This window comes from Stomoxys calcitrans, chromosome 3, assembly GCF_963082655.1.
Source record: "Stomoxys calcitrans chromosome 3, idStoCalc2.1, whole genome shotgun sequence".
Lineage (NCBI taxonomy): Eukaryota > Metazoa > Arthropoda > Insecta > Diptera > Muscidae > Stomoxys > Stomoxys calcitrans.
The window spans coordinates 74,693,617-74,980,640 of record NC_081554.1 but is presented as its reverse complement, the minus strand read 5'-3'; the positions used below and the strand labels follow the sequence as shown (position 1 = coordinate 74,980,640).

The 287,024-nt window shown below is 40.9% G+C and overlaps 8 protein-coding genes across 11 annotated transcripts; 5 read left to right on the top strand and 3 right to left on the bottom strand.

Moving 5' to 3' along the window:
• The first annotated feature begins 55,925 nt into the window (after nucleotides 1-55,925).
• LOC106094556 (protein spaetzle 4) lies at nucleotides 55,926-121,883 on the top strand. Its single transcript, XM_059364281.1, has 3 exons — nucleotides 55,926-56,113; nucleotides 119,586-121,213; nucleotides 121,317-121,883. The coding sequence occupies exons 1-3, from the start codon at nucleotides 56,063-56,065 to the stop codon at nucleotides 121,774-121,776; spliced, it is 2,139 nt and encodes a 712-aa protein (XP_059220264.1). The 5' UTR covers nucleotides 55,926-56,062; the 3' UTR covers nucleotides 121,777-121,883.
• An 11,413-nt stretch (nucleotides 121,884-133,296) lies between these two features.
• Nucleotides 133,297-205,137, bottom strand: LOC106094557 (disks large homolog 5). 3 transcript variants are annotated; one of them, XM_059364279.1, is made up of 10 exons: nucleotides 205,025-205,137; nucleotides 203,744-204,031; nucleotides 179,446-179,570; nucleotides 152,389-156,627; nucleotides 151,732-152,328; nucleotides 144,908-145,127; nucleotides 144,598-144,839; nucleotides 144,306-144,535; nucleotides 144,017-144,233; nucleotides 133,297-134,502 (listed from the first exon to the last, which is right to left on the bottom strand). In XM_059364279.1, the coding sequence occupies exons 3-10, from the start codon at nucleotides 179,498-179,500 to the stop codon at nucleotides 134,399-134,401; spliced, it is 5,904 nt and encodes a 1,967-aa protein (XP_059220262.1). In that variant the 5' UTR covers nucleotides 179,501-179,570; nucleotides 203,744-204,031; nucleotides 205,025-205,137; the 3' UTR covers nucleotides 133,297-134,398. The 3 variants fall into 3 exon arrangements, with proteins under 3 accessions (XP_059220262.1, XP_059220261.1, XP_059220263.1); XM_059364278.1 differs by lacking the exon at nucleotides 205,025-205,137 and having other exon boundaries at nucleotides 203,744-205,017; XM_059364280.1 differs by lacking the exon at nucleotides 205,025-205,137 and having other exon boundaries at nucleotides 152,389-156,624; nucleotides 203,744-205,017.
• Nucleotides 205,138-207,477: 2,340 nt separating this feature from the next.
• Nucleotides 207,478-217,544, bottom strand: LOC131995544 (uncharacterized). Of its 2 annotated transcripts, XM_059364283.1 has the most exons (4): nucleotides 217,145-217,544; nucleotides 216,935-217,085; nucleotides 207,656-207,732; nucleotides 207,478-207,585 (listed from the first exon to the last, which is right to left on the bottom strand). In XM_059364283.1, exons 1-3 carry the CDS (start codon nucleotides 217,310-217,312, stop codon nucleotides 207,704-207,706), a joined length of 348 nt encoding a protein of 115 aa, XP_059220266.1. In that variant the 5' UTR covers nucleotides 217,313-217,544; the 3' UTR covers nucleotides 207,478-207,585; nucleotides 207,656-207,703. The 2 variants fall into 2 exon arrangements, with proteins under 2 accessions (XP_059220266.1, XP_059220265.1); XM_059364282.1 differs by lacking the exons at nucleotides 207,478-207,585; nucleotides 207,656-207,732 and having other exon boundaries at nucleotides 216,813-217,085; nucleotides 217,145-217,542.
• A 4,825-nt stretch (nucleotides 217,545-222,369) lies between these two features.
• LOC106095280 (double-stranded RNA-specific editase Adar-like) lies at nucleotides 222,370-224,819 on the top strand. The gene has a single exon (XM_013262517.2). It carries the CDS (start codon nucleotides 222,498-222,500, stop codon nucleotides 224,637-224,639), a length of 2,142 nt encoding a protein of 713 aa, XP_013117971.2. The 5' UTR covers nucleotides 222,370-222,497; the 3' UTR covers nucleotides 224,640-224,819.
• A 3,781-nt stretch (nucleotides 224,820-228,600) lies between these two features.
• On the top strand, nucleotides 228,601-230,920 carry LOC106093834 (F-actin-capping protein subunit beta). The gene is made up of 3 exons (XM_013260993.2): nucleotides 228,601-228,661; nucleotides 228,730-228,852; nucleotides 229,153-230,920. The coding sequence occupies exons 2-3, from the start codon at nucleotides 228,850-228,852 to the stop codon at nucleotides 229,978-229,980; spliced, it is 831 nt and encodes a 276-aa protein (XP_013116447.1). The 5' UTR covers nucleotides 228,601-228,661; nucleotides 228,730-228,849; the 3' UTR covers nucleotides 229,981-230,920.
• Nucleotides 230,921-238,422: 7,502 nt separating this feature from the next.
• On the bottom strand, nucleotides 238,423-239,669 carry LOC106093836 (early boundary activity protein 1). Its single transcript, XM_013260997.2, has 2 exons — nucleotides 239,643-239,669; nucleotides 238,423-239,576 (listed from the first exon to the last, which is right to left on the bottom strand). Exons 1-2 carry the CDS (start codon nucleotides 239,667-239,669, stop codon nucleotides 238,629-238,631), a joined length of 975 nt encoding a protein of 324 aa, XP_013116451.1. The 3' UTR covers nucleotides 238,423-238,628.
• A 13,265-nt stretch (nucleotides 239,670-252,934) lies between these two features.
• On the top strand, nucleotides 252,935-261,071 carry LOC106093837 (early boundary activity protein 3). Its single transcript, XM_013260998.2, has 3 exons — nucleotides 252,935-253,477; nucleotides 260,556-260,846; nucleotides 260,970-261,071. The coding sequence occupies exons 1-3, from the start codon at nucleotides 252,935-252,937 to the stop codon at nucleotides 261,069-261,071; spliced, it is 936 nt and encodes a 311-aa protein (XP_013116452.1).
• Nucleotides 261,072-268,558: 7,487 nt separating this feature from the next.
• LOC106093835 (uncharacterized) lies at nucleotides 268,559-284,433 on the top strand. The gene is made up of 2 exons (XM_013260995.2): nucleotides 268,559-269,936; nucleotides 283,250-284,433. The coding sequence occupies exons 1-2, from the start codon at nucleotides 268,757-268,759 to the stop codon at nucleotides 284,431-284,433; spliced, it is 2,364 nt and encodes a 787-aa protein (XP_013116449.2). The 5' UTR covers nucleotides 268,559-268,756.
• The last annotated feature ends 2,591 nt before the right edge of the window (nucleotides 284,434-287,024 follow it).

Below are 287,024 nucleotides of genomic sequence, written 5' to 3'. Positions count from 1 at the left end.
TGCACAAATTCTTGAGTACACGAACACAGCTATTATTAGGATTGTTATGATTGTCAGCCACAATGCTTGTGAACATGCATACGTACGGTTGCTTTTTGAAAACTTCAAATGAAACAACGTTATTTTGTTTAAAAAAAGCACTTCCAAACAAAAAGGTTCTTAATTAAAAAGTTAAATAAATTATTACAAACCGACATATCAATAATGTACGTATTTTTATTAATGTTAATATTATCTTCCTACATATCTATGTAAAAGTCCCCTTTTTCATTGATTTTAAATGAAAATAAGGCAGCACCCATTAATATGAGATGTAGACCCGACAAAGGATAACAATGGGCATCATACAGGCTAGAACTTTCTGTATGGTGCCCATACAGCTGTGATCTTTGTAGTTTTCATCTTTATCACCAGAGCTACCGCTGCAATCAGCGAACAATCTTAATGAGAGGCCTGGCGGCGCCGGCTGTTGTGAGTGCCTCCCGGCACGGGATAGCTGTAAGCATTGCACAGCCCGGAACATTAAAGTTCGATCTCTGTGGTGTTCATTGGTATCACAAGAAGCTTAGCTGCGAGCTACTAGGCGCGTCCACAGGTTGCCGATAGTGGAATGCTCCATACGGAGTAGCTGCAACGGCAGTTGCGGACAATCAGCAATATTGGGCGGAGAGGCTCAGTGAGAGACTGGGCGGCACCGGCGCTTGCACAAATACTGAGAGCCTATGATGCTCGATATAACAAAGCGTATTATTGGCGCCTTTAAATAAACAATGGTCAATCTGTTCCCGCGGCGATCGGTCCTTTGGACCGGAGCGAGCTTGCCCACATACATGAGCTTGACGAGGAACGCCACCTCCACATGAAAATGTGACAACAACAATTGAAAGCCTATGATGTTTGAACAAGGCGATTTATTGGCGACTTCAAATAACCAATGGTCATCACAACGAGCTTGCTCACCTATAGTAGCTTGAAGAGGTTCGCTACCCCTATATGCGATGCGGCTACAACAAAAACAGAATTGTGTGCAAAGCGATAAGATGCCTTCAGAAAGGCAGAGCTAATACTATTCAACAGGAACTAATACAGGTGTATCAGAGCATCAAACTTTCTGCATTAGCCGGCAGGCTATATCAGTGAGCACCACACTGGCTGCAACATTATGGTTCGATCTGTGTGGTATTCATTGCTGTCATGAGAAGCTTTGCTGCGAGCTACCGGGTAAGTCCACATGTTGCGGATAGTGGAATGCTCCATACAGAGTAGCTGCAACGGCAGTCGCTGACAATCAGCGGTATCGAGTGGAGAGTTTTAGTGAGAGGCCGGGCGGCACCAGCTCTTGCACAAATACTGAGTGCCTTTGATGCTCGACAAGACAAGGCGAGTTATTGGCGCCTTTAAATAGTCAATGGCTACCCTGTTCCGATCGGCGATTGGTCCTTTGGACCGAAACGAGCTGGCTCACCTACAAGAGTTTGACGAGGATCGCCACCTCCACATGAAAATGTGGCTACAACAACAACATCTGTGTTAGACTTTTCCTGTTTCAGGGGAAGTAATACCTAGCAATCATACAGCATAATTTGGATTGCAATCCCATGGCAGCCGGTTGTATGTACCGGATTGACCCGATGAATTCCTTCATCGGCAAGGGCTGCCGCCTCAGTGTACCACACACTACTACAACATCAACAACAACATAATTTGGATTGTTATAGGACTACGAGAAAACGGTTTGAAAGGGATTTAATGCAAACCACTATTGTCGAAACTCAACCGCAAGAGCTGAAACTTAGGCTCGGAACAATAAATGTAAACGTATGGCCTTGTTTCAGACATTGGAAAGACATAGAAAGTCTCCTAAAAACTATTGAAACAAAGGTGGTACAGTCTTAAGGGCAATATGTAATACTAGTTCTGATGCCATTGCATTTGCCCCTTAAATGTCAAACAATAAAAATTGGCATTAGATTGAAGATATTAGGAGTCTGGCGTTCGCCGCAGTTCGGTCCTCTTCCATTATTCTTGAAATAGTAAGGATGACGTATTTGTGGAGTATACATAGGTACACCACTGAGTTTGATGCTTAGAGACAAACCTGTTTTTTGACGACGACGACGATGGACGGCAGCAAAATGGGCAAAGTCAAATGAGCAAGAGTATTTTGGCTGTCTTCTTTCGAATTACAAAGTCACTTAGGATCCTTGATAGTTGCGGCGCTTCTCATATTGAGATTTTCTCATATTTGGACTTGGACGTACAGTCCAAGTCATGTAACATCAAAACTTTTAAAAACCTTTGGACCAATAGACTGTTGTTGTTGTTGTTGTAGCAATGTGTTGGGTTCTTCTGTTGAATATCTAGAGCCAGGAACTCTGCGACTTAGGTGGGGTGTGTCCAGAGGGATCTGGGTTTAAGTCGATCTGAATAGTATTCCACTGGGTGTCACATAGCTTACGGAACCACACTGTCGCTGCATAAACTACCATAGACCGGCCAATTGGTGGGTTGTGTCCAGTGAGATCTTGGTCTGCGTCGAGAGGGTCTGGCAGTTGAACAGGTGACGTGTGTCTTGTGATCCCATATCACATTTGGGACACACATCCTGCATTTTAGCTTCAATCCTTGCTCTGTAGGAGTTGTGGCGGCTACATCTGTGGGATCGTAATTGAGCCAGAACTACTCTGGTTTGCGGGTGAAATTAATTTCTTCAGGCGCGATGGGTGGCAGTCATATTTGAAGGACAACTTTCACGCGGTAGCTATTCAATCAATAAATAGAGTATACTGGCCATTAGTTTTAACAAATTTTAAAAAATGTGATATGTTCGGCCAGGCCTAATCTTGGGCACCCATCACCATGAAATCTGTCAAAAATGTACACAAATTAACTTACTTAAGGACATATAGTTGCTAACTTATTTAAAGACATAGTTAGCACTAGCATAGCACTTTGAATTCAAAATTTCTGTCAAATCGGGCAAAAAATGAAGCTTCTAGGGACCGTAGAAGGTTAATCGAAGGTATATATGGATTGTTGGAAGTCATAACAAAGCACTTGGGGCAAAATTTCAGCCAAATCGGATAACATTTGCGGCATCGCACGACCCATGATATCAAATCAGGAGATAGGTTTATATGGGTGCTATATAAGGTTATACACCGATCTCGACCATGCTTGGCACGATTGTTAAGAAACGTAATAGAACACTTTAAAATTCAGCTTAATTAGATAACAATTAAGGCTTCTAGGGGCTCCAGAAATCAAAAACCACTTTATATGGGAGCTATATCCAAATCTGAACCGATATCGCGCATTGGCACTGCCTAACGACCCGGCGCGGAATAACTGTGAGCACTACACAGGCTGGAACATTGAGGATCGATCTGCGTGATGTTCATTACTGTCACGAGAAGCTTAGCTGCGTGCGGATAGTGGAATGCTCCATACGAAGTAGCTACTATGGCATTCGCTGACAATCAGCAGTATCAAGCGCAGAGTCTCAGTGAGAGGCCGGGCGGTACCGACTCTTCTTCTAATACTGAGTGCTTGTGATGCTCGATATGATAAGGCGAGTTAGTGGTGAAAAAGCTGGTCTCATTGTTGAGTTAAAGTTGAATTCGAGAACGAACTATGTGAAAAGAGTCAGCCAGGAATTGAATACAATCGAGTTCTCTTACAATTCAATAGATCACAGCTGGTGGCTTAGGCATGGAAATATAAGGGATGTACATAGCTGCACCAATGATAAATGCCCTTACATTGAGGAAGTTAGACATTTGTTAGTTCGAACTGCTTTTTGGTACTGTCATCGACTGATGACAGGAAATGCTCCAACGTTTCATCTTCCCCATGTGCCCTACACATGTTATCACTTGCAGCACCGATTTTGTATCAGTGAGCTCTCTCTCTCTTACTTCCTATCAGTAAAAGACTCATCTTCTCACGATCCGAATCTCCGTTATCGATTCTCTGTTCCATAAAGTTACAGTGAGCTCTCTCTCTCTCTATCTCATTCTTCCTTTTCGTAATAGCCTCGTCTTCTCACGATCCGGATTTCCGTTACCGATTCTCTGTTCCACAAAGTGTTTACCCGTAAGACTTCGGGTTAACCAAGTTTATTGACGGTAGTCCTCTGGCCTTGTCTGTTCTTTCATGCGGATCGTGCCATAGAGAAGGCGTTAATCCTCTCCTTAAACTCCAAGACTGTTCATGACCTTACCGTCCTGGTTGTGGCCAATGTACAGTCCGTTAAAGTGTTCACACTCGACGTCCTAGCGTAAACACCACACCACCTCCCACATTTCGCTGGCAGCATTGCCTCGCACTCGACCTCAAGTGTCGTCTTAGGTATCCAATCATAAAACTCTTCCATTCCTTCCAGGTTTCCCATCGTCGCCTCGATTATACCGCATTGGTGTGACCTGATCCTATCCTCTATCCATTCTCCCATCGTTTCACGTGTCATATCCGCCTATTTTTCTCCTAAATTTCGCAGACGTTTGCAAAAAAAAAAATATTATTCGCTTCATTGAAAAATATTTTTTCAACCGTGAGTAAAATTTTTGTCTCGTGAGCGTGGGAGAACGTGAGTCGAATAAAACGTCGTGCATGAATAATTTTTGTGTCTCGTGATCGTGAGTGAGTGAGCTTTCCTCCCAGCCGTTGCAGCTCCGAATTGGGTGGCGGTGTCGGAGAGTCGAAAGGCAGATAAAGTTATGCGAAGTATGCTCCCACGGTCTCCCTGTCTCATCACTGTTGCATCCGACGTTTACAACTCTGGAAAAAATTTATAATTTTAAATTTTTTTATGACAAATAACGTAGGTCCTCGGCCGAGTACCAGTGTAAGTATAGAATAATTGGTAGTTGATATGGTTCAGTCCAGAAACTTTGTTCCGGGTCGTTCATGGCTCCTGAATTAAGGCAATATGAATTTTGCACTTGCTTATTTTCTCCATCAGAGTTGTTGCCGTCTCGCTCCGGTGGAGGTTTATCTGGATAACCTCAATCATTGGTCCTCTAGTAAATTGGCTTCTTGGGAGTGGCAGATGATCTCATCGCCCGCTCTCTGCTCATTAGGCTGCATTGACTTTCCTGTCACTATACTGCTTGATGTTTCAGTATTAGGTTATTTGCCTTTCCTAGTCTTTCGAATCTTGATAAAGTTCGGTAAAGGTTACATCGTCGATGTATTGAGTTTCCCGTCCCTGCATTGCCTCATGTTAACATTTTAGCATCTTTGCCTATCATAGTCCTCCAAATCTTGAGTAAATGGGCTTCTTGGGAGTGGCAGATGATCTCATCGTCCGCTTCCTGTTCTTGAGGTTGCTTTGGCTTTCCCGTCACTGCATTGCCTGATGTTTCAGCATTAGGTTCCTTGCCTATCCTAGTCTTCCGAATCTTGATAAAGTCGGTAATGGTTTCATCGTCGGGTCCCTGTTCGTTAGGCTGTATTGAGTTTCCCGTCTCTGCATTGCCTAATGTTCCAATTTTAGGATCTTTACCTATCCTAGTCTTCCAAATTTTGAGTAAATGGGCTTCTTGGGAGTAGTTGCTGATCATAACGCCCGCTCTATGCTCATTAGTCTGCATTGACCTTCCTGTCACTGCACTGTTTGATGTTTCAGTATTCGGTTATTTGCTTATCCTAGTCTTACGAATCTTGATAAAGTAGGTTATGGATCCATCGTCGGGTCCATCCCTGCATTGCCTGATGTTCCAATTTTAGGAATTTTGCGTGTCCTAGTTTTCCAAATCTTGAGTATATGGGCTTCGTGGGAGTTGGTGATGAGACGTCCGCTACCTGTTATTTAGGTTGTATTGGTTTTCCCGTCTCTGTACTGCCTGATGTTTCAATATTAGGTTCTTTGCCTATCCTTGTCTTTCGAATATTGATAAAGTTGGTAATGGTTCCATCGGGCTATGTTTTAATATTAGGATTTTTGCTTATCCAAGTCCTCACATTATCGGGACAGTTGGTGATGGTCTCGTCGTCAGCCCCCTGTTTGTTATTTGGTATTATGTCACCTGCCACTGCACGGCCTGGTGTCTCAATTGGAGGGTTTTTGCCTACACTAGTCTTCCCAATCTTGAAAAAGACATATTTGCTCCCATACTACGCCATGCCTTTTTTCTTAGCTAAACTTGTCACGGAGACTGGATCAATGCCAACCACAAGGAGAGTTTCTTTCTCTTTCCCCTCTCTGTGGAATACCTCCCACTTCTCTACAACCAAACCTTGGTTTTGCTTGCCCAAGAATCCCAACATGCCTTCCTTCGCAAATTTTCTGCCCGATCTTTTGATGAAGACCGTCGCCTTTGTGAGTTGGAGAATGTCCATCTTTCTCACAAGGTCGAGCTTTGCGCCCCAGGGAGTGTGGATACTTCCAACCAGCGTTTTGACCGTATCAATACATTCCGCCGACGCACAGCGTAAATATGTCCCCTCTCTCATGTAGTTCATAATTCGTATGGGTGGACCCCCTTTCGAGTTCATAACATGTTCGATAACCCCTTCGTTTACCAAATGCCTCACCTGGGACCGACGATCTGGAGGAATCCTACCGGATGCACAGACGATATCGATGACTGCATAAGTGATCTCATCTCTGTTGCGCTTCCTCTTGCCACTCCGGACCAAGAGGGCGGCTCCTTACCTTTCTCAGCGACCATCTTCCTCTTCCGTGATGGCTGTGGCATCCTTTTGGAAGACATAGTCCTTCATGAAGACTCAGGGGCCGTGTACGCTTTCTTCTTCGTTCTTGTTCCAATTTTGTCTCCCTCCGCAGGACACTGTCTGGAGTCTCCTTTGCGGGAGGGCTGGCTTGGTTTTCCCAGAGTACTTGAAACGGGGAGCTATTTTTCTTTTTCAGCGTTTTATCAGTGTATGCTCTTCGGGAGATCTGATTCTATTTCCAGCTTCCGAAGAAGTGCCTGAAATGTCAGTTCTATCCCTTCCAACATCCTGCACTTTCGTCCGATTGCGCTGCCGGTACATACTCCTCTGACTCCTTCGTCGTGCCCCGGATGGCTTTCTCGGTCTGCTTATTAGCTTAGCAAAGCTATCGCTCACGTCTACCATCATCCCGCTGTCCTCATCTCTCCATTCGCCTGCGATGACTGTTTCATTGACACTGTCGCTGTCTGTATCTGAATCGGAAACACCACCTTTACTTAAAGGCTGGGGACGAACTGTGCATCCCTCTGGTTTATCTGTCTGTTCCTCACGTGTTAGTTTGACGTCTAGTTGTGCGCTTGAAGCATTACTCTCGACTACAGGTGCCAAGGCACCCCCATCCCTATAGGAGGGGAGGACCATATGCTACGGTCTGATGTCACCACCGCAGCTGTTGGGTCTTTGGGGTTTATTTTAAGCCTACTCCAAAAAGGATTTAACAATTTTCGTAATAGGTAGTTGCTATTCCGATACACGGATATTTTTCCTTGAGTAGCGAAATGAAAACACGTCCGCCCAACGGCTACTTAACAAACTAGAGGAGAGCATTACTCTCGACTACAGGTGCCAAGGCACCCACACCCCTATAGGAGGGGAAGACAATATGCTACGGTCTGACGCCACCACCGCAGCTGTTGGGTCTTTGGAGTTCATTTTAATCCTACTCCAAACAGGCTTTAACATTTTTCGTAATATGTAGTTCCTATTCCGAGACACCGTCCGCCCAACGGTTACTTAACAAACTAGAGGAGAGCATTACTCTCGACTACAGGTGCCAAGGCACCCACACCCCTATAGATGGGGAGGACAACATATTACGGTCTGTCGTCACCACCGCAGCTGTTGGGCTTTTTGAGTCCTTTTTGAACCTATTCCAAAAAGACTTTAAAATTTTTCGTAATAGGTAGTACCTATTCCGAGATACGGATATTTTTCCCTAAGCAGCGAAATAAAAACACAGCCGCTCAACGGCTACTTAACAAAGTAGAGGAGAGCATTTCTCTCGACTACAGGTGCCAAGGCACCCATACCTATAGGAGGGGAGGACGACATACTACGATCTGACGCCACCACCGCAGCTGTTGGGTTTTTTGTAATAGGTAGTACCTATTCCGAGATACGGATATTTTTCCTTAAGGAGCGAAATAAAAACACGTCCGCCCAACGGCTACTTATCAAACTAGAGGAGAGCATTACTCTCGACTACAGGTGCCAAGGCACCCACACCCCTATAGATGGGGAGGACAACATACTACGATCTGATGCCACCACCACAGCTGTTGGGTTTTTTTTGTAATAGGTAGTACCTATTCCGAGTTACGGATATTTTTCCTTAAGGAGCGAAATGAAAACACGTCCGCCCAACGGCTACTTAACAAACTAGAGGTATATGTGCAAGATTTCGAGCTACTGGATTTACTCGTTAGCCTGCTATCGACAGACAGACTTAGTTTCTCAGATATATACCAAACAATGAATGTCAAATCGGTTATCAACATTGATATTAAGTCTGCCTAAATTTTATTCGATGTACATTGTTTGCGTCTTCAAAAAGACTTTAAAATTTTTCGTAGCTATTCCGAGATCCGGATACTTTCCCCAAGGAGCGAAATGAAAACACGACCGCTCAACGGCTTCTTAACAAAGTAGAGGAGAGCATTTCTCTCGACTACAGGTGCCAAGGCACCCATACCTATAGGAGGGGAGGACGACATACTACGATCTGACGCCACCACCGCAGCTGTTGGGTTTTTTGTAATAGGTAGTACCTATACCGAGATACGGATATTTTTCCTTAAGGAGCGAAATAAAAACAGGTCCGCCCAACGGCTACTTAGCAAACTAGAGGAGAGCATTACTCTCGACTACAGGTGCCAAGGCACCCACACCCCTATAGATGGGGAGGACAACATATTACGGTCTGACGCCACCACCGCAGCTGTTGGGCTTTTTGAGTCCTTTTTGAACCTATTCCAAAAATACTTTAAAATTTTTCGTAGTAGCTAGTACCTATTCCGAGATACGGATATTTTTCCCTAAGGAGCGAAATAAAAACACGGCCGCCCAACGGCTACTTAACAAAGTAGAGGAGAGCATTTCTCTCGACTACAGGTGCCAAGGCACCCATACCTATAGGAGGGGAGTACGACATACTACGGTCTGACGCCACCACCGCAGCTGTTGGGCTTTTTGAGTTCTTTTTGAACCTATTCCAAAAAGACATTAAAATTTTTCGTAATAGGTAGTACCTATTCCGAGATACGGATATTTTTCCCTAAGGAGCGAAATAAAAACACGTCCGCCCAACGGCTACTTAACAAATTAGAGGAGAGCATTGCTCTCGACTACAGGTGCCAAGGCACCCATACCTATAGGAGGGGAGGACGACATACTACAATCTGACGCCACCACCGCAGCTGTTGGGTTTTTTGTAATAGGTAGTACCTATTCCGAGATACGGATATTTTTCCCTAAGGAGCGAAATTAAAACACGTCCGCCCAACGGCTACTTAACAAACTAGAGGTATATGTGCAAGATTTCGAGCTACTGGATTTACTCGTTAGCCTGCTATCGACAGACAGACAGACGTAGTTTCTTAGATACATATATACCAAACAATGAATGCCAAATCGGTTATCAACATTGATATCAAGTCTGCCTAAATTTTATTCGATGTACATTGTTTGCTTCTTCAACAACAACAAAAAAAGACAAATGAAAAAAACTAGAAAATCAAAGTGGATGATCAAATGATGGTGATGATGATGACGATGATCATTATCATCAACACAAAAGCGAATAAGGCGAGAAGTAGTTTCTTCTAATAATTACTTTTTTGCCATTATTTTTTATGGGTTTGCTTTGAGGCTTTTTTTGAGTTGAGTGAGTTGAGTTGTCTTGTTTTTCTTCTTGTTGCCGGCAATCATGTCTTTAACGTTCGTTCAATGGCAAACGGTATAGTGTGTACATGGCACATTGGAATAAATTATTTATAGGGGAGGGCGGTAGTGTTCATTTGCACACTTTCTTTTATAGATTTTCCGCCAATTTCGATTATGTCGTCTTCCTCTTCTTTTTCTTGATGATGATGATGATGGTTGTCGTCTATCCTGCTTGTTTCCATCTGGCCATTTATACATTCCGGGCGATAGCTTAGACTATGTGGCGTCATTTTTTTTTTGTATTGGCCAAGTGTGGAGAAGACGACGCAGCCATAGAGTCTGTCTTTTCAAAGTGTCTACAGCTACAATGATGTTGGGAGGTTATTCTGCATAAGCCATATTTAAGCAATTATTTATCGCTGCGTTGATTAGAATTTTTTTTTTCATAAAGCATTTGTCATTGCTGTTCCGCAAAACGAGAGTAATAGAGAGATAGAGAGAGAGGGGGGAACGTGTTTAATAGCTGGTTAGTTATTAAAGAAATTTGCTCGTGTTGTCGCTGTTCTCTTTAAGGAATTTTTCAAAAAGAAACCACACTTAAAACTGTGTTTTTTTTTTAATTATACATAATGAAGGTTGGATGTAGCGTTAGCCGCTTTTTTTTCTTAAATGATTTTTGAAAATTCCTCAAATTTCTCTTTGGGAAAATATTGGAGCAATTACAAAACATTTTTACCGTTTCACACAAACCAAATATAAACCAAAGACTTAAGTAAAAACGAAATAGCGTAACGTTTGTTTCTTAAATCTTTTGTTTAATCTTTGGAGTTTTCTTTATTGAGTGCTGTGCCATTAACTTTATAGATATTAAGTGGTTGTTTAATGCATAAGTTCAATAATTAGCATATACATCTACGTAACTGTTTTTCAAATGGTAGTCGAACTAATTGGTGAGGGATGGTAAGAAGGGACGAAATGGTGATATAAGTTATTGAAAAGAAATGCATTACATCACCCTTACTGGTAGATATTTTAGATGTGGTTAAGCTTTTTGGTGTAGATGAACTATGAAGACAAGTGTTCCCTAATCTTATATATAACAAGTAAAAGCGTGCTAAGTTCGGCCGGGCCGAATCTTATATACCCTCCACCATGGATCGCATTTGTCGAGTTCTTTTCCCGGCATCTCTACTTAGGCAAAACAGGATATAGGAAAAGATTTGATTTGCTATTAGAGCGATATCAAGATATGGTCCGGTTTGGACCACAATAAAATTATATGTTGGAGACCTGTGTAAAATGTCAGGCAATTCGAATAAGAATTGCGCCCTTTGGGGGCTCAAGAATTAACATAGAGAGATTGATTTATATGGAAACTGTATCGGGCTATAGACCGATTCAGATCATAATAAACATGTATGTTAATGGTCATGAGAGGATCCGTCGTACAAATCAGGCAAATCGGATTATAATTGCGACCTCTAGAGGCTCAAGAAGTCAAGATTCCAGATCGGTTTATATGACAGCTATATCAGGTTATGTACCGATTTGAGCCTTGTTTGACACAGTTGTTGAAAGTAAGAATAAAATATGTCTTGCAAAATTTCTGCCAAATCGGATAGGAATTGTGCCCTCTAGAAGCTCTAGAAGTCAAGTCCGCAGATCTGTTTATATGACAGCTATATCAGGTTATGAACCGATTTGAACCACACTTGGCACAGTTGTTGGATATCTTAACAAAATACTACGTGCAAAATTTTATTCAAATCGGATAAGAATTGCGCACTCTAGAGGCTCAAGAAGTCAAGACCCAAGATCGGTTTATATGGCAGCTATATCAGCTTATGAACCGATTTGAACCATACTTGGCTCAGTTATTGGACATCATAAGAAAACACGTCGTGCAAAATTTCATCCCAATCGGATAAGAATTGCGCATTCTAGAGGCTTAAGAAGTCAAGACCCAAGATCGGTTTATATGGCAGCTATATCAGGTTATGGACCGATATGGCCCATTTACAATACCAAGACCTACACTAATAAGAAGTATTTGTGCAAAATTTCAGGTTGCTAGCTTTACTCCTTCGGAAGTTAGCGTGCTTTCGACAAAAAGACGGACGGACGGACGGGCAGGCGGACGGACGGACGGGCAGGCGGACGGACGGACGGGCAGACGGACGGACATCGCTAGATCGACATAAAATGTCGCGACGATCAAGAATATATATACTTTATGGGGTCTCAACGAATATTTCGAGTAGTTACAAACAGAATGACGAAATTAGTATACACCCCATCTTATGGTGGAGGGTATAAAAATCAATTTGTGTTTGTTTGTATGTTTGTGTGTTCCTTATAGACTCAGAAAAGACTGAACCGATTTTCTTGAAATTTTCACAGATGGTGCATAATGACCCCGTGGTGAAAATAGGGTACTACATATTTTGATATCTAAAGGGGGGACGGACCCTCCCCCTTACCCTAATTTTCAGAAACGCCAGATCTCGGAGATGGGTGGTGCGATTTAAGCGAAATTTTGTGTGCTCTCATATAGTACCCTAAAAATAAAAATTTGGTATCCAAATTTCGGAGGGGGTACCTAGGGGGGCTGCCCCATCCTACCTACCTACCAAACATATATTTACACCAATCACGACAATATGGGACTCAAATGAAAAGTAATTAAGAATAAGAAAACGTATCTGATATCCAATTGTCGGACCAAGTGCTAGGGGGACCACCACAAGCCCCAAAACACCCCTAAATCGGACTTATTTACCGACCATGGCAATATGGGACTCAAATGAAAGGTATTTGCGAGTAGAATACGAATCTGATATTCAAATGTGAGACCACGTTTCTGGGGGTCCACCCCTTCCCCAAAACAACCCTCAAACAGGACTTATTTACTGACCATGGGAATATGGGGCTTAAATAATAGGTATTTGAATGTAGAATAAGAATCTGATATCCAAATATGGGACCAAGTGTTTGGGGGGCCGCCTCTCCCCAAAAATATCCCCCAAAGAGGACAAATTTACGACCATAGCAATATGGGGCTTAAATGAAAGGTCTTTGGGAGTAAAGCACGAATTTGATATCAATATTCGGGAAAAGTGTCTATGGGGCCGCAACACCCCCACAACACACACAAGGCTCAAATAAGAGGGTTTTTAAAGTGGAACACGAATCCGATGTATATTTTCAAGGCCAACTCACTGAGTGGCCGCCCATCCCCCAAAACAGCCGGTCATGTTTGCCGACTATGGAAATATGGGGCTCAAATTAAAGGTATGTGGGAGTAGACCACGTATCTGATATAAACATTAGGGGCCAACTGTCTAGCGGACGTCCCACCACCATAACAACCCCCAAAAAGGACGTATTTGCTCACAAAGACAATTTGGGTCTTAAAGAGAGTGAAACTAAATGTTCATAGTTTTTAGAGCCAATACCCCAAACCGGACACATTTGCTGACATTTGCTATAAGGAGTTTAAATGAGATTAGAAAATGAATCTTATACCAATTTTGAGGGCAATGGCAATATGGGGTTAAAAAAATGATATATATATATGAGAATAGAGTACATTGCTTATATATTTTCCGGGCTTAGTGTTTAGGGGACCACCCCAATCGACAAAAAGCCCCTAAATCGGGCATATTTACCCAACATGTCAATGTGGAGCTTAAGTGAAAGGTATTGGGGGTAGAGCAAGAATTGATACATATTTTCGCAAGAATCGATACCCAAAATACCCCACAAACAGCAATTTTTTTTGTGACCATTGCAATATGGGGCTCAAATAAAGGTATTTGGGAGTAAAATACGAACTTGATATCCAAATGTAGGACCATGTATTTAGGGCATCACCCCTTTCCCAAAACACCCCCAAAGGGAAAAAACTTTTCGACCATACCAATATGTGGCTGAAATGAAGTATTTTAAGAATGGAGTACACCTTACATCCAAACTTAAATTCGTAGACCAATAAAAATCATATGGGATTCAGATAAAGGCACTGTTAGTCAAGCGATATACTATTTTCGTAGCATGGTATTTCACTAAAAGCTCTTTAATTGTTGAAAATAAATATTTCAAGGTAGCTTTTGTTCCATATAAAGTAAAAGAAGGCGCAGCAGAGCGGGCCCGGGTCAGCTAGTTCTTAAGATGAAATTCGGCCCAATGGCAAACCATTGTCCACTTCTAGTTTCGCGAAGTGTAAACTATTTCCCATGAACATTCCATTAAGAAATAGGGGATACTTCTCTCATATCAATGAGTGCAGTCCGATTAAAGTGTAAGCGCAATGACAGGGGCTTCCTTTTTTATCCGGAGACCGAACGGGGTGCCGCCTAACGACACCACTTGATAGAGAAGTTTTAACATGGCAGGATACCTCACAAATGAAGCATTAGTAAGGGGATAACTACCGCTGAAAATGTTTCTAAAGTTCACGCTGGGAGTTGAACCCAGGCGTTCTGCGTCATAGGCGGAAAGGCTAACCTCTGCGCCACGGTGGCTATCCCACTTCATGAAAACTGCACCGAAATCATTAATTTGACCCCTGAACTCAAGGAACCTATGGTATGACCAGGAATGCCAAAATGTCGCTCAAGCCAAGACTCACAACGCTACAGTCAGCAGCAACACACCAAACGAAGGAGTTGTATGGAAAGAAAAAGAAAGAGGGGAAACGTCTATTTTGTGAGTGCGAGTCGATCGCGATGTTCTGGAGTCAGCTTGAAGTTCGAAAATTCTACCAAAGAATTAAACTTCATATCAATTGATTTGGTATAGGCACTTTCTTCTGGAGAGACTAAGAATGAAATCTGATAAACTAAAGAGAAAATTTGCTTGGGCTACGTAAAGATATTTTTTTTCAACGTGTTTGTATTCGGAGGGTAGAATATTACAGAACCAGTTTCGAATGACTTTACAGATTGACTAAACGGTTAGTCAGAATGGGGCAGCGTACTAGTAAACTGGCTAAAGAATAAAAAGGCATAATTTCATAAGAAAGTAGACAAGACAGTATGTGGCAACTACACAGTAATATGTCTCCTTCTCATTGCATACAAAATACATTGAAAATATTTGTACCCTACACCACTACTGTGGTACAGGGTATTATAACTTAGTGAATTAGTTTGTAACACCCAAAGTGAAGAGAGATGGACCCATTGATAAGTATACCGATCCACTCAGAATCACTTTCTGATTCGATTTAGCCATGTCCGTCTGTCTGTCTGTCTGTCCGTCCGTCTGTCTGTCCGTCTGTCCATGTTAATTTGAGTACAAACAACAGGTCGCAATCAGCAATCATCCGATCGCCTTCAAATTTGGTATGGGCATGTTTTTCGGTCTAGAGACAAAGCCTATTGAAATTGGAAAAAATCGGTTCAGATTTGGATATAGCTTCCATGTATTTGTTCGTCCGATTTGCAGTAATAATGCAATAAAATAGTCATTTGTTAACCGATTCTGTCGAAATTTGGCAAGAAGGATTTTCTTATGACTTCCAATATAACTGGTGAGTTTCATAGAAATCGGTTCAGACTTGGATATAGCTTCCATATATATGTTCGTCCGATTTGCAGTAATAATGCAATAAAATAGTCATTTGTTAACCGATTCCGTCAAAATTTGGCAAGAAGGATTTTCTTACGACTCTAAATATTACTGGTGATTTTTATAGAAATCGGTTCAGATTTGGATATAGCTCCCATATATATGTTCGTCCGATTTGGAGTAATACAGCAATAAAATGGTCATTTGTCTACCGATTCTTTCTAAATTTGGCAGGAAATATTTTCTTATGACCCCCAATATAACTGGTGAATTTCATAGAAATCGGTTCAGATTATAAAGGGTGATTTTTTTGAGGTTAGGATTTTCATGCATTAGTATTTGACAGATCACGTGGGATTTCAGACATGGTGTCAAAGAGAAAGATGCTCAGTATGCTTTGACATTTCATCATGAATAGACTTACTAACGAGCAACGCTTGCAAATCATTGAATTTTATTACCAAAATCAGTGTTCGGTTCGAAATTTTGACAAATTTTGTTCAGCGATGAGGCTCATTTCTGGTTGAATGGCTACGTAAATAAGCAAAATTGCCGCATTTGGAGTGAAGAGCAACCAGAAGCCGTTCAAGAACTGCCCATGCATTCCGAAAAATGCACCGTTTGGTGTGGTTTGTACGCTGGTGGAATCATTGGACCGTATTTTTTCAAAGATGCTGTTGGACGCAACGTTACGGTGAATGAACACATTTCGAACCGAACACTGATTTTGGTAATAAAATTCAATGATTTGCTCGTTAGTAAGTCTATTCATGATGAAATGTCAAAGCATACTGAGCATCTTTCTCTTTGACACCATGTCTGAAATCCCACGTGATCTGTCAAATACTAATGCATGAAAATCCTAACCTCAAAAAAATCACCCTTTAGCTCCCATATATATGTTCGTCCGATTTGCTGTAATACAGCAATAAAATGATCATTTGGCGATCGATTCTCTCGAAATTTGGCAAGAAAGATTTTCTTATGACCCCCAATATAACTGATGAATTTCATAGAAATCGATTCAGATTTGGATAAAGCTCCCATATATATGTTCGTCCGATTTGAAGTAATACTGCAATAAAATTCTCATTTGTTAAGTGATTCTCTCGAAGTTTGGCAGGAAGCATTTTCTTATGTCTCTCGTTATTTAAAGTGAATATTATAGAAATCGGTTCAGATTTGGATATAACGTCCATATATATGTTCGTCCGATTTGCAGTAATACAGCAATAAAATGGTCATTTGTCTACCGATTCTTTCTAAATTTGGCAGGAAATATTTTCTTATGACCCCCAATATAACTGGTGAATTTCATAGAAATCGGTTCAGATTTGGAAATAGCTCCCATATATATGTTCGTCCGATTTGCAGTAATACTATAATAAAATGGTCATTTGTTGCCGATTCTCTTGACATTTGGTAGGAAGGATTTTCTTATGACTCTCAATTTTACTGGTGAATTTTATAGAAATCGGTTCAGATTTGGATATAGCTCCCATATATATGTTCGACCGATTTGCAGTAATACAGCAATGAAATGGTCATTAGTTAACCGATTCTCTCGAAATTTTGCAGGAATGGTTCATAGAAATCTGTTCAGATTTAGGTATCACATAATAGGCTCACATAAATATATATCGACCGATTTTCACTCCTAGACCCACTGCAAGCGCATTTATTGACCAATCTTCCCAAAATTTTGTACAACGCTTTGCTCGACGGATTCCACAATATCCATAAAGTTTGATCGAAATCTGTTCAGATTTAGATATAGCTCCCATCTTCCAACATTTGTCAACCGTAATTATTACATTTTGAACATATTTGCTTTGCTCGAAATTTGATACAGTAATTTTAATAACCTATCTGAATACATCCGGCGAGGTCCATCAAAAGGGTATAATAAAGTCGGCACCTCCCGACTTTTGCCTTTCGTTACTGGTTTTGTCCTAATTTTAAAGATTTTAGCCAAAGATCACGAACTTAATTTTAAGAAGACCAATTTTCCAACTTTTTAAGTACACATTTCCTTTGGTGAAAGTTCTTTTACTTGATATAAAAGATTTTGTACTTTAGGTTAGGTTAGGTTGAATAGAGGGTGCAGATATTAATCTGACCCATGCCACTATGGACATACACCTAAGCCGGTAATCGGCTTGTTGTGCGCTCTAAAAACTATAAAGTAACCTCTAAATAGAAAATTTTAAGTTAGGTATTCCCTGCTACTTAGAAAATCCTTAATTGATTTCAATATAACTCTTCTAAGTTGCTTCATGTCTGGTATTGTGTCTCCACCTAAATGCCGGTATCTGTCTCATCATCTTCCCCGCAAATCTGGACCGATGTGGGCCAAATTGATGAAGGATGTCGAAGGGCCTAACACAACTTACTGTCCCAAATTTAGGCAAAATCGGAAAATAAATGCGCCTTTCGAACTTAACCTGCTTATGGACAGGTTAAGTTCAAAGTGCAAAGTTTCAGCTCAATATTTCTTTTTTTAAAGACTGTAACGTGATTTCAACAGACAGACGGACATACATGGCTGTATCGTCTTTGACTTTTACGCTGATCAAGAATATATATACTTTATAGGGTCGGAAATGGATATTTCGATGTGTTTCAAACGGAATGACAAAATGAATATACCCCCATCCTTCGTTAGTGGGTATAAAAACATACCAATTTTGATAAGAACAAATAAAACATCTCATGCTAAATTTTATAAAGACCGTACCAAAATAGTGGCTACTACAACTTTAAAATTCCATATCGGAGGAATGATCTATATGGGATCTATTTTCACTTATGAACCGATATGAACCAAATACGGGAGAGAGAATATGGTTCTAGGCCCATTATAAACATCTGTACGGAATTTCAATGATCTAACTTGCTCCTGTGATTAACCACACAACCCTGGTTTTGGCCCCTCTTGTTTGTGGAATAGCGAAATTTCTCTATATTACAGACTATCTGACCCGGGCTCGCTCCGCAGCGCCTTCTTTTACTTTATATGAAACAAAAGTTTCCTTGGAATATTTATTTTCGACAATTAAAGATCTTTTAGTGAAATATCATGGTACGAAAATAGTATATCGCTTGACTAAGAGTTTAACAATATAAGCGCCTTTATCTGAATCCCATATGATCCTTATTTTGTCTACGAATTTAAGTTTGGATGTAATGTGTACTCCGCCATTGGCTTAAGAGGAGTTTATAGGATGAGGCGTCCTCCAAACACATGGCCTCAAAATAGGTTATCAAATTCGTTTTCTAATCTCAAATACCTTTCATTTGAGCCACATATTGGCATGGTCGAAAAATGTTGTTCCCTTTGGGGGTGTTTTGGTAAAGGGGTGATGCCCTAAATACATGGTCCTACATTTGGATATCAAATTCGTATTCTACTCCCAAATACCTTTATTTGAGCCCCATATTGCCATGGTCACAAAAAAAATTGCTGTTTGTGGGGTATTTTGGGAAAGGGGTAGACACCCCAAAAAAATTGGTCCCGAAAATGGGTATCAATTCTTGCTCTACCCCCAATACCTTTCATTTAAGCTCCACATATATCTATATATCATTTATTTGAACCCCATATTGCCATTGCCCTCAAAATTGGATATAAAATTCGTTTTCTAATCTCATTTAAACTCCTTATTGCAAAAGTCACCAAATATGTCCGGTTTGAGGTATTGGCCCTAAAAACTATGCATATTTAGTTCCACTCTCTTCAAGACCTAAATTTTCTTGGTGAGCAAATACGTCCTATTTGGGGGTTGTTATGGTGGTGGGGGATGGACGGCCACTCAGTGAGTTGGCCTTGAAAATATATATCGGATTCGTGTTCCACTTTGAGCCTCATATTGCAATAGTCAGAAAATACTTCCTATTTGGGTGGTGTTGTGGGCGTGGGGTGGCCCCATAGACATTTTTCCGGAATATTGATATCAGATTCGTGCTTTACTCCCAAAAACCTTTCATTTGAGCCCCATATTGCTATGGTCGTAAATTTGTTCCCTTTGGGGGATGCTTTTGGTGAGAGGCGGCTCCCCCAAACACTTGGTCCCATATTTTGATATCAGATTCGTATTCTACATTCAAATACCTTTTATTTAAGCCCCATATTCCCATTGTCAGTAAATAAGTCCTATTTGGGGGGTGTTTTGGGGACAAAGGGGTGGACCCCAGAAACGTGGTCCCACATTTGGATATCAGATTCGTATTCTACTCGCAAATATCTTTCATTTAAGTCCCATATTGCCATTGTCGGTAAATATGTCCGTTTTAGGGGTGTTTTGGGGCTTGGCGTGGTCCCCCGAGCACTTGGATATCAGATTCGTATTCTACTCGCAAATATCTTTCATTTAAGTCCCATATTGCCATGGTCGGTAACTATGTCCGATTTAGGGGTGTTTTGGGGCTTGGGGTGGTCCCCCTAGCACTCAGTCCGACAATTGGATATCAGATACGTTTTCTTATCCTAAACACCTTTAATTTGAGTCCCATATTGTCGTGATTGGTCTAAATACATGTTTGGTAGGTTTTAGGTGGGGGCCACCGTAGCGCAGAGGTTAGCATGTCTGCCTATGACGCTGAACGCCTGGGTTCGAATCCTGGCGAGACCATCAGAAAAAATTTTCAGCGTTGGTTTTCTCCCCTCCTAATGCTGGCAACATTTATGAGGTACAATGCCATGTAAAACTTCTCTCCAAAGAGGTGTCGCACTGCGGCTCGCCGTTCGGACTCGGCTTTAAAAAGGAGGCCCCTTATCATTGAGCTTAAAACTTGAATCGGACTGCACTCATTGATATGTGAGAAGTTTGCCCCTGTTCCTTAGTAGAATGTTCATGGGCAAAATTTGCATTTTTGCATTTGGGTTTTAGGGTGGGGCAGCCCCCCTAGGTACCCCATCTGAAATTTGGATACCAAATTTTTATTTTTAGAGTACTACCACCCATCTCCGAGATCTGGCGTTTCTGAGAATTAGGGTAAGGGGGAGGGTCCGCCCCCCTTTAGATATCAAAAAATTTAGTACCATATTTTCACCACGGGGTCATTATACACCATCTGTGAAAATTTCAAGAAAATCGGTTTAGCCGTTTTTGAGTCTATAAGGAATACACAAACATACAAACAAACAAACACAAATTGACTTTTATATATAGGATTAATGCCAACATTACTTAGAGGATAACAACATCTAAATAATATCCTTATTGTCTCGCCAGGTTGCGAACCATGGGCTAACATCCTATGCAGCTGCATTGTCCCCAGTGTAAATAATTAACAAATTTTAATCTATGTTTAAACATTTTGCAATAATCAAGTTTGTCGCTTAAGTCTTTCGTTTTGTATGACGTTTGACCATCTGTAGAAAGAAATCCAAAAACACAAATCACCAATTTAGAAAACACACCAACGAAAAACATTCAAAATCGTGGGATTTAAATGGAAAACTATTGCTGGCTTCCGCTTTATAAGCTCTCTACGCTGCATCAGTACTCATCATTGTTTATAACTTTGAAACAGTACAACCAGAGGGATGCCCACTGCCAAAGACGGTAAGACCGAGAGCACGTTGTTTTGATTTTTTTGCTTTTTTTTATATTTGTGATTTGTTTCGTTAAGGTAACAAATTAAATTTTGCACTTTCACTTGTTTGTGTTACCCTAAATATCATGTTAACATTCAAGCCATTTAAAGGCCTTAACCAAGAACAGCAACATTGGCCGGCGTCTTTAATGCGCCCAAAAAGCATATCGACTACAACGTCTATATAGCAGCTTCATTTACTGTGTTGAAGCAAACGATGAAGCAAACGTTTGATCAAAAGTCAGCACCAAAACTGAAACAAAACTGTAAAAAAAACCAACTATCTCACACATACGCCCCTTACCGAAAACATTAGCAATAATCTCAACAAAGCGAACAATCGACTCGTTTATGGGTTTTTTTTGCCGGTTAAAGCATAGCAAAAGTAAGTGAATGGGATGTTGCTTCTGGGCGATCATTTTTTTTTTTACAAAAATTCTGAAAATGGTTCACAGTGCTCTCACAATACTCTGAGAACTTTTCAACTTAACCCCAAACAGATGTACATGTAAAAGATATTGAAAATCCTATGAGGGGATCCAGATCGTGAGAAGACGAGGCTATTACTGAAAGGAAGCAAGAAGGAGGTCAGTATAGCTATTGGTATCATAACGGGACACATAGGACTGCGAGCTCACTAATGTAAAATCGGTGCGGCAAGTGATATGTGTAGGGCATGCGAGGAAGATGATGAGACATTGGAGCATTTCCTTTGTCATTGACCGGCTTTCGCGTCCAACAGATATCGGTACTTGGTTGGAGACACAACGCACAACAAGCCGATTACTGGCATAGGTGTATGTCCATAGTGGCATGGGGCGGATTAATATCTGCACCCTCTTATCAACCTAACCTAACCTAACCTAAATGATATTGAGAAATTTCTATGCGGAATTGTCCAGAAATTCCGCCTCCATCCATCTATCAAAGGCACTGGAAATTTTTCAAAAATACTTTATGCGATTTGTCTGAAATTGTGGGCGTCGAGTTCGGTAATAAACTGACACCGTTATATAAAGCGTATCTATAAACCGATTTCTTAAGCACAGAAGACACAATTCTTGTCTGACTTGATATAATGATATTCTGTTATGCCTTCTGACACGGGATGGAATTGTTATAAATTTGGGCCCAGCCAAACTTTCCATGCTTTTACATCCTAATCGATTATACAGCATTGTTTTTCAAGAGAGATGCCTTGCAGACCGATTTGCTCTTCTACAACAAAACATTTTTATAAACCGTTTTTTTCTCAATCAAAACCACTGTACTTTTTATCTGTTGGATCAGGGTCCATGTAGATGGTTTAAGACAATCGCTTGTTTATATTTTGCTGCTTTTTTTTCTCCTCTTTATTTTGGCTCTAAGCGCCAGAAATTGTGTGATCAAATAAAATCAACGTAATTTTCATGAATTTTGCAATAATTTGGCAAAATCGCATATAAAGCAGCCGCCTAACTTTGAGTTGCATATCAAACCGGTATTTCATCCCAGCTCCAAAAATGTTAACCGCATCTTCTTGTGAGCATTATGGATGGGACTCCATGGACAATTGCTGGTGGATAATTTAAAAGTTAACACTGTTTTTATACCCTTCACCATAGTATGGGGGGTATACTAATTTCGTCATTCTGTTTGTAACTACTTGAAATATTCGTCTGAGATACCATAAAGTATTGGGTTGCCCAAAAAGTAATTGCGGATTTTTTAAAAGAAAGTAAATGCATTTTTAGTAAATCTTAGAATGAACTTTAATCAAATATACTTTTTTACACTTTTTTTCTAAAGCAAGCTAAAAGTAACAGCTGATAACTGACAGAAGAAAGAATGCAATTACAGAGTCACAAGCTGTGAAAAAATTTTTCAACGCCGACTATATGAAAAATCCGCAATTACTTTTTGGGCAACCCAATATATATATTCTTGATTGTCGCAACATTTTATGTCGATCTAGCCATGTCCGTCCGTCTGCCCGTCCGCCCGTCTGTCCGTCCGTCTGTCTGTCTGTCTGTCTGTCCGTCCGTCCGTCCGTCCGTCCGTCCGTCTGTCTGTCTGTCTGTCCGTCCGTCCGTCCGTCTGTCCATCTGTCCGTCCGTCTGTCCGTCTGTACGTCCGTCCGTCTGTCCGTCCGTCCGTCCGTCCGTCTGTCCGTCTGTGCGTCCGTCCGTCTGTCCGTCCGTCTGTCCGTCCGTCTGTCCGTCCGTCCGTCTGTAGGTCTAAAGCACGCTAACTTCCGAAGGAGTAAAGCTAGCCGCTTGAAATATTGCACAAATACTTCTTATTAGAGTAGGTCGGTTGGTATTGTAAATGGGCCATATCGGTCCATGCTTTGATATAGCTGCCATATAAACCGATTTTGGGTCTTGACTTCTTGAGCCTCTAGAGGGCGCAATTCTTATCCGATTTGAATGAATTTTTGCACGAAGTATTTTATTATGATATCCAACAACTGTGTCAAGTATGATTCAAATCGGTCCATAACCTGATATAGCTGCCATATAAACAGATCTGGGGACTTGACTTCTAGAGCCTCTAGAGGGCGCAATTCTTTTCCGATTTGAATGAATTTTTGCACAAAGTATTTTGTTATGATATCCAACAACTGTGCCAAGTATGGTTTAAATCGATTCATAACCTGATATAGCTGTCATATAAACCGGTTTTGGGTCTTGACTTCTTGAGCCTCTAGAGGGCGCAAATCTTATCCGATGTGATTGAATTTTTGCACGAAATATTTTGTTATGATATCCAACAACTATGCCAAGTATGGTTCAATACCTGATATAGTTTTCATATAAACAGATCTGGGGACTTGACTTCTTGAGCTTCTAGAGGGCACAATTCCTATCCGATTTGGCTGAAATTTTGCATGACGTATTTTATTTTTTACTTTCAACAACTGTGTCAAATAAGGTTCAAATCGTTTCATAACCTGATATAGCTGCCATATAAACCGATCTGGGATCATGACTTCTTGAGCCTCTAGAGGTCGCAATTATTATCCGATTTGCCTGAAATTTTGTACGACGGATCCTCTCATGACCATCAACATACGTGTTTATTATGATCTGAATCGGTCTATAGCCCGATACAGCTCCCATATAAATCGATCTCTCTATTTTACTTCTTGAGAACCCAAAGGGCACAATTCTTATTCGAATTGGCTAACATTTTACACAGGTCTCCAACATATAATTTAAATATGGTCCAAACCGAACCATATCTTGATATCGCTCTAATAGCAGAGCAAATCTTTTCTTATATCATTTTTTTGCCTAAGAAGAGATGCCGGGAAAAGAACTCGACAAATGCGATCTATGGTGGAGGGTATATAAGATTCGGCCCGGCCGAACTTAGCACGCTTTTACTTGTTTTCTTTTTTGTTTTTGGTTAATGTTGTTGCAACAACAATTGTGTTTTTTTTTGTCGTTTGTTTCCTTTGCTGATTTCCATCATGATCATGATTCTGAGACGATGTTGATGGGCTTGGGCTTGAATGGTAATAAATGTGTTGTTACTTGTTGTCCATGGTGGCGATGCCATAGCAAATGGTGGGAGAAAACAAGGATTTAGTCAAAATTTTCACATTGTGCCACAAACCATAAATGTAAGAGGACGAAGGAAAAAATGAAATGGAACTGTGATTCGAATGGCTAATGCTATGGAACTTTCTGTGTACAAAATGTTAAATTCAATTATTATTCGTAGCTTTGAGTTAATTGGTCAACATCTACTATTCTTAGACACCAATGGTATTTTGGACAAAATAAGTAAAAACGAGTTAAATTCGACACGGATCACATTTGACAAATTCGTTGAATAAGTTTTCAAATAAGGAGATCTGGACGTGTTAATATGCGAGCTATATCATGTATACTGATTTGGAGCATACTTAGCATGGGTGTTGAAAGTCGTAACAAAACACTATGTGCAAATTTATCCAAATCGGATAATAACTACAACCTCTAGAGGTTGAAGAAATCAAATCGTTAAAGTTCATATAGAAGTTATAACAAAATATGGACCATTATTGCCTATTTACCATGCCAACCGATGTACAGTAATAAGAAGATATTTTGCAAATTTTCAAGCGACTAGCTTTACTCCTTTAAAAGTAAGCGGACAGAACATGGTTTAATCACCTAAGATCAGTGAAATGCTGGTGATGGACTGAGGTAAAATTTTGCTGATTTTAAACAAGTTTAAAATTGAGTTTTGCTGTGTTAGATCGATCATTTCGCCCACAGTGAGATGGTCATTTACTTATGCCCCATTGACAAATCGGACAAGCCCTTAATGACGTGTCACCTTGATCGCGTAGGATCTAATGATTCGAAAACAAGTAAGAGCGTGCGAAGTTCGGCCGGGTCGAATCCTATGTAGCCTCCACCATGGATCGCATTTGTCGAGTTCTTTGCGCGGTATCTCTTTTTAGGCAAACAATTGGAGCTATGAATTAAATGCTGAACATTGTAGAAGTCATTGTGTAATATTTCAGTCCGTTCGGATAAGAATTGCACCTTGTGTGGGTTCAAGAAGATCGGTTTATATATGGGAGCTATATCAAGCTATAGATCGATTCAGACCATATTGGACATGATGTTGAAGGTCATGGGAGAAACCGTTGTACAAAATTTCTGCCAAATCGAATGAGAATTGCGCTCTCTAGAGGCTCAAGAAGTCAAGTTCCCAGGTCGGTTTATATGGCAGCTATACCAGGTTATGTACCGATTTACGCCATACTTAGCACAATTATTTGAAGTCATAACAAAACACCTCATGCAAAATTTCAGTCAAATCGACGAGAATTGCGCCCTCTAGAGGCTCAAGAAGTCAAGACCCAAGATCGTTTTATATGGCAGCTATATCAAAACGTGGGCCGATTTGGCCCATTTACAATCCCAACCGACCTACACTAATAGAAATTGTTTGTGCAAAATTTCAAGCGAAATGGCTAAATCGACTTAGCCCCATTCTAGTGTTTTTCAAGTTTGTCTGACTCGATGCAAGTTGGTATCCCTAAGAGCGTGCTCTCCGTACTTCTACTTGGCGTATTGTTAATCAATTGTTGTACACGGTCCACGTATCTATGACCTAATACAACAATTTATTAACAATGTGAGGAGAAGAAGTACGCGGAGCACGCTCGTTGGAATACCCACTGGCATCGGAATGAAGATGTAGACTTTCAAAGAATTTTAGAGGAAACTTCTACAGAATTCATTTAGATGACGAAAGGGATAGAATTCGGGAAGATGGTCCCATAAACATCTGTTGGATACAGCTAAAGACTTTGGAAGGTTTTGACGGAAAATATAGCTAGATATGAATATAGAATTGGGGATTTAGTGGTCATAAAGACAACCCAATATGGTACATGCTTAAAATTTCTTCCAAAGTTCTTGGGTCACTACAAGGAGACGAGAGAGTTGAGCCAAGGAAGATATTGAAGTGGAGAAGGTTGGGTGGTGTAAAGAATCGCGGAGTTGTAAGACGAGTCGTCTTTGGGGTCGAAGCCTATATCTGGATAGCCGAATGTAAGAATGGTAGTATACCGTATTCTGGTTTCATAATCAATTGTTGTATACGGTCCACGTATCTATGACCTGGAACAACAAAATTATTAACAATGAGCCGAGCAGAAGTACACGAAGCAACCTCTTTGGGTTACCGACTGGTATCGAAATGAAGATTATGGAGGATGTAGAATTTCAAAGACTATTGCCGAAAACTTGTATAGAAGATTACCATGACGAAAGGTATGGAATTCGAGCAAAGTTTTGCGAAAACATCTGTAGGGTACACCTAGAGAATTTGAAAGGTCATGACGGAAAAGGAAATCTTGAAATTAACATCGAATTGGGGGATTTAGTGGTCATAAAGACAACCCAATATGGTAAAGGACTAAAACTTCGTTCAAATTTCTTGGGGCATCACACGAAGACGAGAGAGTTGAGTCATGGATGATGATGTAATGAATCGCGGAGTTGTACGACGATTCGTCTTTGTTGTCGAAACCTATATCAAATTTCTTGGGTCATCACACGAAGACGAGAGAGTTGAGTCATGGAAGATATGAAGTGGAGAAAATTGAGTGATGTAATGAATCGCGGAATTGTACGACGCGTCGTCTTTGATGTCGAAGCCTATATTAGGATAGCCGAATGCAGGAATGGTAGGGTGTGAAAGAGGTGTCACACTGTGCCATGCCGTTCGTACTCGGCTAAAAAAATTAAGTCTCTTATCATTGAGCTGATGATTTGCAAATCTTCTTATATATAAAAATTAATTTGTGTTTGTTTGTTTGTCTGTTCCGTATAGACTCAATAACGGCTAAACCGATTTTCTTGGAATTTTCACAAATGGTGCATACCCTAATTCTCAGAAACGCCAGATCTCGAAAATTTTTGGTACGATGTAAGCGAAATTTTGTGTGCTCTTTGATGGGATGGGGTACCTAAGGGGGCCGCCCCATTCCCAAAACCCATCAAATATATATACATAATCACGACAATATGGGACTAAAATGAAAGGTATTGAAGATTAGAAAACGTATCTGATGTCCAATGGTGGGACTAAGTGTTTGGGGGACCACCCCAACCCCCTAAACATCCCTGAATAGGACATATTTCCCGACCATGGCAATATGTTTCGAATAAAAGGTATTCGAGAGAAGAGCAAGAAGTTGAAACCCACTTTCGGAACCAAGATTCTGGTCCACCCCTTTCTCAAAACACTCCCCAAAAATGACCAATTTACTGACCATTAGAAAACGTATCTGATGTCCAATTGTGAGACTAAGTGTTTGGGGGACCACCCCAACCCCCTAAACACCCCTGAATAGGACATATTTCCCGATCATGGCAATATGTTTCGAATAAAAGGTATTCGAGAGTAGAGCAAGAAGTTGAAACCCACTTTCGGAGCCAAGATTCTGGAGGTCCACCCCTTTCCCAAAACACTCCCCAAACATGACTTTTTTACTGACCATGGCAATATGGGGCTCAAATAAAAGGTGATTGGGTGTTGAATAAGAATGTGATATCCAGATATGGAACTAAGTGTTTGGGAGACCACCACCCCCCAAAACATCCTTCAAAAATGACAAATTTACGACCATTGCAATATGGGGCTCAAATGAAATGTATTTGGGAGTAGTATTGTCTAGGGGACGTCCCACCCCTATAATAACCCCCAAATAGGACGTATTTGCGCACCATGACAATTTGGGGCTGAAAGAGACTGGAGATCCCCCCCTTCCGGACCCTATTTGCAGACTTTTTACGATTAGGGGCTCAAATGAAAGGTATTTGAGATTAGAAAACGAATTTACTTTCCAATTTTGGGGCCAATGGCTATATGGGGTTCAAATAAATGAAAATTGAGAGAAGAGCACGATGCTGATATTTTTTCAGAGTTAAGTGCTTGGGGGACTACTCCAATCCCCAAAACACCGCTAAATCGAATATATTTATCGACTATGGCAATGTGAGGCTCAAATGTAGTTATTGGGGAATATAACACGAAATTGGTATTCACTTTCGGGACCAAGACCAAGACCAAAACACCATACATACAGGAATTATTTACTGGCCATGGCAATATGCGGCTCAAGTAAAAGGTAATTGGGAGTAGAATACGAATCTAATATTCAAATGTGGTACCAAGTATTTGGAGCACTGTCTCTCCCCCAAAAACACCCAAAGAGGACAAATTTACCGACTATGACAATATAAATGGTATTTAAGATTACAAAACGAGTTTTATAATACATTTTTGGGCCAAGTGTTAGGCGACCGCCTCATCACATAAACTCACCTTAAGTCATTTACAATATGGGGTTTCAATAAATGGTATTTGAAAGTAGAGCTCGATGCTAGGTGTCTGCGGGATCGACCCAAAAAACACTTTTAAATCGGACATAAATATTTACCTACCATGGCAATTGAAACCCATTTTCGGGACCACAACCATGGGGGCCTTCCCACTCCTAAAATCCCCATGAGAATATCGGGCGAAAATAAAGACTTTTAAGAATGGAGTACATCTAACATCCTAACTTTAACGACCCTAAATCCTCCAATCGAATTTATAGACCAATAAAGATCATATGGGATTCAGATTAAGGCATTTATATTGTTATACTGTTAGTCAAGCGATATACAGATACCATTTTCCTAGCATGGTATTTCACTAAAAGCTCTTTAATTGTCGAAAATAAATATTCAATAGATAATTTTGTTCCATATAAAGTAAAAGAAGGAGCAGTGGAGCAGGCCCGGTTCAGCTAGATTCGTATAAAGCTGGCAGCTGCTGCATTTACCATTTCTCAGCTTTACTCACATCTGATGCAATCACCCAACATTGGGGTGAGGTGCTGCTGCTTATTTCCGTGCGTGAGAAGTTGCAGGTTTTGAGCCCAAATGTTACAAACTAAATTCATAAATTTCATGCGATGTAGTCCCATAGTAAAAACCACTGTAAGAATGCGCCAGACCACCCGCCAGTTGATTTTAAGTAAAACCCAAGCGAAAAATCGTCATTCAATGTAGCCAAAAATGAAAAGTCACACAGTCTCAGCACTCTGCTCGCGGTTGCCAGGCAATTCAACATCAGTTTTCAATCTAGCAGACGGGTGAAAGAAATCCAAAGAGAAACAAAAATAAATGATGCAGACCAAAAAATCCAACAGCTCAGGATAATTCCCACAACTTCCAATTTCATTATAAGTTGCACTTTTGCCACTTTATCATTATGCGCACCTATGCAACAGTCAACGAAATCACTGGAATATCCACAGCAGCGGTGGCAGCGATTTTCTGTGTACCCACACACCAACCAACCAACCCATCTAGGTTGTTAAACAATTACATGCTTTGTTGTTGGTGATGATGTTGCATGCAGCATGCGGCAAGTACTATGTCGACATCTACCTATTGGTGTCCATGCATTTGTAAATGAAAGAGTTCTCTTCATATCGCAAAAACTACCTCTATCCCCATCTGCATGAGCTTCCATCCAGAAATAGTGGCAATATTTCTTCTTCTTTTTTCAACTCTCACTCGAATGTTAGCGTGTGTGAAAGTACCTTAAGGCGGCGTCTTACTATGTGTGTCCACATAAATGTTATGGCCTGCATGCAAGACCAAGCACTGTGGTCTCAAATGTCTTATCAAGCCATCATATTATAGGTACCAAATGTCTAAATAAAATCATAAAAACGAGCTATATTCAGCAGGACTAAATATTGGGTTGCCCAAGAAGTAATTGCGGATTTTTTTAAAAGAAAGTAAATGCATTTTTAATAAAACTTACAATGAACTTTAATCAAATATACTTTTTTTACACTTTTTTTCTAAAGCAAGCTAAAAGTAAAAGCTGATAACTGACAGAAGAAAGAATGCAATTACAGAGTCACAAGCTGTAAAAAAATTTGTCAACGCCGACTATATGAAAAATCCGCAATTACTTTTTGGTCAACCAATAACTTTGGAATATCTTCGTAATGGACTGTATTTTTATTTCAAGCACCAAAGTTATTTTATACTTTACGCCCTAAAGCCTAGTACTAACTTCGACCTTTCACACGAGCAACTGTCAAAACGCGATATAGAAAAAAATGGTGACGTAGATAATGCGAACGCATTCCGTTCAAGTGGAACTGAGTTCTATGAGCACGACGTGTCGCTGCATGTCGCCTCGAAAAAGACAATTTTAAGTTAGGAATTCCGTGCTACTTACGAAGTCCTTAATTGATTTCCATGCAACGCCCCTATGTTGGTTCATGTCTGGTATTGTATCCCCAGTAACAGCCTCGTCTACTCAGAATCTGGATTCCCCCATAGGATTTTCGCCGTCCTACCGATCATTTCGCTGTTCCACAGGGTTGCATGCGCATTCATCGCCCACGCTCTTAACTCGGACTGCGTCGACCCCAGTGGCTTCGGGTTAACCATGTTTTTTGACGGCAGTCCTCTGGCCTTCACCGTAAAATTGTCTGCCCTTTCATTCCCCCTTATTTCACCAAACGATGTGGATATTGCATCTTCAATCAACCTTAATCTGTATGTCAATGGGTCGGATATCTAGAATTGTCTCCAGTGCCCTAGTGGGCGTGGTACTCATCGCTCCGCCTATACCAAGACAACATGTTTCTACGCTCCCTGGGAGGGCGCAAGGCTCGACCTGGTAAGAAAGATAGATATCCCCCAGCTCACAAAGGCGACGGTCTTCATCATTCATCTTTACCTATCTTAGTCTTCCAAATCTTAAGTAAATTCACTTCTTGGGAGTGTACCATCACCTACTCCCAAGAAGTGTATTTACTTAAGATTTGGAAGACTAAGATAGGCAAAGACCCTAGTATTGAAACATTAGGCCGTACATGGAAAATAAAAAGTGCAACATAGGGTCCACACTACAGGTTCAGAAACATCGTCGGGTCCCTCTTCGTTAGGCTGCATTGCATAGAGACTCCTGTCGCTGCTCTGCCTAATGTTTCAATATTAGGATCTTTACTTATGCTAGTCTTCCGAATCTTGTAGTCGGTGATGGGTCCGACGTCGGGTTCTTGTTTGTTTGGTTGTGCTGGGTCTCTTGCCACTGCACTGCCTGATATGTTAGTATTAGGATCTTTGCTTATTCTAGTCTTTCTAATATTGAGAGAGGCGGCGATTGTCTCGTCGTCAGCCCCCTGTTCGTTGGGCGGTATTTAGCCACCTACCACTGCCTGCCTATCCTACTCTTCCCAATCTAGAAAAAGACAGCCTTGCTCCCGTAGTGCGCCATGCCTTTAGTCTTAGCCAAACTCGTCACGGAGATTTGATCAATGCCAAGGAGAGTTACTTCCTCCTTCTCCTCCCTGTGGAATACTTCCCACTTCTCTGCGACCAAACCTTGGTTTTGCTTGCCCAAAGAACCCAACATGCGTTCCGTCGCAATGAATGATGAAGACCGTCGCCTTTGTGAGCTGGGGGATATCCATCGAGCTCGTGGATATCTCCGACGAGCTGTTTGACGGTATCAATACATTCCGCCGACGCGAAACGCAGCGTAAAGATGTCCCCTCTAAACATAATTTTTATGGGTGGACCCTCTACAGAGTTCCACACATTGCGCTGCCGGTACATACTCCTATGCCTCCTTCGTCATGCCCCGGATCATAAGAAAAGCTTTCAGCTTTCAATTACTTCTTTGTTATGTTAGTTTTGGGCTTTCATCTATTATATAAAAATTAAATTGTTGTGCTTTGTTCATCTGTTCCGTATAGACTTAAAAACGGCTGAACCGATTTTCATGAACATTTCACAGATGATAGATTTTGAAAATTTGTATGCCACCTCATGGTACATGAAATTGGTATAAAATTTTGGGGTCAACTAACCTGGGGGGACGCCCTATCTCAAAACCCACCCAAACCACCCCACCCCCCATAAGAGATTTAAACAAGTAAAAGCGTGCTAAGTTCGGCCGGGCCGAATCTTATATACCCTCCACCATGGATCGCATTTGTCGAGTTCTTTTCCGGGCATCTCTTCTTAGGCAAAAAAGGATATAAGAAAAGAGTTGCTATGCTATTAAAACGATATCAAGATATGGTCCGGTTCGGACCACAATTAAATTATATGTTGGAGACCTGTGTAAAATTTCAGCCAATTCGTAGAAGAATTGGGCCCATTGGGGCTCACGAAGTAAAATAGAGAGAACGATTTATATGGGATCTGTATCGGGCTATAGACCGATTCAGACCATAATAAACACGTTTTTTGGTGGTCATGAGAGGATCCGTCGTACATTTCAGGCATATCGGATAATAATTGCGACCTCTAGGGGTCAAGAAGTCAAGATCCCAGATCGGTTTATATGGCAGCTATATCAGGTTATGAACCGATTTGATCCTTATTTGACACAGTTGTTGAAAGTAAAAATAAAATACGTCATGCAAAATTTCAGCCAAATCGGATAGAAATTGCGCCCTCTAAAAGCTCAAGAAGTCAAATCCCCAGATCTGTTTATATGACAGCTATATCAGGTTATAGACCGATTTAAACCATACTTGACACAGTTGTTGGATATCATAACGAAATACTTCGTGCAAAAATTCATTCAAATCGGATAAGAATTGTGCCCTCTAGAGGCTCAAGAAGTCAAGACCCAAGATCGGTTTATATGGCAGCTATATCAGGTTATAGACCGATTTGAACCATACTTGGCACAGTTGTTGGATATCATAACAAAACACGTCGTGCGAAATTCCGTTCCATTCGGATAAGAATTGTGCCCTCTAGAGGCTCAAGAAGTCAAGACCCAAGATCGGTTTATATGGCAGCTATATCAGGTTATGGGCCGATTTGAACCATACTTGGCACAGTTGTTGGATATCATAACAAAACACGTCGTGCAAAATTTCATTCTGATCGGATAAGAATTGCGCACGCTAGAGGCTCAAGAAGTCAAGACCCAAGATCGGTTTATATGGCAGCTATATCAGGTTATGGACCGATTTGAACTATACTTGGCGCAGTTGTTGGATATCATAACAAAACACGTCGTGCAAAATTTCATTCAAATCGGATAAGAATTGCGCACTCTAGAGGCTCAAGAAGTCAAGACCCAAGATCGGTTTATATGGCAGCTATATCAAAACATGGACCGATATGGCCCATTTACAATCACAACCGACCTACACTAATAAGAAGTATTTGTGCAAAATTTCAAGCGGCTAGCTTTACTCCTTCGGAAGTTAGCGTGCTTTCGACAGACAGACGGACGGACGGACGGACGGACAGACGGACGGACATGGCTAGATCGACATAAAATGTCACGACGATCAAGAATTTATATACTTTATGGGGTCTCAGACGAATATTTCGAGTAGTTACAAACAGAATGACGAAATTAGTATACCCATTATGGTGGAGGGTATAAAAAGGCGCAGCGGAGCAGGCCCTGTCCAGCTAGTCTATATATATAAAGAGCAGCGTGACTGACTGATTGCTGACTGGCGCAAACGGCTAAAGCTACTAGAATCATGAAATTTTGGAGGAATGTTGATTTTGGATCGTAGACACGGGACAAGGCTGGATTTGGTGATATTCGTACGTTTTGGTACTAACAAATAAAAAAGGTACGAAATGGGTGAACTTGGTACAGGTCGGATGGATACTAACTAAACTGATCTATTCAAAATTCGTACATTTTAGCAACTAGGAAAAACAAGATGAGTGACTATGATCTTTTTACAATTCGTAGATTTTGGTACCAATATCGGTACCATTTGGTACTTTCTCTGCAAGAGGAGCTAGAGGACCAACATTTGATGATGCCCGATTAAATGATTTTTTCACAATTCTTACATTTTGATACAAAAATTGGTACTATTTGGTACTTTCTTTGTAGATGGATCGTGAGTTTTGAAATTTGGTATGCAGGTACAACTAGGAAATATGTGATGGTTCGAAATTCGTACATTTTGGTACCATTTTGTACTTTCTGTTCAAATGGAGCTTGAGGTTTGAAATTTGGCGTGCAGGTGCATCCAAGAAATATACGACTAAATGTTTTTTTAAAATTGGTACATTTTGGTTCCATTTGGAACTTTCTGCTCAAATGGAGCTAAAGGTCTGAAATTTGGCATGTAATTACAACTAAGAAATATATGATGGGTGGCTAAATGATCTATTCACAATTCGCACATTTTGGTACCAAAATTGGTACCATTTGCTACTTTCTTCATAGATGTAGCTAGAGATCTGAAATTTGGCATGTAGGTACAACTAAGAAATATATGATTGATGACTAAATGATCTATTCACCATTCGCACATTTTGATACCAAAATTTGTACCATTTGGTACATTCTTTACAGATGAAGCTAGAAGTCTGAAATTTGGCATGTAGGTACAACTAGGGAAATGTGATGGGTGACAAAATCATCTATTCACAACTCGTTCATTTCTTTACAGCTAGAAGTCTGAAATTTGGCACGCAGATACAAGAAGGAAAATATGATGGTGGACTAAATGATCCATCGAAATTCGTACATTTTGGTACCAAAAAGTGCAAAATAGTACGAAACAGCTTATCTTAGACAACAGCGAACGGAGCCTGCTAAAATTAAGCACTTTGACAATTTTACCACAGTCGTGACAAAAATACGACATGTGGAAGAAACGAACTAATTGTGGTGAAATTGGTACATTTTGGTACCTTTTTTATTCATTTATTTAGGTACTCATACGTACAAAATGATACTTTCTTAACAGAGTGAGCTAAAGCTCTCAAAATTGGGATACAGCCACACCTTGGCTAAAAATTATGGGCAACCAGAAGATTTTTTTTCCAAATTATACATTTAGGTACTAAAACATACAATTTGGTACTTCTTTATGAATTGATCTAAAGCGCTTAAAATTGGCATTTATTTGTTGAAAATTTTGCCCATAAACATTCCACTAAGGCACAGGAGCAAACTTCTCATGTATCAATGAGTGCAGTCCGATTCAAGTTTGAGCTCAATGATAAGGGACCTCCTCTTTGGAGAGAAGTTTTTCATGGCATAGTACCTCACAAATGTTGCCAGCATAAGCAGAGGAAAACCACCGCTGAAGTTTTTTTTCTGATGGTCTCGCCTGGATTCGAACCCAGGCGTTCAGCGTTATGGGCGGACATGCTATCCTCTGCGCTACGGTGACCTCCAATTTATTTATATCTTGGCAATACATATTGGACGACTTAATGATTTTTCCGATGCATTGTTATTCTTGGTACTTTCTTTACAGAAGGGGGCAGATTTCTGAAATTTTATGCGAAATTATTACGAAACTTCATTATCTCATCTAGGTTTTTGGAAGTCCAATACCAAAAGGGGGTATAAAAAACGGGGCTAGCGAAGCGGACCACCGGGATGCTAGTATTTCATGTTTTCATATTAAACTTTTATTCCCTTACTGTGTAACCACTGTCAGCAACAGTTGGTTTCTGTACTTGCTTTATTTTAAATCACATGGCTTGAGTGGCGCATTTTTTTCTTATTCTTTTTTGGCAAGCTGAAAATGATCGTCTTTCTTTGCCGCCTCTTACAGCGTCTGTCCGGCTTGGCAGATTGTCATATGTGAATTGTGGTCATGGTTGTTTGTGGCGGCTGCTGCTTGTGGCAGCCACTTTTAGTGTTCTTATTGTTGTTGCATCCTTTTAACATGTGAATAACAAAACCAATAAATATATGCTGGCGTTGGAGTAGAGTTTTTAGCACAAAAATCATGACTTGGTTTTTTACCTTTTGCTCGCTTGTCATGGATTGGCTTTCATTCACTCGGCGAGCTTGTTGCAAATCTTGTAACTTTGAATATTTAATGGCTGTTTTTGTTTTTTGTTGTTGTTCGTTCATCTTAAGTGTTGGCGTTACACGAGATCAATAGTGTGTTCCGTTTTCCCACTGTGAAGTGGTGATGTTCTATTCAAATCGGTAAACATGACTTATGTTCGAGATGACTTCGGGTGATTAACACCTTGAAATGTTCATCTATGCGACATGAACAAGAAGAATAATTATTGTGGCCTAATCGAGGCTACTTCTTTCTATTGTATCTGGGTTAGAAGGGTAACGGATTTTTCCAATTAACTAATTTTTTAAGTCTATTAAGTAGAAATGTTAAACCGAAGTCATTTATGAGGGAGCTGAAAACAGTAGGGGAGGAAGGTGTACTGTCTCCAATACTGTGGAATAAAGCCATTATGCTGACGACTTGCATAACTATTTCGGTTAGAGAGAACTTTTCAGGCACTCTTGAAGACATCGTTCAGAAAGCACTACGTACCTTTGCGAGGTGGGCTGACGAAAATGGTTTGGCAGCAGTTATTATTTTTCAGAAACAAGACTAACAATGGAAGCTGTCGCCTTAGGAGGAGAGAATGTTCCATTCACTGAAAATATTTGGGTACTGAACAAGAAATTGAAATTCAACGCTATAAATTGCTACGAATGCTGTAGTGAGTGTAATGGAGCTTTCAATTTGGACAATCAACTCCTTCGAGCTCCTAGACAGTGCAGACTACACATTATCTGAGCATTTATTCGATCAAAAGCACTCTACAGTAGCGCAGAGGTTAGCATGTCCGCCTATGACGCTGAATGCCTAAGTTCGAATCCTAGCGAGACCGTTAGAAAAAAATTTCAGCGGTGGGTTTTCCCTCCTATTGCTGGCAACATTTGTGAGGTACTATTCCATATAAAACTTCTCTCCAAAGAGGTGTCGCACTGCGACACGTCGTTCGGACTCGGTTATAAAATGGAGACCCCTTATTATTGATCTTTAAACTTGAATCGGACTGCACTCTCATTGATATGTGAGAAGTTTGCCCCTGTTCCTTAGTGTTGTTGAAGGGCAAAATTTGCAATTTACTGTACCGTTTGGAACTACAATATCTCTGGTAATAGAAGGTAAATAGATTTCTAAACGCATGGCTTTAGCCTGAAAGACTGTGGACCCGCGCAGAACCTTATATTACTCCCTAGGAAATCGGTAAAGACTCTCTAATCCGCCCCTTGCCACTATGGACATACACCTAAGCCAGCAATCGGCTTGTTGCGCGCTCTAAATACTAAAAAGTAACCTCGCAAAAGAAAATCTAAGGCAGGATTTCAGTGCTACTTACAAAATTCCTAATTGTTTTCCATACCACACCCCAAGTTTGTTTATGTCTGGTATTGTGTCCCCACATAAGTACCAATGTCTGTTAACCGCGAAAGCCGTGCAGTGACATAGGAAATGCTCCAAAGTCTCATCATCTTCCCCGCATGCTCTACAAGTGCCATCACTTGCCTCACCGGACTACGATAAATGAGATCGTAGTCCTACGCCTTTAAATAACCAATGGCCAACATCAGCGTCTGTTCCCAGGTTAGGGGCGGCTGGCGGCGAGCGTTGGATCTTGGAGCAAGCGGCTGGCGACAACGAGGGAAACGTGTGCAATCCCACAAAACCCATGCGGTTTGGCCGTTGGGCCAGTAACCCGCCCCCGGAAAACTGAGAACTACTATGAGAAACAAAGGAATAGTAAAAACGGCCCCTCCCAAGGTTGACGACCCACGCAAGCAAAAAAAGGACCATAATTTGCGTATCTGCACCTGGAATGTCCGCACTCTTTATATAGAAGGTGCAGTATACGTGCTGGTGGATGTATTAGAGAAGTACAAGGCAGATATTACAGGAAGTGCGGTGGACTGGGAATGGCGTCACTAAAACACCAAACGGTGACGAACTATACTATAGCTGCCATAACACGAGGCATGTATTTGGCTGTGGATTTGTGGTTAGTCGGAGACTGAAACACCTTGTCTCCAGCTTTACTCCGGTGGATGAGAGGCTAGCCACTATCCGCATAAAAGCTAAATTCTTCAACATAAGCCTTATTTGTGCCCATGCCCCCGACGGAAGACAAAGACGAGCAGATCAAGGATATTTTCTACGAGCGCCTAGAGAGAGAATATGACCGCTGCCCCGCCCATGATATTAAAATCGTTCTGAAAGATTTTAATGCGAAAATAGGGAAGGAAGACATTTTTGGTCCAACAGTCGGAAAGTTTAGCCTCCACGAGATAACGTCCAGTAATGGGTTGAGGCTGATAGATTTTGCCGCGGCAAAAAACATGGTAGTAAGCAGCACCAGATTTCAACATAAAAATATTCACAAAGCCACATGGCTGTCACCCGATCAAAACACGAGGAACCAAATTGATCACGTTGTGATAGATGGAAGGCATTCATCCAGCGTGTTAGATGTACGATCGATCCGTGGAGCGAATATAGATTTGGATCATTACCTCGTTGCAGCAAAGGTTCGCACCCGTTTGAACATGGCGAGGAAAGTACGATCTGACACTGCACGGATGCTGGACATTGAAAAGCTGCAAACACAACAAATGGCAGCGGTATACTCCACTCGACTGATCCGACTGCTTGATAAAAGCACTCCTTGTTCCGATGATATAATGGCGCAGTGGCAAACTATTGCCCACTCCATTGAAAATGCCGCGAAATCCGTACTTGTGTACCGGTACTACCGGTGCTTGGTACGACCAAGAGTGTCGAGATGCTACTGAAGCCAAGAATGCGGCATATAGAGCAACCCTGCAATCAATAGCAACTCGCCAGATGAAGGAGAGTTATCGGGAGAAAAGGAGAGAGGAGAAACGTCTATTCCGCAGAAAGAAAGAGGAAATAGAAAGACGTGAGTGTGAGCGAATTGAGATGTACAGGAGTCAGAATGAAGTCCAGAAATTCTACCAAAGAATTAAACATCAAACCGATGACTTTGGTGCATGAGGTCCAAGTAGCAGTGACCCGACTAAAGAACAACACGGCAGCAGGAGCCGACGGGTTACCCGCTGAACTATTTAAGACCGCTGATAAGGCGTATGCATCAGCTTATCTGCACAATCTGGCTAGAAGAACGCATACCCTATGATTGGAACCTAAGCATACAATGTCCCGTACACAAGAAAGAAGACAAGACGGAATGTGCCAACTACAGAGAAATAAGTCTCCTCCCCATCTCAAACAAGATACTCTCGAGCGTACTGTGTGAAAGATTAAAACCTAAAGTCAATGAGATAATTGGGCCCTTATTGGTCGGTTTTAGACCTAGTAAATCCACCCTAGACCAGATATTCACACTGCGCCAAATCCTGGAAAAGACCCGAGAAGGACAAATCAACACTTACCACCTCTTTGTTGACTACAAAGCCGCCTTCGATACTCCTTTACGTTCAAAGGTATTTCAAGCCATGTCTGAGTTTGGTATCCCTGCAAAATTAATAAGACTCTGCAGGATGACACTTGCTGATACGCGTTCCTCAGTAAGAATAGGAAAGAATCTTTCCGAACCATTTAATACCAAACGAGGTTTCAGACAAGGAGACAGCCTATCGTGTGATCTCTTTAATATCCTGCTGGCGAAGATTATACGAGATGCAGAAGTGAATAGATATGACACACTAATCACAAGAGAGCACATGCTACTCGCCTTTGCGGACGATATCGATATCATAGGTCGGTCACCGGAAGTAGTAACTGCAGCCTTTGAAAGAATCGAAAGAGAGTCAGTGAAAATGGGTCTGGCAGTAAATGGAGATAAGACGAAATGGATGGTTTCCACTCCCAAAAAGCCTTGCACAACCGAGCAGATAAAGAACATGGAGAAAGTTGGGAACCACAACTTTGAGATAGTCAGTAACTTTATCTACCTCGGCACCGCCGTAACTGAAACTAATGAGTCTCAGTTTTGAGATTAGGCGAAGAATAATACTGACAGATGCTACTTTGGACTAAGTAAGCAGTTTAGAAGACGAAGAGCATACTATAAAAGAAACTGATACTACCCTTGCTGTTATATGGTTCTGAAGCATATGTACTTGTGAAAGCAGATGAGGCAGTGCTTGGAGTATTTGAGAGAAAGATTCTTCTTAAAATATATGGAACAGTTTGCGTTAATGGAGAATATAGACGACGTATGAACCACCAGCTGTATGACGACGATAGCATAGTTACATGCATCAAAATACAACGGCTGCGTTGGCTAGGTCATTTTGTCAGAATGGATGAAGAAGCTGCAGCAAAGGAGTCTTTTGAAGGCATCTCTGCGCTACGGTTGGTACACGCAAACCGGGAAGACCAAAAGACCGATGGAAAGATCAAGTTGTGGGAGACACCTCGAAACTTGGTGGTAGAGATTTTAGAATGAGTGCAGAAGATCGAGGCACTTGGAACGCTATTCTACGTTCGGCTAGTGAAACAAATATTCTGTAATAACCAATTAAAGTAAAAGTAATCATAGCTGGTTCGGATCCTTACCCCTTACCAGTAGTATAACATCCCCGGCACGGGATAGCTATGTGCACCAGACAAGCTGGTACTTTGAGGTCTGATCTGTGTTGTGTTCTTTGCCAGAAGCTTTGCTGCGAGCTACCGGTGTCCACATGTTGCGAATAGTGGACTGCTACATACGGAGTAGCTGCATCGGCAATCGCGGGCAATCAGCGGAGAGTCTCAGTGAGAGTTTGGTTTGCACTGTCTCTTGCACAAGTACTGAGTGCCTGTGAAGCTTTATGTCAAGGCGAGTCATTGGCGCCTTTAAATAATCAATGGCCACTCTGTTCCCGCGGCGATCGGTTTTTTGGACCCGAACAAGCTTGCTCACCAACAGGAGCTTGACGAGGATCGCCACCTCCATATGAAAATGTGGTTACAACAACAACAACATCGACTGTCTGCTACGGAGTGAAGTCGTTTCTTAGTCAGCATCCGCAATAGGTTTTTTTATGGTGGTCACCCATAGGAATGGTGATCCCTGTGCCACTTTCTTCCTTATATTTGCGTCATGGGACCCACAATTTATCCATGTGTTCCTTAGAATTAGGTTTATAGAGTCTCTAAGGACCGGGTCCACCCGATACTTCTCTAAGGTTTGAATCAGTATGTTGGTCAGTACATTGTTAAAAGCCCCCTCGATGTAAATGCATACCCCCAATGTGTACTTCTTGACATCGAAGGATTCTTCTATTTTATGCATAACCTCGTGCAGGGCAGTCTCCACCGACCTTCCCTTGACATAGGCGTGCTGTTTGTACTTGAGCAGTTCGCTGAATATGCTACTCTTTATCATGATATCCACGATACGTTTCATGGTTTTGATTGAATGGACGTAAGGCTTATACATAGGACGCAGTCCGAGTTAAGGTAGGGGGCGACGAATGCACATGCAACCTTGTGGAACAGCGAAACGGTCGATAGGGGGACCCAGATCGTGAGAAGACGACGCTATTACTGAAAGGAAGTAAGAATGAGGTCAGTTTAGCTATTGGTGTCATGACGGGACACATAGGACTACGATCTCACTTACGTAAAATAGGTGTGACAAGTGATAGCATGTGTAGGGCATGCGGCGAAGATGATCATGTCATTGCCCGGCTTTCGCGTCTAGCAGATACCGGCCCTTAAGTAGGGTCACCATACCAGACATGAACCAACTTAGTACGGAATTCCTAACTTAGATTTTCCTTTTCGAGGTTACTTTTTTTTGTATTTAGACACTATAAATGGCGCATTTATTTTCCGATTTTGCTGAAATTTTAAACAGTAAGCTGATTTAAGACTCCCAACATTTATTGGGTTGTCCAAAAAGTAATTGCGGGTTTTTTAAAAGAAAGTAAATGCATTTTTAATAAAACTTAGAATGAACTTTAATCAAATATACTTTTTTTACACTTTTTTTCTAAAGCAAGCTAAAAGTAACAGCTGATAACTGACAGAAGAAAGAATGCAATTTCAGAGTCACAAGCTGTGAAAAAATTTGTCAACGCCGACTATATGAAAAATCCGCTATTTCTTTTTGGGCAACCCAACTTTATATAACAATAACTTTAATATAGTTCGACCATTCGAATTTGGGCTTAATCACATCACGACGCACTTATTACCCGATTTCGCTGAAATTTTTGTACTGTTATTTGTATAGAGCATCCCGGCACCTGAACCAAATATGATTAAGATCAGACCATATTTGGATATTAATATGGATATAGTAGTGTTGTAATAAATTTTGATAATAAATATATCCATGGTGGTGGGTATCAAAAGTTCGGCACTGCCGAACTTAATGCGTTTTTACTTGTTTTTAATTAAATATTGCACTAACCCTTTAACCGACTCTATTTGCTTCTCACACAAATGTAAGTTTCTTACAATGTCATTTTCTTCAAAGAATACACAAAAGACAGAGGTACAAAGAAAAATCCATACAAACCATTTGTCTTTAAGGCAAAGGGGATGGACAAAAGTAAACAGCTAACACCTCCAGCCAGACAAAAATTTATGCGCTCGTGTGCATTCAGCAACAACAACAACGCCCCCGAAAAACGTTGATATCTTAGGGTACCGGCAAAATTTCAAATGAAAATTGAAATTAATCTAAATTTTCCTTGTTAAACAAGTTTTGAAAAAAATTGCAGAAAATTAAATTTCGAAAAATGTTTCTTATTGAAAATATGTTGATAATATTCTTAACAAAAAAAAAAAATCAACAAACTTTATAAAAAATTTAGTTTTCATTAAATTTTTGTCAAATTTTGATAAGAAAATAAATTTTGGCAACATTTTTGATAAAAAAAAATTTAATTTTAACCAGTAAGGAAAGGCAAAAGTCGGGCGGAGCCAACTATATAATACCCTACACCACCGAGTCAACATACATACTACTTTCAATACATGAAACCTAAGGCGAAATCTAGTCAGACTAATTTTGCATACCTATTGAAAAACTGTATAGAAGCTTGTAAGTTTTTTTTTTTTTTTTGGTAGGACTTAAATGGTCGCTACTACAGACTTTTAAGGGCCATATCCAAGATATATATAAATCTGGACCGATTTAATGAAATTTAGCACATGAGCTAGGACGATAAATAAAACACCTCACGCTACATTTTATGAAGATAGAACCAAAATTGTGGCGACTACAGCCTAAAAGGCCACATCGGATAAAAGTTATATAAATTTGAACCGATTTTCATAAAATTTGGCATACGTATTAAGACTACAATCAAAACCTCCCATGCAAAATTGTGACTACTACAGACTTAAAAGGCCAGATCGGCTGAAAAATATATATGGAAGCTATATTCAAATCTGATCAGGTTTTAATGAAATTTTGCAAACGTATTGGGATGACAAATAAAACATCTCGTTCTAAATTTTGTAAGGATACCAAAATGGCTACAAAAGCCTTAAAAAACCTTATCGGATGAGAGATATATATGGGAACTATATCGAAATCTGATTCGATTCTGATGAAATGTTACACACATATTTTCACAGCGTGCCTAGGACTTTCATATACTCCGAAAGCTTGGCAGGAGGCAAGGGTGGTGTTTATACCCAAGCCCGGCAAGGCAAGTTATGCGACAGCAAAGGCCTACAGACCCATAAGCCTTAGGCCCTTTCTACTCAAAACCATGGAACGTATTGTGGACACCATGATAAAGAGTATGACATGCAGTGATCTGCTCAAATACAAACAGCATGCCTATGTCAAGGGAAGGTCGGTGGAGACTGCCCTGCACGAGGCTGAGCATAAAATAGAAGAATCCTTCGATGCCAAAACGTACACCCTGGCGGTATGCATTGACATCGAGGAGCTTTTAACACACTGATCCAATCCTTAGAACAGCACCGGGTGGACCCGGTCCTTAAAGACTGGATAAACCATATGCTAAGGAACAGGTGGATAAATTGTGTGTCCCATGGCATAAATATAAGGGAGAAAGTGACCAACATAAATGACCTATTACGGATGCTGACTGAGGAAGGATTTGAACCCTAGCATATGACTGGGCTAGACCCAGAGGTCTCAATGTTAATCCAGAGAAGACTGAAATATGGCAAGGCAAAGGAAGGCAAAGGTGGGCCAATATAACGCACCAGGTTTCCTCAATAAGACGATATCGATATCTGACAAGGTCATATACTTAGGTGTGATCATGGACAGGAAACTGAATTGGAAGTGGCACATTCAGAAGCGTACTGAGAAGGCTCACAGATGTTGGATACTTTGTAGACGGCCCGTAGGCTCGAAATGGGGCCTGAATCCTAGGATAGTCCACTGGCTCTACAGGAGCGTGATTAGACTAATATTGGGTTGGCCAAAAAGTAATTGTGGATTTTTTAAAAGAAAGTAAATGCATTTTTAATAAAACTTAGAATGAACTTTAATCAAATATACTTTTTTTACACTTTTTTTCTAAAGCAAGCTAAAAGTAACAGATGATAACTGACAGAAGAAAGAATGCAATTACAGAGTCACAAGCTGTGAAAAAATCTGTCAACGCCGGCTATATGAAAAATCCGCAATTACTTTGGGCAACCCAATACTTACTTACGCCTCAGTAGTTTGGTGGACTGCTATGGAGAAAAAGTGCAACATAAGGACCATAAGGTGGCATAGGCGGAGCGATGAGGACCACGCCCACTTGGGCACTGGAGACTATTTTAGATATCCGACCCATTGACATACAGATTAAATGTGAAGCAGCCACTGCGGCTATGAGACTTAAGGCGATGGGAGAATGGATTAAGGATGGGAGCAGCTCATACCATCGTTGTATAATCGAGGCGATAATAGGAAACCTGGAAGGAAGGGAAGAGGTTCCGATTGGATACCAGAGATGAACCTTGAAATCGAGTGCGAGGCACTGCTGCCTTCTGCACAGTCTTGGCGGAAACCTAGTATTGCCATCTGGAAGATCATGTTACACGGATGGATCAAAGCTTGAGGGCAAAGTGGGCCGGGGGTCTACATTGAGAACCCAGGGACTGAGATCAGTTTTAGACTGCCTGACCATAATACGGTTCTGCAGGCGGAGATCCGGGCGATCACGGAATGCGTGAAGTGGTGTGGTGCTAACGCGAGGACGTCGAGTGTGAACATCTTTAGCGACAATAAAATTGCCGTAAGGGCAATAACAACCAGGACGGTAAGGTCACGAACATTCTTGCAGTGTAAGAATGAGATTAACGCCTTCTCTGAGGATGGCAAAATCCCCAACGTTTGGGTGCCGGGCCATAACGACGAAAGGGGAAATGAAAGGGTAGACGATTTGGCGGTGAAGGCCAGAGGGACGCAGTCCAAGTTCAGGGAGTGGGCGACGAATGCGCATGCAACATTATGGAACAGCGAAACGGTCGGTAGAACGGCGAAAATCCTATGGAGGGATCCAGACCGTGAGAAGACGAGGCTATTACTGAAAGGAAGCAAGAAGGAGGTCAGTATAGCTATTGGTATCATAACGGGACACATAGGACTACGAGATCACTTATGTAAAATCGGTGCGGCAAGTGATAGCATGTGTACGGTGCTGCAAGTGATAGCATGAGACGTTGGAGCATTTCCTTTGTCATTGCCCGACTTTCACTTAGGTGAAGACACAGTAGCAGACATGAACCAACTTAGGGTAGTGGTATTGAAAACAATTAAGGATTTTGTAAGTAGCACGGAATTCCAAACTTAAAATTTTCTTTTTCGAGATTACTTTTTTAGTTTTTAGAGCGCACAATAAGCCGATTAGAGGCTTAGGTGTATGTCCATAGTGGTATGGGGCGGATTAATATCTGCACCCTCTTTTGAACCTAACCTAGCCTAATCTAAAGCCGTAAAAGACCACATCGGATGAAAGATATATATGGGAGCTATATCTAAATCTGAACGGATTTTGATGAAATTTTGCACGCATATTGGAACGTCAAAAAAAGATCTGTAATGCCAAATTTGAGAAACGACTAGACAAAAATTGTGGCTTCTATGGCTTTAAAAGGGCATATCGGATGAAAAATATGTATGGGAGCTATATCTAAATCTGGACCGATTTTTCTCAAAATCAATATCGCCCGTCCTTGGACCAAAAAAAATACTTGTGCAAAATTTTATGAAAATCGGACAACAAATGCGACCTGCAGCTTGATTACTAGAATACATAGACAGACGGGCATAGCTAAATCGAATCAGGAAGTAATTCTTAGCCGATCGGTATACTAATCGATGGGTCCAGCTCTTCTCCTTCTAAGCGCTGCAAACAAATGCGCAAAGTTATAATGCCCTGTACCACAGTGGTGGTGTAGGTAAACAAGTAAAAAGGCGTTAAGTTCGGGAACTTTAGATACCCACTACTTCGGGTATATATGTAAACCACCTTTCGTCAAAATCCGGTGAAAAATGGATACCTTATGCCCCATAGCAGCTATATCGAAATATGTTCCGATTTGGACCAAATACTTATACGTATAAGTCATTGTTCAATTGTGTATACCAAAATATTGTTCTTTTTAGTAGCTACATCTAAAAATAAACCGATCTGAACCATACACGACACTGATGTCGGTCTATATGACAGCTATATTCAGATCTGGACCGATCAAAGCCAAATTGAAGAAGGTCGTCAAAGGGCCTAACAAACCTCAGTGTACCAAATTTCGGCGACATCGGACAATAAATGCTCATTTTATGGGCCCAAAACCTTAAATCGAGAGAACGGTGTATATGGCAGCTAATCCAAATCTTGACCGATCTGTGCCATATTGCAGAATTATATCGAGGGGCTTAAGCAAAACTCAGTGTCCCAAATTTCGGCGACATCGGACAATAAATGCGCCTTTTATTGGCCCAAAACCTTAAATCGAGAGATCGGTCTATATGGCAGCTATATTCAGATCTGAAGCGATCTGGGCCAAATTGAAGAAAGAAGTCGAAGGGCCTAACAAACCTCACTGTACCTAATTTCGGCGACATCGGACAATGAATGCACCTTTTATGGGCCCAAAACCTTAAATCGAGAGAACAGTGTATATGGCAGCTATAGCCAAATCTTGACCGATCTGTACCATATTGCAGAAGTATGTCGAGGGGCTTAAGTAAACTCACTGTTTAAAATTTCGGCGACATCGGACAATAAATGCGCCTTCTATGGGCAGCTATATCCAAATCTGAACCGATCTGAGCCAAATTAAAGAAGGATGTCGAAGGGCCTAACACAACTCACTGTCCTAAATTTTGGCAAATTGGACTATAAATGCGCCTTTTATGGGCGCAAGACCTTAAATAGAGAGATCGGTCTGTATGGCAGCTATATCCAAATCTGGACCGATCTGGGCCAAAATGAAGAAGGATGACGAAGGGCCTAACCCAACTCACTGTCCCAAATTTTGGCAAAAGCGGACGATAAATGCGCAAATCTGACTATAAATGCGCCTTTTATGGGCGCAAGACCTTAAATAGAGAGATCGGTCTATATGGCAGCTATATCCAAATCTGGACCGATCTGAGCCAAATTGACGAAGAAATCAGCAAAATCGGATAATAAATGTGGCTTTTATTAGCCCAAGATCCTTAATCGGCGGATCGGTCTATATGGCAGCTATATCCAAATCTGGACCGATCTGAACCAAATTAAAGAAGGATGTCGAAGAGCCTAACACAACTTACTGTCACAAATTTCGGCGACATCGGCTAATTAATGCGCCTTTTATGGGGCCAAAACCTTAAATCGAGAGATCGGTCTATAGGGCAGCTATATCTAAATCTGGATCGATCTGGACCAAATTGAAGAAGGATGTCGAAGGGGATAACACAACTCACTGTCCCAAATTTCAGCAAAATCGGATAATAAATGTGGCTTTTATGGGCCTAAGACCCTAAATCAGCGGATCGGTCTATATGGGGGCTATATTAAGATATAGTCCGATATAGCCCATCTTCAAACTTAACCTGCTTATGGACGAAAAAAGAATCTGTGCAAAATTTCAGCTCAATACCTCTATTTTTAAAGACTGTAGCGTGATTTCAACAGACAGACGGATGGACATGGCTAGGTCGTCTTAGATTTTTACGCTGATGAAGAATATAAATATACTTTATAGGGTCGGAAATGGATATTTCGATGTGTTGCAAATGGAATGACAAAATGAATATACCCCCATCCTTCGGTGGTGGTTATAAAAATTATTAATCCATTGAAATTGAAAATCAAAGAAACTTTCAATGGTGATCAAATTTCGACTAAACTTTAAAACGAAATTATTGCCATCATTTCTATCGAAATCAAAATTTGACAACACTTTTTTAAAAGACGCATTTCGACGAGGATTTTTTTTCTGAACATTTCATTTTGGGATTTCAACAGAATATTGTCCAGCTTTAGACCATTATGTTCCAGCTTCTCCACAAAAATTAGCGTAGGAAATAACTTTTGAAAATATTGGGTTGCCCAAGAAGTAATTGCGGATTTTTCATATAGTCAGCGTTGACAAATTTTTTCAACGGCTTGCGACTCTGTAATTGCATTCTTTCTTCTGTCAGTTAACAGCTGTTACTTTTAGCTTGCTTTAGAAAAAAAAGTGTAAAAAAAGTATATTTGATTAAAGTTCATTCTAAGTTTTATTAAAAATGCATTTACTTTCTTTTAAAAAATCCGCAATTACTTTTTGGGCAACCCAATATAAGCAAGAGTGTGCTGTTAAAGCATTTTACGGGCTACTAGGAACGCTATTTCCTATCTGCCAGTATAGTTTCCATAAGATATGTGAAATGAATTAATCCACATACCATACATAACATACCCACAACCAAAGAGTATAGCATAGAGTACCCTTTTGAGTTTGAAATGGGGCTGTTAAGCTAATTTTCCTTAAATTCGAATCTGGAGATGATTTTGATTTTTTTTCCTTTATATATTACAAACAAATTCACAAAGCTATAATACCCTGCACCACAGCCGAAGTGTAGGGTATTAAAAAATTCAGAGTTTTTTTTCAGTGTTAATACTTGTGATATATATATACGCACCCAACCCAATATGTATTTAAGTAGTTATACCCATACAACAGCAAATTCTGGCACTGTATATCATAATGATGTTGATTATGAAGTAAGAAAAGAAGACCACTACTGACCTACTAAAACAGAAGAGTTTGAAACACAGCACGCGTTTATTTTACAAACGATATCGACTACAAGCAAACGTGAGAGTACGAAAACCGCAAAACAAAAATAATAAAAACGTCATTAAGGTGCGATGGGAGAAACAGCAACCTAACATGCTTGTAACAGCCATACAGTTGAGGCTAATATTCGATCGCACTACTGGTACTGTTACACACTCACAGTACCGAGAGAGAGAGAGAGAGAGAAAGAGAATTGACTGTTTTGCAAAGATTAAGAGGCGCTGTTAGCTAAATAGGAAGTAATCCCAAACAGCGTTGCCGTTTTGGATTTTTATACCCACCACCATAGTATGGGGGTATACTAATCTAGTCATACCGTTTGCAACAACTCGAAATATTCATCTGGGACCTCATAAAGTATATATATTCTTGATCGTCTCGACATTCTGAGTCGAACTAGCCATGTCCGTCCGTCCGTCTGTCGAAATCACGATAGCGGTCGAACGCATATATTGATGTATGTCGTTGGGGATTGTAAATGGGCCATATCGGTTTTATCCAGAGGAGGGTACACCTGCTCAGATCCTGATGCCATTCCAGGCACTTACGGGTGAGAACCGACCAAACCTCTACCATAAACCTAAGCCCGCAACCCGCATTTAGTCCCCTTCTGATGTCATCCTCGTCCTTACTTCCTCTGTTAACTTTCCAGTCAAGAAACTGGAAAGAAGACTTGTCCTGGGTAACGGGGAGTCTCCTAAAAACGCCCAGCTTACGTTTCCCGCTAAAAAGTACCAGCTCAGTGTTTCTGGGGTTTATGCCAAGCTCATTGGCTCCCTGTATCCTCTATCATCCTTACAGAGAATACAGCTGCTTAAATTCTAATGCTATATCAGATACTTATGGGTGAGAACCACCCGAATCATCGCCTTAACTCTAGGCCCCGAGTCCTTCTTATCGAGTTGTGCAAATGAAGAGCGCTTTAAGTTCAATTCTAATATTTTTCTCAATGTTCCTTCAGTTTCTTCTTCAGTTCACTTTCCGATCAAGAACAACTTCCGATATTTGGCCTCCTTAGAGGGAAGCAACTCCAACCAATCCAAAACAGGTGCCCTTAAAACGCTCAGTCTTTCTGGGGTTTATGCCTAGTTTACGCTTCATTGTGAAAAGTACCAGCTCAATCTTTCTCCAGAGATTAGCATCGTGCGGCACCCTGCATCCCCGGAGAATACAGCTGATCAAAGTCCGATTCTATAACAAATAATTATGGGTGAAAACCGACCGAAACATCTCCGTAACACCAGGCCCCCGACAATTTCCTATCGAGTTGTGACAAGTGTAGAGAGCTTTAAGTTCAAATTTGATACTTTTCTCTATGTTTCTGTCAAAGTTCACTTTCCGGTCAGGAACTACATCCGATATTTGGCCTCCTTGAAGAGAGACAACTTCACTCAATCCAAGACAGGTCCCCTGATAAAACCGAGTCTCCGTCTTCTGGTGAAAGTTCCAGCTCAGTCTTTCTGGGGTTTATGCCTAGCCCATTGGCATCCTTGCTGAGAATACAATTGCTTAAAGTCTGATGCTGTATCAGATAGTAGAGTGAGAACCGATCGAATCATAGCCGTAACTCTAAGCCCCCAACCCCTTCTTATCGAGTTATGACATGTGTAGGGCGCTTTAAGTTCAATACAGATATTTTTCTCTATGTTCCTTCTTCAGTTTACTTTCCGGCCAAGAACAACATCGGATTATTGGGCTCTTTAGAGAAGCAGCTACACCCAATCTAAGACAGTTCCTTAAAAACTTCCAGGTTATGTTTCCTTGTTGTTGTTGTTGTCATAGCCGGAGATGGAGGTGACGATCCTCGTCAAGCTCCTGCATGTGAGCAAGCTCGTTCCGGTCCTATGGACCGATCGCCACGAGAACAAGGTGGTCATTGGTTATATAAAGGCGCTAATAACTCGCCTTGTCATGTGGAAGAGCCAATGCAGCCCGGCCTCTCACTAAGACTCTCTACTCGATACCCCAGAATGTCCGCGACTGCCGTTGAAGCTATTCCGTATGAAGCATTCCACTATCCGCAACCTGCGGACGGGCCCTGTAGCTCGCATCTAAGCTTTTTGCGACAGAAATGAACACCACTCAGATCGGACCTCAATGTTCCAGCCTGTGTGTTTTTTATGTTTCCTGGTAAAAAGTATCAGCTACGTGTTTCAGGAATTATGTAAAGGCCAAGTAGTTTCCCACTCTTATCTTCAAAGATCGGCACCGTAGCGACACTTTGTATTACCCTCGAATATCTTGTGAAAGGCACAGCTGCTCTTATTCCATACGAGAAACTCTAGATGATAGCCGGCCTTCCACATCCGTAGACCTAAGACCGGAACGCCTTACTATCGAACTGCTAAGGACACAATCACATTATGTCCCATTCTGATCCTTTCCTTCTCCTGTTCTGTTACTGGACACGAGTCACGCCCAGGTTCGTAAAAAACGCCCGGTTTTGGTTTCCTGATGAAAAGAGTGAATTCAGTCTTTCTGGAATTTATGCCAAGCTTATTGGCTTTCGCTCAACCAAGGCTACGGAGTCAACCGGAGTTGAATTTTTATGGCCGGAGTCGAAGTCGGAGTCGGACTATTTAGCCGGGGTCGGACTTTGGTTCGGAGTTGAGTATGCTTGTTTCAACTCTGGCTTAATACTCCGACCCGGGGTCAGAGTCGAAGGCTAGACTACACAGCCCTGCCCTCAACCAGACAGCGTTTTCAATGCCCGCTCCCATATAAACCGGTCTGTAATAGTCAAGCCGCCATCATAATCCGAACAGCTACAGCTGTTGAGTGAAGCGGACGTGTTTTTTATTTCGCTCCTCAAAGAAAAAATTCGTATCTCGAAATAGGTACTACCTATTACGAAAATTTTTTCAACAAAGACTCAACATCTGCGGTGGTGGCGTCAGACCGCAGCATGTTATCCTCCCCTCCTATAGGTGTGGGTGCCTTGGCACCTGTAGTCGAGAGTAATGCTTCAAGGGCACAACTAGTCGTCAGACTAATAAATGAGGAAGAGACGGATAAACCAGAGGGATGCACAGTTCGTACCCAGCCTTTAAGTAAAGGTGGAGTTTCTGACTCGGATTCAGACAGCGACTGTGTCAATGAAACAGTCATCGCAGCCGAATCGAGAGATGAGGGCATCGGGATGACAGCAGAAGTGAGCGATGGCTTTGCTAAGCTCACAAGCAGACCGAGAAAGCGATCCCGTGCACGACGAAGGAGACAGAGGAGTATGTACCGGCAGCGTAATCGGGCAAAAGTGCAGGATGCTGGAAGGGATCGAACTGACATTCCAAGCACTTCTACGGAAGCTGGAAAAAGAATCAGATCTCCCGAAGAGCATAACACTGCTAAAATACTGAAGAAGAAAAAGAGTTCTCCGCTTTCAAGTACTCTGGGAAAACCAAGCCAGCCATCCCTCAATGGGACAGTGAGTTGTCTTAGGCCCTTCGACATCCTTCGTTAATTTGGCTCAGATCGGTCCAGATTTGGATATAGCTGCCATATAGACCGATCCTCCGATTTAAGGTCTAAGGCCCATAAAAGCCACATTTATTATCCGATTTCGCTGAAATTTAGGACAGTGAGTTGTCTCAGGCCCTTCAACATCCTTCGTTAATTTGGCTCAGATCGGTCCAGATTTGGATATAGCTGCCATATAGACCGATCCTCCGATTTAGGGTCTAAGGCCTATAAAAGCCACATTTATTATCCCATTTCGCTGAAATTTGGGACAGTGAGTTGTCTCAGGCCCTTCGACATCCTTCGTTAAATTGACCCAGATCGGTTCAGATTTGGATATAGCCCCCATATAGACCGATCCCCCGATTTAGGGTCTTAGGCCCACAAAAGCCACATTTTTTATCCGATTTTGATGAAATTCAGGACAGTGGATTGTGTAAGGTCCGTCGACATCCTTCGTTAATTTGGCTCAGATCGGTCCAGATTTGGATATAGCTGCCATATAGATCGATCCTCCGATTTATGGTCTAAGGCCCATAAAAGCCACATTCATTATCCGATTTTGCTGAAATTTGGGACAGTGAGTTGTGTTAGGACCTTTGACATATTTCTTCAATCTGGTCCAGATCGCTTCAGATTTAGATATAGCTGCCATATAGACCGATTTCTTGATTTATGGTTTTGGGCCCATAAAATGCTCATTTATTGTCCGATGTCGCCGAAATTTGGAACAGTGAGTTAAGTTAACCCCCTTGACATACTTCTGCAATATCGCACAGATCGGTCCAGATTTGGATATAGCTGCCATATAGACCTATATCTAGGTTTTAGGTTTTGGGGCCATAAAAGACGCATTTATTGTCCGATGTCTTCTTAAATTTTGCCCAGATCAGTCCAGATTTGAATATGGCTGCCATATAGACCGATCTCTCGATTTAAGGTTTAGGGCCCATAAAAGAGGCATTTATTGTCCGATTTCGCCGAAATTTGGGACAATGCTTTGTGTTAGGCTTTTTGACATGTTTATGCAACTTGGCCCAAATCATTTCAGATTTGGATATAGCTGCCATGTAGACCAATATCTCGATTTAAAGTCTTGGCTCCATAAAAGGCACATTTATAATCCGATTTCACTGAAATTTGACTTATGTTCGGCTTTTCGACATCCGTGTCGTATATAGTTCAGATCGGTATGAGGTATATGAGTGCAAGGTATGAAATTTTCACCGAATTTTGATGAAAGGTGGTTTACATATATACCCGAGGTGGTGGGTATCCAAAGTTCGGCCCGGCCGAACTTAACGCCTTTTTACTTGTTTTTGTTGATATCACCTTTGGTGTCAAATTTTCGATTTTTGTCAGCGGGTAACTTCCCTTTGGCAATGTTTACATTTCCCATAGTGTTTATCTCCAAACAAACACTTACCACAGAGAGTTCTGTCAGTTGGCGAACATCATAAAGACACCATCAATAACATGGAGGGAAACATAACCACCAACTACTGCGATTGCCCCAAAGCGTTAGTCATTCGCACATATGGGAGACGTCAAAGCAAAATGTGATCTCAACGCAATGGCAACGAAAGACACAAAATGTTGATGATGGCCATGGTAGTGCTTTCTTTAATGGGTGATGGTGTTGGTCATTCATTGGGAAAGAGGAGAAAAACTTTTTTTTTTTTCATATTTCGCTACACACAACTGGCTCTCACCGGAATCGTTTGCACGACCGGCCAGTTGGCTAACTGACTGACTGAATGGCTGGCTAGCTGGCTGGCTGGCTGGCTGGCTGGCTGGCTGGCTGTTTGGCTATAAATAAAACGCTTACCAAAAACAACTTAAACGGAGCTCATCAGCTGCTTAGCAGTCAACCAAATCGGGGGAAGTGAAGAAACAATGAATGACTCTTTGATTAAGTGACTGAGTAGACGATGTCGTCGGCGTCTTCGCCGCCGCAGTGGTTGTGCCCCAAAGTAGTAAGTGGTAGAAGTAGTGGTAGTAGTAGTAGATGGCTCAATAGTTACCATCATCCCGATGGTCTTGGGATGGTTGGGTGTTTGTTTATGACGACGACGATGGCAATGTGCCTGTGAATGTGTGACTCGCTCTGTGGGGCTGGGGCAGACCAAGGCGGCAAAGACAGACCAGAAAACAGTCAACAAAAAAGCAAACAAAACAGTTGCAATCGTGAGTGCAAAGCGTGTGAACGTAACATTTCGGATTGAAATTCGAATTTTTATAAAAAAGAAAAATAACCAAAGCTCTTCATATACAAAACGAAAAAATTTGTGTTTTTTCCTCTATGCCAACTAGCCATAAACCATTAGATTTTCCAATTACTCAACTCGATGAGGCAAAATAATGATGGCATATGCAATGAAATTGCAGGGAAATATTAATAAAAATTTATTTACAAAAATCTGCAGCATATCTACCATTTCAACTCTCGAGAGTGTCTTGTGAAAGTTTTGTGACAGTGACAAAAGAAGTAGGAAAAAAGATTGGTGCTGTTTTCATTTGTTATAGTTTTCGTTGTTCGGTATTCTCCTTCACGTCGGCTGCGTACGTGCTTGGAAAACAAAAATCAACACCGTGAAGGAAAAGTGTGTAGTGTTAGTTTTGAAATGTAAATGATGAAAAAAAAAACAAACAGAAATCGGAAAACCACATCTGTCGAATGCTGTCAAAGACGAGTTAGAAATATGAAAGCCAAACAAATTGTGAAAGAATTTCTTCAAATCAATCTTCAGATTTTGGCAGTCAATTAAGTTATCAAGCGTTATCTGATAATCGAAACAACATAACTACTTGTCAAAATAAAAGCCTGAGGCTTAGGCTTTTAAAAACACAAATAGAAAAAACAAACGTTTGTTTTTTTTTTAATTAACATCAAAAAACTAGCAGAGGCTGTCCAAAGTATTCCTGGGCACGCACAAAATTAATGGGCCTCAACACCTTGGTACAACTCTACATCATTGTTGTTCTCTTCTAAAATACAAAAACAATTTCAGCTATCGTCTTTATTGACCTTTAACACAAGAAGCTGTGAACATCATGGAATACATAAATATGGATAAACGTTTTAAAATATCGAAAATATTAGTGGTAAGTATTTGTTCCACCCTCCCCCCCCCCCCCATGCTATCCAACTTAAACGATCACAGCCATCATCGTTATTAATATTTGGACATTTATTCTTGCATTTGCCATCAAAGGTGTTATATCATAACCCATCGTGTAGCTGTCTTAAGTCTTTTGTTTTGATGCCCTCTCTATCGCATGGCTTGACTTAATCCATTGGGCTTTCGTTTATTTTACATAAAGACAAGCTTTTATGCAAATCAGCTTCGATTTATGTAATATATGAGAATTTCTAAAAGAAATGTTCAATAAATGTGGGATTCAATAAAATTATGGCTATTATTAGGGTTTTATTGCATTGTATTGTTGTATCTAAGGGGGCTTCAAATTATGAAATAGTAATTCGACACGACATAATTACTTGTTTATTTATTTTTTTTTAACTAAATCTATGTCAAACCAGTAAGGAACGGCAGAAGTCGGGCGGTGAAATAATTGTAGACAAGAAATCTTCTTGCCATCGCACAGTGGGCCAAACGGCAAAAAATTGGATATGAACAACTTCTTATCTGTTGATCTAAGCAATACAAAATGTTCTGGATATTTTTAGAGGAGGATGTAGGCTTTCAGGAAAGTGACCTAAGATAGGTAAAATGTAAATTTTGCCTATGAACATTCCACTAAGGAACAAAGGGGCAAACTTCTCACATATCAATGAGTGCACTCCGATTCAAGTTTTAAGCTCAATAATAAGGGGCCTCCTTTTTATAGCCGAGTCCGAACGGCGAGCCGCAGTGCGACACCTCTTTCGAGAGAAGTTTTACATGGCATAGTACCTCACAAATGTTGCCAGCATTAGGAGGGGAAAACCACCGTTGAAAATTTTTTCTGATGGTCTCGCCGGGATTCGAACCCAGGCGTTCAGCGTCATAGGCGGACATGCTAACCTCTGCGCTACGGTGACCTCCGATAGGTTCGTGACCTAAGTTCGTGACCTAAGATAGGTTCATATCTTTAGTACAGATCGATATACAGGGTGTCAAATTTGACCACTTTTGACTTCTCCAACATTCTGGGGGCCATAAATTTTTATCTTATAAACCGATTTGCATGATTTAGGATTCTAGAGCTTGACTAAGTCTAAACCAGTAAGGAAAGGCAAAAGTCGGACGGTGTCGACTTCATAGTACCCAACACCTACCCTATAGGTACCAAGTGGGAGCTATGTCTTATTCTGAAACAATTTTGATGGACCTCGCCGCATGTTTTCAGGTGGGTTATTAAACAATCCGCATCACATTTCGAGCAAATATGTTCATACTGTAATAACAACGGTTCACAAATGACAACATTATTGCAAATTACCTAAAATTTGTCAAACATATATATGGAAGCTATATCCAATTCTAAACCGAGTTCGAGCAAACTTCTCAGATAATGTGGTCAAGAAAAGCGTTGTATAAAATTTTGGCAAGATTGGTCAAAAAATGCGATTGGAATTGCTCTAGAAGTGAAAATCGGGTGATATACATATATGACAGGTATATCTAAAACTGAACCCATTTCTATGAAAGTCATCTATAATGTCGAGAGTCAAGAGAAAATCCTTCCGGCCATATTTCGAGAGAATCGATTAACAAATGACCATTTGATTGCAATATTATTGCAAATCGGACGGACATGTGTATGGGAGCTATATCTAAATCTGATTCGATTTCGAGCAAACTTCTCATGTATTGTGGTAGTCGTTGAGGAAAGGGTTGTACAAAATTTTGGGAAGATTGCTCAATAAATGCGCTTGCAGTGGCTCTAGGAGTGAAAATCGGCCGATATATATACATGAGAGCTATATATAAATCTGAACTGATTTCTATGAATATCTCCAGAAACGTCGAGAGTCGAGAGAAAATTCCTCCTACAAAATTTCAAGAGAATCGGTTAACAAAGGACCATTTTATTGCATTATTACTGAAAATCGGACGAACATATATATGAGAGCTATAACAAAATCTGAACCGATTTCGAGCAAACTTCTCATGTATTGTGGTAGTCGTTGAGGAAAGCGTTGTACAAAATTTTGGCCAGATTGGTCAAAAATTTGCTTGCAGGGGCTCTAGGAGTGAAAATCGGGCGATATATATATATATATATATATATATATATATATATATATATATATATATATATATATATATATATATATATATATATATATATATATATATATATATATATGTATATATATATATATATATATATAAGAGCTATATCTAAATCTGAGCCGATTTCCATGAAATTCTCCAATAACGTCAAGGGTCAAGAGAATATCCTTCCTCCTTCAAGAGAATCGGTTAACAAATGACAATTTTATTGCATGATTACAGCAAATCGGACGGACATATATATGGGAGCTATATCTAAATCTGAACCGATTACAATGAAATTATCCAGTATTGTCAAGAGCTAAGAGAAAATCCTTCCTAACAAATTTCAAGAGAATCGATTAACAAATGACAATTTTATTGCATTATTACAGCAAATCGGACGAACATATATGTGGGAGCTATATCTAAATCTGAACCGATTTCCATGAAATTCTCCAGTAATGTCAAGATTCAAGAGAAAATCCTTCCTAAAAAATTTCAAGAAAATCGGCTAACAAATGACAATTTTATTGCAGTATTACTGCAAATCGGACGAACATATATATGGGAGCTATATCCAAATCTGAACCGATTTCCATGAAATTATGCAGTAATGTTAAGGGTCAAGAGAAAATCCTTCCTAACAAATTTTAAGACAATCGGTTAACAAATGACATTTTTATTGCAGTATTACTGCAAATCGGACGAACATATATATGGGTGCTATATCTTAATCTGATCCGATTGCAATGAAATACACCTATAATGTCGGAAGTCATAAGAAAATTCTACCTGCCAAATTTCGAGAGAATCGGTTAAAAAATTACAATTTTATTGCATTATTACAGCAAATCGGACGAACATATATATGGGAGCTATATCTGAACCGATTTTTTCCAATTTCAATAGGCTCCGTCTCTAGGCCGAAAAACATGCCCAAACCAAATTTGACATGGACAGACGGACAGACAGACGGTCAGACAGACGGACAGACAGACAGACGAACAGACAGACAGACGATCAGACAGACGGACAGACAGACAAACGGACAGACAGACAAACGGGCAGACAGACGGACTGACAGACAGACAGACAAGGACATATAGACGGACAGACAGACGGACAGACAGACGGACAGGGTGTTTTGGGTGTTACAAACTAATTCACTAAGTTATAATACCCTGTACCACAGTAGTGGTGTAGGGTATAAAAATGAGAATAGTTTTTGTTAAAAACAAGGCATTAATTTTGACTGGGCCAGGATCTTGTGTAGCATTTTTGTGGATTTTATTCAAAAAATGTAAGAATTTATAATTTAACAATAAACCAGTCAGGATGGGCTACAGTCGTGCTAAACCTGAATTTTTGATATCCTACGCCAACTTGGGATGCACTCTACGTCATCGAAATTTGCTTATATTTGAAATGACGAATTTCATCCAAATTCCGTACATATTGCCAAATTGGGAGAAAATCTGTTGAAAAATACACTTTAAAAATAACAAGTAAAAGCGTGCTAAGTTTGACCCCGTTGAATCTTATACTCTGAAAAAATGTTTGCCCTAATTTTATAGATTCGAGCCAAAGATTAACAAACTTCATTCACAGATGATACATTTTACAACTTTTTTGAGGAGAAATTCCCTTTGGTGAAAAATATTTTCCTTCATAGCTGAATCGAATTAGAAAGCTATTCTGAGTCGATTAAGGGCTCTATCTCTCTTTCTTGTACGACAGTAATGGTATAGGGTATACAAATATAAAAACTTGCACCCGTTTTTTTTTAGCATGCTCAGTTTTCGAACAGTTTGAAATTCCGTACTAAAAACGTGATACGAAACAATGTTTAAGTATTTTAACATTGTTAAGTATTAATCTGGACCAAATGACCCATTTGCAATGGCCAACGATGCATATACATCGGATGGACGAATAAAGGTAGACAGACTTAACCCGAATGGATAGAAAATACCCAAGAATAGAACTGTCTTAGAGAAATTCTGGCTCGAGTTAGGATAGAGGTAATCTAATGAAATATGGATTGGGTTAAAATAGACTAATGAAACTAGAAAAAACTGATACCGTCATGTTACCTTCATTTTAAAGGCCATGTTTTGGGGGAATACAGGCTTGTCAAAAGTTGTCAATTTTTTTTTATACCTCTAGAAATCAAACAAAAAATTTCGTCGTCGATTGGGCTCCCTGTTGGTTAGGCTGCATTGAAATTCCTGTCGCTGCGCTGCCTAATGTTTCAATATAAGGATCTTTTCCTATCCTGGTCTTCCGAATCTTGATAAAGTCTGTAATGGCTCCGTCGTAGGGTCCCTGTTTGTTAGGCAGTTTTGCGTCTCTCGCCACGGCACTGCCTAATGTTTTAATATCCGGATCTTTGTTTATCCTAGTCTTCTCATTATTGGCGCAGTCGGTAATAGTGTCGTCGATGGCCTCAGTCTGTTAGCTGGTATAGAGTGTCCCGCCACTGGACCGCCTGATGGCTCAATATGGGGATGTATGCCTATTCTAGTCTTTCCAATCTTGAAAAAGACGGCCATGGCCCCGTAGTACGCCATGCCTTTAGTCTTAGCCAAACTCTCAGAACTCACTGTCTCAAATTTCAGCAAAATCGGATTATAAATGTGGCTTTTATGGAACTGAGATCTATATGTAGCCTCCATACAGATCATATAGATCAAGATATAGTCCGATATAGCCCATCTTCGAACTTAACCTGCCTTTGGACAAAAAAAGGATTTAAGCAAAGTTTCAGCTCAATATCTCTATTTTTAAAGACGTCTGTCAACAGACAGACGGACGGCAGGACGGACATGGCTAGATCGTCTTAGATTTTAACGGCGATTTTATGGACCCAACAGATCGGTTTATATGGTAGCTATATCCAACATTGGACCTATAATGGCCAAACTATAAAAAATGGCAAAATAATGGAACTAAAAGCTTTTGCCTTCGTGTGGTACCGTCTCCCCGCTTTTCGAATGAAAATTACTTTTTTGTACCCCCATCCCACAGGAATACTTATATATGACATGCTGATACATGCAGGGACAAGTCTATCAAGGACATCTTGTAGTTCGGTTGCACCTTACCTTCTGCAATATTTTCATCAAGACTAAATCTAATGTTGCAATGATGAGGAAAGCTGTTGTCATCCAAGACTTTACAGATATTCTTTATTCTCTGATATAAAGGTAGCATCTACTACCTCCTAGCAAGATTGCAGCTTTTAATATATTCGATAAGTACTTTCAGCGAAATTTGTTATTCAAAATAGCAAAAATTATTGCTAAAACAACGGTTTTGGTCTGCTGAAAATGGAAAAGCAGATATGACTGCAATTTCAGCAAACATAATTTCGTCTCATTATCCCTATCACAAATTAAAGTCTTTTCTTTCATTTCATCTCCTAACAACCCCATCATAAATTAAGCAGCAGTCATTTTCAGAGGCCATCGTAGCACAGAGGTTAGCATGTCCGCCTATGACACTGAATGCCTGGGATCGAATCCTAGCGAGCATATCAGAAAAAATTTTCATTGGTGGTTTTCCCCTCCTAATGCTGACAACATTTATGAGGTACTATGCCATGTAAAAACTTCTCTCCAAAGAGATGTCCCACTGTGGCACGCCGTTCGGACTCGGCCATAAAAAGGAGGCCCCTTATCATTGACCTTAAACTTGAATCGGACTGTACTCATTGATATGTAAGAAGTTTGCCCCTGTTCCTTAGTGAAATGTTCATGGGCAACATTTTTTTGCATTTACAAAAAACAACAGAATTTTTAGCAGTCAGCCTTTTTTCCTTGAAATTGCAAACATTTCGCTATAACAGCAGAACTACTGCTGAAATAGAACAAAATTAACATCTAACAATCTGCAGACAGTGTTTGCTATTATAAGCAAACATTTTGCCATGAGTCTAGCTCAACCCTTTGGAGACGACTAAGCGGCTTAAATATGGTATTCGCATACAGGCGCAGTTGAGAAGAAAGTGGCACCACTTTTTGTAGTTAGGTTAGGTTAGAGTGACAGTCTAATTTTTAAACAGACTCACCTAGACAATTGTTGTTCATTTTGATACCACAACAGCTACAGATCAGGTCTCTGGTGGGAATCGAACCCACGACCTCGGAACTAGTAATCCGAGCACTCTGCCAATTTTGCTACTCCTTTGTAAGTAAGAAAACAGATCTGGTCCAAATTGAAGAGGGCTGGCGAAGGGCCTAACACAACTCATTGTCCAAATTTCGGCGAAATCAAACATTAAATGCGTCTTTTATGGGCCCAAAACCTTAAATCGAGAGATCAGTCTATATGGCAGATATATCTAAATCTGGACCGATCTGGGCCAAATTGCAGAAAGATATCGAGGGGTCTAACACAACTCACTGTCCCATATTTCGGCGACATCGGACAATAAATGTGGCATTTATGTGTCTAAGACCTTAAATCGGCGGATCGGTGTATATAGGGCCTATATCAAGATATAGTCCGATATAAGCCATCTGCAAACTTAACCTGCTTATGGACGAAAAAAGGAATCTGTGCAAAGTTTCAGCTCAATATCTCAATTTTTAAAGGCGTGATTTCAACAGGCAGACGGACGGACGGACATGGCTAGACATGATTAGATTTTCAGCCAAGTCGGATGAGAATTGCGCCATCTGGAAGCTCAAGAAATCTAATCGGGAGATTGTTTTATATGGCAGCTATATTAGGTTATAGACTGATTTCGATCATACTTAGCACAGTTGTTGAAAGTCATTTCATTTCAGCCAAATCAGATTAGAATTGCGCCCTGTAGAAGCTCAAGAAGTTAAGACCAAAGATCGGTTTATCTGGCAGCTAAATCAAAACATGGACCGATTTGGCCCATTTACAATCCGAACCGACTTACTCTAATAAGAAGTATTTTTACAAAATTTCAAGTGCCTTGCTTTGCTACTTCGAAAGTTAGTGTGCTTTCGACAGACAGACATACGGACATGATTAGATCGTCTTAAATGTCACGGCGATCAAGAATACACTTTATGGGATTTTAGGTGAATATTTCAAAGCGTTACAAACGGAATGACGAAATTAGTACACCCCCATCCTATGGTGGATGGTATAAAATGTCGAGAAGTATGTTTAACCCGTTTCATAGTTTGGAGGCAATTCGTTCGCTTTCGACAAAAAAAGGAGGTCACTTATCATCGCGGCTAACAAACACTGGCACTTTGGTGACACACAATACCAGACATGAACCTATTAAGAGGCGTGGTATGGAAAACAATTAGGTATTTTGTAGGCAGCACGGAATTCCTGACTTACATTTTCTTTTTCGAGGTTACTATTTAGCTCACAACAAGCCGATTACTGGCTTAGGTGTATGTCCACAGTGACATGGGGCGGATTAATATCCGCACCCTCTTTTCAAACTTACCTAACCTTACCTATCATTGATGTTATATTTGTACCGGAAATGACTCACTAATATGAGAAAAGTATCCCCGCTGTTCCTTAAGGTAATTTTCATGGGCAAATTTGCATTAGCCTTTATTTAATGCTGTTGCATTCAGTTCTTCAACAATTCATTTATTTGTTATTATTTAAAAAAAAATCGATGTCTTTTGCAATCCCTGCTTTTCTCTTTGCTACAGGTGTTTGCGATCTGTTGCTCAAAACAAAATTGAAAGCAAAACACAACAATAGAAATTCAATCCACAAAATCATAGCCATAAAACTGTAATCAACTTGCGAGCTAATCCATCACCTTTCGATTTTCATTATTTATAACTCGTGTCTATTTTCTAATTCCCTAGTTCCAAGCGTTTGCATTTCTCCCAAAGGCAAAAACAACAGTAAATGAAACTGAATTATTTAATAATAATTAAAAAAAAAAACGAACATAAAAAAATGGCACGAAACTTTAGCAAACCACAGAAGACACAGACACAGAATGCATGTCATGCATATTAATATTGGCGAAAAGTAAAAGAATATAATTACAATACAATGATGAATACGCTCGGTTAGGCTACTGGCCAAAATGAAAAGAAAGACAGCAATGCCACCAAAATGTAATTATCACCATATCCCATAAAGTTGTTGGCTCAAGCTGTACACCAACATGGTAATAAACCATGCCAAAGTCATTTGCTATCAAACTTACCAATATAGTTTTATACTCATATACATATGTATTTGTATGTATGTATGTACATATATGTAAATATAAATTACTATATTTCCTTTATGCAGACGCTTCGTTAAAAAAAAATCCAAATCAAAAAAATTTCACTTTCTTTCGTTACCTTCTAGAGAAATAAGCGAAAACAAAAACCACATAGGTTATAACATGTACGAGTGTATGTAGATGACGTCATACACAACGATTTACTTTATTAATTTAAGTTTTTATGATTGTGTATGTGTTAACCTCTCACTCTATGGATGTGCGATAATATTGTAGCAATATCAGCTGATCGCTATCAAATTTTGTTGTGAAATTATGACGATGGTGTTCGTTCATTTCATTCAAATACTCAATGGATAAGGGTTCGTGTCTTAAGTCTTTTGTTTTTAATAGCCACCTGCGATTGCTTCATGCTATGCAGTGTTGGAAAAAATTAATGAAATTTTTTATATATTCTTGCATGTAGACCATAGCCTTTAAGGCCATTATGGTGCCATAAAGTTGACGTAATTTAGCGTGCATTAACTATTTATTGCCTCATATTTGTGAACATCATGCCCAGATCTTGCTGCTATCTTCATATTTTTTTGAGCTATACGAAGTTCAAACAAGTAAAAAGGCGTTAAGTTCGGCTGGGCCGAACTTTGGATACCCACCACCTCGGGTATATATGTAAATTACCTTTCATCATAATTCGGTGACAATGTCATACCTTATGTCCCATATCAGTTATATCAAAATATGTTCCGATTTGAACCAGATACTAACAAGTACACTAACTATATCAAAAAATAAACCGATCTGAACCACATGGATGTCGAAAACGCCTAACATAAGTCACTGGGTCAAATTTCAGTGAAATCGGATTAAAAATGCGCCTTTTATGGTCCCAAAACCTTAAATCGAGAGATCGGTCAATATGGCAGCTATATCCAAATCTGGAACAAAAATGTCGGAGAGCCTAACACAACTCACTGTTTCGGCGAAACCGGACAATAAATGCGTCTTTTATGGCCCCAAAACATAAAACCTAGATATCGGTCTATATGGCAGCTATATCCAAATCTGGACCGATCTGTGCGATATTGCAGAAGTATGTCAAGGGATTTAACTTAACTCACTGTCCCAAATTTCGGCGACATCGGACAATAAATAAGCATTTTATGGGCCCAAAACCATAAATCAAGAAATCGGTCGATATGGCAGCTATATCTGAAGAGAGATGTCGAAGGTCTTGACACAACTCACTGTCCCAAATTTCAGCAAAATCGGATAATAAATGTGGCTTTTATGGGCCTTAGACCTTAAATCGGAGGATCGGTCTATATGGCAGCTTTATCCAAATCTGAACCGATCTGAGCCAAATCGGCGAAGAATGTCGAAGGGCCTAACACAACTCACTGTCCCAAATTTTAGCAAAATCGGATAATAAGTGTGGCTTTTATGGGCCTTAGACCCTAAATCGGAGGATCGGTCTATATGGCAGCCATATCCAAATCTGGACCGATCTGAGCCAAATTGACGAAGAATGTCGAATGGCCTAACACAACTCACTGTCCCAAATTTCAGCAAAATCGGATAATAAATGTGGCTTTTATGGGCCAAAACCATAAATGAAGAAATCGGTCTATATGGCAGCTATATCCAAATCTGAACCGATCTGGACCAAATTGAAGAAAGATGTCGAAGGGGCTTACACAACTCACTGTGCCAAATTTCAGCAAAATCGGATAATAAATGTGGCTTTTATGGGCCCAAAACCATAAATCAAGATATCGGTCTATATGGCAGCTATATCCAAATCTAGACTGATCTGGGCCAAATTGCCGAAGGATGTCGAAGGGCCTAACACAACTCACAGTCTCAGATTTCAGCAAAATCGAATAATAAATGTGGCTTTTATGGGCCTTAGACCCTAAATTGGAGGATCGGTCTATATGGCAGCTATATCCAAATCTGGACCGATCTGAGCCAAATTGACGAAGAATGTCGAAGGGTCTAACACAACTCACTGTCCCAAATTTCGGCGACATCGGAGAATAAATAAGCATTTTATGGGCCCAAAACCACAAATCGGAGGATCGGTCTATATGGCAGCTATATCCAAATCTGGACTGATCTGGGCCAAATTGCCGAAGAATGTCAAAGGGCCTAACGCAACTCACTGTACCAAATTTCAGCAAAATCGGATAATAAATGTGGCTTTTATGGGCCTTAGACCCTAAATCGGAGGATCGGTCGATATGGCATCTATATCCAAATCTGGACCGATCTGAGCCAAATTGACGAAGAATGTCGAAGGGTCTGACACAACTCACTGTCCCAAATTTCAGCAAAATCGGATAATAAATGTGGGTTTTATGGGCCTAAGACCCTAAATCGGCGGATCGGTCTATATGGGGGCTATATCAAGAAATAGCCCGAGTCTGTGCAAAATTTCAGCTCAATATCTCTATTTTTAAAGATTGTAGCGTGATTTCAACGACAGACAGACAGACAGACGGACGGACATGTTTATACCGTCTTAGATTTTTACGCTGATCAAGAATATATTAACTTTATAGAGTCGGAAATGGATATTTGGATGTGTTGCAAACGGAATGGTGGGTATAAAAATCATTAAAAGAGTTGAACTTATTATAAGTTGCAAACGGGCGATTTGTAATGAAGGAAATAAACCTACCTTTATTACCAAGAACAGGCAGGAGGTACTAGACGTTAACTTTGGGACTGAGAGGTGCTGGATGAGCACAGCTTCTCTGATCATTGTTATATTAATTTCAGTCTTGGAGAAAATACTACATAAGTGGTCCCTCGCCTAAACAGAAAAAATGCGGATAAGGATAAATTTCGGCACACGTTCTACACGACTATCCCTTCTAAACCAGAAAAGGAAGTGGACACAGCAGAGGACATAGACATAATGGTCAAGCGGATGACGAAGGCCCTGATTGAATCGCTTGTGTCAGCATGTCCTAAAGCCAAACCAAGGAGCAAACAGAGACCGCCATGGTGGACCCTAAAACCGGTTGGTTTCGGGAAGGGCTACAGAAAACTCTTCAACAGGACGAAGACCCCAAGGGCACCACACAATTGGGACGTGTAGAAGACTGAATTAAGATAATGCAAGGGCGAGCTGAAATTGACTAAGAACAAATCCTGAATGGAATTTTGCAGCTCCTTGGAGGATACATCTTGGGCCTCTAGGCTAAGGAAGATCCTGTCCTCGAGACCTATTACGACGGTGAAATATGTTCAGAAATCAAAGAATGTATACACAATGTCTAGTGAGGAAATACTAGAACTACTCGTAACTACTACACGACTATCCCTTCTAGACCAGAAAAGGAAGTGGAAACAGTGGAGGACATAGACATAATGGTCAAGAGGATCACGAAGGCCCTGATTTATTGGGTTGTGTCAGCATGTCCTAGAGCCAAACCAAGGAGCAAATAGCGACCGCCATGGTGGACCCTAGAACTGGTTGGTCTAAGAAAGGACTGCAGAAACTCTTCAACAGGACGAAAACCCCAAGGGCACCACACAATTGGGAAGTGTAGAACTGAACCAAGATAATGCAAGGGCGAGCTGAAAAAGACTAAGAGCAAATTCTGAATGGAATTTTGCAGTTCCTTGGAGGATACATCTTGGGCCTCTAGGATAAGGAAGATGATATCCTCGAGACCTATGTTTATCGAAATATGTTTAGAAATCAAAGAATGTATGCACAATATCTAGTGAGGAAACACTAGAACTACTCGTAAATACACATTTTCCCGGGGTACTCTCCAACAGGCAACCTGACGCTAGAAGAGGTTTCCACTGATATACGTTCGTCGGAGATTGTTGGGGAAATTGTGTCTGAGTCGAAAATCATTTGGGCAATATAAAGTTTCGAATCCTTAAAATTGCCAAGATGCCCTGATGATGTATCATCGGTTGAATTATTAACTATGTCAAATAGAATGGCTCCTTAGTTTAGGGAAATATACTCTGCTTGTATCAGCATGTCCTGATGAATCGAGGGACACAAAGGTCATTTTCATTCCAAAATCAGGAAATTCTTACCACACACAGACGAAAGATTTTCGGCCTTCGCCTGTGTGTGGTAAGTTTTTCCTGATTTGACAACCTTTGTGTCCCTCCATCCAACAGGACATGATGATACAAGCAGAGTATATCAATCCCATGGCAGCCAGTTGTACGTACCTGATTGACCCGATGTAGTCCTTCGTCGGCAAGGGCTGCTGCCTCAGTGTACAAAACACTGCTACAACTACAAGGATTTTCATTCTATTGGTCTGTCATCTTTTATGCTAAAGACTTTTGAGATGTTGATAGAAGTATACCTTGGGGCAAAGATCCCTGGAGATCGCCTGTCTGGCAACAGAATGTATGTAGTAAGGGCAAGTCCACTGAAACAGCCCTTCACGTAGCCTAGTCGGTTTCTAGGAGTTTCTAGGCTACCTACACTACCGTGAGAAAGTTTATTAATAACTTACTTACTAAAATATGCATTACAGCAGGCTTGGCAACTATAGATCTAACAAGTAAAATCGTGCTAAGTTCGGCCGGGCCGAATGTTGAGAATCCACCACCATGGATTCTGCAAAAAATGTATGCAAAATAAATTTAGTTGGAGGGCATGGATTCTGCAACAAATGGATGCAACATAAATTTAGTGGGAGAGCATAATTTTATTCTATATACAAAACTTCTGTCAAAACAACAAAAATTAAAGCTTCTAGGACCCAAACAAGGATAATTGAGAGACTGATTTGCCAGAGTTGTTGGAAATCGTAATAAAACACAACATGCTAAATTTCAGCCAAATCGGACAAAAATTGACGCTTGTAAGGGCTCAAACTGGGAGATCGGTTTACATGGGAGCTATATCTAAATCTGAACCGATATGGCCCTTTTGCAATCCCCAATGACCTACAACGATACTAAGTATCTATGCAAAATTTCAAGCGGCTAGCGTTCGACCGCTATCGTGATTTCGACCAACGGACTGACGGACTTGGCTATATCGACTTAGAGCATCGAGACGATCAAGAACATATAAACTTTAAGGGGTCGTAGATGAATATTTCGAGGTGTTATTGTAGATAGAAACGGAATGAATAGATTAGTATGGGGGGTCCTATGGTGGTGGGTATAAAAAGATAAAAAGAGAAACACCTTAAGAAAGTGTACTATTCTCTGTACTTTGGCATAAAGCCATTAACAATATATTATTCTCTCGGAAAGAAAAAGGTGTAAAAGTGGTCGCGTATGCTGTATACTCTAGGAAGCTCTACGTGCGACAGCGAAGTGGGCTACCGAAAGTGGTCTAGGCGTAAATCCGTCCGTTGTTGTAGCCATATTTTCATGTGGAGGGAGCTATCCTCATCAAGCTCCTGTAAGCGAGCAAGCCCGTTCCGGTCGCAGGAACAATATGGCCATTGGTTGTTCAAATGCGCCAATAACCCGCCATGTCATATCGAGCATCATAGACACTCAGTATTTGTGCAAAAGGCGGTGCCACCCGGCCTCTCACTGAGACTCTCCGCCCGATACCGATGATTGTCAGCGACTGCCGTTGCAGCTACTCCGTGGACCCGTTCGGTAACTCGCAGCTTAGCTTTTTGTGACAGCAACAAACACCACACAGATCGGACCTCAATGTTCCGGCCTGTGTGGTGCTCTAGCTATGCCCTGGCAAGCAGAAGGAGTTTCCTTTTATGTTCTCATTTCTTTGAAAACTTGACTGAAATCGCGGATTTGAATTCGCAAGTTCTTGGGGTTTTTAAAGCGATCTGGATTGTTTATTGGTAGGAACTAGAAGGCACCTTCCTTATCTTGTGGTATCACAATGGACTAAAAAGTCTAAGTGAGTCTGATAGCCGACTTCCACTTTAAAGTTAAAGTTTAAGCTCTATGATAAGGGGCCTTCAATTTTATGTCGAGTCCCAACGGCATGCCGTGCAACGGCACAAGTTGGTAGATAAGTTTTACCATGGCAGTATACGAGTACCCCACAAATGTAGTCAGCATTAGTAAGGGGATAGGTTAGGTTTAAGTGGAAGTCAGGCTTACTTAGGCGTTTTCGTCCATTGTGATACCACAGGAACAGAAGAAGGAAGATGCCTTCTAGTTCCCACCGTTGAAAACCATCCAGATTACTTTAAAAAGCCCAATATCTTGCAAATGTTCACATCCGCTAAATCAGACAGGTTCTCAAAAAAATGAGAACCTAAAGTGGAACTCCTTCTGACTGCAAGTGCGGGACACACACACAGAAGGTGTGTTTAGAGATTTAATGGCTGTCTGAGAAGATATTTATGACTTATATCTTAGCCATTCCATCACTTCCTTAATTGCAAGGATCTCTGCTTGATACACACTGCAGTGGTCGGGTAACCTTTTCGATATGACCAGTTCTAGATCTTTAGAGTACAATCCAAAGCCCACCTGGCCGTTTAGTTTGGAACCATCCGTATAGAAGTCTATGTAATTTTTGTTACAAGGGATATCGTAGTTCTAATCGGTTCTATCAGGAATAGTGGTACAGTACTTGTTATCAAAAAGCGGCTCAGATAGGGTGTATTCCACACTACCTGGAACATCGTATATTGTATCAAGTGTATCAACACAGTGTCCGTAGCCGCCACATGACCAATAAGAAAGCTCCCTTAACCTCACGGCAGTGGTCGGCGCAATTTGGATAGCCACAATGTCCAGAGGCATAAGATGTAGCATTAAACTCAGTGCATGAGATGGTGTCGTCCTCAGTGCGGCTGTGCGCTGATGCGCGAATAAGCCCTCCTTTGGTTAAATATTGAGCAGTAGGTGGACTTTAGTAAGAGGATAACCACCGCTGAAATTTTTTCTGATGTTCACGCCGGGATTTGAAACCAAGCTTTCGGCGTCATAGACCAACCTGCTAACCTCTGCGCCACAGTGGCCTCCAACATATAAACACATCTTCCAAAATGAAGAAGCAGAAGGGGTGCTTTCCCCCTCTTTTCATAACATTTGGTCCATACAGACCAACAAGAATTCTTCAGCTTACCAAGGGCTCATTCATTCGATTTTTATAGCCTACACTACTACATACACCACTATTATAGATTTTTGCATTTGTTTACAACGCTAAGAAGGAGAAGAGCTAGACCCTTCTATAAGTATACGGATCACTTCCTGATTCGATTTATCCATGTCCGTCTGTCTGTCTGTCCGTGTATTCTTGTAATCAAGGTACAGGTCATATTTTTTGTCCGATTTCCTTAAAATTTTGCATAAGTGTCTTTTTTTGGCCCAAGGACAAACGTTATTGATTTTGAAAAAAAATTGGTCCAGATTTAGTAATAGCTCCCATATATATCTTTCATCCGAGATGGTCTTTTAAGGCTGTAGCAGGCACAATTTTGGTCCGATCTTTACAAAATTTGGCATGGGCCGTTTTTTTCAACGTCCGTTTAAGATTTCATACAATATACACCAATTGTTCTGTAATATGAGATGTATAGCAAATGTTCTCTTCCAAAACTATCTTTGATTAGATCATTATTTCACTTAAACTTTTTCTAATGTTTACATTGTTCTTTTCTTTGTATGCATGTTTGGCTATCGATAATGTCTCAACCACATGACAATGACAACTTAAAATTGTCCACCTGGACAAATTTGGAGTTGTTTTTCTGCAAAACAACATTAAACATCGACAGCCGAACACCGCCATCGATCCATCAAGTCTTAGCAGCAAATCAAAGCTCTAGTCAAGAGTAGAGTGTGATTCCGAGGTAATACAATAGAAAAAAGAGCCATCTCTCTTGCTTCGTTCGGACGCAGTATAAAAATAAAGTTGTTTGTTACATTTATCCGTTTATGGTTGCGTCTGTTAGATTCGTTGGGATAACCAGTTACTATTCTCTATTTATTGTCTGCAGTGTGTGACAGTTGTATAGTTGATGTTATTGTGGCCAATGGAGCCACTGATCTTGCTATCGCTTCTGTACTCTCTTTGCTGTCATCCGTCTACATTAGAATTCTACTTAAACACCAGATTGTATTAGAAATTTCATTTAAACACCTTAACGTTACTAAATTTGGTGTGAAATTAAACATTAAATGGCTTAAGAAATGTGTTGGCTGTGTATGGGGAAAAATTGTTGTTGTTTTTCAGCCAGAGAGAAATGCCCAGACGGAAATGTTTATCTATGTTTAGTGGCAACAAAACAACAAGTAGCAGTTGCTGCTATTGTTAAAATCACAACAACAACAAAGAAATAATCGTCTATTACTTTTTACATCAAATGAAAAAGAAATCAAACGGCAATTAATAATTTCACAAGAACAAAATAATAAAACTTAATAAAATAATAAAACAAAATAATAAAACTTAGAATGAACTTTAATCAAATATACTTTTTTACACTTTTTTTCTAAAGCAAGCTAAAAGTAACAGCTGATAACTGACAGAAGAAAGAATGCAATTACAGAGTCACAAGCTGTGAAAAAATTTGTCAACTCCGACTATATGAAAAATCCGCAATTACTTTTTGGGCAACCCATAGTTCGTCCCGAAAGAGAAATAAAAATTTTCAATTTAAATCTAGATCTGGAGCTTCGACAGCTGTAGTTGGGTAATCATTTAAAAAGGAAACATTTACAGCGCAAGTGTCTCGCGTTCTATATCTACTTCTCCTGGATGCGCAAGGAGACCCACTATCACAAGTTCGAACGAATATTATGAGGATGAACCCCACTCGAGTACAGCAGTTGAGGCTAACGGCAGCCTCTTTAATCATCATTAGATTAGATTCAGTCTTGGGGAAAACACTGCAGGAGTTGTCGCTACGCTGAACAGTAGGAAGTTGATTGAATTAATTGGCTATGACAGAATATTTGTCCTCCTGGGGAATCATCTAAGGAGGAAACGCCTCGATATTCTGAGCTCCTTCTTCAATTTCTGACACCTAGTTTCAAGATTTGGTCGTCTCCTTTTGATTCTTTATTCATTCTGAAAATATGACCTAGCCAAAGCAATTTTGAAACATTTATTGGGTTGTCTAAAAAGTAATTGCGGATTTTTTAAAAGAAAATAAATGCATTTTTAATACAGCTTAGAATGAACTTTAATCAAATATATAATTGCCATTTTGTTCGAAAACCTTTTGCCATCTTCCTGGCAAATTTAGTACTCCACGCTCATAGAACTTCTGGCCTTTATCCGCAAATAACTGAACCAAGTGCGATTTTATAGCCTCATCATTGCCGAAAGTTTTACCATTTAAGGAGTTCTGCAAAGATCGAAATAAATGGTAGTCTGATGGTGCAAGGTCAGGGCTATATGGTGAATGCATCAAAAGTTCCCAGCCAAGCTCACTCAGTTTTTGGCGAGTGACCAAAGATGTGTGCGGTCTAGCGTTGTCCTGGTGGAATATGACACCTTTACGATTGACCAATTCTGGTCGCTTCTCCTTGATGGCTGTATTCAATTTGTCCAATTGTTGACAGTAAACATCCGAATTAATCGTTTGGTTCCTTGGAAGCAGCTCAAAATATACCACACCCTTCCAATCCCACCAAACAGACAGCATAACCTTCTTTTGGTGGATATCAGCCTTTGAATTGGTTTGAGCTGGTTCACCATGCTTGGACCATGATCGTTTTTGACTAACGTTGTTGTAAACAATCCATTTTTCATCTCCAGTTATGATTCGTTTTAAAAACGGATCGAATTCATTGCATTTAAGGTGCATATCACAAGCATTGATTCGGTTTGTTAAATGAATTTCTTTCAATACATGTGGTACCCAAATATCAAGCTTTTTCACCAGTCCAAGACTAAATAGGGGCTGGTCTCGATCATATTTTATTCAGGTCAGGTAATAGTTTAAGAGAAATCAGGCAAGAAATTCGCTTTTTATGGGATGAAGACCCAAAATTAGAAGATCGGTCTATATGACAGCTATAACTACAAATAATCCGATCTAAACCACATTCAGGTCGAATGTCGGGAGGCATGAAATTTCCACGGAATCGGGTAATAAATGCAGCTTTTATGGACTCAGACCCTTAACCGGCAGATTAGTCTATATGACAATTATATCTAAATATAGTCCGATCTGAATCAAATTTAGGTCGGATGACGGGAGGCCTGAAAGAACTCACGGTTTCAAATTTCATCGAAGTTGGGTAAAAAATGCATCTTTTATGGTTTCAGACCCTTAATCGGCAGATCGGTCTGTATAGCAGCTATATCTAAATATAGTCCGATCTGAACCATATTTGGGTCGAATGTTGGGAGGCCTCAAATTACTCATTGTTTCAAATTTCAGCGAAATCGTATAAAAAAATAAAGCTTTTATGGGCTTTAGACCCTTTATCGGGAGATCGATCTATATGGCAGCTATATCTAAATATGGTCCGATTTGACCCGTTCAAGAACTTAACCAGCGTGCATCAGAAAGGCGTATCTGACTAAATGATTACACCACCTGTCCTATGGTGATTGGTATAAAAATTAGTAAAAAATGTGAGAACGACAAGACACATCTGTTTACAACTTAAAATGGTTTGAATTGAAGTGTAAGCGATATCTTGTGAAAATTTTCAAGACCCTTCGTTGTCCGGGCGTCTTTTGGCAGGCACTTAAAGTTTGTCACCTCGGTATTTCGAAAATTTGTTCGGGCTGCCAAATCATTGTTTGTGGTCCGACTTCCAATTTTTTTTATACCCACCACCGATATTAATTTTGTCATTCCTTTTGCAACACATCCAAATATCCGTTTCCGACCTTATAACTAAGAAGATCTAGCCATGTCCGTCCGTCTGTCTGTTGAAATTAGGCTACAGTCTTTAAAAATAGAGATATTGAGCTGAAATTTTATACAGATTCTTTTTTTTTCCATAAGCAGGTTAAGTTCGAAGGGGCTATATCGAACTATATCTTGATATAGCCCCCATATAGACCGGTCCGCCGATTTGGGGGCTTAGGCCCATAAAGCCACATTTATTATCCGATTTTGCTGAAATTTGGGACAGTGAGTTGTGTTAGGCCCTTCGACATCCTTCGTCAATTTGGCTCAGATCGGTTCAAATTTGGATATAGCTGTCATATAGACCGATCCGCCGATTTGGGGTCTTAGGCCCATAAAAGTCACATTTATTATCCGATTATGCTGAAATTTAGGACAGTGAGTTGTGTTAAGCCACTCGACATCCTTCTCCAATTTGGCCCGGATCGGTCCAGATTTAGATATAGCTGCTAAATATATACCGATCCGCCGATTTAGGGTCTTAAAGCTGCCATATAGACCGATCTCTCGATTCAAGGTTTTTGGTCCATCAAAGTCGCATTTATGGTCCGATGTCGCCGAGATTTGGAACAGTAAGTTATGTTGGGCCATTCGCCGTTCTTTTTCAATTTGGCTCAGATCGGTCCAAATTTGGATATAGCTGCCATATAGACCGATCTCTCGATTTAAAGTTTTGGGGCCATAAAAGGCGTATTTATTGTCCGATTTCCCCGAAATTTGGGACAGTAAGTTATGTTGGGCCCTTCGAAATTCTTTGTCAATTTGGCTCGGATCGGTCCAGATTTGGATATAGCTGCCATATAGACCGATCTCTCGATTTTAAGTCTTGGCCCCATAAAAGGTGCATTTATAATCCGATTTCACTGAAATTTTAAACAGTGACTTATGTCAGGCTTTTCTAAATCCGTGTCGTATATGGTTCAGATCGGTATATTTTTAGATATAGCTACTTAGGACCAATATTTTGTTATACACAATTGAATAATGACTTGTACTTAAAAGTATTTGGTCCAAATCGGAACATATTTCTATATAGCTGCTATGGGGCATAAGGTATGCATTTTTCACCGGATTTTGACGAAAGATGGTTTACATATATACCTGAGGTGGTGGCTATCCAAAGTTCGGCCCGGCCGAACTTAACACCTTTTTACTTGTTTCAAATGGCATAGTTCCTCGCAAATGTCGCCAGCATTACGAGATGATAACCACCGTTTAAACTTTTTTCTGATGTCCTCGTCAGGATTCGAACCCAGGCGTTCAGCGTCATAGACAGACATGCTAGCCTCTGTACTACGGTGACCTCCCATAAAAAAACGGACCGTACAGAGTTTCAAACAAATTGGATGCAAAACAAATTGGGGCTCAAGAAGTCAAATCCGGGTATCGGTATATATGGGGGCTTTGTCTATTTATGGACCTATCTGGGAGGGATTTGGTTCGGGTGTTGCAGTGTATAAACGCACTTTGCGTACAAAATGTTAGCCAAATCATACAAAAACTTAGGCTTCTAGGGTCTCAAAATAGTAAAATCCGGGAATCGTATTATATGGGGGCTATTTCGAATGAAAATTGGGGCCTCTAGGGCTCAAGAAGTCAAAACCGGAGATCGGTATATATTGGGGCTATATCCAAATCTGAACCTTTATTGTCTATTTTTTCCCCTTGATTCCAGCTAAATACGAAACATTATGGCAATCGGTTAACGATAACTCATGCCGGCTCCACGTCCAAAGTTGCTTGTAGTGTCTTTCTAGGGAATTCGGTTATATATTTTAGGTCCTAGATAGAGGTGTGCATGTGCATCTCATGTCACGTGAATCACGCGTGACATCACGTGATTCGTGAGTGTGACCCAGTGAAAAATCACTCACGCGCACTAATGGTCCGTCTGTCGCAAAAAAAAGTAAACAAAACAAGTAAAAGCGTGCTAAGTTCGGCCGGGCCGAATCTTATATACCCTCTATTATGGATCGCATTTGTCGAGTTCTTTTCCCGGCATCTCTTCTTAGTCAATAAAGGATATAAGAAAAGGTTTGCTCTGCTATTAGAGCGATATCAAGATATGGTCCGGTTTGGACCACAATTAAATTATATGTTGGAGACCTGTGTAAAATGTCAGCCAATTCCAATAAGAATTGCGCCCTTTGGGGGCTCAAGAAGTAAAATAGAGAGATCGATTTATATGGGAGTTGTATCGGGCTATAGACCGATTCGGACCATAATAAACACGTATGTTGATGGTCATGAAAAGGATCCGTTGTACAAAATTTCAGGCAAATCGGATAATAATTGCGACCTCTGGAGGCTCAAGAAATCAAGATCCCAGATCGGTTTATATGGCAGCTATATCAGGTTATGAACCGATTTGAACCTCATTTGACACAGTTGTTGAAAGCAAGCTCAAGAAGTCAAGTCCCCAGATCTGATTATATGACAGCTATATCAGGTTATGAACCGATTTGAACCATACTTGGCACAGTTGTTGGATATCATAACAATATACATCCTGCAAAAATTCATTCAAATCGGATAAGAATTGCGCCCTCTAGAGGCTTAAGAAGTCAAGACCCAAGATCCGTTTATATGGCAGCTATATCAGGTTATTGACCGATTTAAACCTTACTGGGCACAGTTGTTGGATATCATAACAAAATATTACGGGCAAAATTTCATTCCAATCGAATAAGAATTGCGCACTCTAGAGGCTCAATAAGTCAAGACCCAAGATCGGTTTATATGGCAGCTATATCAAAACATAGACCGATATGGCCCATTTACAATACCAACCGACCTACACTAATAAGAAGTATTTGTGCAAAATTTCAACCTGCTAGCTTTATTCCTTCTGAAGTTAGTGTGCTTTCGACAGACAGACGGACGGACGTGCCAAGTCTTTAATTACTAATATTCCGCAGACAGTGTTTTTCCTATGAGTGTAGGGGGCTATATCGGATTATGGACCCATATGGGCGGGATTTTGTATGGATGTTGGACGATTTTGTCGTACTTTGCGTACACAATTTTAGCCAAATCAATCAAAAACGTATGCTTCTAGGGTCTCAAGAAGTTAAATCCGGGGATCGATTTATATACTGATTAGGATCATACTCGGCACGGATGTAGAGAGAAAAGAAGTCTTTCTGTCAAATTTCAGTCAAATCGAATGAAAATTCAGGCCTCGCCTTCCAAAGTTGGATGTAGTGTCTTTCTAAGGAATTCAGTTTAGTATTTTAGGTCCTAGCTAGAAATGTGCACGTGAGTTGCCGTGTCACATGATTAGTGAGTGAGATCCAAATTCAATCACGTGATAGTGTGTGACCGTGATTGAATTTTAATTCTTCGTGTGTAGTTTTCTCGTGAGTGCCTCGTGAGTCGTGATTGTCTCGTGAGTGTTTCGTGAGTCATGAGTGTTTCGTGAGTGAAATTTTTGTCTCGTGAGCGTTCGTGAACGTGAGTTGACACAAAAAGACGTGTATGAGCATGAATGAGTAACATTTTATTCTCGTGAGCGTAAATGAAAAATAACTCACGCGCACATCTCAAGTACTAGCATGCAATTAGTAAACTTAATACATATTTTCATTTCATATTTTCCACTATTGTGGCTGTGATAAAAATGTAATTCGACTCATAAATTCCTGCTGATTTCGTCTGTCGCAAGAAAAGCAAAAGAAGTCACCTTTATAGCATGGGACGGTCTACTATTCTTTATGGGGTAACGGATCCATATTTTGAAGTGTTACAATCGGAATCGGAGTATAAGTATTCCCCATCCTGTGGAGGTGGGTACAAAAAGGGATCTGTTCCAAATTCAAGATTAATAGCTTCATTTTTAAAGATTTGTGTCTGAATGTTTTAATGGTGGCGGATCAAACTCCTCCGGAGGCCACTGTAGCGCAGAGGTTAGCATGTACGCCTATGACGCTGAACACCTGGTTTCGAATCCTGGCGAGACCATCCGAAAAAATTTTTCAGCGGTGGTTTTTCCCCTCCTAATGCTGGCAACATTTGTGAGGTACTATGCCATGTAAAACTTTTCTCCAAAGAGGTGTCGCACTGCGGCACGCCGTTCGGACTCGGCTATAAAAAGGAAGCCCCTTATAATTGAGCTTAAAACTTGAATCGGACTGACTCATTGATATGTGCGAAGTTTGCCCCTGTTCCTTAGTGGAATGTTCATGGGCAAGATTTGCAATTTACAACCAAACTCCTCCAGCTGGGAACATATGAATCGTTACAGACGTTTTCCTTTCGAAAAATAAGATATCTTTCAATTTTGGCATCCCAAATGTCTATGAAAAATGTTTCACTATTTGTTTCTATTAAAAAAAATTTCTTTTTGTTTTGCGGTGGTATTTCACCGTTCATTAATTGTCGCTGTATTAGGGTTTTACTTTTGAGCTCGTTGTCGTGTTTTTCTAATTGCCAGTTTGTTTGTTTATTTTTTTATCTATTTGTTTGTTCTTCAAAACGTTGTTGCATTTTTCATAGAAAGTTGTCTTAAATACACGTACGACTCACTCGCATATGTAGTGAAGATACTTTGTATGGCATCATAAATGATGCATGACTGCAAAAGGTGTCTTGAGGTGTTGCAACATACAAAGAGCACTATGTCTCAGTCATGTTGTAGACATGACAAAATTTTAAGGTGAACGACAACGACTTGGAAACGACTATTTGACAAAGCTTGGGAATACATACAGATATATTCTCAAGTCAAAAACTATATGTTAAGTACATATATGAAAAATCATAGAAACCGATATTAGCTCAAACTATTTGAAATACCTTAAAACATTTTAGCTATGCGTTTATTCTCTTACAATCATAAATTCAGTTGACATATTAGCGTTAGCCAATATTCGTTGATGTCAGAAACTTTTCACCAGTTTTTCCTTTTCGCCTGTATTGTGCGCGTTTCAAACGCGTTTTACGAGAATTGCCTAGTTTTTCTAACATTTCGGTTTTCCAAAGACATCCGACAGTAGACAAAATACAAAGATTACACACGAGAATGGAAAGCATTTGGCCATTTGTCAACAAGCCCATTCACTGCGAATTGTTGTTAAATGGATGACAAATGTTTATTATGATAGTATTTGACTTAATATAGTGTTATTAATTTTCTTCGAATGTGCCATTTGAATTAATGGCTTTAAGCCGGAAACCAGCAACATTGCCCTCAAAGTTTTTTTTTTTAAATTTTGTAGCGGAAATTAGTGAGAGAACATAGCAAAAATTTACCAACCATAAAATGAATTCGGAAAAAAACCAACATCGAATTATTGTGAAATGTTTAAGACATTTATTACAAAGTCTTTAACATGGTCATTATTTAGGACCCATGTCAATTTTGGCAGATTTTATGAGGTTTGAAGAACGTTAAGTTCTTAAATAGGACAAATCACTTCATATTTGGCTTTAGCTGCCAAGTCCACAGATCATTACCCGTCTCGCTAATATTATGAACAAAAAGCTCCAGATAGGACGATATCTATCGAGTATCGTATAATCGAGCTTAGTAGGCGGTAGACTGCAGATGAGTTGTACCACGATTTACACAGGCCACTCCACGTTATTGAAGACGTATCTAAATCCCTGGAATGGCAAATTTTGCCCATGAACATTCCACTCAGAAACAGGGTCAAACTTCTCACATATCAATGAGTGCAGTCCGATTCAAGTTTTAAGCTCAATGATAAGGGGCCTTCTTGTTAAAACCGAGTCCTAACGGCGTGCCGCAGTGCGACACCTCTTTGGTGAGAAGTTTTACATGGCATAGTACCTCACAAATGTTGCCAGCATTAGGAGGGGAAAACCATCGTTGAAAATTTTTTCTGATGGTCTCGCCAGGATTCGAACCCAGGCGTTTAGCGTCATAGGCGAACATGCTAAGCTCGGCGCTAAATCCATGCCTCAGCTATATTTTCGAACACGTGGAGTCAAAAGGGTTCTTGCAGATCTCGACGTAAATAAATCCCCTGGATGGCATATCGTCACTTTTTGCATGCAAGTGTTCTTCGATGCTCGCTCGTCTTTTACGCTATGTTTTCAACCTTGCTTACCGTGCTGTGTGTTTTCCCGGCACGTTGGAAGATTTCAAACGTGCAGCCTATCCCCAAGAAGGATGAGGCTACAGACCCTGCGAATTACCTACCAATAGCGTTATGCTCCGCGCTTTCCAAGGTTATAAAGAGCATGGTCAATTACCATCTTGTGAAATACTTCGAGTCCAATGGTCTTCTTAGCGACCGACAATATGGGTTTCACAGAAATCGATCCACGGGTGATCTGATGGCACTCCAGTCTGAACGTTGTAGTCGCTCTATTCACCAGTTCGGTGAGAGTAATGCGTTCCGAAGAAATCGATCCACAGGCGATCTGATGGCATTCCTGTCTGAACGTTGAAGTCGCTCTATTCACCAGTTCGGTGAGAGTAAGGTCGTGGCTCTGGATATCACCATGGCATTTGATAGGTCCAGGTACGGTGAACTCCTTTCAAAGCTTGTCGCTTTCGCTCGATTTATATCGAGTTTCCTCAGACATCGCACTTTAAGAGTTGTTGTAGATGATCTGTCGAATAAAGATTGGCCGCAGGAGTACCACAAGGTTCTGTTCTTTGTCCCTCTCTTTTTCTTATTTTCATTGACGGTCTACTGGGTCCGACTACGAACCCGATCTACCCATTCGCGGATGACACCAAGCTCTGTCATTCATTTTCATTCGATCATAGAACGAGTCTTCGAGAGATTAAAGATGGGAGATATAACACTCTGCCAGGATTTGCAGGCCATTTCTGGGTGGGGTTGAAAAAACAGAGTAGTTTTTTTATGCACGCAAGACGCAGTGCTGTTTATTGTACGATTCACTGACACTTTACAATCGTCAATATCTATCGACGGTGTAGATATCAGGCAGTCAGAGGCTCTTGATGGTCTGGACATGAAGATTCAATGTGATGTCCGTTGGTCAAAACATGAATTCGATGTGTCGAAGGAAGCATTCAAGTGCTTGGGTTTTCTTAAGCGGTGTAAGAAATATTTAACTCCATGTGATCTTCTTAATATCTACACTGCGTACATCAGGCCGAAGATGGAATATAACTCGCATATATGGGCCGGCGCTCCAAAATCATCCTTGGAGCTGCTTGACCCTGTCCAGAGGCAGGGAGATGGCAGGGTGTCCAACTCTATTGTTTCCCTTGAACGTCGTTGAAATGGGGGTTGTGTGGCGCTGTCCTATCGATTCTTCCACGGTGTGTGTTCTTCGGCAATCAGTCTTCTGATTCCTGACTTGAGGTTGTATCTCAGAAATACAAGATTTTCTAGAAGCGAGCACTGGTTTGAAATCGATTGGTCAGCTAATTGGACCATGCACTACCGAGAGAATTCTCTTTTCGCAAGGACAGTTCGTATGTGGAATCGACTTCGATCAGATGTCTTTCCCGCTACTAACGACATCGAGAAATTCAATGCAAATGTCAATAAACATTACTCCCTCTTTCCCCCCTCCTATCCTTAACTATTCTCTCCAACGCAATGTACTGCTTATATAGGGGACATCCCCTGCATATTGGTTGATTGAACAAAAAAAGGTAACATCCATATCTAAATATAGTCCAATCTCCACTATATTCAGGAAGACTATGTAAGGGTCTAACACAACTCCTTGTACCAAATTCATCGGATAAAAAATCCCCCCTTATTTGGCCTATGAACTTAAATCGGGAGATCGGTATAAGGATATGCCAGCTATATCCAAATATAGACCGATCTGAACCATGTAAGGCAAGAAAGTCGAAGAGCCGTATGGCTCACTGTGTCAATTTCAGAAAATCAGAAATCGGACAATAAATCCGACTTTTATCGGTACAAAGCCTTAAATCGGGAGACCGGTGTGGATCGCAGCTATATCTAAATGTAGATCGATCTTTACCATACTCGGTACGAATATGAAGGAGCCTAACATTAATAAATTCACCTTTTATGTGTCTAAAAACTTAAATCGGGAGATCGGTATATATGGCAGCTATATCCAAATCTGGACCGATCTTAGCTATATTGAAGTGGGATGTCGCGGAGCCTAATACTGTCCCAAATTTCAGCGAAATTTGACAATTAGTGCGCCTATTATAGGCCCAAATACCTAAATTGAGAGATTGGTCTATATGGCAGCTATATCCAAATCTCAACCAATCCAAATTGAATATGGACGTTGACCATACTCGGTACAGATGTGGGGGGGGTCTAACACAACTCATTGTACAAAATTTCAGCGAAATTGGTTAATAAATTTACCCTTTAAGGGCCTAAAACCTTAAATCGGATATTTCAGCAAAATCGTATAATAAATGTGGCTTTTATGGACCTAAGACCCTAAATCGGCGGATCGGTCTATATGGGGGCTATATCAAGATATAGTCCGATCTAGCCCATCTTCGAACTTAACCTGCTTATGGACAAAAAAAAAGAACCTGTGCAAAGTTTCAGCTCAATAGCTCTATTTTTAAAAACTGTAGTGTGATTTCAACGGACAGACGGACGGACATGGCTAGATCGTCTTAGATTTTTACGCCGATCAATACTTTATAAGGTCGGAATGACTAAATTAATACACCCCGGAATGACAAAATGAATATACCCCCATCCTTCGGTGGTGGGTATAGAAACGGACTCCCTTAAAGCTGGTGACACACGCAAACGAAAACACGACCAGGCGGATCTGCACCTGGAACGTCCGAACTCTTTATAGAAAAGGTGCAGTATATGCAGTGGCGGATGTATTGGAAAGACCCACGCTAACGAAAAAGAATCATGATCTGCGGTTCTGCAACTCGAATGTCCGGACTCGTTATAGATAAGGTGCAGTATACGGATGTATTGGAAAAGTGCAAGCGCCTTACAGGAAGAACGATGAACCGCGATACGTGTCGCAACCAATTTTGCCTTTTTTGTAGGTTCCTACCAAAATTGGTAGGGTTTTGTTCTTTTGGTAGGTTCGTAACTGCCCTCAATTTTTGGTTAGGTTTTACCATAAATGCCAAGTTAATTACTGAAAAAATTGCCAGAGATAACTAAAGTAAAGTGAAATAACTTCGACTTTTATGAAGTCAATATTTCTTATCGGGAGATCAGTGATATATCAAGTTTTAGTACATAAGGCTGTAAAGTGATTCCAACAAACAGACAAAGATATGTCTAGATCGTCTATGAATATAACAACGATCTACTATGGATGCAACAGGCCAAAAACTGTTACGAGGAGTCTCACTGCTTCAAATTTCAGAAAAAAGGGCGTAAGTTCTGAAATTGATTGTAACTAGTCTGAGTGTTGATTGTAACTACTATGAGTGTTTAGGGATCTCTTTCAAATTTTATAAATACTGGGCAGGGCTGTGGATTCGACCGCAGTCGAGTTTTTGAGGCTGGAGTCGAAATAGGACTATTGAGTCGGAGTTAAATACGTTAGCCCGACTACCAACCGCTCTCCCACTCCGACATAGACTCCGACCCGGGGTCGGAGTCGAGGGCTAGACTCCGCAGCCCTGATACTGGATCAAAAATTCGCCTTATTTGCGTTACTTCAAACTAAAAAACTTTAGCCCAGAGATACGATCAGATCCGATCCATATTCAGATGTTGAAGGGCCCATGCAGCTCACTGTAAATGGGTAGTAAAGCGTAAAATGGGTAATAAAGCGTATTTCTGGCATCAACCCCTTAAATCAGAAGATCGCCTTATCCAAGGTTAGGTTAGGTAAGAGTGCCAGTCCTTTACAGACTTTACTGCAGAAGTCGTCCCGCGGCTAAACAGATGAAAGGCGGATTGGGATAAATTTCGGCACAACTAATTCTGCACGACTATCTCTTCCAGACCTGAAAGGCAATTAGAAACTGCAGAGGACATAGACATAATAGTCAAGCGGATCACGAAAGGCCTGAATGACTCGCCTGTGTCAGCATGTCCTAGGGGTGGACAAAACTTGAATTTTCTTTACGCTAGCGTTGATGCTCAACTCACACATATTCCTATTCTCTTGGCTTCAGTCGTTGTTGAGACAGCAACGAATGAACACGCCATAGTGAATCCCAGAACTGTTTGGAAAAAGTAAGGGCTGCAGAAGACTCTTCAACAGGGCAAAATCAATAAAGGCACGTGACGATTGGGACATCTAAAGGGTGATTTTTTTGAGGTTAGGATTTTCATGCATTAGTATTTGACAGATCACGTGGGATTTCAGACATGGTGTCAAAGAGAAAGATGCTCAGTATGCTTTGACATTTCATCATGAATAGACTTACTAACGAGCAACGCTTGCAAATTATTGAATTTTATTACCAAAATCAGTGTTCGGTTCGAAATGTGTTCATTCACCGTAACGTTGCGTCCAACAGCATCTTTGAAAAAATACGGTCCAATGATTCCACCAGCGTACAAACCACACCAAACAGTGCATTTTTCAGGAACTACTCGTTGATACAGAAGAGCTTGTCAGTGATATTTATTCGACGGAGGTTGTTAGGGAAATAGTGTCTGAGTCGAAAATCTCTTGGCCGACGCAAACCGAGACGACTAAAACTCCCATGAAAAGATCAAGGGAAGAAAGACATCTTGAAACTTGGTGTTAGAGTGGAGAAGAAGCTCAGAAGATAGAGGTGCTTGGAAAGGTATTCTAAGTTTGGCTAGGGTGACAAATGTTCTGCCATAGTCAATAAAAAACAGAAACATGCATGTCAAGGTCAAAAGGTAGCTATCTTGCAAACTAAGTAAGAAATTTTCCCTTCAATGAATTTTAGTCAATAAAAAAGCTAAACTTGGATGAAATGTGCTCTAAAAATCTAATTTGGATGTTTACTATGCCATTAATGCCTTTGTAAATCAGGAGTTCCAAAGCCCTTACTCACTCAAAACCACTTATTTTCGCTAGTGTCAAATCAAATACAATACTTTTGTTTAAGTTCCATAAGTCTATAAGTCATTTGAAATAAAATAAACAACATAATTGAAAATGACAGATTTCAGCCACAAACTTGTTTGCTCTCTCAGCTAAGGTCAAAGCAAATGCATTATTTTCCATTCAGCCATAATATCTGCGAAATGATTCACACGTTTTTGCTTTTTTTTAACAGTTTATTTAAAACATTTTCACCGATTACATAAACTGTTGTCTTTGTTAATGTGTGAGAGGGGCTTTGTAGTAAATTTTGGGTGAGTTTGTTTGTTTGTTTATTTATCTCGCATTTCTTCACCTTTTTTTGTCATGCTTAAAAGACAACATTTCATAATCGACCCAGATTTTACATTTAAGCTTAGCTTTAACAAAAACTGGCACCTAATTTTGTGGGAGTCATTGCGCAGGGAAGAGAGATAGATCCCACTTTCAATTTGTTTGGGAAGCCAAAAGTCATAGGGAGACTCAGACCATTGGCATAGATTTATTTGTGTGCACAGATAGTAATGAATGTGAGTGACATATTTACTCAAATGCTGCAAACAATCCAAAATTAAGTAAATATTAAGAGATCGTGGTGGTATTTATAGAATACATAAAAATTTTCCTTCTAATAAATGTGGTATATAATATTCCCGTGGTCATGGGATTCGGTAAGCCGACAAACACATAGGGTACGTCACAAAGTGGTTTAGAAACGTTTTTTTACTCCATCCTAGCTAGCTAGCCGCTTGACATTTTGCATAAATACTTCTTATTGATGAAGGTCATTAGTTTAGGTCATTGGTTTAGATGTGGATATGAAAATTTGCCCATGAACATTCCACTAAAGTACAGAGGCTAACTTCTCACATATCACAGAGTGCAGTCCAATTCAAATCTTAAGCTCAATGGTAAGGGGCCTCCTTTTTATAGCCCAGTCCGAACGTCATGCCGCAGTGCGACACCTCTTTGGGAAGAAGTACCTCACCAATGTCGCCAGCACTACTAACACCACGGGTAGTATCAGTGTTCTATTGGGTTGTCCAAAAAGTAATTGCGGATTTTTCATATAGTCGGCGTTGACAAATTTTTTCACAGCTTGTGACTCTGCAATTGCATTCTTTCTTCTGTCAGTTATCAGCTGTTACTTTTAGCTTGCTTTAGAAAAAAAGTGTAAAAAAAGTATATTTGATTAGTTCATTCTAAGCTTTATTAAAAATGCATTTACTTTCTTTTAAAAAATCCGCAATTACTTTTTGGGCAACCCAATATATAGTGTAATCTTCGTCTGTCGATACCTTGATTCTAAACTGCCTACTTAATCCAAAGTAGCGTATGTTCATCCGGCCAATTCCATATAACAGCACGGGTAGTATCAGTGTCTTGTATAGTGTAATCTTCGTCTGTCGAGAGGTGGCCTTGTTTCCAAACTGCTTACTTAGTCTAAAGTAGCATCTGTTCACCAGTATTATTCTTCGCTTTATCTCAAAATTCTCAAAATTATCTCATTCGTTTCGGTTAGGGCGGTGATGAGGAATAGGTAAAGTTGCTGACTATCTCAAAGTTGTGGTTCCCAAATTTCTCCATTTTCTTTATCTGCTCGGTTTTACAAGGCATTTTGGGGGTTGAAACCATACATTTCGTCTTATCATCATTTACTGTCCGATGCATTTTCACTGAATTTCCTTCGATTCTCTCAAAGACTGCAGTTACTACTTGCGGTGACCGACCTTTGATGTCGATGTCGTCGGCATAGGCGAATAGCATGCGTTATCTTGTGATTTGTGTGCCACACATCTAGATCTCGTATAATCTTCTCCAGCAGGATATTAAAGAGATCACATGATAGGCTGTCTTCTTGTCTGAAAGTTGATGCATTCGCCTTATCACTGTGTCGCCTCCGGTCTTAAATAGTTCAGCGGGCAACCCGTCGGCACCTGATGCCTTGTTGTTCTTTAGTCGGTTCACATTCTATACCACCATCGGGGATTGGTTCTGCGGTATCCTCTTCGCCGCCAACGTCGGGCACCAGTAATTGGTTAAAATGTTATTTCCATATCCTCAGCATGCTATCTGTGTCAGTTATCAGATTTCCTTCTTTATCTCTGCAGAAGGATGTGCCTGCACCAAATCTATCGGTTGGATGTTTAATTGTTTGGTAGAAATTCCGAACTTTTGCACGTAGTGCAGGTTATATACCGATTTAGACCAAGTATGGTCCAACCTTATATAGCTCCCATATAAACCGATCATTCGATTTGATACCTTGAGCCCCGGGAAATCGCAATATGCTGGAATTTTGCACATAGTGGTTTATTATGACTTACAACATCCTTACCATGGCTGCCCACTTCGGTTTATAACCTAATATAGCTCCCATATAAACCCATCTTCCGATTAGTTTTCGGCGACACCTAGAAGCTTGAATTTTTTTCCTGATTTGGCAGAAATTTAGTACGTAAAGAACACATATGCCCTTCAACCAAGTTCATTATTGGAAATTTTCAGCAGAATTCATGGTGGTGGGTTTCCAAGATTCGGCGAGGCCGAACTTAACACGTTTTTACTTGTTTTGGGTACTCTGGTTTCAAGCATATTGAAATGGTATAAAAATTGTAGAAATCGTTGATGATTTGGCTAAATGGGATTTTAGGCCAGTAAAATTCAATCCTGATCCATCGTTGGTCACATAGTTTCCGTCCGTCTGTCGCAATCTAATAGTGCATGAATCCATCCTTTTGAAATGTTAACTACGTACCATATTTCTTTTGGAAGTAGGTCAAAGACGAAAAACTGTATCAGTGTGCAACTTAACACTCGATAACTTTATTGCAGTAAACAGTTTCAGCTCTATATGGAAGACAGTTCAGGGGTCATAGGCCTTCAGGGGCCTATATTTATATTTAATCTGATATATACCATCTACGAACTTCAACTTTATAAAATATGACCTCTATTCTCACCGATCTCCAGATGTTCTATATAGACCGATGATTATTTGTCTCAGGTTTCAGTTCAATATCTCTTTATTAAAGACTGTGAGTACTGCAGACAGCCCAAAGACATCAATCATCTCAACATTTGATGACGATTATGAATAGGGTACCCAATTACAGGAACCCCAGAACCAATTGGAACCACTAAGCTGAAAAACATTGTAAAAAAAATTAATTGTTTAAGCGAATCGATAGAGGAAGAAAACATGTCCACCAGGTTTCGCAAGGTGCACTCTAAGGAGCCTTTAACCCTTAGAAGCTTTCTGAGATATGACAGAACCTAGACGGAATATAGCTCTAAGATTCTCGAGCTACTGGCTGCTACCCACTTCCCTGAGTCGTCAGACATTGCATCTCGGATGCAAGCTCCGTTTGCAATGGGACAAAAAAATTAGCAAATTTTGTAGAAAACAATTAAATTTTTAAAATTCTGGGAGGGCCTAAGACTTTTCTGGCGGATGCTTAGCCCATCCCCCAGATGCCTTTCTATGCTTATGGCTGGGATAGGTTGGAATTCTTTCCGAAAACGGAGAAACCGAGCCACTCCTCGCCCAAGGACTATAGGCCAACTAGTCTTTCGTCTTGAAAACTCTAGAGAGAGTACTTGAGAAGTATATAGGAACCTTCTCGACACTTAATTAGAATGTAGCATGTTTACACTAACGGTCGTTGTAAGTGCTCTGAAGATGATGTTGTTGGTTACATGAAAAGGAACTATGCCCTTAAAAAAAGGTTATTTGTGTACATGTAAGCAGAATCCATAGTGGTGGGTTCCGAAAATTAGGACCAGACTATAACAGATGTCTGTGAAGATAAAGTTAACTTTAACTAGTAGAGACACAAACCAATTTAATTTTCAGCGTAATGTTAACACGTTAACAGAGCTCTGTTAAAAAGTTAACAGCAAATATTTAATAATAACAAGTAAAAGCGTGCTAAGTTCGGCCAGGCCGAATCTCCACCATGGATCGCATTTGCCGAGTTCTTCTCCCGGACCTGTATAAAATGTCAGCCAATTCGAATAAGAATTGCGCCCTTTGGGGGCTCAAGAAGTAAAATAGAGAGATCGATTTATATGGGAGCTGTTTCGGGCTATAGACCGATTCAGACCATAATACACACAAAATTTCAGGCAAATCGGATAATAATTGCGACCTCTAGAGGCTCAAGAAATCTAGATCCCAGATCGGTTTATATGGCAGCTATATCAGGTTATGAACCGATTTGAACCATACTTGGCACAGTTGTTGGATATCATAACAAAATACTTCGTGCAAAAACTCATTCAAATCGGATAAGAATTGCGCCTTCTAGAGGCTCAAGAAGTCAAGACCCAAGATCGGTTTATATGACAGCTATATTAGGTTATGGACCGATTTGAATCATACTTGGCACAGTTGCTGAATATCATAACAAAACACATCGGGCAAAATTTCATTCAAATCGGATAAGAATTGCGCTCTCTACACTACACTAAAAAAAAGTATTTGTGCAAAATTTCAAGCGGCTAGCTTTACTCCTTCGAAAGTTAGAGTGCTTTCGAAAGACAGACGGACGAACGGCCGGACAGACCGACGGACGAACGGACATGGCTAGATCGACATAAAATGTCACGACGATCAAGAATATATGGCGTCTCAGACGAATATTTCGAGTAGTTACAAACAGAATGACGAAATTAGTATACCACGGTTTATATGGCAGATATATCAGGTTATGTACCGATTTGCGTGATACTTAGCACAATTATTGGAAGTAATAACATTGGAAGTAATAACCTCATGCAAAATTTCAGCCAAATCGGATGAGAATTGCGCGCTCTATTGCCTCAAGAAGTCAAGACCCAAGATCGGTTTATATGACAGCTATACCAGATTATGAACCGATTTGAATCATACTTAACACAGTTGTTGGAAGTGTTACCAAAACACTACGTGCACAAGAAGAATTGCTCCTTGTATGGGCTCAAGAGGCAAAATCGGGAGATAGGTTTATATGGGAGCTGTATCAAGCTATTGATCGACACGTATGTTGAGGGTCATGAGAGAAGCCGTTGTGCAAAATTTCTGCCAAATCGGACGAGAGTTGCGCCCTCCGGAGGTTCAAGAAGTCAAGACCCAAAATCGGTTTATATGGCAGCTATATCAAAACATGGACCGATTTGAACCATACTAAGCCCAGTTGTTGGAAGTTATACCAAAACACTACTTCCAAATCGTACGAGAATTGAGCCCCTTAGAGACTCAAGAAGTCAAGACCCAAGTTCGGTTTATATGGCAGCTATATCAAAACATGGACCGATTTGGCCCATTTACAATCCCAACCGACCTACACTAATAAAATGCCTTTGTGCAAAATTTCAAGTGCCTAGCCTTACTCCTTCGGAAGTTAGCGTGCTTTCGACAGACAGACGGACGGACAGACATGGCTAGATCGACATAAAATGTCACGACGATCAAGAATATAATCGGTTGCCCAAAAAGTAATTGCGGATTTTTTAAAAGAAAGTAAATGCATTTTTCATAAAGCTTAGAATGAACTTAATTCAAATATATAATTGCCATTTTGTTCGATAACCTTTTGCCATCTTCCTGGCAAATTTAGTATTCCACGCTCATAGAACTTCTGGCCTTTATCTGCAAAAAACTGAACCAAGTGCGATTTTATAGCCTCATCATTGCCGAAAGTTTTACCATTTAAGGAGTTCTGCAAAGATCGAAAGAAATGCATCAAAAGTTCCCAGCCAAGCTCACTCAGTTTTTGGCGAGTGACCAAAGATGTGTGCGGTCTAGAGTTGTCCTGGTGGAATATGACACCTTTACGATTGACCAATTCTGGTCGCTTCTCCTTGATGGCTGTATTCAATTTGTCCAATTGTTGATAGTTAACAGCCGAATTAATCGTTTGGTTCCTTGGAAGCAGCTCAAAATATACCACACCCTTCCAATCCCACCAAACAGACAGCATAACCTTCTTTTGGTGGATATCAGCCTTTGAAGTGGTTTGAGCTGGTTCACCATGCTTGGACCATGGTCGTTTTCGACTAACGTTGTTGTAAACAATCCATTTTTCATCTCCAGTTATGATTCGTTTTAAAAACGGATCGAATTCATTGCGTTTAAGATGCATATCACAAGCGTTGATTCGGTTTGTTAAATGAATTTCTTTCAATACATGTGGTACCCAAATATCAAGCTTTTTCACCAGTCCAAGACTTTTTATGTGATAATGAACGGTTGATTTTGATGTATTTAACTTCTCTCCTATCTCACGCTCAGTTACATGACGATCCAATTCGATTAATGCTTTGATTTGGTCATCATCAACTTCATTTGGCCGACCTCAACGTGGCTCATCTTTAAGTGAAAAATCTCCAGAACGGAATTTGCGAAACCAATTTTGACACTGTCTTCCTTTTAAGGCTTTATCACCATACACATGTCTTAACTTTTAAGCAACCTGCTCCGCCTTTTTTCCTTTACGGAAATAATAAAGTAAAATATGACGAAAATGCTCCTTTGTGGGCTCCATATTAAAATTGACGCCAAACAAACAAATGTAAACAAAATTTCGCGCACTTTTTTTCTAAAGCAAGCTAAAAGTAACAGCTGATAACTGACAGAAGAAAGAATGCAAATACCGAGTCACAAGCCGTTGAAAAAATTTGTCAACGCCGACTATATGAAAAATCCGCAATTACTTTTTGGGCAACCCAATATATACTTTATGGGATCTCAGATGCATAGGGGCTCTCAGACGAGGTGTTACAAACAGAATGTCGAAATTAGTATATCCCCATCCTATGGTGGAAAAATTAGGAAACATTTTTTCAGTGTTGGTAAGTTTGATCGAAATCGGCCTATAATCTTAGACAGTCCATATATAAACCGATTTTTCGATTAGAAACTTTAATTTTGCATGATTTGGCAGAAATTGTGTATGTAAAGTGCAACTATGCCCTTTAAATAAGGTTACTTGTGTACATGTTTAGCAGAGTCCATGGTGGTGGATTTGGAAGATTCGGACCGGACTATTACAGTCTATAATAACTACAGACTGACGGACAGACATGGCTGCTTGGTCTTAATGATCTTAGGACAATTAAGAAAAGTATATTTGCAGTAAAAAAATTATATTACTGACTTTTATGTAAACCCTTAATTTATGAATGCAGGTTGTTGAACAAACTGTGTCATGGTGAATTTCAATTTAAGGTTTGTTTCTTAAGTCTTTTGTTTTATAATTTTAATTTCAATACATACCGAAATTTCTAACCATACCATATGTATCCAAATGGTTTTATGCAATTGAAAGTGTTTTTTCTTTCTAAAACTCACAGGCAAAACAAAACCACAAATATTGTGTAAATTTTTTATTCATGCCAAAATTAAAAACAAAAGACAAAATATAAAGCCAACGCCATCACCAAACTTGGGTTTCTTAGACTTTCACGTTAATCAAACAAATGTGATTTGCATGCATACTCGTGTAGTCTTCTTGAACTTGAGTGCATAATGGGTGGTAGATTCATTGATCATTGAATTCACTTAAGTGTCGGTTTTTTTTTTTTTGTATACACAGTCAAGTGGCCAAATAAGAGACAGAAAGTTTATGGGATAGTCTTGAGCCAACTAATCACAGTCATTTACCACCAAAGGTGATGTGAGGTCGATGGGTATACATAAGCAGTGATTGCCAGGGAAAATTTTTTAGCGAAGATTTTAAACATTTAAAGAAGGAAATGGTTGTTTGAGGAAAATATCACAATTATTCAAATTTTCAAAAACAAATTTCTCAAAATTTAAGAAAATCCATAGTTATCAATACGAATCACTATTTCAATTACCCTCATAAATCATTTCACTATCAGGTGAAATGCAAATTCAATCAGCTGCAATTTTTTCCGTTTATGGGCCAATAACACGAAACGAACTCCTATTCGAACTCTATTAACAGCATAGCGACGAAAAAGAAAGTAAAAACTATTCTTTTTTTTTACTTTTTGCCTTCCGCTCTTTTTTTGTTGAACACTCTATACACCTAGACAAAGAGGAAAAGTGCACAAAAAGAAAACGAATTCAATCAACGTTGACATCGTTGGTCAGCCATAAAGAAAGAAAAATAGAGCCTACATAAATATTAACAAACATATGGTTACGAGGATGCTATGAAAATTGTGGTTATGGTAAAGCACATTGAAATATTCATTGAAATATTTATTCGATAGTACGAAGTACAACAAGTAAAAAGACATTAAGTTCGGGCGGGCCGAACTTTGCATACCCAACCCCTCGGATATAAGTAAGCAACATTTCGTTAAAATCCGGTAAAAAATTAACGATTCTTAGCCTAAAGCAGGACAATTCAGGAAACTGATGTGGAAGTGTCACATATAGAAGCGTACCTAGAAAGCTCACAGATGTTGGGCCGTAAGCTCAAAGTGGGGCCTGATTACTAGGATAGTCCACTCGCTCTACAGGAGCGTGATTAGACCGATACTTTCTTACGCCTCAATAGTTTGGTGGACTACGATGAAGCAAAAGTGCAACATAAGCACAATACAACAGGTTCAGAGAACATGTTGCTTTGACATAGGCGGAGCGATGAAGACCACCACCACTAGGGCACTGAAGACTATTCTAGACATCCGACTTATAGACATACAGATTAAGTGTAAGGCAGCCACTGCGGCTATGAAACTTAAGGCGATGGGAGAATGGATAGAGAATAGGAACAGGTCACTCCATCGCGATATGATCGAGGCGACGATAGGAAACCTGGAAGTAATAGAAGAGGTTTTCGTTCGGATACCTGAGACGACACTTGAGAACGAGTGCGAGGCACTGCTCCAAAACTGTGCTTGGATTGACGGAACTCTGGTATTACCATTTGCAAGATCATGTTACACAGTTGGATCAAAGCTAGAGGATAGACTTGGCCTGGGGGTCTAGATCCAGGGACAGAGATCTGTTTTCGACTATCTGACCTTTTTTTCTGTCAGCCAACAAGCAGATGATGTCCCCTATGAATGCAGTATATTGTGTTGGCGAGAGGAAATTAGGTATTGGAGGGGGGGGAAAGGATGTAGTGCTTATTGACATTTGTCTTAAATCTTTGGATGTCAAAGTGGGTGGGAAAAACAAACATTAGCCGGAAGTCGATTCCACATACGAACGGTTAGGGCGAAACAAGAATTCTCTCTATAATGCATCGTGCGGTCCGCTGGCCAATCAATTACAAACAGATGTGAGTTCCTGGAATGTCTAGTATCCCTGGCATACATCCTTACATCAGGTATAAGAAGACGAATATCAGACGAACACACACCATGAAAGTAACTATAGAATAGCGCCAAACAACACACATTGCGACGATGATGAAGGGAGGCAATAGAGTTGGATACCCCACTGTCCTCAATCAACGCCATCGCTCTTAACACGGTTCTGTAGGCGAAGATTCGGGCGATCACAGAATGCATGAGGTGGTGCGGTGTAAAGTCGATGACGTCGAGTTTACGGACAGTAAACTAGCCATCAGGGCAATAACAAGAAGGACGGTAAGGCACGAACCATCTTGGAGTGTTTGGGTATTGGGCCATAGCGGAGTATGGGGGAATGAAAGAGCAGACCATTTGGCAGTGAAGGCCAGAGAACTGCCGTCAATAAACTAGGTTAACCCGAAGCCTTTCGAGTCGACGCAGTCCGAGGTAAGGGAGTGGGCGATGAACGCGCATGTTATACTGTGAAATAGCGAAACGGTAGGTAGGACGACGAAAATACTATGGGATGATCCAGATCGGGAGAAGACGAGTCTATTACTGAAAGGAAGTAAGAAGGTCACATGGGACTACGAGCTCACTTATGTAAAATCTGTGCGGCAAGTCATGGCATGTGTAGAGCATGCGGTGAAGATGATGAGACGTTGGAGCATTTCCTTTGTCACTGCCAACAGAAACCGGTACTTAGGTGGAGACACAGTACCAGACATGAACCAACTTAGGGGAGTGTTATGGAAAACAATTAAGGATTTTGTAGGTAGCACGAAATCCTATCGTAGATTTTTTTTTCGAGATTACTTTTTAGTATTAAGAGCGCACAACAAGCCGATTACTGGCATAGGTGTATGTCCATAGTGGCATAGGGCGGAATAATATCCGCACCCGATTTTAAACCTAACCTAACCCAACCTAGCCTAAAGCATTTCAATTCAATACCCAAAATTTCACCAAAATCAGGTAATAAACAAGTCCGACAAGACCGTTAAACGGGTGATCGATATATATATATATATATATCAGCTATATGAAAATATGATCCGATCTGCATCACATTCGTGGAGGATATGTAGGCGTTTCGATAAAACCGATTTGGACCATATTCAGCACAGATATCATAGATCTAAGTACAAATCATTGGGCTTAACTTCAGCGAAATCGGGTAATAAATGTAGCTTTTTTTGGGCATCAGACCATAAGTCCGGAGATCGGTTGATATGGGAGCTATATTTTGATATAATCCGATATAGCCCATCTTCGAACTTAATCTGCTAATGGACAAAACAAGACTCTGTGCAAAGTTTCAGATTAATATTTTGAATTATAAAGATTGTAGCGTAATTTCAACAGACAGACGGGCGAACATAGCAAGTCATCCATTGGATCCGGCTGAGTATTGAAACCTCAAACTATTTCCAATGGTTCTCTTGCACGTGAATTCTATCTTTGGCGAAATTGCATCTATACCATATTCGGTAGCTTACCTCGGTTTCTTATGTTGGGCTTCATGGGGTGTCCCTCTGCTTACCCATCTTTGGGGAGCTACAGAAATCCTGCCGTAATGAACTCTTTAGTGAATAGGTTAGGTTAGGTAAAAGTGGCAGTCCTTTATAGACTCACTTAAACAAATTTAAGTCCATTGTGATACCACAGTAGCGACAGACCAAGGCATCTGGTGGGAATCGAACCTACGACCTCCACTCTGGCAATTCAAGCACACTATCAACTCGGCTACAGGGCACCTTTATTTTGTTTTTTTTTTGGTAAGTAAGTTATAACTAAATTTTCTTACGGTTGTATTGATGCCTAGAAACTCCAGCTCCATCATGATTGAAGTCAGTTTTTGACAATGGCTCTCTTGCAGGTGTATAGGGCGAGAGTTGCTTTTCTTGCCCATTCAAAAATATTAGATTTGAAGTTAAATTTCCTATCCAGCAGTAAATGAAACATTTTCTCCTCCCAAGAAGACAAATGCCACTGGGGACAACTTGTATCTGCTGCGTAAAAGAACAACTTTCGTCGTAGACAGATTTACGGCTAGACCACTTTCGGTAGCTCGCTTCGCTTTAGTACGTTAAGCTTCCTGAAGTATATCTCTAAGAGAGCTGAGAATCCTTGCTCTAACCTCCAACTCTAACCTCATAGCCACGTCATCAGCATAAACCACATCCTTTTTCTTTCAGAGATTATAATATAGTGTTTATGGCTATATTCCAAAGTAAATGCCTATATTCCTAACTAGAGAGCACACCTCTTGGAAGTTTTCCTCTGCTGACCCTTCTTTTTAGATCGAAAAATCCCAAGCCTGCCGTAATGTAGCTCATAGTTAGTAAGTTATTAGCATTGATGCTTGGGTGACTTTGGGATGTTGGAAACCAAGCAACGGTTCTGATTGGTTTTAACTTGGCAAAATCCAGGCCTATTTTGATATTCCTTCATCTCAAATGTGAACACAAATCTCCCCACGATGTCATCTAGTCACCTAGCTTCCTTTAACATCCTACAATACCTTAGGTTTAACCATCTCAAAGAGAGTTATCTGTATCCGTTCTCAAATGGCATATTTTTTACTAGTTTTTTTTTCGATTTTCTCCCACTGTGTGACGGAAGACAAACACAAACAGACCAAGGATATGTTTCGATGTTCCGCCCATAAATTTAAAATCATTCTGGTCGAAAAAAAATCATAATGCGAAAATAGGAAAGGAAAATATCTCTGCCCCAACAGTCGGAAAATTTAACCTACACGAAGAAAATTTAGACAGTGGATTGAGGCTAATAGAGTTCGCAACGGCAAAGACCATGGTATTAAGCAGCACTAGATTACTACTTTGAAGGATTCACACGCCCATATGGCTGTCACTCGAGCAAACCACGAAAAACCAAATAGATCATGTTGTGATAGGTGGAAGCCACTCAACCAGCGAGTTAGATGTACGATCGATCCGAGGGGCGAAACGAACGTGACGAGAAACATACGATCTGACACTGCACGGAATCTGAACATCGGAAAGCTTCAAACACAACAGGTGGCAATGCCGTACTCCACGCGGCTAACCCAATTGTTTGAAGAAAGCACTTCCTGTTCCCACAGTATAGCAGAGCAATGACACTCCATGAAATGAGCCACAACATCTGTACTTGGGTACCAAAAGCCTCCCACAAGGAACCCAGCAACGCTCCAGACGCAGGAGAGGTATCGGAAGAGAGGAGAAACGTCTCTTCCGCAGGAAATGGAAGGACGTGAGTTTGAGGGAATAGAGATGTACAGGAGCCAGAATGAAGTCCGAAAATTCTACCAAAGAAATTAACATCAAACGGTTGTTTGGTACAGGCACATCCTCCTGCAGAGACAAAGAAGGAAATTTGAAAACTGATACAAATAGTGGTCTGAGGATATAGAAGTAACACTTTTCCCAGCTGCTGGTATCCGATGATGGTAACCATGAATATGCCACAGAACCAATCCCTGATGATGGGATAGAATGTGTACTACCTAGTCAGAACGAGGTCCACATAGCAGTAACCTGGCTGAAAAACAATGATGCAGCAGGAGCCGATGGGTTGCTGGATGAACTGTTTAAGATCGGTGGCAACACGCTAATAAGGCGTATGCATTAGCGCGTTTGCGCAATGTGGCTAGAAGAACGCATTGGGACCTCAGCATATTGTGTCCTGTCCACGAGAAAGGAGACAAGACGGAATGTACCAGCCACAGAGGAATAGGTCTCCTTCCTGCTGGAGAAGATCATATGAGATGCAGGTGTGCAAGAGAAGCTATGCTCCTCGCCTATGCTGACGACATAGTTATTATGGGTCGGTCACCGGTAGAAGCATTTGCAGCCTCTGCAAGTATCGAAAGAGAAGCAACGAAAGTGGGTGTGGCAGTAAATGTAGATAAGAGAAAGTGGATGAAGTCAACTCCCACAAGGCCCTGTAGACCTGAGCAGATAAAGAAAATGAAGAAATTTGGGAACTACAACTTTTGAAATAGTCAGCAACTTTATAGTCTCTCTATAGTCTCTTCTTCTTCGAAGTCCTCCCAGCTTCTGCAAAAGTCGTAGCTGGCAACCTTCAGTCTGTCAGCATATTTTCTAACTAGACAGTGACCTGTCATGACGGACACAATGACTGAGACGTTTGTTCTAGCCAATGACAGCGGTAGACCTCTTCAAGTCTAGATTAGGCCACATAGTTTTGGAATGCTTACAGCCCCCTTTTTGTGACCTTCTATCATTTGTTGTCCTTCGGGCCTGGTCCTGAAAACTTAGTTTACATGTCGCTAGAGGCATACCAGTATCCCTGGAATCGCAAGCTCTCCAGGGAGAACGTATGCCTGGCTGTCTTAGCCATTCCATCACTTCCTTAAGTGCAAGGATCTCCGCTTGATACACACTGCAGTGGTCGGGTAACCTTTTCGATATCACCTGTTCTTGATCTTTAGAGTGCAACCCAAAGCCTACCTGATCATTTAGTTTGGAACCATCCATATAGAAGTCTATGTAACTTCTGTTACCAGGGATATCGTAGTTCCAATCGGTTCTATCAGAAATAATAGTGCAGTGCTTTTTATCAAAAAGCTGCTCAGGCAATTTGTAATCCACACTGCCTGGAACATCGGATATTGTAGCAATGATAACACAGTGTCCGTAGCCGCCACATGGCCAATGAGAAAGCTCCCTTAACCTCACGGCAGTGGTCGCTGCAATTTGTCTAGCCACAATATTCAGAGGCATAAGATGTAGCATTAAATTCAGTGTAACAAATGGTGTAGTCCGCAGAGCGCAGTTCACCAGACAACTGCAGTACATACCCAATGCATGACACGCAGTCTAAACCCCAACTTTTGCCAATGGCTCTCTTTCAGGTGTAACGGACAAGGGTTGCCTTTCTTGTCCTTTCCAAAATATCGGATTTGAAGTTCAATTTCCTGTCCAGCAAATACCTGGTTATTTTGCGTTTTCTGTATATGGAACATTCTTTCCTCCCAAGGAGACAGGTTCCACTGTCTCCTGCTCAAAAGAACTACTTCTGTCTTGCACGGATTTATACCTAGACCACCTTCGGTAGCCCACACTTCGCTGTGGCACGTAGAGCTTCCTGAAGTATTTCTCTTAGTATGCTGGGAAACTTTCCCCTAACCGCAATTGCCACGTCATTAGCATATGCGACCAATTTTGCACCTTTTTCTTCCAGAGATAATAATTTACTGTTAATTCCAAAGTAGAGAAGACAGTAAACCTCCTTGAGGTGTTTCTCTGCTGACCCATCTTTTTAGATCCACAGATCCCAAGCTTGTCGTAATAAACTTTCATACGGTAGAGTTGATGCCTAGAAACTCCAACTCCTTCATGATTGACGACGGTTTTTCATTATTAAAAGCACCTTCAATGTCAAGAAATGTTACCATTTTATATTCCTTGACAGCGAGAGAACCCTCTATGTAGCCGACTAGGTCGTGAAGGGCTGTTTCAGTGGATTGCCTTGCCTACATGCTGCTGCCGTGACAGGCGATCTTCAGGGATCTTTGCCCTAAAATATGCTTCTATCAACCTCTCAAGAGTCTTTAGCAAAAAGTATGACAGACTAATAGGACGAAAATCTTTCGTTTTCTTTTGAAAACGACCTTTGTGTCCCTCCATCCCACAGGTATATATGACATTCTGATACAAGCAGTGTATATCTCCCTAAGCCAAAGAACCAGTCTATCAGACTCAGCTTGTAATTCAACCGGTGATACATCATCAGTGCCTGGCGATTTAAAGGAGTCGAAACTTCTTATCGCCCCAAGGGGTTTCCGCTCAGACACAATCTCCCTAATAGCCTCCGGTGAATGCATGGTTTCTGGATAAGAACCACCTCAAATCCCCCTGCCATCAGAAGGACGTTTAGTGCCGCCAAAGCGGCCTTACAATGGTGGATATTTGTCTGTAGAAAACGGACCATAGGCAGGATTCAGAAGTTCCACCACTATTATGTTAGCCTCGTCTTCTCGTCTCCGTACGCATCCAAGAGCAGATGAGAAAGCTGTGGAACCACTCTTCCTCAGAACACAGGCCTAGGCATATTATATGCATGCGAAGAAAGAATAGGTTCGGCCTTGTCCTTAAGACTGGAACCAGGCGTTTGTCGGCTAGTGGAGCCTGGAGCAGACGCCCCACCAGTCGAGGTGCTACGGCCCGATACCACCACCGCAGCTGTTGGGTCTTTGGAATCCATTCTAAGCCTACTTCCGGGCTCTAGATCTGCCGCTCCACTGGAAACAGACGCAGATCATCAACCGCCTAATGGATACCTCAATCGTAGCTATCCTCGAGTGACTTAAATTTTTCTTCCAAAAATAATGAACTATTGTGAGTTACAGGAAAATTCTTGCGAAGTGAAATAACAAAACGTCCGCTCCAATCAACGGTTCAAACATTGGCTATAAAATAGGCAGGAAACATAGGCTATAAAATCAAAAGTAGACCGATCGGAATAATATGGGTATCAAATGAAAAGTATTAGAGAGTACAATACGAATATTGTATTAAAATTTGGGTCTTAGTACCCAGCGCCCCAAACCCCTAAACTCGCCAAACAGACATATTAGACGTTCATGTCAATATGGGGCTCAAAAGAAAACTATTCGGCAGTAGATTACGAATATAGAAAAAAAAATGAAGTCCATGTAATGAGTGGTGTCCCAAACCCCAAAAATCCCCCAAATGGGCATATTAGCTGACCATGGCTATATGGGACTCGAATGAAAGCAATTTGATATTAGATTAGGAAAATTACATTGACATTTGTGTTAAGGGTATTGAAGTTGCGCCTTAACTCCTTAAAAACCCTCATCAAGGTTATTTGACCCATCATGACAATGTGGGACTCTAATGAAAGATATTCGAGAGTAGAAAAGGAATCCAGTTGTGGATAAGCCCCAAAGCACTCATTTCCCGAACATACCAATATGGGGCTCAAATAAAAGGTTTTTGTAAGTTATGAACGAATTTGATACCTATTTTTAGGAAAAAGTGGCGGAGTGCCAGCCCCAGCCCCAAAATGCCTTCCAACCCATCCATATATATCGACCATGGCAATTTTGGGCATAAATGAGAGGTACTTGGGAGTAGACGGAGGCCACCGTAGCGCAGAGTTTAGCATGTCCGCCTATGACGCTGAACGCCTGGTTTCGAATCCTGTCGAGACCATCAGAAAAAATTTTCAGCGGTGTTTTTCCCCTCCTAATGCTGGCAACATTTGTGAGGTACTATGTCATGTAAAACTTCTCTCCAAAGAGGTGTTGCACTGTTGCACGCCGTTCGGACTCGGCTATAAAAAGGAGGCCCCTTATCATTGAGCTTAAACTTGAATCGGACAGCACTCATTGATATGTGAGAAGTTTGCCCCTGTTCCTTAGTGGAATGTTCATGGGCAAAATTTGCATTTTACTTGGGAGTAGACACGAATTTGACATCCATGTTTGGGCGAAATGTCTGAGCTACCATCCCACTCCAAAAAGCACTCCTAATGCTGGCAACATTTGTGAGGTGCTATGCCATGTAAAACTTCTCTCCAAAGGGGTGTCGCACTGTGGCACGCCGTTCGGACTCGGCTATAAAAAGGAGGCCCCTTATCATTGAGCTTAAACTTGTATCGGACTGCACTCATTGATATGTGAGAAGTTTGCCCCTGTTCCTTAGTGGCAAAATTTGCATTTTACTTGGGAGTAGACACGAATTTGACATTCATATTTGGGCGAAATGTCTGAGCTACCATCCCACCCCAAAAAGCACTCCCCGTCATATGGATATACAGACCAATCACGACAATATAGGACTGAAATAAAACAGGACTTATTTACCAACCATGGTAATATGGGGCTCATATAAAAAGTTTTTGAGAGTATAGCACCAAGCTCATATTAACTTTAAGGATCAAGTGTCTGGATGGCCACCTCACTCCCAAAATACACCCTAAACCGTACATATTTACCCATTACAATTCAGGAGTCCGAAGAAAGGTATAGGGAAGTAGAGCAAAAATTTGTCTATAAACAACTTCTCACATAACAATGAATCCTGTCCGATTCAAGCCTAAGCTCAATGATAAAGGACCTCGTTTTTACAAGACTTCTATGCATAGAACCTCACAAATGTCGCCAACATTAAGAGGGGCTATCACTACCCTCTTAAAATTTTTTCAATGTTCTCGCCAGGATTTGATCTCACTTCTGCCCTTCAATGACACGAATTCGATATCCACATTCGGGGCGAAATGTCCCTTGTATATCAACCATTGCAATATAGGGCAATATATAAAAGGTATAAAAGCGTTTGGAGGCCACCGTAGCGCAGAGTTTAGCATGGCCGCATATGACGCTGAACCCCTGGGTTCGAATCCTGGCGAGACCATCAGAACAAATTTTCAGCGGTGGTTTTCCCCTCCTAATGCTGGCAACATTTGTGAGGTACTATGCCATGTAAAACTTCTCTCCAAAGAGGTGTCGCACTGCGGCACGCCGTTTGGACTCGGCTATAAAAAGGAGCACTCATTGATATGTGAGAAGTTTGGCCCTGTTCCTTAGTTGAATGTTCATGGGCAAAATTTGCAATTTGCATAAGAGCGTTAAAGAAGGCGCTGCAGAGCGGGCCCGGTTCGTCTAGTTTATAATATTGGGTTGCCCAAAAAGTAATTGCGGATTTTTTAAAAGAAAGTAAATGCATTTTTAATAAAACTTAGAATGAACTTTAATCAAATATACTTTTTTTACGCTTTTTTTCTAAAGCAAGCTTAAAGTAACAGCTGATAACTGACAGAAGAAAGAATGCAATTACAGAGTCACAAGCTGTGAAAAAATTTGTCAACGCCGACTATATGAAAAATCCGCAATTACTTTTTGGGCAACCAATAAAAACATACAACTTAGAATGGAGAGCCTTAAAATGTGTCCTTCGACACGCTTTTAAGCCCAAGCAGACTTATTCCATGTGTAATGATATAAAGTTGCCAAACAATTACAAAAAGACCTATGGATTAAATTTACCCCTAATTAGCTTGCATTCCTCATACAATCAGACTGATCGATTCAAGAAAATCCCAAATGCTGACAAAGTAAAAGTTGCATAAATTTACTTGAGTTTTTTTTTTTTTGTTTTTTCTTTTCTTTTGACGTCTTTGAAGCAAATTTTTCATAAAAACCAATTGCCATTCTTTCACTTTTCCCGTCATCCATGGCCTGCCAATGGTGGACGATGGTGGTTATGCATGGCTGATTCAATGACCACACATTTAAATGCACAGAGCCAATGTGAATGCAATCAACCGTAAACCATAACCCTTTTCATTTCGTTGGCAAGAGGAGAATGAAGGTAAATGGACATGGCCAGTACAAAGCAAACTTTCCATTTCAACAAAATTTGGTTAAAATAAAATCACCAAAATAAGAGTGCATTTATGGAAAATAAGACCTTAATGCCAAGCCATTTTTTTTTTTTTGTAAATTTAATTGCACAATTTTTGATTAATTTTAGACAATCAAACCACCAGCACTCCATAAATAAATTCAAATCACCAGCAATCAAAACGAATTTGGCCCGTCTTTCCAATACAAAAACAAAATCCCCACACAATCACCAAATAACGTTTTTATGGAGGGGGCCTAACTGCCAAATGCCTACTGCAGTTATTACAAAATTTCATATTAGAGCGAAATGCTTACACCATGAATTGTGCATTTGGTAAAAACCGGTCGCTTGCAATGCCTTCATTGATTGTCTACGAGTATATGGCTGTCTGCATATCTGTGGAGAATGTGTGTCCGCTGGCCAATATTACCCAATCCATATCTAGCCGGTCTCCATTACTTATAAACCGAATGTTGAAATCGTAAATACTATCTTGTTTTTCGTTTTGATTGCAATTTAATGGGATTATAAATTCATTCAATACCCACCTCAAGTAAGAGATTTATATGGATTTTCCCAGAAATGTTGTTCCATGGAGATAACAGCTTGGTGCATGATCATTCAATTGTTCTCTTTAAAGAAAATCAATGTGGTTAAAGTTGACATTTTATTGACATTGGCTGTTATACATTTAATCATTTTCAGTGTTAAACTAGACTTTATAATACCCTACACCTACACCTACATGAAGGCCACCGTAGCGCAGAGGTTACCATGCCCGCCTATGACGCTGAACGCCTGGATTCGAATCCTGGCGAGACCATCAGAACAAATTTTTAGCGGTGGTTTTCCCCTTCTAATGCTGGCAACATTTGCGAGGTACTCTGCCATGTAAAACTTCTCTTCAAGGAGGTGTCGCACTGCGGCACGCCGTTCGGACTCGGCTATAAAAAGGAGGCCCCTTATCATTGAGCTTAAACTTGAATCGGACTGCACTCATTGATATGTGAGAAATTTGCCTCAGTTCCTTAGTGGAATGTTCATGGTAAAAATTTGCATTTTTATACCCTCCACCATAGGATGGGGGTATACTAATTTCGTCATTCTGTTTGTAACACCTCAAAATATGCGTCTAAGACCCCATAAAGTATATATATATTCTTGATCGTCGCGACATTTTATATCGAACTAGCCATGTCCGTCCGTCTGTCTGTCGAAAGCATGCTAACTTTTGAAGGAGTAGAGCTAGCCGCTTGAAATTTTCCACAAATTCTTCTTATTGGTGTAGGTCGGTTGGGATTGTAAATGGGCCAAATCGGTCCATGTTTTGATATAGCTGCCATATAAACCGATCTTGGGTCTTGACTTCTTGAGCCTCTATTGGGCGCAATTCTCATCCAATTCTACTGAAATTTTGCACATAGTGTTTTGATATCTCTTCCAACAACTGTGCTAAGTACGGTTCAAATCGTTATATAACCTGATATAGCTGTCATATAAACCGATCTTGGGTCTTGACTTCTTGAGCTTTTAGAAGGCGGAATTCTTATCCGGTTTGACTGAAGTTTTGTATATAGTGTTTTGATATCACTTCCAATAATTGTGCAAAGTATGGTCTAAATCGGTTCATAACCTGGTATAGCTGTCATATAAACCGATCTTGGGTCTGACTTCTTGAGCTTTTAGAAGGCGGGGTTCTTACCCGATTTGACTGAAATTTTGCACATAGTGTTTTGATATCTCTTCCAACAACTGTGCGAAGTATGGTTCAAATCGGTACATAACCTGATATAGCTGTCATATAAACCGATCTTGGGTCTTGACTTCTTGAGCCTCTATAGGGCGCAATTCTTATCCGATTTGACTGAAATTTTGCACATAGTATTTTGATATCACTTCCAACAATTGTGCTAAGTATGGTTCAAATCAGTCCATAACCTGATATAGCTGCTATATAAACCGATCGTGGGTCGTGACTTCTTGAGCTTTTAGAAGGCGCAATTCCTATCCGATTTGGCAATAATTTTGCACATGATGTTTTGGTATCACTTCCAACATTTATGCGAAGTATGGTCTAAATCGCTCCATACCCTGATATAGCTGCCATATAAATCGTTCTGGGATCTTGTTTACACCTACATTATAGGTACAAAGTGGGTACTATATCTAATTCTGAACCAATTTTTAAGGACCTCGGCGGATGTTTTCGGATACGTTCAAAGTATAATAAATACCGTTGACAAATGACAACATTATTGCAAATTAGCCAAAATCTGACGAACATATATATGGGAGCTATATCTTAATCTTAACCGATTTTGACCAAACTTCTTAGATATTGTGGTAGGCATCGAGGAAAGCGTTCTGCACAATTTTGGCAAGATTGGTCAATAAATGCGCTAGCAGTGCCTCTAGAAGAGAAAATCGGGCAAAATACATATATGGCAGCTATATATAAAACTGAACAGATTTCTATTAAATTCACCAATATTGTCGAGAGTCATAAGAAAATCTTTTCTGTCGAATTTTTAAGAATCGGTTAACAAATGAGCACTTTATTGCAATATTTCTCAAAATCGGACGAACATATACATGGGAGCTATATCTAAATCTGAACCGATTTCGAGTAAACTTTATAGATATTGTCGAAGTCGATGAGGAAAGCGTTGTGCAAAGTTTTGGGAAGATGGGTCAATAAATGCGCTTGCAGTGGCTCTGGGAGTGAAAATCGGGTGATTTATATATATGAGAGCTATATCTAAATCTGGACCGATTTCTATGAAATTCACCAGTAATGTCGAAAGTCATACGAAAATCCTTCCTGCCAAAGAGAATCGGATAATAAATGACTATTTGATTGCGTTATTACTGTAAATCGGACGAACATGTATATGGAAGCTATATCTAAATCTGAACTGATTTTTTCCAATTTCAATAGGCTTTGTCTCTAGGGCGAAAAACATGCCTATACCAAATTTAAGGACGATCGGATGAAAACTGCGACCTGTTGTTTGTACCCAAATTAACATGGACAGACGGACAGACAGACGGATAGACAGACAGACAGACGGACGGACAGACGGACGGACAGACATACAGACAAACAGACGGACATAGCTAAATCGAATCAGAAAATGAATCTGAGTCGATCGGTATACTTTTCAATGGGTCCATCTCTCTTTCTTTTGGGTGTTACAAACAAATGCACTAGGTTATAATACCCTGTACCACAGTAGTGGTGTAGGATATTATTTAAAACGCAAGTGGTACTGTTTTGTGTCCTTCAGTTTTTTTTTTTTTAAACTAATGTTGTTGTACCAGTGTGTTGTGTTCTATCTTTCGTCTGCTTGGTTCTGTTGAGTATCCAGATCCAGGAACTCTGCAACTAAGATAAGGTGCGTCCAGAGGGATCTGGGTCTAAGACGAGTGGGTCTGGCTGTGCAGTTAAACAGGTGACGTGTGTCGCGAGGTCCCTGGTCACAATCGGGACATACATCCTGCAAGTTGGCATCAATCCTTGCTTTGTAGGAATTGAGGCGGCTGCATCTGCCGTTGGTAATTGAGCCAGAACTACTCCGGTTTGCTGGGGGGGTCAATTTCTTCAGGTGCAATGGGAGGCGGTCGTTCTCCTATGACAACATTCACCCGGTAACTATTCACCGCATCTGCTACAGTGTCTGGATAAATGTTGTCCAGACTCGCTTGATATGCCACTTCATCTAAGGGTTCTCTCTTGTAGCGCTGGACCTCACGCCCAAGATCATGTAGATTTACCTAAAGGTTTCTGGGCGGTGAGCTTTGTAGGAGCTTTGTCTACTGATGGAGTTGGTCCACGTGAGAACTGAGGAGACAGCCGGTCGCAGTTCTAAGGGCGGTATTCTGACAGATTTGAATAATATTCCACTGCCTATCACAGAACTGACGAGCCCACACTGAGGCTGCACAACTTACCACAGACCAGCTAAATGCTTTGTACATGGCAAGAAGGTTTCTTTGTGAGCACCCCAAGTGCTGCCGGCAAGAGACCTTGTTTGGACCTTGAGGTCCTTGTTTCTACTTTTGGCATTATCGCAAATTGCTGTGACAAGTGCTGCCGGCAAGAGACCTTGTTTTGGCCTTGAGGTTCTTGTTTCCACTTTTGACTTTATCGCAAATTGTTGTGGCATGTGAGAATGTGTACGAGCTGTCATATGTGACGACGAGTATTTTGGGACACTTGATGGTCGGAATCCTTTCTCTATCGGCCATCACCTTCGGCTCAGTATTCACCGCACGCGTAGTTTTAGTTAACGTATTTGTAGTGGCTGATATCTTCAGATTTCTTGCAGAAAAATAAGAGGCAAGGACGTTGAGGTAGACGTTTAACCTATCGGAAATGTCATCAATGGGTGGGGGGCCTGATGCCAAGATTGTAAATCGTCCACATATGATATGATGTCTATGCCGTCTGGAGGGGGTGGAATGGAGGATAGGTAGAGGTTAAATAATAACTGTGATATCGAAACCGGTGTTTCGATTTCCTATCCCTAAATTCAACAAATGACTGGCGACCACACAGATAATTCGCGACCCAGCGTTTCAGACCTGGCTGTAGGGACGTTTTGGCGATGTCCTCAAATAGTTTGATATGGCTGACCGTGTCAAATGCCTTAGATAGGTCCGGTGCCACGAGGACTGTTCCATCACATGGCCTGGGCTGATTGAAGCCCCGGCAAATGAGTACGGTGATGGCATGCAAAGCAATTGTTGTGCTATGCATTCTTCGAAATCCATACTGATGCTCGACGGATGGAAATTCTCCAACGAAGTTCGGGAGGAATACGCCCTCAAGCGTCTTGGCTACTGGTGAGAGTAAGGAGATCGTCTGTACGAATCCCTCTTACTCAGGTCCTTTCCAGGCTTCAGTAGCGGAATTACCCTACCCATCTTTCAGACATAGGGTGGGTACTATAAGAGTGTTTAAAGACAGGTTGAGGATAGTGGTAAGGTACTCGACTCCAGGTTAATCCAGATTTTGCAGCATCAGCCTTGGAAAACTTGGCGCCACGGTAAATTGTGTTGGCTGTCTATCGGCTCGGAGACCACGAATACGACGAATGGCTCTCCCCCTAGCCCTGTCACTCTCGGGATGCACAATAAATTAACGATTGAACAACCTGGCTCACCTTTTCGGATCAGTCATGGTTAGGTCGCCTAAAGTGACTGAGTTCCTGTCGTCCCTTCAACCGGGGTTCAAGAGTGACTTAATAGAAGAACACAGCTTGCCTAAAACGGTACCTTAGTTACATGCTCCAAGTGTTCCAGCCACAAATTCCGCCGCTTATGTTCTTCGACTACCCTGTTAATGTCCAGATTCAGCTCGCTGATTCTCTCTGAAGCCAGCCCAAACGGCCTTCTTCTGATTTCCAGCACTCAGAGGTTATGAAGTCAGGTGGTCGGTCGATAGTGAGAATTATGAGGAGGTGATCTGATATCAAAGAAATGACGGCTTGCCAGGTTACGCACAGTGGGCCAAATGGCAAAAAAATTGGAAATAAGTCTACAACTTTTAATCTGTTGATTTTAGCCATACAAAATGTTCTAGACATTTGTAGAGGAGGACATAGGCTTTCAGAAAAGTGCTGTTGTTGGTCCATATCTTTAATACAGGGTGAGCTACAGGGTGTCAAAGTTGACCACTTTTGACTTCTCCAAGCTTCTGGGGGCCATAACTTTTGATCTACTCAACCGATTTACATGATTTAGGACTCTAGAGAAAGAGCTTGACAAGATCTAAAAAACTTATGCATAAAGTACCATGCCATCGTGTACTGTTAAGGAGTTATGAATTGTTTAATTTTAAAATATGAAAATTTGGCCTTGGTTTTTTTCAGTGTTTTTTAAATAACTCCGTCAATTTTAAAGCTATAAACTTCATACTTCACACAAATTATGCCAGCATATGTGTGCATAAAATACAAAAGGAATCACGTGAATATCTTTGGCGGTTTAAAAATGGCATCGTTTTCAATATGAAAAATATTTTTTTTGTCAAAAAATTGCAAAATTTTTCAAAAAAGATACTCCCATTTCCTTTAAGTTTTCGCAAACTTTGGCCGTCAAAGCATTATCATTTCTTTCCATTTTCACAAAGTCGAGGTATTAAGAAAAGTTTTAAGTGCTAATTTGGCTAATTTCGATATCAAACAACACCGTTATCTTAAGACCAAAATGGCCAATTTTTTTACTAAACTTCAAAAGTTTCTCACTGGAAAAAAAGTTCCACGGGGATTTTTTCGCTTTTTTTGAACTTAAATGAAAGCTTAAAATGTTCCCAACATTTTAAGGTATGTCTCGCCATATCCTAGCCATAAATGAGATCGTAGCGATCAAAATACTGAAAAAAGTCAATTTTCAAGTAGTGCTATATTCATTGCTAAAAAACAAGTATTACGTCACATTTTATTGCAAAGATGTTAAATAAACTTTTATTTGGTAACACTTCTTCTACAAAACACAAAAAGAATCATGGAAATATCTCTATTCTATTCCATTTTATGGAACCGGCAATAAAAAAGTCAATTTTTCAAAAAAGTCGAATTTCCCAAATTTTGTTTTTGTTGTCCTAATTGCACATGACACACTATAGCCATATTTACGCAACATACCTTATCGTAAAGGAAATTTTCATACCTTTCCAACAATGTATAAAACATTTCTCAACTCGGATTCTATCTACTCTAAAATTCATTTACACTTCATTAAACTCTATATAAAAATGTCTATTTGTGAAATGGAACCTTATATGGGGCCTACACTAAAACATTGATAGATTTGCCCAGGGTTTACAATACAAATGTGTTAGAATAAAAAAAGGTCTCCTGCCAAAGTTTAAAAAAATTGGAATAAAAATATGTGTTTTAGAGCGAAAACACTTCGCATCGGCGTGCGTTTATATGTATATTAGCTACTCCCAAAATAAAAAAGCATTTTAGTTTTGTATTATTTGATTTTATTCTCTACCAAATAATCTAAGGTATCAAAATTTAAAAGCTCTTTAATTTGAATGGCATCGGGATCGTCCTTATCTATATCGTCACATATTTTTGGTAGCCATTTAGTTCTGATGCTGTATAGTACCGGATCAGACGATAACAATAAATATTGAAGTAAATCATAATTTTGGTTAAATTTGGTGCTCTTTCGGGTATTGAAAAGCCGGAACTGTTTAACATCTCTATTACGGGATTCCTGAGCTTCTTCTGTAAGTTCTCCTAACGGAAGTATGTTGTATTCCACAATTTCCTTGCCATGATGTAAGACTTTATGTACTGTCGGTGTTAAAGCTTTCCACGAATATAAATCAGATAAAATGTTTTTTGTGTCATTACTATAAGCTTCAAATTTGGTTGAATTTATCATCTTTTTGCTATTGATTACAGCCAAAATCACTTTGAATCGTCTTAGCAAGTGTTCATCAAGACCGGTTATTTTAGATGTCGATACGGGGTCCTCAAAAAACCGCCTTGCCGAGTTGCCATCATTTGTGCTTCCGTATCCGTAAAGAGGTTTATCTATTATAAGTCCCTTTTGTTTAAACTCCAACTGGATTCGATTCTTCTCTTCCTGCCTCATTTTGTGAAGATCTTGGTTGTTTCTAGCAGAGACATCGCGGTTTCCAGGGCTAGTCCGATATTTAAGGTCATACGATAAATGCAAACAATACTCCATGAATCGAATTCTACAGTGCAGGGGCGAAATACCGAAATTGAGCGCATTTTCGTTTACTAAATTTTCATCAGACTTGTCCTCGAATTGCCCATTCTTCTTGCCACAAATATTGCATCTCCAATTGGACATAACGCCAGTTAATGCGTTTGCCACCTTTCCATCGATCATAGTGAGTTGTAGTTGAAACGAAACTTTTATATTTCTTCCCAATTGGTTTATAACAATCATGGGTAATGCAGCAATTTCTTCCTTTATTTCGTTCACCAAAGATCGTGTTGTGTTCCGGTCTTCCTTTGTATACTCAAACCGAATTGGGCGACATAAATATTTTGACCCAGGTGTTCTATTTATCCATATATCTTGAAATGCATTTTCTTTCGATGATGAAGATTGGTCCTTGTACAATCTCATTCTCAATGGTACTAATGATGCCATGAAAATTGATGCGAAGTTGGTATCTATTTCTGTTTGTTGCTTATATTCGGAAAATCCAGATGATCCATCACAACCCCATTTGCTGATCAAAACCACTTCGGAATTATTACATGTGTTCAACTGTTCTTCAGTAAAATTAGAAATAATTCTAACAGCTGTATTTTCAACAAGATCAGCAAGTTTCACTCTTGCTTTTAATTCGTCCACGTATATATTTGATGGCACCATTTTCGTCCTGGTGTTGTACAATTTATGTTTTGAGGGTAAACAACCCCATCCTTTTTCACGAAGAGCCTTCCTCATTGTTGAGTATTTGTTTCTTGAGAGGCCTAGGTTCAAAATCAGGGCCAGTGCATCTTCCTCCGTGAATTCTGTAGTCGATTTTGGAGTTGGAATACTTTCTACCATTCTCTTTACCCTTTTCGGAGATGCTAATGGTAAAACATCGACAATTCGTCCAACATTTTTTGGTTGTGTTTTTAACAATGCTGTTTTGAACGTATCTTTTATTAAATTTGGCGGATGTGCCGCCAATAGTTCCTCTTGTTTTTTCTTTTTGGTTTTCTCCGTAACTTCGTCGTATGCTTTGCTAGGCCGGCCGGGAATCAGCGGTTTAATTTCAATAAGTAGATCCGATTTCAGCCACTTCTCATACATTTTGAAAAACTTGATTTTTGCGAATGAACATTCTGGCAACCTTCTCTCAAATGATTTGTAGAATTTTTCAAGTTTGTCTAAAGCGTCTTTATTTAGCCTTATTCCATATATGTGGTCCAAAGTGTAAACAAGTTCCTTAAATGACTCCGTGTATGATTTGGAATCATTTTTGATGTCCCATACAATTTTCGAAAGAGTGGAATACTTCAGTATGACTTCCATAACTTATAAATGTCCTTTACGCCTCTACAAAATATAATGAAGAAAATTTGGATTTTGTTCAAATATTTATGCAATATATTCACAATTAATGACCCATTACAGGTATCAGACGCAATCGTAAAAAGGGGTCCAAAGTGCCTCTTTTTACTTACTCTTCTATAATTATTTACCTGGACTCGAATTTGGTTAAAAAAAATGACAATGAATTTTTTATGGGTAGGTTTTTTCACATTCATTGATACGGTGGATTTCCTGGGAATTCGACATAGCGAAACAGGTAACATTTGTCTGCATCAAATCTTAACACAAATATATATATATATGCAGGTATATTTCTAGGTTACTTTTTATTCAAAAATCATCAGCTTACATTAAAAATAGATGTAGGTACTATACAAACGCACGCCGATGCGAAGTGTTTTCGCTCTAAAACACATATTTTTATTCCAATTTTTTTAAACTTTGGCAGGAGACCTTTTTTTATTCTAACACATTTGTATTGTAAACCCTGGGCAAATCTATCAATGTTTTAGTGTAGGCCCCATATAAGGTTCCATTTCACAAATAGACATTTGTATATAGAGTTTAATGAAGTGTAAATGAATTTTAGAGTAGATAGAATCCGAGTTGAGAAATGTTTTATACATTGTTGGAAAGGTATGAAAATTTCCTTTACGATAAGGTATGTTGCGTAAATATGGCTATAGTGTGTCATGTGCAATTAGGACAACAAAAACAAAATTTGGGAAATTCGACTTTTTTGAAAAATTGACTTTTTTATTGCCGGTTCCATAAAATGGAATAGAATAGAGATATTTCCATGATTCTTTTTGTGTTTTGTAGAAGAAGTGTTACCAAATAAAAGTTTATTTAACATCTTTGCAATAAAATGTGACGTAATACTTGTTTTTTAGCAATGAATATAGCACTACTTGAAAATTGACTTTTTTCAGTATTTTGATCGCTACGATCTCATTTATGGCTAGGATATGGCGAGACATACCTTAAAATGTTGGGAACATTTTAAGCTTTCATTTAAGTTCAAAAAAAGCGAAAAAATCCCCGTGGAACTTTTTTTCCAGTGAGAAACTTTTGAAGTTTAGTAAAAAAATTGGCCATTTTGGTCTTAAGATAACGGTGTTGTTTGATATCGAAATTAGCCAAATTAGCACTTAAAACTTTTCTTAATACCTCGACTTTGTGAAAATGGAAAGAAATGATAATGCTTTGACGGCCAAAGTTTGCGAAAACTTAAAGGAAATGGGAGTATCTTTTTTGAAAAATTTTGCAATTTTTTGACAAAAAAAATATTTTTCATATTGAAAACGATGCCATTTTTAAACCGCCAAAGATATTCACGTGATTCCTTTTGTATTTTATGCACACATATGCTGGCATAATTTGTGTGAAGTATGAAGTTTATAGCTTTAAAATTGACGGAGTTATTAAAAAAACACTGAAAAAAACCAAGGCCAAATTTTCATATTTTAAAATTAAACAATTCATAACTCCTTAACAGTACACGATGGCATGGTACTTTATGCATAAGTTTTTTAGATCTTGTCAAGCTCTTTCTCTAGAGTCCTAAATCATGTAAATCGGTTGAGTAGATCAAAAGTTATGGCCCCCAGAAGCTTGGAGAAGTCAAAAGTGGTCAACTTTCACACCCTGTAGCTCACCCTGTATTAAAGATATGGACCAACAACAGCACTTTTCTGAAAGCCTATGTCCTCCTCTACAAATGTCTAGAACATTTTGTATGGCTAAAATCAACAGATAAAAAGTTGTAGACTTATTTCCAATTTTTTTGCCATTTGGCCCACTGTGTTACGTCACTCAAGAAATCAGGGGATGAAATGGACATGTCTGGCGAGCTGCTACACCTTCTCGTAATCCTAGTGGGGGTCATCCTAATTCACCGTGCCCTCAATCTGCTTGGCCAAAGCTATGCCCCGCTGGTCGTTACCTATAGGAGAATGCCATGAAAACTGAGATGCATTAAAATCTCCTAGAACCAAACGATTATGGCCTGACAGTAGCCCACTTATGTCGGGCTTGTAAGCTTAGCTATTAACTAGGTCACTACTATCAACCGGCGGTATGTTCTATCTCGAAATCGCATTTATTTTCCTGGAAAACTCTAGATATTCCAGGGAAGAGACTGGACATCCATTGTCTTGCAATCTGCCAACTGATAGCTTTATCGTAAAGATTCTTGCAATAAAAGAAGTGCTGGAATGGATAAAGAAATAAGGTTGTTTTACTTACCCCCTTAGCGGATTTTCTCGCTTAATTTGTATGAAGCCACTCTCTGTCCAAGGACTTCAGTCCAATAAGTCTCTTATATTTGATCTTGAAGACCATGGAGAAATGAAGAGGGATGGAAAAGTCAGTACTATAGTACTTGGTACAGAACTTTTTCGACTCGAGGAATTCCGTAGTCGATTTAGTACCTTTTAAAGCAATATATTGACGGTAGGCGTCTTGACACATCTGAGGAATCCTGGGAGAATTAGAAATGTTTTTTATCCTACACCATAGGATAGGTGAGGGTATGACTAGTGTTGTTATTCCATTTAAGGTATGACGTCGTCATTCCAAGTAGGTCTAGCAAATCCGTCTGTTGAAAACATGCTATTTTCCGAATTGATACAACTTTCCGCTCCAACATTTTGTGCATATTCTGAGGGCAGCTGGGATTGTAAATGGGCCAAATCTGTTCATATTGAGATATAGCTCCCATGTCAATTGATCTCCCAATTTGACTTTTTGACTCCTTTGAGCGTGCAACTATTCAATTGAGTTAGTGTTTTTTTCTGTCTTTAACATTCATGACAAGTATTGTCCAAATCGGTGTATTACCTTTTATAGCTCTCATATATCCTGATCTGCCGGATTTGACTTTTCGCCCCCCCTTAGTCGCTATTATTATCTGATAGCGTTGAAATTTGACGCGTGTTGGGCCTCTATGATGTCCCACATTTATGGCATGCATAGTCGAAGTCGGCGTAAAACCTAATTTGGCTCGAACCGTCATAGACTAAGGAGCTGCGAATTTCAAAGCTATTCATAAAATTCAAAGCGAAATTTTGTATATTAGAGGGTCTCTAATCACTGATGGTCCTTAATAGGGACCATCTCAATCCTTCATTGATATGCGACAATCAGCATGGTTTCACTTATAGTCCGTCTGTTGAGAGTGCCCTTCATGATGTGGTCAACTACACTGAAAGTAATTTGAATGTTGGCAGCTTTACTTTGGCGGCATAAAAGTGGCTTTCAAAAATGTGAAGTTGGTGTCCGAGCATGGCGCTCTGGTGGGCGTGAGGGTCCCCCCACTTTTGTGAATTGGTTGATACGATGCTAAAAGATCGAATTTACAACTCATCACTGGTGAAGAGTTAGAATTAAGAAGATTGACACCAAAAGGAACTCCACAATTACGGGTTTCAGTGGGATTCTGAGGTCTTTCTCGATTATGATGTCGTCATAATGGTAGATGAACGTTGCCTTTCTACAATTACGGACCTGGTTCAGTGGTCGTTGATGAGGCTGTGTCGATAGGTGGCTTATTATAAAAAGCAGCTAGACCTCTATTGGATGGAATATAGCTGACGCTCTCTCCAGAGGCCAAGTACCTAGTCATGATACTTGACCAGAAACTAACCTGGATAAGGAACGTCGAGGAAAGAATCAAAAAAAGACTGAAAGCGCTCTTCCAATGTCGCAACTCGATAGGAAGGAGTTGACGGCATAGGCCGGGAACGGTACACTAGATGTTTACGTCGCAACGATGGCTTGGCCGATTCTCAACTATGTATTGGGTTGCCCAAAAAGTAATTGCGGATTTTTTAATAGAAAGTAAATGCATTTTTAATAAACCTTAGCATGAACTTTAATCAAATATACTTTTTTTACACTTTTTTTCTAAAGCAAGCTAAAAGTAACAGCTGACAACTGACAGAAGAAAGAATGCAATTACAGAGTCACAAGCTGTGAAAAAATTTGTCAACGCCGACTATATGAAAAATACGCAATTACTTTTTGGGCAACCCAATATGTATGGTGCAGAATCGTGCTCTGAACAACTGGAGGATCGAAAGTACAGGGTATCTCTGCAATGCTGATACCTGTAGCAAGGAATAGTAGCCCAAGAGAGGCGCTAAAACCCATTCTCTATTTTTGGCTTTGAACCTGTATGTTGGGTGTATAGCAACGAATATAGCTCTAAGGCTGAGAGAGTTGTGTTCCTGGCGCACCTGAAATTTTGGAAGTTCTTCTTCCCGCCTGAGTATTTACCAAGGGATTCCTTTCTTCCTGACGGGTTGGACGTCGTTTTCCCGAGCTGGAGATGTCTCGCTCTTTTCGGACAAACCAATTCTATACTCACCTAGTAATAGTGCGGTCGAGACTGATAAGAAGATTTAAAGTGCTTCTTCGAACCATAGGAAAGCCTGTCCCAGACTAACAAAGTGTTGAGGGAAACATAGCGGCTGACGAGCTAGCCAGAAATGGATATCTTATTACCGCAAATAGTGCTACGGGGGCCACCGTGGCCAAGAGGGTGCATGTCCGCCTATGATGCCGAACGCCTGGATTCAAATCCCGGCGTGAACATCAGAAAAATTTCAGGGGTGGTTATCCCCTTACTAATGCTGGCTACATTTGTGAGGTATCCTGCCATGTTAAAACTTCTCTACAATGTGGTGTCGATAACATATATCATCTGTTCGGACTCGGCATAAAAAAGGGCTGAGCTTAAACAATAATCGGACTGCACTCATTGATATGAGAGAAATATCCCTGTTCCTAAATGTCGAGTTCATGGGAAATTTCGTATTTAGTAGTGCTATGGAATATGTAACCCCTCGACTGTTCGACCACCTGGGTAGGACCAAAATAAACTATCCCCTAAGGTCTCATAGCCGCAGGGACTGCTTCCCTCCTTACCTGTATGTCTATAAGGCGGACATGTAGAATTGCCTTCATCGCGTGTTTTCCATCAGCAGCAACAAAGTAAGCGGCAAGATAGGCATACAAGGCGTTCCTCCTATAGCTGATGTCATCGACATAGGGCCGCATAAGATCCAACATCAGTGCCGTCAGGAAACCATGAAATATATGATAGTTTGAAATTAAACTTAAATGCCAAAAATATGGCATCATGCTGATTATGGGTATTTGGAAAATTCTCACAAGAATCGGAAAGATATGCGCCTCAGGTGCCATGGCTACTGCTGCGTGAAGTGAATCGGTCTGTACAACACTCCTTTTTTCGATACATTTCCTGTTTGTCCGTGTGTCAGACATCGGGAACACTTGGAGTGTTCAAAACCAAATTTAAGACCTGAGAGAGATACCCAACTGGGGCTAAATTTAACAACTTCAGCATCAGAAATGTTGTTTTATCAGGATGCAGCACCTTGGACAACATGACGCTGCGGTTGGCAATAACAACTTCCCAGTTAATATATGGTACATGAGAAGAAGAATCTATCTACACAGAGAAAAATTAAAATCGTTTTCAATCACGAAATTAATTGATGCAATTAATTTTTTTAATTAAAACTGCTGTGCAAATTGTAAATTTTTTGCAATTTTTTTTCTCTGTATATTACAAACGAAAGGCTTAAGAAACGAACTTTAATGACTAGATATTATTTTCTTTACTTAAATCTGAGTATCTTCAATAACCACAGCATTTTCTTCTGTTCGTTCCTTTCATTACAGAGAAATCTAATATTTCTTCTCCTCTTTGCTCTATGCTTCGGCATAGGGACAACGTTCGGTTACGATTCTGCCTCCTCGTGCAGTCCAAATACGAAACAATCAAGACGTGGTCGAGCACAAATGCTTGCTGCCATCCCCTGTGATCTACTCACGCAAGCGTACTGCACCCAGCCTGGGGCTGCATATCCTTGGCATGCCGTAAGACGTTTTGTACACGAAAACCAAGGACTTATGAAACGCATGTATGGCGATGTGCGACATATTTCAGTACTACGCGATGAAATCTTGAACAACGAAATTGATGTAGATGATATAGAGGCAGCTACGGATAGGTATTCGCGTGATGGCTACAATCGTCGCGCGTCCAAGCTAATGCATCACCGAGAAGATTTTGAAAATTTCAAAGTAAATGATGTCTTAAGAGAGCCACATTTTAGACCGGTTACATCATCGACGACGACGACGACAACCAGCACAACGACAAGCCCTACCGGCGACTCCACTACGACCACAATGCAACCACCTGTAACTACAACTGCGGCAGAGAAAATAGAATCAACAGTTGTAGCCAACGATGAGGAAGTCACCACCATGGAACCCACATTCAGTGGGTACAACTCGACCACACTCAAAAAGGAAGAGGCTGATGTGAACGAAGACTCTGTTACAGATTCCATAACAAATGTTGCTGCAAACATCGGTCAGGAGGATGTGACCACAAAGCCATCTCCCAGTATGCTGGCGAAACAAATTGCCGAAGACGACGAAGTGACCACGGCTATAGACGAAGACGAATTGGTGGACATAATTAACATAGAGTTAAACAGTGTTTTTGAAACAACCAGTGATGCCTCTGTGCCCAATGATCTAAATGGTTCAAATATAGAAATTGTGGAATCCCCACAACTGGGCTTGGATAATGGAACTACCGAGAAAAGTGCTATCTCCTCCACTACATCAAAACCAGAGACAAAGGGCACATCAACCACATTTACCCCACATTCATCGGCCAACAGCAATTCGACAACGACTACGAAAACTACAACTACAACGACGACAATTGCCTCTACGACGACCACATTGAAACCTGAGACAACTGCTGAGCGATCACCGGCAAAACAACAAAGAAAACCTTTTGTACCCTCCAATTCAAAATATCAACACCAAAGACCACAACAACTGCAAAAGGTCGAATCCACCATATCGGCAAAATTAAAATTGAAAATTAATCCCACCCAGGCTACACCTGCAAGGACTACAACGAGTTTTCCTTCAATTGTCAGGAACAACACTGGCTCGGCAACTTCTAATACAACAACAACACCCTTGACATCAACCAAGATGTCTCCATTTAAAAGTCAGCTGAATAAAAACTACAACCGCTATACAACAACTCACAACAACAAATACAATGCGCCTTCGCCAGGAACAAGCGCTTCGGGAGCGCCTATTGTGCAACCCATAAAACCCAATGCTGAACTTCTGTTGGGTGAAAAGATACGCAAGCCAGCGGCAAATGTAACCCCGGCAGCAGCGGCTGCCTCTAATAAACCGATAATGAAAGATGGACAGTTATTCCAGGATACCATGAAACAGGAACCAGCTCCCACCGTAAATGCCAGAGGGGTGTAAGTACTTCAAGCCACCTAAGGTTACTGCTAAGCCTTGACTTTAACCTTTTCTTTCTTCAATTTGTCATTTTTTCTTAAACTTTGTTTACTCTCTTTGCAGTAATGCTTGTCCTGTTAAGGAAGAAGTGGTCGCCCCCTTCTGGGCCAACAACACCCGTGGAGAAATCTTGGCTCTGCTCAATCTCTATCCATTCGAGCAGTATGTCCACTGGGAGAAGTGCACACACGAACATAAACAGATGTATTGTCGCGAAGGATGTCGCTGTGAGCAACAATATCGCCTACATCGTCTCTTGGCCTATGATCCTCACAACGAATGCCGTGGCATATTCTCCGATTGGTTTAGATTTCCTTCCTGCTGTATATGCAAATGCTATAACATACCATTGGATTTTAGAGCCACTTCTAGGTCACCACGTTCCGAGGGTGGTGCTGGTGAGACTAGCGATTATAGACATCCTATTGAAATAGCTGAGGAGCAGGTTAAAAATGCCATCTATGAACATGCTACCGAAGATTGGTATAGGCCAAAGGATGATATAGATTTATTTGAAGGTTGAAATGTTGACATCTGAATTGAGGTGGAGGTATGAAGGACTTCTGTCACAAAGGTATAGGCAAGGAAATGTTTTTTGTTTGAATTTTTCTAAATTAAATTTATACCCACCACCGAAGGATGGCGGTATATTCATTTTGTCATTCCGTTTGCAACACATCGAAATATCAATTTTCGACCCGGTAAAGTACATATAGTCTTGATGGTCGTAAATATCTAAAACGATCTTGCCATGTCCGTCTGTCTGTTGAAATCACGCTACAGTCTTTAAAAATAGTGATATTGAGCTGAAACTTTACACAATTTTTTTTTTGGTCCATAAGCAGGTTAAGTACAAAGATGGGCTTTATCAAAATATATCTTGATAAAGCCCCCATATAGGCCGATCAGCCGATTTAAGGTCTTAGCCCCATAAAAGCACATTTGTTCGCCCCATAAAAGCACATTTGTTGGGATAGTGAATTGTGTTAGGCCACTCCACACTCTTCTTCAATTTGGCTTCGATCGGTCCAGATATGGATATAGCTGCCATATAGACCGGCTTCTCGATTTAAGGTCTTGGACCCATAAAAGGCACATTTACTATCCTATTTTACTGAATTATAGGACAGTGAGTTGTGTTATGCCCTTCGATATCCTTATTCAATTTGGCCCATATCGATCCACATTTGGATATAACTACCATACAGACTGATTTCTCGTTTTAAGGTCTTGGGCCCATAAAAGGCGCATGTGTTGTCCAATTTCGCCGAAATTTCGGACAGTGAGTTGTGTTAGGCCTTTCGACATCTTTCTGCAATTCGCCTCAGATCGGTCCGGACTTGAATATAGCTGCCATATAGACCGATCTCTCGTTTCAAGGTCTTGGGCCCATAAAAGGCGCATGTTTGGTCCGATTTCGCCAAAATTCGGGTCAGTGATTTGTGTTAGGCCCCTCGACATCTTTCTGCAATTCGCCTCAGATCAGTCCAGATTTGGATATAGCTGCCAATAGACCGATCTCTCGTTTCAATATCTTGGGCCCATAAAAGGCGTATGTTTTGTCCGATTTCGCCAAAATTTGGGACAGTGACTTATGATAGGCTTTTTGACATCCGTGTCGTATATGATTCAGATCGGTCTATATTTGGATATGGCTATCAAAAAGACCAATATTTCGTTCTACAAAATTGAACAATGACTTGTACTTAGACCACTCAATGTCGGTGCCGAATTTGGTCCACAGGTCGGTTGGCAATGTAAGTGGGCCATATTTGTTACGGTTGCCACATAAATTGATCTTGCATCTTGACTTCTTGAGTCACTAGAGGGCGCAATTCCTATCCGATTTGGCTGAAATTTTGCATGACGTGTTTCGTTATGACTTCCAAAAACTGTGCTAAGTATGGTGGTAATCGGTTCATAACCTGATATAGGTGCCATATAAACCGATCTTGGGTCTTGACTTCTTGAGCCTCTAGAGGGCGCAATTCCTATCCGATTTGACTGAAATTTGGCACGTGGTGTTTTGGTGTCACTTTCAACAACTGGGCTAAGTATGGATGTTTTGTTATAGCCGCCATATAAACCGATCTTGGGTCTTGACTTCTTGAGCCTCTAGAGGGCGCAATTCCTATCCTATTTAACTGAAATCTTGCACGAAGTGTTTTGGTATCTCTTCCAACAACCAGACCTTAATTTGATTTGGCTGAAATTTTGTACAACGTCTTCTCTCATGACCTTCAACATACGTTGAAGGTCATGATCATGATATCAATAGCTTGATACAGCTCCCATATAAACCTCTCTCCCGATTTTGCTTCTTGAGCCCCTACAAGGCGTAATTTTTATCCGAATGAACTGAAATATTACACAATGACTTTACAATGTTCAGCATTCATTTATGTTCCGAATCGGACCAATAACAGTTCTTATTCAATATTCTTTATTAGCTTAAGATGAGGTACAGCGCATAGAACTCGACAAATGCGGTCCATGGTGGAGGGGGTATAAGATTTAGCCCGGCCGAACTTATCACGCTCTTACTTGTTATACCCTACACCACTACTGTTTCTTGTTGCTTGCTTTGTTTATAACACCCAGAAGGAAGAGAGATAGGCCCCATTGATAAGTATGCCGATTGACTCAGAATCACTTTCTGATTCGATTTAGCTATGTCCGTCTGTCTGTCCCTGTTAATTTGTGTACAAACTACAGGTCGAAATTTTCATCCGTTCGTCTTCAAATTTGGTACAGGCATGTTTTTCGGTCTAGAGACGAAGCCTATTTAAATTGGAAAAAATCGGTTCAGATTTGAATAAAGCTTCCATATATATGTTTGTCTAATTTGCAGTAATACTGCAATAAAATGGTAATTTGTTAACCGATTTTCTCGATATTTGGCAGGAATGACTCCCGATATTGTGGGTGAATTTCATAGAAATCAGTTCAGATTTGGATATAGCTCCCATATATATGTCCGATTTGCAGTAATAATGCAAATCGTCATTTGTTAACCGATTCTCTCGAAAATGTCATGGCAGGAATGTCATTATCTTGACTCTTGACATTTCTGGTGAATTTCATAGAAATCGGTTCAGATTTAGATATACCTCTCATATATATATATATATATATATATATATATATATATATATATCGCCAGATTTTTACTCCTAGAGCCACTGCAAGAGCATTTATTCACCAATCTTGCCAAAACTTTGTACAACGCTTTCCACAATATCCATAAAGTTCGGTCGAAATCGGTTCAGATTTAGATATAGCTCCCATATATATGTTCGTCCAATTTTGAAAAATATTGCAATAAAGTGGTCATTTGTCAACCGATTTTCTCGAAATCTAGCAGCACGGATTTTCTTATAACTCCTAATGTTACTGGAGAATTTCATAGAAACCAGTCCTGATTTAGATATAGCTGGCATATATGTATATCGCCTGATTTGCACTTCTAGAGCCACTGCAAGCTCATTTATTGACCATTGACCAATTTTGAAAAATATTGCAATAAAGTGGTCATTTGTCAACCGATTTTCTCGAAATGTAGCAGCACGGATTTTCTTATGACTCCTAATGTTACTGGTGAATTTCTTAGAAACCAGTCCTGATTTAGATATAGCTGGCATATATGTATATCGCCTGATTTGCACTTCTAGAGCCACTGCAAGCTCATTTATTGACCAATATTGCCAAAATTGGGCATAACGCTTTCCTTGATGCCTACCACAATATCTAAGAAGTTTTGTCAAAATCGGTTCAGATTTCGATTTTGCAATTATGTTGGCATTTGTCAACCGTATGTATTACAGTTTGAATATATTTGCTCGAAATTTGATACGGATTGTTTAATAACTCATCTGAAAACATCCGCCGAGGTCCATCAAAATTGGTTCGGAATTAGATATAGCTCCCACTCTGTACCTATAGGGTAGGTGTAGGGTATTATAAAGTCGTCACCGCCCGACTTTTGCCTTTCCTTACTGGTTTAGATTTAGTCAAGCTCTATAATCCTAAATCATGCAAATCGGTTGGTTAGATAAAAAGTTATGACCCCCAGAATGTTGGAGAAGTCAAAAGTGGTCAAATTTGACACCCTGTACTAAAGATATGGACCTTTCTTAGGTCACTTTCCTGAAAGCCTATGTTCTACTCTACAAATATCTAGAAATTTTTTTACCGCTAAGATTAACAGATAAAAAGTTGTAGAATTATTTTCAATTTTTTTGCCGTTTGGCCCACTGTGCGATGGCAAGAAGATTTCTTGTCTGAAATTACTTCATACTGCTTTGGCTCCTTTCTTTTGTCCGGGCATCGATTCACCTATCTTTGATGTGTTAAAACAAGCTGATGCATAATCCCTTCACTTTGTATCCACCGAACCGATATAGACCAGCTGGCTATCGAGGCCACTGTAGCGCAGAGGTTAGCATTTCCGCCTATGACGCTGAACGCCTGGGTTCGAATCCTGGCGAGACCATCAGAAAACAATTTTCAGCGGTGGTTTTTTCCTCCTAATGCTGGTAACATTTGTGAGGTACTATGCCATGTAAAACTTCTCTCCAAAGTGGTGTCGCACCGTTCGGACTCGGCTATAAAAAGGAGGCCCTTATAATTGAGGTTAAACTTGAATCGCACTGCACTCATTGATATGGGAGAAGTTTTCCCCTGTTCCTTAGTAGAATGTTGATGGGCAAAATTTGCATTTTTGGCTATCGATTCCTGTCGCCTTGCTATTCCTTTACTAGGCTACTACCATTTTAACCACATTCTAGGAATGCTAAAAACCTTTCGGCTTTGCATATACCCAGCAGCTCTATGTTACCAGATTGCTCTTTTCAACTGTAGAACCTTTTTCATCAGACAAAAGTTTGGCAAACTTTGTTTGCTATATTAACTAACAAGATTCTTTGAGTGTAGCCTTTTCTTGCAAAATACATTCGAAATTTGTTGATTGTAAAAGAATTGCTGTTACAATTTCTTATGTGAGAAGTTTACCTTTAAAGTGGTCAGCAATGTCTAAGCCCAATTCAGATCATCTCATTACTTGTTTATGAACATGTTTTCTTAAGAATATTATATTTGTTTCATTGTTGTGAGTTGTTGTCGTTTGTTTTAATTTTTTTTTTTGTATATAAGCTTGCATATGTTTATGTAAACTAGTCTCAAAATTGTTATTTTTTTATTCCATAAATATATATATACCTATTTTTATAATAATTTAATATTTTAGCATAGATCATTGTAAATATAAATTTTTTCGAAAAAAAAAACATTAAATGTAAGTTAGTTTATATTGCATTGCGATGCTACAATCGATATGGAGCGTTTTGTACCTTGAGAATACTTTAGAACTTTTGTGTCACTCACCCTGGAAGTGTGGACCAATGTTTTAAAATATTTAGTTTTGTAACAAAAAAAAAATACACAAATCCTTAAGCATTTTGTCATTAATAGCAGTATACATATAAATAAATTAAATTTACCTAAAAGGCCATATTATACCTATTTTAATATTATTTATTTATTTTTTTTTTGTGTTATATTTTTTACTACATTCATTAATTTTTCTTATTTAAAACTTTTTTCATTAGAATTATATATTTTTTGTAAATAATAATTTATTTTTAATTACCATATTTTAAGGCTAGTGATAATGAAAAAAAAATTATGTGTTATAATTGTATTTATGCGCTTGCATTATTTAAGCAAAAAAATATTTAGAATTTATGCCGTTGACCCCATCGTAACCACGATTTTTTTTAGATTTTTTGTTAACTTTAAGGTTTTATAATTGTTTTAATTTTCATAAATAAATTTTTTATATTTCCAAAAAAAAATGTTTCTTATTACTAGGTTAGGGTCCGGTTTTGGTAGCTGTCTGAAAACAGATTCGCTTGTGTTTAGGCGGGGAGGCTGCGAGTCACAATGGTATCCGAGGAACTGGGCGAACTCTACCCCCGTCATTGAATCGCGAGGTTGACAGCAGCTATTCCTGTTTGTACGCACACTTCACTGTTGTTAGGAATCAAGCAAAAGACTTTATGTTCTGCCCTTATATATTCAAGGCGGATTTTATTTATTACCAGCTGGACAGGGCCCGCCCCGCTGCGCCTTTTTTTACTTTATATGGAACAAAAGTTTCCTTGGAATATTTATTTTCGACAATTAAAAAGCTTTTGGTGAAATACCATGCTACGAAAATAGTATATCGCTTGACTTACCGTCTGAATCCCATATATTTATTGGTCTACGAATCTAAGTTTGGATGTAAGGTGTACTCCATTCTCAAAATAATTTATTTCAGCCCGATATTCTCATGATATCTGATTTAGGGGTGTTTTCGGGGGTTAGGTGGTCCCCCAGATACTTGGCCCTGAAAAATTACCAGCATCGTGCTCTTCTCTCAAATACCATTTATTTAAACCCCATATTGCCATTAGCTTAAGAGGAGTTTACACGATGGGGCGTCCCCCAAACATATGGCCCCAAAATAGGTTATCAAATTCGTTTTCTAATCTTTAATACCACATATTGGCATGGTCAAAAATTTTTTACCCTTTGCGGGGTGTTTTGGGGAAGGGGTGATTCCCTAAATACATGGTCCTAAATTTGGATATCAAATTCGTATTCTACTCCCAAATACCTTTATTTAAGCCCCATATTGCGATGGTCACTAAAAAATTGCTGATTGTGGGGTATTTTGGGAAAGGGGTTGACCCCCAGAAAATTGGTCCCGAAAGTGGGTATCAATTCTTGTTCTACCCCTCAAAACCTTTCATTTAATCTCCACATTGACATGGTCGGTAAATATGGCCGATTTAGGGGTGTTTTGGGGATTGGTGTGGTCTCCCAAACACTAAGCCCGAAAAATATATAAGCAACGTGCTCTATTCTCATATATCTATATATCATTTATTTGAACCCCATATTTTGGGAAAGGGGTTGACCGCCAGAAAATTGGTCCCGAAAGGGGGTATCAATTCATGCTCTACCCCCCAACACCTTTCATTTAAGTTCCACATTGACATGGTCGGTAAATATGCCCGATTTAGGGGTGTTTTGGGGATCGGGGTGGTTCCCCAAACATTAAGCCCGGAAAACGTGCTCTATTCTCATATATTTATATGATTAATTTGAACCCCATATTGCCATTGGCCTCACAATTGGATATCAAATTCGTTTTCTAATCTCATTTAAACTCCTTATTGCAAAAATCAGCAAATGTGTCCGGTTTGGGGTATTGGCCCTAAAAACTATGAATATTTAGTCCCACTCTCTATAAGACCCAAATTGTCGTGATGAACAAATATGTCCTATTTGGGGGTTGTTATGGTGGTGGGATGGGTCCGCTAGACAGTTGGCCCCTAATGTTGATATCAGATACTTAGTCTACTCCCAAATACCTTTAATTTGAGCCCCATATTTCCATTGTCGCAAACATGACCAGCTTGGGGGTGTTTTGGGGGATGGGCAGCCACTCAGTGAGTTGGCCTTGAAAATATATGTATCGGATTAGTGTTCCACACTAAAAATCCTCTTATTTGAGCCCCATATTGCAATCGTCTGCAAATACTTACTATTTGGGTGGTGTTGTGGGGGTGGGGTGGTCCCATAGACACTTTTTCCGAATAATGATATCAAATTCGTGCTTTACTCCCAAAGACCTTTCATTTGAGCCCCATATTACTATGGTCGTAAATTTGTCCCCTTTGGGGGATGTTTTTGGTGAGAGACGGCCCCCCAAACACTTGGTCCCATATTTGGATATCAGATTCGTATTCCACATTCAAATACCTTTTATTTAAGCCCCATATTCCCATGGTCAGTAAAGAAGTCCTGTTTGGGGGTGTTTTGGGAAAGGGGTGGACCCCCAGAGACTTTGTCCCAAAATTGGGTATCAGATTCGTATTCTACTCGCAAATACCTTACATTTGAGTCCCATATTGTCATGGTCGGTAAATATGTCCGATTTAGGGGTGTTTTGGGGGTTGGGGTGGTCCCCCAAACACTTGGTCCGACAATTGGATATCAGATAAGTTTTCTAATTTTAAATAACTTTAATTTTTAAATAACTTTTCATTTATATATATTTGGTAGGTTTTGGGGGTGGGCGGCCGCCTAGGTACCCCATCCGAAATTTAGATAACAAATTTTTGTTTTAAGGTTGCTATAAGATGGCACATAAAATTTCGCTTAAATCGCACAACCCTTCTCTGAGATCTGGCGCTTTTGAAAATCAGGGTCCGCCTGTAGGACCGTATTATGGTCACGAAGTCTAAAACAGATCTTAGTTCATGGGTTCTTAATGTAGACCCCAAGATCCACTCTGTCCTTTAGCTTTGATCCATCCGGGTAACATGAAAAAACTGCGGCTTGTAAGCCCTCAAGAAGTCAAATCGGCTGATCGGTTAATATGGAAGTAATACCGGGTTTAGATAGATTTGGACTTTAGTTAGTAAAGTTGCTGAAAGTCATAACAGAACACTACATGCAAAATTTCAGCTTGACACAGTTGTTGAAAGTCATAACGGAGCACCACATACAAAATATCAACCGATTCGGATGAAAATTGTGGCTTCCAGGGGGTTCAAGAAGTGAAATCGGGAGATTGGTTTATATGGGAGCTATATCAGGTTATAGACTGAACTGGGCCGTATTTGGCACAGTTATTGAAAGTCGTAATACAACATCGCATGCAAAAATTTCAGCCATATCGGATGAAAAATACGGCTGCCAGGGGATCAAGAAGTCAAATCTGGAGATCGGTTTATATAGGAGCTATATAAGGTTATTGACCGATTTGGACTGTACTTGGCACAGTTGTAGAAAGTCATAACGGAGCACCACATAGAAAATGTCAACCAAATCGGATGAAAATTGCGACTTCCAGGGGCTCAAAAAGTCAAATCGGGAGATCGGCTCAGTTGTTAGAAGTCATAACAGAACACTACGTACAAAATTCGAGCCAAATTGGACAAAAATTGCGGTTTGTAAGGACTCAAGAATTCAAATCGGGAGATCGGTTTGTATGGGAATTATATCAGATTATATACCGATTTGAACGGTACTTGGCACAGTTGTTGGAAGTCGTAACAGAACACCACATGCAAAATTTTGGCCAAATCGGAATTCCAGGGGCTCAAAAAGTCAAATCGGCAGATCGGTTTATATGGGAACTACTAGCCGAACCGGGCCCACTCCGCTGTGACTTAACTCTCTAATATCTTTTTAGGGTTGGGACACTTCGCCTTGAAGGTGTATATCGAATTCGTGCCACTGTAGCCTATGTCCGCCTATAACGACGGATGCCTGCGTTCAAATCCTGGCGATAACATCGGACAAAATTTATGCTGGCGATATTTGCCATGCATGGTCATGTAAAAATTCTCCTCAAAGAGATGTCACACTGCGGCACGCCATTCGGACTCGGCTATAAAAATAAGTCTCTTATCATTGAGTTTAAACTTGAATCGAAAAGCTTTCATTGATGTGTGATAAGTGCGCCCCTTCTCGGTTCCTGGTCAAATATTTTCTCCACTCCCAAATACCTTTCTTTTGAGTCCTATATTAACTTATTGGTAAATATTTATTGTGAAGTGCAAACAAAATTTCGAAAATTCGGGGGAGGGATGGCACTCAGACATTTCCACTTAAATATGGATATCAAATTCGTGGTGCTCTCCCAAATCCATTTAATGTTAGCCCCATATTGCCATAGTCAGTTAATATGAAATGTATGGAGGATGTTTTGGGGCGGGGGCGGCCACCGGCACTTTTCCCTTAAAATAAATATTAAATTCGTTATTTACCCCCAAATACCGATGATTTGAGCACACAATCGAAAATGAAGTTCAGTTTAGATGGCGCTTACGGGCATACCCCCAAACACTTGCCTCTAAAATTGGATATCAAGTTCGTTTTCTAGTCTCAAATACCTTTCATTTGAGTCCCATATTGTCATAATGGGTCAATCAACATATTTGACATATTTTTGGAAAGAAAAGCGCCACCTAGACTTGAACACAAATTTTAATACCTTTCATTTGAGTCCCGTATACACATGTTTGGCTAATATGCCCATTTGGGGGTACTTGGGTGTGCGGCGACCTCCCATTACTTGGTCCTAAGTTTTGTATGCCATATTTATAATCTCCTGTCGAATACTTTTCACCATATTGACAAGAACGTCAAATATATCTGTTTAGAAGAGTTTTTGGGTTGTGGAGGCCCGCTGGGTACTTGGACCCAAATTTTAATACGATATTCATTTGATACCCATATTGTGCCATCGGTCCACTTTTGATTTTGGATGGCGTTGTTGGGGTAGGGGGGAGGGACCGCCCCCATCCGATATCTAAAAAATTGAATAGCCTATGTTTCCTTCCACACAAACTTACGCAATCTGTGAAAATTTTAAGAAAATCGGTTCAGCCGTTTCTGATTCTACGGAAGAAACAAAAAATCGAGTCCCATATAGGCATGATGGGTTATATTCCCATTTAAGTCGTTTTTGGGGGTAGGGTTACCCCCTATACTTCGATGTGATTTTGTATGCCAGATTTGTAATCCCCAACGACCTACACCATTATTAAGAATCTGTGCAAAATTTTAAGCGGCTAGCTTTACGCGTGGTGGCTAAATCAACTCAGAATGTCGAGACGATCCTGAATATATATACTTTTTATTTTCGAAGTGTTACAAACGGAATGACTAGGTTGGTATACCCCCATCCTATGGTGATGGGTATAAAACTGTTATAACAGACGAGTATTGGTCACATACTTAAAACGATATATTTTACCTTTTTGTAAGTAAATTGTAAAAAAGCAAGCAATACCATACAGAAATAGAAATTTCTATAACAATTTTGCTCTTTGGCAATGCAACTGAGGTCTTCTGGTCAAAGCAAATTTGATTTGTCCAGCAGACAATGTAAGTACTTCAAAAAAGCTAAAGAGCAACTTACCAGAATTATTGGGTTGCCTAAAAAGTAATTGCGGATTTTTTAAAAGAAAGTAAATGCATTTTTAATAAAACTTAGAATGAAGTTTAACCAAATATATAATTGCCATTTTGTTTGATAACCTTTTGTCATCTTCCTGGCAAATTTAGTATTCCACGCTCATAGAACTTCTGGCCTTTATCTGCAAAAAACTGAACCAAGTGCGATTTTATAGCCTCATCATTGCCGAAAGTTTTACCATTTAAGGAGTTCTGCAAAGATCGAAATAAATGGTAGTCTGATGGTGCAAGGTCAGGGCTATATGTTGGATGCATCAAAAGTTCCCAGCCAAGCTCACTCAGTTTTTGGCGAGTGACCAAAGATGTGTGCGGTCTAGCGTTGTCCTGGTGGAATATGACACATTTACGATTGACCAATTCTGGTCGCTTCTCCTTGATGGCTGTATTCAATTTGTCCAATTGTTGACAGTAAACATCCGAATTAATCGTTTGGTTCCTTGGAAGCGGCTCAAAATATACCACACCCTTCCAATCCCACCAAACAGACAGCATAACCTTCTTTTGGTGGATATCAGCCTTTGAAGTGGTTTGAGCTGGTTCACCATGCTTGGACCATGATCGTTTTCGATTAACGTTGTTGTAAACAATCCATTTTTCATCTCCAGTTATGATTCGTTTTAAAAACGGATCGAATTCATTGCGTTTAAGGTGTTTAAGGTGCATATCACAAACGTTGATTCGGTTTGTTAAATGAATTTCTTTCAATACATGTGGTACCCATATTAAAATTGACGCCAAACAAACAAATGTAAACAAAATTTCGCGTACTTTTTTTCTAAAGCAAGCTAAAAGTAACAGCTGATAACTGACAGAAGAAACAATGCAATTACAGAGTCACAAGCCGTTGAAAAAATTTGTCAACGCCGACTATATTACCGACAATTACTTTTTGGGCAACCCAATAATTTTAAAAATAAAACAATTAGAAATTTGTGTTTATTTTAAAAATTTAAAATACAATTGTTTTATTTTTCAAGTAGTATCCTGTTTCTTGCATGTAAAATTATTGTATGTATATAGAATAATAATAATATAAATATTAGTTTATTTCATTGTGTATGTCTCTATATAATTAAAAAAGAAAAAAACACACAATTTTCAATTATTTGTCCTCGTCGTTCCAGTAATTTGTTGTAAATTGTTTAAAATAAAACCCTGTACCCGAAATAAAAATGATAATTTATATATATATATATAAACTTTAGAAGAAAATATAATAAACAAATACAAATGTATATAAATATTTACGTAAAAAAAAAACATTATCTAGTGACAAAAATTCCATATATGTATGTTTTAACAATTTTGAATTGTTTTAATATAATCATGGGCATATATGTAGGTATATTGAAATGGGTAAATATGTGAGGAGTAGGCATGTACACATCAATATATGCATGATGGTTTCCTGTTGTATATAATAAAAATTGTTTTTTTTTTTCATATATAAAAGAAGGCACTTTGTTTACATAAGTCATCATCAGAGTTTAAGGCAAATATTGGATTTTAAACAAGTAACACGAGGAATTCGCTAAGCAACAGAAAACACAACTGAAATATAAGCAAATTTTTGACAAAAAAAAATAAAAACATTAAATTACACAAAAAAAAGAACAATCAACTTAAAGAACAAACAAAAATAGTTTTTTTTTAATAATAATAATTACTTTTAAATGAAAATACTTTTCAGTTAAAGCGCTTAGTTTGAAAAAAATAAAGAGACATTACATTACATTACGGCATATAATAGTAGCAATTAAAATATAATACAACTAAAAACACAAAAAAAGAATACTTTATGTTAGTTTAGAAGAAAGAAACAAAAAAAAAAAACAACATAATTCGGACAATACAAAAACATAAATACATTGAAACTTTTTAAAGTTTTCTTACTGAAGAAAAATACTTAAAATTGATTGCGTGTATGTGTGCACTTGGTTAAGAATTAAAACCAAAAGAAAGAAAAATCTTTTTTTTTTTTCAATTATCCTATAAATTACAATACAAAATTTTATGTGCGTCAGTGTGTTTGTGATTTGAAATAGAAACAAACAACAAAAAGATTTGAAATTTCCACGACCACCAGATCCAAGTTCTCTCAAATAGGCCTAATTATTGGAAACGGGCACCCACAAGATTTTATCTTGTTCCTTGTCAACGGCATCCTTGATTTGAGTACACATGTGTTTAATGCTAACACCAGGTATAACGGCTGCAAAAGATTAGAAAAACAAAAAATAAAGAGATGAGAAGTTATAGGGTTTCATATGTGTAGATAAAGTATTTTATTCTATTTTATTTATATTGGGTTGCCCAAAAAGTAATTGCGGATTTTTTAAAAGAAAGTAAATGCATTTTTAATAAAACTTATAATTAACTTTAATCAAATATACTTTTTTACACTTTTTTTCTAAAGCAAGCCGACTATATGAAAAATCCGCAATTACTTTTTGGGCAACCCGCTCCGCTGCGCCTTCTTTTACTTTATATGGAACAAAAGTATCTTTGGAATATTGATTTTTGACAATTAATGAGCTTTTGGTGAAATACCATGCTACGAAAATAGAATATCGCTTGACAAACAGTTATAAGTGCCTTTATCTGATGATCTTTATTGGTCTATGATCTATGATCCCATAAGATCTTTATTGGTCTACGAAGTTAAGTTTGGATGTAAGGTGTCCTCCATTCTAAAAAAATATTTTATTTCAGCCCGTTATTCTCATGATATCTGGTTTAGGAGTGTTTTCGGGGGTGAGGTGGTCCCCCAGACACTTGGCCCTGAAAAATATCAGCATCGTGCTCTTCTTTGAAATCTCATTTATTTAAACCCCATATTGCCATTAGTTTAGGGGAGTTTACACGATGAGGCGTCCCCCAAACTCATGATACCAAAATAGGTTATCAAATTCGTTTTCTAATCTCAAATACCTTTCATTTGAGCCACATATTGGCATGGTTGAAAAATGTTTACAGTTTGCGGAATGTTTTGGGGAAGGGGTGATGCCTTAAATACATGGTCCTAAATTTGGATATCAAATTCATATTCTACTCCCAAATACCTTTATTTGAGCCCCATATTGCGATGGTCAGTAAAAAATTGCTGTTTGTGGTGTATTTTGGGAAAGGGGTAGACCCCCAGAAAATTGGTCCCGAAAATGGGTATCAATTCTACGGCTACGTTGGCTAGGTCATGTTATCAGAATGGATGTAGAAGCTCCAGCAAAGAAGTCTTTTGAAGGCAAACACGGTGGTACACGCAAACCGGGAAGACCAAAAGCCCGATGGAAAGATCAAGTTGGGGGACACCTCGAAACTTGGTGTCAGAGATTTTAGAATGAGCGCAGAAGATCAAGGCGCTTGGAACGCCATTCTACGTTCGGCTAGTAGAACAAATATTCTGTCATAGCCAAATAAAGTAAGTAAGTATTGGCATGGTCAGTAAATATGCCCGATTTAGGGGTGTTTTGGGGATTGGTGTGGTCCCCCAAACACTAAGCCCGGAAATATATATCAGCAACGTGCTCTATTCTCATACAACTATCTATCATTTATTTGAACCCCATATTGCCATTGGCTTCAAAATTGGATATCAAATTAGTTTTCTAATCTCATTTAGACTCCTTATTGCAAAAGTCAGTAAATATTTCCGGTTTGGGATATTGGCCCTAAAAACCATAAATATTTAGTTCCACTCTCTTTAAGACCCAAAATTGTCTTGGTGAGCAAATACGTCCTATTTGGGGGTTGTTATGGTGGTGGGACGTCCTCTAGACAATTGGTCCCTAATGTTAATATCAGATACGTGGTCTACTCTCAAATACCTTTAATTTGAGCCCCATATTTCCATAGTCGGCAAACATGACCGGCTTTGGGGGTGTTTTGGGGGATGGGCGGGCGGCCACTCAGTGAGTTGTCCTTGAAAATATATATCGGATTCGTGTTCCACACTAAAAATCCTCTTATTTGAACCACATATTGCAATCGTCAGCAAATACTTACTATTTGGGTGGTGTTGTGGGGGTGGGGTAGCCCCATAGACACTTTTCCCGAATATAAATATCAGATACGTGCTTTACTCCCAAAGACCTTTCATTTGAGCCCCATATTGCCATGGTCGTAAATTTGCTCCCTTTGGGAGATGTTTTTTGGGGAAAGGGGCCCCCCAAACACTTGGTCCCATATTTGGATATAAGATTAGTATTCTACACTCAATTACCTTTTATTTAAGCCCCTTATTGCCATGGTCAGTAAATAAGTCCTGTGGGGGGGACCCCCAGTGGGGTGGCCCTATAGACACTTCTCCCGAACATTAATATCAGATTCCTGCTTTACTCCCAAAGACCTTTCATTTGAGCCCCATATTGCTATGATCGTAAATTTCCCCCTTTGGGGGTATGTTTTTGGTGTGAGGCGGCCCTTTAAACACTTGGTCCCACATCTGGATATCAGATTCGTAATCTACACTCAAATACCTTTTATTTAAGCCCCATATTGCCATGGTCAGTAAATAAGTCCGGTTTGGGGGGTGTTTTGGGGAAGGGGAGGACACCCAGAAACGTGGTCCCACATTTGGATTTCAGATTCGTATTCTACTCGCAAATACCTTTCATTTGTGTCCCATATTGCCATGGTCGGTAAATATGTCCGATTTAGGGGTGTTTTTGGGGGTTGGGGTGGTCCCCCTAAAACTTGGATATCAGATACTTTTTCTAATCTTAATTACCTTTCATTTGAGTCCCATATTGTCGTGATTGGCGTATATATATATTTGGTAGGTTTTGGGTTGGGGCGCCCACTACTTCGTATTAGTCGGTTGGTATTGTAAATGGGCTATATCGGTCCACGTTTTGATATAGCTGCCATATAAACCGATCTGTGATCTTGACTTCTTGAGCCGCTAGAGGGCACAATTATTATACCATTTGGCTGAAATTTAGGGGTTGCTCCCATAGATACTTTTCCCGAATATTAATACCAGATTCGAGCAATACTCCATAACGTGGTCCCACATTTGGATATCAGATTCGTATTCTACTGGCAAATACCTTTCATTTGAGTCTCATATTGCCATGGTCGGTAAATATGTCCAATTTAGGGGTGTTTTGGGGGTTGGGTTAGTCCCCCAAACACTTGGTCCTACAATTGGATTTTCAGATACGTTTTCTTATCCTAAATACCTTTCATTTGAGTCCCATATTGTCGTGATTGGTCTAAATATATGTTTGGTAGGTTTTAGGGTGGGACGGCCCCCCTAGGTACCCCATCCGAAAATTGGATACCAAATTTTTATATTTAGGGTACTATATGAGAGCACACAAAATTTCGCTTAAATCGCACCACCCATCTCCGTGATTTGGCGTTTCTGAAAATTGGGGTAAGGGGGAGGGTGATGTGTGTTGTGTGGTCCCTAGTCACAATCGGAACATACATCCTGCACGTTGGCATCAATCCTTGCTCTGTTGAAATGGAGGCGGCTGCATATGCCGGATCGTAATTGAGCCAGAACTACTCTGGTTTGCCGGGGGAGGTCAATTTCTTCAGGTTCAATGGGAGGTGGTCGTTCTCCAAGGACCATTTTCACCCGGTAGCTATTCACCGCATCTGCTACCGTACCTGTCTAGGCCCGCTTGATCTAGAGGTTCTCTTCTGAAGCGCTGGACCTCACGCTCTAGATCGTGTAGATCTACCTTAAGGCTTCTGGGCGGTGAATACCTACCCATAAGATAATGATTTGGATGGTCACTGCGATTACAGGCTAGAAGGTATTGTCTTTGTCTCCTAATGGAGGTGGTCCACATGAGAACTGAGGAGACAGCCCGTAGCAGTTCGTAGGGCGGCATTCTGACAGATCTGTATATTATTCCACTGCGTGTCACAAAGCTAACGGGACCACACTGGCGCTGCATAACTTACCACAGACCGGCCAATTGCTTTGTACGTGGTCAACAAGGTTTCTTTGTCAGCACCCCCAGTGCTGTCGGCAAGTAACTTGAGGACCTTGTTTTTACTTTTGACTTTATCGCAAATTGCTGTAGCATGTGAGGAGAATTTGTAAGAGCTGTCAAATGTGACACCAAGTATTGTGGGACACTTGATTGTCGGAATTGTCAGTTCGTCGACCATCACTTTCAGCTTCCTACGCACCTATGTGGCTGAAGATTTGGTGGCAGATATCTTCAAATTTATTCTAACCGTAGAGGTGATTTTCTCGTGAGTATCTCGTAAATTTTCTCGTTAGTCGCGAGTTTTTCGTGAGCGTGATTTCACTCACTTACACTCAGGCACGAAGAATTCAAACACAATCTCGCACAATCACGCACGATCACGTACTTGAATTTTTATATCACTCACAAATCCCGTGACTCATTCGTGATTTACGCATGACACGACAACTAACGTACACAATCCAATGGCAGCCGCTTGTACGTACCGTATTGACCCGATGAATTCCTTCATCGGCAAGGGCAGCCGCCTCAGTGTACCACACACAGTGCTACTACAACAACAACAACAATCCCATGGCAGCCGGTTGTACGTACCGGATTGACCCGATGGAATCTTCATCGGCAAGGGCTGCCGCCTCAGTGTACGTGTTCGTCTTTTTTCGTCATGGGAGAGGCACATCCCGGAGTGCCTTCTCCGTATGCTTTTGGTCCGTGCCGGGATTGAAAAGAACCCCGGACCCTGGTTCTGTTCCGTTGCCAGAACCGCCTTCATCATCGGTCAGTGTCGGTGAGGTGTAACAGGTGCTTGGAGTGGGTACATTTCCGTTCTTGCTCTGGCCTAACTTCGCTACGGGAGTATAGTCATACTGGCTATGTCGCTAGGTGCTGTGCGAACATAGCCAGCAGTGGGTCACAAGCGTCGGCGTCCTCGTCGTCGGACTATGTGACCCCCCCGACCTCTCCCGTACGGCAATTTATGCAAAGACAGCACCCTAGCCCTACTATTGCCAGGCCAGTGTCGGGAAATGTATCGTTCCTGCAGTTAAACTGCAATGGACTGCGAGGCAAGATTGATGAGATTGTGGATTTTATGAGTCGGAAGAGCATATCGGTCGCAGCGATCCAGGAGACAAAGCTGACTAACACCTGCAGCTTGCACAGTTGTCACGGCTACAATGTGCTACGTAAGGATCGCTCAAGGAATGGAGGTGGGGGATTGGCCTTCGTTATACACCATTCCGTGCAGTATAGACCTATCTCGCCTGCGCTTGACGCTAGTGACCCATACATGGAATGTATGGGGGTAGCAGTCAAGTCTGGTACTGCCGAGATAGAGATATACAACGTGTATATACCGCCGGTTGGCAGCTGTGACCCGATTAATGGCCAGGCCTACAGCCCCGACATAAGTGGGTTGCTATCTGGCCATAGTCGTCTGGTTCTGGGGGATTTCAATGCACATCACTCGTCATGGCATTCTCCCCTAGGCAACGACCAGCGTGGCATAGCTTTGGCAGAGCAAATAGATAGCTCCACGTTTTGCACGGTGAATGAGGATGCCCCCACTAGGATTACGAGGAGGTGCAGCAGCTCGCCAGACATCTCAATCGCATCCCCTGATCTCCTGAGTGACGTATCCTGGCAAGCCGTCATCTCTTTGGGGTCAGACCACCTCCCCATAATCCTCACAATCGACCGACCACCCGACTTCATAACCTCTGAGCGCCGAACGTTCATCAACTACAAGAAGGCCAATTGGACTGGCTTCAGAGAGTATACCAATCGCCGCTTCAATGAACTGCCACCCCCCTCTGATGTGCTTGTGGCCGAGAAGAAATTCCGAGACATCATCAACGCAGCAGCCGCTCGCTTTATACCAGCCGGTCGAATACCGCAAGTGCGACCCAATTTCCCGGCGCAAGCAGTGGTACTCGCAGACGAGCGTGATGGGATTCGTGCTATGGACCCCGCTAACCCCAGAATCAGCGAGCTGAATCTGGAAATAAACAGGGTAGTCAACGAACATAAGCGGAATTTGTGGCTGGAACACTTGGAGCAATGTAACTTAGGCACCGGTGCAGGCAAATTGTGGGCCACTGTTAAGTCTCTCTCGAACCCCGGTAGACGGGACGACAGGACCTCAGTCACTTTTGGCGAGTTAACCGTGACTGATCCGAAGAGATGCGCCAGGTTGTTCAACCGTCAGTTTATCGTGCATCCCGAGAGAGACAGGGCAAGGAGGAGAGCCATTCGCCGTATTCGTGGTCTCCGAGCCGATGAACAGCCATCACAATTTACCGTGGGCGAAGTTACGAATGTCATCCGTGGCGCCAAATCTTCCAAGGCGTTGGGCCCCGACGGAATCTCTACATTGATGCTGAAGAATCTGGATTTACCTGGAGTTGAGTACCTTACCACTGTCCTTAACCTGTCATTGAACACTCTTATAGTTCCCGATGTCTGGAAAATGGGCAGAGTGATCCCGCTACTGAAGCCTGGTAAAGACCCGAGTTTGGGGGAGTCGTAGAGACCGATCTCCCTTCTCTCACCAGTGGCTAAGACGCTTGAGGCATTACTCCTCCCGAGCCTCGTAGGAGAATTTCCATTCGCCGAGCATCAACACGGATTTCGGAGACTGCACAGCACAACAACAGCTTTGCATGCCATCACCACACACATTTGCCGTGGCTTCAATCAACCCAGGCCATGTGATAGGACGGTCCTCGTAGCATTGGACCTATCGAAGGCATTCGACACGGTCAGCCATGCCAAATTATTTGAGGACATCGCCAACACGTCCCTCCAGCCAGGCCTTAAACGTTGGGTCGCGAATTATCTGTGTGGCGAATTATCTGTGTGGCCGCCAGTCATTTGTGGAATTTAGGGATAAGAAGTCAAAACACCGTAGAGTGAAACAGGGAGTTCCCCAAGGCGGGGTGATATCTCCGGCTCTGTTTAATCTCTACCTATCCTCCATCCCACCTCCTCCAGACGGCATAGAGATCGTATCATATGCGGACGACTGTACGATCTTGGCATCAGGCCCCCCACCCATTGATGACATCTGCGATAGGTTGAACGTCTACCTCAACGAGCTTGCCTCATATTTCGCTGCAAGAAATCTGAAGATATCCGCCACCAAATCTTCAGCCACACTGTTCACTACAAATACGCGTGAGGTGAATTCTGAGCTGACTGTGATGGTCGATGGAGAATTGATTCCGACCATCAAGTGTCCCAAAATACTTGGCGTCACATTTGACAGCTCTAACACATGCCACAGCAATCTGCGATAAAGTCAAAAGTAGAAACTAGGTCCTCAAGTCACTCGCTGGCAGACAAAGAAACCTTGTTGACCACGTACAAAGCAATTGGCCGGTCTGTGGTAAGTTATGCAGCGCCAGTGTGGTCACGTCAGCTTTGTGACACGCAGTGGAATAATATTCAGATCTGTCAGAATGCCGCCCTCCGAACTGCGACGGGCTGCCTCCTTAGTTCTCATGTGGACCACCTCCACCAGGAGACAAAGATCCTACCAGTGCGAAGACATAACTATATGCTGTCTAAGCAATACCTTTTGGGCTGTTATCGCAGAAATCATCCAAATCATCATCTTGTGGATAGATACCCACCGCCCAGAAGCCTTAAGGTAGATCTACATGATCTAGAGCGTGAGGTCCAGCGCTACAAGAGAGAACCTCTAGATCAAGCGGCATATCAAGCGGGTCTGAACAACATTCATGCAGACACGGTAGCAGACGCGTTAACTGGCTACCGGGTGAATGTAGTCCTTGGAGAACGACCGCCACCCATTGCACCCGAAGAAATCGACCTCCCCCGGCAAACCAGAGTGATTCTGGCTCAATTACGTTCCGGCAGATGCAACCGCCTCAATTCCCACAGAGCTAGGATTGATGCCGACGTGCAAGATGTATGTCCCGACTGTAACCAGGGACCGCACGATACACGTCACCTGTTTAACTGCCCGGCCAGACCCACTCGACTCAGACCCAGATCCCTGTGGACGCACCCCATCTTAGTCGCGGAGTTCCTGGGTCTTGACACTCAACAGAATCAAGCAGACGAAAGATAGTACACAATAAACTGCTACAACAACAACAACAACTAACGTACACACCTCTAATACTGATCACCTGTTATATTCCTACACGATTTAAAACTACATCACTTTGGACGCAAACCAAAATTTCAGCGACATTGTGTAATGCAAGCCTCGTTTATGGGCCGAAGAACTTAAATCGAAAGATCGATCAATATAGTAGATGTATCCAAATAAGATCTGATAAAGGCATAGATATCGAAGGCTCTAATACAATTTACTGCTCAACGAAATCGGGTAATTAACGCGTCTTTTATGGTTCCTTAAATACTACACGTGCTGTTATATGGTTCTAAAGCATGGGTACTTGTGAAAGCAGATGAGGCAGTGCTTGGAGTATTTGAGAGAAAGATTCTTCGTAAAAGAGAATATAGGCGACGTATGAACCACGAGCTGTATGAGCTGTATGACGACGATAGCATAGTTACACGCAACAAAATACAACGGCTGCTTTGGCTAGGTCATGTTCTCAGAATGGATGAAGAAGCTCCAGCAAAGAAGTTTTTTGGTGGTGGTACACGCAAAGCGGGAAGACCAAAAGCCCGATGGAAAGATCAAGTTGTGGGAGACACCTCGAAATTTGATGTCAGAGATTTTAGAATGAACGCAAAAGATCGAGGCGCTTGGAACGCTTTTCTACGTTCGGTTAGTGGAACAAATCTTCTGTCATAGCCAATTAAAGTAAGTAAGACCTTAAATGGGGAGATTGATCCATTTTGTAGCAATATCCAAATAAAGTCAAATTTCCCGGCAAGGTACCACCCGAGTTGGAACATTGAGGCCCGATCTGTGTGGTGTTCATTGCTGTCACGAGAAGCGTGAGGTCAAGCACTTCAGAAGAGAACCTCTAGATCAAGCGGGCCTAGACAGGTACGGTAGCAGATGCGGTGAATAGCTACCGAATGAATATGGTCCTTGGAGAACGACCGCCTCCCATTGCACCTGAAGAAATTGACCACCTCCGACAAATCATAGTAGTACCGGGCGCGTCCACAGTTTGTGCATAATGGAATGCTTCATACGGAGTAGCGGCAACGGCAGTCGCGGACTATCAGCCGTATCGATCGGAGAGTCTCAGAGAGAGAGGTCGGGCGGCACCTCGATATAACAAGGCGAGTTATTGGCGCCTTTAAATTACCAATGGCCACCCTGTTGCCGCGCGGAACGAGTTTGCTCACCTATAGGAGATTGCCGAGGATCGCCACCTTTACACGAAATTGTGGTTACAACAACAACAACATAGTTAAACCTACACCATTCTCTTCACAGATATCCAATGCTTTAGAACAACTTACAGTTCCAAATCTTCATTTTAAGACTAAGATGTCAACGGACGGACAGACGAGTGGGCATTGGTGGATTTCTTAAAAATTGGTGACGACCTAGGTTATATGCATTAAAGGATTGGAAATGGATATTTCATTGTGTTTGCAAACAGAAGGACAAACTGAATATACATCTGTGATGGATTTAAAAATCACTTAGAGAAAGCATCTCGCATTTTTGGTTAAATTGTTTTATTTAAACGCCAGAATGCAAATGCAAAATTTGCAAATTTTGCCCTTGAACATTAAACTAAGGAACAGGGGCAACTTCCCACCCCAATATAGACTTATCAAATACTCTTGAAGTAATTGACAAATATTTAATGAACTTACCAGAGATATATTGTTTATAATCACTTTCAAGCTTAAGTGCCCGTTCATACATCTCCTTTGCTGCCTTGGCTGAAATTTTATCAGTTCCAAAATCACGTATCTCACGAATCTGTTTGGCAGACTTAAAACGTAATAGTAAAACAATCGGATAGATTTGTAAACGTTGTAAGCGTTCTACTGCTGATATTGATATATCAAGTATACAATGCCGACGATCCTAAAGAAAGCACAAAGAAAAAAATATTTAAATTTTCAGAAGAAATCTTCCTAGCTTTCATCGGCGACATACATTTTTGCAAGCGTTATTAATGGTTTCAATGGTGGTGCATTCGAATTTATTGCCACGTCGTCGATAATCAACGAATATATTTTGTTGCAAGCCCTCCTCCATGGCCTCCTGAGAGCAATCCATGACGGTAACATCGCAAAACTTAAAAAGGTTTGAAAAATCAATTGTAAGGCGTTCCATAACACATTCAGATAGAGGGCCTATGATTAAAACCGGACGTCGCACGGGAGCTGCAAATATTAAAGAGTATGATTAAAATGGAAGCTTTCGAATTGGGGGAAAAAAAACTTACAATCCAAACGTTCAACACGTTGATAGCTCAAAATGCCACCATCATCATTGAGGATGCCTGAATCAGGAAAGTAACTCAATTGGGTATTACTGAAACTAGCGATTTCCGTGGAATCTCTGGAGGAACTACGCTGATGTTTTTTTCGACGAAAAAACGAGCGACGTGTTGATGTACTACCACGACGAGCTGTGCTGCCACCCTCACACTCCACAACTTCGGCAGTGCGAATTTCTTCCTCAACTCTATAAAAAAAAAATAAATATCACAGTTAAGATGACAATGTTACAAAATGGACTAAAAGAAAACATACTTCATCTGAGATGGTATTATTCCACATTCCTTACGATAGCCTTTCGAGTCCAATTTCCAAGCACGCCATAAGCCAAAGGTTCCATTGAACACCGTATTGTCCACATACAGAACTTCGTCTTTAACAAAACGCAAATCTCCCTCATTCAAGTCACCAGTCCTATCAAAGCCAACACGTATGTAGAACGAATCACCCGATTTATCTTTAATTTGTTTCAATTCTGTAATAGAAAAAATTGTTAAGTGAAAGTTAAATAAAAAGTGCATTTGAATGCAGGAGTATATGAATCACACAGCTTGAAAATCATGCTTCGGCATTATTGGAAATCGAGTATAAGCGGTGTCAAGTTTGAAAAGATTTTGAATTTCGAGTTTTTGACAGAAGTCTAACCATAAAACACTCAAAATAAAAGAAGGCGGTCACCGTAGCGCAGGGGTTAGCATGTCCGGCTGTGACACTGAGAGAAATGAAATGAGCCTCATCGCTGAAAACAATTTTTCAATAAAACAATGGATTTCCATCGAGCTGATGACACATAGCCAGAATTATGCCACATATTACGTTTAGACACAATTATCAATCAATGCTGCAATACCGAAAAACTTTACTCCTAAAAAAATCACCCTTTATAAACCACAAAGTCGGGCGATCGGATATATGCAAATTATAAGTTTGCCCATGAATATCTCATTAAGGAACAAGGGCAAATTTCTCACATGTCAATGATTGCGGGTCCGATTTAAATTTCAAGCTCACGCCGAGGCGTGCTGCAGTGCGACAGCTCTTTTGGGAGAAGTTTTTACATGGCATAGCCAAGGGGCCAACAACGACCGCATTGGTGGACCCCAGAGCTGGTTGGAGTCTAAGGAAGGACTGCAGAACTCTTCAACAGAGCAAAAGCCACAAGAGCACCACACGATTTGGACATCTATAAGGCTGAGCTAAGAAAATATAAGAGCGAGCTTAGAAAGGCTCAAAACAAATCCTGGGTAGAATTCTGCAACTCCGTAGAGGATACATCTGAGGCCTCTAGGCTAAGGAAGATTCTGTCATCGAGACCTAAAGATTCTGCCATCGAGACCTATTACGGTGTGGTATATCCAGAAGTCAGAGAATGTATGGACAATGTCTAGTGGGAAACACTAGAACTACACGTTGTTACACATTTCCCAGGAAATTCTCCAACGGACAACGTGGCGCTAGAAGAGGTCATTGATATGCATTCGTCGGAGGCCATTAGGGAAATTGTGTCTGAGCCGAAAATCCTTTGGGCATATGCTGATGACGTGCCAATTGCGGTTAGGGGAAATTTTTCCAGCACTCTAAGAGATATACTTCATGAAGCTCTACGTGCAACAGCAAAGTGGGTTATCGAAAGTGGTCTAGGCATAAATCCGTGCAAGACAGAAGTAGTTCTTTTCAGCAGGAGATACAAGTTGCCTACAGTGGAACCTGTCTCATTGGGTGGAGAGAATGTTCCATTTACAGAAAGCTCAAAATACCTGGGTGTTTTGCTGGACAGGAAATTGAACTTCAAATCAAAACATTTTGGAAAGGGCAAGAAAGGTCACTCTTGCCCTATACACCTGCAAGAGAGCCATTGGCAAAAGATGGGGATTTAGACCGCGTGTCATGCATTAGGTATATACTGCAGTTGTCAGACCTATTATGCTATACGGTGTTGTGGTCTGGTGGACGGCGCCTCAAAAATCCACATACTGCTCAATACATAACCGGATCCAAAGGATGGCTTGTTTGTGCATCACAGCCGCACTGAGGACGACACCACCTGATGCACTGAATTTAATGCTACATCTTATGCCTCTGGACATTGTGGTTATCCAAATTGCTACGGACACTGTGTTATCCTTGATACCATATCCGATGTTCCAGGCAGGGTGGATTACACCCTACCTGAGCCGTTTTTTGATAAAAATTACTGTACCACAATGCCTGATAGAACCGATTGGAACTACGATATCCCGGGTAACAAAGGTTACATAGACTTCTATACGGATGGTTCCAAACTAACGACCAGGTGGGCTTTGGGGTGTACTCTAAAGATCTAGAACTTGTCATATCGAAGAGGTTACCCGACCACTGCAGTGTGTATCAAGCAGAGATCCTTGAAATTAAGGAAGTGGTGGAATGGCTAAGTTATAATGTCAATCCCTGGAGAACGTATTTCTGAACACAAAAACCGCCCCCGACTGTCGCAGATCTCTCAACGAGATGGCTGATGGCAGTTCAAAATTCACATTTTCTGGGTGCCGGGCCACAGAGATATCCCAGGGAATTCTAAAGCAGACGAGCTTGCGAGACTAGGAACTACCTTACACACACCAGGAACACTGGAATTTGTGGGTATGCCTCTAGCGACATGTTAGCTAAGTTTTCAGGACCAGGCCCGAAGGGCAACGAATGATAGATGGTCACAAAGAAGAGGCTGTGGGCATTCCAAAATTATGGCCTCATCTAGACTTGAAGAGGTCTACTGCTTTGCCGTCATTGGCTAGAACAGACGTCTCAGTCATTGTGTCCGTCATGACAGGTCACTGTCTAATCGGAAAACATGCTGACAGACTGAAGGTTGCCAGCAACGACTTTTACAGAAGCTGTAGGGACATCGAGGAAGAAGAGACTATGGAACACCTTCTGTGTGTGTGTCCCGCACTAGCAGTTGGAAGGAGTTCCACTTTAGGTTCTCATTTCTTTGAGAACCTGTCTGTCTGAATGTGAACATTCGCAAGTTATTGGGCTTTAAAAAGCCATCTGGATGGTTCAACGGTAGGAACTAGAAGACATCTTTCTTCTTCTTTTACTGTGGTATCACAATGGACGAAAACGTCTAAGTAAGTCTGATAGCAGACTGTAACCGTTTTACGTGGCATAGTACCACACAAATGTCGACGGCATTAGGAGGGGATTCGAACCTAACCTCTAACCTCTGCGCCACGGTGGCTTCCTTTGGTTATAAAATTGGGGAACCAACTTAGAAACGATCGCACGAATTACGAATAATTATCGCATCATTAGCGAAGGGCTCGATGAGAAAGGTTGTAACTAGATGAACTTTCCGCAATGAGGGGATTTATCCTCTATTTTGTGGCTTTTGGTTATCAATGGTTTTCTGAGATTTTTCAAGAGGAAGAGTGTTCTTGTTGTTGTAATCACATATTTGCATATGGAGGTAACGATTCTCGTCAAGCTCTTATAAGTGAGCAATGTCGTTTTGGCCAATAGGACCAATCGCTACGCAAACATGATGGTCATGTAAAAATGCAAATATCTCGGCTTGTCATATCGAGCATCATAGGCACTCGGTATTTAGGTTAGAGCCGGTGCTGACCGGCCTCTCACTGAGGCTCTCCACTCGATATTGTCGCTGATTGTCCGCGACTGCAGTTGCAGTTATCCCGTGACGGGTCTTTTAATCTTAGATGTGTGGTTGTGGGTCGGGCTCTGAACAACGGTGTCCTCCGCAGGTTGATCGAGAAGCAACAGGGTACCGCGGCGGTGCTGATTTCCAGGAAGGAATATCCCGCGTTAAATGTCATTCTCGATTTTACCCTTTTGCACCTTGTAAGATGAGTAAACTGAAGGTGTCGGCCACATGGCATTCCTTAAAATTTGGGCATTTTTCTGTTCTGATAACAGGTTATATGCGGCGCGATGGACTATATACCAGGGGACTTTTTCTTTCTGCCTTTCCTTGCGTCTTCTGTATACGAAAGGGTCAAAATTGGATGGGACACCGGGGAAGAGTCTACAATGAGTTCCTTGAAATGTTGATTTAATATAGGCTGCTGGACAGTTAGAATCCTTGAGTTGGGGGTCTTCATTCTCCACTGGAACCGATATCGATACATTAGCAGCTGCCCGATGGGGCATCACGATATACGTAAACAGTCAGACAATGTGAGGTCAAGACTAGTTAGGCTATGCAAAGTTTCTTCAAGTTTGGGATATACAGTTTCTAGGCTCTGCTACGAAAGATAACTACGTGAATGGCCAGGGCCTTCCGGCGTCTGATCAGGACGACGCTTATCCTGGGGCTAAGGAAGAATGACCTTGAAATGACTATAGGAGTCCTTATTGGTCATTCCAATGTCATGTTGTTGTTGTAGCCACATTTTTATGTGGAGTTGACGATCCTCGTCAAGCTCCTGTAGGTGAGCAAGCTTGTTCCGGTTCAAGGGACCGATCGTCGCGGGAACATTGTGGCCATTGGTTATTTAAAGGCGCCAATCACTTGCCTTGTCATATCGAGCATCATAGGTACCCAATATTTTGCCAAAGCCGGTGCCGCCCGGACTCTCACTGAGACTCTCTACTCGATATCTCTGACTGTCCGTCAATGGAATTGCAACTACTCCATATGGAGCATTCCACTATCGGCAATCTGTGGACGCGCCCGGTATCTAGCAGCTAAACTTCTCGTGACAGCTATGGGCACCACACAAATTGGAGCTCAAAGCTCCAGCCTGTGTTGAGCTCTTTGGCTGTGGTGCTGGTCTCAGAGGGAGGCGTGTTTCTGCAGAGTGACGAGGATTTATTGGAGGCGGTCGAGTACTGCAGAGCGAATTGGAGTCGCTTACATATGTGCATCGCAATATGGTGGATGTCTTTCTATCGTTACTTCTTTTTTCATTCTCTGTTCTTCACAGTCTTTTAGAACGAACACAAACGACCTATGGTCGCGGGTAAAGCGCTTAAAAACCGAGGTTGCTAATCGCGAGCCCTTCAACCTAACCCGACTTTAGAAAGGACAGACGCCTTGGGTGCAAGGGCCGGATGATTGCATTAATGAACTTGGTGAATATGAAGCCTTTTAAGGCGACATAGCGTTAAATGTACTGGGGGCGGGCTGCAATGATCGCGATTCCGCCTTTTCCAGAGAGCTCATCAGATTGCAAAAAAAGGCAAATTTTGCCCATGAACATTCCATTAAAGAACAAGGGCAAACTTCTCGCACATCAATGAGTGCAGTCCGATTCAAGTTTATGCTTAATGGACCTACTTTTTATAGCCGAGTCCGAACGGCGTGACGCAATGCGACCCCTCTTTTGAGGTGAAGTTTTTACATGGCATTGTACCTCACAAATGTCGCCAGCATTAGGAGGGGATAACCCCTAAAGATGTTGTTGTTGTTGTTGTAGCAGTGTGTTAAACACTGAGACGACAGCCCTTGCCGATGAAGAACTCCATCGGGTCAATCCGGTGCGTACAACCGGCTGCCATGGGATTGAACCCCTAAAGATCTTTCATTTGAGTCACATACTGTTCTGATCGACCGCTTGCTGTGTTTTTTGTCACAGACACTTGGCAAGAATTTGGATTTTAGATTTGTAAAGGGTGATTTTTTTGAGGTTAGGATTTTCATGCATTAGTATTTGACAGATCACGTGGGATTTCAGACATGGTGTCAAAGAGAAAGATGCTCAGTATGCTTTGACATTTCATCATGAATAGACTTACTAACGAGCAACGCTTGCAAATCATTGAATTTTATTACCAAAATCAGTGTTCGGTTCGAAATGTGTTCATTCACCGTAACGTTGCGTCCAACAGCATCTTTGAAAAAATACGGTCCAATGGTTCCACCAGCGTACAAACCACACCAAACAGTGCATTTTTCGGGATGCATGGGCAGTTCTTGAACGGCTTCTGGTTGCTCTTCACTCCAAATGCGGCAATTTTGCTTATTTACGTAGCCATTCAACCAGAAATGAGCCTCATCGCTGAACAAAATTTGTCAAAATTTGAACACATTTCGAACCGAACACTGATTTTGGTAATAAAATTCAATGATTTGCAAGCGTTGCTCGTTAGTAAGTCTATTCATGATGAAATGTCAAAGCATACTGAGCATCTTTCTCTTTGACACCATGTCTGAAATCCCACGTGATCTGTCAAATACTAATGCATGAAAATCCTAACCTCAAAAAAATCACCCTTTATTTTTCTCCCATAGATCTTTCATTTGAGCTCTATTTAGTACCGATCGTACTACACGTCCGTTTGAGGTAGATGCATACTCTACTCCCAATATATCCAGAACGACCTACATGGCCGTAAGGTTGTCCTTTAGGGTGTGGTGGTCCCACACACTTGGCCCTAAAGTTGGACACCAGATTCGCACCCTACTTTTAAACATTTTTCATTTGACAGTCATATTGTACGGATTAAGTCAGATGGAAGTTTTTATTTTATATCAGATGTCCATTAGGCGTACTTTACTCCCAAAGACCTTTCATTGGAAACCCATTGCTATGAGCATGCAAGAAAATGAAGTGCCCCATGTTGTTGTTGGTATTGTAGTCACATTTGGATGTGGATTTAGCGATTCTCTTCAAGATACAAGGTCGTTCCGGCCCATAGGGCCAATCGCCGCGGTAACGTGATGGCCATAGGTTATTTAAAAGCGCCAGTATTTATGCAGGAGCCGGTGCCGCCCGGCCTCTCATTGAGATACCGCTGATTGTCTGCGACTGCACAATTCAGCTACTTCGTATAGAGCATTCCACTTTCCGCAACCTGTGGATGCTGTTAGTAGCACCCATCTAAACTTCTCGTTATAACGATAAACACCACATAGGTCTGATCTCAAAGCTTCAGCCCGTATGGTGCTCATAGTTATACCCATTTTCATTGGGTTGCCAAGATCCAAGTCCTATGAAAATTTTGGGAAAACCGCATTAGTCGTTCTTGAGTCTATATGGAAAACAATCAAATCGCAGCACTTTGACTTTAATACATAAAAGAAAAGATTTCCCTTATGAAAACCTCTTAATGACGACCTTCGCCGATTGTTTAATACTCACTTTTCAATTTGTTTTGCACCAACATTGTTACAGTATCTGTCAGTTTCGAGATCTCATTGGCAGCCTGCTCGGCAGTCACACATCTGAGATCCACACCATTATACTCGAGAATTTGATCTCCCTTACGTACGCCAGCATGATCCGAGGGTGAACCTGCATGCACATCATGCACGAAAATTCCAACTTTATTGCCGCCAAAGAGTTTTATGCCGGGATTCTTTGATTTATCCATGTGCAGTGTTACATAACGGGGCTCTTCCTCATACGGCAGTGTTGAGGTTGTTGAAGCTGTCGTTGTTGTGGTGGCATTTGATGAGGGTATATCTTGACTTGAACTTATGTCCGATTGATTTTCCAAACTATCGGCAAAGCTTTGATCTTTTATTGAATTTTGAGATATAAGCGACGAAGATTGGGGCATTATTGCACTTTGTGTCATTACATTAGGGTTTGTAACAATGGGCATGGGGGGTAGTGAAGCCATCATGGGACGCAGCGGTGGTCTGGGGGAGTTGCGTGGAGTGGGTGAGCCCGAATGATTTACCGGAGATTCAGGTTCTAAATTGTGAGTGCCTTCATATTCAGCTGAGTGAAATTCTGTCAAGGGAGAGAATTAGAATGGAATGTTGAATCTTAATTATCTAGTCATGTACTTACTTTCTGGATTGTATTGGACCAACATGGTTATGGAATTACCACATTGACGCAACACATTAGCTGCTATGTCATTTGTAGCCGAGCGCATATTCAATCCGCATACCTCTAAGAGTTGATCGCCCACCTGAAGACCAGCACGAGTGGCAATACTTTTGTCGGCTACAGTTGATACAAAAATACCACCTCCATTGTTATTACATTGAATTGTAATACCGAGCGATTTGTCGCTCTTTTCAATCGTGACTCTTCTAAGATCTCCAGGGCATAAAAAATCCGACGGCACATTCGAGTTGCGCTTGCTGCCGCCGTGTGACAGAACTTCGACGTGAACCTGAGGCATGGGCGAACCACGGCCACTGTTGCCGCCATTCGCGGCGACATTGGTTAGGGCCGTGTGATGATGATGATGATTGACAACACCACTGCCGCCGCCATAGGGTGACATTGAGGAGGTCATCAGCGAAGTGGGCGTGTTGGCGGATGTATAGTGATGGTCAATGGAGCCGGAACTATTTTTGACACCACTGTTTTTACTAGCTACGCTTGGATTCGAGGGTATACGCAAACGTTGATGATCTTTCTTGCGAGGAAAAGTGCCACCCTCATAGATGACACCCTGCCCACCGGAACCCGGCAAACCCCCACCGCCGCCGCCACTAACAGGTGAGGGATGGTGGTAGCCTGGATGTGAGGGGATATTTGGCGGGTAGTCATTTAGGTAATGAGGATGAGCTTGTTGATGATGTTGCTGTTGCTGGTGTTGCTGCTGCATATAGTCCAGTTCGAACTTATCCACCGACGATGTGGGTATACCTATCGAAGAGTCCACTAAATGATGAGGATGCGAATTCACCGAGGAACCACCACCCGGTGTAAGCAATGGAGGCGGCGAGGGCAAGGTTAAAGGACTAGAGTGACGTATAGGTCTCATTGGCGAATGCGTGGACTGTGTAAAGGAGGGAAATAGCGGCATGTGTCGCGAATGTGGCCCATTATTAGTGGAGGTGTGGAAAAGCCCAGCTCCTCCGCCGGCTATGCCAGAGGCAATACTCTCACTGTCACTGGGATACTTGGACACATTTTTCGTTGCAGAACCCGGCGCCGATTGAGGCATTGGTATACCCCTTTTGGGGTAGTTGGCAAGCACAGGATATTCACTTATAGGTGGACTTTTTGTCGACAATATCGAATCTATAGAATTCTGAGATTTTAGTGATATCATATCCAATGAGTTTTGTTGTTGCTGTTGATTTGATGAATTAGATCTAATGAAATTTGTAGAGTGCGGAGGAGGCTGCAGAGGAATAAACAAACCTGGGTGCGGTGTACCCGACTGTTTGTTGTTCGTTACTATACTAGGATTATTATGGAACATATCGAACAAATGATGTTTGCGAGATATCACATCAGCTCCCCCCATAGACATTTGCTGTTGCTGGGAGAACTGTTGAACCCCGTTATTGATCACCTGCTGCTGGGCCTGTTGTCCTGTGGTCTTGTACAGTTCCGTCGGCGTTATATTCAGCGAGTAACGATTTTGATGGTTGTGGTTTTGTAATCTGGGATTGCCATATTTATCCGTCTGTTTTGGCCGCATATTGGGCAGAGCGGCGCCCATTATGGGATTTGGTCTCTGCAGTGGTTTGGATTGTTCCATAACCAACGGCTCTGGTTCCATGCTAGATGGGGTTGCATACACTGAATGTCTCATATAATTGTTGACGGCATAATTGTTGCCATTTCCGGAAGTGTTAGGATTTTGAAAAAGCACTGAACTAGGTATGGGATTGGAGTTGCGGTTAGGATTGTGTTTAACATTAGAGCCTAGCCCATTTCTAATGTGCGCCTGCGGTTTATTGTGCATTGGCGGCAGAGGGGGAGGAGCCTCATCGGAATCTACACGGTCATCCTCTTTGTCCACATTGATGGGTCCTGCTGTGAATAGCGAAAGTGGGGCGCGTTTTTTCTCACGCTGAACTATGGTGCCAGTCGGATTGTCCTGTGATGCTTGCAGTATATTAGTTCTTGGCCATGTGCCCATACTTTTGGCAGCAGCCTCCTTTTCTTTTTTCTTCGATTTGTTGCGCTTGAAGAGATTTTCCTTACTCTTTTCCGATGAGTTCTCACTTAATACTGAATCGAGTGCCGCCAAGGCATCGTGTTCTTGAGCAAAATGATCACCTCCATCTGAGCCCGGCTTGGAGATGTGTATTTTTTCCCTGAACTTACTAAGCATTTCGGCTATTTTCGAAGGATGCTTGGTGCCAGTAACCCGATGCATGGAGTCTATAGAGTCTGTTTGTGCGGCCGAAGTCGTCATGCGTCGTTGGGAGTCCGAAATTCCGGGGTCTTGCACATTTTTTAGAGCAAATATTGCTATGGATTCATTGCGATCGTCATTCAATATGGCAATCACATCCTCCAGCGATTGTATGCCATCCATGGATTTATTGTTTATGGACAGAATACGATCGCCAGCTTCCAACTCTGGTTCGAAGGCAGCCACTGAATTTGGTTCGATTTTCGAAATAAAAACACCTGTGTCCAGGTGGAGGCCATGGTTAGGATTTTGTTGAAGATTCAAATGCACCGTATAGAAGTGTCTCTTACTTTGACGTGTGCGCGACACCAATAAGTTACACCTGGGCGCAGAGCCCCGGATTTCATCGATCAGCATGCGCTTGGTGAGGTTTTGGCAGTCCAAGTTGTTTACTTTTACAATGACATCATTGATTTTCAGCTTTCCAAAGGCGGGAGAGACATTTGTCACCCCACACACCAAATGCCTTTGATTGCTGTCGTCCAATATGAGGCCGATTTCACAATCCGCATGATAGTTGGTCAGTTCTATTTCCAAAATGTCCTCGGCCTCGTAGGTGCTCATGCGGAAACTGCGTCGTGACGAAGAATCATTGTTCTGGTTCTGCTCCAATTGTTCCTTGAGCACATCAATTTTTCGCTGAGCTTCATCCTTTTGTTTCTTGATTTTCTCACTGTCCCTAATGGCCGAGAGTAAATCGGAAATCGCCTTATCCCTCTCCTTGCGCAGATTATCACATAATGTCTTCACTGAGTCCCGCTCCTGTACAATCTTCTCTCGCTGTGATATGGCCCAGTCGCGTACACGTTTGGCCTCCTCCGTATCTTGGGCGGCGCGCTCTACTTCGGCATGCGCCTTCTCTAGACTTTTGCGCAGCTTCTCAATCTCCTTGAAGTCATCCTTGCTGTCCGAGAATTCTTTGGACCAAGTACTTTCACGAGACTTCAACAAATCCCGCTTCTGCTGCAGTATCTTAAGTTCATTCTTATACATAATCTCATCCTTTTTATATTGCTCCAAATCCTTATTGGCTGCTGCCAAGTCGTCCGACATTTTCTGATGCTCTTGCAGCACATTATCTTTCTCCGAGAGCAGCTGATTTAGCTCCTCCTCAATGCGGCTTTTCTGCATGCTAATCATAAGATTCTTATCGGTCTCGCTGGCAAGCAGACTCTTCAGCTTTTGATTTTCCTTCTCCATTACCTCGCGTTGCAATTGAAATTGTTCGCGCTGCATGTTGAATTGATCTCTGGAGTCACGATAGAACTTGCGCTCCTTCTCCAAGTCCATGAGAACAGCATTGAAACTCTTCTTGTACTTTTCCTTTTCGTTCATAAGATCATTATTTCTCTCCTTACTAAGTATCAGTTCCTCGCTTAGTTTTTCCGTTTCGGGGCAGGTGCCATCGCATTTGTTGACAACGCCCCCACCTCCACTACCACCCGAAACTCCCCTCTCATTGTAATCACAATAATACGCATTGGCATTTCTTTCCGTTTGCGTATTGCTGCTCTCATTTTCCAAACGTATTAGCTTTCGTTCGAGCAGAGAGTTCTGTTGTTTCAAACGGGCATTTTCCGCAGCCACATCCGTTAATTTATTGCGTTCTGAGCTTTTTATTTGATTCATAGCTGCATTGTATTGTTCCTGATAGAATGCCAATTGATTCTCTAAATGATCACAACGTCGCACTGTATCGGCATGTTGATGCCGCAGTGTTTTAAGTTCCATCAACGCAGAATCATATTGTATTTTGATGGTGTCAAACTTTTTGGGATTACCAGATCCCGAATTGCTGCCACTGCCGCTGCCATTGTTATTGGCACTGTTGTTGTTCATGTTGCCTGCTGTTGTGCTGCCACTGGAATTAGATGGCGGTCGCAATGTCCGATCATAATCACCATATTCAGGGCTTTCTTCTGAAATAGAGATACAAAATCACATTAGAAATGACGCTGAGTACTTGCGCCCAAATTTTACTACGATATTCGTTTTCTAGGCTCCAACACCTTTCATTTGATACCCATATAGTGCCTATCCGTACACTTTTGGTTTTGGGTGGCGTTGTTGGGGATAGGGGGGAGGAACCGCCCTCATCCGATATCTAAAAACTATATAGCCTATCTTTCTTTCTTTCCGGTTCAGCCGTTTTTGATTCTACGGAACAAAAAAAACTGAGTCCCATATAGTCATGATAGGTCATATGCCCATTTAAGGCATTTTTGGCGGGGTTGGGTGACCCCCTATACTTTGATCTGATTTTGTATGCATTTTCGTAACCTACTATCGAATACCTTTCATTTGAGGCCCATATTGACATGAAAGCCCAATATGTCTTTTTGGGGGAATTTTAGGGTTGGGGCTCCCCGATGGGTACTTAGACCCGAATTTTAATACCATATTCATATTCTATTTTCCAAAACCTTTCATTTGGTACTCATATTGTCCCGATCGGTCCACTTTTGATTTTGGGTCGTGTTTTTGAGGTAAAGGGGGAGGGTCCGTCCCCTTCCGAAATCAACAAATTATAAAGCCTATTTTTCCTTCCTGACCATATTCGCAATCTACTCCTGAATACCTTTCATTTGAATCCCATATTGTCATAATCGTCCAAAAAACCTATATTAGGGGGGTTTGGGGTTGGGGCGGTCCCCCAGTTACTTTGGTCCAATTTTTAATATGAAATTCGTACTCTACTCCTAAATACCTTTCATTTGAGTCCCATATTGTCCCGATCGGTCCACTTTTATTTTTGGGTAGTACTTTTGGGGTAAGGGGGAGGGTCCGCCCCCCCCTTCCAATTGGATTCTCAGGTCTTTTGAGGAAGAAAGGGTGAAGATTCTTGTCTACGCTGATGACGTAGGCATCATGGTAGGTGACCGTTTATTTTTTTATTTTTAATTCATTAATCAACTGTGGCGGAGATTAACATGTCCGCCTATGACACCGAACGCCTGGGTTCAAATCCCAGCGAGAATATCAGAAAAATTTTCATAATGCTGGCTACATTTGTGAGGTAACCTGCCATGTTAAAACTTCTCTGCCAAGTGGTGTCACTATGCGTCCCTTCGGACTGGGCATACAAAAGGAGGCGCCTTATCATTGAGCTTAAACCTTAACCGGACAGCACTCAATGATATGAGAGAAGTATCCCCTGTTTCTTATTGGAATGTGAATGGGAAATTTAGTAGTAATTTTTTTTCTCTGCTGTTACAGAATGTGATCTACTCCTGTGGGTGACGTTACTGTGGAAGTTGAAGGCATGGTATCGGCCGATTCTAACCTATAGATGTCTGATCTGATGTCAAGTTTCGGAGAGTTGGGGCAGCCTCCGCAGATTAATCGAAAAGTTACGGAATATCCAAGCTTTTCTGATCTAGAGGGCAAGGAGAAGCACCCCGAGAAAGGCGCTGAATGTTATACTCGATCTAAGGTCCTTGCCCCTATATATTGGCTGGGCGGTAACAAAGATTGTCCTTAGACTGATATAATTAAGAACCAGGCGTTCCTCGAACTTTGCGGTGAGGCTTGGAGCGGGTTATACAACACAAGTATGTCCCAGGGTTCTTTCCTTGTTGACGGATTGTACGTCGTTTTTCCTTATAGGGAAATTTCTCTATTTTTAGCGACATAAATCAGTATGCGGTCTCCCAAAACGGACAAACTATGAGCACCACACCGATTGGAACTTTGAGCTCCGATCTATTTGGCGTTCATCGTTATCATCATAATCTCAGCTGAGACCAACCGGGTTCGTCCACAGGTTGCGGATAGTGAAATGATTCATACGGAATAGCTGCAACCGCACTCGCGGACCATCAGCGGTATCGAGTGGAGAGTCTCGGTGAGAAGTAGAGCGGCACCGGTTTTTTCTTAAATACTGCGTGCCTATGAGCGATATGACAAAGCGAGTTATTGTCCCCGTTAAATAACCAATGGTCATCAAGTTTTCTCCGATGACCGGTCCTATGGACGGGAACGAGCTTGCTTACCCATAGGAGCTTGACGAGGCTCCTCACCCATAGGAGCTTGACGAGGATCCAAAATTTGTCAAAATTTGAACACATTTCGAACCGAACACTGATTTTGGTAATAAAATTCAATGATTTGCAAGCGTTGCTCGTTAGTAAGTCTATTCATGATGAAATGTCAAAGCATACTGAGCATCTTTCTCTTTGACACCATGTCTGAAATCCCAAGTGATCTGTCAAATACTAATGCATGAAAATCCTAACCTCAAAAAATCACCCTTTATATGCCAAATCTGGTCTTGTTCCTAGCATCAAATACATCAGAGCACCTACAGCTTGTCTATAAGGAAACTCGATTCGTGCTTTCCCTGGTTTTGAAATGCATTTGACTGTATTTTCCATTGGTGTTGAAACTGGACGACACTCTGAGAAATTAAATCTTTCCAAAATTTTCTTGGTATAAGACTTTTGAGAGATTCTAATTTGATCATTGCTGTTTTCAATTTTTATACCAAGAAAGTATGAAGCTTCATTAGAAACGATCTTGAACTCTGATTTTAAACTGTTGAGAAAATGCTCAAGTTCTTCTTTGTCTGATGCAGCTACTAAACCATCATCGACATAGAGAGCAAGGATTAACTTTTTACCATCTTTCTCTCTTATAAACAAACAGCTATCTGCAGAGTTGGCCTTAAATCCATGTTTCTTTAAGAAATCTCCCATTCTTTTGTTCCAACATCTGGGTGCTTGCTTCAAACCACAGAGACTTCGTTTTAACAGACAAACTCTATTTGATCCATCGTTAAAACCTTCTGGCTGTTCCATGTACACGGTCTCTTTCAATTCACCGTATAAAAAGGCTGTAGACACATCAAATTGTGACAAATGTAGTCTTTCAGTTGCAGCAATACTTAGGACAGAGCGTATACTAGACATTCTTGCTACTGGACTAAAAGTTTCATCATAATCTTCACCTTCCTTTTGTTTAAATCCTTTTACAACCAGTCTTGCCTTGTACTTTTCAATGGTGCCATCTGATTTTGTCTTCACACGATATACCCATTTCGAGGGAAGTGCCTTTGCTCCATTAGGAAGATTCGTGAGTACCCAAGTTTTGTTCTCAATCAATGAATTCATCTCTGATTTCATGGCTTGTATCCAATTGATTCTCTCTTCACTTTCAACAGCTTCTAAATATCTTGATGGAGGTTCGGTTTGACAAACAAAATCATGTGCCATCATCACCATCTCATCGCTGACACAATTTGATATAATTACAGTACGATTTCTTAAGCGTTTCACAATAGTATTATCGCACGTATCATCTAATTCATCTCTTCGACGCTTTTTACGTTGGATTTCTTCAAAACCTTCAAAGTCTTCTAAATCACTTGTCGAATCTTGATTTTCGTTGTCGCCATCTTGGAGTTCGGCATCTTGCTCTTCGAAATCCTCTATATCATTTGTGGAATCTTGATTTTCGTTGTGGCTTTCTAGCGGTTCGGCATCTTGCACCGCTTTCTCTTTAACTAATTCTTGTTGGTATTCATCTTGTTCTTCACCTTCGTGATTATATGGACCGATGCGTATTGATATTTCTTTCCCATTTTTTTCTCTTGGATATTATTGGAATTCTTGTTGTTTTGCTCTTCCACAACTTCATCTTCTTTAACTTCTTCATTAGCACAACCATTTATTTCTTCGGAAAATATCACATCTCTTGATATTTCTACTATATTTTGTTCTTTAATATAGACACGATATCTCTCATCGCCGTCATAACCAACAAGATAACCTACTGTTGCCTTCTTGTCCATTTTCTTCCTACGCTGACTGGGAACATGAACATAGCATTTTGATCCAATAATTCTTACAGCGGTCAAAAAAAGTATTCATCATTAGCAAAATTGATAATTAATTCACTTATTTTGGGTAATTGAAGAAAATTTAAAGTAAACAAATAATGCAGTTTTATGCAATAGTTTATTTTTCGTAATATGTTTTAAAATAAATTCAAAAAATAAATTTAATTAGCGCAAAAAATGCAATTTTATATAATAACACCAAAAACAGAACAAAAAAAGTATTCATCATTGATGTGCTATCATCAAAGTCAAATTCAAATATTATTTGGGAATCCCCCTTTTCTGTTTTATTTAGTAAAGGAGGCTTTGCCCTTGACAGCAAATATTTAATTTCATTGAAAATATAGTTTTTGTCAAAATGGGTCGTAAGCAAAACGAGGTTTCTGATGAGGTAAAAGTTTTGATAATAAAACACCACAGGAATGGTTTAACTCAAAAAACTATCAGTGAAATATTAAATAGACCACGATCTACTATACAATCCATCATCAGAAAGTGGACAGAAACGAAAACTGTTGACAATAAACCAAGATCTGGTCGACCAAAAGCACTTTCAGTTGGAGATGTGCGTTGGCTAGTGCGGCAAGTTCAGAAAACTCCGAAGACAAATGCGACCATTCTTCGTAAAAACACTATGGAATATTTAGGGAAGGAAGTTACTACACAAACAATTCGAAATACACTCAAAAGGCATAGTTACAGAGGAAGAACTGCACGTAAAAAGCCCTTTATAAATAAAATAAACCGAGTGAAAAGGCTAAACTTCGCAAAAATGTATGTAAAACAGCCCGAATCATTTTGGAAAACAGTCATTTTTGCAGACGAGAGCAAGTTTAATCTTTTTGGGTGCGATGGAAAGGTCATAGTGTACAGAAAACCAAATACAGAGCTTGAAGAACGAAACACAGTTGCTACTGTAAAACATGGTGGAGGTGGTTTAATGGTTTGGGGGTGTATGGCGGCTTCAGGAGCGGGAAATCTTGAAATTATTAATGGAGTAATGGATCATAAGTATTACATTGACATTTTAAAGAGGAATTTAAAAGATAGTGCTGTAAAACTTGGGCTTGGTAATAACTTTCAATATTATCAAGATAATGACCCCAAACATTCTGCTTTAAATACCAAGATGTGGATGCTGTATAACTGCCCCAAAGTCATTAAAACTCCTCCTCAAAGTCCCGACTTGAACCCAATTGAACATCTTTGGGAACATCTCGAACGCAAATTGAGAACGCGCAATTTTTCGAGCAAGAGTCAAATGCAACAGGTGATAATGGAGGAATGGACTAATATAGACCAAAATATAACCGCTAAATTAGTCCAATCGATGTCAAACCGTTTAAAAGAAGTTATAAGACGCGGTGGTCGAATAACAAAGTATTAATTTTTTTAAATTATGTTATTTATTTTTTTGTTTTTTTGCAATGATGAATACTTTTTTTGTTTAATTTTTTGTGTTCAGCTGTAAAATGGCCCTTTTTGTTCCAATAAATACTATTTTTTTCTTTAAAAACAATGAAATTGTGTACATATATATCACACAAGCACTACTGCATCATTAGTTTAATATGTTTTTATTCCAATTGTCTTTTGTAGACTTATTAAAAAAAAAAACATTAGTAGAATAAGTTGGACTGTTTAAATTCACATTAATTATGCATGGAGAGTTAATTACTTCTTAATTACTTCTTTATTACTTCTTAATTACTTCTTTAATGGGGTCAAATCATGTTGTTATAAAACTGTCATTGATATGGAAATTATGTAGCCCTTTTTTTGTTAGGGGATCCTCATTGTACATTGATATCTATGCTATGTCACCCTTTCTTGTTGTGGGATCCTCATTATGTTGTTATAAAACTGTCATTGATATGGAAATTATGTAGCCCTTTTTTGTTAGGGGATCCTCATTGTACATTGATCTCTATGTTATGTCACCCTTTCTTGTTGTGGGATCCTCATCATGTTGTTATAAAACTGTCATTGATATGGAAACTATGTAGCCCTTTTTTGTAAGGGGAATGGGGGATTCGAACTTGTGTAAGCTGCTATTTCGATTAGGAATTTGGGATCCTACGTTTTTAGTTCTGGGTGTTATTTTTAAGGGGGGGATGGTGTTGATTTAACTGATAAGTGGGATTGAAACTATTTGGTTCGTCAATTATTGAGTTATAAAAATTCATTGAGTGTGACCCTCACTGTATGCTATGGGTCTTGCTCATTTCTTGTGTGTTGCTCATTTCTTGTGTGTTGCGGTAAGGTAGAAAAAAGGGAATGTTTGGTTTAATTATTATCTAATAATTGTTTTCATGGGTGCCTTAGTTGGGGATTAATGTTGACTTTTTTCCACTTAAAGTGTGACCGTCACTGCATGTTATGAATGCTGTGGCACTTGCGCATTTCTTGTGTGTGTGTGTTGTAAAGTGTGTAGGATATGTTTATTAAGGGGTTGATGGTCGTTTTCTAACTCTGAGTTTTTAATATTTTGGTCTCTATATGTTGCCCGTGAGTGGTATCCATAAAGGCTTCATTGTGTTGTGAAATGCGACTAGGTAGTAAGGAATATAATCTGTGTGATTTCTAATAAAAACACGAAAGAATTCGAAAGAATTGTCGTTTTTGGAGTGGAGATCAGTCACCCAGAAAAAGTCACAGTTTGATGCGGTTTATGGGCTGGTGGCATTATTGGACAGTACTTCTTCAAAGATTATGCGAATCGTAACGTAATTGTGAATGATGAGCGCTATCGTGAGATGATATCCAAATTTTGTTTGCCCAGAATGCAAGAGCTTGACTTCATTGCCATGTGGTTTCAACAAGACGGTTTCACATGTCACCCAGCACGCGTAACAATGGACTTATTGAGAGGCGAGTTCGGTGAACATATTATTTCACGTTCGGGACCGGCCGGCTATTTTAAAGCTCACGTCCATACAGACAAGCCCGCTTCAATTGACGCATTGGAAGACAACATTGAAGCATTTATTCGTGAGATACCGGCCGAAATGTTAGAAAGAGTATGCCAAAATTGGACTAAGGGGATGGACCATTTTAGGCGCAGTCACGGTCAACATTTGCATGAAATAATCTTCAAACATTAAACTATATGGACCGTGTTATCGATTCAAATAAAGATTTCATGAATATTTCTTAATTTTATGTGTTTTTTTTTTGTTTTTGAAAAACTTTCCTATAGCTCCTAAAAAATCACCCTTTGTATATAGATGTAACATAATTAATTTATAATTACATCAGTTTAAACATGTGAACAAAAAATTGTTCAACAATGTGAGGCCTCACAAAGTCAACAAATCATAAGTGACGATGAGGAATGTATTCCTGCAAATTCTATCCAGGAAATATTTCCAAACAGCCAGCCTATACCTGGATCGGTCGAAGACGATATGTTGCGGAAATCGGAAGAGGAGAAAGAGACCGAAATCCAGTTATTTTTAGTATTTTAGAAAAGTTTTTATAAATTTCCTGTAAAAGTATATAGAATTATAAATGAAATTTAAGAGAAATTTATATATTGGGTTGCACAAAAAGTAATTGCGGATTTTTCATATAGTCGGCGTTGACAAATTTTTTCAAGCTTGTGACTCTGTAATTGCATTCTTTCTTCTGTCAGTTATCAGCTGTTACTTTTAGCTTGCTTTAGAAAAAAAGTTTAAAAAAAGTATATTTGATTAAAGTTCATTCTAAGTTTTATTAAAAAAGCATTTACTTTATTTTAAAAAATCCGCAATTACTTTTTGGGCAACCCAATATAACTAGCTGACCCGGGCCCGCTCCGCTGCTCCCTCTTTTACTTTATATGAAGCAAAAGTTTCCTTGGTATGATTATTTTCGACAATTAAAGAGCTTTTAGTGAAATACCATATGATCTTTATTGGTCTACGAATTTAAGTTTAGATGTATGGTGTACTCCTTTCTTAAAATACTTTATTTCAACCCGATATTCCGACGATATCTGATTAAGGGGTGGTTTTCGGGGGTTAGGTGGTCCCCCAGTTACTTGGCCCTGCAAAAATATCAGCATCGTGCTCTCCTTTCAAATACCATTTATTTAAACCCCATATTGCAATTGGTTTAGGGGAGTTTAAACGATGAGGCGTCCCTCAAACACATGGCCCCAAAATTGGTTATTAAATTCGTTTTCTAATCTCAAATACCTTTCATTTGAGCCACATATTGGCATGGTCGAAAAATGTTTACCCTTTAGGGGGTATTTTGGAGAAGGGGTCATGCCTAAAATACATGGCCCTACATTTGAATATCAAATTCGTATTCTACTCCCAAATACCTTTATTTGAGCCCTATATTGCGATGGTCAGTACAAAAATTGCTGTTTGTGGGTTTTTTTTGGGAAAGGGGTATCCCCAAGAAAACTGCTCCCGAAAGTGGATATCAATTTTTGCTTTACCCCCCAATACCTTTTATTTAAGCTCCACATTGACATGGCCAGTAAATATGCCCGATTTTGGGATGTTTTGGGGATTGGTGTGGTCCCTCAAACCCTAAGCCCGGAAAATATATCTGCAACGTGCTCTATTCTCATATATCTATATATCATTTATTTGAAACCCTATATTACCATTGGCCTCAAAATTAGATATCAAAATCGTTTTCTAACCTCATTTAAACTCCTTGCAAAAGTCAGCAAATAAGTCCAGTTTGGGGCATTGGCCCCAAAAACTATAAATATTTAGTTCCATTTTCTTCAAGACCCAAATTGTCTTGGTGAGCAAATACGTCTTATTTGGAGGTTGTTATGGTGGGGGGACGTCCCCTCTAATGTTGATGATACGTGGTCTACTCCCAAATATCTTTAGTTTGAGTCCCATATTTCCATAGTCGGTAAACTTGACCGGCTTGGGGGTCTTTTGCGGGATGGGCGGCCACTCAGTGAGTTGGCCTTGAAAATATATATCGGATTCTTGTTCTACACTAAAAACCGTCTTATTTGGGCCTCATATTACAATAGTCAGCAAATACTTCCTATTTGGGTGGTGTTGTGGGGGTGGAGTGGTCCCATAGACATTTTTCCCGAAAATTGATATCAGATTCGTGCTATACTCCCCAAAGACCTTTCATTTGAGCCCCATATTGCTATGGTCGTAAATTAATCCCCTTTGTGGGATGTTTTTGGTGAGAGGCGGCCCCCCAAACACTTGGTCCCATATTTGAATATCAGATTCGAATTCTAGACTCAAATACCTTGATTTTAAGCCCCAATATTCCCATGGTAAGTAAATAAATCCTGTTTGGGGGTGTTTTGGGGAAGGGGTGGATCCCCCGAAACGTGGTCCCACATTTGAATATTAGATTAGTATTCTACTCGCAAATACCTTTCATTTGAGTCCCATAATGCCATGGTCGGTAAATATTTCCGTTGGAGTGGTCTCCCTAACACATGGTCCGATAATTGGATATTTGATTTCTTATCCTAAATACCTTTCATTTGAGTCCCATATTGTCGGGATTCGTCTAAATATATGTTTAGTAGGTTTTAGGAATCGCTTAAATCGCGCCACCCATCTCCGAGATGTGGCGTTTCTGAAAATTAGAGTAAGGGGGAGGGTCCGTCCCCCCTTCAGATATCAAAAAATGTATTACCCTATTTTCACCACGGGATCATTATGCACAATCTGTGAAAATTTCAAAAAAATCGGTTCAGCCGTTTCTGAGTCTATAAGGAACACACAAACAAACATGTCCATGTTAATTTGTGTACAAACTACAGGGCACAGTTTTCATCCGATCGTCTTCAAATTTTGTACAGGCATGTCTTTCGGCCTAGAGACGAAGTCTATTGAAATTGGAAAAATTGGTGCAGATCCGGATATAGCTCCCATATATATGTTCGTCCGATTTGGAGTAATAATGCAATAAAATGGTCATTTGTCAACCGATTCTCTCGAAATTTGGGAGGAAGGATTTTTTTTACGACTGTCGACATTACTGGTGAATGGAATGATGGAAATCGGTTTAGATTTAGATATAGGTCTCATATATACATATCGCCCGATTTTCACTCCTAGAGCCACTCTAAGCGCATTTATTGACCAATCTTGCCAAAATATTGCACAACGCTTTCCTCAATGACTAGCACAATATACATAGAGTTTGGTCAAAATCGGTTCAGATTTAGATATAGCTCCCATATATATGTTCCTCCGATTTGCAGTAATATTGCAATAAAATGGTCTTTTGTTTACCGATTTTCTCAAAATTCGGCAGGAGGGATTTTCTCTTGACTCTCAATATTAATACTGGTGTATTTCATGGAAATCGATTCAGATTTGGATATAGCTCTCATATATATATATATATATCGCCCGATTTTAACTTCTAGAGTCACTGCAAACGCATTTATTGTTACATCTTGCCCAAATTTTGCAAAACGCTTTCTTCGACGACTGCCACAGTTTCTGAGGAGTTTGCTCGAAATCGGTTCAGATTAGATATAGCTCTCATATATATGTACGTCCGATTTTGAGAAATATTGCAAAAAAAGTGATCATTTGTGTTCCAATTCTGTCGAAATTTTGCAGGAAGGATTTTCTTACGACTTTTGATACTGCTGGTGCATTTGAAAGAAATAGGCACAGATTCAGATATAGCTGTCATATATGTATATCGCCAGATTTTCATCCTAAGAGCCACTACAAACGCATTGCTTGACAAATCTTGCCAAAATTTTGCACAGCGCTTTCCTCGACGACTACTACATCATTTGATAAGTTTGCTCGAAAACAGTTCAGAATTAGATATAGCTCCCATATATCAGATTTTGGGTACTTTGCCATAATGTTGCCATTTGCCAACAGTAGTTTTTACATTTTAAACATATTTGCTCGCCGAGGTCCATCAAAATTGGTTCATAATTGGATATAGGTCCCACATTGTACTTATAGTGTACGTGTAGGGTATTATACAGTCGGCACCGCCCGACTTTTGCCCCTCCTTACTGGTTATATATAAGATAAAACAAAAAAAAATTAAAAACTATGGGTTTTTTTTTATTTTTGGAAGGGCGGGAGTTTTACGTAGTTTGGGATTGATTTTGGTTTGTTTTTTTTTCCACTTAGAGATTTTATTGGTCAGCCACAAACATGTTGGAAGGTATTTAGATTGTATTGATAAACTAGTCGTGATACTTATGTTCATTGATGTTGTAAAGGTGTTGGAATGCTAAGGAGTTTGGATAGAAAAATAAAAGGTTTAAAAAAATTCGAAGAACTCTTATCTAGTAGAAATGTAAGAGAAATGGATTCCAATTTTGAAATTTAACCAAAAATATTCGATTTTAGTTCCATCTAACTCGCCATTGAACAAACATAGAATTGTTTTTATTCCGCCGAAGTACCCTTATTCAAAATTTTCGAATTGAATTTTTTCCTTCAAAATATATACATTTTAAAAAAATTCCAAGTGAATTTCTACCGCGCCAAAGTACCATCGTTTAAATTTTTTTTTTTTTGTGATTTTTACCTAATTTCCAATGTGCGTTTATTTAAATACGCTAGACAAAAATTCGGTGCAGTGGTAAACAAAGCAAAAAAAAAAAAAACAACCAAAAGAAAACATTTTAAATATAATAACAAAAATGGTTTCATACACTTGCGAAATTTGCCACGAAAATTTCGTATCCGTTTTGAATTTAAAAATTTGCGTTAAAGAAGCACATAGTCAGTGTATTATGTGTGTCGTTGTGCAACTAAGTAGGCATGCGCTTAATTTACACATGCTAGTCGCGCACAATAAAGAAAAAAAGATAAATATGGTGGTGGAAAATCCAAACTAAAGTAAGTGCGGAAATAACAAAACAGTGGAAAATCCAAAGAAAATATGCAGAAAGAAGAAAAACAATGGAAACAAGCACAGGCTCAACACCATTTTGTTAATATGCATTCAACGTCTGACGCTTCTCAACATCATCAACAACAACAACAACAACATCAACATCATCATCAACAACATCATCATCATCAACATCATCATCAACAACATCATCATCAACAACATCATCAACAACAACATCATCAACAACAACAACATCAACATCATCATCAACAACATCAACAACAACAACTGTTCTTGAACTTGATGTTGTTGTTGTTGATGTTGTTGTTGATGATGATGTTGTTGATGATGATGTTGATGATGATGATGTTGTTGATGATGATGTTGATGTTGTTGTTGTTGTTGTTGATGATGTTGAGAAGCGTCAGACGTTGAATGCATATTAACAAAATGGTGTTGAGCCTGTGCTTGTTTCCATTGTTTTTCTTCTTTCTGCATATTTTCTTTGGATTTTCCACTGTTTTGTTATTTCCGCACTTACTTTAGTTTGGATTTTCCACCACCATATTTATCTTTTTTTCTTTATTGTGCGCGACTAGCATGTGTAAATTAAGCGCATGCCTACTTAGTTGCACAACGACACACATAATACACTGACTATGTGCTTCTTTAACGCAAATTTTTAAATTCAAAACGGATACGAAATTTTCGTGGCAAATTTCGCAAGTGTATGAAACCATTTTTGTTATTATATTTAAAATGTTTTCTTTTGGTTGTTTTTTTTTTTTTTTGCTTTGTTTACCACTGCACCGAATTTTTGTCTAGCGTATTTAAATAAACGCACATTGGAAATTAGGTAAAAATCACAAAAAAAAAAATTTAAACGATGGTACTTTGGCGCGGTAGAAATTCACTTGGAATTTTTTTAAAATGTATATATTTTGAAGGAAAAAATTCAATTCGAAAATTTTGAATAAGGGTACTTCGGCGGAATAAAAACAATTCTATGTTTGTTCAATGGCGAGTTAGATGGAACTAAAATCGAATATTTTTGGTTAAATTTCAAAATTGGAATCCATTTCTCTTACATTTCTACTAGATAAGAGTTCTTCGAATTTTTTTAAACCTTTTATTTTTCTATCCAAACTCCTTAGCATTCCAACACCTTTACAACATCAATGAACATAAGTATCACGACTAGTTTATCAATACAATCTAAATACCTTCCAACATGTTTGTGGCTGACCAATAAAATCTCTAAGTGGAAAAAAAAACAAACCAAAATCAATCCCAAACTACGTAAAACTCCCGCCCTTCCAAAAATAAAAAAAAAACCCATAGTTTTTAATTTTTTTTTGTTTTATCTTATATATAACCAGTAAGGAGGGGCAAAAGTCGGGCGGTGCCGACTGTATAATACCCTACACGTACACTATAAGTACAATGTGGGACCTATATCCAATTATGAACCAATTTTGATGGACCTCGGCGAGCAAATATGTTTAAAATGTAAAAACTACTGTTGGCAAATGGCAACATTATGGCAAAGTACCCAAAATCTGATATATGGGAGCTATATCTAATTCTGAACTGTTTTCGAGCAAACTTATCAAATGATGTAGTAGTCGTCGAGGAAAGCGCTGTGCAAAATTTTGGCAAGATTTGTCAAGCAATGCGTTTGTAGTGGCTCTTAGGATGAAAATCTGGCGATATACATATATGACAGCTATATCTGAATCTGTGCCTATTTCTTTCAAATGCACCAGCAGTATCAAAAGTCGTAAGAAAATCCTTCCTGCAAAATTTCGACAGAATTGGAACACAAATGATCACTTTTTTTGCAATATTTCTCAAAATCGGACGTACATATATATGAGAGCTATATCTAATCTGAACCGATTTCGAGCAAACTCCTCAGAAACTGTGGCAGTCGTCGAAGAAAGCGTTTTGCAAAATTTGGGCAAGATGTAACAATAAATGCGTTTGCAGTGACTCTAGAAGTTAAAATCGGGCGATATATATATATATATATATGAGAGCGATATCCAAATCTGAATCGATTTCCATGAAATACACCAGTATTAATATTGAGAGTCAAGAGAAAATCCCTCCTGCCGAATTTTGAGAAAATCGGTAAACAAAAGACCATTTTATTGCAATATTACTGCAAATCGGAGGAACATATATATGGGAGCTATATCTAAATCTGAACCGATTTTGACCAAACTCTATGTATATTGTGCTAGTCATTGAGGAAAGCGTTGTGCAATATTTTGGCAAGATTGGTCAATAAATGCGCTTAGAGTGGCTCTAGGAGTGAAAATCGGGCGATATGTATATATGAGACCTATATCTAAATCTAAACCGATTTCCATCATTCCATTCACCAGTAATGTCGACAGTCGTAAAAAAAATCCTTCCTCCCAAATTTCGAGAGAATCGGTTGACAAATGACCATTTTATTGCATTATTACTCCAAATCGGACGAACATATATATGGGAGCTATATCCGGATCTGCACCAATTTTTCCAATTTCAATAGACTTCGTCTCTAGGCCGAAAGACATGCCTGTACAAAATTTGAAGACGATCGGATGAAAACTGTGCCCTGTAGTTTGTACACAAATTAACATGGACATGTTTGTTTGTGTGTTCCTTATAGACTCAGAAACGGCTGAACCGATTTTTTTGAAATTTTCACAGATTGTGCATAATGATCCCGTGGTGAAAATAGGGTAATACATTTTTTGATATCTGAAGGGGGGACGGACCCTCCCCCTTACTCTAATTTTCAGAAACGCCACATCTCGGAGATGGGTGGCGCGATTTAAGCGATTCCTAAAACCTACTAAACATATATTTAGACGAATCCCGACAATATGGGACTCAAATGAAAGGTATTTAGGATAAGAAATCAAATATCCAATTATCGGACCATGTGTTAGGGAGACCACTCCAACGGAAATATTTACCGACCATGGCATTATGGGACTCAAATGAAAGGTATTTGCGAGTAGAATACTAATCTAATATTCAAATGTGGGACCACGTTTCGGGGGATCCACCCCTTCCCCAAAACACCCCCAAACAGGATTTATTTACTTACCATGGGAATATTGGGGCTTAAAATCAAGGTATTTGAGTCTAGAATTCGAATCTGATATTCAAATATGGGACCAAGTGTTTGGGGGGCCGCCTCTCACCAAAAACATCCCACAAAGGGGATTAATTTACGACCATAGCAATATGGGGCTCAAATGAAAGGTCTTTGGGGAGTATAGCACGAATCTGATATCAATTTTCGGGAAAAATGTCTATGGGACCACTCCACCCCCACAACACCACCCAAATAGGAAGTATTTGCTGACTATTGTAATATGAGGCCCAAATAAGACGGTTTTTAGTGTAGAACAAGAATCCGATATATATTTTCAAGGCCAACTCACTGAGTGGCCGCCCATCCCGCAAAAGACCCCCAAGCCGGTCAAGTTTACCGACTATGGAAATATGGGACTCAAACTAAAGATATTTGGGAGTAGACCACGTATCATCAACATTAGAGGGGACGTCCCCCCACCATAACAACCTCCAAATAAGACGTATTTGCTCACCAAGACAATTTGGGTCTTGAAGAAAATGGAACTAAATATTTATAGTTTTTGGGGCCAATGCCCCAAACTGGACTTATTTGCTGACTTTTGCAAGGAGTTTAAATGAGGTTAGAAAACGATTTTGATATCTAATTTTGAGGCCAATGGTAATATAGGGTTTCAAATAAATGATATATAGATATATGAGAATAGAGCACGTTGCAGATATATTTTCCGGGCTTAGGGTTTGAGGGACCACACCAATCCCCAAAACATCCCAAAATCGGGCATATTTACTGGCCATGTCAATGTGAAGCTTAAATAAAAGGTATTGGGGGGTAAAGCAAAAATTGATATCCACTTTCGGGAGCAGTTTTCTTGGGGATACCCCTTTCCCAAAAAAAACCCACAAACAGCAATTTTTGTACTGACCATCGCAATATAGGGCTCAAATAAAGGTATTTGGGAGTAGAATACGAATTTGATATTCAAATGTAGGGCCATGTATTTTAGGCATGACCCCTTCTCCAAAATACCCCCTAAAGGGTAAACATTTTTCGACCATGCCAATATGTGGCTCAAATGAAAGGTATTTGAGATTAGAAAACGAATTTAATAACCAATTTTGGGGCCATGTGTTTGAGGGACGCCTCATCGTTTAAACTCCCCTAAACCAATTGCAATATGGGGTTTAAATAAATGGTATTTGAAAGGAGAGCACGATGCTGATATTTTTGCAGGGCCAAGTAACTGGGGGACCACCTAACCCCCGAAAACCACCCCTTAATCAGATATCGTCGGAATATCGGGTTGAAATAAAGTATTTTAAGAAAGGAGTACACCATACATCTAAACTTAAATTCGTAGACCAATAAAGATCATATGGTATTTCACTAAAAGCTCTTTAATTGTCGAAAATAATCATACCAAGGAAACTTTTGCTTCATATAAAGTAAAAGAGGGAGCAGCGGAGCGGGCCCGGGTCAGCTAGTTATATTGGGTTGCCCAAAAAGTAATTGCGGATTTTTTAAAATAAAGTAAATGCTTTTTTAATAAAACTTAGAATGAACTTTAATCAAATATACTTTTTTTAAACTTTTTTTCTAAAGCAAGCTAAAAGTAACAGCTGATAACTGACAGAAGAAAGAATGCAATTACAGAGTCACAAGCTTGAAAAAATTTGTCAACGCCGACTATATGAAAAATCCGCAATTACTTTTTGTGCAACCCAATATATAAATTTCTCTTAAATTTCATTTATAATTCTATATACTTTTACAGGAAATTTATAAAAACTTTTCTAAAATACTAAAAATAACTGGATTTCGGTCTCTTTCTCCTCTTCCGATTTCCGCAACATATCGTCTTCGACCGATCCAGGTATAGGCTGGCTGTTTGGAAATATTTCCTGGATAGAATTTGCAGGAATACATTCCTCATCGTCACTTATGATTTGTTGACTTTGTGAGGCCTCACATTGTTGAACAATTTTTTGTTCACATGTTTAAACTGATGTAATTATAAATTAATTATGTTACATCTATATACAAAGGGTGATTTTTTAGGAGCTATAGGAAAGTTTTTCAAAAACAAAAAAAAAAACACATAAAATTAAGAAATATTCATGAAATCTTTATTTGAATCGATAACACGGTCCATATAGTTTAATGTTTGAAGATTATTTCATGCAAATGTTGACCGTGACTGCGCCTAAAATGGTCCATCCCCTTAGTCCAATTTTGGCATACTCTTTCTAACATTTCGGCCGGTATCTCACGAATAAATGCTTCAATGTTGTCTTCCAATGCGTCAATTGAAGCGGGCTTGTCTGTATGGACGTGAGCTTTAAAATAGCCGGCCGGTCCCGAACGTGAAATAATATGTTCACCGAACTCGCCTCTCAATAAGTCCATTGTTACGCGTGCTGGGTGACATGTGAAACCGTCTTGTTGAAACCACATGGCAATGAAGTCAAGCTCTTGCATTCTGGGCAAACAAAATTTGGATATCATCTCACGATAGCGCTCATCATTCACAATTACGTTACGATTCGCATAATCTTTGAAGAAGTACTGTCCAATAATGCCACCAGCCCATAAACCGCATCAAACTGTGACTTTTTCTGGGTGACTGATCTCCACTCCAAAAACGACAATTCTTTCGAATTCTTTCGTGTTTTTATTAGAAATCACACAGATTATATTCCTTACTACCTAGTCGCATTTCACAACACAATGAAGCCTTTATGGATACCACTCACGGGCAACATATAGAGACCAAAATATTAAAAACTCAGAGTTAGAAAACGACCATCAACCCCTTAATAAACATATCCTACACACTTTACAACACACACACACAAGAAATGCGCAAGTGCCACAGCATTCATAACATGCAGTGACGGTCACACTTTAAGTGGAAAAAAGTCAACATTAATCCCCAACTAAGGCACCCATGAAAACAATTATTAGATAATAATTAAACCAAACATTCCCTTTTTTCTACCTTACCGCAACACACAAGAAATGAGCAACACACAAGAAATGAGCAAGACCCATAGCATACAGTGAGGGTCACACTCAATGAATTTTTATAACTCAATAATTGACGAACCAAATAGTTTCAATCCCACTTATCAGTTAAATCAACACCATCCCCCCCTTAAAAATAACACCCAGAACTAAAAACGTAGGATCCCAAATTCCTAATCGAAATAGCAGCTTACACAAGTTCGAATCCCCCATTCCCCTTACAAAAAAGGGCTACATAGTTTCCATATCAATGACAGTTTTATAACAACATGATGAGGATCCCACAACAAGAAAGGGTGACATAACATAGAGATCAATGTACAATGAGGATCCCCTAACAAAAAAGGGCTACATAATTTCCATATCAATGACAGTTTTATAACAACATAATGAGGATCCCACAACAAGAAAGGGTGACATAGCATAGATATCAATGTACAATGAGGATCCCCTAACAAAAAAAGGGCTACATAATTTCCATATCAATGACAGTTTTATAACAACATGATTTGACCCCATTAAAGAAGTAATTAAGAAGTAATAAAGAAGTAATTAAGAAGTAATTAACTCTCCATGCATAATTAATGTGAATTTAAACAGTCCAACTTATTCTACTAACATTGAATGATGAATACTTTTTTTGACCGCTGTAGGTGTTTAATTCTAGGTTTCTTGTCGCACCATAGCTCAAATGGACTTTTATCCTTTTCTGACGATTTTCCCGTTCGATTTAAAATATATATGGCTGATTTCACAAATTCGGCCCATAACGACAAAGGAAATTCAACATTCTTGTTTGAGTTCATGAATGTTCTTGCCATCTCTACAATGGTTCTATTTTCTCTCTCAGCACCACCGTTCTGTTGAGGTGTATATGGAGCGGTAAACCGTTGACTTACTCCATGTTTTGCCAGAATTTTCTTCACTTCTGCATTGTTGAATTCACCACCATTATCACTAATCAATGTTTTAACTGTGTGTCCTTGAGATCTGGCATGTGCAAGCATTTTTATTAATGTATCCTTCACATCTGATTTGTTCTTCACAACATATCCATAACGAAATTTTGTGTAATCATCCTTATAAACGACAAGATATTTATATTCTCTAAATGAAGAGGGAAATGGTCCGCAAACATCTGTCGATATTAATTCTCCTGGAGCTTTTGCAGTCTCACGTCTTCCAAATGGTAATCTTGACAACTTACCAAAAACGCAAGGCTCACAGATTTCACTGTTGTTCTTTACTCGAATTCCCATCTCCTTTTCTAATTTCTCCTTTACATGCCGTTTATCTTGATGTCCCCATCTTTCATGGTATAATTGCAGTTTTGAATTTTCTACAGAGAATGAAACACACTGATTTGCAGACAGGGGTCGAACATCTATTCTGTATAAAGTTCCATTTGGCTCACGGTGTCCACATAAAATTGTTTCTCCATTGAGATCTAGCTTGCACTTTTTTATTGTCGAATAAAACTTACTTGAGGGGTTTCTGTCATGTGAAGCCAATACAGAAAAAAGGTTTCTTGATATACCAGGAACATACCAAACATCATACAACTCCACTGTCTTCTCAGCATTGTTTACTTTTGATAAAACTTGAATTGTTCCTTTTCCCATTGCACTTAAAGTCTCTTTACCAGCAGCTTGTATTGAATGTGGTTCTTTGAATGCTTCGTAGTCAATAAAAAATTCCTTCGCATTTGTTACGTGCCTTGTTGCACCATTATCAACCCACCAATCGCTGACAGATGTGCTCAAATGAACTTCATTTGACACCGAATGAAGAGCAACATTGGAGTGCGATGTATCCAATTGTTTTGACTTACTTGGCTTTCCATCAGCTATCCACTTTCTGCAGTCTTTAATCCAATGTCCCTTTTTCTTGCAATAGTGACAAATGTCATCTTTCTTGCCATTTGCAAAATTCTTATTTTTCCGCTTCTCATTTAGAACCAATGCTTCTTGTTTCTCCGAAATCGTGTCTTCAGATTTCTTAAAATTTCTTTCAAATAAACAAAGTTGCATAAGAAGTTCATCTAACGACTTATCTTCATCTCGTGTGAGCATCATCCAACTGGATTTAAACATTTCAAATGATTTTGGCAATATGTGTAAAATCTTGCATATCAGGAGCAATTCTGGTAATTTTTTTTCTCCTTTTATTACCAAACCAGCATTGATTTCGTTTCATAAGCTCTTGAGCTTGGATATATGTGTAGAAACATCGCTTTCTGCCATCCATTCGAAAGAAAATAGCTCCGTGCACATCTTGAATAATTGATCTTTAGATGTCGCTTCAAATTGCTGATGCAGCGCTTGCCAGACATCACATGCAGACTCTTTATCCATTACCTTCATGAAAATGTCATCCGAAATTGTGTTTGTGATCAGACTCTTGGCATAGCTGTTAGACGGCTTTATGTTTTTGCAAAATTCCATTGTAATTTTCTCTTCTTGATACCTCTTTTTCACAAAATTAATTTCTCCAATATTCTTTTTTTTTTTTTTTTTTCTTTTCACAGACTTCAAAAATTTTCACAATAATTATTTTATTTTCTTCGAGCTTGCTGGGCTCATAACCTATTAGATTGAAAAGTTTTATTGAAGTGAAGTTTGAAAAAATAATTTCTCGAACATACAAATACATAAAATCATTGCCTAGTAACATAATAACAAAGAACGATACAAGTAGATATTAATTTGTTAAACATATTTTGTTCAACACAGAAAACATGTTGTCTTGGCATAGGCGGAGCGATGAGGACCACGCCCACTAGGGCACTGAAGACTATTTTAGATATCCGATTCTAGATATCATAGCCGCAGTGGCTATGAGACTTAAGGCGATGGGAGAATGGATTGAGGATGGGAGCAGTTCATACCATCGCGGTATAATCGAGGCGACGATAGGAAACCTGGAAGGAAGGGAAGAGGTTTCCGATCGGATACCTGAAATGAACCTTGAAGTCGAGTGTGAGGCACTGCTGCCATCGGGACAGTCTTAAATTGACGGAACCCTAGTATTGCCATCTGGAAGATCATGTTACACGGATGGATCAAAGCTAGAGGACAGAGTGGGTCTGGGGGTCTATATTAAGAACCCAGGGACTGAAATCTGTTTTAGACTGCCTGACCATAATACAGGACCGTACAGGTGGAGATTCGGGCGGTCACGGAATGTGTGAAGTGATGTGGTGCTAACTCGAGGACGTCGAGTGTGAACATCTTTACCGACAGTAAAATTGCCATCAAAAGGGCAATCACAACCAGGACGGTAAGGTCACGCACAGTCTTGCAGTGTAAGAAGGAGATTAACGCCTTCTCTGAGAATGGCAAAAGCCGCATCGTTTGGGTGCCTGGCCATAACGGAGTAAGGGGAAATGAAAGGGCAGATGATTTGGCGGTGAAGGTCAGAGGACTGCCGTCAACAAAGTTGGTTAACCCGAAGCCTTTCGGGTCAACGCAGTCCGAGTTAAGGGAGTGGGCGACGAATGCGTATGCAACATTGTGGAACAGCGAAACGGTCGGTAGGACGGCGAAAATCCTATGGGGGAATCCAGATCGTGAGAAGAAGAGGCTAATACGGAAAGGAAGCAAGAAGGAGGTCGGTATAGCTATTGGTATCATAACGGGAAACATAGGACTAAGAGCTCACTTATGTAAAATCGGTGCAGCAAGTGATAGCATGTGTAGGGCATGTGGGGAAGATGATGAGACGTTGGAGCATTTCCTTTGTCATTGCCCGGCTTTCGCTACCAACAGATACCGGCACTTAGGTGGAGACACAATACCAGACATGAACCAACTTAGGGGAATGACATTGAAAACAATTAAGGATTTTGTAATTAGCGCGGAATTCCTAATATAAAATTTTCTTTTTAGAGGTTAATTTATAGCACAACAGGCCGATTACTGGCTTAGGTGTATGTCCATAGTAGCATGGCACGGATTAACATCTGCACCCTCTTTTCAAACTAACCTAACCTAAGCTGCTTCCAATGAGGATAACAATTTGGCCTGTCACACCATGATTTAATATCTTTTAGGACGGCACTCGCACACATCTGCACCTTAAACCCAAACCCACGAGCTTACAATCTTGTGTAAGTTCATACAAATGTGCAATAGGCAGTGTGTTTGATTGAATATGTTGTTGTTGTAGCAGTGTAATGTACACTGAGAGGGCAGCCCTTGCCGATGAACGACTCCATTGGGTCAATCCGGTACATGCAACCGGCTGCCATGGGATTGATTGAATATATGTTTGCAACACGGTCATGCGGACCTGGCACAGGATAACTGTGAGCACCACACAAGTTGGAACTTTGAACTCCAATTTGTGTGGTGTTCATTGCTGTCACGAGAAGCTTATCTGCGAGCTACCGGGAGCGTCCACAGATTGCGAATATGGATATGCTTCATACGGAGTAGCTGCAACGGCAGTCAGGGACAATCAGCGGTATCGAGCGGAGAGTCTCAGTGAGAGGCCGGGCGGCACCAGCTCTTGCACAAGTACTGAGTGCCTATGATGCTCGATATGACAAGGCGAGTTATTGGCGCCTTTAAATAACCAATGGCCACCCTGTTCTCGCGGCGATCCGTCCTTTGGAGCGGAATGAGCTTCCTCAGCTACAAGAGCTTGACGAGGATCGCCACCTCCACATGAAAATATGGCTAGAACAACAACAATGGGAATGCGGAGATTGAAGGTGCAAGTCGCAAAGTTCTCTTGGCATTTCCTGGACACTATTTGGACTTGTACGCAGACCTTTTTGAAGAATGGAAGAAAAATTTGAATGGGAATGAGCGCATTAATCTTTTGCAATTGGGGTTTAACTGCAGCCACAATGTTACTCTCCGACAGAGTCCTTTCCTTGGAGTTGTGGATCAAACAAATTTCCTGAATTCATGCAACACGTATGGGTTTCTGGGAGGATATTGACTTGTAAGTATTTGTACTCACCTTCTTGACTGCTCGTGCTTGTTAAAGAAAGATCCCCCGAAGCCATTTTAGCCATCACATCATTTTTTCTCTTTTGTTCTTCAAGCTAACAAATCTACGATAATAGGGTACGACTGAATGAAAATCTGAAATAAAAGATTACAACAAATAAACATGATTAGCTTGAATTCTAAAAACAAAACAGGTTAGTTAGTATGCGGAATATAAGATAAACATTAAAAACTGCTTCATGTATTCGTAATTATAGATATGATAAGAACTACTGCAACAAAACTGATTGGTCTACTTTATTGTGAAACTAAACATTAAAAAATATTGGATTGCCCAAAAAGTCATTGCGGATTTTTTAAAAGAAAGTAAATGCATTTTTAATAAAACTTAGAATGAACTTTAATCAAATATACTTTTTTTACACTTTTTTTCTAAAGCAAGCTAAAAGTAACAGCTGATAACTGACAGAAGAAATAATGCAATTACAGAGTCACAAGCTGTGAAAAAATTTGTCAACGCCGACTATATGAAAAATCCGCAATTACTTTTTGGGCAACCCAATACAATTGAAAGGGAAATTTGTTTTGAGTAGAAATTAATACCAATCAAGTTTGGGTTGATTTAACAGTTTACTCTTTGGGAAACTTTACAAAAACAGACTGTGTTCATAAATCTCCCCCTTTGGGAGATTTATGAAAAATAAGGCCAGATAACATAACGAATGGAAAACAGGGAGAATTTGCGAAATTTGAAGTTATCTGCCACCAAATCAATCTACGAGTGAGGTGAATATTGAGCTGAATGTGATAGTCGATGGAGAAACGATTCCAATCAGCAAGTGTCCCAAAATACTTGATGTCACATTTGACAGCTCTTCCCATATGCGACAGCAATTTGCGATAAAGTCAAAAGTAGAAACAAGGTCTTCAAGTAACCTACCGGCAGCACTTGTGGTGCTGACAAAGAAACCTTGTTGACCACGTACAAGGCAATTGGCTCGTCTGTGGTAAGTTATACAGTGCCAGTGTGGTCTCGTCAGCTATGTGACACGTAGTGGAATAATATTCAAATCTGTCATAATGAGGCTCTTCGACGTGTTGTCTCCTCTGTTCTCACGTGGACCATCTCCATCAGGGGACACAGATCCTATCCATGCGAAGACATAACGACATGCTGTCTAAGTTATACCTTCTGGGCTGTTATCGCAGGGACCATCCAAGACATCATCTTGTGGATAGGTATCCACGGCCAAGAAGCCTTAAGGTAGATCTACATGATCTAGAGCGTGAGGTTCAGCGCTACAAGAGAGAACCTCTAGATCAAGCTGGTCTAGACAACATTCATGCACACAGCAGCAGATGCCGTAAATAGCTGCCGGGTGAATGTAGACCTCGGAGAACGACCGCCTTCCACTGCTCCTGCAGAGAATGATCTCTCCCGGTAAACCAGAGTAGTTCTGGCTCAATTACGTCCCGGCAGATGCAGCCGCCTCAACTCCAACAGAGCAAGGATTGATGCCGCCGAGCAAGATGTATGTCCCGATTGTGATCAAGGACCACACGATACACGTCACCTGTTTAACTGTCCAGCCAGAACCACTCGACTCAGACCCAGATCCCTGTGGACGCACCCCATTTTAGTCGCAGAGTTCCTGGCTGGAACATTGAGCTCTAATTTGTGTGGTGTTCATCTGCGAGCTACCGGGCGCGTCCACAGATTGCGAATAGTGGAATGCTTCATACGGAGTAGCTGCAACGGCAGTCGGGGACAATCAGCGGTATCGAGCGGAGGTGCCGGGCGGCAGCGGCTCTTGCACATGTACTGAGTGCCTATGATGCTCGATATGACAAGACGAGTTGTTGTTGTTGTTGTTGTAGCAGTTTATTGTGTACTATCTCTCGTCTGCTTGATTCTGTTGAGTGTCAAGACCCAGGAACTCCGCGACTAAGATGGGGTGCGTCCACAGGGATCTGGGTCTGAGTCGAGTGGGTCTGGCCGGGCAGTTAAACAGGTGACGTGTATCGTGCGGTCCCTGGTTACAGTCGGGACATACATCTTGCACGTCGGCATCAATCCTAGCTCTGTGGGAATTGAGGCGGCTGCATCTGCCGGAACGTAATTGAGCCAGAATCACTCTGGTTTGCCGGGGGAGGTCGATTTCTTCGGGTGCAATGGGTGGCGGTCGTTCTCCAAGGACTACATTCACCCGGTAGCCAGTTAACGCGTCTGCTACCGTGTCTGCATGAATGTTGTTCAGACCCGCTTGATATGCCGCTTGATCTAGAGGTTCTCTCTTGTAGCGCTGGACCTCACGCTCTAGATCATGTAGATCTACCTTAAGGCTTCTGGGCGGTGGGTATCTGTCCACAAGATGATGATTTGGATGATTTCTGCGATAACAGCCCAAAAGGTATTGCTTAGACAGCATGTAGTTATGTCTTCGCACTGGTAGGATCTTTGTCTCCTGGTGGAGGTGGTCCACATGAGAACTAAGGAGGCAGCCCGTCGCAGTTCGGAGGGCGGCATTCTGACAGATCTGAATATTATTCCACTGCGTGTCACAAAGCTGACGTGACCACACTGGCGCTGCATAACTTACCACAGACCGGCCAATTGCTTTGTACGTGGTCAACAAGGTTTCTTTGTCTGCACCCCAAGTGCTGCCAGCGAGTGACTTGAGGACCTTGTTTCTACTTTTGACTTTATTGCAGATTGCTGTGGCATGTGGGGAGAAAGTGTAGGAGCTGTCAAATGTGACGCCAAGTATTTTGGGACACTTGATGGTCGGAATCAATTCTCCATCGACCATCACAGTCAGCTCAGAATTCACCTCACGCGTATTTGTAGTGAACAGTGTGGCTGAAGATTTGGTGGCGGATATCTTCAGATTTCTTGCAGCGAAATATGAGGCAAGCTCGTTGAGGTAGACGTTCAACCTATCGCAGATGTCATCAATGGGTGGGGGGCCTGATGCCAAGATCGTACAGTCGTCCGCATATGATACGATCTCTATGCCGTCTGGAGGAGGTGGGATGGAGGATAGGTAGAGGTTAAACAGAGCCGGAGATATCACCCCGCCTTGGGGAACTCCCTGTTTCACTCTACGGTGTTTTGACTTCTTATCCCTAAATTCCACAAATGACTGGCGGCCACACAGATAATTCGCGACCCAACGTTTAAGGCCTGGCTGGAGGGACGCGTTGGCGATGTCCTCAAATAATTTGGCATGGTTGACCGTGTCGAATGCCTTCGATAGGTCCAATGCTACGAGGACCGTCCTATCACATGGCCTGGGTTGATTGAAGCCACGGCAAATGTGTGTGGTGATGGCATGCAAAGCTGTTGTTGTGCTGTGCAGTCTCCGAAATCCGTGTTGATGCTCGGCGAATGGAAATTCTCCTACGAGGCTCGGGAGGAGTAATGCCTCAAGCGTCTTAGCCACTGGTGAGAGAAGGGAGATCGGTCTGTACGACTCCCCCAAACTCGGGTCTTTACCAGGCTTCAGTAGCGGGATCACTCTGCCCATTTTCCAGACATCGGGAACTATAAGAGTGTTCAATGACAGGTTAAGGACAGTGGTAAGGTACTCAACTCCAGGTAAATCCAGATTCTTCAGCATCAATGTAGAGATTCCGTCGGGGCCCAACGCCTTGGAAAATTTGGCGCCACGGATGACATTCGTAACTTCGCCCACGGTAAATTGTGATGGCTGTTCATCGGCTCGGAGACCACGAATACGGCGAATGGCTCTCCTCCTTGCCCTGTCTCTCTCGGGATGCACGATAAATTGACGGTTGAACAACCTGGCGCATCTCTTCGGATCAGTCACGGTTAACTCGCCAAAAGTGACTGAAGTCCTGTCGTCCCGTCTACCGGGGTTCGAGAGAGACTTAACAGTGGCCCACAATTTGCCTGCACCGGTGCCTAAGTTGCATTGCTCCAAGTGTTCCAGCCACAAATTCCGCTTATGTTCGTTGACTACCCTGTTTATTTCCAGATTCAGCTCGCTGATTCTGGGGTTAGCGGGGTCCATAGCACGAATCCCATCACGCTCGTCTGCGAGTACCACTGCTTGCGCCGGGAAATTGGGTCGCACTTGCGGTATTCGACCGGCTGGTATAAAGCGAGCGGCTGCTGCGTTGATGATGTCTCGGAATTTCCTCTCGGCCACAAGCACATCAGAGGGGGGTGGCAGTTCATTGAAGCGGCGATTGGTATACTCTCTGAAGCCAGTCCAATTGGCCTTCTTGTAGTTGATGAACGTTCGGCGCTCAGAGGTTATGAAGTCGGGTGGTCGGTCGATGGTGAGGATTATGGGGAGGTGGTCTGACCCCAAAGAGATGACGGCTTGCCAGGATACGTCACTCAGGAGATCAGGGGATGCGATTGAGATGTCTGGCGAGCTGCTGCACCTCCTCGTAATCCTAGTGGGGGCATCCTCATTCACCGTGCAAAACGTGGAGCTATCTATCTGCTCTGCCAAAGCTATGCCACGCTGGTCGTTGCCTAGGGGAGAATGCCATGACGAGTGATGTGCATTGAAATCCCCCAGAACCAGACGACTATGGCCAGATAGCAACCCACTTATGTCGGGGCTGTAGGCCTGGCCATTAATCGGGACACAGCTGCCAACCGGCGGTATATACACGTTGTATATCTCTATCTCGGCAGTACCAGACTTGACTGCTACCCCCATACATTCCATGTATGGGTCACTAGCGTCAAGCGCAGGCGAGATAGGTCTATACTGCACGGAATGGTGTATAACGAAGGCCAATCCCCCACCTCCATTCCTTGAGCGATCCTTACGTAGCACATTGTAGCCGTGACAACTGTGCAAGCTGCAGGTGTTAGTCAGCTTTGTCTCCTGGATCGCTGCGACCGATATGCTCTTCCGACTCATAAAATCCACAATCTCATCAATCTTGCCTCGCAGTCCATTGCAGTTTAACTGCAGGAACGATACATTTCCCGACACTGGCCTGGCAATAGTAGGGCTAGGGTGCTGTCTTTGCATAAATTGCCGTACGGGAGAGGTCGGGGGGGTCGCATAGTCCGACGGCGAGGACGCCGAAGGCGACGACGGCGACGCTTGTGACCCACTGCTGGCTATGTTCGCACAGCACCTAGCGACATAGCCAGTATGACTATACTCCCGTAGCGAAGTTAGGCCAGAGCAAGAACGGAAATGTACCCACTCCAAGCACCCGTTACACCTCACCGACACTGACCGATGATGAAGGCGGTTCTGGCAAACGGAACAGAACCAGGGTCCGGGGTTCTTTTCAATCCCGGCACGGACCAAAAGCATACGGAGAAGGCACTCCGGGATGTGCCTCTCCCATGACGAAAAAAGACGAACACGTACACTGAGGCGGCAGCCCTTGCCGATGAAGATTCCATCAGGTCAATCCGGTACGTACAACCGGCTGCCATGGGATTGACAAGACGAGTTATTGGCGCCTTCAAATAATCAATGGCCACCCTGTTCTCGCGGCTGTCGGTCCTTTGGTGCGGAACGAGCTTTCTCACCTACAAGAGCTTGACGAGGATCGCCACCTCCACATGAAAATACGTCACTCAATAGAATCAAGCAGATGAAAGATAGAACACAACAAACTGCTACAACAACAACAACATCAAGCGGCATATGAAGCATGTCTACGACAACATTCATGCTGACACGTTAGCAGATGCGGTGAAAAGCTACAGGGTGAAGGTGGTTCTTGGAGAACGACTGCATACAATTGCAACTGAAGAAAATGATCTCCCCCGCCAAACTAGAGTAATTCTGGCTTAATTACGATCTGGCAGATGCAGAAACCTAAACTCCTAGAGAGCAAAAAGTAATGCCAAAGTTCTGGTTGTGTGTCCCGATTGTGACCTGGGACCACACGTCACCTGTTTAAATGCCCAGCCAGAACATTGAGCTCTAATTTGTGTGGTGTTCATCTGCGAGCTACCGGGCGCGTCCACAGATTGCGAATAGTGGAATGCTTCATACGGAGTAGCTGCAACGGCAGTCGGGGACAATCAGCGGTATCGAGCGGAGGTGCCGGGCGGCAGCGGCTCTTGCACATGTACTGAGTGCCTATGATGCTCGATATGACAAGACGAGTTGTTGTTGTTGTTGTTGTAGCAGTTTATTGTGTACTATCTCTCGTCTGCTTGATTCTGTTGAGTGTCAAGACCCAGGAACTCCGCGACTAAGATGGGGTGCGTCCACAGGGATCTGGGTCTGAGTCGAGTGGGTCTGGCCGGGCAGTTAAACAGGTGACGTGTATCGTGCGGTCCCTGGTTACAGTCGGGACATACATCTTGCACGTCGGCATCAATCCTAGCTCTGTGGGAATTGAGGCGGCTGCATCTGCCGGAACGTAATTGAGCCAGAATCACTCTGGTTTGCCGGGGGAGGTCGATTTCTTCGGGTGCAATGGGTGGCGGTCGTTCTCCAAGGACTACATTCACCCGGTAGCCAGTTAACGCGTCTGCTACCGTGTCTGCATGAATGTTGTTCAGACCCGCTTGATATGCCGCTTGATCTAGAGGTTCTCTCTTGTAGCGCTGGACCTCACGCTCTAGATCATGTAGATCTACCTTAAGGCTTCTGGGCGGTGGGTATCTGTCCACAAGATGATGATTTGGATGATTTCTGCGATAACAGCCCAAAAGGTATTGCTTAGACAGCATGTAGTTATGTCTTCGCACTGGTAGGATCTTTGTCTCCTGGTGGAGGTGGTCCACATGAGAACTAAGGAGGCAGCCCGTCGCAGTTCGGAGGGCGGCATTCTGACAGATCTGAATATTATTCCACTGCGTGTCACAAAGCTGACGTGACCACACTGGCGCTGCATAACTTACCACAGACCGGCCAATTGCTTTGTACGTGGTCAACAAGGTTTCTTTGTCTGCACCCCAAGTGCTGCCAGCGAGTGACTTGAGGACCTTGTTTCTACTTTTGACTTTATTGCAGATTGCTGTGGCATGTGGGGAGAAAGTGTAGGAGCTGTCAAATGTGACGCCAAGTATTTTGGGACACTTGATGGTCGGAATCAATTCTCCATCGACCATCACAGTCAGCTCAGAATTCACCTCACGCGTATTTGTAGTGAACAGTGTGGCTGAAGATTTGGTGGCGGATATCTTCAGATTTCTTGCAGCGAAATATGAGGCAAGCTCGTTGAGGTAGACGTTCAACCTATCGCAGATGTCATCAATGGGTGGGGGGCCTGATGCCAAGATCGTACAGTCGTCCGCATATGATACGATCTCTATGCCGTCTGGAGGAGGTGGGATGGAGGATAGGTAGAGGTTAAACAGAGCCGGAGATATCACCCCGCCTTGGGGAACTCCCTGTTTCACTCTACGGTGTTTTGACTTCTTATCCCTAAATTCCACAAATGACTGGCGGCCACACAGATAATTCGCGACCCAACGTTTAAGGCCTGGCTGGAGGGACGCGTTGGCGATGTCCTCAAATAATTTGGCATGGTTGACCGTGTCGAATGCCTTCGATAGGTCCAATGCTACGAGGACCGTCCTATCACATGGCCTGGGTTGATTGAAGCCACGGCAAATGTGTGTGGTGATGGCATGCAAAGCTGTTGTTGTGCTGTGCAGTCTCCGAAATCCGTGTTGATGCTCGGCGAATGGAAATTCTCCTACGAGGCTCGGGAGGAGTAATGCCTCAAGCGTCTTAGCCACTGGTGAGAGAAGGGAGATCGGTCTGTACGACTCCCCCAAACTCGGGTCTTTACCAGGCTTCAGTAGCGGGATCACTCTGCCCATTTTCCAGACATCGGGAACTATAAGAGTGTTCAATGACAGGTTAAGGACAGTGGTAAGGTACTCAACTCCAGGTAAATCCAGATTCTTCAGCATCAATGTAGAGATTCCGTCGGGGCCCAACGCCTTGGAAAATTTGGCGCCACGGATGACATTCGTAACTTCGCCCACGGTAAATTGTGATGGCTGTTCATCGGCTCGGAGACCACGAATACGGCGAATGGCTCTCCTCCTTGCCCTGTCTCTCTCGGGATGCACGATAAATTGACGGTTGAACAACCTGGCGCATCTCTTCGGATCAGTCACGGTTAACTCGCCAAAAGTGACTGAAGTCCTGTCGTCCCGTCTACCGGGGTTCGAGAGAGACTTAACAGTGGCCCACAATTTGCCTGCACCGGTGCCTAAGTTGCATTGCTCCAAGTGTTCCAGCCACAAATTCCGCTTATGTTCGTTGACTACCCTGTTTATTTCCAGATTCAGCTCGCTGATTCTGGGGTTAGCGGGGTCCATAGCACGAATCCCATCACGCTCGTCTGCGAGTACCACTGCTTGCGCCGGGAAATTGGGTCGCACTTGCGGTATTCGACCGGCTGGTATAAAGCGAGCGGCTGCTGCGTTGATGATGTCTCGGAATTTCCTCTCGGCCACAAGCACATCAGAGGGGGGTGGCAGTTCATTGAAGCGGCGATTGGTATACTCTCTGAAGCCAGTCCAATTGGCCTTCTTGTAGTTGATGAACGTTCGGCGCTCAGAGGTTATGAAGTCGGGTGGTCGGTCGATGGTGAGGATTATGGGGAGGTGGTCTGACCCCAAAGAGATGACGGCTTGCCAGGATACGTCACTCAGGAGATCAGGGGATGCGATTGAGATGTCTGGCGAGCTGCTGCACCTCCTCGTAATCCTAGTGGGGGCATCCTCATTCACCGTGCAAAACGTGGAGCTATCTATCTGCTCTGCCAAAGCTATGCCACGCTGGTCGTTGCCTAGGGGAGAATGCCATGACGAGTGATGTGCATTGAAATCCCCCAGAACCAGACGACTATGGCCAGATAGCAACCCACTTATGTCGGGGCTGTAGGCCTGGCCATTAATCGGGACACAGCTGCCAACCGGCGGTATATACACGTTGTATATCTCTATCTCGGCAGTACCAGACTTGACTGCTACCCCCATACATTCCATGTATGGGTCACTAGCGTCAAGCGCAGGCGAGATAGGTCTATACTGCACGGAATGGTGTATAACGAAGGCCAATCCCCCACCTCCATTCCTTGAGCGATCCTTACGTAGCACATTGTAGCCGTGACAACTGTGCAAGCTGCAGGTGTTAGTCAGCTTTGTCTCCTGGATCGCTGCGACCGATATGCTCTTCCGACTCATAAAATCCACAATCTCATCAATCTTGCCTCGCAGTCCATTGCAGTTTAACTGCAGGAACGATACATTTCCCGACACTGGCCTGGCAATAGTAGGGCTAGGGTGCTGTCTTTGCATAAATTGCCGTACGGGAGAGGTCGGGGGGGTCGCATAGTCCGACGGCGAGGACGCCGAAGGCGACGACGGCGACGCTTGTGACCCACTGCTGGCTATGTTCGCACAGCACCTAGCGACATAGCCAGTATGACTATACTCCCGTAGCGAAGTTAGGCCAGAGCAAGAACGGAAATGTACCCACTCCAAGCACCCGTTACACCTCACCGACACTGACCGATGATGAAGGCGGTTCTGGCAAACGGAACAGAACCAGGGTCCGGGGTTCTTTTCAATCCCGGCACGGACCAAAAGCATACGGAGAAGGCACTCCGGGATGTGCCTCTCCCATGACGAAAAAAGACGAACACGTACACTGAGGCGGCAGCCCTTGCCGATGAAGATTCCATCAGGTCAATCCGGTACGTACAACCGGCTGCCATGGGATTGACAAGACGAGTTATTGGCGCCTTCAAATAATCAATGGCCACCCTGTTCTCGCGGCTGTCGGTCCTTTGGTGCGGAACGAGCTTTCTCACCTACAAGAGCTTGACGAGGATCGCCACCTCCACATGAAAATACGTCACTCAATAGAATCAAGCAGATGAAAGATAGAACACAACAAACTGCTACAACAACAACAACATCAAGCGGCATATGAAGCATGTCTACGACAACATTCATGCTGACACGTTAGCAGATGCGGTGAAAAGCTACAGGGTGAAGGTGGTTCTTGGAGAACGACTGCATACAATTGCAACTGAAGAAAATGATCTCCCCCGCCAAACTAGAGTAATTCTGGCTTAATTACGATCTGGCAGATGCAGAAACCTAAACTCCTAGAGAGCAAAAAGTAATGCCAAAGTTCTGGTTGTGTGTCCCGATTGTGACCTGGGACCACACGTCACCTGTTTAAATGCCCAGCCAGATCCACTCGTTTCAGACCCAGATTGCCCCTCCAATCAATGTACAGTAGGTCCAGGAAAAATGTGTGGCATATCAAACCCAGAGAAAGCGAAGTTCAATTAATCAACATGGAAAGACCCCTAGGCACAAAGTCCATAGCATTGCATATATCCTGCAGCCATGCGTCCCCAACAGCCCCAGCAGAGTAAAAGAGAGCCTAAAGTTCGAAAAACCTCACATTTCCAACTGCCACACTAAAAAATGGTGCTGCCCAACATATAAAAGCAGAGGCATTATTTCAAATATGGAATAGGGAGCCACCCGCAGCGCGCTTCACCTTGCAACCGATATAAGCGGCTTATGTGAGAATCTATTGAAGTACTGCGGTAAAAATATAGTGCATCATCCCGAACATCCTTTTCCTTTTTCCTCTTTAAAATACCTGAGAATTCCATTGATAACTAATGCCCCCTTCTATCTTCAAAGTGTTCCTCTAAACACAATCTTCCTAATCGGACGCTCTAATAGGGATGGGTCATAATCTTGACCTTCCGCAAAGTATAGGCCCAATTTAACAGGAAAAAAAGGAATCCTTATATCCATTGTAGACTCATGTGTAGACTTTCTCCCCAAATTCCGTTCTATGTAGTCTAGCACATCATGAAGAGCACAGTCAGACCAGTCGGCAGCTATATCTATATATGGTCCGATCTGGACCATATTCGTGTCTAGTGTCAGAAGTCGTTATACATCACGCTGTTTAAAATTACAGCGAAATCGGACAATAAATGCGCCTTTTAAAGGCTTAAGACCCTATATTCGCAGATCGGTTTATATGGCAGCTACGTATATCGAAATATATTCCGATTTGGCCCGTTCCAGAACTTAACCTGCGTTTACGAAAAATATGGATATGTAACAAATTTCAACTCAAAACTCTTAATTTTTTAAGACTGTAGAGTGACTACAACAGATAAGTGCATCGCAAACAGGAGCTCAAGGTTTTCTGAGCTAGACTCCGGCCAAATTCTGTCCCCTCTCAGAACGCTCTCAAGTGTTTTAGAGACGCTATAGAGCTTTTGAATCTCAAAAACCGACCCATAAGGCCCTTTTGAGCCGATTTAAACCAGCTGTTGTACTTATTCTCGAACTCTTTGGACAGGTCGCTTTGGAAAGGATACCAAATTTGGGGGACCTCAAATATAACAGCTCGTCAGTCATTGGCAGATCGTTATTTCCACAAATACATGAGAGCTAAAACAGGTTACATGCCGATTTTTAAATTGGCATGAATGTTTAAAATCAGAACAAAATACTGCAGGCAGAACTAAACCGTAGAGCTCGAAGTGGAGCCTGAATCCGAGGATAATCCACTGGCTCTATAGGAGCATGATTAGAAAAATACTCAGTAGTTTGGAGAATTGCGATGGAGAAAAATTGCAACGTAAGAATAATACAACAGGTTCAGATAACATGTTGTCTTGGCATAGGCGAAGCAATGAGGACCACGCCCACTAGCGCACTGGAGATTATTCTAGATATACGACCCAAAGACATACAGATTAAGTGCGAGGCAGCTACTGCGGCTATGAGACTTAAGGCAATGGGAGAGTGCAGAGGATAGGAGCAAATCATACCATCGAGGCGACGATAGGAAACCTGGAATGAATGGAAGAGGTTTCCAATCGGATACCTGAGATGAACCTTGAGGTCGAGAACGAGGCACTGCTGCCAGCGGCACACGGAGTCTACATTGAGAGACTGAGATCTGTTTTAGACTGCCTGACCATAATACGGTCCACCATGGGGAATCACGTAATGCATGAGGTGGTGTGGTGTTAACGCGAGGACGTCGAGTGCAAACATCTTTACGGACATCAGGGCAATAACAACCAGGACGGTAAGGTCACGAACAGTCTTGAGTTTAAAAAGGAGATTAACGCCTTCATTGAGGAGTGCCGGACCATAACGGAGTAAGGGGGAATGAAAAAGCAGGCAATTTGACAATGAAGGCCAAAGGGCTTCCGTCAATACACTTGGTTAACTCGAAGCCTTTCGGGTCGACGCATGTCGAGTTATTGGCGTGGGCTACAAACGGTCAGTAGGACGACGAAAATCCTATGGGGAAATCCAGATTGTGAGAAGACGAGGCAGGAGGTCAGTACAGCTTTCGATATCATAACAGGAAACATAGGACTATGAGCTCTTTACCTTACTTTAATTGGCTATGACAGAACATCTTCCAAACACCTCGATCTTCTGCACCCCTTCTATAATCTCTGACACGAAGATTCCAGGTGTCTCTCACCATTTGAACTTTCGATCAGGCTCTTGGCCATCCGAGTTTGCGTCTACCATCGGGATTGCCTTTAAAAGACTACATGACTACGTTTAACTATTCTAACGTCGTCATACAGCTCATAAAGTTCGTGGTTCATGCGTCGCCGATACCCCCCATCAATGTAAACTGATCCATAAATTTTACAAACACTCCAAGCACTGGCTCGTCTATTTGCACACGAGCTCACTTATGCAAAATTGGTGCGGCAAATGACAGCAAGTGTAAGACATGTTGGGAAGATGGTGAGACGTTGGAGAATTTCCTATGTCATTGCCCGATTTTCGTGGCTAACAGACATCGGAACTTAGGTGGGAACACAATACTAGGTATTAACCAACTTAGGGGCGTGGTATGGAAAACAATAGGGAATTTTGTAAGTTGCACGGAATTCCTGACCTGTATTTTCTTTATTGAGGTTACCTATTAGTGTTGAGCGCACAACAAGCCACTTACTGGCTTAGGTGTATGTTTATAGTGGCATGGGGCGGAGGTATATCCCCACCTTAACATAAAGGTGTTGCAAATGGAATAACGATATTAGCCATAACCCATCCCGTGGAATTGGCTAAGAAGTATATCTTATGCAAAGTGTCACAAAACTTAGCGTCGATATTCTGCTTAAATTGTTACTAAATCGGCCGTATGGGTACTACGGACCCCTCGAGTCGAAAAAGTACCATAGTACGGACATTTTCCATCCCTGGACCAGCCTATTTCGTCGAATACTTTGATTATTATGTAGCAATGGGTTGTACACTGAGTCGGCAGCTCCTTGCCGATGAAGGACTTCATCGGGTCAATCCGGTACCTACAACCGGCTGCCATGGAATGTGTCTTCCAGCGACAAACACCAATATTTTCTTTTACTGTATACCGCTATTGAAGAAAACTGAATGTTGGTAGTGTCTTTAAATTTTCTACATTTTTCGGAGCATCCATCCCAAGTAAAGCATTGTTGGTGTAAGTGTTAAATCAAGTTCAGTTTGGTCTTTTGGTTTCAGTTACTTCTCTTTGTCGTACAACTAACTGGTTATAGCAAAAGTGGCTATGGGAATTCCAAAGACTATTATTAAAACTCGACCCAACAAAAAAAAGAAGTAAAGGAGGCCACAGCAATGGGTTTGTGTTTCTTCATTGGCTCTACTTAGCTTTTTTCTTTTTTGTGTTTCTTTTCATAAATCAATGCGCATTTATTTCATTTCCATTGTTGAAAAAATAACCAAAATTTGCCAAAAGACTATTCCATGTCTGTCCAAAAAAAATTAAAACAAATAAATCCAGGAATGTATGAAAAAAAGAGATATTTACACACCATCACCGCACATGGTAGCCCTGATATTGCAGATCAAATCGTGTCATAGAACGGTCCCCAAACTAAACTTTTAAAGCATTTCGATACAGTCTGCTTTTGGAGGATATGGCCAACTTGGCTTTCCTTTCCAGATTTAAGCATTGATAACCGTTCTTTCTCCTATTGACGCCATCCAATTGTAGCAAGTGCGGGCAATTGTACATCATAGCGACCACTTGGATGACACCTGTTGGGTTAAGTGTTTACCTTACCTTTTAAGCTAATTACTTTGTAACAAGAAGTTTTATGGGCCACCAATTATACTGTCATATAGTGCACTTCATGGACAGCGGCAGTACGACGACAGTGCAATATGATGACCATGGCGCCATAAATGCGTCCACTACCTTTGGTAACCTTCCACGACAAACTGGAATAGTTTTGGCTCAACTATATGTCCGTGAAGATAAATTTGAATATAACTTAGCCAAGGCATAAACCTGACATTTTAACAGAGCTATGTTAAGTGATAAACAGAGCACTGTTAACTAATTTTCTTTTGTATTTTAAATAAAAAAAAAAAACATTTTTAGCATTTTCTCACCAAATATTTTCTAAAATCACTTGCTAAAGAATTTATCTACGACTATAAAATGCTTAATAATAGCTAAACCCTCAAATCTCTTTGCCAACAATATTTTTTGAAGACCTATATGACCCATTTTTAAAATGGCAATGCAGTGCACTCGTCATAGATAGGTGATACAAACTAATACCAGAATTAGCCCCTACCAAGAGCTTTTAGAATCAGAAGTCCCCATATTCAAATTGTATTTCAGATCGGAGATATTTCTTCAAAAAATATTGTTGGCATAGAGGTTTGAGGGTTTAGCTTTTATTAAGCATTTTATAGTTGTTGATAAATTCTTTAGCAAGTGATTTTAGAAAATATTTGGTGAGAAAATGCTAAAAATGTTTTTTTATTTAAAATACAAAAGAAAATTAGTTAACAGTTCTCTGTTTATCATTTAACATAGCTCTGTTAAAATGTCAGGTTTGTGTCTTGGCTAAGTTATATTCAAATTTATCTTCACGGACATCTCAACTATGGGAGTCTTAACAGCTCACATCTTTGACAGTACAAAGGTGGGCCGCACTTGGGGTACTCGACCGGCTGGTATAAAGCGAGCGGCTGCTGCCTTAATGATGTCTCGGAATTTCCTCTCGGCAATTTTCACATTCAAGGGGAGCGTCAGTTCACTAAAACGGCGATTGGTGTACTCTCTGAAGACGGCTCAATCGGCCTTCTTCTGATTGATGAACATCGGGCGCTCAGAGCTTATGAAGTCGGGTGGTCAGTCGATGGTGAGAATTATGGGGAGGTTGTTTGATCCCAATAAAATGACAGCTTGTCAGGATACATCACTCAGGAGATCAGGCGATGCAATGGAAATGTCTCGCGAGCTGCTACACTTCCTCTTAAACCTGGTGGGGTGCTACATCTATTGCCTCGGGACATTGTGGCTAGACAAATTGATGCGATCACTGCCGTGAGGTTAAGGGAGTTTCCTCTTGGATTACACCCTGAGCCGCTTTTTGATAAAAAGTACTGTACCACTATTCATGATAGAACCGATTGGAACTACGATAGCCCTGGTAATAGAAGTTACGTAGACTTCTATAACCCATGGTATTGTAAAGTGGACGAGCTTGCGAGACTAACAACTACCCTACACATTCCAGGGATGCTGGAATCTGTGGGTAGGCCTCTAGCGACATATAAGCTAAGTTTTCAGAACCAAGCCCGAAGGACAACGAATGATAGATGGTCACAAAGAGGGGGCTGTGAGCATTCCAAAACGATGTGGCCTAACTTGAAGAGGTCTACCGCTTTGCTGTCACTGACTAGAACAGACGTCTCAGTCGTTGTGTCCGTCATGACAGGCCACTGTCTAATCGGAAAACATGATGACAGTCTGAAGGTTGCCAGCAACGACTTTTGCAGAAGCTGTGAGCACATCGAAGAAGAAGAGACTATTGAACACCTTCTGTGTGTGTCCCACACTAGCAGTCAGAATGAGTTCCACTTTAAGTTCTCATTTTTTTGAGAACCTGTCTGATTTAGCGGATGTGAACATTCGCAAGTTGTTGGGCTTTTTAAAGCGATCTGGATGGTTCTTCTGTTCCTGTGTTATCACAATGGACGAAAACGTCTAACGACTGCCACTTAAACCTAACCTAATCCTAGTGGGGGCATCCTCATTCACCGTGCAAAACGTGAAGCCTTCAATCTGCTCTGCCAAAGCTAAGCCCAGCTAGTCGTTACCTAGGGGAGAATGCCATGAAATGTGATGCGCCTTAAAGTCTGCTAGAACCAGATGATTATGGCCAAACACAGGTAAGCTTGGAGATTAACTGGGTCACAGCTACCTATGAATGGCGGTATGTACACGTTGTATACCTCTATTACGGCAGTACTGGACTTGACTGCTATCCCCATAGACTCCATGTAGGGGTCACCAGCGCCACATAGTCCGAGGACGAGGACACAGAAGGGGACGACGACGACGACGCTTGTGACCCACTGCTGTCTATGTTCGTACAGCACCTTGCAACATATTCAGTGTGATTATACTCCCGTGGTGACGTAAGGACAGAGCAAGATGGGAAATGTACCAACTCCATGCACCGGTTACACCTCCCGGCTCGGAATAGCTGTGTGCATCACACAAGCTGGAAATTTCAGGTCCAATCTGTGTGGTGTTTTTGCTGTCACAAGTAGCTTAGCAGCGAGCTACCGGGCGCGTCTACAAGCTGGGGATAGTGGATACGGATACGGAGTAGCTCCAACGGCAGTCGCGGACAATCAGCGATATTGAACGGAGAGTCTCAGTGAGAGGTCGGGTGGCACCGGCTGATACTGAGTGCCTATAATGCTCGATATGACAAGACGAGTTTTTGGCGCCTTTAAATAATTAATGGTCACTCTGTTCCCGCGGCGATCGAGCTTGCTCACCTACAGCAGTTTCACAAGGATCGCCATGGTGGTGACATTTACGAAAGAGCCGGTGCCGCCCGGCCTCTCACTGAGACCCTCCGCTCAATACCGCTGGTTCTCCGCGGCTGCAATTGCAGTTACTCCACATAGAGCATTCCACTATACGCAACCTGTGGACGTGCCCGGTAGCTCGCGGCCAAGCTTTTCGTGATAGCAATGAACGCCACACAGATCGGAGCTCAAAGTTCCAGCCTGTGTGGTGCTCATAGTTATCCCGTGCCGAGCCATGGGTCTGTATTCATATTATTCTTTTACTACTCTTTCAGGCTGAATACAATAAACCGAAGATAACTGAGTAAAGCGGTGACATGCTATCCTCTGCGCAACAGTGACCTCCAAAATTTCTTCCACGGTAACAAAAATTCAATTTTGTGCATAGTTTTTGTAATTTTTTGAAGAAAATAATGCAACTGGTTTTCGGGTTTCTTCTAAAATTTTAGTTTCACATAAAATTGAATGGAGTATGTGCGAAGAAATAGTTGTGGCATGACGCTTATTTAACTCCCATCACTTTCGCTAATTAAACAAACCAAAAGAAATGATGAGAAACATAAAAAGAGAAAAACTACAACAATGGCTAAAGTAAATTTCAAACTAATATAACAATCCATAGCTATTGCAAAAGTACAACCACAAGTCGGTAAACGAAAAAGAAAAATGGCAAATAAAACAATTTTTATTTTAGAAAGAAAAAATTAACAATAAAAATTGCATAGTTTGCACAAAACATGAGTGCTGGCTAGCACGCTACAATGTTCGAACCTATAATCAATTGGTTAAAGAGACCAACACTTTTCTCGCGGTTGGATGGAAGCGCAAAGAAGATTCTCATCGGTTAGCTTGACATACATACTGGTAACGAGTGTATTCACACTGTATAAAATGCTAAAAGAAACTGTGTTTTGGAAGAGGATATAGAGAGCATAAAAATATAAGTAGAGTATAACCCTTGATTGGAGTCCATACATAACTCTTGGGTGGACATGCGGATTTCCCCTCACCTGGTTAGTTGGGTCGATTTGATTTAAAGGGCTGTATTATCAACGAACCCCTGGCAGATGGCTTGATTAGAAAAATTGTTAGTTGATGAATAACACAAAAAAGGCTCCATCCCCTTTATGGCTTTCGGTCATAAAGCGGATTTTTTGAGGAATGGTCAAGGTTGTTCACATAAACCATATAAAGAGAAATCTGTCACCTTTGTTGGACGTCTATGAAGGCGCCTATCGGACTATCAAGATACATGTGGACAGTCAAGCGACGCTCAAGGCTGTGGCTTTGGACCATGTGAGGCTAGATTAATAAATGTTTGAAACGAATCTATACGAATCAAATTCGCATTGTGTCGAAACAGAATGTTGGTCTTGACATCTGTCATATCAATGCCAAAAGTTTTTGCACGACGTGTTTCGCTATAACTTTCAACAACTGTGCCAAGTATGGTTCAAATAGGTCCATAACCTGATATAGCTGTAATATAAAGCGATCTTGGATCTTGATTTCTTGAGCCTCTAAAGTGCACAATTCTTATCCGATTGGAATGAAATTTTGTACGACGTGTTTCGCTATAGCTTTCAACAAATGTGCCAAGTGTAATTTAAATCGGTCCATAACCTGATATAGCTGTCATATAAAGCGATCTTGGGTCTTGACTTCTTGAGCCTCTAGAGGACACAATTCTTATGCGATTGGTATGAAATTTTGAACAACATGTTTCCTTATGATTTCCTATAACTGTGCCAAGTATGGTTCAAATCGGTCCATAACCTGATATAGCTGCCATATAAACCGATCTTGGGTCTTGACTTCTTGAGCCTCTAAAGGGCACAATTCTTATCCGTTTAGAATAAAATGTTGCACGACGTGTTTCTCTAAGACTTTCAACAACTGTGCCAAGTATAGTTCAAATCGGTCCATAACCTGATATAGCTGTCATATAAAGCGATCTTGGGTCTTGACTTCTTGAGCCTCTAGAGGCGCAATTCTTATCCGATTGGAATGAAATTTCGCACGACGTGTTTTGTTATGATATCCAACAAGTGTACCAAGTATGGTTAAAATCGGTTCATAACCTGATATAGCTGTCATATAAACCGACCTTGGGTCTTGGCTTCTTGAGTCTCTAGAGGGCGCCATTCTTGTCCGATTTGAATAAATTTTTGCACGAAGTATTTTATTTTTACTTTCAATAACTGTGTCAAATAAGGTTTAAATCGGTTCATAACCTGATAAAGCTGCCATATAAACCGATCTGGGAACTTGACTTCTTGAGCCTCTAGAGGTCGTAATTATTATCCGATTTGCCTGAAATTTTGTACGACGCATCCTCTCATGACCATCAAGATACCTGTTTTTTTATGGTCTGAATCGGTCTATAGCCTGATACTGCTCCCATATAAATCGATCTCTCTCTATTTTACTTCTTAAGCCCCCAAAGGGCGCAATTCTTATTCGAATTGGCTGACATTTTATAAAGGTCTGTAACATATAATTTAATTGTGGTCCGAACCGGACCATATATTGATATCGCTCCAATAGCAGGGCAAATCTTTTCTTTTATCCTTTTTTGCCAAGAAGAGATGCCGGGAAAAGAACTCGACAAATGCGATCCATGGTGGAGGGTATATAAGATTCGGCCCGGACGAACTTAGCACGCTTGTTATAGTCAATAACACTAACAATGTTTTGCTATATGACCAGTTGAGTTCTCCTTGTTTCTCCAAACATGATTTAATCTTTTTGCCGTACGATATCCCACCACCGTCCCCAGCAGAACCTGGTTACTTGTACAACTTTAAAGAACTGAATTATTCTGCACTCATATCAGAGTTTCCCAACATAGACTGGAGTCGAATGTTTCATTTAATTACAATTGATGCACCTTCTAAACTCTTCAGTTCCCCAGAAATTTTTCGAAATCGTCAAAACCACAAAGAATGGTTTAATCGCAGCATAGAAGATATGATTGGGCAAAGAGATATGACTTACAAAAGGTGGAAAAAATTCAAAACGGTGCAGCTTCATGATGAATTTCGGTTGAGAAGAACAGAGGTTAATAGAATGATACAAAGGTTCAAAGCAAATTATTATCAAGCTAAGTTTCAAAATGCTGTCAATACTAAAAGGAAACGGAATACAATACCAGAAATCAGTATAGGCAAATCTTGGCGTACTTGCACGGATGAGAATCCGGATGGCCACAATCAATTATTCGTCAATGCTTCCGCAAATATTGCATCCAGCAAAACGTCGGAGCGTTTGGTCTTACCCTCAGCAGCAGTACCTTCTTTTCCACAATCTTCAGAATTCGAATTTTTCTGTGTGACACCACAGGCAAAATCTTACTTACTGCCAACACTGATGTATGGTTCTGAATTGTTCGGAAAATGTGACTCAAAAAGCAAGCACAGAATGCAAACAGCTTATAATGCCATCACCCCTAGAAAGAGGGTGACGGAAACCTGACGTTCCTCAATATTGGACGCTCTTTTGTTCTGCCGATGTGGCGTGGCACATGCTGTCTACAACATAACGGCTTATGTACATGGGGAATTCCTTCATATTTGATGGGCAAGACATCGTTTTCCAGAGTATGGATCCCCGGACACAGAAAGCATAAATTACATCTAGAGAATAATGAGCTAAATCTATAATAAAATTTGTTACCTTTAATATCCATAATAGGACCCAGAAACATAAAGATTTTTAAACTGCCTGGTCCACTATGCGAAAATGAAAGATCTTGCGTCGATGAAACCGGCTGAAGCCTAGTTTCGTAACTACATCAAAATAGTCCTACAGGGTGGCTGATGAATATTGCTACAATGATGAATATTGCTACATTTTTTTTTCGGTGTATGGAATACATTTTTCTTTTATTCATGTTAAATTAAATTATTAAATTAATTATTAAATTATTATTAATTAAATTAATTAATTAATTAATTAAATTAATTATTAAATTATTATTATTAAATAGAAAAAAAGTTATTACATTTTTTTTTGGTAGCGGCTTTCATCAGCCACCCTGTATAACTATCGAATTTTTTGCGTGGACCACTGAGCAAAAATGGAGATAACTGATTCGATGAGACACCAAACGACAGCTTATGAAACATAGTATCTAATCCATACAAAATAAATAATCGTCTAACTATGGAATTTTTGGCAAATACTTAAAAAAATTACCCAACATGATCGAAAGATAAGTTTGCGAGGACCACTGAGCAAACCATAAAATTGTTGATTGGATGAAACTCACCTCAAACGAAAGCTTATAAAGCCTAGTTTCTAATCGGTATACGATTTCCAACTAAAGGGTGATTTTTTTGAGGTTAGGATTTTCATGCATTAGTATTTGACAGATCACGTGGGATTTCAGACATGGTGTCAAAGAGAAAGATGCTCAGTATGCTTTGACATTTCATCATGAATAGACTTACTAACGAGCAACGCTTGCAAATCATTGAATTTTATTACCAAAATCAGTGTTCGGTTCGAAATGTGTTCATTCACCGTAACGTTGCGTCCAACAGCATCTTTGAAAAAATACGGTCCAATGATTCCACCAGCGTACAAACCACACCAAACAGTGCATTTTTCGGTATGCATGGGCAGTTCTTGAACGGCTTCTGGTTGCTCTTCACTCCAAATGCGGCAATTTTGCTTATTTACGTAGCCATTCAACCAGAAATGAGCCTCATCGCTGAACAAAATTTGTCAAAATTTGAACACATTTCGAACCGAACACTGATTTTGGTAATAAAATTCAATGATTTGCAAGCGTTGCTCGTTAGTAAGTCTATTCATGATGAAATGTCAAAGCATACTGAGCATCTTTCTCTTTGACACCATGTCTGAAATCCCACGTGATCTGTCAAATACTAATGCATGAAAATCCTAACCTCAAAAAAATCACCCTTTATTTAATTTTGATCAAAAACTTGAAAAGAAAAATACTTAACATAATTGAAAAATCAAGTTTGCGTGGACCACTGTGCTAAAATGGAAATACTTGATTGGATGAGACCGCCCTCAAACTACAGCTTATGAAGCCTTATTTCTAATCTTTATACGATTGAATGGAGTATCTCGAGACCTGTACGTTGACCAAATTTAGAAAGGCCATCTTTTCCTAAGTGGCCATTTCTCTCCTGGTTGCTCTAAGGAAGGACTGCACATCGGGGACATTTATAAGGCTAAGCTAAGAAAATATAAGTGCGAGCTGAGAAAGGCTCAGAAAAGATTCTGTCCTCTAGACTTTTTAAAGCGATCTGGATGGTTCAACGATAGGAACCAAAAGGCATCTTCTGTTTCTGTGGTATTACAATAGACGAAAGCATCTAAGTGAGTCTGATGGCAGACTTCCACTTAAACCTAACCTAACCGAGACCTATTGCAAAATTCAAATTTTACCCATGAACATTCCACTAAGGAACAGGAGCAAACTTCTCACATATCAATGAGTGCAGTCCGATTCAAGTTTTAAGCTCAATGATAAGAGGCCTCCTTTTTATAGACGAGTCCGAACGGCGTGCCGCAGTGCGACACCTCTTTGGAGAGAAGTTTTATATGGCATAGTACCTTACAAATGTTGCCAGCATTAGGAGGGGAAAACCACCGTTTGAAAATTTTTTCTGATGATCTCGCCAGGATTCGAACCCAGGCGTTCAGCGTCATAGGCGGACATGCTAACCTCTGCTTTGCGGTGGCCTCCTGCGCTACGGTGGATCTAGACCTACTACGATGGGGTATATTCAGAAGTCAGAGAAATGGACAATATATAGTGAGGAAACACTAGAACTACTTAATCCCATGGCAGCCGGTTGTACGTACCGGATTGACCCGATTAAGTCCTTCAACGGCAAGGGCTGCCACCTCAGTGTACAACACACTGCTACAACAACAACTATAACTACTCGTTGATACATATTCTCCAGCGGACTACGTGACCTCAGAAGAAGTTGTCACTCTTATGCATTCGTCAGAAGTTATGAGGAAAATTGTGTCTGAGCCGAAAATTCTTTGGGCGATAAGAAGTTTAGACTACTTTAAGTCGCCAGGCCCTGATGATGTTTCGCCGGTTGTATTTCAAGCTGTGTCTGATTAGACTGTTTCCTTGGCTTAGGGAGATATACTCCGCTTGTATCAGCAAGTCATATAAACCTGTGGGATCCCGGCACGGGATAGCTGTGAGCACCTCACATGCTGGAATATTGAGGTCCAGTCTTTGTAGTGTACAATGGTGTCACGAGAAGCTTAACTGTGAGCTACCGGTCGCGTCCAAAGGTTGCGGCTAGTTGAATGCTCTAAACGGAGTAGTTGCAATTGCAGTCGCGGCTCTTGCATAAATAATGAGTGCCTATGATGCCCGATATGACAAAGAAAGTTATTGGCGTCTTGAAATAACCAATGACCTTCATGTTCCCGCGGCAATCGGTCCTGTGGACCGGAACGAGTTTGCTCACCTATAGTAGCTAGACGAAATGGTGCTTCACGTTATTCATTTCTCCTTTTTGTATTGTTGCGTACTATTGGGTTGCCCAAAAAGTAATTGCGGATTTTTTAAAAGAAAGTAAATGCATTTTTAATAAATCTTAGAATGAACTTTAATCAAATATACTTTTTTCACACTTTTTTTCTAAAGCAAGCTAAAAGTAACAGCTGATAACTGACAGAAGAAAGAATGCAATTACAGAGTCACAAGCTGTGAAAAAATTTGTCAACGCCGACTATATGAAAAATCCGCAATTACTTTTTGGGCAACCCAATATATACTCCTAAGAATTTTCCTTTAATTTATTGTTAGAAATTGTTTACGCACTTTCCTCAGTATCCCTATCTGGGAAGCCTAGAGATGGAGCTGACCCCATTCTATTAAATGATAAAAATAATGCACCAACTATTGATACTTTACGACAACTAATGATTGAAAAAATATTCAAAAAAAATCGAAAAATTTTAAATTTTTTTTTGTAAATATGAAGTTTTTTAGAGTTCATCTAGATTTTAATTTTATGAATATTTGTAATCCACTCGTCCATACCTTCAATTTGATACCCATATTGCCTAGGTTTAAGGGGGTTCCAAATCCTTAAGACCCTGTAGGTCCTTCCCGGAACAAAATTTGGAACCTTTGTTGGCATATTCGTAATCAACTAATCAATACCTTTCATTTGATACCCATATTGCCTAGGTTAGAACACAACTCCCTCAGGTGGGTGTTAGCCCCTAGGGGCGTCCATGGGCCCGAATCCCAAAAACAAACTTCAAATTCCTGTTCCTGGAGTAATTTTAGTGGGGCATGCAAAAAAATTAGATGTTTTTGCCTATACTTTTATGGGCTGGTTGTTAAATTAAAAATTATATGAAATAAATTGACGTGATACATAAGAAACTGCACATACATAGATGTGTACATATGGTATATAAGCGGATCCAAACATAACTAACATACCTTAATTCCTGATGAGAAATCCCAAAATCCAATTAAATGCGTGAAATTAAATCTCCAACGCACTTTTACAAAGCATTATTGCTATGATCACAGTGGCAACAGCTGTAAGCCGCTTAAGAAGAATGAACAACACAAATATATAGAAACATACAAATACGTCCGTTCGAAACTTTACACCACACAAAAGTATAGCGAAATAATCAAAACGTTGAATACAATGTCAAAAGTTAAAAGTGGCATACAAATGTCTGTCGTTTTGCTCCAAAGAAGATATCGTGTGGTTAGAGGCTTATGGGCCAAGAAAGCGTAAAAAAAAACAACTTTTCGATGAAACCAAACACTATCAGCGCAGATTCATTAACACATACACATATACAACACAACAATAACAGCCCCTCAATAAAGATCGTATGGTAACGTAGTGCTCTTTAAACGGGGTTATTCCTTTTTATGTGGGGTGGGTGTATTGTTGTATGAGAACATAAATTTGTTATTCTTGCCGATGACGTTTGTTTGTTAACTACTGCAAGGCAAGTAGCAGATAACAAACAAAAACACTGCTGACGAAGACTGAGAATAACTGCTCACAATACAGCAGAACCAGCAGCAACAACAACAAACCGACGATCAATGACAGTGGACAGGTGACAAGAGACCAGGCAACTAATGACGATACTTTATGTTCGTTCGAATTTTGTTATTGCAAATACGCACACACACGTGAGAACAAAAAATAAAACGCAACCAGATACAGAACACAGATACGAATTAAAAGAAACCGTTTAACGAACGCAAAAAACGACGGGACCGTATTAAACTATTGAAATTAATTAGCACGAATTAAATCTCATCTCACACAGAGAGAAAAAAAGAAGAAAGAAAGTTGTTGTGCTCTATACATCCATCAATCGATCAGTGATCATTTCTCCCGTTACGCACCTTATACACTCACTATTCCTTTAGTAACGACGACCCTTCAGCACAGATGTTTTACGCATGCATTTCCCAAAAAATTATCCGTTACCGCTTTCGTTTTTATAGCTCAATTGATTTCATTCATTAGTTACTTTCGAGTATATGGTGTATTTTTTAAATTTCACTCCACAAGTTTACATTTCTCCACTGCCACTGGTGGTGCTGCTGCTTCATTCAACTTTTCACTTTTCATCATCTTTTCATTGATCAAAAATATTTGTATCACATTTAAGTCCACTTTATTCGCATTGAAGATTATTAATTTTCATTGAATTGGGGTTAGATTATTTTAGTTACAACACACACATTGTAAAGAGCTTAAATATTTTGATATTTTTTTGGGAAAATATATAATTTTCTTAAAAAATCTCAGACGTATTTCGATTTTGTTGGACGTGTTTCTTTTCCACCTTCTTCATTTAGCACCGACTACCGAGTACTACTAAGCAATATACTATTCAGTATCCAATTAACAGTTGACGTTACACGCTATCTGGGCAGCAATGGCACGTATGCATGTCAAAAGACCGGTACTACGTTAGTATTTCGCAGTTGAAAACACATGTTGTTGTTATTGTTGTAGCAGCGTGTTATACACTGAAGCGGCGACCCTTGCCGATGAAGAACTCCATCGGGTCGATCGGGTACGTACAACAGGCCGCCATGGAACATGTATATCGCGATTAAAGACTAGTACAAAGATATATTTATTTACAGGTAGAGGCAGTTGCCCAACAACAAAATAATTGAATGCACTATCTGTCAAAATCAAAGATTAGTGCATCTCTGATTTTGGGTATGTTACTAGTTCGCTCCATTTTTCGTTGTTTGTGTGTATTTTAGTTCTTAACTACATACACACTCGCAACCAAAACTCGTTGACAGATAGTGCACTTTGCGAGAAAAATTGTACTCAGCTGTTTACGGTACACTACCTGTTAATTATGTCATGGCTGGTACTATGTTCGTTTTTCACCATTGACACCAAGATATATTCATTTACAGGTAGTGACAGTTGCCCAACAACCAACATTTTGAGCGCACTATCTGTCAAAATCAGTGATTAGTGCAACTCTGATTTTGTATTTGTTACTAGTTCGCACCATTTTTCGTTGTTTGGGTGTGTTTTGGTTCTTAACTATAATACTCACACACAACAAATACTCGTTGACAGATGGTGCACTTCGCGAGAAAAAATTTTACTCAGCTGTTTACGGTACACTACCTGGCAATTATGTCATGGTTGAAACCAAAATATATTCATTTACAGGTAGTGAAAGTTGCCCAACAACAAAATGTTGAGTGCACTCTCTGTCAAAATCAGAGATCGGAGCTCAAAGTTTCAGCCTGTGTGGTTCTCATAGCTATCCCGTACCGGGATTTCGAAAAGTGATTGCCATATGTTAGTTTCATTAGTAACGCATGATATTTACAACTATACGTGTACCGTGCAATAGAGCCTTAAACGTGTTGCAGGCCACAGTAGGGCGAACGGCAACAGCATGAAGGCAGAAGAAGGGGAGTCATGCCGATAAGGGGGGTGGGTGGCCTAATACCAAAGAGTGGGGTTTCTATGATACCGCCTTTGGTCTCCACTACACACGCCACCACCTTGTTGCCTTGGTGGAACAGACGATGATTGGCACCTTTTGTTTTTTTATATATTCATCCAATGGGATGGAAATTTTCGTCAGCGGTATGGGGTTTGTCGCGGTGGTGGCGTGTGAGGTTTTGCGGAAATGGCTTAGGTTGGCTGCACATGTCCAATGAATGGTTGACAGGGTTGGCCATAGTTAGTGTTCAACGTATGGTACGGCACATGCGTGTACTCAGGCGTAAGTCAGGGTTGGTACTAGGGTCATGGAAGCAGCGACATGTCGCTTCGGCATGTTACACGTTGTTCTGAATCAGGCCTTTAGAACCGAAATTTTCCAATGATAATCATCCGCATACCATTGGACGATACAACACGTATCGAAATCATGCGCTGACGAGTTCTTCTACACCGGGACAAATTACATTGCATTTGTATGTCATTTATATTCGCAGCGACATGTTTGCTCATGGAACCCAGGACTAATGATTTGATAGGTATTTTCCTACAACGCGTAGCGCATTTGGCGTTATTAATTTTCCATTACGTTTAATGGAAGTGGGTGTTTGACTTTAGATATGTATGGAATCCGTCAGATATGACAATCTGTCCGATAAGTCGTTGGTCCGTTTATTTAAATGGGGAGGCATCAGAGTTGATTCCGAATGGGCATTCACAATAGTTAATACCGGCCCTGTCTTTGAGAAGAGGGCCGCAAAGGAAATTTGTTTATTTTGGAGAAAGAATGAAAATGCGGCATAAAGAAAGTTAGAGGAAAATGGTCGATCTTGGAAAATTGGCATTTGGCGGGAGGAAAATGGGCCTATATAAGCTGGCCAGGGCGAGAGAGAGAAGCGATTAACCAAGGAGACGTAATAGTGCGAACTTAGTTCTGTGAATTTAAGAAAAAAGTCGGTGTATTTAATTGAAATATATCTGTGTTGTCAGTGTCAGTAAAGGCAAATAGAATATTGAACATCATTAACAACTTTATTTTGATCGTGTTTTGCTGTAAATACATTTAAATAAATTGATTCCTGTAGTGGCGATAAGCACTGCCAACCTACGCATAAGGGGGCCAGTGCGAAATCTTTATTGGTGGAAAAGTTCTCCAGTGAGCCCCAATTTTCCGAGCTTACTGTGCCTGATTGTTGGCGGCTGCGAAATTTCTCAGCTTGAGAGGGTTGTGCTGTGTAAGCTTCGAGCTGAAGAGGCCTGACCCAGGTGCTGCAGCCGTGTGATTTTGTCTGCGATCATCCATATATAAACAGCCCTGAAACAAGAAATAAAAGGCAATCTGTAATCAATGTGTTAACGGAATCAAGGTAAAAGCTGTGTCTTACCAATTTATGTCTGTGTCCTATATCTGTGAAGTCCCCATAAGCGAGATTTTAATATTGTCTGGCAGCCGTCCAAAAACCTAAAAGAGAGGTAACAAAAAAAAAAAAATAAAAAAATTCGATTAGTTTTCATCATAAAACAAACAAATAATTGATATCTAGTGTTAAATATGTATGGGAAATAGCGTAACGATAAAAAAAAAAAGAAGTGTGAAGAGAATAATACTTGGATTTGCGTATAATAAGGCTTAAGGTAGCCAGGAGGATTACCAAATTCCCGGTCTTTTGGTTGTAATTTGATTCTGCAGCAAACTAAGGGCAGAAAAGGTCTTTTAAGAGAGCTCTTTTAGGAGATAGGTCAAGTTGTTAATTCGCGCCAATTGGGCAGCGTCTTAGGCCAAGGGATAAAGGTTATCGTTTGTGTCTCGCCTTATAATGAGTGAGCCGAAAAGTTTCTAATTAACCAGTATTGTTCTTTATTTTTTTTTTGTGTTGAGTATTTAGTTATTGTAAGTGAAAGTTAAATAAAAAAAAAAAAAAAAGGAATATTAAATTTAAAATCTTTAATTTTCAAACCCATAAAAATCTTAATAAATTTTGATATGTCTTAGTTTATAGTAGAAAAAGTTATGTGTTGGTAAATTTATAAATTCGGGGGGGCGGAGTAATGTGGTAAGTGTGTGATTTCGTAGGTGTGGTGTACGGGGTCCAACATAATCTAATGTGCCGGACTTTTTGGACCATGGTTGGGTGGGCTAGCGTGAGATCCTTCCACCAAGATCTCTGTGTTGATGTTTTCCCTTGTGTGTAATTATGAGTCAGTAAAGTTTGTGAATAAAACAGTGCCCCCTCATTTTCGATGTTTGTGTGCAGGGTTTGATTTGGCGGGTTGAGGCCCCTAGCCCTGATTGTCTCTCCACAGCTAACCGGCAGCCATTTCGAACGCCGACTAAGCGCACACATAACAGAGATGGCGCCCAATCTAAAAGTAAGAATGTACCTGATGCGCATTGTAAAATGGCGATTATTCTGACGCCTTTGAACACTGTGATAGCGGGTTAAGGGAATCTGTGCAATGAGATCGACGCACATAGCAATAGAATACTAAATAGATAAGAAATAGACCAAAAGGAAATAGTTTAGAATCTTTAACAGTCTGTGATTTTGTATTGCATCCAACCTTGCCTAAGGCAAGTGATTTTGAAGTGCAATATTTTGTTTCAATAGGTTAAAGAGAATATTTTCTCCAATTTTCAACTACGGGACGTGTAATAGCTCGTTGATTAGATACTTGACAACGATTGTATTGTACGCGTCCAGTTTTTTTTTTTGATGTATAGTTTTAGAGTCAATAGATTATTTATCAATATAGACAAAAGATAACTTCAAGTTAGGGAAAGTGCAATAACCGTTTCGTGGGACTTACACGAAAGTCAGTTGTATTGCGAGTACCGTAAGCCAGGAGCTTTTGTTTTGTTTCCCGTAGGGAAAAATAAATGTCATGGACAGTGAAGTTATGTTTGTGTTGGTTTTATGTCATCGTTAGCTTGTTATACAAATGTCTAGGAAAACATCGATGCACCTCAATAGAGGGCGCTGTAATTTATAACCGAATTCTGAAAATTAAACCACATAAGAAATCCACACTGCTTCTGAAAATACAATGCCCCCATATTTTAATGTTTTGATTGTCAAATAAAATTAAAATTGCTGTATCTTTTATTAACAAATGGTAGTTTATGTCTTATGTATTAGTAATTTAATTCATGTTCGTGATTAATTAATATTTGTTCTGTAAAACATTTTTGTGAATATTTATTAACTTTTAAGTAATAACAAATATTGGGAAAAAATTAACTCGTCAGTCTACGAGTTTCATTATTGATCGGTAATTGGAGTCATGAGCTATAACACACGCTCTAAGAAGAAATATAAGAGAGTGAGAAACGAATCATTCGACTTTAATAGGTCCATTTATAACACCAGAACAAGAAAGCAAAGGCGATTAGCCTTCGAAGACGAAATGGCAGAAGACAATACTAATATGAATGGGTTTCAGTTCATCAACCTGGCCAATTCCATAATAAGAAGGGAACCAGATAACGCGAATGTGGCGGGCCCATCCACGAACAATAATGGAGCTCCATCCACAAGTAATAATGGAGGGTCTAATAATGACGCGGACGAAGGTTTTCCGCCAGGTGTTCGGGATTTGGTTCTAGATGAGACTGGGCGAATTCAGAGATCACTTGAGGAAAACGTCAAAGACGTGGTAAGAAATGAAATGGCAGATGTTCGCAAGATGATAGATTCTCTGACGAAAGGGCTGAACGAATTGTCCCAGGTTGTCCGCAAACAAGTATCGGCACCCTCGATACAGAATATACCCGTGTCCAATAACCAGACAACTCAGCAGGTTGGCATGGGAGTTCCAAATAATTCTAGGCGTTCTTCGTCGAATATCGATCCTTACCCGATTATACAGTTTGGGAACTCAAATCAAACATCCTCTTCAGACAATTGCCAAGCTTCGTATTCTATGATTAGAAATGAGCCACTCAGAATAAGAGTTGATAAATTGGGTCTCAATTTCAGCGGTGATCCCAGAGATCTTAGGGTGAATGATTTTATTTACAGATTGGAGCAGATGAGAACCCAGTATGACATACCATGGGCTGAAGTATTGAGAGATTTCTCATTTTTAGTTTCTGGGCAAGCCAGAGAATGGTATTGGCTCCATAGGCAGAATAACATGAATACCGATTGGGACGGTTTGAAACACGCGTTGCTTAGCCAATATCAAACACCCCAGTCGAAGTTCGACATATTAAGGGACTTGCTTGAGAGGAAACAGAGGCACAATGAGGCAGTAAATGTTTACTTTCACGAAATGGGACTATTGCGCTCGCGCTTAATGCAACCCATATACGAGTACGAGATGATTAAGATCTTGAAAAGTAACATCAGGGAGGATATCAAGCGTCATGTGTATCAAATGACGATATCCTCCGTGGAACAATTACGTATCGAATGCATTGAGGCCGAGCGAAATTTTCCACGACGAGAAAATAGACCCATGCCGGTGCCACAACGACCCTTAAGGCAGGTTAATGAGATTTGTGACCAGGGATTTGATCGGCCCGAAGGAGACACTCCCATTGAGTTAGAAGAGAATGTGTCGGCTCTTTGTTTCCCACAGCAGAAGACCCGTGTCACATGCTGGAACTGTCGGGAGGCAGGCCATTTATTCATGGATTGCCCAGCGGACTTTAGAAAATTATTTTGCTATAAGTGTGGAAAACCCGACACTGTGACTCCCAGATGCCCCGTTTGCCAACTGGGAAACCAGAGGAAGGGCGTGGGGAGTACAGGGGAACCACGTCCGCACGAGAACCCCAGAGAACAAAAGAATTAGATAATAAAGTCGTAGAGATTGTAAACAATAATGAAGATCGTAGAGTTAAGGATAGTATTAAGGTTAATTTACAAAATTTTACACCCGAAGAGAGGCATTATGTCCCACTGGAGCAGCGTACACAGAACTATGAGCGAGTAAGAGAAAGAATATTTAATTCTGAGACTCGAGCAGTACCCGAGAAGATTGCCAAATTACGGGAAAAGTCCAAAGAGTGGCGGCAACAAAGGAGATTCCTAATAGATTCAATAACTAAAGCTATGAAAGCCCCAAGTGATCCTAGAGTTTTCGCGGAAGTTTGTATTGAGGGAAAAATGGTTAAAGGTCTATTAGATACTGGTGCCACGGTTAGCATTTTGGGTAAAAACTGCAGGGAAATCGTCGAGGAACTAGATATTCCAATTATACCTCTCTCGAGCAGGGTTACCGCGGCTGGTGGAAAACACTACCGAGTTTTGGGGAAAATAAAAGTCTCAGTTAGATACCAAGAGAATACAAAAGAGATGCATTTGTGTCTATGCCCCGACTTGGAGCAAAATTTATACCTGGGTATTGATTTTTGGCGTCTGTTCCAATTAGCTCCCGATATAATGGGTATTTCGGAAATAAACATTGAGAAAATCACCGAAGAAATTACTAGCGCTGATGCGAAATATAAATTGAACCCTCATGAATTATCACCTGAACAATCCACCCGTTTAAATGAGGTTATAGAGGCGTTCAGTACGTACGAGAAGAATGGTTTAGGGTGCACAACGTTAGAAAAACACACCATCAAGTTGATTGAAGGCACAGAGCCCGTCAAAGATCGCCACTACCCGATGTCTCCAGCAGTACAAGCGATAACTTACCAGGAGGTCGATAATATGCTTGCTCTAAACGTGATTGAAGAGAGCGAAAGCCCCTGGAGCAACCGAACCACCGTTGTACGAAAGCCCGGCAAAAACCGCTTTTGCCTTGATGCCCGAAAACTTAACAAGCTGACAGTAAAAGACGCGTACCCACTGCAAAATATAGATGGTATTTTAAGCCGTATTGACGCGACCCACTATATAAGCAGTGTGGACCTCAAATATGCCTTCTGGCAAATACAGCTCGATGAAAATAGCAAGCCATATACTGCCTTTACGGTCCCCGGTCGTCCATTGTACCAGTTCCGTGTGATGCCGTTTGGCTTGTGCAATGCCGCACAAAGATTATGCCGTCTGATGGACAAAGTCATTCCTCAGCGATTGAAAGGGAATGTCTTCGTGTACTTGGACGACTTGCTGATCATCTCAGGCAACTTCGACGAGCATCTGAGGCTCCTAAGAGAGGTAGCTGGATGTCTACAGAAAGCTGGGTTGACAATCGGCTTAAAAAAGTCACAGTTTTGTTTTCGGCAACTAAAATATTTGGGCTTCATAATAGGGGAAGGTGTTTTGCGAACCGATCCGGAGAAAATCGAGGCAATTCGAAAAATTAGAGTACCCAAAAGTGCCAGAGAGGTAAGAAGTTTCCTTGGTACAGCTGGCTGGTACCGAAGATTCATAAAGGACTTCGCAACCATCTCGGCCCCCCTAACAGATGTGCTAAAGAAATCTGTAAAGTTTACCATCAATGAGAAAGCCAAAGAGGCATTTGAAAATCTGAAAAAGGCTCTTACCTCTGCCCCGGTTTTGCGCCATGCCGATTTTGCAAACCAATTTTATATACAATGTGATGCTTCGGAGTATGGAATTGGTGCGGTACTGTTCCAATTGAACAGCCAAGGGGAGGAACACCCGATTGCGTTTTATTCGCAAAAACTCAATCAGTGCCAAAAGAACTACAGTGTCACCGAAAAAGAATGCCTGGCAGCAGTTATGGCAATAAAAAAATTCCGGCCCTATGTTGAACTTATGGAGTTTACCGTAATCACGGATCATGCGAGTTTGCAGTGGCTAATGAACCTAAAAGACCTTAGTGGCCGTTTAGCTCGTTGGTCATTGCAACTCCAAGGGTACAATTTCAATATTGAACACCGTAAAGGTAAGGACAACATAGTGGCCGATATGCTTTCTCGTTTGCCAACCGCTGACGAGATAGAAATGGACCAGGTATTCGATTTCGAGAGGCTAGAGTTCGAGAGTGATGAATACAAGGCACTGAGAGAAGAGATTGAGAGGCACAAGGAACAGCTACCAGATCTACGCATCATCGACAACATGATTTTAAAAAAGGGGCATAGCTCAAATGATGATTTTTGTCAAGAATTTCAATGGAAATTATGGGTACCTGAATCACTTACCCAAAGATTAATCGAAGAAGCACATGACAAAACTACTTCCGCGCATGGTGGCATAGCCAAAACTCTTTATCGATTAAAGGAGAAATATTATTGGCCCCAGATGGCAAAACAAGTTCGCCAGTACGTCTCGAACTGCACTGTATGTAAAGAAACTAAATCTGTGAACGAACACACACTGCCTACAATCGGAAATGAAGTCATAACCGAACGCCCGTTTCAAAAACTCTACATTGATTTCCTAGGTAAATACCCAAGATCTAAAAGCGGCAACGCTTTCATATTTATCGTTATAGATCATTTTAGTAAATTTACCTTTTTGAAAGCGATGCGGGAGGCGACGGCTTCCAATGTAGTAAAGTTTCTGGTAGAAGATATTTTCCGAAAGTTTGGTGTACCGGAGACAGTACACAGCGACAATGGGGCGCAATTCATTTCAAAGGCATTCAAGGATATGATCGACACATATGGAATAAACCATATGCAAACCGCTCCATATGCTCCTCAATCTAACGCGTCTGAACGCGTAAATCAATCGGTCCTCGCTGCCATAAGAGCGTACCTGGAAAAAGATCATCGGGAGTGGGATCTCTATCTAACAGAGATCGAATGTGCCCTAAGAACATCGGTGCATAGTGCTACTGGAGTAACTCCATTCTTCGCTTTGTTCGGGTTTAATATGTACACCCATGGCTCCGATTATAAACTGGCCAAAAAGTTGCTCTCAATGACTGATCATGAGATATCACAAACGAATCGAAAGGACAAAATGGAAATTATTCGCGAAAAGATAAAGGCAAATATGCATCAAGCCTATGAACAAAGTGCAAAAAGATACAATGCAAGAGCGCGAGTAATCAGCTTTACACCTGGCCAGGAAGTATACAAGAGAAACAATGTCCTGAGTGATTTTGGAAAAAACTTTAATGCGAAATTCGCTCGAAAGTTTATAAAATGTCGCATTGTCAAACCCATAGGAAACAACATGTATTCTCTTGAAGACTTAAATGGGAAACCCATTGGGGTATGCCATGTAAAAGATTTGAAAAGATAGAGTTCACTAGTAAACGAAATTAATTTCCCCCTTAACAACAGGTATACTCTCACACAAGATCGTGTCTTTCTTCCTTAAAACGGGTTTCCTAAATTTTTTTTTGGTGTTTAAGATCATACCTTATATGATGCCGAAAGTTACTACTTCAATTAGGGGTTGATTTCGCACCAGTCCAACTGGACAGGGACAGATAAATGATATATAGGTAGCCACTACAACGACGTTGGATCTCTCTAGATTCGGTAAGACGTCGTGGGACACTTCATTTATAGGTCAACTATAGATCACCATCCCACCTCAATTGTGTTGGCATTAGGCAAAGGTATATAGAACTTTCATGTCTGAGTCGAATTGTATATATTTTTTACGATTTTTCGTATTGGCTGATGCTTGAGAACGCTGATATTGAATGGAACTGGGGAAAATTTCCCAGTTTGATTTAATTTTTTTTTTGTTCATGCTATTTGATCTCATGGAACTCAATTATAGTTGCTCTGCCATGTCAACGGCGCATGCAACAGTTTTTTATGCCAATAACATTGTTGCAACAGGTTTCACGATATCATTTCAATAAAATTCTACCCCTTCAAACAACTTTTCCGATCCGATCAATTTTACCAATATTTATCAAGTTTACATATCATTTCTGGCTTGTGCCAGTCAAAAATTTCCCCGAGATTTTATTTTTGGCTTAACGTAACGCATGCCACGTTCGCCAAAATACGGTAGTTAATCTGGATAACACAAAACCTATCAGTCAGTTTTATATGTAAGCCCGGTAATGGGAAAGTATTATTTTTTGAACAGTTGGAACTTTAGTATTTGGAATTCATGTGAACGAATGCTATACCTACATGCAAGTATTTACCACTCTGCTGTGATGCAACGTGGAGGAACATGATTTTTTTTATTTCCAACGATCCATCTAATATACATACTTTGTGGGGTGTCAGTATACCACCTTTGCCTTATTTCGTTAATACCGTTAATTGCACCAGATGCTGGCATTGTCGGACCGGGCAGACACACACACGATGTTACACACTTCTACGCAACTATAACTATGCGAGTTTTTTTTTTACCTGCAGCCTGACGTCCAATTGTTGAAGTATTTGTACGGGCATCCTGATGACTAGGAATCATGACCAACGGATAGGACCTGGTTGCACATATACAGTTTTTGTCGTGTTCGTGGATATAATTCACGAGAAGCTACCCGTCGTTATACATTATGACGAACTTCGCAGCCACATCAATCAGATGGTCTATCACAGCGATAGGAAGGCTAGCCTGTACGTTCAAGGAGATTATTACCTGTGTTTTTCTTGTAATATCCAACGTCGGCAATGACCTAATTAAATAGACGAATGCAATTTCTCTCAATTGATGTCGGCCATGGCGTTTTGGCAGCCCCGCAGCAAGAAAATGTGAAAATAAATAAGTAAACAACGACACCAAATAGATAAACCAACGGTGCAGATGATCAGTTTAAGTCACATTTGCTTCCCTCTTCGATGCTTCTTCAAATCAAGTAATTGTTTTTTTTTTACACTAAAAGAGCTTGCCTACTAGATGTATATTTATATTTGTTGCCGTCCGTATAATGGAAATAGACACGTCTGGCGATGATCAATGGCCTGTGATTCCCTTTTTCTTCATTTATCACCCGCTAGTTTTTATTTTGTCTTTGTGTTAAAAATTTTCCACACTATCAACGATCTTCAAGATTATGCTGCGGTGTTGTTTTGGTTGCACATGCATAACCCGGGCTGGACGTGGATTTGTCTCCATTTGTTTTTTTTTTACATCAGACACTGTTGATTTGTGGGGATTTTGACCATATTGAAGTCTGCAAACACCAACACATTTGTGACTGACAGACAAACAATTTGAACCAAAAAGGGAAAGAGACAAATAATTTCATTTTTAGTTTCACCGCGTATTTACTGATAAAACAGAGCAACTACAGAAAGTGGTGGCAAAAGATCCCATTTGTAGCGACTGGTATTAGCAATTGCCATTGAAAGTAGCTTCCGTAATGCAATTTTTTGTCAACTGGCAACGCGGTTGAACTAAGGGCGCTAGCCATAAATGTTCCATAAGATTTATATGGCAACAACAATATCAAACAAATTTCATATTATACCACCTTTGCTATTTTTTTATTCGATTATTGGTCTGTTTGGCCGAAGCAGTTCCACATACACACACTCGCACTTGCATGCGTTTATACATATCCTTTTTATGGCCAGCTGGGCATTTCATGACACTTCCTGCGCTTTAATATTATTATCCCCTAATGACGAGTCTTTAACATCACAAATACCCTACGAAAGCAGTGGATTCATTTGCATACTCCTGAATACATTCATGTCTGATTCGATTCGGAATGGTTTGGGATGGATAAGGAGAATAGACCACATGATATATTGCATGTTCGGGATATTATTATTTTGATATTTGCACGATTTACAAAGGGGTAAACACACATACACTTAGATGTACTACAGGACGTTTACATTACACCAAGGCCACATTGGCGGTTACCTGCGTCGTGGACAGCCATTCCTTTGAGGCAGCCGTGTGATGCGACAGGCTCGCATGGGCGATATGTGCCTGGATATATATGTACGGGGACATGATCAGGTGGACTACAAAGACACGGCGACGTCAAGGCATTTATACCTTTATTGCATACCTGTGAAGTAAGGAGAGACAATTACACTCTTATTCGTGATGAGGTATCAATATACTTACCTTTTTCCCTTCCTCCATATGCGGCGTAGAGCCCGGCATGAGACAAGTCAGGGTGTGGGAGTTCCCCACGTTGCTCGATGGATTGCCCTGCACGTCGATTTCGGCATCGATGCCTCGCCGGACTCGACGTTTTGTTGCAGGCCACAGTAGGGCGAACGGCAACAGCATGAAGGCAGAAGAAGGGGAGTCATGCCGATAAGGGGGGTGGGTGGCCTAATACCAAAGAGTGGGGTTTCTATGATACCGCCTTTGGTCTCCACTACACACGCCACCACCTTGTTGCCTTGGTGGAACAGACGATGATTGGCACCTTTTGTTTTTTTATATATTCATCCAATGGGATGGAAATTTTCGTCAGCGGTATGGGGTTTGTCGCGGTGGTGGCGTGTGAGGTTTTGCGGAAATGGCTTAGGTTGGCTGCACATGTCCAATGAATGGTTGACAGGGTTGGCCATAGTTAGTGTTCAACGTATGGTACGGCACATGCGTGTACTCAGGCGTAAGTCAGGGTTGGTACTAGGGTCATGGAAGCAGCGACATGTCGCTTCGGCATGTTACACGTTGTTCTGAATCAGGCCTTTAGAACCGAAATTTTCCAATGATAATCATCCGCATACCATTGGACGATACAACACGTATCGAAATCATGCGCTGACGAGTTCTTCTACACCGGGACAAATTACATTGCATTTGTATGTCATTTATATTCGCAGCGACATGTTTGCTCATGGAACCCAGGACTAATGATTTGATAGGTATTTTCCTACAACGCGTAGCGCATTTGGCGTTATTAATTTTCCATTACGTTTAATGGAAGTGGGTGTTTGACTTTAGATATGTATGGAATCCGTCAGATATGACAATCTGTCCGATAAGTCGTTGGTCCGTTTATTTAAATGGGGAGGCATCAGAGTTGATTCCGAATGGGCATTCACAATAGTTAATACCGGCCCTGTCTTTGAGAAGAGGGCCGCAAAGGAAATTTGTTTATTTTGGAGAAAGAATGAAAATGCGGCATAAAGAAAGTTAGAGGAAAATGGTCGATCTTGGAAAATTGGCATTTGGCGGGAGGAAAATGGGCCTATATAAGCTGGCCAGGGCGAGAGAGAGAAGCGATTAACCAAGGAGACGTAATAGTGCGAACTTAGTTCTGTGAATTTAAGAAAAAAGTCGGTGTATTTAATTGAAATATATCTGTGTTGTCAGTGTCAGTAAAGGCAAATAGAATATTGAACATCATTAACAACTTTATTTTGATCGTGTTTTGCTGTAAATACATTTAAATAAATTGATTCCTGTAGTGGCGATAAGCACTGCCAACCTACGCATAAGGGGGCCAGTGCGAAATCTTTATTGGTGGAAAAGTTCTCCAGTGAGCCCCAATTTTCCGAGCTTACTGTGCCTGATTGTTGGCGGCTGCGAAATTTCTCAGCTTGAGAGGGTTGTGCTGTGTAAGCTTCGAGCTGAAGAGGCCTGACCCAGGTGCTGCAGCCGTGTGATTTTGTCTGCGATCATCCATATATAAACAGCCCTGAAACAAGAAATAAAAGGCAATCTGTAATCAATGTGTTAACGGAATCAAGGTAAAAGCTGTGTCTTACCAATTTATGTCTGTGTCCTATATCTGTGAAGTCCCCATAAGCGAGATTTTAATATTGTCTGGCAGCCGTCCAAAAACCTAAAAGAGAGGTAACAAAAAAAAAAAAATAAAAAAATTCGATTAGTTTTCATCATAAAACAAACAAATAATTGATATCTAGTGTTAAATATGTATGGGAAATAGCGTAACGATAAAAAAAAAAAGAAGTGTGAAGAGAATAATACTTGGATTTGCGTATAATAAGGCTTAAGGTAGCCAGGAGGATTACCAAATTCCCGGTCTTTTGGTTGTAATTTGATTCTGCAGCAAACTAAGGGCAGAAAAGGTCTTTTAAGAGAGCTCTTTTAGGAGATAGGTCAAGTTGTTAATTCGCGCCAATTGGGCAGCGTCTTAGGCCAAGGGATAAAGGTTATCGTTTGTGTCTCGCCTTATAATGAGTGAGCCGAAAAGTTTCTAATTAACCAGTATTGTTCTTTATTTTTTTTTTGTGTTGAGTATTTAGTTATTGTAAGTGAAAGTTAAATAAAAAAAAAAAAAAAAAGGAATATTAAATTTAAAATCTTTAATTTTCAAACCCATAAAAATCTTAATAAATTTTGATATGTCTTAGTTTATAGTAGAAAAAGTTATGTGTTGGTAAATTTATAAATTCGGGGGGGCGGAGTAATGTGGTAAGTGTGTGATTTCGTAGGTGTGGTGTACGGGGTCCAACATAATCTAATGTGCCGGACTTTTTGGACCATGGTTGGGTGGGCTAGCGTGAGATCCTTCCACCAAGATCTCTGTGTTGATGTTTTCCCTTGTGTGTAATTATGAGTCAGTAAAGTTTGTGAATAAAACAGTGCCCCCTCATTTTCGATGTTTGTGTGCAGGGTTTGATTTGGCGGGTTGAGGCCCCTAGCCCTGATTGTCTCTCCACAGCTAACCGGCAGCCATTTCGAACGCCGACTAAGCGCACACATAACAAACGATTGTAATAAAATTTGTATGATTTTGAGTATGTTAATAGTTCGAGCCATTTTTCGTTGTTTGTGTGTGTTATAGATTTTATCTATTAAGGCCTGGTTATGCTCTTGTAAATGTAATGTAAATGTAGAACAATTGTATCGTAAATGTAAAGAAGCATTTATGCTTATTACCAAACATAGCATTTACATTTCAAACAAAACAATTTTTTTTACCAAAAAAAGGATTTGAATGTGGGGAGAACAGGTAGGAGAAGACGGCGCTCCACGCAGTGATGCGTGAAGTTGAGACGTCCCTCCAACTGAAGGAGTACCCAATGGCGGTCTTCTCGAATATTGAGAGGCCATTTAACAACGAGGAGATGGGTCGACTGTCACCGCCTTGAGCCGCACGGGGAAACAGAATACGGCCAAGTTTCCCTTCTGGACGCCATGGATGCGGTGGCAGACTGAGGAGGAGTCCCAACCCAGTCGGGACTATACTGCGACACACACATTTCCGGGAGAACTATGTGCCATTACGATAGACGCAAAATAAATTCTGGGAATGGAATAACAGTTTTCGAAATCAGTTGTTGTTGTAGCCAAATTTGTATGTGGAGGTAGAATTCTCTTCATGCTCATTCCGTTCACTGATCGCCACGGGAACGTTATGGCCATTAGGCACTCAGTATTTAAGAAAGAGCCGTTGCCGTCCGGCCTCTCACAGAGACTCTCCCTTCTATACCGCTGATTGTCCGCGACTTCAATTGCAGCTACTTCGTATACAAAGCCTTTCACTAATCGGAAACTGTGAACTCGCCCGGTAGCTCTCAGCTGAGCTTAAGAGTTCAGAGTTTCAACTGATGTGGTGCTTATAATCATTGCGTTCCGGGTCGAAATCAGTATGTGTTTATGGCTGCCCTCAAGGCCGTGGACTCTAGTACAGTGAGATCGAAGTGCGTGGAGGAGTGTGTGGAATCCCTGAATAGAGCTCAGTTTCAAGACATAGTGATAACATGGATTAGCGAATACGACAGTGCCGTATTGGCGCTTACCCCTACTCTCTTCTTGTAATTTCTTGTTATCGCATATGTCACACTTTTTTCACAACAGGTCAGACTGACCACCTTTTCATGATCGTCTACCCAATTAACCTTTATTATTAACAATAAATTGTAATAAATGCCACAGAGAAAGAGAATAGTTTTCTAAACATTAATTTTTGCTTTTGAAATTTCTTCAAACTTCAAATTTTATCACCTGACACAAAACGCAACGTAAAATTTTGTTTTTACTGAATTCTACTTCCCGTTTACGGTCGACAGACGTTCGGTAATCGTTTGCATGCGTTTTCATAAATCAAAACAAAACAGCTGACACGTTTTCCTACATTTATGGTATGTTTACGAGAGCAAACCCAGGTCTTTAGGCTGCAGAATTTCTGAACACTTCTTAATTGGCATTCTAGTTTTGATTTGAATTATCATAGTAGCAGCTACTAGATCAGGATTCACTGAATAAGGTTAAGCCAAGCGATCAGCCGATATACTTTTTTTTTAATATTTGGCAGTACTTGGCATTGAGGATGTCAACTTGTTCTCTTTTTACATTCATTCTTTGTTTACGTTTTCTCCTATATGATGACATTTTCAATCGTCAGATTTGACATCCTTAATGATGTTTATGGGGCCTATCCACTTTGTGTTTTGCATGTGACCTAACCTTCTATTAGTGAATCCTGCTACTAGATTGAAAGATTTATGATTATAAACGTGTAAGTTATAAATTAAAACAATTAAAATATGAAAAAAGGGACCAAAATGTTAACAAATTTTGGAATCCAAACCAAGCATTTGACGTTCTAGTGGGATTTGGATACAACTCTGGAATTGGACCGTTCTATCAGCTGGGCAAGTGAGTTAACCTTCTTTAGTGAACCCCGCATTTTCTTTTTCACCATTTTATTTATAGTGCGTTTTGACAGTTGTTTGGGCGAAAAGTCGAAATCAGTACTTAACCCCGTTTATACTGCTCATTAAATCTGGATCCGGTAAACGGGCGAAACAATTAAAGGTGGTCTCATTTGTACAACAACCACAATTATATGGTGCAATCTGCCATCTTGTCACCAAACTGATTGTATTGTACTTTTGCTAATACACGCAAAGAAATTTGTGTGCGTGTGTGTGTGCGTACATGAGCAGAGAATGAAGATAACAACAAAGAGAATGCGAATAAAAATCTGTCATCTTAACACTGTCAAACCTGGCCAGCTGTTAACGGCTGTTCGCGTGAAATCACCTTTATAAATCCGCCTTGGCTTTACGTATAAAAAATTGTTTAGTTGCAATCACACGATATGTGCGTTACATATGTGTTGCCACATTCTCTATCCTGTAGACTTTCCTTATGTATTCTCATATATGTATATAGTTTTGTGTCTAGATACAAGTTGGATGAAATAACATCACCTTTATCGTATTTGGCGAACTTAAAGATGTACAGAAATTGATTTGTCATATGCGAAATAATTTTTTTTGCCAATGTAAACATAGCTTAAAACAAGCCCTACCTTGATCGGTTTTGTGTATTGACGGCCAATGACCATCGCAGGGCTGAAATTAGTGACGCTTTCCAAAATTGTATTTTCAATGGGTGGGTACTTAATCACCAGGTAGTCATATAATATAAACAGATATTTAGAATACTTTTATTTTTATTTCTTAACAAACGAATTTATAAAATGTGTTAGGAACGCCGGCTTAGAGGTCTAATTAAATATATAAATAAGCACTAATTTGTTGCGATGAAGGATCCAAATATTCTAAACGAGAACGTGATGCCGCAAGCAAATCCAGTGTCCAAGTTGAATGAGATACGTTGCGGCCTGCTCTACAAATTGGAATCACAGATTGGTCCACCGCATGCACCAATATTTAAGATTTCCGTACAGTTTGATGGGCAGAAATATGAAGGAGAGGGAAGAAAAAAAAGAATTGCTCGTATGCGAGCAGCCGCAAGAGCTCTGGAAAATATTAAAATTCCCACATTAAATAACTCCTCCGATAAACAATTGGACCATAACAATGGCATGGATGTAGAAATGTCCAACAATGATGACCAAACACCACGGATGGACACGAATGGTCATGGTCCAGTCAGAGCATTAAAACGACGTTATGAGGGAACCAACTATTCACAAGTGCCCAAGAAGGTATCTAAACTAAGCAGCGAAGATTCAAAGGCTGCCACAAAGAACTCCTTAACAATATTGAATGAAATGCGAAGTGGTTTGGTTTACAACTTGGAATCGCAGTCAGGCCCATCACATGCTCCCCAATTCACAGTGTCCGTGGTAGTCGATGGCAAAAAGTATATGGGACAAGGAAACAGCAAAAAGGCTGCCCGCAGAGAGGCAGCTGCCTCAGTTTTGAGGGAAGGTAATCTTTTCACAGCAGCAGCAGTTAATAAAATTTCTACGCCTGTTAAAAACGAAGTTCAAATTTCCAAAATATCGGAAAAGAATCTTGCGGAAAAGTCACCCATTGCTCTTCTATACGAGAAGTTTTCAGATATACATTTCGAATACTTAAATCTAACACCAGCGGTAGGCAACACCAGCTTCAAGGTCAGTGTCGATGTCAATAATAGCCAATTCTATGGGATTGGATCCTCCAAAAAATTAGCAAAAAATGCTGCTGCCAAGGCTGCATTAGCATCTCTCTGCAACATGTCCTTTAGTCCTATGGTACAGCCTGCCAAGAAAATCTCTTTGTCTGTGGATGATAAATTTGCGTCTCTGGAATTGCCACAGGTACATGCCGATACTATTGGCCGCCTAGTCTTGGAGAAGTTTGATGAAATTATGAAGCAACAAGAAGCCTATGCCCGACGCAAAGTTTTGGCCGGTATTGTTATGACCAGGAATATGAATTTTAATGAAGCTCAAATCATTTCAATTACCACTGGCACCAAATGCGTTGGTGGTGAACATATAAGCATTAATGGATCAGTGCTTAACGATTCTCACGCCGAAATTGTATCACGGCGTTGTTTCATGAAATTTGTCTACTCACAATTGGAACTGCACTTCAGCCAGGCAACAGCAAACCAATCGATTTTTGTGAGAAACCATCGAAACGCTCAATACCCCTACAAGTTGAAACCGGGCATACATTTCCATTTGTACATAAACACAGCGCCTTGTGGCGATGCCCGTATTTTCAGTCCGCATCAAAAGGCATCGAGCATAGACAATCATCCGAATAGAAAGGCGCGTGGTCAGCTGCGCACCAAAATCGAGTCAGGTGAGGGCACTATACCGGTTAAAACTAGTGTTGGAATACAGACATGGGATGGAGTTTTGGAAGGTCAACGGCTACGCACCATGTCCTGCTCCGATAAGATTGCCCGTTGGAACATTGTTGGCATACAAGGAGCTCTCTTGTCCCGTATTATAGAGCCCGTATATTTGCATTCCATTGTGCTGGGCAGTCTTTTGCATCCCGAACATATGTATCGTGCTATCTGCGGTCGCATTGAGAGTTCCATACAAAATCTACCACCACCCTACCACTTGAATAAACCACTTTTAGCTCAGCTTACCTCATCGGAACTTCGCAATCAGGCAAAAGCACCAAATTTCGGTATTAATTGGACCATAGGCGACACCGAAGTGGAGGTGGTCAATTCGTTGACTGGCACAACGATTAACGATCAAACTTCGCGTTTAACAAAGCAAATGTTCTTTAAAAGATTTGAATCTCTGATCAAAAGGCTGGCTGGATTGCGCGAGGGAAACCTAACTACGGACTATGGAGAGACCAAAGCCCAAGCAGTTGACTATCAGACGGCCAAGCGGGAATTATATATGGCATTTCGACGTGAAGATCTAGGCAATTGGCTGAAAAAGCCATATGAACAAGACCAATTTGTTATTGGGGAATAATTTCTTGAAATGTTTAACTTGAACAGCAAGTTAATTGCCATTTACCTTCTATTCGCGTATTATGATCTACGAAACAACTGTTAATACTATATACAAATTTTCAATTACATATATGTATGTATAGAATAAGAAACAAAATTTGAAAAATTGACAAAGAATAAAAGTGGTAATTTTACATTATGTGAGCTAGAGCCCGTATTTGTCCTTACTTACTTTACTTTAATTGGTTATGACTATGGCCATGACGCCATTCCCAGTCCATCGCACTTCCTGTACGGCGGTTATATCTGCCTTGTATTTCTCTAATACATCCGCCAGCGCGTATACCGCACCGGACATATGCATATCAGCAAATCATGGTCCTTTTTGCGTTGGTCGTCAACGTTGGGGCGATCGGTTTTTACTATTCCTTTGTTTCTCATAGTAGTTCTCATAGTTTTCCGGGGGCTGGCTACTGGCCCAGCGCCCCAAATGCATGGATTTTGTGGGATTGCACTTGTATTCCTTATTGTGACGGGCCGTTTGCTCCAAGATCCGACGCTCGACCCCAACTACATTGCTTAGACAGCATGTAGTTATGTCTTCGCATTGGTAGGATCTGAATATTATTTCACTGCGTGTCACAAAGTTGACGAGACCACATTGGCGCTGCATAATTAACCACAGACCGGCCAATTGCTTTGTACGTGGTCAACAAGGTTTCTTTGTCGGCACCCCAAGTGCTGTCAGCAAGTGACTTGAGGACCTTGTTTCTACTTTTGACTTTATCGCAAATTGCAGTGGCATGTGGGGAGAATGTGTAAGAGCTGTCAAATGTGACGCCAAGTATTTGGGGACACTTGATGGTCGGAATCATTTCTCCATCGACCATCACAGTCAGCTCAGTATTCACCTCACGCGTATTTGTAGTGAGCAGTGTGGCTGAAGCTTTGGTGGCGGATATCTTCAGATTTCTTGCAGCGAAATATGAGGCAAGCTCGTTGAGGTAGACGTTCAACCTATCGCAGATGTCAACAATAAGTAGGGAGCCTGATACCATGATCGTACAATCGTCCGCATATGATACGATCTCTATGCCGTCTGCAGGGTGTGGAATGGAGGAAAGGTTGAGGTTAAACATTGCCGGAGATATCACCCCACCTTGGGGAACTCCCTGTTTAAATCTACGGTGCTTTGATTTCTTATCCCTGAATTCCACAAATGACTGGCGACCACACAGATAATTCGCGACCCAGCGTTTCAGGCCTGGCTGGAGGGACGTGTTGGCGATGTCCTCAAATAATTTGGCATGGCTGACCGTGTCGAATGCCTTCGATAGGTCCAGTGCCACAAGGACCCTTCTATCACATGGCCTGGGCTGATTGAAGCCACGGCAAATGTGTGTGGTGATGGCATGCAAAGCTGTAGTAGTAGCAGTGTGTGGTACACTGAGGCGGCAGCCCTTGCCGATGAAGGAATTCATCGGGTCAATCCGGTACATACAACCGGCTGCCATGGGATTCATGCAAAGCTGTCGTTGTGCTGGTCAGTCTCCGAAATCCATGTTGATGCTGGGCGAATGGAAATTCTCCTACGAGGCTCGGGAGGAGTAATGCCTCAAGCGTCTTTGCCACTGGTGAGAGAAAGAAGATCGGTCTGTACGACTCCCCCAAACTCGGGTCTTTTCCAGGCTTCAGTAGCGGGATCACTCTCTCCACTCACTCACACTCCACTCCAGACATCAGGAACTATAAGAGTGTTCAAAGACAGGTTGAGAAGTAGTAAGGTACTCAACTCCAGGTGAATCCAGATTCTTCAGCATCAATGTAGAGATTTCGTCGGGGCCCAACGCCTTCGGTGATTTGGCGCCACGGATGACATTCGTAACTTCGCCCACGGTAAATTATGATGGCTGTTCATCGGCTCGGAGACCACGAATACGGCGAATGGCTCTCCTCCTTGCCCTGTCACTCTTGGGATGCACAATAAATTGACGGTTGAACAACCTGGCGCATCTTTTCGGATCAGTCACGGTTATTTCGCCAAAAGTGACTGAATTCCCGTCTACCGGGGTTCGAGAGTGACTTAACAGTAGACCACAGTTTGCCTACACCGGTGCCTAAGTTACATTGCTCCAAGTGTTTCAGCCACAAATTCCGCTTATGTTCGTTGGCTACCCTGTTTATTTCCAGATTTAGCTCGCTGATTCTAGGGTTAGTGGGGTCCATACCACGAATCCCATCACGCTCGTCTGCAAGTATCACTGCTTGCGCCGGGAAAATGGACCGCACTTGGGGTATTCGACCGTCTGGTATAAAACGGCTGTCTCGGAATTTCCTCTCGGCAACTTTCACATTTGAGGGATCGTCAGTTCACTGAAGCGGCGTTTGGTATACTCTCTGAAGCCAGCTCAATCGGCACTCTTCTGATTGATAAACGTCCCGCGTTCAGAGGTTATGAAGTCGGGTGGTCGGTCGATGGTGAGAATTATGGGGAGGTGGTCTGACCCCAAAGAGATGACGGCTTGCCAGGATACGTCACACAGGAGATCAGGGGATGCAATGGATATGTCTGGCGAGCTGCTGCACCTCCTCGTCGTCCTAGTGGGGGCATCCTCAATCACCGTGCAAAACGTGGACCTTTCAATCTGCTCTGCCAAAGCTATGCCACGCTGGTCGTTACCTAGAAGAGAATGCCATGAAGTGTGATGCGCATTAAAGTTCCTTAGAACCAGACGATAATGGCCAGATAGTAACCCACTTATGTCGGGGTTGTAAGCTTGGCCATTAATCGGGACACAGCTACCAACCGGCGGTATGTACACATTGTATAGCTCTATCTCGGCAGTACCGGACCTGACTGCTATCTCCATGCACTCCACGTAGGGGTCACTGGCGCCAGGTGCAGGCGAGATGAGTCTATATTGCACGGGATGGTGTATCACGAAGGCCAATCCCCTACCTCCATTCTTTGAGCGATCTGTATCCGTGACAACTGTGAAAGCTGCAGGTGTTGGTCAGCTTTGTCTCCTGAATCGCTGCGACCAATATATCTCCCCGACTCATGAAATCCACAATCTCATCGATCTTGCCACGGAGTTCGTTGCAGTTTAGCTGCAAAAACGTTACACTTTCCTGCACTGGCTGGGCAGCCGGTTGTGCGCACCGGATTGACCCGATGGAGTTCTTCATCGGCAAGGGCTGCCACCTTAGTGTATAACACACTGCTACAACAACAACAACAAAACCAGTATGACTATATTCCCGTAGTGAAGTGAGGCCAGAGCAAGATCGGAAATGTACCCACTCCACGCACCGGTTACACCTCACCGACACCGACCGATGATGGAGGCTGTTCTGGCAAATCGAATAGAACCAGGGTCCGGGGTTTTTTCAATCCCGGCACGGACCAGAAGCGTCCGGAGAAGGCACTCCAGGATGTGCCTCTCCCTCTCAGTGCCGTACACTGAGGCGGCAGCCCTTGCCGATGAGGGTTCCATCGGGTCAAACCGGTGTGTACAACCAGCTGCCATGTAGGCACCGTTTGTGGTAAGTTTAAAGGACTAGTTTTTATTTAATGAAAAAATTACAAAATCTTAACATCATACCGCAAGTAAGTAAAAAAAAAAACACTTTCACACACGCATGAACCTTTTTTGTGCGACTTAGTAAAAAGAAGATCCAACAGTTTGACCATCTTGTAAAATTCCTAAACCCCCATTTACACTGCTCATTAAATCTGGATTTAAGGCTTTCGTCAGCTGATTTTACGAAGGGAAACAGATGATTGATCCATTAAATTCAAAGAGCAGTGTAAACAGGGTTTAAAATCTTTGGACATAACCTTCTTTAGTGAACACTGTTTTAAACATTTATTTTTTAAACGCAACAGTCAATTCCCCAATTCCTTTAAACGAAACGAAGTGGCAACGCTGGCTTAGCTGATTTCGCCCATTAAAAACTAACGGCGTCTACAGCTAAGCTTTAGCTCTGATGTGCGAGGTTGTCAAATAAATGACAGAGCCCATCCATCCATTAGCAAAAGTAAAGTTTTTTTTTTCTACTAAACAAAAGATTTTTCTATTGTAATTTTATACACTTGCCAATTACAGAAACATCATTTAACAGTGGTCAAACACCTGCGAAAAAGCCTTACAAGTGCACCACATCGAAAATAGTTGTTTGAAGTGTGTGAAGTACAAAGCTAATCAGAAGCTAACAACAGCCTAGAAATGGTGAGTAATAAATGTTTCGGAGGGATGGCAAACACACACCTCAATTGATTTAGAAAAGATAAAAACTCCAACGTTTCTAAAAATAACAAGGGGTTCGATGGGTGCGATTAAAGTAGTCCCTCTGCTGTTCTTCACAAACCGCGTGTAGCGGGCGGCACTCCTCCCTCAGTACCCTGGTGATGTGGGTATGCAGAAGATGATTCAGTGGCTTGTTTTGTCACCATCTCAATATTTTGAATGCCGTCAAACTCTGTGGTTAAATGTCTATTCTTATGTGTGTCTGTTTTTCTGTTCTTCTAGTCGGAATTACAAATGGATTGTGCTTTGGATTTGATGCGTCGCCTGCCGCCCCAACAAATTGAAAAGAACTTAAGTGACCTCATCGATTTGGCACCCGACCTATGTGAGGACCTGCTCTCGTCGGTGGACCAGCCATTGAAGATTGCCAAGGATAAAGAGCATGGTAAAGACTACTTACTGTGTGACTACAACCGTGACGGGGACTCGTACAGGTCGCCTTGGTCCAACACCTATTACCCCCCGCTCGAAGATGGGCAAATGCCTTCGGAACGTTTGCGCAAACTAGAGGTTGAAGCAAACTATGCCTTCGATCAGTATCGCGAAATGTACTACGAGGGTGGTGTGTCTTCGGTTTACCTGTGGGACTTGGACCATGGATTTGCTGCCGTTATACTTATCAAAAAAGCCGGCGACGGCAGTAAAAAGATACGCGGCTGTTGGGACTCCATTCATGTAGTTGAGGTGCAGGAGAAACCAACTGGCCGCAATGCCCACTACAAACTCACCTCCACTGCCATGCTGTGGCTGCAAACGAACAAACAAGGCTCCGGCACTATGAACCTAGGCGGTTCCCTAACGCGTCAAACCGAACAGGATGCCAATGTCGGCGAGTCCTCGCCCCACATTGCCAACATTGGCCGCATGGTAGAGGAAATGGAGAATAAAATCCGCAACACCCTGAACGAAATCTACTTTGGTAAGACCAAAGACATTGTTAATGGATTGCGAAGCACACAACCCTTGGCCGACCAACGACAACAAGTGGCCATGAAGCAAGATCTGGCCCAAGCCATTCTTAGACGCAATGTAAAGCCTGAATCGAACTGAAAGTAAATACGGTTCCAAGAACCAAACAAATCAAACGAGTAACCCCCATACAAAACTACTACAGCCCAAACCTTAAAGAAGCGGGAGAGTCGGGAAGTAGCACGGCGGCGGTAGTATAATATAAACAAAAACAACAACAACAACAAACAAAAAAGAAACAATTTATTGAAACCAAGTTGATAAATATGTTATTATTTTTTATGTAAACAAAGTATTAATAAGATCACATTTTGACTGGGCATTAAGGCGTTATTCAAAATCATTTTCAAACATTTTCTTTTTTATACAACATTTTAGGAAAATCAATTACAACCGATCACAAAGCAGAATGATAATGAAACTACATATAGGCCTAGTTACATATTTAAAGCATAATAGTCTAGACGTATAATGATTCAATATATAAATAATAAAACAAAACTAAAAAAAAGTGTGTTACTGCAATAGAAAATAACTAAAGTGTTTTGTGTCGTGCGGATTTCGTAAATAAGGATTTTTATAAATGTCGAATGGTGAATTGGGCAAGAAAGGTGATTTTTTTTTTTATTTTAGATGCAACAGAGGGCTGATTTAATTTTAATTTATTTTCAAAATTCAAGTAATTTAGCCTCATTGAAGCCTTTTTGAAGATCACTTAAAAAACCAAATGTAAAAAATCGCAAAATCTAATTATTCGAAATTAATATAAGGAGATTTGGAACTTAGAAGTTGAAAATACTATGTATAACAAGTAAAAAGACGTTAAGTTCTTTGGATATCCACCACCTCGGGTATATATGTAAACCAGCGTTCGTCAAAATCCGGTGAAAAATGCATACCTAATGACCCATGCCCAGATTTGGACAAAATACTTATAAGTACAAGTCATTGTTCAACTGTTTGTAAGAAAATACTGGTCTTTTAAGTAGTTATATCTAAAAATAAACCGATTTGAACTATATGCAACACGGAAGTCGAAAAGCCTAACATAAGTTACTGTATCAAATGTCACTGAAATCGGATTATAAATGCGCCTTTAATGGGGCCGAATCTTTAAATCGAGATATCGGTCTATATGGCAACTATATCCAAATCTGGACCGATTTGGGCCAAGTTGCAGGAGGATATCGAAGGGTCTAACACAACTCACTCTCCCAAATTTTTGCAAAATCGGACAATAAATGCGCCTTTTATATGCCCAAAACCTCAAATCGAGAGATCGGTCTATATGACAGCTATATCCAAATCTGGACCGATTTGGGCGAGGTTGCAGAAGGGTGTCGAAGGATCTAACACAACTCACTGTCCCAATTCGCCTTTTATGGGCCCAAAACCTTAAATCAAGAGATCGGTCTATATGGCAGCTATATCCAAATCTGAACCGATCTGTGCCATATTGCAGAAGGATGTTGAAGGGTCTAACACAACTCACTGTCCCAAATTTTGGCAAAATTGGACAATAAATGCGGCTTTTATGGGACCAAACCCTCAAATCGAGAGATCGGTCTATATGACAGCTATATCCAAATCTGAACCGATTTGGGCCAGGTTGCAGAAGGATGTCGAAGGGTCTAACACAACTCACTGTCCCAAATTTTGGCAAAATCGGACAATAAATGCGCTTTTTATGGGACCAAAACCTCAAATCGAGAGATCGGTCTATATGACAGCTATATCCAAATCAGGACCGATTTGGGCCAGGTTGCAGAAGGATGTCGAAAGGTCTAATACAACTCACTCTCCCAAATTTTGGCAAAATCGGACAATAAATGCGCCTTTTATGGGCCCAAAACCTTAAATCGAGAGATCGGTCTATATGGCAGCTATATCAAAATCTGGACCGATCTGGGCCAACTTAAAGAAGGATGTCCACTGGACTAACACAACTCACTGTCCTAAATTTCAGCAAAATCGGACAATAAATGCATCTTTTATGGGCTCAAAACCTTAAGTCGAGAGATCGGTCTATATGGCAGCTATATCCAAATCTCGACCGATCTGGCCCGAATTGCAGAAGGGTGTCGAAGGGTCTAACACAACTCACTGTCCCAAATTTTGGCGAAATCGGACAATGAATGCGCCTTTTATGGGCGCAATACCTTAAATCGAGAGATCGGTCTATATGGCAGCTATATTCAAATCTGGACCGATGTGGGCCAAAATGAAGAAAGATGTCGAAGGGCCTTACACAGCTCACTGTCCCAAATTTCATCAAAATCGGATAATAAATGTGGCTTTTATGGGCCTAATACCCTAAATCGGCGGATCGGTATATATGACAGCTATATCCAAATCGGAACCGATCCGGGCCAATATGAAGAAGGATGTCAAATCTTAGGATTTGACTTCTAAAGCACCGGAAGCCCCAATTTGTTTCCGATGTAGCTACAATTTTGCATATAGTGTTCTGTTATGACTTCCAATAACTGTGCCAAGTCCGAGCCCTTACAAGTCGCAATTTTTAATTTTGCATGCGGTGTGTTACGACTTGCAACAACTGTGCCAAGTGCGGGCCAAGTCAGTCTATAACCTGATATACAATAGCTCCCACATAAACCGGTCTCTCGAACATCTTGTTTGGTTCTTAGAAGCTTTAATTTTTGCTGGTTTGACAGAAATTTGGTATGTAGAATAAAATTATGCCCTTCAGCTAAATTTATTTTGTATAGAATTTTAGCAGAATCCTTGATGATGGGTTCCTAAGATTCGGCCCGGCTGAACTTAGCACCTTCGTTTTTTCTTGGGTTGGGCGGTTTCCAGAATTTTGCACTAAAATTGGATATCAAATTCTTAGTCTACTCACATAGACCATTCATTGCAAATGCAAATTGGCCCATTAACATTGCCTCCTTTTTATAGCCGAGTTCGAACGGTGTGCCGCAGTGCGACATCTCATTGGGGGAGAAGTTTTTACATGGCAAAGTACCTCATAAATGTTGCCAGCATTAGGAGGGAATAACCACCACTGAAGGTTTTTCTTACGTTCTCGCCAGGATTCGAACCCAAGCGTTCAGCGTCATAGGCGGACGTGCAAACCTCTACGCTAAGGTGGCCTCGTTACATTAGAGTACCATATTGTCTAGGTCGGCTTGAAGGGATTGGTCCCTTATATGAATATCAGGTTCATACTCTATTGTCAAAGATCTTTCATTCAAGCTCCATATTTTCCCATAGTCTTCTCCCTCATAGATTTGATTTAATGACCATTTTGTGTCGGTGGGCATACATGCTCGTTTTGGGCGTTTTTTAGGGGGTGGGCGGACCCAAAGAAAGACTTGGGCCTTTTATGAGAGAGTTGGACTTTATGATAGTTAGATTTTACTTCCAAATACTTTTCATTTTATACTCATATTGGCTAATCAGTGTCCGGTGGGGGATTTTCGTGGGAAACCGAAACTGTCGGTAGGGCGATAAAAACCAATGCGGAGATCCGGATCGTTGACGAGGCTATTACTGAACGCAAATAGGAGGTCAGTATTCTAAATGAATATACCCCCTTTCATTCCGTTTGTAACACATCTCAATATCCATTTCCGACCCAGGCAGTGACCTACACCACATGCGCTTTCTTTTTATACCCTCCACCATAGGATGGGGGGTATACAAATTTAGTCATTCGGTTTGTAACACCTTGAAATATTCGCCTAACACCCCATAAAGTATATATATTCTTGATCGTCATTTTAAGTCGATCTAGGCATGTCCGTCCGTCCGTCTGTCTGTCGAAAGCACGCTAACTTTCGAAGAAGTAAAGCTAAACGCTTGAAATTTTGAACAAATACTTCTTATTAGTGTAGGTCAGTTGGGATTGTAAATGGGCCAAATAGGTCCATGTTTTGATATAGCTGCTATATAAATCGATCTTGGGTCTTGACTTCTTGAACATCTAGATGCCACAATTCTTATCCGATTTGGCTGAAATTTTGTACGTGGTGGTTTAAATCGGTCTATTACCTGATATAGCTGCCATATAAACCGATCTTGGATCTTGACTTCTTGAACCACAAGAGGGCGCAATTCTTATCCGATTTCGCTGAAATTTATCATGAAGTATTCTGTTATGACTTCCAACAACTGCGATAAATATGGTTCAAATCGATACATAAACGTATATAGCTGCCATATAAACCGATCTGGGATCTTGACTTCTAAAGCCTCTAGAGGGCGCAATTCTTATCCGATTTGGCTAACATTTTGTACAACGGTTTCTCCCATGACCTTCAACATACGTGTCCAATATGGTCTTAATCGATCTATAGCCTGATGCAGCTCCGTTATAAGTCGATCTCCCGAATATGCTTCTTGAGCCCCTACAAGGCGCAATTCTTGTCCGAATGGACTGAAATATTACCCAATGACTTCTACTATGGTCTTCGATACTAAATTTACTTATGGTCCGAATCGGACTATAACTTGATATATCTCCAATGGCATAATTGGATACAGCTGTCATATAGACCGATTTTGGCCTAGACCTATAACAAGCGCATTTATTTCCCGATTTCGCTAAAGTTTGGAATAGCGGGTTGTATTAAGACTCGAAAATGGTCCAGATCTGGCTATATTTAGATGTAGCTGCCATAGAGACCAATCTTCATCTTTAGGGCCTATTTTATTATTCTCTGATTTTGTTGAAACTAGAAACAGGGAGCTGCTTTAAGACTCCCGGTTCGTCCAGATCGAATATAGCTGTCATATAGATCGACCATCCGAATTAAGGCTTCATAACATTAACGGCGCAATTATAATCCGATTTCGCTGAATTTTCGAAATGTTGCTTGTATAGAGCTTCTCGGCACCTGAACCAAATATGATTAAGATCGGACTATATCTGGATATAAATATGGATATAGTAGTGTTATAACAAATTTTGATAATAAATATATCCATGGTGGTGGATATCAAAAGTTCGGCCCGGCCGAACTTAAAGCCTTTTTACTTGTTATACCCACCACCGTAGGATAGGGGGTGTATTCGTTTAGTCATTCTGTATGCAATACATCGAAATATCAATTTCTGACCCTACAAAGTATATATATTTCGGATCGTCGTAAAATTCTAAGACGATTTAACAATGTCCGTGTGTCTGTCTGTCCGTCTGTTGTAATCACTCGAGAGCCTTCAAAAATTGAGATATTGAGCTGAAATTTGGCACAGATCCGTCTTTTTGATGCACGCTGGTTAAGTTCTTGAACGGGCCAAATCGGACCATATTTGGATATAGCTGCCATATAGACTGATCTGCGGATAAAGGGTCTAATGCCCATAAATGCTTTATTTTTCATGAACGGGCCAAATCGGATCATATTTGGATATAGCTGCCATATAGACCGATCTGCGAATAAAGGGTCTAATGCCCATAAATGCTTTATTTTTCATCCGATTTCACTGAAATTTGAAACAGTGAATAGTTTTAGGTCACCCGACATCTGGCCCAAATATGGTTCAGATCGGACTTTATTTAGATATAGCTGCCATATAGACCGATCTGCCGGTTAAAGGTCTAAGGCTCATAAATGCTGCATTTATTATCCGATTTCGCTGAAATTTGAAACAGTGGTTTATTTTTTTATCCTACCGACATCTGACCTAAATATGGTTCAGATCGGACTGCATTTATATATATCTGCCATATAGAACGATCTCCAGATAAAGGGTCTAAAGTCCATAAAAACTTTATTTTTTAACCGATTTCGCTGAAATTTGAAACATTGATTAGTTTTACGCCTTCTAATGTAGGAGCCAAATATGGTTCAGATCGGACTATATTTAGATATAGCTGCCATATAGACCGATCTGCCGATAAAGGGTCTGAAGCCAATATTTAATACCCGATTTCGCTGAAATTTGAAACAGTAGTTAGTTTTAGGTCTCCCGACACCTGTCCCAAATATGGTTTGAATCGGACTATAATTAAATATAGCTGCCATACAACCGATCTCCCGATAGAGAGTCTGAAGCGAATAAAAGCCTTATTTCCCTTATATCCGATTTTGCTGAAATTTGAAATAGTAAGTAGTTTTAGGCCACCCGCCATCCGACATAAATATGGCAAAGATCGGACTATATTTAGATATAGCTGCCATATAGACCGATCTGCCGGTTAAGGGTCTAAGGCTCATAAATGCTGCATTTATTATCCGATTTCGCTGAAATTTGAAACAGTGGGTTATTTTTTTATCCTACCGACATCTGACCTAAATATGGTTCAGATCGGACTGCATTTAGATATATCTGCCATATAGAACGATCTCCAGATAAAGGGTCTAAAGTCCATAAAAACTTTATTTTTTAACCGATTTCGCTGAAATTTGAAATAGTAAGTAGTTTTAGGCCACCCGCCATCCGACATAAATATGGCAAAGATCGGACTATATTTAGATATAGCTGTCATATAGACCGATGTGCCGATTAAGGGTCTGAAGCTCATAAAAGCTTTATTTATTACACGATTTTTTATACCCACCACCGAAGGATGGGGGTATATTTATTTTGGCATTCCGTTTGCAACACATCGAAAGATCCATTTCCGACCCTATAAAGTTTATACATTCTTGATCAGCGTAAAAATCTAAGACGATCTAGACATGTCCGTCCATCTGTCCGTCTGTTTGTTGAAATCACGCTACAGTCTTCAAAAATAGAGATATTGAGCTGAAACTTTGCACCGATTCTTTTTTTGTCCATAAGCAGGTTAAGTCCGAAGATAGGCTATATCAGACTATATCTTCATATAGTCTTCATATAATCCTCCGATTTAGGGCCTTAAGCCCATAAAAGCCACATTTATTATCCGATTTTGCTGAAATTTGGGACAGTGAGTTGTGTTAGGCCCTTCGACATCCTTCGTCAATTTGGCTCAGATCGGTCCAGATTTGGATATAGCTGTCATATAGCACGATCCTCCGATTTAGGGTCTTAGACCCATAAAAGCTGCATTTATTATCCGATTTTGCTGAAATTTGGGACAATGAGTTGTGTTGACCCCTTCGATGTCCTCCGTCAAGGTCGATATCCTCGGTCCAGATTTGGATATAGCTGCCATATAGACTGATACTCCAATTTAGGGTCTTAAGCGCATAAAAGGCGCATTTATTTTCCGATGTCGCCGAAATTTGGGATAGTGAGTTGTCTTAGACCCTTCGACATCCTCCGTAAATTTGGCCCAGATTGGTTCCGATTTGGATATAGCTATCATATAGACCGATCTCTCGATTTAAGGTTTTGGGCCATAAAAGCCATTTATTATCCGATTTTGCTGAAATTTGGGACAGTGAGTTGTGTTGACCCCTTTGATATCCTCCGTCAATTTGTCTCAGATCGGTTCAGATTTGGATATAGCTATCATATAAACCGATCTCTCGATTAAAGGTTTTGGGCCATAAAAGCCACATTTATTATTCGATTTTGCTGAAATTTGGTACAGTGAGTTGTTTTCGACCCTTCGACATCCTTCGTAAATTTGGCTCAGATCGGTCCAGATTTGGATATAGCTGTCATATAGACCGATCTCTCGATTTAAGGTTTTGGGCCCTAAAAGCCACATTTCTTATTCGATTTTGCCAAAATTTGAGACAGTGAGTTGCGTTAGACCCTTCGACATCCTTCGTCAATTTGGCTCAGATCGGTCCAGATTTGGATATAGCTATCATATAGACCGATCTCTCGATTTAAGGTTTTGGGGCCACATTTATTATCCGATTTTGCTGAAATTTGGGATAGTGAGTTGTGTTGACCCCTTCGATATTCTCCGTCAATTTGGGCAAGATCGGTAGTGATTTGGATATAGCTGTCATATAGACCGATCTCTCGATTTAAAGTTTTGGGCCACAAAAGCCACATTTATTATCCGATTTTGCTGAAATTTGGGACAGTGAGTTGTGTTGACCCCTTCGATGTCCTCCGTCAAGGTCGATATCCTCGGTCCAGATTTGGATATAGCTGCCATATAGACTGATACTCCAATTTAGGGTCTTAAATTTGGGGACAGTCAGTTAAGTTAAGTCTCTTGACATACTTCTGCATTATGGCAAAGATCGGTCCAGATTTGGATATAGCTGCCATATAGACCGATCTCTCGGTTCTAGGTTTTTAACTGAAATTTGACACATTGACTTATGTTAGGCTTTTCGACATCCATGTTGTATATAAATAGTTCTGATCGGTTTATTTTTAGATATAGGTACTAAAAAGACCAATATTTTGTTATACACAATTGATCGATTTTTAATTTAATATCAGCAGACAGTGTTTGCTGATATAAGCAGACTATTTTTTCAGCAGACAGTGTTTGCTGATGTAAGCAGACTATTTTTTCTGGGTGTAGGTAATTAGATAGTCGGTTCCGCCCGACTTTTACCTTTCCTTACTGGTTTCAACTATGTTTCTCTCTCTCTCTCCATTTTCTATACTAAACTTTTCTTATGATTGTAAGGTATACAATTAATTTTTTAATAGCAGCCATATAGTAATAGTCTTCTCTACAAAATGAACTACAATATGTATAAAAATGTACAATAATTACAAAGCAATTTCAAGAGGTTGGGGGTGTATAGTTTACAATTGCATGTCTTAAAGAAAACTTAAGGATGTCTCATCTTAAAATAATAATAACAAAATAGCATAACCTATTTACAAATATGAATGATGATAAACTAGCCTCTTCCTACTCAAACAGTTTTCCCCTGCTGATCCTGTTGTTGCTGTTGAAGTTTGAGGGCAGCATTCAAACGCTTCTTCTCTCTTTGGCGATACATTTTATTCTCATCGGCACATTTGGTGGTGATGGCATTGCGCACTTCCTTGGGTGTAAGATTGGTGTGCTGGGTCACCAAATGTATAATATCGGCCACCTTCAGGGTGTCCAATTGATTTTTCATGGGCTTATCACAATCCATAAAAGCCGGCGAAGGTTTACCCGTCAGCGTATGGAAGGCAAGAGTTTCGCGATCGAATACTTCCATTAGAATTTTTCGAGTCAAGGCGGCGCCCGACAGCGACCAATTAATGGCGGTGAGTGCTGCTTTGGGAATCATTGTGCCATTGGGCCCAATGATGACCATACCATCCTCATTGGCCACAAACTTATCAATGATATCGGCTTTATCTGCTTTTTCGGGCTTGCGTGTAATCGGAGTAGAGGTTGCTGAAATCTTAACTCTTTTTGTTTGTTGTTCCTCGCGCTTGGGTGTCTGGGGCTGCAACTCGTACAGTAGATCTAAGGGTTCCATGGTTGGTTGAATGTGCACTTGCTTTTGATAAAACGCCTCAAACCTGTCCTCATCGATTTCGATATTTTTCTCGTACAACAATTCTTCGAGCTTTTCGATTTTATCTTCCAACTCTTGTAGTTCTTCGACATCTTTGACAAGTTTCTCAATGCCCCTGCGTTTGCTAAGTTCCCAAGTTTCCAGCACTTTAAGTTTCATATCAATAATTTTTGCCTCATCCTTATCGAGGGAGACCAATTTCTTTCTAATTTCCTGTGGAGTAGTGGGTGACTCGCCACGGGGTGTTGTCAAGTCTAAGCCAACCAAATCGCTGCTGTTCTCCTTTGTTGTAGTTGGCGTAGAAGTTTCTTCTTTGAACGCTTCCAAAATGCGTCGTTTGCGAATGTTCTGCAAAACAAATCACCAAGCAATCAGTTGTAGGTGAACTCTAACTATTTGTACGGTTTAACTTACCACAGGATGCTGCATTATTTCGGTCATATTAAGGTATGCCTCTTAAAGTATTTCCGTTGTGTGTTCTCTGCGATATTCGTTGCCAAAATGCTGCCTGATTTGTACGTGTGCGCAAATATATATTCTAAAAACGTATTTTGTTGCAGGAGTACTTAGTGGGGCAGGTGCTAAATTTAGTTGTAGACCACAGCAGGTACCCTTGGCCATGATTAATGCCCTACCTGTCATTAATCCACCCACACCACACTTCGCATGCTGTGGGTTTTCATACATGTTGCGCCTTCCTCAAATTGTATTGGGAAATTCCCATGATTAGATTTCCAAACATGGTACATCCTTTTAATTATGTTGTCTAAATGGTGCACGGCATTAAATCTACGGCGATCTAGATTTAATAAAAATGTTGCGGGAAGACAATGCCTTTGGCAATACATGTATGCGGCCAAAAGTGTGAGCAGCAATAGCCAGCAGTGGAACACCAAAACAGCAAAGGATTCGGATTAAAAAATATTTTTTGCATGTGAGTACTTCAAATACATAAGCTAATCGATTTTGAATGCAGTCCTTGTAAGATATATTCTAGGGACAATATCTGTTATACAGTTGGCATATATGTTACATATAGTGATAATTAATAACCTTTGCAAAAAATCGGAATTTCCCCGAAAAGCTGTGAATTCGGTTCTCATTCTCAATATTCAAGATTGCACACAAATTTTTAAATTTTTGTTTGAAACTTAAAATGCTTGTAACTCCTTTAAGTCTAACCGAGAAGAGGAAATAATTAGGCCAGGTTTAAGTGGCAGTCTGTGATTAGACTCACTTAGACATTTTCGTCCATTGTGATACCACTGGAACAGAAGAAGGAATATGACTTCTAGTTCCTACCGTTGAACCATCCAGAACGCCCAACAACTTGAGAATGTTCACTTCCGCTAAATCAGACAGGTTCTCTAAGAAACTTACTTTAATTGGCTATGACAGAATATTTGTTCCACTAGCCGAACGTAGAATAGCGTTCCAAGCGCCTCGATCTTCTGCGCTCATTCTAAAATCTCTGACACCAAGTTTCGAGGTGTCTCCCACCATTTGATCTTTCCATCGGGCTTTTGGTCTACCCGGCTTGCGTGTATCACTGGGTTTACCTTCAAAAGACTTTTTTGCTGGAGCTTCTTCATCCATACTGACAACATGACCTAGCCAACGCAGCCGTTGTATTTTGATGCGTGTAACTATGCTATCCTCATCATACAACTCGTGGTTCATACTCCGCCTATATTCTCCATTAACACAAACTGGTCCATATATTTTACGAAGAATCTTTCTCTCAAATACTCCAAGTACTGCCTCATCTGCTTTCACAAGTACCCATGCGTCAGAACCATATAACAGCACGGGTAGTATCATTGTCTTCTATAGTGTAATCTTCGTCTGCCGAGAGGTGGCCTTGTTTCTAAACTGCTTACTTAGTCCAAAGTAGCATCTGATTGCCAGTATTATTCTTCGCTTAATCTCAAAACTGGTGTCATTCGTTTCGGTTATGGCCGAGGTGGATAAAGTTACTGACTGTCTCAAAGTTGTGGTTCCCAACTTTGTCCAGTTTCTTTATCTGCTCGGTTGTGCAAGGCTTTTTGGGAGTTGAAACCATCCATTTCGTCTTATCTCCATTTGCTGCCAGACCCATTTTCACTGACTCTTTTTCGATTCTGTCAAAGGCTGCAGTTACTACTGCCGGTGACGTCAGCATAGGCGAATAGCATGTGTTCTCTTGGGATTAGAGTGCCATATGTATTCACATCTGCATCTCGTATAATCTTCTCCAGCAGGATCATACGATTGGCTGTCTCCTTGTCTGAAACCTCGTTTGGTATTAAATGGTTCGTTGAGATTCTTTCCTATTCTTATTGAGGAACGCGTATCAGCAAGTGTCATCCTGCAGAGTCTACCAAACTCAGACATGGCTTGACATACCTTTGAACGTAAAGGAGTATCGAAGGCGGCTTTGTAGTCAACAAAGATATGTTAGGTGTTGAGTTGTACCTCTTTGGTCTTTTCCAGGATTTGGCGCAGTGTGAATATCTGGTACAGGGGGGATTTACCAGGTCTTAAGCCGCATTGGTAGGGCTCAATTATCTCATTGACTTTAGGCTTTAATCTTTCACACAGTACGCTCGAGAGTATCTTGTATGCGATGGGGAGGAGACTTTTTCCAAAGAAATGAGAACTTAATGTGGAACTTCTTCTGATTGCCAGTGGGGGACATACAAAAAGCAGATGTTTTATGGTCTCTTCTTCCTCGACGTCCTCACAACGTCTGCAGAAGTAGTTACTTACAACCTTCAGTCTGTCAGCATGATTTCCGATCAGACAGTGACCTGCCATGACGGACACAATGACTAAGACCTCTGATCTAGCCAGCGAAAGCAAAGCGGTAGACCTCTTCCAGTCTAGATTGGGCCACATAGTTTTGAAATGCTCACAGCTCCCTCTATGTGACCATCTATCATTCGTTGTCCTTTGGGCCTGGTTCTGAAAACTTAGCTTACATGTCGCATACCCACAGTTTCCAGTAGTTCCAAGTCTCGCAAACTCGTCCGCTTTACAATTCCCTGGGATATTTCTATACCCAGGCACCTAGAACGGGTGTATTTTGAACTGTTCAGCCATCTCGTTTAGAGATCTTCGATGGTCGAGGGCAGTTTTTGGAATTCAGAAATATTGTCTCCAGAGATTTGACAGCTGCCTGGCTGTCTAAGAAGGTATTTATGTCAGTTGTCGTTATGACATTATATCTGAGGCATTCTCCCACTTCTTTAATTGCAAGGATGTCCGCTTGATACACACTACAATGGTCGGGTAACCTTTTTGATACAACCAGTCCTGTTTTTCAGAGTTATTTGTCCATGAACATTTCATTTAGGAGCAGAAGGCCATAGTAGCGCTGAGGTTAGCATGTCCGCCTATGAACTCGAATCCTGGCGAGAACATCATGAAACAAGTAAGAGCGTTCTAAGTTTGGCCGGGCCGAATCTTATATACCCTCCACCATGGATCGAATTTGTCGAGTTCTTTGCACGGTATTTCTTTTTAAGCAAACAAAGAATAATGAACAAGAACCGTTATGGTATTGGAGCTATATCAAGTTATTGTTCGATACGGACCATAAATGAATTGAATGCTGAACATTGTAGAAGTCATTTTGTAATATTTCAGTCCATTCAGATAAGAATTGCCCCTTGTAGGTGCTCTAGAAGCAAAATCCGGTGATCGGTTTAAAGGGAGCTGTATCAAGCTATAGATCGACTCAGACCATATTGAAGGTCATGGGAGAAGTCGTTGCACAAAGTTTATGCCAAATGTGATGAGAATTGCGCCCTATAGAGGCCCAAGAAGACAAGATCTCAGATCGGGTTATATGGCAGCTATACCAGGTTATGAACCGATTTGAACCATACTTAGCACAGTTGTTGGAAGTGATACCAAAACACCACGTGGAAAATTACATCCAAATCGGATAAGAATTACGCCCTCTAATAGCTGAAGAAGTCAAGACCTAGATCGGTTTATATTGCGCCCTCTAGAGGCTCAAGAAGTTAAGATCCAATCGGTTTATATGGCAGCTATTCAATCATGGACCGATTTGGCCCATTTACAATCCCAACCGACCTACACTAATAAAAAGTATTTGTGCACAATCGCCTAGCTTTACTTCTTCGAAAGTTAGCTTGCTTTCGACAGACAGAGGGACGGATGGACGGACAGACGGACATGGGTAGATCGACTTAAAATGTCAAGATGATCAAGAATATATATTCTTTATGGGTCTAAGACGAATATTTCGAGGTGTTACAAACGGAATAGCGAAGTTAATATATCCCCATCCTGTGGTGAAGGGTATACCAAATTTTTAGCGGTGGTTATCCCCTCCTAATGCTGGCGACACTTGTGAGGTACTATGCCATGTACAAACTTCTCCCCAAAGAGGTGTCGCTCTGCGGCTCGCCATTTCGGCTCGGCTATAAAAACGAGGTTCATTGATACGTGAGTAGTTTGCCCTTGTTTCCGAGGGTGCCACATGACAGCACACGACTTAAATTGTAGCCGATGAGTGGAGCGGACGTGTTTTCATTTCGCTCCTCAAAGAAAAATATCCGTATCTCGGAATAGGTTCAACCTATTACGAAAACTTTCAAAGCCTTTTTGGAGTAAGCTCAAAATGGACTTCAAAGACCCAACAGTGGTGGTGTCTCCAGACCGAAGCATGTTATCCTCCCCTAATGTAGATGTGGTAGTCGAGAGTAATGCTTCAAGCGCACAACTAGTCGTCAGACTAATAAATGAGAAAGAAACGGATAAACCAGAGGGATGTACAATTCGTCCCCAGCCTTTAAATAAAGGTGGTGTTTCCGACTCGGATTCAGACAGCGACAATGCCAATGAAACAGTCATCGCTGCCGAATCGAGAGTTGAGGGCAACGGGTTGACGGTAGAAGTGAGCGATGGCTTTGCTATCGTTGACTTATGTACCGGCAGCGCAATCGGGCGAAAGTGCAGGATGCTGGATGGGATAGAACTGACATTCCAAGCACTTCTACGGAAGTTGGAATCAGATCTCCCGAAGAGCATAACACTGCTAAAATGCCGAAGAAGAAAAAGAGCTCCCCGCTTTCATGTACTCTAGGAAAACCAAGCCAGCCATCCCGCAATGGAGACCCCAGACAGTGTTCTGCGGAGGGAGATAAAGTCGAAATAGGAACGAAAAAAACGCGCACGGGTCCTGAGTCTTCATGGAGGACTGTGACTTCCAAAAGGAGGCCACAGCCATCATGAAAAGGGAAGATGGTCGCAGAGAATGGTAAGAAGCCGCCCTCTTACGCCAGAGTGGCAAGGAACCACGACAGAGATGATATGACTTATGCAGCCATTAATATCGCCAGTACATCCGGTGGGATTCCATCAGATCATCGCTGCCAAGTGAAGGATCTGGTTAATGAGCGGACTTTCGAACATGTGTGGAACTCTGAAGATGGTCCATCCATACAAATGATGAGCTGCGAGTATAGAGGAGACACATTTACGCTGCGTTCTGCGTAGGCGGAATGTATTGATACCGTACAATAGCTCGTCGGAGGTATCCATGCTCACTGGGAGGGCGAAAGCTCGACTTTGTGAGAAATATGGACATCCCCCACCTCACAAAGGCGACGGTTTCATCAAAGCATGGGACAGTAAATTTGCGACGGAACGCATTTTGAGACTCTCTATGGTTTGGTCGCAGAGACGTGTGAGGTCTTCCACAGGGAGGAGAAGGAGGAAGCAACTCTCCTTGTGGTTAATATTGATCAAGTCACTATGATAAGTTTGGCTATGACTAAAGGCATGGCGCACTACTTGAGCAAAGCTGTCTTTTTCAAGATTGGGAAGACTAGGATAGGCAAAAATCCGGATTTTTAAAGATTCGGAAGATTAGGGCAGGCAAAGAACCTAATACGAAAGTATTAGTGCAGAGACAGGAAAGTCAATGCAGTCTTATGAGCATGGGCGGGCGATGGGATCATCACCCATTCTCTAGAAGCCCATTTACTAGAGGACCAATGAATGAGGTTATGCAGATAAACCTCCACGGGAGCGAGACAGCTACACACGTTCTGATGGAGAAAAACAAGCGATACTTACATAGGTTAGGTTAGCATAGGTTGAAAAGAGGGTGTGGATATTAATCCGCCCCATGCCACTATGGACATACACCCAAGCCCGTAACTGGCTTTTTGTGCGCTTTGAAAATTAAAAACTAGCATCGAAAAAGAAAACTTTAAGTTAGGAATTCCTTGCTACGTACAAAATCCTTAACTTTATTGTTTTTCATACCACTCCCCTAAGTTGGTTCATGTCAGGTATTGTGTCCCCACCTAGGTAGTGGTGGGGACATTGCCACGAAAGCCAGCAATGACATAGGAAATGCTCCAACGTCGCATAATCATGCCCATATGCCCTACACATGCTATCACTTGCCGCGCTGATTTTGGATAAGTAATCTCGTAGTCCTATGTGTCCCGTTATGATACCAAAAGCTATACTGACCTCCTTCTTACTTCCTTTCAGTAATAGCCCCCTCCTCTCACGATCCGGATCTCCCCATGGGATTTTCGCCGTCCTATCGAATATTTCGCTGTTCTACAGTGTTACATGCCTTCGTCACGCACTCCCTTAACTCGGAGTGCGTCGACCCGAAAGGCTTCGGGCTAACCAAGTTTATTGACGGCAGTCCTCTGGCCTTCACTGACAAATCGTCTGCTCTTTCACTCCCCCTTACTCCGTTACGGCCCGGCACCCAAATGATGCGAATATTGCTATCCTCAGAGAAAGCGTTAATTTCCTTCTTATACCGCAGGTCTGTTGGTGACCTTACCGTCCTGGTTGTAATTGCCCTTAGGCCATTTTGCTGTCCGTAAAGAAGTTCACACACGACGCCCTCGCGTTAGCACCACACCACTTCACGCATTCCGTGATCGCCTAGTTCTCCGTAAGGCTTATAGGTCTGTGAGCCTTTGGTATCGCATAATTTGCTTGCCGGGCTTGGGTATAAATACCACCTTTGCCTCCTGCCAGGCTTTCGGAGTATATGCAAATTCTAGGCACGCTGCGAAAATAGTGGCCAGATGTGGCGCCAGATAGTCGGCCTCCTTTTGTAGTAACGCCGGAAATATTTCATCAGGCCCGGATGACTTGAATGGTTTGAAGCTCCTCAAGTCTCTCTTTACAATATATTCCGCTTTGATAAACCTTCGATCAACCTAATTATCACAAGATTCCAGTGTCTCCGTCCGGAGTCCCTTCGTATCCTGTGGAAAATGTGTTTTCACCAAATTCTCAACATGTTCTCCATGTACTCCATCTTGGCGGCGTCATTAACGCTATCGAACTGTTCGCAGAAAAGCTTCCAGGAGGCACGTTTTATCTCTTAGATAATCGCATTGTATTCCTTGAGCCGTGTGTAGTACATATCCCAGTAAACTTCCACTTTTTACGACGTGGTCTGTTGTAAAGTCTGTTAACCCCTTGCCCAATGTTACGAATCTCCCCGGTCATCCAGGGATTTTATTGGGCTGATTTCCTTTCTCGAAGAAGACAACTATCTTCGAAAGACCCCACTATTGCAGTCGTAATCGTGTAGACTTTGTCGTCAATGTCTTTTATGCTTGGACAATCTAAATTATCTTGCCCAAGACTTCTTCTGAGAAGTCTTCCGAATTTTAGCCAGTTGGTTTTTAACTCCTCCTCCTTTTTAAAGCCGAGTCCAAACGGCGTGCCGCAGTGCGACACCTCTTTGGAGAGAAGTTTTACATGGCATAGTACCTTACATATGTTGCCGGCATTAGGAGAGGAAAACTACCGCATACATTTTTTTTCTGATTGTCTCGCTTGGATTCGAACCCAGGCTTTCAGCTTCATAGGCGGACATGACAACATCTGCGCTAGGGTGATCTTTACTAGTCTTCCGAATATTGATAATGTCGTTAACGGTTCCATTGTCAGATCCCTGTTTGTAAGGCTGTATTGGGTCTACCGTTCCTGCAGCGCCTGATGTTCCAATGTTAGCATTTTTGCCTATACTAGTCTTCCAAATCTTGAGTAAATGGGCTTCTTGGTTGTAGGTTATGGTCGTCGGCTCCCTGTTCTTTAGGCTGTGTTGTGTCTCTCGTCCCTGCACTGCCTGATGTTTTAGTATTAGGATCTTTGCTTATCCTAGTCTTCCCAATATTGAAAGAGTCGGTGATTGTCTTGTCGTCGACCCCCGTTAGGCGATATTGAGTGTCACGCCACTGCACCGACTGATGGCCGAAATGTGGATATTTGCCTATCCTGGTCTTCCCAATCTTGAAAAAGACGGCCATGGCCTCGTAGAACGCCATGACTTTAGTCTTAGTCAAACTTGTTATGGAGACTCAATGCCCACCATAAGGAGAGTTCCTTCATACTTCTCCTCCCATTTCTCCACGACCAAATCTTGTTTAAGACTTCCATCATGCGTTCCGTCGCGAATTCGCCGCCCACATGCTTGATGAAGACCATCGCCTTCGTGAGCTGTGAGATGTCCATCTTTCTCAGCAGGTCGAGCTTTGCGCCCCAGGGAGTGTGAATACTTCCAACGAGTTTTTTTGACGGTATCAATACATTCCGCTGACACAAACCGCAGCGTTAAGATGCCTCTCCAAACTCTTAGATCATAATTCGTATGGGTGGACCACTTTCAGAGTTTAACATGTGTTACTAAATGCCTCATGCTTAAATGCCGTTCGTTTACTAAATGCCTCACCTGGGACCGACGATCTGGTGGAATCCCATCAGTCGCACAGCCGATATCGATGACTTGCTTAAGTCATCTCATCTCTGTTGTGCCTTCTTGCCACTCCGGCGTAAGAGGTTAATTCCTTACCTTTCTCAGGGACTATCCTCCCCTTCCGTGATGGCTGTGACATCCTTTTGGAAGTTATAGTTCTCCATGAAAGCTCAGGGTCCGAGCGCGTTTCCTTCGTTGCTATTCTGACTTTGCCTCCCTCCGCAGGACACTGCCTGGAGTCTCCATTGCGGGGGGCTGGCTTGGTTTTCCCAGAGTACTTGAAAGCTGGGAGTTCTTTTTCTTCTTTAGCGTCTTGGCAGTATTATGCTCTTCGGGAGATCTGATTCTTCTTCCAGCTTCCGTAAAAGTACCTAGAATGTCAGTTCTATCATCTCATCTCTATTGTGCCCTCTTGCCACTCCGGCGTAAGAGGTTGACTCCTTATCTTTCTCAGCGACCATCTTCCCCTTCCGTGATGGCTGTGACATCCTTTTGGAAGTCATAGTCCTCCATGAAGACTCAGGGGCCGATCCCGCTTCCTTCGTTGATGTCCCGACTTTGTTTCCCTCCGCAGGACACTGTAAGGAGTCTCCATTGCGGGGGGCTGGCTTGGTTTTCCCATAGTACTGGAAATCTGGGAGTTCTTTTTCTTCTTCAGCGTCTTGGCAGTATTATGCTCTTCGGGAAATGTGATTCTCTTTCCAGCTTCCGTTGAAGTGCCTAGAATGTCAGTTCTATCCCTTTCAGCATCCTAGGTTTTCGCCTGATTGCGCTGTCGGTACACACTCCTCTGTCTCCTTCGTCGTGCACCATATCGCTTTCTCGGTCTGCTTGTGAGCTTACCAAAGCCATCGCTCACTTCTTTCGTCATCCAGCTATCCTCATCTCTCCATTCTACTGCGATGATTGTCTCGTTTACACTGCCGTTGTGTGAATCTGAATCGGAAACATCATCTTTACTTAAAGGCTGGGGACGAACTGTGCATCCCTCCGGTTTATCCGTCTCTTCCTCATTTATTAGTCTGACGACTGGTTGTGCGCTACTTACTTACGCCTCAGTAGTTTGGTGAACTGCGATGGGGAAAAAGTTCAACGTAAGGATAATACAACAGGTTCAGAGAACATGTTGTCTTGGCATAGGCAGAGCGATGATGACCATACCTACTAGGGCACTGGAGACTATTCAAGATATCCGACCCATAGACATACAGATTAAGTGTGAGGCAGCAACTGCGGCTATGAGACTTAAAGCGATGGAAGAATGGATAGAGAATAGGATCAAGTCACAGCATCGCGGTATAATCGAGGCGACGATAGAAAACCTGGAAGGAATGGAAGAAGTTTCCATTCGGATACTTGAGACGACATTAGAGGTCGATTGCGAGGCACTGCTGCCAGCGTCACAGTCTTGGATTAACGGAACTCTGGTATTGCCATCTGGAAGATCATGCTACACAGATTGATCAAAGCTAGAGAACAGGGTGGGCCTGGGGGTTTACATTGACAACCCAGGGACTGAGATCTGTTTTCTACTGCCTGACCATAATACGGTCCTACCGGGCGACCACGGAATATGTGCGACAGTAAACTGGCCATCAGGGCAATGACAACAAGAAAAGTATGGTCACGAACAGTCTTGGAGTGAATAACCCCTTCTCTGAGGATGGCACGATCCGCATCTTTTGGGGCCCGGACCAAAGCAGAATAAGGGGGAATGAAAGAGCAGACGATTTGGCGGTGAAGGCCAGAGAACTGCCTTCAATAAACTTGATTAACCCGAAGCCTTTCGACGACGCAGTCCGAGTTATGGGCGTGGACGACGAACTCATATAACACTGTGGAACAGCGAAATGGTTAGTAGGTTGACGAAAATCCTATGGGTAGTTTCTATTACTGAAAGAAGGTAAAAAGGAGGTCAGTATAGCTTTCGGTATCATAACGTGGCACAGGACTATGAGCTATCTTCTGCATGTGTAGGGAATGTGGGGAAGATGATGAGACGTTGCACAGTGGGAGAAATTCGAAAGAAATTAGTTGGACTGATTAGAGCTGAGGTGTTAGTGAGATCGTATGCAAATTTTACAGGTTGTTGTTGTCGTGTATCACCGAAACCAGTGGAGATATTGCAGATCTGAAATGAAATTTTTCTGTAGTGACTTTTGAGCACTATCCAGAAAAATCAGACCACTAGTGACGATTTTTGAAAATCGGACCACAAAAGAAGGTTTGGCAGCTCGAACAATTTTTTGACGAACTTTGAGGGCCTACCAAAAGGCGTCCGGACAACATAGGGCCTTGAAATTTTTCACTAATAGTTCAGCTCTAATAATTTCAAAGATATATCTCTACCCTTTGTCACACGGCATATTTTTTACTAGTTTTAATACCCACCACCATTGGATAGGGGGTAAATTCATTTTTTTACAATACATCGAAATATCCATTTCCGACCCTACAAAGTATATATATTCTTGATCAGCGTAAAAATCTAAGACGATCTAGCCATGTCCGTCCGTCCGCCCGTCCTTCTGTCGGTTGAAATCACGCTACAGTCTTTAAACATAGAGATATTGAGCTGAAACTTTGCACAGATTCTTTTTTTGTCCATAAGCAGGTTTAGTTCGAAGATGGGCTATATCGGACTATATCTTGATATAGCCCCATATAGACCGATTCGCCGATTTAGGGTCTTAGGCCAATAAAAGCCACATTTATTAAACCGATTTTGCTGAAATTTGGGACAGTGAGGTGCCACTCACATCCTTCTTCAATTTGGCCCAGATGGGACCAGATTTGGATATAGCCGCCATATAGACCGATCTCTCGATTAAAGGTTTTGGGCCCATAAAAGGCGCAGATGTCGCCGAAATTTAGGACAGCGAGTTTAGTTAAGCCCCTCGACATACTTCTGCAATATGGCACAGATAGGTTCATATTTGGATTTAACGCCATATGGACCGATTTCTCGATTTAAGATTTTGGGCCCATAAAAAGCGCATTTATTGTCCGATGTCGCCGACAGTGAGTTGTGTTCGGCCCTTCGACATCCTTCCTTAATTTGGCCCAGATCCGTCCAGACTTGAATATAGCCGCCATATAGACCGATCGCTCGATTAAAGGTTTTGGGCCCATAAAAGGCGCATTTATTGTTAGATGTCGCCGAAATTTGGACAGTGAGTTAAGTTAAGCCCCTCGACCTACTTCTACAATATGGTACAGATCGGTTCATATTTGAATTTAGCACCATATGGACCGATTTCTGGATTTAAGGTTTTGGGCCCATTGAAGGCGCATTTATTGCACGATGTCTCCGAAATTTTGGACAGTGAGTTAAGTAAGGCCCTTCGACATACTTCTGCAATATGGCACAGATCGGTTCATATTGGGATTTAGCGCCATATGGACCGATTTCTCGTTTTAAGGTTTTGGGCCCATAAAAAACGCATTTATTGTCCGATGTCGCCGACAGTGAGTTGTGTTAGGCCCTTCGACATCCTTCCTTAATTTGGCCCAGATCGGTCCAGATTTGAATATAGCTGCCATATAGACCGATCTGTCGATTTAAGGTTTTGGGCTCATAAAAGGCGCAATTATATTCCGATTTTGCCGATATTTGGGACAGTGAGTTAAGTAAGGCCTCTCGACATATTTCTGCAATTTGGCTTAGATCGGTTCAGAGTTGGATATAGCTGCCATATAGACCAATCTCTCGATTTAAGGTTTTGGGCCCATTGAAGGCGCATTTATTCCACGATGTCCCCGAAATTTGGGACAGTGAATTAAGTTAGGCCCTTCGACTTCCTTTTTCAATTTGGTCTAGATCGGTTCAGATTTGGATATAGCTGCCATAATGACCGATCTTTCGATTTAAGGTTTTGGGCCCATAAAAGGCGCATTTATTGTCCGATTTCGTCGAAATTTGGGACAGTAAGTTGTGTTAGGCTCTTCGATATTTTTTTGCAACTTGGCCCAAATCGGTATCCGATTTGACCGATATCTCGATTTAAGGTCTTGGGCCCATAAAAGGCACATTTATTGTCCGATTTTGCCTAAATTCGGGGCAGTGTTAGGCCCTTGACTCAGATCAGTCCAGATTTAGATATAGCTGCCATATAGACCGACATCCGTGTCGTATATGGTTCAGATCGGTTTATTTTAGATATAGCTTCCAAAAATACCGATATTTTGTTATACAGTGAACAATGACTTGTACTTATTAGTATTTGGTCCAAATCGGAACGTATTTCGATATATCTGCCATGGGGCATTAGGTATGCATTTTTCACCGGATTTGGATACAAATTTATGGGATGGATTCCTATTCTGGCTGGCGGGAAGCTGGTTATACTTTAGTACCGTAGAAAACAAGAGATTCAACATGTTATTAAAAGTATAGCTGTACGATGCAAAAATGTACTCAAGAGCCATCCAGTCCAGGTACTACACCTCTTTGGACAAAAAAAAAATTGCTCACAAAAAAATTATATATCATATTCTTATGTACAAACCTAAGCGCAGAACCATATGAAGTTGGTGCAAATGCTCTTAGTCTTAACAAAAAATTTTTTGCCTATATACCTCGAGTTGGTTTTCCCCCACAATTAAGCTATTGTGTTCAAGAATTCAAACTGGAAAAATTGTAAGGATTTTCCCTGCATGTGTCGCGAAAAAAAAACCAATTGACTTTCGCTTGGAAATGCTATTCAAATAATGATCATAAATCATATTCTGCGAACTATGGCAAATAGTGCCATAAAATTTGAGGAAATTATTCAGGTAGCCAGATTCATATAATCTGCCTGTGCATAGAGATCCTTATGACACATAGGCAAAGGGTATTTAACCAAGCTAGATTTGGCTGCCCAAAAACAGTTCAAAACCATCAGTCCAACTGAGAACATCGGCGATTTAATTTAATCTCTAAACTCTGGTTAGTGTGCTGCCCTCTAAAATGACTTCATATCAAGTTATGCAAAAGTCACAGGAAATCTGCCGCATGTCCTGGTTTCTCATCGAAATGGACGAAGGTCAATCTAAGGGAGGCAAAGAAAATGGCAAGATTGTCTATGGTGTCATACACTCCATCGATTTGGTGGACAATGATTCATCGAACATGTATATCAATCGCAGAGTACGCTTCAACTGGAATCATGCCATTATCGAAGGTCGCATCAAGTTAGCATCCGATGATCGCTTCTTTATTGAACAACAATTCAAGATTCTAACCCAGAATAGCGAAGAAGTGGTGCTAAAAGAAAAATTCTCCAAACGTTATCTGGTGCAATATAATAAAGGGGCAAATACCATTGTTCATGCAATTGTTCACCAAAAGGAAATTGTTTGGCCCAAAGAGGATTTTCATAATCCCAGCATACGTGAAGTGTTGATACGCGATGGCAAGATTCAGCGAATGGCTACAGTTCTGTATGTTAGCGATTCGGATGATTTGATACAAAAAGAGTTGGATATCTTGAAGACGACATGTTTCGAAAGGGTAAGTTGATATTACCTTTAACGGCATAGTTACGGTAAATTTATTTGCAAAGGGGTTACTTCAACTATTTGAAAAAATATTTCAAAAACTTAAAAAAAAAATTTTATTGAAAAAAGAAATTTTCATAAATTTTTTTTCTACAATATACCTTATTTGGCAGCTACATTTAAAAATTATTGAAAAAATAATAGAAACATGCCAATTTTCACATAAAGGGTGATTTTTTAGCTATTATCTTTTAGGCAACACTGGTTTAAACAGCTCATTCACGTTTCGTGTTTTGTTTCACTGTCAAACATTTTCAGTTTGGTCTATAATTTAACCCTGAATCGTCTTACAAACGAACAACGCCTGCAAATTATTGAATTTTATTATCAAAATGCGTGCTCTGTTAAGAAAGTTAATGGCGCGCTTCTTCAATTGAGGGACTTATTTTTGGCTCAATGGGTACACAAATGAGCAGAATTGTCGATTTTGGAGTGAAGATCAGCCAGAAGCTTTGCAAGAACTACCAATGCATCTAGAAAAAGTTATAGTCTGGTGAGGTTTATGGGCTGGTGGCACCATTGGACCGTACTTCTTCAAAGATGATGCGAAGCGTAACGTAAATGTCAATGGTGAGCGCTATCGTGAGATGATAAAAAACTTTTGTTACCCAAAATGCAAGAGCTTGACTTGCATGACATGTGGTTTTCAACAAGCCGATGCCACACAGCACGCTTAACAATGAACTCATTGAGAAGCGAGTTCGGTGAAGATTTTATTCCATATTCGGGAAGTTTAATTGGCTGCCTAGATTGTTGGGCTTTATTAAAGTTCATGTCTATACATACAAACCCTCTTCAAGATTGAAGCAAGATTGAAGCATTTATTCTGGAGATACCGGCCAAAATGTTTCCTATAGCTCTTAAACAAGTAAAAGCTTGCTAAGTTCTGCCGGGCCGATTCTTATATACCCTCCAACATGGATCGCATTTTTCGAGCTCTTGCCACGGTAACTCTTTTTAGGCAAACAAAGGATAAAAGAAAATTATTGCTATGTTATTGGAACAGTATCAATTTATGGTTCATTTCGGACCATAATTGAACTGAATATTGGAGACCATAGTAGAAGTCATTGTGTAAAATTTCAGCCAAATCTAGTAAGAATTGTGCATTTTAGGGTCAGAACAAGTAAAATGAGGGGTTTATAGGTGAGTTGCATTAGGCTATAAACCCATTCATGCCAATTTCGACACGTATGTTAAAGGTCATGAGAGAAGTCGTTGTACAAAATTCCAGCTTAATCGGATAATAATTGCGCCCTCTAGTGGCTCAAGAAGTCAAGACCGCAGTTAGGCTTATATGGCAGCTATATCAGGTTATGGACCGATTTGAACTATTCTTAGCACAGTTGTTGAAAGTCATAAGAAAACACCTCAAGCAAAATTTCAGCCAAATCGGATAATAATTGCGTCCTCTAGAGGCTAAAGAAGTCAAGACCCCAGATCGGTTTATATGGCAGCTATATCAGCTTAAGGACTGATTTGAACCATTCTTTATACAGTTGTTGGAAGTCATAGCAAAACACGTCATGCAATATTTCAGCCAAATCGGATAGGAATTGCTCCCTGTAGAGGCTCAAGAAGTCAAGACCCCAGATCGGTTTATATGGCAGCTACATCAGGTTATGGACATATTTGAACCATTCTTTATACAGTTGTAGGAAGTCATAGCAAAACACGTCATGCAATATTTCAGTCAAATTGGATAGAATTTGCTCCCTGTAGAGGCTCAAGAAGTCAAGACCCAATATCGGTTTATATGGTAGCTATATCAGGTTATGAACCGATTTGAACTATTCTTAGCACAGTTGTTGAAAGTCATAACAAAACGCCTCGTGCAAAATTTCATCCAAACCGGATAAGAATTGCATCCTCTAGTGACTCAAGAAGTCAAGATCCCAGATCGGTTTATATGGCAGCTATATCAGGTTATGAACCGATTTGATTCATACTTGGCACACTTGTTGGATATCATAACAAAACACGTCGTGCGAAATTTCATTCCAATCGGATAAGAATTGCGTACTCTAGAGGCTCAAGAAGTCAAGACCCAATATCGGTTTATATGGCAGCTATATCAGGTTATGAACCGATTTGAACTATTCTTAGCACAGTTGTTGAAAGTCATAACAAAACGCCTCATGCAATTTCAGCCAAATCGGATAAGAATTGTGCCCTCTAGCGGCTCAAGAAGTCAAGATCCCAGATCGGTTTATATGGCAGCAATATCAAAACGTGGACCGATATAGCCCATTTACAATCCCAATCGACCTACACTAATAAGAAGTATGTGTACAAAATTTCAAGCGGCTAGCTTTACTCCTTCGAAAGTTTGCGTGCTTTCGACAGACGGACGGACATGGCTAGTTCGACATAAAATATCATGACGATCAAGAATATATATACTTTATGGGGTCTTAGACGAATATTTCGAGGAGTTGCAAACAGAATAACGAAATTAGTGTACCCCCATCCTATGGTGGAGGGTATAAATAATTGAAGAGCAGATTAAAATAAGACTAACCTTTTTATACATACCACCATAGGATGGAGATATACTCATATAAGCATACCGCTTGTAACACCTCGAAATATAGATCTAGGACTCCATAAAGTACATATATATTCTTGATCGCCTCGAAATTCCGATTCAAACTAGCCATGTCCGTCCGTCCGTCTGTCGAAATCACGATAGCGGTCGAACGAGTAGAGCTAACCGCTTGAAATTTTGCACAGATCTTAATATTGATGTAGGTCGTTGGTGATGGCAATTGGACCGATATCGGTTTAGATTTAGATATAGCTCTCATATAAACCATTCTCCCGGTTTGACTTCTTGAGCCCCTGGAAGCCGCAATATTTGTTCGATTTGGCTGAAATTTTTCACATAAGGTTCTGTCCGAATCGGTCTATGACCTGATATAGTTCCCATATAAACCGATCACCTGATTGGACTTCTTAAGTCCCTTGGAAGCCGCAACTTTTGTCTTATTTTGCTCAAAATGTTTTGTTATGACTTCCAAGAAGTGTGCCAAGTACTGTCTAAATCGGCTTATAACCTGATTTAGCTCCCATATAAACCGATCTCCCGATTTGACTTCTTAAGCCCTTACAAGCCCCAATTTTCTTCCAATTTGTCTCAAAATTGAGCATGTAGTGTTTGGTTATAACTTCCAATAACTGTGCCAAGTACAGTCCAAATGGGTCTATAATCTGATATAGCTCTCATATGAACCGATCTCTCGGTTTGACTTCTTGAGTCCTTACAAGCAGCAATTTGTGTCCGATTTTGATGAAATTTTGCATGCGGTGTTCTGTTACGACTCTCAACAACTATGTCAGGTTAGGTTAGGTTGAATGGGTCGCCCACCAAAGGTTCACTCGGAGGCCAGTTTGGCCCATTGTGGTACCCTAGAGAGGGAAATGGAAGAAAAAGGAAAATGTGAGACCTCGTACTAGAGGTTATACACGAATAAAAAGAAAAAGACAGGAGGAGTGGACAAACCCGAGTGGGAGGTGAAAAACCGCCCTTCGCTACGTAAGCACGGACCTACCTACGCCGGAGGCATTGTGCGGCATCCACATGCGCGCCGCCATGCGACCTATGGCACAGTGTCCGATTATGACCCCTGTCAAAGTACTCATCGACCTAATGTGGTAATTTTTTAATCGATTTTCTTGAAATTTGCCAAAAAAGATTTTTTTCTCAATATAACTGGTGAATTTCATAGAAATCGATTAAGATTTGAATATAGCTCCCATATATATATCACCTCGGGAGCCACTGCAAGCGCATTTATGTATTTAAAAATCTTCTCAAAATTTTTCACAACTCTCTTCTCGATGCCTACCACAATATTTATTTAGATTTAGATAAACAAGTATATGACGTTTTCGACTATACACATTGTGACTCACATGAAAGATATTTGTTGGCAGAGCAATAAGGCGAAGTATTCAAATTTTAGGGTAAAGTATTACCCTCAAGTGGAGAGATCGTACAGAGCCTATTTTTGTCGATAAGAGCAACCGTGACGCGGATGCTAGCATGTCCGTCTATAATAATATTGTGAAGATCGGTTGATAAATGCGTTAGAAAGGCCTTAAAAGTGCAAATGGGGAGATACATACATATGGGAGCTATATCTAAATCTGAACCTTAGTGACACATTTTGTGGGGATCGGTTAACAAATGACCAAATTATTGCAATATTAGTCAAAATCGAAGGGAAAAAATGGGAACTCTATCTCAACCTTAACAGACTTTAAAACAAAATCGGCATACTTAGTTAGGTTAGGTTGAAAAGAGGGTGCAGATTTTAATCTGCTACATGTCACTAAGGACATACACCGGCTTGTTGTGCGCTTTAAAAACTATAAAGTAACATCGAAACAGAAAATTTCAATTAAGGAATACCGTGCTACTTACAAAATTCTTAATTGTTTTCCACACCACTTCCCTAAGTTGGTTCATGTCTTGTACCGGTGTCTGTTAGCGGCTAAAGCCGGGCAATGAAAGTAAATGCACCATCGTCTCATCATCCCTCATATGCCCTACACATGCCATCACTTGCAGCACCGTTTTTTCATAAGTGAGCTCGTACTTCTATGTGTCCCTCTAGGACACCAAAAGCTATACTGACCTCCTTCTTATTTCCTTTCAGTAATAGCGTCCACTTTTCACGATCTGGATCACCCCATAGGATTTTCGCCGTCCTACCGACTGTTTCGCTGTTCCACAGTGTTACTTACGCGTTTGTCGCCTTCGCCCTTAAATCGGACTGCGTCGAACCGAAAGTCTTCGGGTTAACCAAGTTCACCCAAACGATGTGGATCGTGCCACATCTTCTTACACTGCAAGACTGTCTGTTACCTTACCGTCCTGGTTGTTATTGCCCTTATTGCAATTTTACTTTCGGTAAAGGTGTTCACACTCGACGTTCATGCGTTAGTACCTCACGCATTCCGTGATCGCCCGACAGATCTGAGTCCCTGGGTTCTTAATGAAGACTTTCAGGCCCACTTTTGCCCCCAGTTTTGATCCATCCGTGTAACATGATCTTCCAGACAGCAATACAAGTGTTCCGTTATACATAGTTGAAATAAAAGAAAAAGACATTGCTCAAAATTTAGATAATATCTATTAAGAAATTCGCTGATAAAGGCTCTAAAGTGAAAATCGGTTGATACGAATATATGTGGGCTATATCTGAATATGAACCAATTTCCATGAAATTTAAAGCAATTCGGAAGACATAGGGGAATCCTTTGTGCCTAATTTCATGTGAATCGGTTAACAAATGGCCACGTTATTGCAATATTAGCCCTAATCGAACGAATATATATATATGAGAGCTAAATCCAAATCTGAACAGATTTTGACCAAAACCCGACGGTTTGGTGATAGTCGTAGAAGAAAGCATAGTGCATAGTTTTGAGAAATCGGGCGAAAGATGTATGTATATGGAAGCTATATCTCTATCTGAAACAATTTTTTTAATCAAATTTTCCAGTAAAATCGAGACTTAACAGTATTCACACAAATTTCGTGAGAATCGGTTCGGAAATGACGATACTTTTGCAGTATTAGTCCAAATCGGACGAACATATATATGGTAGATATATCCAAAACTGAACCGATTTTTTTCAATTTCAATAGGCTTCGTCTCCAGGCCAAACAAGTAAAAGCATGCTAAGTTCCGCTGGGACGAATCTTGGGAACCCACCACCATGGAACCGAACAAGGATGATCGAGAGACCGGTTAACATGAGAGCTATATCAGGTTATGGACTGATTAGGACCGTATTTGGCACAGTTGTTGGAAGTCGCAAACAGAACACCACATGCAAAATTTCAGCCACATCCAACAAAAAAGTCAAATCGGGAGATCGGTCTATATGGGAGCTATATCATGTTACAGACCGATTTACTTAACACAGTTACTGGAAGTCATAACATAACACTATGTGCAAGATTTAAGCCAAATCGGGTGAGAATTGCAGCTTCCAGGGGCTCAAGAATTCAAATCGAGAGATCGGTTTATATAGGTTATAGACCGATTTAGAACGTACTTTACGCAGTTGTTGGAAGTCATAACATAACACTATTAAGCCAAATCAGATGAAAATTATGGCTTCTCGGGGCTCAAGAAATCATATCGGTAGATCGGTTTATATGGGAGCTATATCTGGTTATTGATTATAACGGAACACTTTGCGAAAAATTACAACCAAATCGGACAAAAATTGTGGCTTCCATTGGTTCAAGAAGTCAAATCGGGAAATTGGTTTATATGGGAGCTATATCAGGTTAAAGACCGATTTGAACCGTACTTAGCACAGTTGTTGGAAGTCATAACAGAACACTGTGTGCAAAATCAGCCAAATCGGAAAAAAATTACGGCTTCCAGGTACTCAAGAAGTCAAATCGGGAGATCGGTTTATATGGGCGCTATATCCAAATCTGAACCGATGTGGTCCATTCGGCCAATCCTCAACGTCCTACATTAATACTTTGTACCTGTGCAAAATTTCAAACAGCTAGCTTTACGCGTGCGACCTCTTTCGTGATTTCGACAGACGGACGGACGGACATGGCTAGATCGACTCAGAATGTCGACACGATCAAGAATATATATACTTTATGGGGTCCTAGATCAATATTTCGAGGTGTTACAAACGGAATGACTTGATTAGTATATCCTCATCCTATGGTGTTGGGTATAAAATGATGCCCGTTTAAAATTTGAAGACAATCTGATGAAACTCGCGAACTATACTTTGTACACAAATTAACATGGACAGGCAGACAGACGAACATAGCTAAATCGAATCAGAAAATGATTATGAGTCAATCGGTATACTTATTAATGGGTCTAGCTCTCTTCCTTCTGGGTGTTACAAGCAAATACACTATGTTATAATACCTCTGTACCATAGTAGTGGTACAGGGTATAAAAACTTATATAACCCATTAACATTTCTAAATTTAAAATCTTTTGTTTTAATTTACAATAATTTTAAAACATTTTCAGGCATTTGAAGAGCCCTATGACAATATAGACGTTGAAGATACACCCTGGCTCTTTGTCCAGTACAGTAATGGACCCAGCAATGTCAGCTATTCAGTGATAAATCTCAGCACTACAGTTTGGCAGTCCGATAATCTCTATCGCAATGTGGTTGCCTACATTATGGATGGCGATTCAGTGTTTCAATCCATCATAATACGTAAGTCAAAGGACCGCAACATATTGGATACCGAATTGCGTACCCTGAAAGAATCATGTTTAGCTGCCGATTTTCCCATAAGTGGAACGAGTTGTGTAAGTAGCGAAAGATTTAGCGAAATATTACATAAACATGTAAGTTCGTCATGGAACTGAAGTTTGGTAATAGGCTGATAGGAAAATATATTATTTTTGTACATTTTTTTCTGTGTTTTAAAGGTTAAGGTATCTCTACCTCCATTGGATCATCAGGCTTTGTGTGCTAAATCGGTATCAATATTAGGCGTCAAACGTGATGATTTTCAAATAATAAGGCATTAAATTCCATATTTTTTTCGATTTGATAAAAATGTTTAATTAAGAAATTGTATGACAATATAAAAATAATTGTATACTTGTAGTTCAATAAAGATCTGAAAGATTTGTAAAAATGATGCACCAAAAATATTGGTCTTTTTAGTAGCTATATCTAAAAATAAACCGATCTGAACCATATACGACACAGATGTCGAAAAGCCTAACATAAGTCACTGTGTCAAATTTCCGTGAAATCGGATTATAAATGCACCTTTTATGGGGCCAAGACTTTAAATCGAGAGATCGGTCTACATGGCAGCTATATCCCAATCTGCACCGATTTGAGTTAAGTTTCAGAAACATGTCGAAGAATCTAAAACAACGCACTGTCCCAAATATCAGCGAAATCGGACAATAAATGCGCCTTTTATGGCACCAAAACCTAAAACCGAGAGATCGTTCTATATAGCAGCTGTATCCAAATCTGGACTGATCTGTACCATATTGCAGAAATATGTCAAGGGGCATAACTGAACTCACTGTCCCAAATTTCGGCGACATCGGGCAATAAATGTGCCTTTCATGGGCCAAAACCTTAATCGAGAGATCGGTCTATATGGCAGCTATATCCAAATCTGAACCGATCAGGGTCAAATTGAAGAAAAATGTCGAAGGGCCTAACACTACTCACTGTCCCAAATTTCAGCGAAATCGGATAATAAATGTGGCTTTTATGGGCCTAAGACTCTAAATCGGAGGATCGGTCTATATGGCAGCTATATCCAAATCTGGACCGATCTGGACCAAATTGACGAAGTATGTCGAAGGGCCTAACACAACTCACTGTCCCAAATTTCAGCAAAATCGGATAATAAATGTGGCTTTTATGGGCCTAAGACTCTAAATCGGAGGATCGGTCTATATGGCAGCTATATCCAAATCTGGACCGATCTGGGCCAAATTGACGAAGGATGTCGAAGGGCCTAACACAACTCACTGTCCCAAATTTCAGCAAAATCGGATAATAAATGTGGCTCTTATGGGCCTAAGACCCTAAATCGGAGGATCGGTCTATATGGGGGCTATATCAAGATATAGTCCGATATAGCCCATCTTCGGGTTGAAGAACGCCCAACCCTACGCAAGCACGGCTGTACCTACGCTGGTGCTTATGGCACACCCGTCGGAACCATTCTGTTTCACAAACAAATTTCAGGAGACCTACCTGAGGTACGTTCGCAAGTTCATCCAGATCACAGAAGAAACGGCTCCCCAGAAAGGAGAGTCTGAACACAGCAAGTGTTCGGTAGTCTCCTCCTCATCCTCCTGCAGAAGTCATAGTGCGGTATTCCCTTGCTTGCCGCCACTCGGATTATTGCACAGTACCCGTTTATGAACTCTGTTAAGTTACTAATCAACCCCTTATCGAACGCCAGAAATTCCCATGACCTCCTTTAGTAGATTACAGGCCAGAGCGCCTTTGCAGTTCGGCAACCATCCACCAAGTCCCATCTTGCTACCGACGCCGCTCTGGCTATCCCCGCTTCTATGTTCAGTAGCTCGACAAATGGCAGGTAGGCAAAAGTGTTTGCTGGTCCGCCTGGCGCAGAGAACCCCTCCTGGCGTACTCGTCCACCCTCTCATTCCCTGGAATCCCCTCATGTCCAAGAACCCCTGTCAGAGACACATTGTGGACCTGGAGCCTATCCAGGTATTCCAAAGAATCCGAAACGCATCTCGACCTTACCATCCTCGATCCCTAGACCTTGAGCGCCACCATATTGTCCACACAAAAAATCCTGAGTTTGGAGGGCGGTAAATCCCTTACCAGAATTTCTCTTACGGCTACTGCCATGGCACAGACCTCTGCCTAAAAGACCGTACTCTCGTCCGGCAGTCCCAGAGACATATTGTGTGCGTCGGGGTAGACAGTAGATATTAAAACTAATGAAAATTATACTAGAAGTAAATATTGCAACATTGTCATATATTCTTTAAAGTAAGCAAGTAAAAGCGTGATAAGTTCAGCCCGCCCTAATCTTGGGAACCCACCACCATGGGTTCTGCTAAAAATTAATACAAATAAATTTAGTTGAAGGGCATAATCTTATATTACATACCAAACTTTTGTCAAACCAGCATAAATTAAAGCTTCTAGGATCCGTACAAGGATGATTGAGAGACCTGTTGACATGGGAGCTATATCAGGTTATAGTCTGATTGGACAGTACTTGGCACAATTTTTTGAAAGTCACAGCAAAGCATGCAAAATCTCAGCCAAATTGGACAAAAATTTCCGCTTGTAAGGACACAAGAAGTCAAATCTGGAGATCGGTTTATATGGGAGCTATAGTAGGTTAAAGACCAATTTGTGCTTAGTACAGTTGTTGAAAGTCATAACAGAACACTAAATGCAAAATTTCAGCCACTCCGAACAAAAATTAAGGCTTGGAAGGGCTCAAAAAATCATGTCGGGAGATCTGTTTATATATGGGAGCTATATCCAAATCTGAACCGACATGACCCATTTGCAACCCCCAATGACCTACATCAATATTAAGAATCTGCGAAACATTTTAAGCGGCAAACTTTACGCGTTCGACCGCTATCGTGATTTCGACAGACGGACGGACGGACATGGCTGGATCGACTCAGAATGTCGAGACGTTTAAGGACATATATACTTTATGGGGTCTTAGATCAATATCTCGAGGTCTTACAAACGGAATGACTAGATTAGTATACCCTCATACTATGGTGGTGGGTATAAAAATAAAGTCAAAATCCCTACATGTGTATACCAATCCTCATTTCTTTTGAAAATTATCCGAGCACAGTGGCAGCACATTGAAATCTTTCGGTAAAATTTATGGATTTACTTAAATTGTTTGTGACAGAATATTTGTCCCATTAGCCGAAAGTAGAATTGTGTTCCAAGCGCCTCGATCTTCTTCTTTCTATAATCTCTGACACCAAATTTCGAGGTGTCTCCCACCACTTGATCTTTCCATCGGGCTTTTGGTCTTCCCGGTTTGTGTGTACCACCGTGTTTGCCTTCAAAAGACTTCTTTGCTGGAGCTTCTTCATCCATTCTGACAACATGACCTAGCCAACGCAGCCGTTGTATTTTAATGCCTTTAACTGTGCTATCGTCGTCATACATCTCATACAGCTCGTGGTTCATACGACGTCTATATTCTCCATTAACGCAAATTGGTCCTTATATTTTACAAAGGATTTTTCTCTCAAACACTTCAAGTACTGTTCTCGCAAGTATCCATGCGTCGGAGCCATACCACAGCAAGGATCGTATCAGTGTCTTCTATAGTGCAATGTTCCGCCTGTCGAGAGGTGATTTTGTTCCTCAGTTGCTTGCGCAATCCAAAGAAGCATCTGTTAGCCAATATTCTCCTTCGTTTTATTTCAAAACTGTTGTCATTTGTTTCTATTACAGCGGTGCTTTGGTAGATAAAGTTGCTGACTATCTCAAAGTTATAGTTCCCAACTTTCTCCATTCTCTTTATCTGCTCGATTTTACGATAACTTGTGGGAGTTGATATCATCCACTTTGTCTTATCTTCATTTTCTTACAAACCCATTTTCGTTGATTCTCTTTCGATGCTTTCAAACGCTGGAATTGCTTCTTCCGGTGATCGGCCCATAATATCGATGTCGTCAGCATACGGGAGTATCATATGTTCTCTTGTGAGTAGTGTTTATTATGCCTATTCACACCTGCATCTCATATAATCTTCTCTAGAAGTATATTAAAGAGATCACATGATAAAAGAGATCTATCTGTCAGAAACCTCATTTGGTATTGAATGGTTCGGAGAGGTTCTTTCCTATTTTTACTCAGGAGCGTGTAACAGCAAGCGTCGTCCTGCAAAATCGTATCAGTTTTGCAGGGATACCAAACTCAGACATGACTAGAAATAGTTTTGAACGTATAGGGCTGTTGTAGTTGTTGTAGCCACATTTTCATATGGATGTGGCGATCCTCGCCGAGCTCCTGTAGGTGAGAAAGCTCGTTCCGTTCCAAAGGACCGATCGGCATGGGAACAGGGAGGACATTGGTTATTTAAAAGCGCCAATATCTCGCCTTGTCATATCGGGCATCAAAGGCACTCAGTATTTGTGCAAGAGCCGGTGCCGCCTGGTCTCTCACTGAGACTCTCCATTCGATATCGCTGATTGTTCGCGACTGCCGTTGCAGCTACTCCGTATGGAGTATCCGCAACCTGTGGACGCACCTGGTAGCTCGCAGCTAAGCTTTTCGTGATATCAATGAACACCACACAAATTGGAGCTCAATGTTCCAGCCTGTGTGAGGCTCTCAACTATCCCGTGCAGAGCTAACAAAGGCGGTAGTGTTGATTGCCGAAAAGATGGTAGTTGTTGATTTGCCTTCTCGGGTCTTTCCATGGATTTGGCGCACTGTAGATATCTGGTGTATGGTGGATTTACCAGGTCGAAAGCCACACTAACAGGGCCCACTTATTTCGTTGACTTCAGACATTAATCTTTCACACAGTACGCTCGATAGAATCTTTTATGTGATGGGGAGGAGACTTATTCCTCTGTAATTGGCACTTTCTGGAGGCCACCGAAGCGCAGAGGTTAGTATGTTCGCCTATGACGCTGGACGCCTGGGTTCTAATCCTGGCGAAAACATCAGAAAAATTTTCAGCGTTAGTTATCCCCTCCTAATGCTGGCGACCTTTGTGAGGAACTATGTCATGTAAAAATTTCTCCCCAAAGAGCTGTCGCACTACGGCACACCGTTCGGACTCGGCTATAAAAAAGAGGCCCCTTATCACTCACACTAAACACCACCTAGTTGTTTGTGTACTCTAAAGATCTATTAGATCTGGGGTGTACTCTAAAGATCTAGAACTGGTCATGTCGAAGAGGTTACCCGACCACTGCAGTGTGTATCAAGCCGATTTCCTTACAATTAAGGTAGTGGTGGAATGGCTAAGATATAATGTCATTACGACAACTGACATAAATATCTTCTCAGACTGCCAGGCAACCATTAAATCCCTGGAGAACGTAGTTCTGAACACAAAAAACCGCCCTCGACAGTAGCAGTTCTCTCAACGAGATGACGGAACAGTTCAAAATTCACCTGTTCTGGTTGCCAGGCCACAGAGATATCCCAGTGAATTGTAAAGCAGACAAGCTTGTGAGACTAGTAACTACCTTACACACTCCAGGGACACTGGAATCTGTGGATATGCCTTTAGCGACATGTAAGCTAAGTTTTCACGACTAGGACCGAAGGGCAATGCATGATAGATGGTCACAAAGAGGGGGCTGTGAGCATTCCAAAACTATGTGGCCTCATCTAGACTTGAAGAGGTCTACCGCTTTGATGTCATTGGCTGGAACAGGCGTCTCAGCCATTGTGTACCTCATGACAGGTCACTCACTATCTAATCGAAAAACATGCTGACAGACTGAAGGTTACCAGCAATGATTTTTGCAGAAGCTGTGAGGACATCGAGGAAGAAGAGACTATAGAACACCTTCCTTGTGTGTGTGGAGATCCACTTTAGGTTCTCATTTCTTTGAGAACCTGTCTGATTTAGCGGATTCTGAACATTCGCAAGTTACTGGGCTTTTTAAAGCGATCTGGATGGTTCAACAGTACGAACTAGAAGCCATCTTCCTTCAGATGCAGATGATTTGGCGGTGAAGGCCAGAGGACTGCCGTTAATAAACTTGGGTAACCCGAAGCCTGTTGGGTCGACGCAGTCCGAGTTCCACATGCAACGCAGTCACTGTTCCACATGCAACACTGTGGAACAGTGAAACGGTCGGTAGGACGGCGAAATTCCTATGGCGGGATCCAGATCGTGAGAACACGAGTCTATTGCTGAAAGGAAGCAAGAAGGGGAGTGGCATGGAAAAGAATTAAGGATTTTGTTAGTAGCACGGAATTCCAAACTTGGATTTTCTTTTTCGAGGTTACTTTTTTATACCCTCCACAATAGATATCCCAGGCCACAGAGATATCCCAGGGAATTCTAAAGAAAACGAGCTTGCGAGACTAGGAACTACCTTACACACACACCAGGGACACTGGAATCTGTGGATATGCCTCTAGTGACATGTAAGCTAAATTTTCAGGACCAGGTCCGAAGGGCAACGAATGATAGATGGTCACAAAGATGGGGCTGAAAGCATTCCAAAACTATGAGGCCATATCTAGACTTGAGGAGGTCTACTGCTATGTTGTCATTGGCTAGAACAGACGTCTCAATCATTATGTCCGTCATGACAGGTCATTGTCTAATCGGAAAAGATGCTGAGAGACTGAAGGTTGCCAGCAACGACTTTTGCAGAAGCTGTAGGGACATCGGTGGGGGGTATACTAATCAAGTCTGTTCCGTTTTGTAACACCTCAAATATTGATCTAGGTCCCCATAAGGTATATATATGCTTGATCGTCTCGACATTCAGAGACGAACTAGCCATGTCCGTCCGTTCGTCTGTCAAAATCACGATAGCGGTCGAACGCGTAATGCCAGCCGCTTGAAATTTTGCACATATACTTTTCATTCATGTAGGTCGTTGGGGATTTCAAATGGGCCATATCAGTTCAGATTTGGATATAGCTCCCATATAAACCGATCTCCCGATTTGACTTTTTGTATCCGATTTGGCTGAAGTTTCGCACATAATGTTCAGTTATGACATCCAACAACTGTGCCAAGTATGGTTCACATCGTTGTATAACTTGGTATAGCTCCCATATAAACCGATCTCCGATTTGACTTCTTGAGCCACTGAAAGCCGCAATTTTTGTGAACTTTTTCACAAAGCGTTCTGTTATAACTTCCAACAACTGTGCGGTCCAAATCGGTCAAGAATATGACATGGCTCCCATATAAACCGATCGCCCCTTTTGACTTCTTGTGCACTCGATTCTTATCTCGATTTGACTCAAAATTTTTTACAGTCCAAATCGGTCTATAACCAGATATGGCTCCCCAATTTTAGCAGAATCCATGAAGGTGGGTTCCCAAGATTCGGCCCATACGAACTTAGCATGCTTTTACTTGTTTTGTATTTAGAGCGCACAACAAGCCGATTACTGGGTTAGGTGTATGTCCATAGTGGCATGGGGCGGATTATTATCTGTACCCTCTTTTCAACCTAACCTAACCTAATGATCCGAATCGATGTTCGCCCCTTGCATCGATCGTGCATGTAACACGCTGGTTAAATGCTTTCCATCTATTACAACATCATCAATTTGGTTTCTCTATTTTAATCGGGTGACAGCCATGTGGCCGTGTGAATACTTCGATATTGAAATCTGGTGCTGCGAACTACTATGTTCTCTGCAGTAATTTGTAATGTTATAAACTTTTTAAAAAAATTTTTAATTTTTTAAAACATTTTCCTGGGCCACCCTTTATGAGTCGATGACGTTTCTCTCTAGCAACTGACTTTCCATTTATTACTTTTTTTCAATATTTCGATATATTGTTTAAATTTCAAATACTTTAAGTCGATTTACTGAAGTCAAATTAGATAGAATCCATGAACAGTGGGAAGGTGATATCCCAAGGTTTAGTGTATACCCCGAGGTGTAGCCAAACCCCTGTATCCTTATAACGCGTTAATGTGGTGGTTGTTTGCTAAATCAAGAAACCGATAAGCTCGAGTCTCATGATGTATTGCCCAGAACAACTGTAATGCCTTTCGAAGCAGTACCAGATAATGAAAGCCAAACTCCACAATTTTATTCACCAATAGAAAGCTGCGATGACTATGCTAGTCTTGAACACAAAATCAAGAAGTTGGAGGAGGATATTAAAAACGTGTCAATTTATCTCAACGAAATAGGAGAACAAATTATAACTAAGGAGGATATTGGAAGAAACGATCAACAATTTGATGAAATTAAAGCCCCAAGCAGTTGCTTACAAGAAAGTGATTTTAATCAGCAAAAACCGCATGATTCTCTTACGAATTCTTGCAGAAGGCAGCAAAACCACCATACATCCCATGCTCTTAATTTCGAACAAGGTACTAGTTGTATTGCATTTGGGTTGAATATTGACAAAGTTACAGCTGAACATGCAAATTCAAATCAAACTCCCCCAAAGTCCCTTTCTTGGCAGAGGTGCCCACCTATATATCTGATGAAAAATAGTGTAGGTGACAACAATCAAGAGCAATATATTCAAACATTTAAAAAAGTAAATACTTGTCAAACGGAAGTAGAGCGGTCACCTCCTCCATTTCATTCTACCCCATTAAGTCAAAGCAATCTTAAATGTCACAAAACATATCAGTCTGAACGAATTTTCGATGGGGGTTATAGTAAGTGTTCCGAAGGTCTTCATTTACACCATAAGAAGTATGAAAAGGGCAGACCAACACCCAATCGCCGTGGTCTAAACAAAAACTGTAGATTACTGAAAAGTAGCGAAAACTCTAAAAACCATCACCAACCCCACCGCAGAAACTCTTCTGCAACTGGAAAACTCAAATATCATAAGAAGACTGAGGCTTCCATTGATTTTCTTAATGAAGTTGGTTCTAGTGAAGAGCTGGAGTTTGTTGATAAGCAGCTTCCTGTGGTGACAAAGGATTTATACAACGTCATTGTGGATATGATAGGAGAGATTCAAATTCCCAACATACTTCTGACTGTTCTACCGAAATCAAATAGTCTCTATTGCATTAATGTATCTGTGGCATACACTGGACAGTCTATGGGAGATGTTTATACAACCAAAATTGCCCTACGACAGGCTGAACGCATGAAATTGTTTAAAAGATTTTTAACATTTTTTGTTATAAACTCTAATGGATTCTTGAAGCAAAAGAATCACATTTTGGGATATTCTTACGCAATTATTAATTTAGGTGAGTGGATAATATTAAGTACTAGCTGACCCGGGCCCGCTCCGCTGTGCCTTCTTTTACTTTATATGGAGCAAAATTTTCCTTGGAATATTTATTTTCGACAATTAAAGATCTTTTAGTGAAATACCATGCTACGAAAATAGTATTGGGTTGCCCAAAAAGTAATTGCGGATGTTTCATATAGTCGGCGTTGACAAATTTTTTCACAGCTTGTGACTCTGTAATTGCATTTTTTCTTCTGTCAGTTATCAGCTGTTACTTTTAGCTTGCTTTAGAAAAAAAGTGTAAAAATAGTATACTTGATTAAAGTTCATTCTAAGTTTTATTAAAAATGTATTTACTGTAAAGCTTCTGTCAACAAACTGACTCTTTTTATTATATTTTTCAAACAAACAACATTAAAGGAACAAGCTAGTCTACTTAGTTTCATCAAAAGTTTCTTATAAATACGAGTATAACAAGTTATCATATTACAGTTCGGCCAACCTGACAATATGATTGCCCACAATCATGATATAAAAATTGTGTATATTATATAAGTGTGACCAATAACATAAATCTATAACCTAGGTGTCAACCATTTCCGAAGTCGCTTTGCTTCAATTATACCCTTATATGGGATCTGTGTCAGTTGAATATCATGATATAAAAATTGTGTATATTATATAAGTGTGACCAATAACATAAATCTATAACCTAGGTGTCAACCATTTCCGAAGTCGCTTTGCTTCAATTATACCCTTATATGGGATCTGTATCTAATACTTTTTCAATAATGTAGGGACCACGATATTTTTCAAAAAATTTCTTATTCTTCCCAACTGTATTGTCAATATTCATAATAACAACATAATCACCCTCATCGTAACGTTTTGCCGGTTCATGATGTTTGGAAAAGTATAATTCGTTGTAGTTCTAAGATCGCTGTATAGAATTCAATGCCTTAACCCTCATATCCCTCAAATTTAGTTTCTCCTCATTACTCATTTTCTTATCTAGATATTCCGACAGCTTATCTACCACCACCCCTCGTTGATTCGTTCCAAAGAGTAACTTCGCTGGGGTTTCCTTTGTAGAACTGTGAACACAGTTATTGATAGCATATTCCACCTGGGACAATTTCAATGACCAATCGGAATGATCTATTGGGTCACTCAATTTGCTCAACATGGACTTAATAATACGATTTACACGCTCAACCTGCCCATTTGCTTGTGGAGAGGCAACCGCCACCTTAACATGATTAATATTATTTTTCAAAATGAATTCAGAAAACTCCAATGACGTAAAACATGATCCTCTGTCCGAGATTAGGCGTCTAGGTCTACTGTAATAACTAAAATACTTTTCGAGAGAACAACAAACCTCCTTAGTGCTCGTCGAATTTACAGGATAAAGTCGAACAAATTTTGTAAAAGAATCAACTACCACTAAAATGTGTTTTCTTTTCGATTTTAATGATGGAAGTGGTCCGAAGTGATCCACGTGTATCGTATCGAATGGCTCCGCCACCTTTGGAATGCTGTACATGTTCTGTTGGTTTATTCTAGCTGGAGCAGCATAAATGATACATTTTATACAATTCTTAATGAAGCTATCTATCTTATTGCGCATGTCTGGGAACCAAAAATTCTCTCGAATCTTATAATAACATTTATCTGTCCCCAGGTGCCCAAGCTTCTCATGTATCATTCTTATCACATTATCTTCCATTTCCTTTGGGACATATAAACAAACGGTTGCACCCACTTTCTTAAATAAAAGACCGTCTATTAGGTCAAAATCACATATCTCTTCCTTTTCCAAACGTTTACATAAGTCCTTAATAACAGGATCTCTAGCTTGGGTCAGTTGAATTTGGACATCGAGTTGATTCGAATCTACAGAGCAAATCATGTTACATCCCACATGAGGGGATATTTCCTTTTCTATACATCTGCTTAACATATCCACATGACCCATAGAAGAACCCTTCCTGTGTTTGATAGAATAGTCATAGTTCTCTAGTTCCAATGCCCAGCGGGATATCCGAGGATTAACTTGTCTCTTGTTCAAGGTCATTGTAAGTGAATTGCAATCTGTGACTATGGTAAAATGTAATCCTTCTAAATACACACGAAACCGGCGCAACGCGTAAATAATTGCGAGTGTTTCCAGTTCGAAGCTATGATATCTCGATTCTGCACTGGTTGTAGCCTTTGAAAAAAATGCTACGGGGTGGAACTTTTTATCATCCTGACGCTGCATCAATATTGCTCCGAATCCATGAGAACTTGCATCACAATGTAACTCCGTATCGCTTTTAGGGTTATAGATAGCTAATACTGGGGCCCGAAGTAAACGAGACTTTAATTCACTAAAGGCCTTTACACATTCTTCAGAGAAAACGAATTTTTTCTCTTTACGAAGCAAATCTAACAATGGCCTTGCAATATTTGAGAATGACGGAACGAATTTCCTAAAGTAGGAAAACAACCCAAGACAAGTTTGTAATTCCCTATGATTCCTTGGCATTGGTATTTGTTTCACAGCTCGCAAGTGATTTTCTGTCGGCCGTATAGCTTTTGGGCTGATTAAGTATCCTAAATACTCTAAACTCTGATAACCAAATTTACATTTAGTTAACTTGATACGTAATCCGTACTCAAAAGCACGTCCAAGTACAACCGCCAATGTCTGAACATGAGAATCGAAATCAGAGGATGCAATCAATATGTCATCCATATATATAACCACTCTATGGTCCTCTATTAAGTCGCGAAATATACCATTTATAAAGCGTTGAAAGTTTGCTGGAGCATTCTTTAAACCAAATGGCACCTTCAAATACTCGTACTGTCCAAATGGGGTTACAAATGAAGTGTATGGAATTGAATCATTATGCATTTCTATGTTGAAAAATCCATCCTTCAAATCCATGAGGCTAAACCATTTTTTGCCTGATATGCTCTCAATACAGTCCTCAATGAGGGGTAAAGGAAAGTTATCCCTAATAGTCTTTTTGTTTAACGCTCGATAATCGACACACATCCGCGTTTCCCCTGTCTTTTTCTTTACCAACACAATTGCTGACGTGTATGGAGAATTGCTGTAACGTATTATTTTCCTTTCTAACAAATCACTAACAATCTTCTGCGTTTCCTCACGATCACGAACCGACAATCTACGGGGAGAGCAGTGTATTGGAATATCATCAGATAATTTAATCTGCATCCTATAATCAGATGACTTTTTATCAATTCCCTTTGGAGTTATATAACGATTATGAATAAGATCTTCTAAAGTCTTCTTCTGGAATGAATTTAACAAAGGATTTAGATCAATATCGTCCGTACGTATCACTTGGGAATTCACAGGACTATCATAAGAATTGCTTATCGTAGATGGTGTAGACACCGAGGTTATATTATTATTGTCATTTATTTTTCTTGTGGATTCAAATACTTCTATATCATTCGTAGTTTCCTTGACTTGAAGTAATTTTACATTAAATGCATGCATAAAGTTCCTTCCAAGAATCATTGGAACATGAATGCTCTCGTTCGGAACAACAAGTAATTCTATTTGTTTAGACGATTTTTTAAATTTTATTAAACAAGAAATATTTCCATATATTTTCAAAGGGGAATTGCCAACTCCAACATACGAAGTTGGTATTAAATTCTTCGAACGTATCACACCAGTCGGTAATAAAGACATCTTAACCAAACTAATTGGGCTACCGGAATCGATCAAGCACGAAATATTCGCAGAATTAGTATATTTGGATCCACAAGAATATTTAAAGGCCACACTTACCATTTGTGTTGTGTCTACAATATCATTACTACAAAATATGGGAGCAGTAACATTCATCCTTTTAGGACAATCCTTGTAAAAATGTCCCATTTGGAAACAATGGAAACAAGATCCCGGTGGACCTGCGTTTCTCGTATCTATCTATTCCATGCATCAATTCTTGTAATGAGTTTGATCCGTATAGAATGGATATGTTGTTGGTTTTATCTTCCATTCCGTCTATTATAATGTCAACCAGTTCTTGCTCGTTGATTTCGCCTTCTGCTGCAATAGTTTGCATTGCTACTATATAGGCAATACACGGCTCTGTTGGCTTCAACTTGCGCAAACGCAATTTTTGATAAACTTCTTCTTGCGTTACCGTTCTCTTGAAAATGTCTAAGAGCGATCTCTTCAACTCCTTATATTCTTTGTAATTTGAATTTTCCATGAACTCTCGCGCAGTTCCAACCAGCAAATATCTTAAGCACATATATTTTTCTTGGTCAGTCATATTTATAGTGTAGCTTTCAAAAGAGTTTATCCATTTTTCAATATTTCGTCCATCATTCCCAGAAAATTTCGGAACCATCATAGAGAGCTCGTCATAATTGATATTTGTAGAAACCTTTTCTCCACCGTTTTCTAAAGATTCAATTTGGTTTCGAAGAGCCAACATTTCTTGCTTCAATCTCAAAACTCTAATTTCACTCTCTAGTTCATCAGCTTCACGGGATAAAACGCTTGAACGAATGAAAGGGTCTGTTACCTGTGATGGAACAGAAGGTCTAGAAAATTGTCCTCGAAGTAAGTTTGCAGGAACGGAAACTGAGGAATAATTGACGGAGGGTACGGAAGAAACAACACAAGAAGATACGGAAGGAGGTACGGAAGTTTGTGTTTGCGGAAGAACATCACAGGACACGCCAATTGCTCTATTGTTAAAAGCGACACCCAATGTATTTGTATTCATTAAATCGGAAATAACTGATGAAGTCCGGGCGGCAGGAACAGAAGCAGCAGTCCCTGAAGTACCAGGAAATTGTCTTTGAACTGTATTTACAGGAACGGAAGCAGAAGAATTATAGACGGAAGGTACGGAAGAAATTACGGAAGGAGGCACTGAAGTCTGTGTTTGCCGAAGATTTGCACAGGATACGTCAATTTCGCTGTTATTAAAAGCGACAGTCAATGTATTTCTAGATATTAAATCGGTTGAAGTCCGTGCGGCAGAAAAACAAGCGGCAGTTCCAAGAACCAATTCAGTTTGATTTGTGGACTCACCATTACATTGAAATGACTGAAGCAAATTTTCAGGATCGGCAGTTGCGGAATTAATAACGGGAGTTTCATTCAAAGTATTGGATGACATTGTAGTGACAGTTACAGATGAATTCGCAGCAGAATCAGAAGAAACCACATTTCCAGAAGGCAATTCAGTCTGCTTTGATGGACCACCGTTAACTTGCAAAGAATCATATAATGTTCTCAATTGTGCAATTGACGCTGTTTCTGGAAATTCCACATTTGAAGCTTTCAAAGCTGAAAGAATTCTTTCTCGAGTAGGGCGTGAATCCATATTTAAAAAAAAAAAAATTTTTTTTTTTTGAGTCTTCTTTTTTTTTTATTTATTTTTTTTTTTTGGGAACCCCACACCTGAATTGTAAAGCTTCTGTCAACAAACTGACTCTTTTTATTATATTTTTCAAACAAACAACATTAAAGGAACAAGCTAGTTTACTTAGTTTCATCAAAAGTTTCTTATAAATACGAGTATAACAAGTTATCATATTACATTACTTTCTTTTAAAAAATCCGCAATTACTTTTTGGGCAACCAAATATATCGCTTGACAAACAGTTTAACAATATAAGTGCCTTTATCTGAATCCTATATGATCTTTATTGGTCTAGTTTGGATGTAAGGTGTACTCATTTCTTAAAATACCTCTTTTCAGCCCGATATTCTCATGATGTCTGATTTAGTGGTGTTTTCGGGGGTGAGATGGTCCCCCAGAAACTTGACTCGGAGAAAATATCAGCATCGTGCTCTTCTCTCAAATACCATTTTTTAAACCCCATATTGTTAATTGGTTTTGAGAAGAGTTTACAGGATGAGGCGTCCCCCAAACACATGGCCCCATGATAGGTTATCAAATTAGTTTTCTAATTTCAAATACCTTTCATTTGACCCACATATTGGCATGGCCGAAAAATTTTTTCCCTTTGGGGGTGTTTTTGGGAAAGGGGTGATGCCCTAAATACATGGTCCTACATTTGGATATCAAATTCTTATTTTATAGGGTGATTTTTTTGAGGTTAGGATTTTCATGCATTAGTATTTGACAGATCACGTGGGATTTCAAACATGGTGTCAAAGAGAAAGATGCTCAATATGCTTTGACATTTCATCATGAATAGACTTACTAACGAGCAACGCTTGCAAATCATTGAATTTTATTACCAAAATCAGTGTTCGGTTCGAAATGTGTTCATTCACCGTAACGTTGCGTCCAACAGCATCTTTGAAAAAATACGGTCCAATGATTCCACCAGCGTACAAACCACACCAAACAGTGCATTTTTCGGGATGCATGGGCAGTTCTTGAACGGCTTCTGGTTGCTCTTCACTCCAAATGCGGCAATTTTGCTTATTTACGTAGCCATTCAACCAGTAATGAGCCTCATCGCTGAACAAAATTTGTCAAAATTTGAACACATTTCGAACCGAACACTGATTTTGGTAATAAAATTCAATGATTTGCAAGCGTGCTAAGTTCGGCCGGGCCGAATCTTATATACCCTCCACCATGGATCGCATTTGTCGAGTTCTTTTCCTGGCATCTCTTCTTAGGCAAAACAGGATATAAGAAAAGATTTGCTCTGCTATTAGAGCGATATCAAGATATGGTCCGGTTTGGACCACAATTAAATTATATGTTGGAGAACTGTGTAAAATGTCAGCCAATTCGAATAAGAATTGCGCTCTTTGTGAGCTCAAAAAGTAAAATAGAGAGATCGATTTATATGCGAGCTGCATCGGGCTATGGACCGGTTCAGACCATAATAAACACGTATGTTGATGGTCATGAAAGAATTCGTCGTACAAAATTTCAGGCAAATCGGATAATAATTGCGACCTTTTGAGGCTCAAAAAGTCAAGATCCCAGATAGGTTTATATGGAAGCTATATCAGGTTATGAACCGACTTGTACTTTATTTGACATAGTTGTTGAAAGTAACAATAAAAAACGTCTTGCGAAATTTCAGCCAAATCGGATAGGAACTGCGCCCTCAAGAAGTCAAGTCCCCAGATCTGTTTTTATGACAGGTATATCAGGTTATGAACCGATTTGAACCATATTTGGCACAGTTGTTGGATATCACAACAAAATACTACGTGCCAAAATTCATTCCAATCGGATAAGAATTGCGCACTCTAGAGGCTCAAGAAGTCAAGACCCTAGATCGGTTTATATGGCAGCTATACCAGGTTGTGGACCGATTTGAACCATACTTGGCACAGTTGTTGGATATAATAACGAAACACGTCGTGCAAAATTTCATTCCAATCGGATAAGAATTGCTTCTAGAGGCTCAAGAAGTCAAGACCCAAGATCGGTTTATATGGCAGCTATATCTGGTTATAAACCGATTTGAACTATACTTGGCACAGTTGTTGGATATCATAACAAAACACGTCGTGCAAAATTTCATCCCAATCGGATAAGAAATGCGCACTCTAGAGGCTCAAGAAGTCAAGACCCAAGATCGGTTTATATGGCAGCTATATCAAAACATGGACCGATATGGCCCATTTACAATACCAACCGACCTACACTAATAGGAAGTATTTGTGCAAAATTTCAAGCGGCTAGCTTTACTCCTTCGGAAGTTAGCGTGCTTTCGACAGACAGACGGACAGACGGACGGACGGACAGACGGACGGACATGGCTAGATCGACATAAAATTTCTTTATGGGGTCTCAGACGAATATTTCGAGTAGTTACAATCAGAATGACGAAATTAGTATACCCCCCATCTTATGGTGGAGGGTATAAAAATTTTCAGCGGTGGATACTACGTCTTAGTGCTGGCAGCATTTATTACCCAATTTGACTGAAAATCTAAACAATGAGTTGTTTTAAGCCTCCTATCATCCGACCCGAATATTATTCACATCGGATATACGATATTTATACATAGCTGCCGATATAGAGTCTAAAGCCCGTAAAAGACGCATGTATTATCCGATTTTGCTGGAATTTCCATCAGTGAGTTGTATTAAGACTCCCAATATTCGACCTATATATAGCACGGCTGAACTCAATTTGTTTTTACTTGTTTCATTTCCCTCTTACCCATTATTATTCGGTCTTCAATGAATTCTTTAAGCGCTTACATTGCATATGCTTTATTTCTATCTCTCACTTGCAACCATTTGCTAAGATGTCATATATCTACAATAATGTGGACACTGAACAAGTAGAAACGTGCTAGTTTCGACTGGGAATCCACCACCATGGATTCTGAAGATCAAGCCATTCTCACAGTAGGCGTTTTCTCCTTCTCACATTCCAAGACTGTTCGTGACCTTAATATCGTGTTTGTTATTGCCCTGATGGCCGGTTAACACCACACCACCTAACGCATTCGGTGATCGCCCGGATTTCCGCCTGCAAGTCAGGCAGTATTATGGTCAGTCAGTCTAAAACAGATCTCAGCCCCTGGGTTCTCAATATAGCCCACAGGCCCACTCTGTTCTCTAGTTTTGATCCATCCGTGTAGCATGATCTTTCAGATGGCAATACCAGAGTTCCGGCAATCGAAGACTGTGTTGATGGCAGCAGTGCATCGCACTCAACCGCAAGTATCGTCTCAGTCTCCCAATCAAATACCTCTTCCATTCCTTCCAGGTTTCTCATCGTCGCCTCGATTTCCGCGATGGTATGAGCTGCTCCTATCCTCTATCCATTCTCCCATCGCCTTAAGTCTCATAGCCGCAGTGGGTGCCTCACACTTAATCTGTATGTCTATGAATCGGATATCTAGAATAGTCACCAGTGCCCTAGTGGGCGTGGTCCTCGTCGCTCTGCTTATGCCAAGAAAACATGTTCTCTGAATCTGTTATATTATCCTTACATTACATTTTTTCTATATCGCAGTCCACCAAACTACTGAAGCGTAAGTAAGTATTGGTCTAATAATGCTCCTGTCCAGAGCACTAACGGTGAACCCCATTTCGAATCTACGGCCTGTCTACATAGTGACCGACCTCTGTGGGCCTTTTCTGTACGCTCCTGAATGTGACACTTCCAATTAAGTTTCCTGTCCAAGATCACACCTAAGTATTTGACCTTGTTAGATATCGAAATCGTTCTATTAAGGAAATGTGGCGCCCACCTTCGTTTTCCTCGTGAACAGGGAGATTTCAGTCTTCTCTGGTTTAACATTGGGACCCTAGCCAGTCGTATGCCAAATGCAAAACCTTTTCGGCCTTTCTGCATAGCTGGTTTGGACTCTTATCCTTTAAAAGTATTATAACATCATCTGCGTAGCATCCGTAATAGGCTATTAATGGCGGTCACCAAGTGTAGCGGCGATAAAATGTCCCCTATGGCGTGCCCTATGCCACTTTCTACCTTATATTTATTTATGTCATGGGACCCACAATTTATACACTTTTTCCTTAGCATATGGGTTATCCAGTCTCTGAGGGCTCGGTCCACCCGGTACTAGTCTATGGATTGGATCATTTTGTTGGTCCTTATATTGTTGAAACTCTGGGGAAAATATTAAATTTAAATTTTTATGACAAATAGAGCAGATCCTCGGCTGAGTATCAGTGGTAGTTAATATGGTTCAGTCCAGAAACTTTGTTCCGGGTCTCCATGGCTCCTGAGTTAAGGCAATATGAATTTTCTACATCAGAGCGTGTGTAGCTGTCTCGCTCCGGTTGAGGTTTATTTGGATGACCCCAATCATTGGTCCACCATTAAATGGGCTTTTTGGGAGTGGCTGATGGTCTCATCGTCCATTAGATCAACATTGACTTTACTGCCCCATCTGTTGGTGAAGACCGTCGCCTTTGAGAGTTGGGAGATGTCCATCTTTCTCACTAGGTCGAGCTTTGCGCCCTCCCAGGGGGCGTGGATACCTCCGACGAGCTTATTGACGGTATTAAATTTTCCGCCTACGCAAAATGCAATGTAAAGATGTCCCCTCTATACTCGTAGCTTATCATTTGTATGGGTGAACCTTCTACAGAGTTCCACTTGGAACCGATGATCTGGTGGAATCCCACCGGATGCACTGTCGATTTTGATGACTGCATAAGTCAGCTCATCTCTGTTGTGCTTTCTTGTCACTCTTGAGTAAGGGGGCGTCTGCTTACCATTCTCAGCGAACATCTTCCCCTTCCTCGATGGCTGTGGCCTCCTTTTGGAAGTCACAGTCCTCCATGAGGACTCAGGGGCCGTGCGCGTTTACTTCGTTCCTGTTCCGACTTTGTCTCCCTCCGCAGGACACTGTCTGGTGTCTCCATGGCTTGGTTTTCCCAGAGTACTTAAAAGTGAGGAGCACTTTTTTCAGCATTTTAGCAGTGTTATGCCCTTCGGGAGATCTGATTCTCTTTCCAGCTACCTTAGAAGTGGATGGAATCTCAATTCTATCCCCGTTGCCGTTGCACACTCCTCAGGCTCCTTTTTCATGCCTCGGATCGCCTTCTCGGTCCGCTAGTGAACTCAGCAAAGCCATCGCTCACTTCTGCCGGCATCCCGTTGTCCCCATCTCTTGATTCGTCTGCGATGACTGTTTCGTTGACACTGTCACTGTCTGAATTTGAGTCGGAAACACCACCTTTACTTAAAGGCTGGGGACGTACTGTGCATCGCTCTGGTTTATCCGTCTCTTCCTCATTTGTTAGTCTGACGACTAGTTGTGCGCCTGAAGCATTACTCTCCACTACAGGTGCCAAGGCATCCAAACCTACAGGAGGGGAAGACAACATGCTACGGTCTGACGCCACCACCATCAGGTTATACACTGATTTGGACCGGACTAAACAATCGGACAAAAATTGCGGCTTCCAGGGGCTCAAGAAGTCAAATCGGGAGATCGGTTTATATGGGAGCTATATTAGGTTATAGACCGATTTGGACCGTAATTGTTACAGTTGTTGGAAGTCATAACAGAACCCTACGTGCAAAATGTCAGCCAAATCGGACAAAAATTGCGGCTTCCATGGGCTCAAGTGGTCATATCGAGAGATCGGTTTAAATGGGAGCTATATTAGGTTATACAGGGTGGCTGATGAATATTGCTACAATGATGAATATTGCTACATTTTTTTTTCGGTGTATGGAATACATTTTTCTTTTATTCATGTTAAATTAAATTATTAAATTAATTATTAAATTATTATTAATTAAATTAATTAATTAATTAATTAAATTAATTATTAAATTATTATTATTAAATAGAAAAAAAGTTATTACATTTTTTTTTGGTAGCGGCTTTCATCAGCCACCCTGTAGACAGATTTGGACCGTACTTGTTACAGTTGTTGGAAGTCATAACAGAACACTATGTGCAAAATGTCAGCCAAATCGGATGAAGATTGCGGCTTCCAGCGGCTCAAGAAGTCAAATCGTGAGATCGGTTTATATGGGAGCTATATCTAAATCTGAACCGATTTGGCCCATTTGCAGTCCTCTACAACCTACATCGATATCAAGTACCTGTGCAAAATTTCAAGCGGCTGGCTCTACGCTTTCGACCGCTATCGTGACTTCGACAGACGGACGAATCAAGAATATATATACTTTATGGGGTCCTAGATCAATATTTCGAGGTGTTGCAAACGGAATGACTAGATTAGTATACCCCCATGCTATGGGGCAGGAATCCTCCTGCACCCGATATCTAAAAATTATATAGCCTATGTTTCCTTCCAGACAAAAGTACACAATATATGAAAATGTTAAGAAAATCGGTTCAGCCAAGTATCATATAGTCATAATAGGTCTAATGACGTTTTTAAGGGGCGGCGTGACCCCCTATACTTCGATCTGATTTTGTATGGCAGATTCGAAATCTATTTACTTCCGAATACCTTTCATTTGAGCCCCATATTGAAATGAACGACCAATATGTCTGTTTGGGGGAGTTCTAGGGTTGTGGCGGCCCGATGGGTACTTGGACTTAAATTTTAATACCATATTCGTATTCTACTCTCCAATACCTTTTATTTATATTATATTGTCCCGATCGGTTCACTTTTGATTTTGGGTTGTGTTTTTGGCATAAAGGGGATCGGAAAATTATATAGCCTACATATGTTTCTTTCTAGACCAAACTACACAATATTGGTAAATTTCGAGAAAATCAGTTCTGCAATTTTTCAGTCTATACGGAACAAACAAACCGAGTCCCATATATCTGTGATTGCCTAATGTGCCCATTCCGAGCGTTTTTGTGGGAGTGGGGTGACCCCCTCTATTTCGACATTATTTTTTTTTCCAGATTCGTTATCTACTTCCGCATACATTTCATTTAATACCCATATTGTCAGTATCGGTCCACTTTTGATTTCATTTAATACCCATATTGTCAGTATCGGTCCACTTTTGATTTTGGGGTAACGGTGGAGGGTCCTACTTCCTGACCATATTCGTAATCTACTCCCATATACCTTTCACTTGAGTCCCATATTGTCATTGCTGGGACGGCGCCCCAGGTACTTGGACCCAACTTTTATTATGAAATTCGTACTGTACTCTTGAATACCTTTCATTTGAATCCCATATTTTCCCGATCGGTCCACTTTTATTTTTGGGTAGTACTTTTGGGGTAAGGGGAGGGTCCGTCCCCCTCCCGATATCAAAAAATTATATAGCCTATGTTTCCTTCCAGACCAAAATACACAATCTGTGAAAATTTCAAGGTAATCGGTTCAGCCGTTTTTGAGTCTATACGGAACAAACAAACAAACCGACAAACAAACACAAATTGAATTTTATGTATAAGATGTCGCAGCCAAGAGTTCGAGAATTTCAGAATAGTCTTCGGAATCTTGAAAATGTCTTTGGAATATAGAGTAATCCTTCACTACCTCTATCGATTCCACAAGTATACTAATGAGGCTCTGTTGGCTTATTTCACCTCATTCCTGTACATATTTAGGGATTTTTTGTACTTGTCACAGTCAGCATGTTGCTTAGTTCAACTGACCCTATTATAGAGTCTCCCTCTATAGAGTTTGTGAAAGTTTCTTAAGTCCCTATTTCACCAAAGAGGCTGAGTTCTCTTACTTGTATAGGTTAGAGGACAATGGATTCGATATCATTATCAATGGATGGTATGCATGCAATACCATTAACTAAACTAGTAATTGTGTGGTTTGCAGCATCGGATCGACATATTCGGTGTAACGGTGCCAGTTGATGTGGTCAAGTAAATCATGTACGGTGGACTTGACGTTGTGCAAATCAATTTTTGAAGCACTTGCAATATTCATATTTGTTCTTTCTTTACAGAAAATGGACGATATAAAACAAATCATGCCAAATTGCAATTTCGAAGCGTTGCTCATAACAAGAATGATATGTCAGTTGGCTATGATATGAATCAAAAGCCTGTGGCCATAGATGAACCCCGTTTTATCCCTAAAAGATCCATTAATAGCAACACACGTCTTAAGGCTGGTACAGAATTCGAGGAATTTAGTGAGGCAACCCATTTAGTAGGAACACCTGACAGGTCCTTTAGTGAACGTTTGCAACTATTAGCCAATAAGGCTAGTGGCTTTGATCAGAAACTGGAAGATATTGGCATAAAGCTAATACCTCGACAAGTACTACAACAATGTCTTCATCTTTTCCAAGCCATAGTGGAGTTGTATAAACTATACAAGGATATCAAGCAACTAAATGACCCTTTGGCTGACCATAATGAAGAACATCTAAATATTTCATCTGAATATTACAAACTTTTAGCGGATACCAATCGCCAAGCCATGATGCTGGAGCAGCAACTAATGTCTATGAAGAACTTGCGCCCAGAAGAACGTATGTTAGGGAAACGAACGCAAGAGTTTTTGGATTCCAAGAAACACTTAGGCCTAGTAGCAAATGTTGGAAATGACAACGAAGTTCTAAACAAACGTAACTTTAATCCCCAACCGGAAATACTGTTAGATAATGAAACATGCTGTGGAAAATCGAAAATGACCAAAGAATCTCCAAGAATGAAATGTAAAACAGTCCCAAATAATATATGTCAGCCAGATTCTAAGGACTCACCATTTGGTGCCACTGCATCGCAAGCTAAGAATGGCGCCCATATTGATAGTTTAAGCAAATTAGCCGATTCTCAAAAGCAAAATATGCCATGGAGCCAAGCTGATCAAATCAACGTTAAATATCCCATTATACATTTTAATCTTTGCAAAGCCGTTGAAGATCTCATAGACAGCCTTCAGTTATCATCATTTGCATTGACCATTGTTCCAAACAGGAATAATAATCTCTATCTTATACATGTTTCATGTATTCATTCTGGTGAATCATTGACCTGCCTATTTGCCACTGAACAGGCTTTTGAAGAAGCCCAACAGTTTGGACTTTTTAATAGGTTCTTAACCTTTTTCATCATTAATTCGAAAGACAACGAAACACTTTTGTTCGAGCATTCGTTTGAAATCGTTGATGATATAGAGTAGCATATTATTCTTTTATTTTCTATAAGTATGTATGTAAAAATAAATGACTAAATACACATTTTTTAAAAATTTGTCACTGACTTATGTAGATCGCTATTGGCGTCCCGGTAGCAGAGTTGGTAGCGTGCTCAGATTGCTAATGCGGGGGTGGTGGGTTCGAGTCCTACCAGAGGCCTTGGTCTGTCGCTACTGTGGCATCACAATGTTCAATTAATTTCCAGCGGCGGAAGAAGGTGCCTGCAAAGAACTCAGGAGGCATTCCAGGGACATACGCGCTCGCTTTCAAATTTACACGGCGTGTCATTGGCGATATGAGCATCAACTTTCAATTCTACAATTAGCATTTATATAAGCCCTGATGAAAGATTCCGTTAATAATGCCTGCAAACAGGCCTCCTTTCCTTCATTTTTATATCAATTATTTATTAGGGTCCTAGGCCCCTAAAAGCCACATTTATTATCCGATTTTGTTGAAATTTGGGATAATGAGTTTTGTTAGGCCTTTAGACATCCTTCTTCAATTTGGCCCAGATCGGTCTTGATTTGGATATAACTGCCATATAGACCGATCTCACGATTTTGGGGGTTGGGGCCCATAAAAGGCGAATTTATTGTCCGATTTTGGCAAAATTTGGGACAGTGAGTTGTGTTAGGCCCTTCGACATCCTTCTTCAATTTGGCCCAAATCGGTCCAGATTTGGATATAGCTGTCAGTAGCATCTCGACACTCTGGGTCGTACCATGGGTTTCTTGGAGGCGGCTTCCGGTACCCAAGTACGGATTTCGCGGCATTTTCCATAGAGTAGGCAACAGTTTACCACTGCGCAATTATATCATGGGAACAAGCAGTGCTTTCATCAAGCAGTTGGGTCAGTCGAGTGGAGTATGCCACCGCCATTTGTTGTGTTTGCAGCTTTTCAATGTCCAGCTTCCGTGCAGTGTAAGATCGTACTTTCCTCGCCATGTTCAAACGGGAGCGAATCTTTGTTGTAACAAGGTAATGATCGGAATCTATATTCACTCCACGGATCGATCGTACATCTAACACGCTGGATGAATGCCTTCCATTTATCACAACGTGATTAATTTGGTTTCTCGTGTTTTGATCGGGTGACAGCCATGTGGCTTTGTGAATATTTTTATGATGACATTTGGTGCTGCTAACTACCATGTTTTTTGCCCCGGCGAAATATATCAGCCTCATCCCATTACTTGACGTTATCTCGTGGAGGCTAAAGTTTCCGACTGTTGGACCAAAAATGTCTTCCTTCCCTATCTTCGCATTAAAATCTCCCAGAACGATTTTAATATCATGGGCGGGGCAGCGGTCATATTCTCTCTGTAGGCGCTCGTAGAAAATATCCTTGTATCCGTTTTTACTATTCATTTGTTTCTCATAGTAGTTCTCATAGTTTTCCGGGGGCGGGTTACTGGCCCAGCGCCCCAACCGCATGGGTTTTGGGGAATTGCACATGTGTCCCTCGTTGTGGCGAGCCGCTTGCTCCAAGATCTGACCCTCGCCTCCATCCGTCCCTAACCTGGGAACAGACACTGATGTTGACCATTGGTCATTTGAAGGCGCAAAAAACTCGTCTTGTCATCTCGAGTATCATTGGTACACAGTATTTAATTAAGAGCCAGTGCCATCAGACTGGGATGGGGTTTATATGGGAGCTATATCTTAATCTGAATCGATATGGCCCACCATCATAGGATAGGACCACATAGGATCATTCCGTTTGTAACACATTGAAATATCCATTTCTGACCCTGCAAACTATATATATTTCGGATCGTTGTTAAATTCTAAGACGATTTAACGATGTCCGTGTGTCTGTCCTTCTGTCCGTCCGTTAGTTATAATCACGCCATATATGTGTATAGCTGTCATATAGACCGATATGCCGATTTAGGGTCTTAAGCCTACAACAGGCGCATTTATTACCGGACTTCGCTGAAATTCAGAACAGAGAGTTTTATTAATCCCGTCAAAATCCGAACCAAAGATGGTCCATATAGAAGATATTTGAATATAGCTGTCGTATAGTCCGATCTGCCGATTTTGGAACATAGGCTTATTACCCGATTTCGCTGAAACTCAGAACAGTGAGTATTATTAAGCCCGTCGATATCCGAACCAATGATGGTCAAGATCGGAAGATATTTGGATATAGCTGTCTCATAGACCTATCTGCCGATTTTGGGTCTTAAGCTTATAACAGTCGCATTTATTACCCGATTTCGCTCAAAATTGGAACAGTGATTTGTATTCAGACTCCCAAGATCTGCCCGAAAATGGTACAGACCTGGCTATATTTAGATACAGCTGCCATAGAGACCAATCTTCATTTTTAGGGCCAAAGACCATTCATTCTCCGATTTTGCTGAAATTTGAAACAGTGAGCTGCTTTAATACTCCCAAAATCCAAGCGAAATATGGTCCAGATCGGACCTCGAAATATTCGTCTAAGACTCCATAAAGTATATACATCCCTAATCGTCTCAATGCTCTGAGTCGATCTAGCCATGTCCGTCCGTCGTCGGTCGAAATCATGATAGCGGTCGAACGCGTGGAGCTAGCCGCTTGAAAT

Coding starts and splice junctions, on each gene's coding strand:
- LOC106094556 (XM_059364281.1), top strand. CDS start 56,063: ATGGAATACATAAATATGGATAAACGTTTTAAAATATCGAAAATATTA. Junction 56,114..119,585: donor AAATATCGAAAATATTAGTG/GTAAGTATTTGT, acceptor CTTTCATTACAG/AGAAATCTAATATTTCTTCT. Junction 121,214..121,316: donor ACCGTAAATGCCAGAGGGGT/GTAAGTACTTCA, acceptor CTCTCTTTGCAG/TAATGCTTGTCCTGTTAAGG.
- LOC106094557 (XM_059364279.1), bottom strand. CDS start 179,500: ATGGCTAAAATGGCTTCGGGGGATCTTTCTTTAACAAGCACGAGCAGT. Junction 156,628..179,445: donor AAGCACGAGCAGTCAAGAAG/GTGAGTACAAAT, acceptor TCTCTATTTCAG/AAGAAAGCCCTGAATATGGT. Junction 152,329..152,388: donor GGTCCAATACAATCCAGAAA/GTAAGTACATGA, acceptor CTCCCTTGACAG/AATTTCACTCAGCTGAATAT.
- LOC131995544 (XM_059364282.1), bottom strand. CDS start 217,312: ATGCTGTTGCCGTTCGCCCTACTGTGGCCTGCAACAAAACGTCGAGTC. Junction 217,086..217,144: donor ATATGGAGGAAGGGAAAAAG/GTAAGTATATTG, acceptor CTTACTTCACAG/GTATGCAATAAAGGTATAAA.
- LOC106095280 (XM_013262517.2), top strand. CDS start 222,498: ATGAAGGATCCAAATATTCTAAACGAGAACGTGATGCCGCAAGCAAAT.
- LOC106093836 (XM_013260997.2), bottom strand. CDS start 239,669: ATGACCGAAATAATGCAGCATCCTGTG. Junction 239,577..239,642: donor AAATAATGCAGCATCCTGTG/GTAAGTTAAACC, acceptor TTTGTTTTGCAG/AACATTCGCAAACGACGCAT.
- LOC106093837 (XM_013260998.2), top strand. CDS start 252,935: ATGACTTCATATCAAGTTATGCAAAAGTCACAGGAAATCTGCCGCATG. Junction 253,478..260,555: donor AGACGACATGTTTCGAAAGG/GTAAGTTGATAT, acceptor AAACATTTTCAG/GCATTTGAAGAGCCCTATGA. Junction 260,847..260,969: donor CCATAAGTGGAACGAGTTGT/GTAAGTAGCGAA, acceptor TGTGTTTTAAAG/GTTAAGGTATCTCTACCTCC.
- LOC106093835 (XM_013260995.2), top strand. CDS start 268,757: ATGCCTTTCGAAGCAGTACCAGATAATGAAAGCCAAACTCCACAATTT. Junction 269,937..283,249: donor TTACGCAATTATTAATTTAG/GTGAGTGGATAA, acceptor CTTTCTTTACAG/AAAATGGACGATATAAAACA.